The sequence below is a fragment of the Mauremys mutica genome, chromosome 1 (assembly GCF_020497125.1).
Source record: "Mauremys mutica isolate MM-2020 ecotype Southern chromosome 1, ASM2049712v1, whole genome shotgun sequence".
Lineage (NCBI taxonomy): Eukaryota > Metazoa > Chordata > Testudines > Geoemydidae > Mauremys > Mauremys mutica.
The window spans coordinates 184267504-184542233 of NC_059072.1; the positions used below are offsets into that span (position 1 = coordinate 184267504).

A 274730-nucleotide genomic window follows, 5' to 3' on the forward strand; every position below is an offset into this window, starting at 1 on the left:
TCCATCTCTGTCTCCTTCACTCTCTCTCACTCACTCACATATGTGCACTCTCTCACACACAGTACTCTCTCACACACATGTCATCTTTTTGTATGTTGAGAACAGAACAGCTGTCCCTTTCTAACTCATCTTTATCATTCCCTTATTAGCTGGAAGATTCAGCACTGGGCGAGCTGGAATGTGGTGAGGCAACCAGATGTGTAGAATTTGTTCCAAGGAACAAAATTTCTGAGGTGACATTCCCACATGCCTATTATTTCCTTTGTATTCCCAACTCTTACCAACCCAGCAACCATAAATCGCATCATTTAATGCTGATGTAGCACTTCAACATGCAATATTTAAATAATATTAGTTAATGGTCAGAACATCACTATCAGACTTGTTTTACAATTGAAGATAGACAAAGAGTGTGAAAGACTTGGCCAAGGTCACACAGGAAGTCAGTGGCAGAAACAAGATTAGAACTCAAGGGTTCCTGGCTACTCATTCTCTGATCAGCTCACTATATCATATTGCCTTCAGAGAAATCTCAGATGATTCTATGTATTATGTAGGTGATTTGTGTTTATTGTTGTGTACAGGTTCTGTGCTTTACAGGATTTTTATTTTGTCATTACTAACAAATCTGGGAAATAGATACATATATATAAAAACCCCACAACTGGGTTAAATTTGACAGATTAGTCTTGGAATGCAATGAGAGTTATTCAGTGCCCCCTAACCCAAAAGCATTGTACAGTGTTTTGAAATTTTCCATATTGTGTTTTGTCTGTATTTTTTTCTCAAAGGCTCTCTGCATCATGCTTTGTCATCAGTGTACCCTGGGCTGAGAGACTATCTGGCAAAGTCTCTCAAATTGGTTACATGTTGTTGCATCAGCTGACTTTGCCTTCATACTAAAAACAGCCGTTAACAGCTCCGTTTTCACTGGTATAACAGTGGGATAGAAAGTTGTTTTGTTAGGAATCAGCTAGGTCAAATCTCACTATTACAACTGAGAGCCAGATTCTAAGGTTTTATGCAACTCGTTTTATATCACTTTTAGGATTAGCAGTCCTTTGTGGAAGTATAAACCAGGGAGGCTAGGAATAGTTCATACAGTAGTGTAACATTACAGCTGCTACAAGTGATACTGTGTTGTTACATATGGCCCTATTCATCAAAAATTGCTTTTACCCAGCTTCAGCTGTGTAGCCTGTGTGACCTTGGTTTTCCCTGACTTGACTCCCACAGAGACTTTAATCCTGATTTTGGTCACAATGTTGGATAGCCATAGACAGTCACCTCAGAGGTTTATTACACCCCTAGAGTAGCATTGAACCCAAAGGCCCAACTCTCTTCTATGTGGGGGAGACAGGGCCATATGAATGATCCCACATGTGCTCCTAATTAGATGCAGGGAACTTGCAGATTGTGTAGTATTAAAATAGATATTATGTTTTTTAATAAAAATGAAGATTTAAAATATGGTACTCTTATCTGTGATGTAAGTCTCTGAGTCATTGAACTTATTAATTATTAAAACATACACACAAGTAGCTAACTGTGTTAATTATAGCTCCATGGATAAGCCATTTAAAATTGTTGCTGAGATTGCATGATTGAGTACTGTAAATTCAGGAAATGCTAGAGTGCAGAGTGCAATCCCAATGTTTACCCTGTTCCTCTTTGTGTGTGCTTTATCAAACAGTCTTTAATAATGATATAGATTGTATACTTCTTTGTTATGTACACATGCATACTGATTTGTTTCATTCTTTTATAGTTGCACTAATATCATTGTCATAAAGGTCCAATACAACTTATATTTTGACTTGGGCCCAAGCCACTCAAAAGCCAGCAAAAGCAGAGATAAGATTAAAAGGAGTATGAGGCTTAATTAATAAATATTTGTAAAGCTCTTTGGGATTCCTGGACATATTCATATCTTTTAGGGCACTTTTAAATACTCCAAGAAAGTTTTTCTTCAGTCCCAGAATTTTGATTTTAAAGTCAAACAAGTTTGTGAATATGAAAACTTGGAATGAGAAAATGTTTCAGCTTAGATCCAGGCCATTCAAGCAGCTGTGTGTCACTTGCAATTGTTGTCCTGGGGCTTTGAAATTGACTCTTCATGCTTCACAGATGACAAGACATTCTGCCTAATTTGCAAAACATGCTTGCACAGAATGTGAGTTTGGATTTCAGAGAGTTGTTCAAATTAATGTAGATAACCTTTAATGCACTCAATTAATGCATTCCTACTTTTAATGCAGTTTATATGTAATATAAAGTTGCAGTATATATTTTATTTCATACTGGATATGTATTTAAATAGCTCAGTTTAAACATTTGAAATTAAAGGACTTCCAGAATCCTCCTGCTGAAAACCTTTCACTGTGTTTTAGTTTTATGGGAAGGGAGACCAGTGCTTTTATTCAAGAATCTTATTGTGTGTAGAACAACCTGTAGCCTTGTACGATTTATGTTAGATTATTGTGTGCTACACAATCTAGGTAGAATTCAAATGATCATCCAGTCCTAAATTACTTTTTGTTTGTTTGTTTTTTTTAATAGTTGATAGTAATTAACTGCAAAAGTTCTTAGGTTTCAATGAGTGAAAAAAATCACACAATGCTGTTTATGTACCAATATGAAAAACTCCTGTTAGCCTGTCAGAGAGCGGGATGAGTGTTTTGATACACATATGTTGTGTATGGAGTCCATCTGTTGTGAAAAATAAGTGTAAAATTATACTTAAACTGGAATATTAAATCTGTTTTTAGAGCCCAAAAGAGGCAGCTGGTCCAAATAGCTGTTTAAAATATTGTCACAGATCTTTGCATACTTCCCTGTTGAACTGCCTTGTAATAAAAAAAAAATATAAAGTCGAGTGCCATGTAGAGTGATGGCCAGTTATCTGACCAGAAGCGTAAACTTTTCTAGTGTAGAATTTTTGCATTTTACTTGACAAATGAACAAATTAGTGAAACATAATGTAACTAAGAGCATGAAAATAAAAGGCAGTGGACCACAGTGGCATTGGAACAATTTGTATAGTGCGGGTGCTTAGAGCCATTGAACAAAACTGTAAACCCCATATATGATGGAAACCACTTCAAGTCGGGGAGGCGGGGGAGGGGGGCTGCTGCCATACCCCCAGCATCCCTAGTTCCAGCACCCTTGATGGACTAGATCAGGGGTCGGAGACCTTTCAGAAGTGATATGCCGAGTCTTCATTTATTCACTTTAATTTAAGGTTTTGTGTGCCAGTAATACATTTTAACGTTTTTAGAAGGTCTCTTTCTATAAGTCTATACTATATAACTAAACTATTGTTGCATGTAAAGTAAATAAGGTTTTAAAATGTTTAAGAAGCTTCATTTAAAATTAAATTAAAATGCAGAGCCCCCCCGGACTGGTGGCCAGGACTCAGGCAGTGTGAGTGCCACTGAAAATCAGCTCACGTGCCGCCTTCGGCACATGTGCCGTAGGTTGCCTACTCCTGAGCTAGATGGTCAGATGATGGAAATCACCTTAACTACTAGACTGCTTTGCACTGTTGGAGGGAGCTAGGCTAATAATGTCATAAGAGCATGATTCTGTTACATGTATAACTGTAAAATGTGTAGTGTAATACAAACAAAAGTGTGTGGCACAGTGGCCTCACAACCTACCTTTCAGGCTGAAGGAAAAATGCTAAGGTGGGCAAGTGCCACAAAGGAGAATGAAGAAGCTAGTAAGAGGGAAGCAGTAGCACCACCTTAAAGTGTGTCAGTTTTGGTGTGTCCATTTATATTATTCAAGAGAGGATGAAATATAATCATGTATCAGCATCCTAGAACTACTGAATTCTAGAATGTATAGTGTGAGTATATTACACAGTGATACCTATGATAGAGTAGCTGTGAAGAATGTGGGAGGTATACACATTTTTCACAAAATCAATACCAATATCTCTATTTTTGTTTGATGATTGTGGTGTGGCTGGCTCTGCGGAACTGTGATGTGGTGTACAAACCTCCCCACTGGAAAGAAAGAGGTTAAAGACCTACTCTGGACCCAGAAAGTCCCATCACTGCACCTGCATACACTGGAGGTGGAGCTTAAAAAGGGGAGCAGAGTACTCAGTGTTGGTAGACATTGGAGGTGACCTCACTTACATTCTGAACTCCTGAGAAGGAGCACTACAGGAGCTGTTGCTGCCTGAGGCCAGCATGGTGATAGTGACCTGACTAAGCCAACAAATAGTTATTGAAAATATATTCAATAGAAAAAACTACAGTACAATGTGATGTGCTAAAACTGAATCAGATATTTTTAACTCTTTGGCAAACAAACCCAACTAGGCTAGGGATTCCCATGGTAAGGGACAGTTCAGCTGTCATTGGTTGGCGCCTACATCTCCCTCACCATAGCTCCTAGTTCAGGGATGGGGAAGGGGAGAGGCCAAGGAGAGGGTTGTGCTTTGCCTGTCCACAGGTGGCTGGGTTCACTGGTGCAAAGTAGACCAGCCCCCAGAGACGGTGCACAGAGTCAGGGAGCTGTAACTAGTTTGCCGGAAGTCCCTTTCCACTGGGCACAGCAGAGAACTTGACCCTAAACATTCAGTCTTATAAACATTATGCATGCACAGTTTCCTATTATTGAAACTAGTCTCTTTGATTTCAGTGATGTTATTCATAGTTTACGCACTACATCCAGTAGTTTGTAGGACTTGGCCATAATCCTATAAAAGGGAAATTGGTTGTTTTCCCCATGACCATATTTATGATAGTTAAAATGCACAAGTTTCAACATATTTCCTAAAACAGCCCTACAAGATCAGGGGAATACTAGGAGAGCAAGGGGATAGCTGGATGATCCACAGCAAATTTGGAGTTTAAGTACTTTAGTGCAGAAAATTGGAATGAGGTCCTTAATGTTCAGTTTTCAACCTCAGTTACATGTTCAGGCAGAAAACCTATTTTCTCTTTTTGCTGATTAGAACTGAAGGTTTTTTTAAGAAATGAATTGGTGGGTGATGGAAAGAGACCACTGGAGTCTGAAGTCCTTCATTTCAGCACCATTACCGAAATGGAACCGTTACATCACAGGGTAGCCACACTCCAAGCTTCACTTTGTTGTTCCCTGATTTCTGAGTGCTTAACCAGGCATCGTCAAGATTCTTTTAACATAGATTGTACAACAGAATTGTATTATACTTGCCTGCCTGATATCTTAAGTCTGTATAAGTTTGGTGGAAAATATGAGAAGGATGGCTCAGCTGTTTTAGCACATGCAGTATGCTAATTGTATTAACATTACTGGCGATCCTAGATTCCATAGATAAATAATTGAAGAAAATTAGAGATAAAAAGAATCTAAAATTTACCAGAACGTGCACACAGTCCCCAGGGGCTGATGGTCTAGTGGTCTCTGGAACCCCAGCTTGCTTGCAACATTATCTCTTGATAATTTTGTTTCAATGTTGGCACAAGCCGCACAGCTGTGCTATTCCTGCACAGGAGGATGATGGTGGCCTCATGAGTACTATTTCTAACAACATGGATGAGCTGAGTTTGGAAGAGCCCAAAGAATCAGTTGACTGTCTTTTTCAAAAAGTCCTAAAGCCACTTTTCTGCATAGTGAGGTGGTTATATTGGAAAATTTGCTATATTGGTGGAATGGCAGACAGCATTTTATTCATAGCCCTACCCCCAAATAATAAGGGTAGTTTTAATAATAGTATTGGTTTTTGTGATGTGTCCACCTGTCTGTTAGGAGCTGGACTCAGACTACTGACAGCTATCAGATGTTAGCAGTTCTGGTCATTAGGGTTGCTGGACAGATTTGAACTGACAATCTTTAATCAGTTGTAAGTTCTGTAGTTAAAATGCTAAAAGTATTGTCTGAATACTGAGGAATTGTTAATATTCATGTAAAAATGTCAAGACTATAGCATCTGACAAGTCATTGCATCTGTAATTCCGTATATATCTGCAGAACAGCACCTGTCAGCAGTATGGCATCAATTAAATGTGAACATAAAAGTATTTTTGCACATTTGCTGCTCACTTAAAACTAGCAAAAAGTATTTTGGGTGTGCACCTTATTATCCATTGCGTAGAAGAACCTGTTGGAATGACAGAGTAAGTTGTGCTGTTGGGGAAGTAGCACTATGTGTGAAAGAAAGCATAAAGTTTAATGAATTCTGAAATGAATTAAACAGCATCATGTAATCTCAATGGCTAGAAATTTGATGCTTGAATAATAAGAGTATAGCAGAAGGCATATACCACTGACTACCTGACTAGGATGGTGACAGTGATTGTGAAATGCTCCGGGAGATTAGAGAGGCTACAAAGCCAGAAAATGCAATCAAAATGGGGGAATTAAACTACCCTCATATTGACTGGGTACATGTCACCTCAAGAAGGAATGCAGAAAGAAAATATCTAGACACCATACATGACTGCATCTTGGAACAGCTTGTCATGCGTCTCACAAGGCAATCCTTGATTAAATCCTAAGTGGAGCACAGTGGATCTGGTCCAAGAGGGGAATATAGCTGAACCACTTGGTAATAGCAACCATAATGTAATTAAATTTAACATTTTTTGGGAGGGGGGAATGCCAAATAAACCCACCACAATAGCATTTTACTTCAAAAGGGGGAACTACATAAAAATGAGGAAGCTAGTTTAATAGAAATTAAAAGGAACAGTCACAAAAGTGAAATACCTGCAAACCGCATGGAGACTATTTTAAAACACTGTAATAGAGGCTCAAACTAAATGTTTACCCCAAATAAAAAACACAGTAAGAGGACCAGAAAAATGCCACCATTGCTAAACAGCAGATTAAAAGAGACAATTATAGGCAAAAAGGTATCCTTTAAAAATTTAAATCACGTCATAGTGAGGAAAATAGAAAGGAGCATAATCTCTAGCAAGTCAAGTATAAAAGTATAATGAGGCAGGCCACAAAAGAATTTGAAGGATAGCTGGCTAAGGACACAAACTAACAGCAAAAAATAAGCCTTTCTTTTTAGGTGACAAATCTGAGGAACTGGCCCTTATTCAGGTGTTGAAATGTTATGTTCTGTTTATTCCCACTGAAGCATCTAGCACTGGCCACTGTCAGAGACAGGATACTGGGCTAGATGGACCACTTGTCTGACCGAGTATGGCCATTCTTGTGTTCTTACAGGAATAAATGCTTCAGAAAAGATGTGTTTTTTAAAATTTCTTACAGGTTGCTCAGGGTATCAAAACAATGAATGTTTCATTATTACCACAATAGAATAAAACATCTGGAATAAATAATGCTGATGGTTGTTTGTGATGGCACAAAGTGGGTTTGTTATAATAAATGCAGATTAACTGTCATAAAACAATGATATCATAAATAAAAGAAGTAGGGTTTCATTTCTCAGAAATGTGAAATCATGCTGGTTGGGAACTTTGAGAAGTTTGTTTTTGCAGCTGGTACTGTCAAGCCTCTGAATACGCTAGGAAATGTCACTTCTGCAGAAAACATTAAATGAGCTCTGTTACACTGGCTGGAGTGGCTCACAACTGAGAGTGCCAACTTCAGGGCAGACTGTCAAAAAGCAGGGTAGAAATCTCAAACTTGTATTTTCTATAATTAGATTTCACCAACCAAGTAAGAAGTGTGAACTCCTAAATCACTATAACAGTCTTACCAAGGAGTCAGACAGTCCCCTTGGGCATTCCAGTCTATCTTGCCACCCAGCTAGACTATGTAATAGATGGTTACTTTACACCAAAAATCACAACAGTATTCAGATTACTCCCAGTCACTTACCCCACGTCAATTTTACTCAGATCTCAAACCAAAACCAACACCTGTAGTCAATCTTGCAATAAACTACATATTTTTAAAAGGGAAAAGAAATGTGTTATTTACAAGGTTAAAGCGGAAATATACACACACAGTTGAGTTACAGGCTTAGATTTAAAAAGGTAATATAAGCAGTTTTATATGTCCTTTAGGGTTGACCCATGTCAAGTAGCATGGGGATTTCTTGCTTATGTCTAGGAATATTTGCCCCTCAGAGTCCAGACAGCATAAAGAGACCCCAATTCCTTCTGGTCAGGGATTCTTATCACCACCTCCCTAGAGTCTAAGCTGATGGGATGATCGCTTCTGCACATAGGCGCCAACTCTGTGGGTGCTCTGGGAGTCCCCCCCCCCCCATCCAGCTCACCTCTGCCTCCTCCTCTGAGCATGCCGTGTGCCCGCGTTTTTCCCCCTAGCTCCCAGAACTTGTGCCGCGAAACAGCTGGGAGGGAGCGGGGAGGAGGGGGAATGCAGTGCGCTCAGGGAAGAGGCGGGGCCAGGGCGGAGATTTGGGGAAGGGGTCCAATAAGGGGAGGGAGGGGGTGGAGTTGGAGCAGGGACTTTGGGGAAGGGGTTAGAATCGGGGTGGGGCAGGGGCGAGAAAAGGGTGAGGCTGGGGGTAGAGAGGCACGAGCACCCACCGGCGCCAGGGAAAGTTGGTGCCTATGCTTCTGCAGGAAACCTCTTCATGGGTGTGGGGAGCAACTGACAAAGTGTTTGCTCCACAGTGTCCCATTTGGATTCAACAGCCCTTCCTGATAGGCAGGAGGTAACACTTCCTGTAGGAATCCAGCATTTTTCATTTGGTGAAGTTTTCTTTTTTCCTGTTTGGTGAGTTAGAGTTTCAGAACAAACATTTTACAGTTAAAAAGCAAACACTGAAGTATGACCTTTATCACATGTGACACAGCTATTAGAAGTAGGATTAGTACATGCAGCATCCTACAAGCATTTCATACAGTCTAAAGACTAAACTTATTCTTATAACACTAATATCTGTTTTAACTATACTACCCACAGGTGAGCCAGACTGGTTTCCACATGTGCATTTGTCAAAGTTCAGTGAGGCCCAAGGCCTTGGCATGAGGTGGCATCTAGTCTGTCAGCATCACAAGCTCTAGAAATCTTCCTTCTCCTTGACTTTGAATTGGCCCATTAAGCTCACAAGACACCTATAATGTTCAAAAAGTAGCATAGATAATGTACTTTGTACAAGAATGAGTTTTGCTGACAGCAAAAAATGGTTGGGTGTAAAACACAGTCATAGAATCAAGTTTTAAGGCCAGAAGGGAGGATCAGACCATGTAGTCTGACCTCTTGTATATTACAGGCCATAGAATTACATTGTTACACTCAACTGAGTCCAGTATCTTGTGTTTGACTAAAGAATATCTTCCAGAAAGACATCCAGTCTTGCATGCTGTTTGTAGCGGGTTCAACTGTTCCCTATATGGGATCACATCAGTTTTACGTGTTTGCCCAATCTTTGGAGCAATGAGTTTGGATTCCACGTGTGGGTTATTTCCCCATTAGAAGATAAATGAGATGGCTTAGCTTTTTGCTATCTCACTGGTAATTTATTTGTAATAGTTTTAAACAGACTACATAATAAAAGGAAAATTTCACTTATAAATCAGATATGACTCCTGAAAATAGCACTAGGTTCAACTTCCCAGCCCAACTGTTTCTCTTACACTGTCTCAACTGCTATGTTCAACTCCTCTGACGCACTTCAAATCCACCCCAGTCAGTCACCTGACTCGGTGTCAGTCAAAATCATACTAGAGCTGCAGATTGAACAATCTCAGTTCTGCTGGTAGGCCAGTGCTTACAGCTGTAGGCAACACAAAAAAAAGCTTGAATTTATCGTGTCTCATTCTTAAACACAAGAAGCTGGATTCTGATCTCAGTTACACCAGTGTAAATATGGAGTCACTTCACTAAAGTCAGTAAATCTGTGGGGGTTGGTTTAGTAACTTAATCCCCAAGACAACTCCAATAAGTCAATGGAAAGACTCCCACTAGGAGTTGTATCAGGTTCTTAGTGTGTGCTCTGTAGAACCCAAACTTGACCCAACCAAATCACCATATCGATCACTTGTCTCTGAATAGGGTAATCTAAGTGTCACAGTGGCCAGGCCAGTACTGCAATCTGACAGAGGCAGTAAGTAGCCTCCTCCTTTTGCTGCTACCAGTCTCTTGATTCTGTACACTGAGACTGAGTGTTATTTTGAAATCAGCTGATCAGGAAAACTCTTTTTGGTCAAGATTAAATTGATTGTGAATATTGGGATGTGCAAGTTGTAAAGGCCACCTTTATATTGTGTAAGTGTGACTGTATTCTAAAACTCATACCTGGGTAGGTAAAGGGAGGTCACAGATACCTAGAGGAGGAAATGTGCAGGATCTCACCTCCCACCCTCCTTTTGTCAGGGACACGTGCGGAAGATGGTAGGTGGGAAGAAGCAGCTGGCACAGGATTAGTAAGTGAAGGTTCTGTATTTGCCTCTGACAAGGAAAGAGCACAAGGGAAAAATCTGGGGAGTCAGGAAAAGAGAGGCTTTCATTTCTGGGTGACTTTGTAGAAGTGAGAAGATCTGGCAAGCAGAAGCTGGTTGTCAGTGGTTCTTCCTGTTGATGCTAATGAGATTACACTGGTTTCACCTCAAAACTCCTAGCCCCATCACTCCAAGGGTCTGTGACAACTGCCTCCTCCTTCTTGGACAATGCTTTGATTTCCTTTGTCTTCTGACTTCAGCTGAGCAGTATCCTCTCAAGCCAGCGCTGGGGATTCACTACACTCTGTCACAAAACTAAACATTTTAAATGTTAAAACTTAATGAACCTCAGCAGAGGTCTGTTTTGCACTAGCCTCAATATCCTCTTTGGTTTCCTGGAAAGCATTTTGCACATAAAATCTGGTGATAGGCATGTTTTAAAGAGAAGGGCAAGAGAAGACACATTTTAGGACCCTATCTTAGGTAATGCTAAGATGCCCTGTTTTTCTGTACGGTGTTCTAATGCTCAGCACATGCTACATACATAAATAAAAAGGAAAAGAAAATAAAAATGATCCAAGCTAAGTTCTACCCTTCTGAAAATGTAATGTATTTTGCAGACGCATTCATGATGTAAAGGAGGAGTAAAATTTACAGTAAACGGATACTTGATCTTCAGGTTCCTTTACTTTTAAATCTGGCTCTGAATGAGAATTCTTGATTCACACGTCTACCAAACCTGGCTGAAAATCTGTCCATGCTGATATTCCTCAGTTATTATTGACTCAGTGTCACTTTCTTGTTCAGAGTGTCCACTGAGAACTTCATGGCAACAGCAGAGTCTCCTGTTTAAAAGCCATCGGAACAAAAGGAGACACTTTTGTAGCTCTAGCAGTATCAGGGGCTATAAAACCTGGCTAAAAATTTCTGATTGCATGGAACAGAGGGCACCCCTGTGCACATGCATACATGCACACACACACACACACTCAAGTGTAGCTCAGGATCTGGATCACTATCCATGTTTAATCTGTCACAGATGGAAAGACTGGGATACGTGCAGTGATGAGCTGCCAAAATCTTAACAACCGGTTACCTACCAGGTCTTTGGTGGCACTTCAGTGGTGGGTCCTTCAGTGCCGCCGAAGACCCGGAGCGAGTGAAAAAGCCGCTGCCGAAGTGCCGCCAAAGATTCAGAGTGCTGCCCGGTGAGTACAAGCCCCACGTGTTTTTTGTTTTGTTTTTTAAAGTTATCCCTGCTGGGACCCCGTCAAAACTGTTTGAATCGGGCCCTGCATTTCCTAAAGCCGGCCCTGCACATCAGGGTTGCAAAATTGTATCGGGGGCTGGGTAGGGAAGGCTGTGCCTCTCAAAACAGCCTGTCTCCCCCCCCATCCGACCCCCACCTATGTCCTGCCCCCCTCAGAACCCGCAAGGGCCACAAGCAACCCATCAACCCCCCCTCCGCTCCTTGTCCCCTGACTACCCCCTCCGAGACCCCCCACCCTAACTGCCCCCCAGGACCTCTCCCCACTCCCTACCCAACTCGCCCCACTCCCTGTCCCCTGACTCCCCCAACCCCATCTCCACCACCACCCCGACAGATCCCCAGAACTCATGTCTACCCAAACCCCCCATTCCCCATCTCCTGACCACCCCTACCAACCGCTCCCTGCCTTATCCAATCCCTCCTCCCAGCCCCCTCACTATGCTGCTCAGGGCGGCGTGTAAGGATGCCACGCGGCCCACTAGAGCTTGCAGCCCCCCCACTTACCATGCCACTCAAAGCGGCAGGAGCTGCAGAGGTGCCCTGAGCGCTGGCGCCAGCGGGTCGACATGCTGCAGCTCTGCAGGGGGGCAGGGAGCGGGGGAAGGGCCAGGGGAGCCTCCCCAGCTGGGAGCTCAAGCAGGCCGGAGACAGGATGTTCCTGCGGGCCGGATGTGGCCCGCGGACTGGAGTTGTTTGCCCGCCCCTTTAACAGCTGGTTCTACACCGGCTTCTAAATTTAACAACCAGTTCTTGTGAACCGGTGGGAACCGGCTCCAGCTCACCACTGGATACACGGATGAGTGTAACACACTCATAGGTTTGTAGACCCAAAGGCCTCCGGGAAGTGTTGCAAATCCATATGATACCTTTTGGTGCTAGAGTTTGTAGTTCGATCTCTGATCTAGCTGAAATGTATTGTTATAAGATGGGTGGAACCTTGTCATGGGTTGAGTTAAAAACCCCACCTAAAACAAAGGGAGCCTGTGAACCCACCCAAGAGCTTTTGGCTGAGTATTGTTTTGAATAGGTGTGTGTGTCCCAGCAGAGCAGAAAAACTGGGGGAGAGACAGAGAAAGAGAGACAGCCTAAGGAAGTTGAAAGCTCAGTGACTGACTTTGGAAGAGGTTTTTGGGCTGGGCAGCAAATTGAAAAGGATGTTCCTGGTGCTGTGAGCAAAAGATGCTGTTTCCTTCTATTTGATTCCTTCTGTGTTCTGAGACACAGCACTTTGAACATTCATTGTCAACAAACACAACTGAATCAAAGAAAACATCAGATTCCATCGATTTCTACTTCTAACAGGAACATCCACAGAACCCCGAAACTTTTGACTAGCCACTCAAGTCAAAAATGGGTGACAATACATTTTAAAAAAGTACCCAGACCTGCTACCCATTGGCTAACCATAATTTGCTGTTGGAAATACAGAATATGTGGCTCTGAAGAGAGCTTTGATTTTTGTAAAATAGCATGATCTCAGTGAGTCAGCAATTTAACATAGACTCTTCTGGCAACACTTCTCACATACCAGTAAACTCTTCCACATTTTTGAGATCTAAAAAAATCAACGCCATCAATGTATGCTGTTTCAGCTACTTTTCAGGGACTTTATTTCAATTGGAATTGGAGATGATAAAGTACATTGTAAGTAACATTTATTATAGGACTTTAGTCTCATACTGAGCAGTCTGAATGATATCTAATGTGTATATGATGTGCAGATGCAGCAGTTTGTGTGCATTCTAATACAGCAGGGAGCAAAACTAATTACAGCTAAGGATGGCTGAGGGCACGCATAACAGGAAGATTCTACTCTGCCTCCAAAAACCGTAAGATCCGTTCTCTGTATGTGGTTCCGTTGAAAACCATTTCCTGTGATATTTTCAAGATATAGATAGAAACACTGTATAATAGTTTATTGTAATTTTTTACATAAGACCTCATACTGGAGCCATTTGCAAACCAAACATTTAGAATGAGAACTCTCAGCTCTGGAGAGAATGGCTTACCACAGTTTAAAGTTACTTTTGTGCCCTCCTAATCCTGGAATGCTTCTGGAGGGAGAAGCCTCTAGATAGCTTTGGGGGCCTGGCAACACTACAAATTTATGTCAGAATAACTATGTCGCTCAGGATTCCACACCCCTGAGAGATGCAGTTATACTGATTTAACAAATGAGAAGGAATTTCTCAGTGACCTACAGAGGGCAGAGTAATATAACAAATGAGAATTGTGCTTCCAGTGTATTTATTAAATACAAATATGGTCTTTATTTATGAAGGCTGTGGCAAGGCACCTCCTTTGCTTCATCAGCCTCAGCATTTCTCCCTCATGCGGGGGGAGGGGGGGACTGGAGTAAATCAGTCCTGCTCCAGTGGTTTTTAATTGTTCGCTGTGGTTTATTTTTTCAGTATTTACAAAGTAGGCCTCAGGATAGGCCTAAGTAGTTCTCTTAGAAGAAGAAGAAGAAGAACTCAACACAAAAGGAATACATTTTCTTGCCCCCTTCCTGAGGTGTTGTTACACTGGCTTCTGGTTGCCAGTCCTTCCCCAACAAAAGTTAACAACAGCCTTCTATCTAGGAGAAGCCTTTTGTCCCTGCTGCCCCTAACCCTGCTGCAGCTTGTTTCTCATCCCTCCTGTCTCAGAAGAGGGGTTTTTAAAGGTTTAATGGAAGCCCTTACTTGGACTGAGGTGTCTCTCATGAACCTGAGGTAACCTCTTTTCAGTTCACAGAGAAAAGGGCCTTCACCATTCTAGGGCTGATATACCTGCCTTCCTCCACTCACTTACAGCTGTCAGGTCTGACTTTGTCACAAGACTCACTTGGAAAAACTACTCCAACTGGGTCATAGTAAACCTAGACAATATTCTGTAGTTTCTCATTCTACTTCAAAATAATGTTTGGGATACTAGTATCCCTTTCAGTTAGTTTTTTTTTTTTAAATCGGATTCAGGTTGCAGTCAGTACTCCAAGATAACATTTGGTAAAGGTTAGCTGCTATGGGACTTATTTTCCCAATGATGCCATGAGAACTTATGGGGCCAGATTTTCAAAATTAGTAGTGCACAATAGCACACATACATTTCAATGCAATTAGCTTATGCTTACAAATAACCAATGTTCATATTAAAATTAGGTATAGGTACTCAGCTGTTGGGGGTAGGAGATGCCTTCAAAGACCCAATTTGTTTGCTCAAATTAGATGCATTTAAATGTTTCCATATGCCTAGCTTTAAAATGTAGGTATAAGAATGTCATTAGGGTTCATTTGGATAACTTCTCTATGCAATAACAGTAGGCAACTTCCCTGTATATACAGCATATGGGATCCTCGTGCTATCAATTAAAGAGGAAAAATGAGGTGTTTGTGCTGTATCAGTTTTTTCTTGTGAATGAACTTCTCATAGTCACCCATGACAATATACAACATAGTTGATGAATAAAGTTTATTATATGAGAGGAAAGATGGAAATGTCTTATTGTACAGAAAATGTGAAATGTCTTGAAGAAACCATGAGTATAAACTGTAACTTTAACTATAATGCTGATACTGAACAATATAGAAAGAAGCCTTTCAAAAACACACAATCACACAAAATCATTTATGTACTGGGAATCGTACTATACCGACTACAACCTGTGAGGGGAAAGTTATTCCCCTCCCTGCATGGAGTATTTTTTAGTAGGACTGACCATAAATAACAATTCAGTTTTCCTAAAAAAAAAAAAAATACTGAGGTTTCAGAATTTATTTTCATTCTGTATCAGAATGAAAAGGAGACTTTTCAAAGGGGGAGACTCTGACTTGGAGGAATGGGAGGTGTAATAGAGACAATGCTCTCTCCCAGTAGTTATGGCACTGGCTTGGGCTGTGGAGACTCAGATTCCAGTCCCTCCTCTACCTGATTTGGAGCAGGGACTTAAACCCAGATCTCCCACATCATGAGGCAGTGCCCTATCCACCAGGAGCTAATCAGAGTCTTTCTGTGTCTCTGATCTGCGAAACTTTCTCAGCAAAACATTTGTTGAAATCGATATGTTTCCATTAAACATTTTAGGTTTTGATAAAACAGCACCTTTCAAAGGAAAAAGATTTCACTGAAAATGTTCTGACTAGCTCTATTTTTTATACATATCCAGCCAAACACTGTCTCACAGATTCTGTACTAAGTCAGAAGGCACAGCCTATGGTAAAGATGAGAAACAGTGGCTTTAAATCGCATTTATGTTGTCTAGATTCTGAGCCAGTTGGAGCTAGTGTGATATCCCTCCCAAACACCTGTGTAAATTAGAGTAGCCTCAGGGCTGTTCTAATTTACACCAACAACCCAGAATTTAAACTGTGCTCATGAATATTAAGACTCCTTATCCCACTGCTGACAGACCACTTATAGTGAGTCTGCAGGAGCCACTGTAGAATTATGTATAGTGGCCCTACACTGAGGGACTCGACCTCCTGCAAGTCAGTGCCTTTACAGCCCCTATGTGCTACTGGACTATGGAGCCAGGACAGGCTCCTGAATCAGTCCTCCTGCATGTAAACTTTAAATATGAAATGAACATGGTAAATATATAACATCCACTACAATGATAGACCAGTCTGCACAAGTACTAATTTGGAGGTGTTAAACGGCTATAAAGGGGTGCCAATAAAGCAGGGCCGCCCAGAGGATTCCGGGGGCCCAGGGTCTTCGGCGGCGGGGGGCCCTTCCGTTCCGGGACCCGCCGCCGAAGTGCCCCGAAGACCCGCGGCGGGAGCCCCCCGCCGCCGAATTACCGCCGAAGCGGGACCCGCTGCCGAAGTGCAGCCCGGTCTTCGGCGGTAATTCGGCGGGGGGGGGGGGTCCCCGCCGCGGGTCTTCGGGGCACTTCGGCGGCGGGTCCCGAAACGGAAGGGGCCCCCCGCCGCCGAAGACCGGGCTGCGCTTTGGCGGCGGGTCCTGCTTCGCCCCGGCCCCGGCCCCAGCCTCTTACCCCCGGCTCCCTCCTCACCCGGAGCCTCAGCGCCTCGCCGGAACAGCCGCAGCGTGTGGCCGGCGGGGCCTGAGCTCCGTCCCGCTCAGAGCCGCGTGGTGAGAGGGCGGGGCTGGGAGTTCCACGCCGAGCGGAGGGAGCTCAGGCCCCATTGGAGCTCGCAGCCCTGCCCCCTGACCACGCGGCTCGGAGCAGGGCGGGGCTCAGGGGCCCCGGCGGAGACTCGGCGCTTGATGCGCTGAGGCTCCAGGAGAGGGGCGGAGGCGGGAGCCTCCGCTGTTCTCTTGGGGGCCCCTGCGGAGCCCGGGGCAAATTGCCCCCTTTGCCCCCCCCTCTGGGCGGCCCTGCAATAAAGTTGCTATATGTTGCTGCAAGAATCTTAATTGTTGCATAATGAGACAGTCAAATATCCTAGGAAAGCTGCATTGAAGATCTACCCCAACCAAAATTCCAATAGAGTTATTTTTCCAATAAAAAAGAGCCAGCATTATTTAATTATTATTTTTACCTGTGTAATCTGTTGGATCAAGTACCAACAAGTAGAAAAATTGGATCAAGTGTAACCCCGTTATTTAGCACAATATACCTGCATCCATACCACTTTATGCTGAGATCTCATCAGATCGCACAAACTAAGTGGAATCCAGCTGAATACATGCTGAAATGCAAGAAAGAAAGACATCTAAATCCTGAAGAAAGTGACATTGCTGGCTCAGTTGGTTGTGCTGTTTCCTGTAAGTCAGTATTAACTTAATGCCCCAACATGGTGTCAAATGCCAGTGTAATGTTGTCTTTCAGATTAAATGTAAAACTGTGGGCTTGTCTATATGATACCTTAGGCCTGGTCTACACTAGGACTTTAAATCGAATTTAGCAGCGTTAATTCGAACTAACCGCTCAACCGTCCACACCAGGAAGCCATTTAATTCGAACTAGAGGGCTCTTTAGTTCGAATTCGGTACTCCACCCCGACAGGTGGAGTAACGCTAAATTCGACATGGCTAGCTCGAATTAGGCTAGGTGTGGATGCAAATCGAACTTAGTAGCTCCGGGAGCTATCCCACAGTGCACCACTCTGTTGACGCTCTGGACAGCAGTCCGAGCTTGGATTCTCTGACCAGCCACACAGGAAATGACCCGGGAAAATTTGAATTCCTTTTCCTGTCTGGGCACTTTGAATCTGACGTCCTGGCTGGACATCGGGGCGAGCTCCGCAGCACCTGCAATGATGCAGAGCTCTCCAGCAGAGGAGTCCGGCCAATCCAAGAATAGAAAGAGGTCCCCAGCATGGACAGACCGGGAAGTCCTGGATCTGATCAGTGTGTGGGGCGAGGAGTCTGTGCTGTCAGAGCTGCGCTCCAACAAGCGGAATGCAAAGACCTTCGAGAAGGTCTCCAAAGCAATGATAGGGAAAGGATACAGCCGGGATGCAATGCAGTGCCGTGTGAAAATCAAGGACCTGAGACAAGGCTACCAAAAAGTCAGAGCGGCAAACGGACGCTCCGGAGCCCAGCCCCAGACATGCCGCTTCTACGAGGCACTGCATGCCATTCTAGGTGGGTCTGCCACCACTGCCCCACCAGTGACTGTGGACTCAGTGGATGGCATAGTGAACCTGGACAGTTCCTCCTCGATGTTCGCCGATGGGGAAGATGAGGAAGGGTCTGTGGAGGACGGCGCAGGCGACAGCGAACACAATACCGCTTTCCCTGACAGCCAGGATCTCTTCATCACCCTCACAGAGATCCCCTACCAACCCTCCCCGGCAGTTAACCCGGACTCTGAATCAGGGGAAGGATCAGGCGGTAAGTGCTATAAACATGTAAACATTTATTTTTTATAAAACAGGTATAAAAAAATAGAAATACTATATATAAAATTTTCAATGAAAAACTATATGAAAAGTAGGTCCACACATATAGGGATTGAACAATAATCCTCCAGGGACAATTCAACAAAGGTCTCATAGAGGTCCTCGAAAAGCCTCCGCAGGAGGTTCCTGGGGAGAGGTGCCTTGTTGGGTGCTCCGTGGAAGCACACTCTTCCGCGCCAGGACATCCTTATGTACATGGGAATCATCGCCTCCACAAGCATGGCCGCATATGGTCCTGGTCTCTGCAGGGCTTCCCTTAGCATCCGCTCTTTGTGACTCCGAGGGACCCACCTCAGGGTGATCTCGTTCATGAAATGCTGCATCTAATTAGGGCAATTAGTGTATTGTTACTGTTGTGAATGGTTGACTTTTACTTTGCATAACAATGACCCTCGCTTAACAGCCACGTGTTGTAGGCCACATAGGAAAAGCATACATTGATCTTTCCCGTGCACTGGCGGGAGTGGCTGGAAAAGGGTCAGAGTATATGATTTCCAGATTGCCTTTAGCGGGAGGGCACAGCTATCCATTAACTGATAAGCAGAATGTACTGTAAGGCTTACCAGGACTGTCTGCTAGACGGATTCAGCTGTCTCTCCCCACTTGTTCGCTCTCCTGTGCAATGCCGCAGCCAATGAGAGCGTATTCCGAAATCTCGAACTTGTCCTGAGATCTCGTGAGACTTGTTGCCCTGTATGGTCTTGTTCAGAGAAACTGACTAGACTGTGTTCACTGTTCGCAAACATGTATCTGTTCAAGGAAATCACTTACTTTTCCCATCACACAGCTTCGGCTCTTTCCCGGACTGCCCCGGCATCCCCCTCGCAGAGGCTGGCGCAGATTAGGCGGCGAAAGAAAAAGACTAGGGATGAGATGTTCGCGGAACTGATGGCCTGCTCCAGAGCCGAGGCGGCAGAGCAGAGACAGTGGAGGGAGACCCTATGTCAACAGCATCGCACACACATCGAACGGGAGGATAGGTGGCGGCAGGAAGACCAGCAGGCGACTCAAACGCTGCTTGGGCTAATGAGGGAGCAAACGGACACGCTCCGGCGCCTTGTTGATGTTCTGCAGGACCGCAGGCAGGAGGACAGAGCCCCCCTGCAGTGTATCTGCAACCGCCCTCTCCCGCCAAGAAGTCCTGCCCCCCCCTCACCCAAAAGTACAAGACGGAGGGGCGGTAGGGGCCGTGAGAACTGTCACTGCACCACTGCATAGCGCTAATGTACCACACACCTCTCACGCTATAAATTTGTAGAAGTGCTTCCCTTACAGGCTCACCCAGTCCCAAATCCAAGTTTCATCCCCCCAGTGTGTATTAGATTATTAAAAGCTGTTTGCTGTTATTCACTGTTTCGGTCACGTCTTTCGTGTCAGAGGATATTTTTGTGTATGGGGGGGAGGGGATTTATAATTGCACGGTATAGCCTACATTACCAGGGTACAGACTTGGGGCCATGATGAACTGCAGGGCACACACAGGGCAGTCAGTAGGCACCAGGGTCACTCTGTGTGGTGTATGCTGCCCTGGGTCATTCTGTGATGTGTATGCTTGTCCAGGGTCCTAGCGCCTGCCACCCCCTTAATGTTAAGGCACGCTGCCCTTACCATGCACTTCCACCGTAGCAACGAGCCTCTCCGCTGCCCTGAGCCCCAACAAGAGCCCTCATCCACGGACAGATACTCACCCTTCCCCCACACCCCTCACCCCTTCCTACGCCCAAACCCGCAGCCCACTGCCATCATCCAAACCCCTATCCAAAGAAGCAGCAAAGAATCCTGTGGCACCTTATAGACTAACAGACGTTTTGCAGCATGAGCTTTCGTGGGTGAATACCCACTTCTTCAGATGCAAGAAGTGGGTATTCACCCACGAAAGCTCATGCTGCAAAACGTCTGTTAGTCTATAAGGTGCCACAGGATTCTTTGCTGCTTTTACAGATCCAGACTAACACGGCTACCCCTCTGATACCTATCCAAAGAAGGCACCACTCGCCCCTTCCTGCAAACCCACCCCTTCCTGCAAACCCTCCCCTTCATGCACAACCACTTGCAACCGTCCCCCACCCCAGAGACCAATGTAGGAGCAGGAGGATGTCATTCCTCTATGGAACAAGCAGTCTGTACATCAGTGCACACCGTGCCCAGCACAGTATGCGTCCATGTTTCAACACCTGAACAGAAATGCAAAGTAAAACAAAGATTTATTAATAATGAGTGTTACAATTAATTTGCTTTAAAACGTGCTTTGGAAGTGGGGGAAACTTGGAGAACGGGGTATGTAACCGCAGATCGAAATCGACACATACAGACACAGGCCCAGGGTCAGTTTCTCTTGAAAGCAAGTGGAGAGTCATAGGTTACCCTGCTCTCCGAGGAAACTTGCTTTCAAAGCCTCCCGGATACACAGCGCTTCCCGCTGGGATATTCTCTCGGCACGGGTGTCTGGCTGAGCGTAAACTGCAGCCAGGCGATTTGCCTCAACCTCCCATCCGGACAAATAGGTCTCGCCCTTGCTCTCACAGAGATTGTGTAGCACACAGCAAGCAGCAATAACTACGGGGATATTCTTTTCGCTGATGTCCGAGCGAGTCAGTAAGCTCCGCCATCTCCCCTTGAGACGTCCGAAAGCACACTCCACCACCATTTTGCACTTGCTCAGCCGGTAGTTGAAGAGTTCCTTCTCTCTGTCCAAGGCGCCTGTATAGGGCTTCATGAGCGGGTAGGCTGAGTCCCCAAGGATCACTGTAGGCATCTGCACATCCCCAACCGTTATTTTGTGGTCCGGGAAGAAAGTACCTGCCTGGAGGCGTTTAAACAGACCAGAGTTCCTGAACACACGCGCGTCATGAACCTTGCCCGCCCACCCAACGAAGATGTTGGTAAAACGTCCCCTATGGACTACCAGTGCTTGCAGCACCATTGAAAAGTAGCCCTTTCGGTTAATGTACTCGCTGGCCTGGTGGGCTGGTGCCAGGATAGGGATGTGAGTCCCATCTATAGCCCCACCGCAGTTTGGGAATCCCATCGCGGCGAAGCCATCTATGATGTCCTGGACGTTTCCGAGAGTCACTACCTTTGAGAGAAGTTGCTCAACGATTGCGTGGGCTACTTCAATCACAGCAACCCCCACGGTAGATTTGCCCACGCCAAAGTGGTTCGCTACTGACCGGTAGCTGTCTGGCGTTGCAAGTTTCCAGAGGGCTATGGCCACTCGCTTCTGCACACTCAGGGCTGCTCGCATCCGGGTGTCCTGGCGCTTCAGGGCAGGGGACAGCAAGTCACAGAGTTCAAGGAAAGTGCCCTTACACATCCTGAAGTTTCGCAGCCACTGTGATTCATCCCAGACCTGCAGCACTATGCGGTCCCACCAGTCCGTGCTTGTTTCCCGGGCCCAGAATTGCCGTTCCACACCATGAACTTGACCCATTGCCACCATGATCTCCACGGCGCGGCGTACCCTGCTTTGTGAGATGTCTGCGCCACTCTGTGAATTCCTGTCCTCACCGCGCTGCCGGAGCCTCCTCGCCCGATTTCTCAGCAGCTGACTGTGGAAGAGGTGGACGATAAGGTGCGAGGAGTTGACAACGGCCATAAGTGCAGCGATGATCGCAGCGGGCTCCATGCTCGCAGTGCTGTGGCGTACGCGCTGTAACTGACAAGAGAAGGGCGCGAACAGATTTCCCGCCGGAGCTTTCAGGGAGGGAGGGCGTGATTGACGGTTCAATGACAACAGTTACCCAAAAGCACCCTCGACACATTTTTCCCCCAGGAGGCATTGGGAGCTCTACCCAGCATTCCAATGGGCAGCGGGGACTGCGGGAACTGTGGGATAGCTTCCCACAGTGCACCGCTTCCAAAGTCGACGCCAGCCCCGTTACTGTGGACTCAGAAATTCGAATTAGTGTATTTACTGTGGATAAACAAATTCGACTTCATAAGGTCGAATCCACAAATTCGAGTTAAGTAGATTCGAAATAGTCTTGTAGTGTAGACAAGGCCTTAGTCCATACCAGCTGGGGAGTAAATTCAAATGTATGCCAGCATGTTGCAGAAACTGGTACCTGCTGTTGTGCACTAAAAGTTCATTAGTACTCATTAATATAGTACAGTTTGAAACTAGGTAAATTGGATTTTGTTCACAGAAGAGCCACAAAAATGATTAAAGTATTAGAACACATGCTTTAGTGACAGACTCAAGGAGTTCAATCTATTTAGTTTAGCAAAGAGAAAGTCAAGGGGTGACTTGATTACAGTCTGTAAGTACCTACATGGTGAACAAATATTTCATAATGGTTCTTCAATCCAGCAGAGAAAAGTATAACATGATTCAATGGCTGGAAGTTGGGGCTAGACAAATTCACATTGGAAATAAGGCATACATTTTTAACCATGAGAGTAATTAACTATTGGAACAATTTATCTAGGATTGTTATGGATTCTCCATCACAGGCATTTTTAAAATCAAGATTGAAAGTTTTTCATGTGCTCTAGGAATTATTTGGGGGAAGTTCTATGGCCTCTGCTGTATAGGCGGTCAGATGATCACAATGGTCCCTTTTGGCTTTGGAATCTATTAACGTCCACTAGGGAATTTTTAATGCATGCCAGCAGCATCCACATGTGCCACTTAGTGCATGACATGCTGGTGCACATTAGAATTTACATCCCTCTAATAGGGACTAACACACCATCTAGACAAGTCCTAAGATTTCTGAACATGCATGGTCAATAAAGAAGTTATGGAATTTTTCACAAACTACAGATTTTACCACAAGTGTCAAAGTTCAATTCCAATTTGAATAATTACATTCTGCCAACCTAAATTCTACCTGCCATTTCAAATGGCCAGTTATTCTTCACTTCCTGTGCTCAAAATTTTGCATGGTGCAAGCACTGTGCTGCTGAAAAGTTGCTATATTGCACCCCAGTGAAGAGTAGGAATCCCTATAAGTTAATCAACATTCAAAAAAATCAGCGTATACCACCAATGGCATTTGAGATACCACAGAACTTGTCAGTGGTTCAGTAGGAAAATACTGCGGTATGTAAGATAACACTGTGTAGTAAGTGTTGATTAATATTGACTTTTTAATAATGAGTGTTAGTTTATAATACCATAAATCAATTTTAGTTTTGCAAAACAAAACTGTATAGAATAATAAAGAAGTGATCAATTGGGTCTGAGGACTGGGACCAAAACTTTTTAAGAAGGGGCCAAATGACTGCATATAGATACAGGATCTGGGCTGGCCATATTTTGCCAAAATATAGATCACGTCTTAATAGAGAAATTGTCTTGAGGACCACTTTCTTTCTCATTTATGATCTTGTACACGGCTTTCTCTCTACCTACCTGATCACATAACATCCCTCTGGCCACAACAGCAATTACATACTTCAAGTTACTTGAAAAAGTAGAAGTGGGAAAATATTTAATATACTTTCTCTTAACGTGATTTAGCAGTTGAAAAACAGAAGGAGAGGTAGCACCATGCAACTAAGCAGCTCTCTGTGAGAGACTAGCAAGTGGTCAATGGACCATAGTTTGAAAACCTCTTTGCTAGAATATTTATGTAAGCTGGTAGAATGATTAAGCAAATGAAACAATTGCAGTCAATAAGGTCTTTTCCTTAAGAAATATTTGTAACAAGAAGTCAAAATAAGCTAAGGACAAAAGAGTAAACAGAAAACCTACTCAGCTTAGCTTCAATCTGATTGTTTGACCATGAGTTTAGGTTTCTATTTTGCAAGTGATAATATTTTCATACCCGTTCCCACAAAGCCACTCCTGTAGTCATTCTCCTGAGCATATGTGGAAGGGAAATGGAAGGGGAAGCTGAATTGAAGTTAACCTCCTTGTTAATCTGCAAACTATCCATCTGTTTTCAGAAAATTCTGGGAAAGTTGAAGAAGCCATTTTATTTTTATTTTTCTGTGTTCAGATTTAGTCAGTAGCATAGGCCACAATTTACAATGTGCACATGGACAGCTGCACCTGTGTGGAACGTCATTGATTTCAGTGAACCTCTAGGTGAGCACAGCTGTCTTCCCACCTGCAGGCTGTAAATTACAGGATCAGTGATTTGGTTTGTTTAGTTTATTTAGTATTCCCGAAAGCAAGAGGCAATAGCTAGACCTACATGGCACAAGAAGGTGCTGTGCATATTTCCATACACAACGTTGCTTGTGCAGTTTTCTTGACTTGTAACAGCCCTGCTTGGCCTCTGCTGTTCAGGTTAACATCCCTCCTACATTATGCTACATGTTGTTGTCGTGATAAGGACAACTGGAAATGACCAAACAAAACTCACTATGCAAGTTAGCTCCAATTTGGGCTCTTATCTCCCAAGATAAAAGGCAAGTGCACTAAAGTGCACTAAATCTAACCTCCAAATTTTATTCGCATTATCGTCTCTTAAAAGAAAATTGCAGTCATATTTTAACTTCTGACTTTTAGACTTTCTCTTCACTGACACAAGGGTTTTTGGTTTGCTTGTTTTTTACCAACAAGATAACAAACAGGGGATAGTTATCTCACTGTAAAATCCCAAGTTCAGACAAGGCTCTTGTATTATTTACAATTTGGTATTTAGGTAAGGTCAGCACTAAGGTCAGCTCTCACCCATAATGAACTACACCTAGTTTACCTCATGGTGAAATTGAAGTGCCTTTTCTCCTCTTTTTTTTTACACTGTTATAGCTAACGCACATTACTTATCTCATAGAAAAAAAACAACTTTTTTTTTTTAGTGAAGGACATGACTTTAGATGACTCTTGAGCTATTTGCCTAATCAGAATGCACAAGTCAAACAAAGAAATTACGTAGAATTTTAAAACACTTCATAAAGTTCCAAAATCTCTTTTTAGATGAATTGAGCAACTGAGTAATCTAAGGCTGTTGCCACTTTAGCAAGTCCAGCAGAAAACATACAGCCTGATGACGTTGCAAAGACGAGAGGTTGTAGTTAGAGCCATCAGCAATGGCTGATTCCCACTATTCTTTTAACGAAAATTGTCCTTTTTTCAGGGGGTTGGTGGGGTGGTTGGTGGCCCTAGATATTAAACCAAAATGCAGACATTACCTAAAATGTTGTTTGTTGGGATATTTTCCTGTTTGCAGCTTCCTATGTCTTTGGCTATAGTTCTGATCATTCTTTCTTACCTCATGAGGTGACAGTATGACTTCATTATTTCATATTTAATTTTTATATGTGGGATGTTTAATACAATTAGTATTATTGCCATTAAATTTTACATTGGATTATATGATTGGACATTATTTTATGTTCCACTGCAATGTTTCTTTAACTGAGAGTTTCATTGTGCTCCTAGTTGTCCAAATATCCCACACTGTTTAATCCTGAGCCAAAATAGTATCATTTTAATATTTGATTAACAGTCAAAGGAAGATTTGTCATTTACATGTATTTGATAAGACTCTGTGTACAAAAAATCAGGATGTGAGTAATTTTACAGATGCAGAAACTAGGTTTCCCACCACTAACTATATGGAGTTTCAAACAGCTAACTGTTGGCGAGATTGCATACTATCTACACTCTGATTTATATACAAAGATACACATTAAACCATAGAAGAAACACTATTATATATGTATCTGCCTTTGTTGTGAAAAAATCAAATATAAGTGTATTAAAAAGATGTCACAGCAGGATATAATAATATTTCACAAAAAGTGAATATAGATAAAATATAATACATACCATAAAAACATTGTCATTTGCTGCTACAGGTAGGCCAAGAACAAGAAAAGTAGGTCAGGGTTCAGATTCAATGACATATTTGTGTAGGGAAGTTTGCAGAGAGTCTGAACATAATATCCCTCTCTCTTGGCATTGCTCATAGTTCCTCACGTCCATAAACACCAAATTCCATCATAAATGTTTATGAAGAAATTAAAGGACAAAAAAAATCTCTTATTGGTGTTGTCTCCAGAAGCTGGATGCATAAGTGTTTAATTGAGTAATTATTTTGATGTTTCACAATTATGGTGTTATATTGTATGTGATTTAGTTTCCATTAAGTGTTGCTAGCAGATTAATCTATTTTAACATGCTGAATAGGCAAACAGAGAGTTCCCTCATTCCCAGTAGTTTTACAGCAGCAGGATGAATAAGGAAAATAATCTTATACTAACTCAGAGGATACAACCTTCTGGGCATTGGAATGGAAGGGGTTGGAAATCATTGTACTGTGTCTCATATAAATCTGTATATAGATTTTTCTATATATCCTTGCATGATCAAAGTTCCATTCTGGAATATACTACAAGAATCACAGAAGCTTTTCTTGTGATGTTGTACTATGATTTTGAAAATGTAATGACAAGGGCAGTTTGTCTTGTCTTGCATGTTTTATAATGTCCTTGAATGTCCAGTTTCAGATATTGCTCTCAAGTGCTATTTCCTGTAGCTGCGGTATTTCTGCATCACTTTTAAAGCTACAATTACATAGCATTATAAAATCTAGGAATATAAAAACTCTTATTAGGTAATCAAATCTCCCTATTGGCAGTTCAGTATTGTTCCCTATAGTAAAAAAAGTGCCCAGTGATGGAGTTTTTACCACTTTCCTTGTGAGACTATACCACAGTTTAAAATATCTCACTGTCGGGATGTTTCCCTGATATTTTCCTAAAACCTTCCTTTTGTAATTCAATCTCATTACTTTGAATTACACCCTGCTTACTGTGATATGTAATTCCTCCCTCTCTCCTTAGTGTTTGCACTCATGAAGTAAGGGGAGATCCTATTCGTGTGGGATCTTGACAGCAGTAACTCTGCTGAATTTCTCTTTGTCTGCAGCTCTGATCTCACTATTCAGATCTTGCCTTGGTAAAAATTTCCCAAGATGCTCTGCTCAGATTGACAGTCAACTTTCCCCAGTAGATAGCTCCATATCTGTCAGCTGGAACAAGGCACTAACAATATGTTCCTAAATCTAGCTCCAAGTTACATACCTATTTAAAAATGATTAACTCTCCTGAGAAGAATGAATTCAATTACTTAGGCTCTATTATGCTAGAATGCAAAGTTTTTGTAGTTCAGTTTACCATATTTGAGAATTGTTTTAAGTCCCTCCAGAACTGATAAGCCTTTAGAAAGTATGTAGTAGAGACCTACACTGTGCTTTCAGGTTGACTTCAGTGGGCTTTGAACCAAGACCTAAGGGAGTAGTTCTTTCAGATATATTTAGGATCTTCTACCTTGGAATGCATGCAAGCTTTTGTTGGTGTTGTGTTATAGTCAGCCATTTGCTTGAGCACCATATGTTCAGAGAACTAAAATCAAAAAGGGAGGGAGAAGAAGAAAAAAAAGCAATTGGCCCTGCAGACCTCACTTAATAACCGTGTATTGTAACAGGAAGCCACTTGCAACTGATACAGTCGTTTAGCAAGAGGGGGTAGTGCCTGAAGCTGAGACAACCCTATTCATGTGCAGCCACCTGAACCTCTTCCCTCGAATTTGTGGAATGGGATAAACTAAAAGATAAACTTGATATGTTCAGCATGATGCTGTGCTGTGTCTTCCACTGAGTTTTGTAAAGATACAGAGGACAGCCAACCCAGCATGTCCCTTTTTTGACCCATAGAGCACTGACCAGATGGTTGTTTTGTGGAGGGGCTTTCACAGACTTCTGGGGGCGATTTGGGGAGGAGCATATTTGGAATCTTGCGTTCCCCTATTCCACAACTTTGGGAGTAGGAAGATATATCACTTTCGGCTTTGCCATGCGCTCCCTCCACCCCTTTTTTTTTCACCTGCCAGTGGAGGGAAACATACTATATTCTTACAGCAGGCATCTCATATTTTCAAGTGCTAAAACAATTCTGTATCAATTGTCGAAGAAAAACTAAGTTCTCGCTTTTTGTTTGGCGCCATGGGGTTCGAAGGGGAATGATCCGTAGTAGCCGTCTGTGTGTCCGTGGGCGTTGCCATCCCGGACGAGCCCCCAAATTGTCGAAGAAAAACTAAGTTCTCGCTTTTTGTTTGGGTACAGCAAAATCAAATACTTTATTACTTTCTCTAGTGATCACAAGAGGGAGAGAGTGTCATAGGAAACTGGGTTGCCCCTTGTCCCGGACGGATCTCTCTCAATTAGTAAACAATCATAGCAATCATTTATACCTTTGTTACAGACAATGGCTAGCAATCCTGGAGACATTAAAGGAAAACATTTGCATTTGTTTATACATAAGCCTATTCGCTATCTTATTTGTCTTCAATACTAGAACAAAAACAAGGCTGCATTTTACAAGGCCGTAATGACTTTTCACACAATTCACTCTGTACCACATTATCTTATTTCTACATATCTCACAGCATTAGGATCAGAGCCTAACTTCTGCTAAATTAGCTAACATACATTAAGATCCCATCAAACCTTTATTAATTATTTCTTGGCCTCCACACTATCTTTTCCTAGAGGAAACCATTTCTCCAGGATATATATTGTGCTAACACCTAAGTAACCTGACCTACATTTATAAATATACATAACACGTGAAAAGGAAGTAGAAATATATTTTTTTTATTATACCGCCAAACGGGTATGATCTTCCATCTATTATAATTTTTGGAGAGCAATGGAAATAGCTTTTCAAGCCAGACAGACCTAAAATAGTTTGGGTTTTTTGGTTTTTTTTATTTTTTTCTTCATTAAAACTTCATAGAAGCTGTACTCTCTGGACTAAAGTCTTATGATATCTAGGCTAAACTAAAATCAGAAACGTAAGTAGTAGGCATATGTCCAAAGTCCTGTAGTGCAGTACTTAGTACTTTACATTCTTGAAGATATATTACAAAATGAATAGTTAAAAATATAAACTATTCCAGTAAAAAGAAGTGAGAAATATACTTTTTATAGTTTTGCTCCCATTTGTTTTTAGGTTAAATTATTGCTCATATGGAAAAATATCTTTGGCACATATCTGTGGTTTGTTTTTTCATGAAATAGATGTCATTACATACTTCAGAGAAAAAATAATTCAGTTTATCCCATTCCTAAAATGAAAGCGATTTAAACCTTCAGCCGTTGCTCTAAAACAGCTACTTAAAGCCATAATCTTGAGGATTAAATATTATGTGAAGGTCATAAAATGACCTCACCCCATAATCTGGTTAATTTAATATTGATATTGATTAGTTTATCAGTGGCACTTCACTTCCCATGGATAAAAAAACAGTTGCTTGTACAAAGGACTGGTGATTAGAGTACTATCCATTAGTTTTAACTACTAGAAGATAAGATCTCTTTTTTGGTTATTTTGGTCCCATATTTTTTCATGGTTCATTTAATTTACTAGGAAAAAATTGTAAGTAACATTTGTTAATAAAGTGGCTGTTGACAGGCACAATGATCTTGTAGTTAGGGCACAGGAGTGGGACTCAGAAACTCTAGATTCTTTCCTTTGACAACTCTATTTGTTGTGGTGAAATTCACCAACACAAGCCCATGTGAACAATTAGGACCTAATGGACAAACATTGGTCCCACTAAAGAGAACAGAATGAGAATTTGGCCCTGAATGTAGCAACCTGCATTTGAACCAGGAGAGAGGAGCATAGCTGCAGAAGGGAAGAGCTTGGCAGAGGCAACAGAAAGTCAGCAGGATTGCCAACCCCAAATACTCAAAAATTATCGTTTAAAAAGGGAAACTGGTTTAAAAATTAAACTTTAAAAAAAAAACATTTGGGTTTTGTTTTGTTTTTTAATTTACCTTCCGGTTTCTGCCTCAGTATGGTGTACTTGGGTAACATTTTCAAACTTTTCTCCACAGTCATGAAGGGTAATAACTTGCTTTTATATATAAGAATTGGCAACACTTCTGTATACTGTATACTGATTATTTGGAATGTTAAGCTACAGCTGGTGCAGTCCTGAAAGAGCCAGTTATTTTAATAAGAATGGAGTCTTCTCATGTTGTTACCCAGCATGCAGCACATGAAACAAATAATTTGGATTTTAAGTGGTGCAGGAAGGCTTTGCATTGGGGGTTGTAACTGGCTTTGCCAGACTTTTAATGACAGGCCCCAGATCCAGCATGGTCTGTTTCTAGCTTCCACTCAGAACAGTGGAACTCTGGGAAGAATTATTCTCTGAGCATATCATGTGGACTATAGGCTTCATAGTGAAGTCTGCTGGGTAAGTAGGCTGGGATATTAGTATCCATCCTCACTTTTCTTGATATGGGAGAGATAAAACCAGTGATGGGCTTTTCTTCTATGTGAACTTGTGAAGAAGCAAGTTGTGGATATTTCTACTGAGTGGGAGTAGACTGGGAAAGGGGCAGGAACTCTGACTGCCTCTGTTAAAGCTTTTATGGGTCTGGGACACAGGAGGAGGCATAGTGCATGGGAAAGAGCCCGGTAGAAGGCCAGATGATAGGGCAGGAAACCCTAGGGAGAAAAGAGTTTATGCAGTATATGCAGACCCCAAGCATTCAAAAATCATGAGCTGATTTATCCTTCATTTTCCCTTTTTAGGGCCTTGTATTCTGCCTAACTCCCTCCCCCCCCCCTCCCCCCCGGCTCCTCCTGCTCATCTTTAAACTCCTATCTGCTCACCACATTTTCCTGCAAAACCCTCTTTCTCCCTTGATGTATTCCACATACACTTGTAAGCCATGTCAGTCTGTTTCCTGCAACCTGCATTCCTGTGCCCCTCGGTTTCCTTATTATTCCGCATCAGACTTTCCTGTCCAGACCCCTAACTCTAGGCTGGCATTCATGTTTCCTTAAGGACAACCTAGCTTTAGTCTCAATAAAGAAAATGGAAGTTGTTGGTCATCTTTACTAGTGGGAACTGCAGTTCCATATTCAAAGACTAGTGGAATTATGTTTAGTTTAGTACAGGGCGATTAGCCCTCAATCCTATTGAAAATAATGGAGATAGAAGTTTTAAAAACGAGAACTTTTTCAGTTTGATGCCATCAATCATGAGATCGTGGAAAGCTTTAAAAAAACAGCAACGAGCATGAGATCACAATAAAATTGCAGGAGTGGTCAATTTTGTTAATGTTCACTGTGGTAAACAGAGTTAAACTGGTAATGGAGTTAAACTGGTGTAAGTGAGAAGAGAATCAGGCCTATTCTCACAAAAGGTCCTTCATCACTTTAAAGAAATAAATGATTCACTAATATTTTATCCTTTATAAACATTTTTATATAAGACCAAATGAGTGTAGAAAGCCTTGAATAGACTTGCAACTGTATTTTTACAATTAATATGATGGCTCTTTGAGCAAAAAGATACCATAAGATTTTTTATTTTTTTTTCATTTGAGAAAACCAATTACATGCCCACATGCTGTTTGGCAATCATATTTGCATTTTGAAGTTATTTATACCATTTACTCACTTAATAGCACCTTGGTTCCCCACAGATACATATTTATCAATTAAACATATCTTATAGCCTTTGGTTGGATCTTTTCATATTTAAACATTGTTGTTAATTTCAGAAAAACCTAGTGGTATAGAAGAACTGGTGTCTATACTGAAATGACAGCTGTGGGTAGGGATACTATAGAAATGGACCTTCTAAATCATTGTAATGCTCATAGGTACTGCTGCATACCCTGAAAGTACTCTTTGCTGTCCTGCTTAATTTTGTTTGGGGAAGGGACTGATCCTCCAAACCCTCTATCACGGGAGTACTCTCATTACAGTATCACCCCCTCAGGTGATAAAATCCATGGGAGGGGGTTCATGAGAGGTTCCTCCATCTTGTTCTGCTCAGAGGACAGGGTTTGTCTCACCCCTCGAACAGGGTGCAGGACCAGTATCCAAACCACACAGATCTCCTGGGATCCATGTCAGGTTAGGGGCCTTGTGCCTCAGCAGTTCCAACTAACCTCATTGCTAGGGATTCCCCAGCCACAACTGCCTCAGGGTTCCACTTAAAGGGGAAATCTGATCCCCAGAGTGGGCACATCAGAAAATATAGTACAGATGTAAGCTAAGGTGTCTTTACCATGTAAACTGAGAAGATGCTCAGCCACCTTCTCCACCTGAATTAAATGGGAGATGCTGGTGCTCAACACCTTTGAAAAATCAGATCCAAGATGTCTTAGGTTGGGCACCGTAAGGTTGAATAATCCAAAGTCCATGACCCTCTCTGAAAATTTTGGACCCAAGACATATTTAGACAGCAACATAAGTGCTCTGATTTTCCCAGGAAAGGGAGCTGCATGTGTGCAAAAACTCTGAAAATCAAGCCATCTCTTTAAGTACCCATATAGTGAAGTTCTTAGCCTTAGACTGTTAACTTTGAAAATTATATCATTAACTTTTCAGAACATTAGTTTTCCTCTTGTATAAAATGGGGACAATAGAGCTTACTTACTTTTATAAATGTTCTGAGATCTATGGCTGAAAAAGCACTATGTAAACACCCAAAAGTAACATTTTCAAAAACACCCAGGTGACTTAGCAGCCAACATCCCATTTTCAAAGGTGACTAAAACATTTGGGAACCTAAGTCTGATTGACTTTCAGTGAGATTAAGTGCCTAGGTCACTTTTGAAAATGGAATTTAGGCTCCTAAATCACACAGCTATGTTTGAAAATTTTACCCCCAGTTTGTAGATTCCACTAATAGCATGAAAGTAACCGCATAGTCAGAATTATAAAAATAATCTTTAGTCATCAGCCATGGAACCATATTCTGTTTCTCCCACTTTCTTTCTCTTTCACCCCCAAAACCCTGCCTTTACACAATTATTCCATGGTCACTTTGCAACATCTTAAAGACTAGGTACAAGATATTTTTGTGTGTTTAAATTACAAAAAAAGTCAGTGTCTTAAAATGTATTCAGTTACAGCTACCAGACTGATTGCTCTAGTCACTACATTTCTCTTGTTCTTTCAGGCCAGGAACCCTGGAAGGGTCATGATACCTCATAAAAGTTCAAAACTTTGTTTCTGTTCACTGCAGACAGATTTTCCATTGCCAAAAATCCTAGCAGTGTATTCCTCCAAGGAGTAAACATAGGGGGACTATTAGGATCCAACAAATAAAAATGCATTTATGAGCAGCAGATAAATTCAGTCTGAGACATTCCTTGATATATGCAGACAAATCCTGGAACTCATAAAATTCCCCCAATAGTCACACTACAAAGTTTAGGAGCACAATCTTTGGACCACTTGACAGCTCAGATGATATCACTTCCTAAGAAGAATTAAGCAGCTGACAGAGACAGCAGCAGTGGGCCTTCTTAACTTTTACCCTTATAGAATACTATGACATGGAGGTGAACGAATTGTAGAACTTTTACCTATGGTAACAACTATTAATTCTTGAAGCACGTAGATAGCTATGGACATCTGGGTCACAGATCTGCTCCTAAATGCTCTCTCCCCAAGATTGTTATCAGCCTGTCCTACAGGCACAATATTTTAAATTAATCTCCCTTTTTTTTCCAGACACAGTAAGCTCAAATTACTGCTTCCTTCTTACTGATGAAGTGCAATAAAACTTGTGTTCAATTTTGAACTGAATTCTTTGAGTTTCAGTGACCTCTAAAATCTATACAAATTATAGGAAGAAAAGAAACCACTGAAGGATTCACGGAACCAAAGTATGATACCAATTTCAGACATAGGACGGACCCTTCTTGTTCAGTACACATAAGTATAGCTTGTCTAGTTTTGTGCAGTGCACATAAGAGTAGCTGGGTTGTTTTGTACTTGTTTCTCTGTTACTCTCACTGGCCAGCTTATTATTTGCCCCTAAAATCCAGGATGGTGGCTTTTTCAGAATCTGTATGACTTTATCTCAGCTTGGAAATATACTCTATATTAAAATTGAAGTCAGCAGTAAGTGGAAGCACAGATCAAAGTATAAGTAGCTCAACAGATACTTTTAGCAACTATATGAAACATCTGTGTATTTTCAGCTGATATATTTTGGACCAAATTCTCAGGTGACACGTGTGGCTGATTTGTTCCATGGTGCCAATGAAATTTGGCTGCAGAAACAATGTAACTGTCCATGAGAGAACCACTAAAGTATAGGGGTTCTTCTGGTGGTGAGGAGCCAGCAAAATGGTGCCAACATTAGTCTTCTGCCTGATAATGCCAGTGTAGCGGGCATGACCAGAGTTAAGAAAAAGAGGCTGGATCTTTGCTACATGCTACCTATCATGTTTGCTGTTTTGGTGCATTGAGTTCATTGGCAGCAGATGTAACTTAGAGCAGCTTTTCAGGCTGCTCTAACTTATGCCAAGAGACCAGATTGGCACACAGTGGTCTTAAGAACCGGGTAATGCAAAAATTAGCTTTATATCAGCTTTGCACACAATCCTCAGTTCCCATGATCTGCAGCGTTTGCTGTAGGAGAGGATCTAGTCTTCTGTGTTTACAAATAGATTTGAAATTTAGTGTATGACAATACAGAGGCTTATGTAACACACAAATGCCTAGATGAAGGAAAATTTTACAACTTTTTGTAGTTTATATCTTCTTAAATTCATTTGTGGATGTTGTTCTCCCAAAGTGATAATACAGGGGTCCAATAGAAAAAAAGAGTAATACAAAGAGAAGTTTAATCCATGAGAGATAAATAGTCATCCCTCTGGCCAGTGCTTCTAAAAATGTTATTAGATAGATTCCAGATGTTGCCTCATGAGTTTATTTAACTTATGTACAAATACTTCCATTAGTAATTTAGTATCGCAAGAAATCCTTATAAAAATCCAGAAGGTAAGGTCTAGCTCTTCTTTAAGTCCTGTGAGAGGATCAGTTTTAAACTGTCAGTCCAGAATTCTTCCCGTTGCAGAAACAGACAATTCAGGTCAGCATATTTTCCTCCTATGGACACTTAACTTCTGTGATAGTCATCTAACTGTGTGTTCTTAACTGATCAAGTGTTTAGCCAGGGGACATTTTAACTCTGCCTTCCAATTAGATTACTATGTTGTCCAAATCTTATTTTCAGATCTCTTGTAGTATTATATACGATGCTATGCCAGTTAGACATTTGTGTACTAACGTAGCATAATGCAAAAGCATCCTGTTGGAAGTGCCTAAGTTGTTTACGTGTAGGGTGACCATATTTCTCTATGTTGAATACGGGACACCTGGTAAAATTACTCGTATTCAGGTGAGTTTAATAACAATCAGAACTATGCAGTACAAACATTCAAATTAACATCAAGTTGACCGAGTGCCCATTAAAAAGAAATACTGTGTAGTTGGATTCTTTGTATTTACCTTCTTATCTTTAAGGATTTATGGTTCACACAGGGAGTGGTAACACACACGCTCCTATTCCCCCCACGCACACACATGGGGAGAGGTCACACACACACACACTCCCGTACACCTCTCTCACACAGGGGGAGTGAGCAACTGACCTGACCCTCCCTGCCCAGTGCTCTCTGCTCTCCATGCCTGGCTGGGCCCCTGGGACAGATTTGCCTCTCCTGGTACCTGGCACCACATCTTCCCAAGGCAACACGGGTCACATGCCCCCCCTTCCCAGATTTCTGCCAGGGTTCACACCAGAATGTGGCCAGCAGCAGCCTTTTGGCACTGTGCAGGAGGGAAGGGATGGGAACTGCAGAGAGGGCACAGGGAAGGGATGATGTGGCCTGTGTCTTCACAGAGCTCATCTCTTCTTTTCTCCCCCTGCCCCCCATGCCTGGAAGTAGCTTGTCCCTTCCTGCCCATACAATGTTGAAAGGCAGCTAACATCTCCAGACTGCTGCTGGCCAAGGGCATAACCCAGCCACCTCCTGTGCCCCCGGCTACAGTGCAGGCATGAAGGGGTTAAGCCCTAAGCATGCGTTGTGCAGCAGGGCCCATGGAACCTGACTGCAGGCCAGAAAGGTGGCTCAGAAGGGAAGGGTGCCCCAGCCCTGTGCTCCCTGCCAGGACCCAGAGAGGCGGGTGGGGTAGGGTGAAGAGGATGCTGAGGCCCTGCCCGAGGGCTGCTGTGGAGCCTGCAGGTTCAGGGTGTGAACAGCTGGAAATGGCTTCTTCCCCACCCCCAGCCACTCTAGAGCTTAGCTGAGGGGCAGAGAGGCTTCCCTGGGCCAGTGCTGTGAGGGCATATGCAGGGCTTGGCTTCTCCTGGCCAGCACCCCAAGCTGGAACATCTTGGGATTTCCTGGTGCACCAGCCCAGCCAGAAGCAGTGGGGGAAGAAAGAAACCTGCCAGCCAGGCTGTTGGTGAGCTGAACGCTCTGACCAGGAGCTCGTCTGTACACAGTGCTGGGAGCAGGACGCACCCTGCCGAGGGTGGAGGGGGCGGGATATGGAGTAGCAGAGGGCAAAAAGGCAAATCAGGGAGAGGACAGGGAGAGGGAGAGCACTTAAAGGACTGATGGGTGGGCAGCAGAGGTGACACATAACCAGTTGTTGCCTGGCGCCTGTCTGCATGCACCAGCCAGCACAACTTACAGCATGCATCAGTGCCAGCTGGAAATGGGACAAGGGGCAGGGCCCTGCTGGCCAAGAGGGGGGCTGCGCTAACAGACCATCAGCAGGAGCTGCCAGCCCCGTCCTCTGTTTCTTCACCCCACCACCAGACTTGCACACCCACTCCCATCGTCGGCCACTAGACCTCCCCCCCACTCACTGCTGGTGGGAGGGCGGCTGGCAAGCAGGGATCTGGCCTGCAGCAGGACCCACCAGTACTGATGGGGGGAGGGAGGGAGAGACATAAAATATGGAACAATTTGCCTGTTCTTAAGAAAAACTTGGGACACTTGCTGGAGGGCTTAAATAGAGGACTGTCCCTTTAAAAATGGGACATCTGGTTACCCTATTTATGTGATATGGCATGAAAACTGCTCAGACCACATCATGCTATTTCAGTGCTGACTATATATTGTAAATGGGATGACTTGCCCAAGGTCACACAGAAAATCTGTAGCAAAGTCAAAACATTGAACCCAGATCTTTTGAACACCAGCCCCGTGGTTTAACCAAAAGACCACTCTTCCTCTGACCACCTCAGGTTGAGTTACTCCCTCCATGTGATAAGATGACATTCATATGAAGTAGAAGTGCATTCTTGCCCACTTCTGAGTGGAGAGATGACATTTCCTGCTCACCTTTTAGGTGGCTTGGGGTTTGCTGATGAACTGTGGCTGGCTCTGCTTTAGACTGTTTTATGAAACTATCTTAATGGTTTCCCATAATTTTGTTGCTACATAGTGTCATTTTGTATTATATGAACCCTGCTATAGAGAGACTGGCTTAGCTGGGTGCTGTTGACCTTATCACAATACTGCATCAGAAGGGCATTTAAGATACTTTAATGAAGTATTTTTGTCAGTTTCACACTGTATTCTGAACACAAGCTGTAGTGATGTAAAATTTCCAGACCAGGCAGTCTCAAAGACTCGTTTGCTTAGAAAGTTTTTATTCCCACTCATTTTGTTTTCTCGTACTCTGCTAAAGCATTTACTTCTTGTATGTATGACAGTTCATAATATTGATATGTGCAATGTTTAGTCATTATGTAATGAGCTGTGCAAATTCTTTTGAGTAAAGGATTAGAAAATTATGCAGGGCTGGGGAGCAGAGAATGCACATCGAACCTCTTCAGCCCAGTGGAGAGGCAGTGGAAATGAAAATACAGACTTGGGCTGTATTTCCATGGAACTTCACTCCTTCTCCTCCCCGCTATCCCAGGCATCTGAAGGAAGCCCTGTCCTAAAGGATCCCCTGGTAACATGTCTCCAGTGGAATGATGCTACCATTAAATCAGGGGGCTGCCGAAAGGAATCCCACAGACTGCAGGCTTTGGGAGCAGATTCTGACTCCCTTTTTGTCATGCCATTTATTATGGGGGACAGGAAAGTAATTAAAATCACCCATTCAAGGGATCAAAATTGCAGATACTGTGAGTAATATGCAATGCACAAAACTGGTAAATGTATGGCAAAGTCTTTGGGACAGGAATATAGAAATTAGAAGAGCTAAATAAAAGAATCTGTGATACATTTCTGATTGAAGAAGAAACAGATTTTATAGAGAAAATGTTCCCAAGTTGACTTCATGCCAAATTTAAGACTGCATTGAATGTTTAAAACTAAGGTATAAATAACTAAACCTTTTACATAGGAGTTAAAAACAAAACAGATTTGTCTCTAAATATTGCAGCATTGTTTGGCACAATCATAAATAATCAGGCAAGCTCATAGACACACTTCTGTTCCCAAATACTGCAAAAGAGTGAAATAAATGATATTGTGTGCCAAGATCAAATTGTTGGTCTAATGTTAATTTCCCAGTGTATTTAATCTCCCATTAAATTTGGATTTACATTTTTATTGGTTTGGAGGTCATTATGTGTGTATGCTGTGGCATCAGTTTTGTAAATTGCATCTTTGTGCTTTCAAGCATAGCAGTTTTCATTTGAAAGGGGATATACGGATAATACACTGAAGAGTGCCAACTGTTCTACAATGCTTTCCAGGACATCTTTTCCAGAAATTAATAGTTAGTCCTTTCATCTGATCTGGAAGAAACATAGAAGCAAGATAGCAAATTTTTTTGTCTAATTATAGAGCTTTAAAATGTTTTGCATACACAATTTGTATTATGTGATGTTTTATACTGTTTTGGGGTGGCTTTGACTAAAGTTTTAAACTAGTGCTTGTATCCCATATAGCCTTAGCCAGATGCAAGCCCAGTGTCTTCAGAGGTGAAAGGCCAGTGTAATAATTTTGCCATTTACATTCAGACTCAAAATAAATGAATGAGTTTGGATTCACTGGTTTCTATTTGTCCCCTTTGCGCCAGATGTTAAAATTCTGTAATGTCCCTTAGTGACCATTAGATCATAGACGGCTGGGATTTGTGGTTTATGTTTAATTTATTATTTCACTATTAATCCACCTGATTGTCAGAGAACTGTCTCCTTCTCATAGTTCCAGAAGTTCTTATATTTATGGACAGTTTAATTTCCCTCAAGATGAGATCATTTTGCCTTTGGCTGTAAATTTACATAGAAGATACTACAACCAGTAACCAGTGTTTAAACATGTGCACATATAAACACAGGGATGCTGCCTTTACTGTGGGTTTAACTTGAATATTTTAAATCAGCAACAGAGAAAAATGAACAAATTAGTGTTAAAGATGTCTTTATGGTGGTAGAAGCAGTTTTATCTTCACCAGTCCATAATATTCATTTTAATGGCTTCTTCATTTAAATATTGTTGTCTTCTGTTATTTTTTCCATCCATTAAAATACATATATAATTATTGAACAGACATTGTCATCAAGATGGGACATTGCATGCTGTTTGTGTACATTTGATCAAAATTTGTCATCCTCACTTTCTCATTGTAAATACCTTTGACAATTAAGTAATATTTTGCTTTCTTGACTAAGACCCTAACCCTGAAAGCAAGTAATGCCAGTGAAGTCCGTAGGGCTGCTCACGCCTCCCTCTCTGCACCTAGGTCTAGATTCACAAAGGAATCTATGTATGGTGACACTTAGCATCACCATGCCTAACTTTTAGGTAACTAGAAAATTACTGGGATTCAAGAAGCCTGAGTCAGGTGCCTAGGCTCCCTATACAATGAACAGGGGGAGAGAGATGCGTTAGAAGGGATTCACAAAAGCCAGCATGCGAGATGGCTCCTCTCCTAAACTAGCCAGTGGGAAATGCCAAACTGAGCGGTATGTGCTAAGCCCTGCCCCTCCCTTGGAGATAGGCACCTAAGTCTGGGCGGCAGGGATGTGCCTCCCTCTGCTTAGAATTCTCAGCTGCAAACCCTCTCTGGCCCCGTGCCATTTGGACGAGGAGGGGCCTACCTTATAACTTTTAGCCAAGTTGTTGGTGAAGACACCCCACTCCCCCAGTTCAAGTCCCTGCTCCACCTGAGGGGGAGAAGGGATTTGAACTGAGATCGGTCACCTCTCAGGTGAGGGCCCTAACCACAGGGATATAGAATAGGATGATGTGGGGCTCCGTCACTCTCTTTTGTTGCAGATGTTTCACTGTGGATAAATAATGAAAGACTTATTGGGCCAGAAAGAGAGCAAGCATGAGAATGACTCTGTACCCTGGTGATTAGAGCATTCTCGTGAGAGGGGGCAGATCCCTCAGGTGGAGGATGAACGTGAACTGGGGGTCTCCCACATCCCAGGTGAATGTCTAACCACTAGGCTAAAAGTTATAAGGGGAGCACCAGCAGCCCCACTTCCCCCTCTGGCTGTTTTGTGTAAGCTCACTGTCACAGGGTCATTCACCACACTAGCGCCTCCTGGGCTCTAATTGGCTGGTTCAGCCACCGCCCTAATTGTCTGCAGCTGCCACCCTAATTGGCGTTTCCCCTGCAGCCATTCCTTTGGCTGCCTGCCGCTCGGTCTCCATAGGCTGGTTTTAATGCTCTCTGGGCCAGTGTGGGGCCGGCGCCCCGTCACACTGGCCTACAGGGGCCAATCTGGTAGGCAAAGTCTTAGTACGCTTATCAGACAGGGCTTGCATGTGAGTTAGGCACAGGAGCCACTATCTTCTCCTGTTTGAGCGTCACACTGGGACTTAGGCACCTAGATGCCTGGCCTAGGCATGCAGTGCACTTGGTCAGATGCTCAAAACATAGGCACCTAGGGAACTTTTACATCAAAAATTCAGGTGCCAAGAAAGTTTAAGCACCTACAGGGTTTGGAGGCAGCGGAATGGGGAGGGGGGTTGTGAATCCCAGTGGTGCCTGATTCTAGGATTTAGGAGCCTAAATTGACAATTAGGTGCTTAAATCTTTTGGTAAATCTAGCCCCTAGCCACACCCTTTAAGGCTGCCAGACATTGCAGAGCAGAAAACTACAGGCCATATCATGCTGTTGATATTAGAAACAGAACTCCCTGTTGAAGAAGACAGAGTGATCTGCATAAAATTGATAACACAATATGACCTAGTGTTAGTATTTAATTCCTGCAGGTATGGGTTTGCATAGGGATTATGCCACCTACAGCAATTGTGATGTTCATCCATGTCACCTTCCCAAAACACCTGCAAAGCTCCAAATGCACATTGTTCATAAGGAGTCGTATTCATGTGCTTAAAGAATTACCAATATCCTACTGCACAGAATCTCATTCCCCTCCTGCTGACTGTTTATGGATCATGTTAGGAATGTTGCGACTAATTTTGGCCTCTCTGTACCTAAAAGAGGAGGGACTAACTAGCTTCCCAGATGCTAGGTAAATTCTGAAGGTATTTATGAATCCTCTCTCTCTGATTTAGCAAATGAGTACATAAAACACAGAAATATTTGGGGGGTATGTAGATCCTAGATGCAGAAATGTTCAAGGAGGGATGAATTTTCCTTTCTCTCTCTTGCCCCAGTTCTAAAGAAATCTCTGGGACAGAGTACAAGGCAAATAAAATAATGCTAGGATACTGATTTAAATCCATTCTCATCTAATAACTGCTGTGCGCATGGTTAATTTAGTAAAGTGTTTGAGGCCTGTCATTTTTTTTTCATAAAAGCAGAAATTCCTAGATTCATTTCTAATATTGTGTTAGTACTGCCAAAGTGCACAATCTAGCATTCGTTTTGTGGCAGAAATTCTGTTGGATCAAGCTCCAGTAGAGGTTCAGGGAAATAATCATAGGGTGATTCTATCTCTTTTTTAGAGGGGCTGGATTACACCCTCCAAATACAAATCTTCCTGTCTTGCAAGGAGTCAGGTATCTCATGATGCCATTCCTCACTAACCCCTGCACAGAATGGGATGGGACAAGATCAGGATGGGAGGTGGCGAAGACACATACCTCTCTGGCAGCCAGTAGGAACTGGGGCTATGAAAAGATTAAATATCCCCAGCCTGTATTACCTTTTCAGTGGCCTCCAGGGAGTGAAATATTGCTTCAGGTGAAAAGCTCTCACAGTCTGGCTCAATCTGTATTTCTGTGCCAAGCAGCTGTGTAGTCAGCAAGGTTAGCCCTCCTCTTTGACAGATCCCTCAAGATCCAGGGATTTGGAGGGCTGGATCAGCTGCTGCTTTCAGGGGAAGGGAAGTAAACCTCACACCAATAGAAGAATGTGGGCAACAGGGCCTTATCTGTTAGATTTTACTGAAGGACAGGACAAAATGGCCCAAAATAATGACTTGACCAAATATTAGTAGAATTGACCAAAGCAAGGTCTAGATGATCACTTTGGTAGAGAGAAACAAGCCTGTAATGTTCAGTTCAGAAATCTGCATAATTTGGGATTTATTTTCCCCTTGAAATACAAGCATAACCATCACTGATACCAAATGGGAATTACGCATGTGCAGTGAAAGGAGAAATCAGCTCACTTGAAAGTAAATCAACATTTTAGTATTGTAAATGTTTTAGATGTGATTTATGAGTGATCACGCATGAAAAGATTTTATTTCCATTATCTCCCAAAAGGTATTCTTCTACGCTCTAATAATTGCCACCTACATAGATAATCAAATAACTATAGTAATCAGTTCCACATAATTGTGACACAAGTGATATTCAGAACATACCATATTACTGCCTAGAAGTAAGGAAGCTCAAGAGTTAAAATTTCAATTATCTGCCGTGCTTCTGAACTGATTACTTTTATAAGCCAATGCATCCATGGACAAGTGTGCCAACAATTAATCTCTGTGTTGAAATGTATTTTTAGTAAATTAAAGATATGATTAATTTCTCATATTAATGGGAAATTAGTGATGATATACTACCTTCACAAATTATGAGTTATGTACCTTTAACACTTTGTACAATTTTAAGCACTTAAGTATTGTCTCAATAGTATTAACTGATGTAGGAAATGAGGAATGAGTCTAAAACATTACACTGCTGAAATTAAACAGGACCCAAAGGAATGTAAATAAATCAGCTAGAAAATTCCAGTACAATATTATATTCCTACAATAAAACCAAGTAAAAAATCGCTACCAGTGATTTATAACACAGACTCATTATTTTTATTTACACTTTTTATTACACACAGCACATTAATCATTGAATAAAATTTGCATGAAAGGGCTAGTGTTATGGTAATATAGAATCACATAAAATATTGAAAAGGGCCCCATTTTATTGTGCCAACCTCACACAGAGTGAGCTCCCACTTTAGTTTGGTAAGTTAGTTATCTTTTGACATTTACTGCTAAATTTTGAAATATCTGTGATCCCTTTCTTCAAAATGTAGTTATGACAAAAACTAGTGAGAATTTATGGTAACTCTTGAAGAGTTTTTCAGTGTCTGTGAAAACTGGGCCCTTAGTTACTATGTGTCACTATTTTAATTAGGAGCAAACATGAAAACCTCCACCGATGTGTACACACAGAATGATTTGTATTAAAATCTTTGCAGTTTTACTTTTGCAAATAGATAAGATTACTCAGATTCCTTTATTTAATACTTAATAAATATTATAGTAAATTAATTTATTTGCCAATAAATTTGTGAATATTTTAGTGGTGCTCACTGTAATGCAAGTAGGATTAAATTTTGCCTTAAATTATGCATGTACAACTCTCACTTAAATCAGTGGCCAAATCGTAATTACTATTTAATATATTTACAGCACCTGAGATTTCCATAGTTCTTTGTAGACTTACAAGAAGACAAGGTCTCTGTCCACATATTTTCCTCCTCTGTTATTTCCTGCTCTGGTGTAACTCCATTGACGTCAGTAGGGTTGTGTACAAGTGGGAGCTGAATTTAGCACATAGTGTGATAACTTAGTTTTTGCACACAATATTAATGTATATCCTGTGTTTGCATTGAATATCTTTTGTTGCCAGCAAAAGGATATATCCACTGTCAGTTCTTATAATGTGAGGATCAAATTACTGCAGTCAATAATAAAAGCAGGAAGATGCATGTCAACTAAGACACTTTCAAAAGGAAACAAAACTGTACTGGAGACAGGTCTAACCATTCTAGTCTGAAGTTTGTTAAAGAAAAAGAATGCACCTCCTATCCCTTTTATTCTTGTCATGTAAACACTAAAAATACACAGAAAGGAAGTCCGGATATAGAGCCTTAAATATTTCATAAGCAGTATTCCCTACTGATAAACATGGGAGCATGACACTATAACACCCTGATACAGAAAAAGGTACTATGTAAACTTCAGATAAAACTATGCTTTGAATACATGATTCCATATGCAATGAACTACAGAGGGTGATGAGATATTAATCACACAAGAGTCAAGACATTCTGAGATAATGTTCCCACAGCAACCATAACTATGTCCTCCTGCTGTACACAGTTCAATGAGGAATTGATAGGTGCTTGAAAGCCAAAAGCAAAGTTTAAAAAAAGAGAAAAAAAATAGGAGGGGGAAGATACTCTTAAATATTAAGTTTATTTTCCCCCATCAACTTTTTAAAAGAGGAAATTAAGGTTTGATGCAAATATTAGAAATGAGGCAAATCCAGACCATGCATCCAGTCTCAGGACTCCTACAGCACTTTTGGAGTTTAGGTAAAATAGGATCTGTATCAGAGCCACACTTATTTCTGGCTTTACAAAACCCAAACTTGACTGCAGTGGTTTGCAAAATCAACCCATCTTTGGTTTTGGCTATGTCTAGTTCACAGTTTTTAATCAAGAGGAGAATTAGATTGTGCACCTTAATCCTTCATCTAAGTCTTCTCATAGACAGATGTCCTAGCAGCCATTTTTCTGATTAGATTATGACTTTCAGGTGTAAAAACAACATGGGAAGTCTATAAATCTGTTTTTAAAGCTTTTTGAACTAATGGGAGTTTCCAAGATACCATGCTGGCTGGAGTCTCCAACTCTGTAGAACAATGCATGCTGTTTGGTTCAGGGATCGTGTCTTCCTATATGTTTGTACCATGAGAGCATAGCATGGGTGCAACCACAATATAAATGATAGATCGTAATAATTATGATTGAACTATAGAACAACAATAAAGTAAATTATGGTGCTATTTTCCATTATAGAAAGTCTATTGAACTCCACTAGAATCCATCAACTGATTTGCCTTGGTTTCTGCTGATCCCTATTATTTTCATTTGGAAAACCAATACACCTATTGCTGTATTCTGAAGTCCAGGTTGGCTAATTGAAACGAGTAGAAATCATGTCTGACGCTTTCCATTGGGGTTGTGATACTTCTACTGAAATCCCAATCTTTCAGTCTTTGCACACTTTTTTTTAGATTACAGTTTTTATTGATATTTTACTTTTCAATACCACCATTACAATGCAAATATATAAATAAACTTATAATTACCACCTGTAACGTACAGCATAGTGTTGACATATACCTACAAAAAACATTTTAACAACCTTAATATTAAATCAGTATTTTAAAACTAATAGGGGAATTGTGTAGACAAAGTGGTGAGAGGAAGTACAAAAGCAGGGGGCGACATATGGGGGGAGAAATCAAGGAGGTCTGAACCAGCCCTTGGGCCCTTGGGTGTTCTTCCCTAGTCAAACATTTCTTAAAAATGGAACCCAGATTTCTTCAAGTTTATGTAGTTGATCCCTGTCTCAGAAGGTGATCCGTTCTTTGGTCTCTAGATCAGAGAGGTCAGAATACCATTGTTCTAGTCTGTGCATTGATTTACTATTCAAAGTCACTGAAACGGGACATATATAAGTGCTTCAGGAATAGTCTCATAGACTCATAGACTTTAAGGTCAGAAGGGACCATTATGATCATCTAGTCTGACCTCCTGCACAACGCAGGCCACAGAATCTCACCCACCCCTGTAACAAACCCCTAACCTATGTCTGAGTTATTGAAGTCCTCAAATTGTGGTTTGAAGACCTCAAGGTTCAGAGAATCCTCCAGCAAGTGACCCGTGCCCCATGCTGTAGAGGAAGGCGAAAAACCTCCAGGGCCTCTGCCAATCTTCCCTGGAGGAAAATTCCTTCCCGACTCCAAATATTGTGATCAGTTAAACCCTGAACATGTGGGCAAGATTCACCAGCCAGCACTCAGGAAAGAATTCTCTGTAGTAACTCAGATCTCACTCCATCTAACATCCCATCACAGACCACTGGGCATATTTACCTGCTAATAATCAAAGATCAATTAATTGCCAAAATGTGGCTATCCCATCATACCATCCCCTCCATAAACTTATCAAGCTCAGTCTTGAAGCCAGATATGTCTTTTGCCCCCACTACTCCCCTTGGAAGGGCACTACAGTATATTGATAATGAATTATATTGGACATTCATTTTACATACCTCCAGATCTTAACACCCCTAAACTTTGCGGGAAAGCTCAGCTCAGATGCAGATCTAAACTCCAAAGCTCAGTCTCTTCTCTCATATTAGCTATTTTAGAGCCTTGGCACTAGTGGCTTGTCACCAGATTGCCCTTTCTGCAGTAAAGCTCCTGGGAGGGAGCCCAAAGGAGCAAGAAAATTCTAGCAGGAAATCCTGTTTGCCATGGCTGCTCCGAGGATGACCCTTTAAATTAGGAGTTCCTCACAACCAAGGAAGCACCAAAGAATAGGTAAAACTCCTCAAGGCTTTATCGGGTGATCTCTGGGTAGATTGTGTGCTTGTCCATTGGTTTGGTACCAATTGAATCCAATGTCAGCCTGCCCATTCACTGCTCCCATCTTTTCCAGTATCTGTATGCACTTCCCAACCCCGTGGTTCACAGGAGAACTCCCTCTTCCATGTAAGAGGAATGAAGACCTGCAGTGTGTCCTCACTGAGGTCCTTCAAAACCCACTGCAAATACCTGAATTTTCTGAGTAAATGGAATAAAGCAACAAGTCTTCCTCACCACATTTATTTTGTTCATTTGAATACTCTAAGTTTCATTTGAATAACTTGTAGTAATATCTCCTGGTATACTCTGGCTAGTAGATGTACTGCAGTACCTTCAGTAAAAAGTGAGAAAGTCTTAGTAATATGAGATCTCACCATAGCACTCTGCAATTAAATCTTTGCAGAGAAATTGAGACAGTATGTGGAAATTATGGGGTATGAGGAGTAGCAAAGTGCAAAATGATGAGGTTAGCTGTGAATGAAAATTTTGAAACAAAACCAATCTTTGAAATTACTGTAATGGATTTAGCATTTTAATCCATTCTTTTATGATGTTTTTAATATGCAGCCCATGAGGAAAAACTGATGCATTGTGTGATTTGCAGTACTGGGCGTGTGCGTGCTTGCGGACGTGCACACACACAGAATGTTGGCATTATTTTCTAATACTCAACCTGTATTCTACTGTACCACTTTAATTTTCTGTAAAGGGAATCAAAGCCATTTGAAAGTTTTTTATGACATTAAATTCCTTAACTTTTAATTATCTTAATCATGTTCAAATATTCATACATATCTGTGACGTTATTGATATAAATTGGGACCATATAGAACATGGGTTGCAACCAAGGTCCTGTAGTGGCACCAAATCTTAGGTAAAGGGGGTCATATAAGGTGTCTAAGACCAGGTTATGGGTTGCTGGTTATGATTATGCTGTCTGTGTGCATGTATCATTTTTAGTTGAAGTTATGTATATTGGCTCTATACTCTCTGTATTTCAAGTTGGTGATGTGCTTCTGGGTGATATCCCAGACAAGTTGGTGTTAGCTCTGCTTAGCCTGCTTGATGGCCCATTAAGGACCATCAGCTACACAATTGACCCATGGAGAGAAGGTAAACACGCCTTATGACTCAGCAAAGTATGCAGGGACTGGCCCATGTGACTCCAGACTCCATTTTGCTGTAATTTTCCACAGTAAGAACAAAGAGGTTCTTACACCTGGAAAAGCCTATATAAGGCTGATGCATCATCTCCATCTGGTCTTCAATCCTGCTTCTTACCTCTGGAGGGACTTTGCTACAACCTGAAGCTCTGCACAAAGGACTGAATGACCCATCCCAGCGGGGGATGTTCCAGAGACTTGATTTGAACCTGCAGTTTGTGCCATCGCTGCTGCAAGCCTGAACTAAGAACTTTGCCATTACTGTATGTAATTGATTCCATTTAACCAATTCTAGTTCTCATCTCTACCTTTTTCCCTTTATGAATAAACCTTTAGATTTTAGATTCTAAAGGATTGGCAACAGCGTGATTTGTGGGTAAGATCTGATGTGTATATTGACCTGGGTCTGGGGCTTGGTCCTCTGGGATCGAGAGAACCTTTTTCTTTTATTGGGGTGTTGGTTTTCATAACCATTCATCCCCAGGACGAGTGCACTGGTGGTGATACTGGGAGACTGGAGTGTCTAAGGAAATTGCTTGTGTGACTTGCGGTTAGCCAGTGGGGTGAAACCGAAGTCCTTTTTGTCTGGCTGGTTTGGTTTGCCTTAGAGGTGGAAAAACCCCAGCCTTGGGCTGTGACTGCCCTGTTTGAGCAATTGGTCCTGAATTGGCACTCTCAGTTGGGTCCCGCCAGAACCGCATCATCACAATATCAGAGAACACTCAAGCTGTAGAATGTATGTTGATGGATTAATTTTTGAAACTTGCTGTTGTTTGCTGAACTGCAAAGCCAACATTTTTGACTGCATGATTTGAGATAAGTGAAGGGGGGTACTTCTGTAGAAAACCATCCTGGCACTGCCTTTTTTTATGCTTTTAGTACCTAGAAGAAAGGAGCTAAAAACCAACATAAGATCAAATTAAACAAGATGGGTGGCTATTTTTATTGCCCTATGGGGAAAAAATGTTTTTCCTTCACTGTGGGCCTAAACATGCAGCCCTTACATTGGTAAACCTCTTGTTAACTTCAGCAGAAATTTTGCCTGATAAAGTATTTCAGGGAATGGCCTTCATCAGCACTATTTTAGTTACTTGTGTAACAGCAAAATGGCTGACTTGTCTTTTGAACAGCTACCCTTTCCCATGTCATTTTATTTTTGTCTCCTTGTCTGTCAGTGCAGACAATAAGCAATACATTTCCTTGTAATGCGATTTAGCCAGTAACTGTGGATTTGGCTGTCAAGATTAGTGTTACTACTGCTGAAAATAACAGTTAGCTATTCACATGGTTCTCTTTTCTTCCCCCCACTCCCATATTATTTAAAAAAGATGCAATCGGTACTCATTATAGAGTTTTCTTTATGAAATGATGAATAGTACTAATACTCACTACCTATATATCATTCATTTTGTCTATAGATCTCAAAGGACTTTATAAAGATGGGAAAGCATTGCTCTCTCCCCCCCTCACTCCCCACCCTCACACTTTATAAACTGAGGCAGAGTGGCTAAGGCCAATATTTTCAAGTGCAAATAGGCAGGCAGTGAAATGTCTATCATCTCAGATGGGAATGGGGTTCCCAGAGAACTCTTCATAGCTATTGTTTAATCACACCCTAGTTATCTGAAAACCTAGTGGCTGGTGCATTCCAGGGGATAGCATTGAAGCATGGGCAGTGGTTTTCAACCTGTGGTCCATGGATCCCCGGGGTTCCACAGGCTATGTCTAAGATTTCCAAAGGGATCCACACCTCCATTCAAAAATTTTTAGGGTTCCGGCAATGAAACAAATGTTGAAAACCACTGGTCGATAGGATGGATATCAAATTGTATTTTTTGAAATGTACTGATGGACTGCTCCAGATGCTCAAATGTTAGTCATGCCTCACAGGAGGGACAGGTTAAAATGCCAAGGAGCAGCCCATCACTTACTGTTCTGAAGTCTGTGGACTCTAAAACAGTCAATGCACAGAGTAGGATTGGACCACATACACCACAAACATTTAAGAGAGAGACAGACACATGGGTAGAAAAAAAAAATGAGGTTTTACTGAAGGTGTATTGAATTAATATAGAGAAGGGGGAGGAAAGGTTAGATTAGAGTAGGTGTGAAGAGAAGCAAGGAGTGGAGAAGATTGGGGCTCACATGCCAGGATTCTGGAAGAAAGTGAGAGTGAGAGGAGGAAGGGGCTGCATAAGAAAGAGGCGGTAGTATAGCTCCTGTCCATGTTGGGACAACTCAGGAAAGGAGGCGGTAGTCTAGGTCTCAGAGCAGGAAGGGCACTCTTACTTTGCTAGCAGAGTCTATGAGCCTCAGAGGACCTTCCTGAATCCCCTTGAGGAGGAAGAAGGCAATTATATTTAGAAATAGGGAGAGCAGCTGTATCTGGACAGAATAAAGGGAAGTTTTAAAAATTCCATTAATTGATTACTCACAGAGCTTCAATCTATTACTCATAGCAGATTTTCAAAAAGCAAGCACCATCTTCATTTTCCTTTGAACATTCTCCATGGTGTTTTAGTGGCCAAATTCTTAGCAGAGATCCCAGAGGAGGCCTTTGGATATTCACCTGTAAGTGACTTGCTCAAGGACACACAATATGTTAATAGCAGAGCCAGGAAAAGAACCCATGTCACATGACTCACAGGTCATTACTCTAACCCTTTGACCACAATGCATAGCAGAATCTGCTATTAGACCACTACCAATAAACATTCAAGAACAGAATGTAATATCCTGAAAGAAGGCTACTAAGAACTCTGAAAGCATAAACGAAATGTTTTTAAAGCAATATACAATGTCCAGGATTGGAAAATCTCCCTTTCAGCAGATTTATGTGGTATCCTCTTTAATAAATAGTGGATTAGTAAAATGGTACTTTCCCAGAGGAAGGGACTGATGGCAAAAAAAACCCTTCAGTTATTATTCTAAACACATCATATCAAAGGAAAACATAAAGACACAACTGTTTTAAATACTGTAGGTTATAACTTTGAACTTCTGCACTCTGACCCTTAGCTTTCAAACTGGGGATTTAACTCCTTCACTAGGACCATTTTTGTTTGAGAACCTCTGCTTACAGCTGAAACTCCATACAGTGTGTTCTCTCTTTTTTATGGAATCATTACCCACATACCTTTCAGGTACAGCTCCCTTTATACCTCTGAATATAGAGAAAGCAGCTGAAGTCCTCAAGTGGCCATTTTGAATGTGCTTGTTGCTTGCTGTATTTCACTTCCTTCCAAATGGTAAGTATTCTTAGCTGCTACTGCACTGGGTTTACCCCTTTCTTCTTTTCTTGAGGAGATGGTGTATTCTCACAAATTGAATCAATAGGAGCTTCAGGCATCTCTGTGAGGATAGAATCTGGGATTTAAATTTTTGTAAAATGCATTTATACTCCATAAGAACTTAAGAACAGCCATACTGGGTCAGACCAAAGGTCCATCTAGTCCAGTATCCTGTCTTTTGACAGTGGCCAATGCCAGGTGCTCTAGAGGTAATGACTAGAACAGGCAATCATAAAGTGCTTTAACATTAATACACTTTTTCTTACTATTTTAAATAGCAATGAAACATTTAAATTAGATTATTTTCCTCCTTTTCACAACCAAGATATTGCAGGAATTACTTGGACATGGGAAGAATATGAAATGACTAATCTGTTGTTTTTATTTTACATGCTGAATAAAATGCAACAAGTAAATTGCAATTTTCACGTTCTTTTTAAGGTGGGAAAAAAGATTGTAGATGTTTTGGTTTTGGACTAACTAATATTTAATCTGATTTTGTCCCTTCATGTTAACTCAGGAAAGTTGAGTTTAGATTTTTTTCCCCCAATCCACCTATTGAAGTCATTGCTTGGTTTAGCAGTGTTTAATATTGTGTAAGAAAATACACATTTTAGAGGATTTAGGTGCTGATTTGTTTCATGATGTACATTAGACAACATTTTTTAAAAAATCATATCAGTATTATCCTAAAATCCTAATTTTTGTCTTGCATTGCATGTGCTGTTGAGTCCCAGGAATCTGGCTATCTTGCTTACACTGGGTCAAACAGAACATTATTTCAAATATACTTGTGTAGTATCTGTGGACATATGGTGGGTGACTATTCCTACAGATATTATCAAGGATGACTAATATTAGTGCTTAAGGTGCTGAGGACCAGCAACTCGCATTAAAGTCAATGGGAGTTGAAAGCCATCAGCATCTCCCTGAAGATGCTCAGAACAAGTCAGATTGATCTCATAGTTTGGGATCAAAAGGTGACCTATGTTGACATTGCTAGAATTTGATGTCAGGCATCTTCTCTAATCAGTCTGTATCTCTCTTTCTCTTATAGAATCACACACGCACTGCATGCATTTACAGTTTATAACTCCATCACAAATGTGTTTATTAGGATGCAGTTTTCTGTCCATTTCTGCTGTGGATGTAGCCAGTGTATGACAAACAGTTTGTGAGGTGTCATCTGTGCTGTGGCTTTAACTAGGAAATTTCAGATCCAAACTATGCAGCTCGTTAACTGAGCTAAAGGAGTATTTCCATCAGTAGATGTTGTAGTCCTGATAGATTGTTTTCAGTCATTGAGTTATTTCACAGTGAGACTGTTTAGGGACTAGTCATGTGAGTAAGGGTTGCAGGATAGGGCCATAACTAACAGAGTCTATTCTCACAGTCCTACTGATAGAATCAATTATGCTGATGTAGCAGAAGCAAGCAGAAAATGAAAAAAAGTCATTTTGTCTTATGCCCCATAAGAGTGAGACAGAAAAAAAAAATCAATGTTTGCCAAACAGTAGAGGGCAAAACCAGTAAATGAAGACATTTTTATTTGCAAGCATCACGGGTGTATTAAAAACCCTAGAGATATACATGCATACGGACACACACACACACACACACACACACACATACACACACAAAATGTTAAAAATAACAGGACTATTTGAGTGAGCAAACTATCTGAGTGAAACACATTTGCAGCTGTAAGTTATACTACCAGAGTTAGCTTTGAAAATGAATGTGAATTTGCGTGATTTGCTATAAATAGGGTGATAATACCAACATACGTGCCTTTCTGACATTATTGGTACGTAAGGCTATTGCCTACAATACTGCCACAAATTAAACGTGTAAAGAACTATAATTCATTGGATGAGCACACTGTGATATGCTTCCATATTGTCCCTAAAACAGTTAAGATTCACCTTTTTCTCTTCCCCCATACTATCAATAATTACTGTAGCAGCTTGCATTGTTCTGAGAACCAAGTGGGGATACACTGTATTACAAGTCCCAGTGTCCCAAGAGACGTAAGTGTTGCAAGGCACAGCCGTGCAGTCTGATGAATAAGGCTCTGCAATGTCAGCAGCTGCCAAACAGATGAGCCGTTTTTAACTGAGCTAGGGTTCACAATGAGATTTGGGCCCAGAACTAATCAGATCTAATTAAGACAGACATGTTATGGTCCGGTAGTGTTGACAGGGTCAGTATTCCTGTAGCTCTAAATGAGGCATGTTAAAATGAGCATCTAATTGAAAATCTGGAAGTGCTACAGAACCTATACCCTGCAAGGCCTAAAAGAAAAGTTGCTCTTCGGGTTCTGTTGTGTACTTTATTAGATTGTTAATACTCAATTAAACCGTTCTATAAAAAATTAAGTAAGTATGACAGGAGTTAAACATGGTTCAAAGAATTCCCAACATCTGTTTGGATTTGACTCAAGGAGATATAGTAAATCTACATAAATAGGAGTTCACTGTATGTGGCATGTTTGCTGTTCTGTTCAAAGCTTATCTTGATAAACAGCAAGGCAATGTAGTCATGGATTATTTTACCAGGATTGAAAGTACAATACAATTTTTCAAAGTGTCTTCAGTGTGATGTATGAGGTTTAGAGGCCACATTTCCCAGCCCTAATCTGTCACCATCAAGCTATGAAAGGACCATGGATTGGCTGTCTCATTCTATAGACTGTGGTTCCTTCAGCTTCATTGTGAATTTGACAGACATGTGGTCTTATCAATTGTCTTTACTCTGTCCCAGAATATTTGCTACATGTGTGGTTCCAGTTTGCACTTTCTCTCCGGTCTCTCAATTTTTTATAAGACTCTGTGCTATAATAAATCTTTTATTAAAAAAGTAGATCCTCTTGTCCTATCTTTGCACTGCATTGCATTGCCTCTTGTAGAGTCACTGGAATTCTGACAATATAGTTTTTTATACACTCTGCACAGGTGTAAAGGACTACATAAACTGCAAGGCTTGCTGCATCAGTGTCAGGATGCCAAGCTAAAACAGTGTCAAAGCTTTTGATATAGGTATTATATATTTAATACAGATAGTATACCCTCTATACTATATATTAAATATAATATAGACAGAGTGTTACATTAATATTTAATAGTAAAATGAATATTGTAATATAATTTAAATATAAAAAGAATCAAAATGATAGTTAAAACAAAATGTTTTGAGATTATCAAAACAATACAAGAGTCTAAATGATTCATACTGTTTTTTTCCTGTTGTACATTTCATCAAAATCATCACATTCTTGCATGTTGTTTCGATTTTGATGACATTTTTCAAACAACTTTAGTCAAAGATGAGGATCTTCCCAATAAAAAAGAGCTTATGAGAGTATATGTCTATTGAGAAAGATTATATCATATTCTTAATTTGTGTGTATCTGCTAGAAATTTTTTTTCCTTATTTACTGCAGATTGGTCCATGAAGTCATATTGACCCATTTCTGTAATCCTTACTCATTCTCAGTAACACTTATGTGCATAGTCCCAATGGAACCACTTCTGTGAATAAATGGGTTGCAGAATTGATCCATAGGTGACTCTTTATAGGTTGGGATCCTTCAACAGTCAATGTTAGGCCCACTTTTATTTAACAGTCTGGAAGAAAGGGTAAATAGCCCATTAAATTCTCAGTAATACTCACCTGAGATGTGCTGAAAACACCAATGAGGCCGGGGAATCATTAAAAGGGCTTTAGAGAGCTTGGAACAAAGATAGACAAAAAATAATCTCAAGAGATGGGAATCTAATGTTTCTACTTCCTATCTTTACATACCAAATAAGGTTCTGTCTTTACCATAATCCTTATCCTGAACTCCCACTGAAGTCTCTGCAGTTGAGGGCACTGAGAGTACCCCCTAGAAGGTGTTCATCAGTGTGAAGACTGGGCACTATGTTCAGTGGTGCTGGAACAATTTTTATAGCTGAAGGTGGAGACCATGTATTTGGGTTGTTGTTACCACTTCAAGCCAGGAGATGTAGCACCTCTAACTAAGGCTATTGTGGTCAGCAGAATAGCAGAAGGCAGATATACTGGCCACTGGATTAATAGTTTTCTAGTCCCTGACTGACCAGAGCAGGGGCTGCTCCAGGCTAATGAGAACACCTGACTCCAATTAACCTGCTAAGAGTCAGGTGAGGCCATTAAGCTAATGTGACCACCAGACTCTAATTAAGGCCCCGCTGATTCTATAAAAAGGGCTCACTCGAGTCAAGCAGAGGCAAGCCAGAGAGCCAGAGGAGAGGAAGTGTGGCTGGTTAATGAAGACACACTCAAACCATCGGTAAGGGAGCCCTAAGGTAAGGATGAAGAAGGGAGAGGCAGGAGAGCTGTGGGGAAGTGGCCCAGGGAAATGTAGCAACTCTGGCAGTGAAAGGTTGGCTGCTAACAGCTGCTACCATTAGGGTCCCTGGGCCAGAACCTGGAGTAGAGGGTGGGCCCGGGTTCCCCCCAACCCACCACTACAGGAACAGCTCCTGGGAGGGGAAGTCAGGAGGCTAAACTGTTCTGAAATAAGCCCCCAGGGACAACAGAGACTGTGGGAGTTCTCTCACCAACCTCCTTGCAGCCTAAGATGAAAAAGGCTCAGTAGACTGTAACCCTGGCCCTAGAGAGTCTACTGTAACCCTGGCCCTAGAGAGAGAAGCGCTATATGGAGGGTCACAGTGAGCCATTGAGGCTAGCATAAACCGCCTAGAAGCGCAGGACCCACGGAGGCAAGGTCAGAGCTCTGCCACACTATGTTTATGTCAAGGAGGTCATGGAAGTCACTGAATCCGTGACATCCAGAAACCTCCGTGACATTTTCTACTTCATCCCCTGGGACTGTGGGACTGGAGATGGCAGCCAGCAGGGGCCATCCTCAGATTCCAGTGATGGGTGACAGCCTTGTGCGGTGGGGGGGGGGGGTGTTGTGTATTTGGTTGTCATGGTTTTGTTGCTATGGCAACTGAGTTAGATTATTATGGGTTAGCTCAACCGGTTTCAACCGGCTGAGGAGCTCTCTGTATATATGTAAATAAAATGGAGGTTTTGGTTAGCTGCCTGCTCTCTGGCCTCAAGTGATTGTTTCCTACACCGGCTGCCCCAAGGATATAACACTGGCGACGAGGATGGGATTCCGGTGCTGCTCCAGTAACAGAAGGAAGTAGAAGTCAAGGTAAAGACCAAACAAAGAAAAAAAGCTGCTTGTTTGCACTGACTGTGAAAGTGAAACTAAAAATCATGGCTACTCTGACCAGGCCCCTGGAGCCTTTTGATGAGAATACAGAGCAGTGGCATGTGTATACTGAGCGTTTTGAGCTTTTTGGTATTGCAAATGACATTACAGAAGCGAAGAAGGTGCCAATATTCTTAACTGTTGTAGGGGCTAAAACCTACTCTCTGCTACGCAGCTTACTACACCCTGTTAAGCCTGAGACTAAATCTTACAGTGACATTGTGGAAATCCTGGGGTCTCATTTCTCCCCAAAACCACTGGTAATTGCTGAAAGATATAGGTTCCACAAAAGAGACCAAAAGGAAGATGAAACAGTTGTACAATTTGTAGCCATTTTAAAAAAGCTAGCAGAACACTGTGAATTTAAAGAAATGTTACATGATGCCCTGCGTGACAGGTTAGTGTGTGGCCTGTACAGTGAAGCTATACGGAAGCGCCTACTGACAGAGGCTCAGCTTACCTTACAGAAGGCTGTTGATATTGCTGTCTCCATGGAACTGGCTACAAGGGAGGCACAATACATCGGTGCACCCCCTAGGGTGCAAAAAGTGTCACAAGAACCGACCCACAAAACTGTGCAGAGTCAAGAATGTTACCGCTGTGGTAAGCTGGGTCACCAGGCATCAGAATGCTGGTGTAAGGACCTGGTGTGTCGACACTGTGGCAAAAAGGGACACATTGAGTGTGCCTGTAAACAAAAGAAAAAGAGGCCTGTGGTCTGGCCGACAAAAAGAGGAACCCTGCATACCCTAGAGCAGACCCAGGATGATCAAGGTGACACCTCATCGCAAGAGGAAGTGCCACTGCATGTTTTGTCTTTGGCAATGGGCTCACATGAATACTGGGTAACCCCGTTATTGGATGGAAAACGTATACGCATGGAACTGGACACCGGTGCAGCCGTCTCACTGATCTCCGAGACTGTGTATAAAGAAAAGCTACAGCATCTTCCGCTTAAGGCAACAAAAACTGTTCTGAAGACGTATGCGGGAGAAGCTGTGCCTATGCTGGGCACTATTGATGTTAAGGTGGAGCTCAACGGACAGGTGGCTAAATTGCCACTGTTTGTGGTGAGAGGTAACTACCCAGCCTTAATGGGTAGGTCTTGGCTTGGGAAGATTCAACTGAACTGGGCAGAAGTGCACCGGATGACTAAAGAAGAAACCAGTCTAACCCCTATACTAAGGAAACATGCTGCTGTTTTTGGAGATGATTTGGGAAGTATGAAGGGAATCACTGTGACATTGAACATTAAACCTGGCAGTCCACCAAAATATCTGAAAGCCCGAACTGTGCCATATGCCATCAGGCCAAAAGTTGAAGCAGACCTGGAGCGCCTGGTCACCAATGGAGTCCTAATACCAGTTACCCATAGCTCATGGGCTACTCCTATCGTTCCAATCGTGAAGAAAGATGGCTCTCTCCGGATTTGCGGTGATTTTAAAGTCACTGTCAACCCAGTGTTGTGTGCAGAGCAATACCCGCTTCCCCGCATCGATGACCTCTTCGCAGGCCTGGCTGGGGGACAAAAGTTCAGTAAGATTGATCTGAGTCAAGCATATTTACAGATGCACGTCGATGAAAAGTCCCAAGAGCTGTTGACTATTGTGACTCATAAGGGGCTTTATCGATACTGTCGTCTACCCTTCGGAATAACATCTGCTCCCGCCCTGTTCCAGAGGGCTATGGACCAGATCTTGGGTGGCTTGCCAGGAGTTCAGTGCTATCTGGATGATATCCTGGTCACTGGAAGAAATGAAGAGCATCACTTAAAGAATTTAGAGGCTACCCTACAAAGACTGGAAGAGTATGGCCTACGAGTTCGCAAAGACAAGTGTGAATTCTTCAAGCCCTCTGTTGAATATTTGGGACACATCATTGATTCTGCAGGTCTTCATAAGGCCCCTGCAAAAGTTGAAGCTATTGTGGAGGCTCCCCCACCTCGAAATGTAAGCCAGCTGCGCTCGTTTCTAGGACTCCTGAACTATTATGGAAAGTTCATCTCACAGTTAGCCACACTGCTAAAACCACTTCATGAGCTCCTTGGGCAGAACAAGGCCTGGAAGTGGACTGAAGCCTGTGATGTTGCGTTTAACAAAGCTAAGGATGCATTGCTAAATTCTGAAGTTCTAATGCACTTTGATCCATCCTTACCACTGCAATTGGCCTGCGATGCCTCCCCTTATGGAGTGGGAGCAGTCGTGTCACATATTATGCCTTCAGGAGAAGAGAGACCTATTGCTTTTGCTTCACGCACTCTAAGCAAAGCAGAAACTAACTACGCCCAAATCGAACGTGAGGCATTAGGAATTGTTTTTGGAATTCGGAAGTTTCATCAGTACCTGTTTGGGCGACAATTTACTCTTCTCACAGACCATCGACCTCTGACATCAATTTTTGGACCTTACACAGGCATTCCCCCATTAGCTGCTAGTCGTATGCAACGTTGGGCATTGTTACTTTCAGCACACACATATGAAATCAAATATCGGAAATCCACTCTACACGGCAATGCAGATGGCCTCTCAAGGTTGCCTTTGCCGGTCAAACACCAAGATAATGCCCACAAGGAAATCTTCTACTTTGAACAGGTAGAGAATACACCCATCACTGCTACTCAGATAAAGAAGGCAACTCGCGTTGACCCAGTATTGTCCCACGTTATGGACCTGGTGATGCATGGAACATCTCGACAAACCTCTCCGGTCTCATCCGACCTTGTTCCCTACATGTCCAAGCGGACGGAGTTATCGGTCCAATCTGGTTGTTTGTTGTGGGGGAGACGTGTCATTATTCCACCACCACTGAGATCACAGATGTTAGAACAGCTACATTCCGGTCACTGTGGAATAGTGCGCATGAAGGAAATTGCACGAAGCTATTTTTGGTGGCCTGGACTGGACAGCGCTATTGAAGAGAAGGCAAAAGCTTGTATGTCATGTCAGGGTGTGAGGAATGCACCCCAGTGGGCACCCCTACACCCATGGGACTGGCCTGAAAACCCGTGGCAACGTATTCACGTTGACTTTGCTGGCCCCCTTGAAGGAAGCATGTTCTTGGTGGCAATAGATGCCCATTCTAAATGGCCAGAAGTCTCTATAATGCAGTCCACTTCTGCAGAGAGTACTATCCAAAAACTACGAGGACTCTTTAGTCGTTTTGGTCTGCCAGAACAACTTGTGAGCGACAACGGACCGCAGTTCGTTTCTCAGGAGTTTCAAAATTTTATGAAAGCAAATGGGATACACCACATCACGTCAGCACCATATCATCCGTCCACCAACGGATTAGCTGAAAGATTTGTGCAGACAATGAAAAACGCTTTGAAATCAGCAAGGGGACAACACTCCATTCAAAAGCGTCTGGATACCTTTTTACTTTCCTACAGAAACACACCTCATGCTACGACCCACGCATCTCCGGCCTTTCTAATGATGGGACGACAGCTGCGCACTTGCTTTGATCTGCTGAAACCTTCTGAACCCCGACAAACTGTGCAACATCAGCAGCAATATCAAGTCATCAGACGGGCACCCAGAGCAAAAGACCGAACCTTTAGCCCGGGACAGCCAGTTTTGGCTCGGAATTATACTTCCAGAGCTAAATGGGTTCCGGCCACAGTCATCACTCAAACAGGACCTGTTTCCTATACAGTCCGGACTGCAGAGAATCTTACCTGGCGGCGACGTGTAGATCAGCTGTTGCCAGGTCATGCCAGTCCTCAGGACCCATCTGCAGTTGAGGGGTCTGACTTCACCTTTTCTGGTGAGGGATCGAATCACGAGTCACCTGTTTCTGACTGTTCTCCTCCATTACTGCCGGCGGCTGAGATACCCCTTTGCCCAGCACGAGCTGATACCACCTCCTCACCTGTTCGTGCTGCGGACCCTGAGCCCCTAGTGCTTTCGGGTGCAATAACACCAGTAGTTCGCCGTAATCCACCTAGAGACAGAAGGCCTCCTCATCGGCTGGATCTTTAGCTAGGGCGAACCCACGGTTATGGGGCAAAATAATCCCCAGGGTTTAGCCGGGAATGGAGGCAGTCTACCCTCCTTCTCTAGTCTAGTGTGTGTTTTATTTAGGGGATGTTCTTATTAGCGGGGGAGGAATATGTTGTGTATTTGGTTGTCATGGTTTTGTTGCTATGGCAACTGAGTTAGATTATTATGGGTTAGCTCAACCGGTTTCAACCGGCTGAGGAGCTCTCTGTATATATGTAAATAAAATGGAGGTTTTGGTTAGCTGCCTGCTCTCTGGCCTCAAGTGATTGTTTCCTACACCGGCTGCCCCAAGGATATAACGGGGTGGGGAAGCGGGGCTCGGGGGAGTGGCTGGGGGGTGTCCTGTTTTCTCTTTGGGAAATATGGTCACCTTGCAGCTCCTAGTCACTGTGGGCAGAGCCCCCCCACCCCACCCTGCAGCTTCCAGGTGCTGTTGGCAGAGGGGGAACCCCACAGCTTCTAGTCACCATGGTGGCGGGGCAAAACATGGAGCGGCAGCAGCAAAAGTTACAGGCCTGGTTACGGCTTGAATGTATTTTTGTTTATTGCCCATGACCTGTCTGTGACTTTTACTAAAAATAACCACAACAAAATCTTAGACTTACGTTTGTTTGATTTTGTGCAAATAACCATGATTAAACAAAGTTATAGATAGAGTGGTTTTCTGGGCTAGAGTGGATAGGGATTATTTTTCAGAAACCTCTTGCATTGTCCCTTTTTCTACATTGTGGCCTGGGTTCAACAAGTAGCAGGGAAGGAAATGGTCCTGACCTTTCTAGAATACCTTTAGGGCAGTGTTTCTCAAACTGGGGTCGCTGCTTGTGTAGGGAAAGACCCTGGCGGGCTGGGCCAGTTTGTTTACCTGTCCCGGCCACAGGTCTGGCCAATCACAGCTCCCACTGGCTGCGGTTCACCGCTGCAGGCCAATGGGGGCTGCTGGAAGTGGCGGCCAGTAAGTCACTCAGCCCGCGCCGCTTCCAGTAGCTCCCATTGGCCTAGAGCAGTGAACCGCGGACAGTGGGAGCCGTGATTGGCCAGACCTGCAGACAGGGCAGGTAAACAAACTGGCCCGGCCTGCCAGGGGCTTTCCCTACACAAGCAGTGACCCCAGTTTGAGAAACACTGCTTTAGGGAGTCTATTGGTGTTGGTGCTCATGTGGTCCTCTCCTCCTGTCTTTTCACACCCACACAGAGCAAGCCACAGTCTGACTGTTCAGCTTTGCCTTTTCTCTATGAAGATGACCTATACAAGAAGAAATAAGATCCAGCACACAGTTTCCTCCTGAAGGCCACAATTTAGCAAAACCTCTAAGCATGTCTTTAAATCCATTCATATTCCTCCAAACATGTAAGGATGTGTTTAAATCCTATGGGGTTGAATAAGATGTAGGCATGTGTTTAAAGTTAAGTATTTGCTTAAGTGCCTTGCTGAATTGGAGCCCAGGCAGTGCCCAGTATAAGTCATAATAGCATGGAGAGAATTCTTTGTCTAATTATATTCAATCGTTATCATGAAGTTCCAAGTGATGGTAGTGTTCACTTTTGTGGTAGGTTGCTTAGTTGATTTGTTTATTTGTTTCCCAAAATTATCTGAAAGTAGCTTGATTAAACAACAACAACAAAAAAGCAGAAAAGCCCTGTCCATAAAGTATAATTGGAAACTGTGTTTAGTTTTCTCCCAAATCCATTAAGGCATACTTTATTGACAGAAATGTTTTTTTTTCTGTAAAATATTTATTTAAAAGGAAAAGCATAATTAAAGTGGTTTAAGAACATTGTTGTATACATCTATAACTATATATCAATTTCCAGGGTATCACATCAATTGTATGTGGTTCTCCAGTTACTTCTATGGAATCATTAACTTTTTTTTTTCCAAATGAAGCACTGTAATTTTTCTCCTTAAGCTTAAACTTAACCCCCAGCTAAATAATTTTGTTTAGTAGACTGAGGCTATTTTAATCCACTTTGGCAATTTAATAACAAAAACTTAGAGAATCACATGAGATGTTTGAAATATAAAGATTTAAATATACAAAAGAGAGGTGAGATACTTTGTTGTAAACTACACAAGTGATAAGAGTTAGGAGAAAATAGTAAAACTATATTGTCTGAAGGAAATACAACAAACCAAAAAATGTCTAGTCACTTCGTGTAAAATAAATAGAAATTTCATATAAGAGACTGGAGGAGAGGGAAAAGTGAATTCTATACTACTAATTCTGAGCAGGGACTTGAAGGCTCAGGTGATTGGCAGTAACATGGGGACCCAGTAGGTGGATGGTTCAAAACTTAACCAGTGTCTAAAAGTCATACTACCTGATGATTGTTCAGTGACCTGTTGTGAAACATGTCGAAGGTCTCATTTTAATTCCTGGTGAACATCACCAAAACTGACACTCACTGGCATTTTTGTTCCGAGTGAGATTAAGTTTTGACTGGGTTTGGTGACTGAACTCTGTCAACCCATGGAGTTGGTTCAGTAAGTTCAAGGTTGAGACACACTGCCTGGACAGTGTGGAGGAACTCTACACTGCTGCTGCCTGTGCTAATCCTGATCTGTCTGTCTGCACTTATCCAGGACCCTTTTCTGGTCATTGAATTCACTAAGGGTCAAATCCAGCCCCCAACTTCAGTGGACACCAAAGTGCCCCTAGCAGTTATACTAGTGCAGATCCACAGCACAAGCTAGGTCAGGGGCAGAGAGGAGGGAAGCTCAGATCCCTAGGAGATTGTGGGGCAGTACTGCAGAAGAAGTGAATGGGATTGTACAGAGGTGATTTGGGAGGGATCTTCTGGGTGAGTTAGGGATTCAGAGAGCTACTTCAGCCACTTATGAATTGCTTTTTCTCAACCCCTACTCCCAAGGTTACACAGTTTCCCAGTGATAGTGGGTGCTGGATATCTCCTCCACAGCATGCCTTTACCTTATTTTCATTCTGGGTTTTTAAATGCACTTATCAGTCTTTGAGACTCATGATAAAGGATCTCTGTGGTGTGCTTTATCATTGAGGTAAGGTTGTGGTGAGAACAATAATCTGTGCCTAATGTACTGTTTCTTCATCCATTAAAGAAGATACTTTAAAAGATATTTTTAAATAGAAAAGACAAAATAGTTATTATTATATGAAATTATCAAACAATTCATTGTTATACAATATAAAGGACAGTTTGTGTTATGGGCTTTCTCTAATGAAGCCTCAGTGCCTGACAGACTAACTGCTCTTGGCTCAAATATCAGCCATATGCTACCACATGAAAATGGAGAACACAGATCTTCACAGGTTTTATGGATAAATGCAGTATAAACTGGTTGACCCAGGTTCATTCAGGTCACATTTCCTCCATTTCTGTGGCAGCTGGCTCAGCTGTGGAAGTCTACATAAAGCAGTAGTTGCTCATGGCGGTAGATTCTTTCAAGATGCCCATCTGAACTATACTGCACCCTCAGCAGCAGCCTAGTCACAGACCACATGGATTCCCTAACACTGCCTTGGACCCAGGCATTCTCAAAGTTATACACTGAACAAATGTATCAGTCATGATAAGGCCCCTACATAGTAGGCCTTTTGTCATCTTTTCATTCTGGGTTTTAAAATGCACTTATCTGTCCTTTTGGGACTTATGATAAAGGATCTCTTGCTGTGCTTTATCACTGAAGTAAGGTTGAGAAAAATAATCTGTGTGACATGTACCGTTTCTTCATCCATTAAAAAAGACTGGGTTATGCCTCCATCCTTAGAAGTTTTTAAGGCCTGGCTTGACAAAGCCTTGGCTGGGATGATTTAGTTGGGATTGGTCCTGCTTTGAGCAGGGGATTGGACTAGATGACCTCCTGAGGTCTCTTCCAACCGTAATCTTCTATGATTCTATGATCGATCCTTTGACGTCCACATCCCCTGCACCCATATGGAGCTTCATTGAACTCAATGGGGCTCTCCACATGGGAAACCTTCTACCCCACATGGACACAGTTACAGGGCCTTAATTATGGTCTCCTTATCCTTAACCAGAAGTAATTGGCTTAAATTGAAGCAAGGGAGACTTAGGTTGGACATTAGGAAGGGTAGTTAAGCACTGGAACAAATTACAGAAGGAGATTGTGGAATCTCTCCATCCTTGGAGGTTTTTAAGAACAGGTTAGAAAACACCTGTTAGGAATGGTCTAGATAAAACTACGCCCTGCCTCAGTGCAGGGGACTGGACTAGAAGACCTTCTATTCCTACATTTTTATGAATCTGACTCAGCAGCATCAATCTGAATCTTGTCTATAAACCAACACTTATTAGTTTTATTTAAAAATGCAGATAGATCTCTTAGGTTAAAGTGGGTCCATTCTGTACATTAGTTGTCAGTTTGCAACCTGTAATGGGCACTCGGTGGAAGCTATTATATTGTTTTCTGAAGACAACATAAGCTGTTTGAATTTTGTGTTTTGTTGGGTGGTAGCTAATATTTCACCAGATGATAAACCTGTTGTAGAAATGAAATTGTTTTTGAAGCTTTTGTATTTCATTTAAGAAATAGGGTTGTGTAGGTAGAATCCCTGTACACTTGCTCCCTTCAGACAGTAGAACTCTCCTCCCAACTGTGTAGAAAGTCTTAATTAATGATTAATTCTTTATTGATTAATGATTACTGGTTTTCTACTTCATAGCAATTGATAGTCAGGAGCTGCTTTGTGAAGCTCTATTCCAGGGGTAGGCAACCTATGGCACGCAAGCTGATTTTCAGTGGCACTCACACTGCCCGGGTCCTGGCCACTGGTCCAGGGGGTTCTGCATTTTTATTTAATTTTTAAATGAAGTATCTTAAACATTTTAAACGTATTTACTTTACAAACAATAATAGTTTATTTATATGTTATAGACTTATAGAGAGAGATCTTCTAAAAACTTTAAAATGTATGACTGGCACGTGAAACCTTAAATTAGAGTGAATAAATGAAGAGTCGGCACACCACTTCTGAAAGGTTGCTGACCCCTGCTCTATCCATTATAACAAGAAATATAATGCTGAGATGTGTGGAAATGAAAGGATCCTTCTACTATGAAAGTCATTCCATGTGCTGGTTCGCCAATCTCTTAGTTTTCTATGCATAAGAGATCCTCCTCTTTTCTCAACAAATTATCCAGAGCCAACTGGATGGTTAGGTAAGTGGGAAATGGGAAACAGGATAAGGATTAGCGTATTTCACTACCTTAGAAACTGGCAGCTTAGGTTTTGCTGCCTTCCACGCACTTCAAGCAGAGTGACCACCAGCATCTCTACTCTTGGCCGGAGTAGCCCTTTGATCTGCCACCAGAAAGGAAGAGGATATGTCTACGCTGGCAGCCCCTCTCTCCTGCTATCCTTTTAGAGTGATAAGCATTGCAGAGTGGACCAGAAGGAGAAAATGGTGACATAGTGCCACTGTGGCATCAGTAATAACAGTAGCAAATTAGTGCTCTAAGCACAAAATAACACACCATGGGTCAAGGAGGCCTCATTTTCTGGCCTCTTTGATTTACTTATTTTTAAAATCTTGAAATTCTGTGCTGTTGTGATGTTCCCTGGCTGCAGGGCCAAAGAGTGAGGACCACATAATTTATAGCTTTGCCTGACTGTCAATAGTAGAAGTGTTCAAAGCTTGTTGTTACATGTGCATTAGGCTTAGAACTGACCGAAAGGAGGGAGTTTGACTTGAATTGTGTCAGAACCTTTGCAGCTGTTTAAGTTTAGTAAATAACTCATGTGCACTTGTTTTATTTGCCTGATCTATGCACAAGGAAGGTATGTATCAGCTGCCCAATATATATGGTGTCCTTAACTTCTTCAGTGGCAGCCTACTAGGACATATCTTCTCACAAAGCTGTTTCTGAGCACTGTCTCTTTCTACTCTGACAATCACATGTGACACATACTTGTTTTCTCCTCTCTCCAACCTACAAAGTACCTCTGCCTGCCTTTTCACCACCATTTTCTTCTTTTCTATTTCTGGCCATGATGGTAACAGGATTGCATACCAGCTATCCTTTCTAAAAGGCAAACTTTTCAACAGAGACTAAAAGGATTGTGCAAGGCTAATTTACTATCCATGTGGCTAATCCTTCAGAGTAGATATTTGAGCTATCTGTCCAACCAAGGATAGTAAAAGTAAAAAGCACTACCTCATGTCTCCATGGGATGCCATGAATGATTTAAAGTGACCACGTTTGTAATACATCATTCAGTTTCCTTATCAGAGGCTTGCAGAAAATTTCAGTTTCTACTTAATTTTTTAAAATGTTGCCTTAGAATTTTTTACCGTGTATGAGGCAACAGTTACCACCAGGGCCGGCTCTATAGGCACCAGCGCTCCAAGCATGTGCTTGGGGCGGCACTTTCCAAGGGGCAGCATTCCAGCTCCTTTTTTTTTTTTTGCTTAGGGTGCAAAAAGCCAGGAGCCAGCCCTGAGCAGAGGTGAGCTGCAGCAGTGGGGAGCACAGGGAAGGCCACAGGAACCACTCCTCCCTCAGCTCCCCTCCACCTCCTCCCCCGAGCGTGCTGCCACTCCGCTTCTCCCCCCTCCCTCCCAGGCAAGCCTGGGAGCAGGGCTGGCTCTAGGTTTTTTGCTGCCCCAAGCAAAAAAAAAATTGGCCTACCCCCCACGCCAGCTCTGGTCTCTCACCTCCCCCCCACCAGTGCCCTCCCCCACCCGCACCTCCTGCTGCCCCAACCCTGCCCCAGCCCACTCCACCCACACCCCCTGCCACCCCAATGCTGGGCTCTCCCCCCCACCCCATCCCACCCACACCCCCTGCCACCACAGCCCTGGGCTCCCCCCTCCCCTCCCCTCCAGCCAGTCCAGCACTGGCAGGGTCGGGGTAAGCAGTGGGGCTCCTGGGCCGCGCCTCAGCCCAGGGTCCTCCAGCCAGGGCTCCCGCCTCCAGGACCGGCCGGGACCCGGGAGGGCAGAGCCAGGGGACCACCCTGGCAGGGAGCTGAGGAGCCAGGGCAGGGTAGCCCCAGAGGGAGCGGAGCCCCGGAGAGTAGGACAGCAGGCCCTGTACAGCAGCGCCCTGCCCTCTATGGCCCCGCTGCTGCTGCTTGTGCCCGCCCTGCCGCAGTCCCTAGGAGGCTCGGGCCGCTTCGCCACTGGGAGGCGGCCACCCTGCGGCACCTGCAGGTGGCTCCGTGCCCCCCACGGGGCAGCCCCCAGCCCAAGTGTACCCCGGCTCAGAGCCTGCCCAGCCCAGCCACAAGGTGCAGGCGCTGCTCCCCCGTGGCGTGAACCGCAGTGGCCCCAGGGCGCCCCCACGCATGACGCGCTGCTGCTGCCAGGGCTGGCTCTAGGCTTTTGCTCCCGGAAGAGGGGGAAAAAAAAAAGATGGCCGGAATGCTGCCCCTGGAAATGTGTCGCCCCAAGCACATGCTTGGTTTGCTGGTTCCTAGAGCAGGCCCTGCCTGGGAGGGAGGGGTCGGAGGGGAAATGCGGCACGCCCGGGGGAGGAGGCAGGGCCGGGGATTTGGGGAAGGGGTTGAATGGGGCGGAGCTGGGGCAGGGCTGGGGGGACACAGGAAAAATTTTTTGCTTTTGGTAGAAAAAAACTTGGAGCCAGCCCTGGTTACCACATGATGATCTGAGATATCTCATGTATAAATTGTACTACAGCGGGGTAGGTTAAAAACAAACTATTTCTGACACCACTGTGTGGCAACTGATGATTTTTTAATGGTGAGCATGTTGTCTTTCCTGACAAAATTATATCAATCTTAGATAAAACTGTTACCAGATGCAAAATTTCCTATCTTCTACACTGCTGTCTGTTCTGCAGACAAAACAGATAGTTGCATATAGCATCAGGAAGATTCTCATAAGAGAATATGTACAAGTTAATGTCTGATCTTATTATTTTATCTGAAGCCTTCAGCAGTGTCCATCATCATTTCCTAAGGCACATTCAGCCATTTTCCTTCATCCTTCATTTTAGGACAGTAAACTGGGGGTGTGTTTTCTCTCTCTCTCACACACACACACATGCACACAAATTTGTAATATTTTCTAAAAAGTTGTGAAAGTTCTGTTTTACATTCAGTTTTAAAAAGAATGAAACACACTTTCTTTTCACCCTGTCATTTAAAAGAACGCTCTATCTCCTACCAAGTTTAGCATTCTAGAGTCTATTAATTTGCAATATTTTTTTTGACTTATGGATTTGGCAATCTCGCTTCCTACTAAACGTGCATGTTTTTAAAATGAGGGACAAACCAACCATGAACAGAGTCTGCATGTAAACACATTTTTTTTACTAACAGAAAATGTTTCATTCTCTTTTTATTTTGAGTCATAATCACTGGAAGCCTGAGTTGTGTTCACTCCCACATTTTCCCCACTCATTTGTCTCCTGTTTCATTTTTTGTAGCTGCATATTAAATTATATACTTTAGAAATACACTTTTGCAACCTATTTCATTGTGGTCTGGATTAAGATTGCAGTGAAACTGACCCCTGCTGTTGACACAAAATTTTAGTCTGTCAACTACAGTAATTCCTAATTATTCAGCATGTGCATGTGTCAAGTGCTGATAAACTTCAACATTAATTTTTGTTCCACATGAGTTATCATCAATATTTTGTATGGGTTGATAGGAGATAACATTTGCTTTTCTCATTACCTTTCACTATGGTTTGCCTCACCTCCATGATTAGAGTGCAATTTTAAACTACAGGTTGAAGACCTTGATTGACATGACAAACATCTGAACATTGCCTATATAATATCTTTTTTGATTAATGAAACTAACATGGTATTCAAGTATGGGCCTTAGCCTGAATGGTGCTGAGCACCCGGGGCACTGGAACAATTTTTATAGTGGGGATGCTGAGAGCCATCGAACCAAACTGTAAACCCAGTATGTGATGGAAACCACTTCAATCCACATAGTGCAGTAGCACCTCTCGTTCCAGCACCTATGCTGAACACTTCCTGTTTGGTGAGGAGCACCTTCCAGTCGAGCTTCAGCAGGAATTGATGGTATGCAGCTCTTTGCAGAAGTGCACATCCTGTAATTAACAGTATAGGGTAGTATCTATGTGACTAGGAAGTGACATTACTGCATGCAAGCTAGCCTGGTAGTCTAACAGCAATCCTCTGTCAGACAGCTGGGGCCAGAAGTGTTGCAAGGATAGCATGCTAAACCCATAAAAATAGATCAGCGTAGTATTACATTACATCACATAACTTGCTGACCACCCCCATTGACCAACACTTGGAACATAGTTAACACCCTCTGTAAGAAGTCACATCTATCCAATGCTCTTCATCCACAGGAAAGTTTGCCAAAGCATAGGGCCATTAAGTGGGATGGCCCTGGTGAATAAATGAAAGAATGGAGGAATCTTAAAATATTTTACCTTGCAAAAAGCTTCCTCTGTATTATTTCATTTCTATGAAATGTGCTCTATTTCTGTCAGCAAAAACATCTGGGATGAATGGCTTCAGTTAGATGTGACTGGCCTGTTCACTGGGGAACAGTGGAAGCAGAAGTAAAATTACTTTGCTTCCACAATAGTAACTAGTACTGAGTAACAGCGGAATCATAAATATTATTGTAATAGCCAACCTGGGATGGCATGACTAGTAAAATATTGAAAAATTAAGGTCACTCACAATTTAATATATTCCCTCTACATAAGAAATGTAAGGTTTGGATGATACAGAGAAAAATGTGTGGTAATCCATGCTTGTTGAAATTCAAATAAAATCTGCTATGAAAATGAGGGAGAACATGCAAAAAATATTGTTTACTTTTTTCTCTTTTCTTTTTGGAGGAAAAGTGAACATTTTAGCACTGACTGTAACTTTAAAAAAATTATAAGCCTTGGCCTGAATAGTGGTATTGATGGTGGTGGTGACATCCTAGGGAGAGTTCATGAGGGATTCTGTCCTGGGGAGGTAATTCTCTCTCTCTCAAAAAAAAACCAAACAGCTGTGTAGGGGGCTGGATTGTCCTTCAGGATTGTGGTGCATGTTCTCCTGAGCCTAGCCCACACTGCTCAATCCCCACATTCAAGCACATCCACATAAGACATTCAAACAGGCTTTTATGTTCCAGAGGTATGGCCTTTTCTTTTATTAAAAAGGTGAATTACTGTGTATCAAAGCTCTCCAGGTTAATCAAGAGAGGTCGTGCCCTCTCCTCTTCTTATTTGAATAAAATTTAGCTGGGTTTGCAATGTTGTTAAACCCAGGCCTTAAATCATTAAAACAAGCAGCTAGCTCACTTTCAGCAAATCCTGGTAGCTGAAAAATGCGAACTCCCCGAATCATGTTGGTAACACTCAACTTCCCTGTCACAGACAAGGGCCAAATTATAGCAAAAGTTTAAAAGGAGACCATATAACTTTTAACTATTACTACTTCTGCTTAAGCTATCTAGGAGCCAGCAATACAAATGGAAAGGGGAGAGAAGATGTCTCTTAAAAGAAAGCATTTTGGATGCTTAGATTAATCAGGAATACTTATATAATGTTTGGTTCCTGTTCTAGAATTCATTTCCTGGAATTCTGTCTGGCCCCTTCTTTTCATTCATGATAAAAACAAATAACTCATGTGGTATGTACATTTGCTTCTCTCTCTACTTGCTGTTCACTGTCATCTCTTTTGAGTGGTATCCTGCGGAGTACAAGTGAAGAGCAAGAATATGCACATTATTACAGTGCTCTGTGTGTGTGTGTTTGTGTGTGTGTGTGTGTGTGAGAGAGAGAGAGAGAGAGAGAGAGAGAGAGAGATTCCTGTTGCATGAAGCTATAAGATTTAGAGGTTTTACTCTTAGAACTTCAAGATAAATGTGTTTCCCACTGAATCTAATGTACTGCATATTTTGGGCCCATGGTAAATCTGGCATCTTCCCCTGAACAAAATGTGTTTCACTATGTTTTAACTACATTAGCTTAGGAAGCAGACATGAATCCATTTCTGAATTTGGATTCCTTATGATGGCATTATCTGCAAGCATGAGGCTTGCTTTTCCTTACTTATTTTACTCTGATAATACCCTTTTGTATTTAGCCACTCTAATGTCATAGTTCAAGAAAAAGATGAACAACAACATGCTGCTGTATATTGGCTTCTCCCCAGTTCCATTGCAGCCAGCAAAAGGATTTGTCTGGGTAATATGCTTTAAGGAGCCCTTGAAATAAGTATACTGGCTATGCACTCAGAATGTAGTTTTCCTTGGCCCCTGAGGAGACAGTCAACGTACATATCATCCCCAGAGTAATAACAGAAATGTATATAAATAGAAATACCTATTAAAAACATGGTCCTGATTTAGGCCTCATTATCCTTTTTCTAAGAACAACCTTTCCTCTCATCCTTCACATCTGCCAATGTGTGACACAAGCCATCAAAATGAGTGACAAATGACAGAAAAGTGGAACACATCTGTTTTGTTGTGCATCATGCCATAATTGACAAATTACAATTCTTTTTAATCTATGAAACCTGTTTTAATTTTTCTCAGTGTTTGGATTAATAGACCTTTTTTAAAAAAATAAGAAAGTGGAAAAACTAATTCCATAATGTGCAACCATAAGGATATAAAAATGTGGTGTTAACAGGGTTTGAACCCTGGACCTTCAAATCCTCAGCACAGACCTATAACACATGAGTAATTATTATCCTCTTTGTGGACCATCTTCTAAAATGGACTTGACACACAAACTTTTCCAGTGGCTTGTGCACTCATTAGCTAAACAGCTAATAGAGGAAAGTCCGACTGCTTCTTCTGGTCTGTGGAATATCATTTGCCTTGATGGTGCAGTGGAAAAGGCAGCCAGATTCAGGTAAAATGTAGAATGTCCCTCAAAAGCATATTTGAGAGCTCTAAGAATAGCCCATTATGGGAAGATGAAACATCATGAGATGAAACTCAGTTTCCTAGAAGTTCTTCTGGAGAAAGCAGGAGAAGCACTCCCCATGGGAAAAACTAGAGAAGCCTATGGCTCAAACAAGATATGCATGATTAGGGGATTCCTTAGAGTGCAGGACTATGGCTACTTGAAACCTTGTCATGCCCACTGCAAACCTTGAAAATACTCCCCCACCGCCCTTTCCCCAGGCTCCTCAGTGAAGGGGGGAGGGGTGGAGAAGACAAATGGAAAAGAACAGAATACTGTTTTCCCATACATGGTGAGAAGGTTGCAGTGTAGTCCCCGTGCTTTCCCATGGAACCCTCATGGACACGCGTCTGTAGCATCAGAGGAAAGAGAATTGTGCCACAGAGACAGAACTCTTCACCCCTACTCTGCAGGCTCAGGCTTCGCTCCTGTGTGCAACATGAGGGAAATGTGTGAATGTTAATTTGTAACCCTACTTATTGTAATATTCTTTCTTGAATTTAAATGTAATAATAATGCATTGTACCCAACATAGCATTTCCCATCTAAGGATCTCTAGTCACTTACAGACATTAATGAACGAAACCTCCCAATCCCCGTGTTATGATGTGGAAACCGAGACACAGATATTGAATGACTTTCCCAAGATCACACAGGATGGATATGACAGAGCTGGAAATTGAACTCAGATCCATCTTTGTATGGTACTTATATGGCCCTCATTGGTATAGTTGTGACGGGTTGGATCACAGAAACCACCTTGGGGCTGCCAACTGATGTGCCAAGACTACTTCTGCCCCTGCTTTCCCTGCCAGCCTGGGACTCCAGAACCCTGCCTGGTTGTGCCAGACACACTTGCCGGCCACAAACACAGACCCAGGTCTGAACCACGTCCCACAAACTGCAGGCTTAACCAAAAGCAGCTTAAGAAGTGTTCCTGTCTTTAACACTCTGATGCCCAACTCCCAATGGGGTCCAAACCCCCAATAAATCTGTTTTACCCTGTATAAAGCTTATGCAGGGTAAACTCATAAATTGTTTTCCCTCTATAACACTAATAGAGAGATATGCACAGCTGTTCCCCTCCCCCCAGGTATTAATACATACTCTGGATTAATTAATAAGTAAAAAGTGATTTTATTAAATACAAAAAGTAGGATTTAAGTGGTTCCAAGTAGTAACAGACAGAACAAAGTGAATTACCAAGCAAAATAAAATAAAACATGCAAGCCTATGCCTAATACAGTAAGAAGACTGAATACAGATAAAACCTCAGCCTCAGAGGTGTTCCAGTACTTTTCCTTTTACAGACTAATCTCCTCCTAGTCTGAGTCCAGCAATCACTCACACCCCCTGTAGTTACTGCCCTTTATTCCAGTTTCCTTCAGGTATCCTTTGGGGGTGGAGAAGCTATCTCTTGAGCCAGCTGAAGACAAGATGGAGAGGTGTCCCAGGGGTTAAAATAGACTTTCTCTTGTGGGAGACCCCTCCCTCCCCCTGTGTAGAATCCCAGCTACAAGATGGAGTTTTGGAGTCACATGGGCAAGTCACATGTCCATGCATGAGTCAGAACTTACAGGTAGCAGCCATGGTTCACATGCTACCTTGAACGTCCTCAAATAGACTTCTTATGTGGATTGGAGCCTTCCAAGATCCATTGTCTGTGAAGTGTTTCTTGACTGGGCATTTAACTTGCACATTCCTTTCTCAAGAAGCTGATCAAATGCTTTCCTAAGCTACTTAAAATCAAGCAAGTACACAGCCAATATTCATAACTTTGAATACAAAAATGATACATGCATACAAATAGGAGTAATAGGTTCAGTAGATCATAACCTTTACAGAGATATGTTACATGGCATATGTAGTATAAAATGTATTCTAGTTATGTCATATATACATTCATAAGCATATTTCCATAAAGCCTTATGGGGTGCAATGTCACAATAGTATCTGAGCAACTCGTTATCTTTTCATGTATTTTTCTTTACAATTCCTCTGTGAGGGAGAGAATTATTTTTCTCCCCTATGGGGGATGGGAACTGAGATACAGAGAAATTCAGTGATTTCCTCTGAGGTCACACACAAAGTTTGTGGCAGAGTAGGGATCTGAACCTTGGTTTGCCAAGTGCTAGGTTAGTGGCCTAATCTTTGAGCCACCCTTCCTCTCAAGCTCATCTCATTCCATCTTCATCTTCTGAGTCCCCATCCTGTTCTTTAGCCACAGGTTCGCCCTTCTCCTCAGAAGGTACAGCCACTTTTTAAATAGGTCCAGTGTTTCATTTTTGTATTATTTAGCTTTGCTGATAGTCATTTCCTTTTCCTTTCTTGTTTATGTTTGTATTTTGCAAGAAAAGAAAACTAGAACATGCCTCAAGTTCAATTCCCAGAGCCAGTGATTCACAATCTGCATAGTTTACTTTAAATCCCAAGACTGCACTAAAGTCTTTAATCTCCTTTAGCACATTGGGGAAGGAGACAATTAGATTGGCAATCATTAATAAAACATCTGCATAAAATGGTGCCTCCTGCTCCCCTGCCCTCATCAGTTCCTTTGATATCTGTATTTTTCTTCATTCTCTATGCAAATGGCTCCAAAGAAGAGATCAGGAAGAGGACATCTTTGCCCACTACCTCTATAGAGGAGTCAAAGGCATCTTTTCATATCATACCTATCAAACGTGTCAGAAGTTGGACTCCGTTCAGTTTGTCCCTGAAATATTCTCAGAGCAACGCATGGGTTTTGGAATAGAGAGCACATAAAAAGGTGCAGAATACTGCAGCATTCATAGACATAATCTACAGATCTATTGGTATGTGGATCTTTTTTTAGTCTAACACACTGATATGTTGCATAAACTATTAATAATCAAATTGCCAGGATGACACATTGTACTATAAGGGCTCCCCCAGAGCCATTACAGTGCAGGGGTGGCCAAATTTACGGACCCTCTGAGCCGCATATGGCAATCTTCAGAAGTTCAAGAGCCGGGGCTCAGGACTTCAGCCCCACTCCTGCTGAAGCCCGAGCCCCAGCAGGCTCACCCCGCTGGGCAGAAGCCGCTACCCCACCACCCGGCTGCAAGGTAGAGATCCCAAGTTCCCCCACTCCAGTCTGGTAGGTACAGAATGGGGGGACGGAGCCTGGGGCACACCACAAGCCACACTTAATTGTAAAAGAGCTGCATGCGGCTCACAAGCCACAGTTTGGCCACTCTTGGTATGTTGCTTAAACACTAGATACAGTGTTACCATTTGTAGGAGGCTAGGGAACCACGGAAGATTCTGTTACGGCTTAGCTTAGGCAGTTCCGCTTTCTCAGCCTCCGGTTATTGTAGGACACGGCATGCTAGTTTTAACCTGCCGTAACCGGCTGGGACTGCTGCGTGGCAAGCCCCTGGCTGTTGGCCGGGGGGCAGCCCCGGAGGGTGGAGAGTTTCTATTGCATTATGTATGAGCTGATTTGCTGCTGTTTGTATAAAATGAGCATGCTTTGTGTTTGTTTTCGGACTTCACCCCAGGCCGAGCTACAGGGCGCTGGGTCCCCGTCTCAGTGACAGCAATGCTTGGGGTCCCCGTTGCAAATGTGTCACTTTACCTTCATTAAAGCCAATAACTCACAGTGTGTGTGTCGGCCTCGTTCTTACAGAGCACCTTGGGAGGGCCCCCGGCCTCCCTGGTACGTAACACCATTCATAGAACATTTCTACTAAGGGTTGCTTAGTCTGTTATGAAACCAATCACACTGCAAATGCCAACAAATGTGACATTTACATAAGGTAATAAAGGCACTAGCTTGGTTATTTACTATATTTGTGTCTTTTTGAAAAGTAAATAATTTGTTTGCTGCAACGTGACAGACATATCTTCAATGAAAGATCTTCTCTTATCTTATGCTTTTGTACCTTTAAAAAAATCAAACTCATTGAAATCCTGTAAATAATTGTTTTCTGAAACTCTGGACTGAACAACAACATGCAAAATTTTAACATTATAGGGACATGGTCAATGATATTACAGTAGTGTTTGTGGCCTCTGAATTATCCCTCTGCAGAGGACTCTGGCAAATGTTTCTTCATAGCTACAAACTGGTTGGGCATGCCCTTATCTCTCCCCTGATCTTGCTTTGCCCCCTTCTCTATCTACAAATCCTGTAGAGAGAGAGACTTCAAGGAGCATTTCTCCATGGCACTCAGTGTGTGCAGAGTTACCCTGCATGTGCTCTCTGCGACCTGCCCTAAACCATGAAGTCTGCTTCTCTTCAGTTCCCTTGTGTGTAGTGTTTTCCATGCCTAGGATACCTGGGTGTTATGGTAAAAATTGTCAGTGGGCAGAATCATATGTGCTTTCATAAAAATATACAACAGAAGGTCAGCAATTATTCAGTCACTGTAATAATGGCTACTAGCATACTGTCAGCAATTATTTCAGTCATGCTAATAGATGACTCAGTCAGATGTCATTCATAGTGATGGCAAATACAGCTCTGTATTCTTTTCCCGTTATCCCAGCCCAGGGCCCTTTTAACTGGAATAAGCATCGGGGAGGAATTCTTTTTTCCAAGCCACAGAGCAGCTGTGAAATCTCTCTGTGGAGGCTACTCCAGCCCATTTGCTGACATAACATTTTTGGGTACTTTTGCACTGCCTGTAGAGTGTCAACAGAGAGCCTCTGGAGGATATGCATGAGGACAGGTCTCAACAACCTCACCTTTCCCAGCTCATCCATGTCTGCCCTACATCTCTCTCTCTCTCTCACACACACACACACACACACACACACACACACACACACACACACACACACACACACACTGCAATAGAATTGCAACATTTCTGCTGCAAATAATCCCTGTGTGGTCACAGATGAGAGGGCTAGATTTGCCACTACCTGAATATATATTGTTTTAGTGATTTCTGTTTTCTCCAATATCAAGATATTATGTACATTTTACCATAAGGAGGTGGTAAATAGGTCTATTTTGAAATAGTTCTTTTTAATAGTGCTGAGAGAAATGGTGTCTTTGATGACAAGTGGTGTTAATTTTTCATGGCGTTGTTCCCACGGGAATTAACATAAATCAGAAGAGCTCAAATGTTCTTAATTTCAGTGTGGGATCAGCAGCTGTTTCCCAGTTGCTAGACATGAGGGACTTTGTGAGTCACAAGTCAGACAAGCAAAGTCAGATATATCCAGTTTCATACCATGATATACTCACTGTACATATGCCCATTAGAGATTATGATAACAAAAGAATTGTGTTGAGCTTCAAGAAGTTGTGAATTTAAGTAAATGGTTATATAATTGTCCCTATAGCACTCTGTAAATCATGATGACATAAAAATGCAATCCATTAGTGACAAGTTCTTTGGGGATATTCAGTAGTGAAGAGGCATAAACATGAGCCATTGAGCAGCAACCTACTCAGCTAGACTTCATGTAGGAAAATTGTTTTATAAAATGTTTTAATCAGCCACTCCCTGTCTACCTGCTGTGATTAATATTCAGGCTCCGTTACTCTTGTGTGCTTAGACTTAGGGGTGAAATCCCGACCCTACTGATATCAGTGGGATTTTGTTCTTGATTTCAGTAGGGCGAGGATTTTCACCCAAGGTTTGTGTTGCCCATGCTGAAGGGTAACGGTGTGTGTGTCTTCTTTTCCTTACATCCTTGCCTGGGTACGTGTTCTGGCCCTGGTTTTAGCCCCATATTTGAGACAAAGAAGGTACACCTCAATACTTGAATGTGTGGACTCTCACAGTTGTTTAATATAAGAGATACTATTTGATGATCTAGTATGTATTTTATAAATCACTTAAATTATCAATGCTTTAGATAATTCACCATTTGTTTAATATGAACCAGACATTTGTTTTGCACAACATATTTTTAAAAATAAAATAACTTAATTCGAAACATCTCTGGAGGCCAGTCTTCCTCGTGTGTTGTTCATCTACTGGTAGTCCTTCCCTTGTCACAAAGTGAGGGTGGAATGTGGCTGACATTTGTTCAACTCTTGCATGCACAACACTGGGAGCTCTGCTCTCAGATGTAGGGGATTATCGGAACCCCCATTCAAAAAGGGACCGTGGTGACTCTGGTCAGCATTGCAGCCAGTGGGAGCTGCGGAGGCGGCACCTGTGGATGGGAGCAGCGCACGCAGAGCCATCTGGCTGCGCTTCTGCCTAGGAGTCAGAGGGACATGTGACTGCTTCCAGGAGCCACCTGGGGTCAGTGCCACCTGGAGCCCTTACCCCTTCTTGGATCTCAATCCCCTGCCCCAGCCCTGAGCCCCCTTCCACACACTGAACCCCTCATTTCTGGCCCCACCACAGAGCCCTCAACTCCAGCCCAGAGCCCGTACCCCCTCCTGCACTCCAACCCCTGCGTCAGCCCGGAGCCCCCTCGTGTACCCCAAATGCCTCAGCCCTGGCCCCACCCCCAATCCCAGACCTCCAGCTGGAGCCCTCACCCCTACACTCCAAACCCCTCAGCCCCACCACCCAGCCCAAAGCCCCCTCCTGCACTGCAATCCCCTCATCCCTGGCCCCACCCAAGAGCTCATACCCCCAGCTGGAGCCCTCACCCCCTCCTGCACCCCAACTCCCTGCCCCAGCTCCTTCCCACACCCTGAACCCCTCATTTATGGCACCATCCTGGAACCCTCACCCTGACTCAGCCCGGTGAAAATCAGCAAGTGAGTGAGGGTGGAGTGAGCAGGGGGCGGGGCCTCGGGAAGGGGCAGGACAGAGGAAAGAGCCAGGGTGTTTGGTTTTGTGTGATTAGACACTTGGCAACCCAAGCGAGACATCAGAGCAATTCAGATTTATCAAGATATTAAAACAGTGACAAGCATTTTTAAAACATATCTTAAATTCTGTATCAATTATATTAATATATAACTATTTAGGAATGACAAATTCAGCTATTTTAAGCAACTGATCTTTGTTTGCAACCAAAGTTGTCAGATTTTTCCTTTAAGAACACATTTTACCTCTACCTATAGGGAAAAATTGCTCCCAGTTTCTTACTTTGATCCTAATTGGAATTTACTAAAGATTTACTACATTAGACCAGCAGGTTCCATTTGGCTTCTTCATTAATATGACAGATTTCCCCTCATAGCATGAAATTGTTATTTTACCTTAATTCACTGAATATTTTTCTGGACAGTCGAGTTGCAATGGCTTTCTATTTTCTAGAAGCGTATGTTTGTGCAATCATCATTTAAATTTTTTTATTTTGTATTCCAAATGCAATTTGCTGCAAGAAGCAATTGATTAATGTAGGAATAAGGTTAGTCAGACTGCACTTGTACTGACTTTTGCCTTTTGCCTAATAGATATATATAGGGATATTTAGCAATGGCAGTTTGGGTCTAAAGATTAGTTTTCTTATACTGTTACTTAAATCTCTCTTCCTTTTCCCCTGTCACCGTGTACCAATATAAACAATTCAGCATACAGATTTGAGTTATAGTAAACTGAGGGAGGAGATTTAAGCAGTTGACATTATATGGGCAAATTTATCTTGAAAAATCATCTTAGCACAAAGTCTGATGACAACAAGCCCTCAGAGGGTAGCTGTAGTCAGGGTACTAAGAGGGTAAACTTTGTGTCATGCTCTTAAAGATAGCAAACATCCACAATTTGTAAGCATTTTTCAGCTAATTAGAATGAGCAAAGTCATAGACTTATTTACCAGTCTTTTTTTTAAATAATGACATCTGACAGGATGAAAATGGCTACTAATAATGACCTTATGTAATATATAGTTTATGTAGTTTTATAACACTCAAAGTATATGTTGCTTTATGAAAGCAATAAAGATGAAGGGTCAGAACTTCAGCTGGTGTAATTTGACCTAGCTCCATTGCAGTGGAGTTAGACTGATTTGCTGTATCTGAGGATATGACCTCGAATCTCTGCATGTAAACATGAATAGGTTCATGACTAGTCCAAGTAAACCCCAGGGTCTTCGCAAACTATGTGATTGGGCCCACTAAACGCAAGATCCAGGATTCAGTGTCTCACCTGCCCCCAAGCTCTGCTTCGATGTCATCCTTGGAGGATAGTCAGGGGAATATTAGGCAATGTTTCCAGGATTGTTTACTATTTATTTCCATTTTGAAAGAACCTATCCTTACTTCCAGGCATCCTGGTATAAACAAGAGACAGCAAAACCATTCATCTACAGTTAGAACTGAACCAAGCCCTGCCCCTGAGATTTGAAGGTTTCTTTTTTTATTTTATTTTATTTTATTTATCTCTTCATATCCTGTTTCTGACTGTTCCTGGAAATAGACAAGCTGAAAAAACACAAAAAAAAATTGTTCTCCCTACATTTAGCCAATAATATAGAAAGTACCAGATATCTCACAGGAAAGTGTTTTCTTCTGAGAAATCAATTTTGCCAGACCCAAGAGGTTTGAATATAGTGTTTGGAGAAGGTTGGGAAAAGTATTCAAAGTTCTTGATACCAATCTCCAAATCATATTTTCAAACTGTTTGAGATTTGCTTTTTGCTAATACTAGCCCACAAAGACATCTACCCCTTTTTAATGCCTTCCTTTAGGCTTGATTTAACTTCCCTTGAAGTCAATTGGAGTTTTTCAGTAGATTTTAAGAAGGTCGTGACCTGATCCTTGAGATAGAAAACTAAAGTACCAGCATGGTCCCCTTTGCAAACAATGGTATGGTTAGAGTGAGATAATTAAAGAAACCAACTTTCAGCTTCCAAACATTTACCTCAAACTGAAACTAAATTGAAAGCTACACTGGTTAGGTAGACATCCATTTTAAAAAAAAAATCCTAGAATGTCAGAATTCCGATTGACTTCAATGGGACCAGGATTACCTCATTATCATGGTTGCTGGGGTGTCAATGACCATGATTTTTATCGCCTTCCCCAAATCCTGCACCCCTAAAGTCATATTTTTCCACCATTGGATTTATGACGATGATCTACTTAAAGCCTTAACTGTTGTTAACTATTATTTAGAAATACCTTGTAAATTCCTAGCTTGTTAATTACTCTTGTGTAATTCTGTGAAAATAAAAACAGATAGTTCATGTACCAGTAACATGTCTGTTTAATATAATATATTGTATTCGTTGCTGCTCTAATAATTTTTCTTCATAGAGTATTGTTGCAATTTTTCCTAAGCATTTCAATAAACTATACTTTATAAACAGGCAACATTTTAATACCATAACAATTTTCAAAATAATTATTAAACTCTTGCCTTAATCTTACAAAAATAAGTTCTTATTAAAAAACCTGACAAACTATAACTTTAAAGGGACAATAACAGGTGATAAGCAATGAAAGATGCAGTGTTAATAAAAGTTATAATACTAAGTAAGGCAGGAGGTTGAAAGTCAGTCTCATTGGGCAGCTGTGAGGTTCTAAAGGAAGCTAGTTCAATAAAAGAGATATTGAATGTAAAGAAAGATTGATTGCCAGACAGTAGGTTCTGCATCTGGCCTTTTTTATTTCAAATGGATCTATGTTTAGTAGCACATGAATTGTATTAACAATAAACTATTCTATTCTGAACTATTTTGTTTTATTATATCTTATGTGAGTAAAGAATTCATTGGTTTGTAAAACACACACCCAAACACACAATTATGTATCTATTAATTCCTTGGAATTTTTTCATCCATCAGGATAAAAATTGTTCACATAAACAAAATTTTATTTGTGGGGGCTTCCTACTAGCATATTAGCAACATCACATGTTGGAAGGCAATAGCCTACACTGGACGTGGAGAGTCAAAATGCTGCCTTTGAAGAGTCTCCTGTGTAAGGAGTCATCGATCTAACCCAGCAACTTCTGCTGGGGAAATAAGCCAGCCTCTTCCATTAGCAAGGAATCTGGCAATTTGCTCCATACTGTCTTGCTCTGATAGGAGTCACTTTTATGCATTGAATTTGTTTTGCACATAAGGAGTGCTGCATGTAAAGACTCCTGCACACAAATCTTTATGCTGTGAAGGCCAATGTTTATGCACATACACTTAGGTACATAAAAAAAATTGAAAAGGATAACAAATATTTACCTCCTCCAGGTGTGTGTTTGTGTTAAAATCTATATTTACCTATTCATGTGTTTTAAAATATAAAAATAGCTATTTATTAGAAAATGCTCAGAATAGAATGTATAGCCTAAACCCAAAAGCTTAGGACAATAGTCAAAGTAGACTGTATTTTTTTTTTTAACTTTTGGACAATATTTTACTTTTATACAGGTCAGTCAAAATGTGTGTACAGTTTTATTTGTCAATCTATTATAGTGTAAAGAACACCAAAACCCTCATTCTCTCCTTTCCTGGATGATACTATATATTCAGACATGCAAATGCCGAAATGCGGGAAGTGACAGTTTCTTTCAATTGTAATTTTAGCACAGTGGCTCTCAAACTTTTGTACTGGTGACATCTTTCACATAGCAAGCCTCTGGGTACGTCCACACTACCCGCCGGATTGGCGGGTAGCGATCAATCTATCGGGGATCGATACATCGCGACTTGTCTAGACGCGATAAATGGATCCCCAAACGTGCTCTTGTCGACTCTGGAACTCCACCAGGGCGAGAGGCAGAAGCAGAGTCAATGGGAGAGCTGGGGCCGTCGATCCCACGCCGTGAGGATGGGAGGTAAGTTGAAATAAGATACATCGACTTCAGCTACGCTATTCCCATAGCTGAAGTTGCGTATCTTACATCAACCCTCCCCAGTGTAGACCAGGCCTCTGAGTGCGACCCCACACCCTTATAAATTAAAAACACTTTTAAATATATTTAACACCATTATAAATGCTGGAGGCAAAGCAGGGTTTGGGGTGGAGGTTGACCGCTCACGACCCCCCATGTAATAACCTGGCAACCCCCTGAGGGGTCCCGACCCCCAGTTTGAGAACCCCTGTTTTAGGAAAATGTGTTAGAACAGAGTTGCTAAGCTATAACTTGATTTGATGACAGCAATAGCTAGCACTGAAAGGCAAAGCATTCAGATTTGGTATTTTAAAATATGCTTTGAATTAATGTGGTTTGGTTTGCTTTTTCAAATAAACAATGCTTCGCCTTGAAGATTCCTACAGAATGTTCTCTAAAGATAATTGATCATTCCCAGAAGATTGCTTTGATGATATTTTGCTCTAGGGTTAGCAGGTGTGGGAGAACGAAGTATCCAAGACTTCTGCAATATTAGGTGTGATCCTTCTTAAAGAAGTGAGACTAAAACTAGAATATTCAATACACTTGATCATTTTAAAACATGGAAATACAAATTAGCAACAAAAAAAAATCAGTAGTATCAGCTTGAGATGGATCCTGTCTGGATTTGACCACATTGCCATCCCCACCACAAACTTTGGGAAAGTTTGGATCCCAGTCAGAACTTCATGTGTTGGGCAGGCTCAGTCTTTGCTAAGAGTGGCTGTGGTATAGACTTAATTAAAAATCCCCATTGTTCATTAAATCTCACACCTTTATAGAAACTTTTCTCTGTAACCCTCACATTTCTTCAGTGTCTTGCAAAGGCAGAGCTATGTCGCAGTCCAAAGCAATCCTTCACTTGAAGGGTGATGGACTAGGCGATTTAATAGTTATTTTTCAATCTAACCTCAATGAATACTATATATGCAGAATAGTTGTGACAGCCAGGTATAAAAATAATTAGTAGCCCCTCCCCTCATTTATTTATCTCTTTATTTAATAGCTACACTGAAGTATCATCCAAAAGATCAAGCCCCTATGGTGCCGGCATTGAACAAAAAAATAAAAAGACATGGCACCCTTGAGCCCAGGATCTCACGGTTGAAGAAAAATCACCCACAGAATATGCGGAAAGGAATGTTACTAAACATATATGCTTTTTATATGCTTTTAATTTTAAAAATTAAACATTTTTAAAGATGCCAACTATCACCATCTGGCCATCTATAATTGGCTGACTTCCTATAGGAATTGAGGCAGAGGTAAATCTTGGAGATATGTTCAGTGTGTAAGAGACAGTGTGTAAGAAGGTGTAGACATGTTTGTGTAAAAAGCCAACAAATGAGCAGAGGAGGCTGCCTTCCTTGGCATATTATCTATATAATGTATCATATTTACAGAGTGTCTAGAATGTAGTGCACTCTTTTTTTTTATATTGCTATCTTCAAAACTTTGAAAATACTGAAGCATTTAAAATAACAGAATTGTTTGCCTGCATGTGTAATCTGGGCAGGGGTTGGGAAAAGGTCTTTTTCATTGTGTGTTTAGTCTGTTTCTGTAGCTGTATTGATGGTTACCTAGCAAATAACCATAGCAAGGGAATTAATTGGTTGTGCTGTCAGGTAGGAATAGTAGATTCGTGATTCTGATGCATAAATAAAGTAAAAACTTGTCAATCTAGGTATTTTTAATTTGAAAGATAGCATTAGGTTGGTGGAACAACTGTCTTATTTTCACTCTTTGACTTATTGATGGAATCCTGGCTACAGTATTCATGAAGGATGTAGGAATCGTAGAAATATGAAAAAATGCTGTGACCTTTTCATTTTCTATTGATGATAATGATATGCATGATGATAATGATAATTATATACATACTTGACTTGTGGAGCAACAAGTTCTAAAGTCCCCAAATAAGACCCCATTCCTTTGTCTAACAGTTCACATAACAGACTTTTATTACCGTTGAGCAAATTGGCATTAGGTTTATAATTTTTAAATTTAAGATATTTTCTGGGGATTTTTTACAGCATTATCTTGAAGCCTAGTGTACTCTTTCACTTCTTTTTTAAAAAGGAGGGAGTTCTTAGTGCTTATGTTAACCATACTAATGAATGAAGCTCCCTATATATCCAATCCATAAAAAAATTACAGTTTAGGTAAAGGTCCTTGCTAGTACCTCAGTTCTGTTCTGCTGAGATAATCGCTGGGATTGAGAGAAGACTTTGTTCTCTTGGCATATTTATGGCTTCTCTGAGACAACAATGGGTGCCAGCTGCTGCCGATTGTGGTGTTAGTTTTTATGATGTGGACACTAGTTTACCAGAAACCGAAATATAACAGCAACACTACAAGGGCCACCAAACAGCTGTCAAGTGCAATAATTTTATATTGACATTTAATAGCAGGAGCTAATATGTTTTTTCTTTTTTCTTTTCTTTTCATTTTTTTTTAAATTTGTTTTGATTTTAGTGTATCACTTTTGCAATATCATCCACTATTTGAAATCTGGTAATCAGGTATTTCCCATATAATATGTGGACCACTTAATTAATGATGCTTTTGCCCAATAGCAGAATCAATTTTCTAGCAATAAAAATGCATCTTACTACTGCAAAAATAAATCCTCATCTTCTGACAGAAGACACGTGATTTTTAACAATAGAAAAATACAGGTCTGTTGCATCTTACGCGCATTTAAAATGCGTGATTTCAGCTTTACACGGTTGGCAAAAACAAAACAAAAAAAGAGAGAAAAATAACAATTTTAATACTGTACCTGTAGTGTGGGCAATTCCGCCAGCCATTACACTTAATGTAATTTTGACTATTTGCGATTTTCGCTTTAGACGCTGACTGCGGAACGTAACCGCAGCATAAGATGCAACAGACCTGTAACCTTGCTTGATTCCTGCATGCACAAAGCAGTTACATATTTTTCAGAATATGCTAGAGTGCATGCCCATGTAGCTCAGATTGAAACTGAGTCACTATACAAGCTATCAGCAGTGTGGCTGAGATTTTTTTTTTTAATGTCATAGTATTGGAGTATTGGGAGGTGCATGTGTGTATACACATATAAATCTGTTTATGTACTCTGTGTGTAATTTTTAAAAAAAAGTATTGTTGATTTGTTAATTACCTATGAAACAGTTGCAATAGGTTATTATAAAGATTTATGAACATTCTTGCCATGAACTAAATTCAGCCACACACACTAAAAATATTTCGTTTATATTCAGCAAACCCCAAATAAAGTATTGCACAAGAAGCTGTTGCCATATGTTGGGTAGCGAGGAGGTATCTTACTATAATAACAGTTTTCCCCAGGGAAATCTATGGTACTGGGATAGGGCATCAAACAAATATTGGATGACAATGTATTTCTAAAATGTTTAAAATATATTTTAAAATGTCAAGTGATCATCAAGGGTATAGTTTAACGCAGAATAACATATAGTTCCCAATGGAAAAACAAAAAACAGTTATACATGCAATATTGCTAAGGCCTGGTCTACACTAAAAAGGGGGTTCGAATTAGGGTACGCAAATTCAGCTACGTGAATAGCGTAGCTGAATTCGAAGTACCCTAATTCGAACTACTCACCCGTCCAGACGCGGCGGGGTCGAACTCCGCGGCTCCAAGGTCGACTCCGCCACCGCCGTTTGCAGTGGTGGAGTACCGGAGTCGACCGCGGCGCTTCCGGAGTTCGAACTATCACGTCTAGATCAGATGCGATAGTTCGAACTCCAAGAAGTCGAACTCACCGTGTCAACCCGGACGGTAAGTGTAGACTAGCCCTAAGACACACTGACTCTTCTGGAATAGTAGAGCATTTCCACATCCCTCAAGTTTCAGGTATATTTGGCAATTCTTAGCAGAATTCAGATGATTTCCAAGTTCTCAATTACACTGCACTTCCTTTGCCATCACTCTAATTATCAGGTTCTCTCTTCCTTTCAGGTGCAAGTTAAAGGTGTATAACATGATTGGGTGATTAACATAATTCATATTGGTGTTTAAATGCTAGCTTCAGTAGTTCATTGACCTTTGGGGAACACTGCAAGGCACATCTATTTGAGTGGGCTGTCACAGAGGATCGGGTATTGTGGGAGGGCTGTTTTGTATTCTGCTGTCTTCTTTTTATTTGGAAACCTGGGATGTTTGATAGAAGCCCCTTTTTACTTTTTATACAAATCAAAATCAACATAAACAGATTTAACAAAGAATTTTGCACTCTAGGCTTATTCTGATTTATTCAGAATAAATTGCATAGTTCTAATCACTTCAGTACTACAATTACAAATCATAATATATAGGTAAATGAAAAATGTAGTATGTTCATTGTGTTCTCGTGACGTCATATTGGGCCAGATCCAAATCTCACTGATGTCAAAGAATCTTTCCGTTGACTTCAGCTAGCTTTGCAGCAAACATATTGGTTCAAGTTACATGTTTCCATAGTTTGTTTTACATTCTGTGTATGAGTTAACTAGATCTGTAGATGGAACAGTTCCATAAAAATATGTCCTGAATATGGGTTCAATAGCTGTGCTACACATTAAGTGGTACTACGAAAATTATTAATTATGTAGTGTTCTTTGCCTTCAGAGCTCTGGCTGATAAGTTGAAAGCAAAGTATATCTAATTACTAAATAAAGGTGTACAACAGTGATTTTTTAAAAAAAAGAATACACTGTGTATCAGTTGAATTCTAATACAATTGTGGTGAAAATACCTTTTATGAGCACTGAGGTATTAGCATCTCCACCAGTGGGGCTTGTTTAAAATAGATTATAATCTATACATCATGTTAAAATAATGTGTACATATGTGCGATAGTGGTGGTGGTAAGTTGCATAGGATCATTCATGAGCTCGGTTTATATTTATTTAGCTTTGGGGTTTGTTAGGTTTCGATGCATGGTACCTTAGGGAGAAGAAGAATGTGCTTGTTGTCCAGTGATGCCATCTTTTCTATTTCAAATAGAGGTTACAGACTGAGAGAGGTAGTAGATTGACTCCAAATCACAGAGTTTAATTTGATAGGGCTGGAAATGGTTTTGAATAAACCATACAGGACTCAGCTAGTTTTTTCCTTTGTCCCACAATACTTTAGATTTAGTTTGAGTCAATTCTAATTCAGTTTTACACAGATTATCCTTTCATAAGCTTAATTACTATTCTTTTCCTAATGTGCCCCCAAGGAGCAGTTATTTTACTGCAGTTATAGAAAATGAACAGCGGAGAAAAATCTAGCTCCACAGAATACTAGTCTCTTCATCTTTACCAATTATTTTTCCCTCTGCTGTATGGAAGACAGTTGCAATGATACTGTCATTTAAGTGATACAATCTTAGAAGACATGAGATAAAATTCTTCCTTGGTGTAATCCTATTGACATAATCAGAGTTATAGTAGGGTTGAATTTGACCTGTTCGTTTTAAGTTAAAATGGTATATGCATGATACCTTTTCAAATACCAAATACTAAGAATGCATATTTGATAGTTCATTGTATTGCCTGAGATTTTTCTTAGAAATAATATAAAGTAAAATCATAAACTGACATTTGTAATGGTGAACCCATGGATAAAATATTTAAAATATTTTTATTTAGGGATAACTGTCAGGGGGGAAGTAGTTTGTAAATGAAAATATGTATATGTTGCACATGCATAGTTTTTAATCTATTTCTTATGTACTCATTGCTGAGATATCTAGACACTAAATGAAGAATTAAACATCCCACACTGTATTTGTCAGCAAAAATATCCACTTTCCACCATTGTTGTAGCTGTTATTTAATTTTCATTAGTATTTGTAAAAGATGTGGTCAGACACTTATTTCTGCCATTGTTATGCAGAGAAGACTTGCATAAAAGAATGGCTTTTGCGTTGTGCCCTAAAAATGGTCAAGTTCACACTCCTGATCCCAGATGATAAGGAGTTCCAGAACTGAAGGCCTTCCCACAAGAATAATCTGCTCCTGGTTCCTGAACATTTTACACTGGGCTCAATAAGCAGTAATGTCCCCATGGAGCATAGATATTGTGGTGGGTTGCAGACATAGTAAAGGATTCTAGAACCCAGCATCTTGAAGTGGACCAAGAAACAAACAAGGAGCCAGTGGAATGTTCAGACCACCATTGTAATATGCTTTGGTGAGACTTTTCCACCTAATGGAGTGGCCCGGAGAGTCCATGTGTCCTTCAGCCAAATATATAGCTCATTGCAGAAGTCTAACCTTGAAGATCACTTTGGCTAAGTTCTCATTCAACAGACATAGGGAAATGTCCAGGCCAGCTGGAAACAAAAGAAAACAGTTTTGATCTGCATGTCAAATAACAGTGATGAGACTGTAGCACCCTGATACATAGCAGGAAGTCAATGTCCTAGATAGCTCTCCCTTCCAGCATCACTTGTCTCTTACATGTGTGATGCATAAGCCAGCTGTTTCTCATCTATATGCATATTTCTCTTGTGCATTGGGTCATCTAGAGCAGGGATCAGCAACCTTTCAGAAGTGGTGTGCTGAATCTTCATTTATTCACTCTAATTTAAGGTCTCGCGTGCTGGTAATACATTTTAACGTTTTTAGAAGGTCTCTTTCTATAAGTCTATAATATATAACTAAACTATTGTTGTATGCAAAGTAAATAAGGTTTTTAAAATGTTTAAGAACCTTCATTTAAAATTAAATTAAAATGCTGAGCCCCCCAGACCGATGGCCAGGACCCGGGCAGTGTGAGTGCCACTGAAAATCACCTCATGTGCCGCCTTCGGCACCCATGCCATAGGTTGCCTACCCTTGATCTAGAGAATGCTATTGAACACATCTTTTGAGAAAGAGATCTCATCTTTTGAGAATTTTCAGTGAGCCCTCCATATGAATCTCCATTCCCTGTGCCTAATTTTCTGAAATCTCTCGATCACACAATAACAATCTTCATTCCAGCTAAGGAAAAATGCACCAGTGTTGGCCATAAGGGTAGTTAAAGAGGAAGAGAAGGTTTTACACACCTGACAAGGAGTTAGTACTGGAACTCTTTAAATGGTGCCGCCTTTGGTATGTGTGATTCACAGACTGAGGCATGTAGTTTGGTTAGTAAGGGCTGACACCAAAACAATCCTTGCAGATCTGATTAATTTTCAGGTTGTTCATGAACTAGAATCTCCATGCAAAATGTTCATCCGCTTCCCTTCCAGCATTGGGATTCCTCCAATACCTATTGTTGTCTTCAAAAGGTGAGGATAGCCAGTTATTTCTATCTTTGTCACCAAATAGCTCTCTCTCTTTTCTACCCTAGACCTTTAAACAGAAATGGATGTGTGCTTCCCTTATCAGTCTTTGGCTTCCTGTTAAGGACAACCAATTCCTAAAGGGCCTTTTGGGGAGCCTCTCAGCTTCTCATAGGTATTCACTAATCCACATTGTGTCATTAATGCTTCTGAGACTATTACAAATAAAAAAATATCCTTCCGTTTGTGGGGTGGGGAGGGAATCACAGATCTGTAGAGAAGATGGCTGCCTAGCTCCTGGCCTCCTCACCCACTAATCCTCATCAATGAAGGGCTCTCAGGTATCTAAACCATAACTTTTCTATAAGAAATTTGCTAATTAGATGAGGGGGCCACTTTTTTGTTGTGGTGTGATGGATCCTGCTGACAAAAATAGAAACGCCAAACAACCCAAGTCTGAGTCTCCAGAGCTAGGAAAGAATGAGGAAATCCAGCAGTCTCTCACACAGGTCTTTGTGGCTATGGAGTACTTTCTAACTACCAAATTTGATCTTTTATCTCAAGATATCTGTGAGCTCTCTAATGATGAGGGAGAATACAAACTATGAAAAGCTACCATAAAAGCAGGTGAAACAAGAAGATCTTGAAAATAGATCACACAGTTTGTGATTAGTGGGGGTCCCTGAAGGGCTGGCAATTAAAAAAAATCAACAACAACAATTAGCTTTCTCCAGAATACCCTGAGTTACTAGGATTGGATCCCAGGTTGCTTTCCCTGGAGATTGAAAGAGCTCAGTGAGTGGCAGAGAAGAAAGCAATAATAACCACAAACCCGTCATCTTTAAATTGCTATGATTTAATGACAAAATTAAGCTGATGTCTGGTGCTAGGCAAAAGGGAACTCTTAAGTAAAAGGCTTTTAAATTTTCTTTGTATCCAGACTTCTCTGTAAATTTAAGCAAGAAGAGAGCAGCACTTAATGTCATCAAACAAACTCTTGGGATCAAATATTAAATACAGTCTCAAATATCCTGCAGTCTTCATAATGAAGCTGACAGACTCTGTGAAATACTTCAGTAACTTGTTGGATGCTTGGCAAGCACTACAGGAATTGAAATCAGATCTCACTAAGGGTAAAAGCATGATCTTCTCATAAAGGAAAAGAAAATGGAGAGTATAAGCCCTCAAGAAAAGGATCTGTGATTGAGAAAACTAGGAAACTCATGAACATATATTTTACATATTTGAAATATTTTATAGTGTTATAACATATGAGTACTTTTAGACAAGATATTTAGCATAGCTTCATAATGAATATTTTCAATATATTGAAAAGCCAACATAACTATATCTATATATTTATAATAATTATATTACTCTTATTAGAGAAATAAGGTAGGTAAGGTAATATCTTTCTCACCAACAGAAGTTGATCCAGTAAAGAGATTACCTCACCCACCTTGTCTCTCTATTATCCTGGGACCAACATGGCTGCAACAACACTGCACACAACAGTGGAATGTGTTACTCTTATAACATTTCTACTTAGATTTGTATCTATATTTATAATATATACATGATACTAATATATTAATAATTATTTGTGTTATTTGTGAATACCTGTATCACCTTATATGGGCATTTGTATGTTTTACCCATACTTAAAGTGTGTATGTTTATAATATGCATATGGTGGTAATATTTATATTTATTTGCACACATATTATCATTTGTGTCACTTTGTTTACCATTTGCATTAGTCTATTGATATAAATATTTACATGCCATGTGCATATTAGAATTTATATACTATAATATTATGCATTCATATCTATGAAGCAATAAGCTTCATTCGTTTATATACTCTGGGGCATGGTATTTAGGTAAATATAGATATATTTCCAACAGAGTCATAATAAATGTGTATTGTGGATGGGGAGGAGGAGGGTGTGTGCAGGTATACGCCATCTGGGAACTGAATGTGCCCATATTGGAAGTCCAGGATGTTAATGGTAAAATGGGTGGTATATTTTCCTTTTGTATGGAGAGGCACCTGAAGGCTGTCAGTCTATTTGGTGTCAATTAGCAGCTGAACAGTCACTGCTTTTTTTCGTGAACCCTCCAAGAGAATCAAAACTTTGAGGCACTTAAAATCAAATGGATGTCATATAGCTTTACTTCAAGAGACCCATTTCAGGAATGAACATGCAGACAGAATTAAAAAAACATGGGTGGGACATGAATATCACTGCTCTCTAAAATCCAGAAGCAGGAGAATAGCAATACTAATCCACAAGCGCCTAACTTTTGAATATATTCAGTCATAGTCAGATCCAGAGGGCAAATACATAATAATTGATGGCATTTTCAATACTAAGAGATTATTTTTGGAGAGTGTATATAAGCCTAGTGGTGGGAACATACCCTTTATTGAAGAAATAACTGGCATTATTTCCAACAGAGTTGATATGTCCCAATGATACTAGGAGGAGATTGGAACACTGTCACTGATGATATCCTAGCCAAAACTCAATGTTTTTAGCAAAAATCTCAGGCCTTTGCAAACCACTCCTTATCCTTACTGAAGGATATTGGACTAGTGGATATTTGGAGAATGAAGCATCCTACAAAGTATTACTACACATTTCTCCATAATTCATGATTACTATTTCAGGTTAGATTTTTTTATGATATCTAAGATACTAGTTCCTGCATGTCTGGAGGAGGAAGTTGGTAATATCGTCTTTGATCATGCTCCAATTTCTCTTCACATAGATACTTGTCATAGTGCTACAAGATTTTCAAGATGGAAGTTAAACACATATCTAGTTGAGAGACCCTACATTTCTTCATATTATTGAAGCATCTGTTACAACTTCTTGAAGAAAAATACAAATACTGTCTCCTCTACTGCAACTTTATGGGAAGCATTACCTTAACGGGAGAATGTATAAAATTCACATCTGAAAAGAATACAAAAATGAATGAATTACTTAATTCTTTGACAGAGGAGGTTGATAATTTTGGGGGGAAAATAAAGATCCTCACAATAATGAGCTGATGCACTCTCTCATTATTTCAATATACAAATACAATGAACGTATGTCCACCAATATTGAATTTATTGCTTAACGATTCAACAGAGGAATTATGAATTGTGGGATAAAGCCAGCAAGCTCCTAGTGAAGAAAATTAAAATGGCTTCATCCAATGATACTGTATCCTCTTTGCTACAGGACAATAAATTTTCTGTACTAGAACCTGTTAAAACTAACAGGCAGTTTAAAAACTTATGAATCCCTTTACATATCTCATGATCAGTTCAATTCCAATATATTTGACCAATTCATGGAAGGACTACCCCTAAATACATTATCAGTACCTCCATCTTCTTCTTCAACTCTTAGCCAGAGAGTTGGCTGTAACGATCGTTCACCATTTGGTCCATTCTTGCGCAGCCGCAGAGGGTTGACCACTTGAGAGTCCAACATCGTAACAGACTTGATGGATCCATGTAATAGGGGGTCTGCCTCTGGGCCACCTCCCCCCACCTCAGTTGGTGGAATTTTGTCCTGGAGGTTACAAGGCACCCAGAGAATGGCATTCGCTGGAACGTCTTTGCTGGCATCCTTGCGACATGTCCGAAAAGCATAAAGCGCTGCCTGCGGACAATGGCCCCAGTAGTCTGTAGACCCAAATGACCATAAACATCTGCATTACTGATGAAGTCATTCCACTTTATGCCCAATACACGACATTGACATTTTGCTTGGAAAGTACCTCCATCTGATTATATGGAATAAGAGCTCTCTCTCTCTAGAAGAAAACTCTATTAGAAGTTAGAGGCAATTATCTTACCTAACTTCAGCACAGTGCTTGAGTGTGATGGTTTTCCAGCAGAATTTTATAAGACATTTATCAATCAGTTAGTACTGATACAGACGTCTACAATGAAATAATGTCACGAGACATGAGGACAGCAATAATTACCCTAATTCGAAATAAAGACATGGACGATCTTCATTGTGGAGTTTACCGCCCACCTCGCTGTTGAACACAGATTACAAATACTGACAAAGATTCTTGATTCACACTTAAACAACATTGCTCCATCAATCATTCATGAGGACCAGGTGGGTTTTATTCGCAGCAGATCAGTGGTAGACAACACTCCAAAGAAGTTCACTCCAACTTCAGCTAGAAACTGAAGGCCATCTGGCTATCCATTTAGTCTGCCAGGCACAAATAACTGATGCTCCAGCTGCTTATCCTATTGTTAGATGCTGGCATGGCTTTTGATCAAGTGGACTGGCCATATATACAAGCAGTCCTGAGAAAGTTTGCATTTAAATTTCTCACCTGGATTAATATTATTTACAAATCATTCCTTGCCTCTCTTCTGAAGTATAGTTATCTTCTCCAATTTTTGTTAAATTGAGGAATGCATCAGGGATGCCCTGTATTACCTCTACTATTTGATATAGCCATGGAACTGCTGGCAGCAGGTATCAGACAGACAACATCCATTGAAGGATGTACCATCTGGGATAAAGAGTAAAAGATTAGTCTATACATGGCTGACATTCTTTCACTCTCAAAAATCCCTCATCTTCAATTTCACTGCTAGGATCTGCAGTAAAATACTTCAGTGAAATATCTGGATTTCAGATAAACTGGAATAAGTCTTGATTAATTAATGTTTCTTGTAGACCAAATATATCTCATATACAGTCATTGTGCTTTCATAACCTATTAGGCATCAGGATATGTTCTGATTTATCAAAAATAGTATCTGAAAACATGGATGTCATACTCTGAGAAGTGACAAATGATATGGAGAAATGGTGTCCACTATCAGTATGTTTATTGGGAAAGATAGAAGCTATTAAAATGAGTGTAGGACCAAGATGTATGTATATGTTTAGCTTAAGTCCACTTAAATTTCCTGCTTCAACTTTTAAAAGAAGTAGAGTTGTACAAAAATTCTTATGGATTATGAAGATACCACAGAAATCCCACAAGATACTTAAGAAATCATGTCCATATTGGTGAGTAAGAATACCTGATTTGTATTTCTATCATGTGGCTTTTCAATTAAGATTTTTAATAATTGTCCTACCAACTCTTCACAAGCCCCAAGTGGCTTGAGACTGAAGAAAAATTTGTTAACCCTGTTGCTCTCTCTCTGAACTTCCATTTTTAAAATGGTTGCCTGCACCTTTAAGAAAAAAACACAGTAGTTACCTCCTCCTGGAGTGTTCTTCAAAAAATCAAGTCAGTTACCACTTCTAATCTCACCAACTCTACTTACATGCCAAAATAATTCCAGATTTAAATTTGCTAATAGCTAGAAACTGAAGGCCATCTGGCTATCCAATGGCAAATTTAGCCTTCTTTACAGACCTTCATGGTAAATAGCAGCAACCAATAGAGCAAGGTCCTTTTCTACTCAAAATTATAAAGGAGCTGTGGAACTGTTAGCAGGCCACAAATAACTCACTCTGGTTTCTCTTCAGATAGTGTAAATCTTTTGCCTTTTACTAAAGATTTCCGTGGAGAGGCACGTTTAGGAGTTTCTATCCAATTTTTTGAGGCTTCACTTCAGTGAGGCTGTTACCCAGCCTTGTGAAAAAAGCAGTCTTCACTTGAAGTGCACTTTAAAAGGTACGTAACCAAAAAGCATTTTGTGAGTAACACATACAAATGGCTGAACTCCTTGATTTATCTTACTGACTATACCGTAAAAGAAAAATGGGAGAAGGAGCAAAATAACTCAATTTCCTCTGACAGGGAGGATAATATCTGACACAGTGTATGCAGAACATCCAGTTCTCTCTTTGCTTTTCTTTCAGCACAAAATTCTAAAAAGACATTATTGGACTCCTGAGCGAGTGCATAAAGTAAATGCTAGAGAAGTGATAGCTTCAATGCAAACCTGTCTCCTATAGTATTTGAATGTTATAAAGTATATCCACATTTTGGAAGTATGTAGTAACCAGGGTAAGGGCATCCCCTACGTCACGCCTCTGTGTTTTAGGCTTTCTAGATTATGTACCCTGTTGGAGTAATGCCAGGAAATGGATTGTGCGGACCTAACAGTGGCCAAGAGCCATTTGATGAAATTGGAAATCTTCCCCCCACATTCTTTGATTGGCTAACTGATTAACTAATGGGAAAAAAAACAATTTACAGAGTCACAGGATCCAACTATGAAGGCACTTGGTCTTTCATGAGAGCATTACAAATTGACTCCAGGTATATTTGGCTTCTCTATTTTTTTTTCTATTTTTTGAAGGGATGTTGATAGGCAATTATTTATCTTATAACATCCAGGAGTAGTTATCTATGACTATTTCATATTGTGTTATTAAAGCCATACTCCTGCTGTGTTTTCTTTGTCATAGTATTTGAATAAGTCTATATGGTTGTATTAAAACTTCTGAAAAATAAAATTAAAAAGTATATCCCTTTCTTAATGCTGCATTTCTGATAGCAACACTCAAGTCAGAGAACTAAAGTAATAGTCATTTACTGTCTAGTTCATTAATCATTTTGTTGTTCTTATGTGTTTTCCAAAAGGATAGAAATTTTGACTTTGCAAAGCCAGTATTTGAATGATTATTAATAGAACAACAGTAGTTCAAATTCTTCATTATATTTTAGACTCCAGGAAAGCACGTATGTGCTTAACTCCATCTCTGTTCAAGAAAGTCCTTAGGCACATGCTTAACTTTAGTGTGTGTATGTGCGTGTGTGAATATACATTCACACACTAAAGAGATAGATATTTAAATATATATATTTATATCTAACACATGCTTTGTCCGAATTAGATTGCGGTCCGTTAAGCTTGGTATTGAGTGAGGAAAAACAGGCAGGACCAGAATAACAGTGAAAAGCCAAGTGGCTACGTTTATTTGGGGGATAATTACAACTTGGGCCGGGGGAGTAGGCAACTTTGGCTGGGATGGTATCAAAATTACAAACACACCCCAAAACACAGTAATAATACTCACCACACCACACCAAATAGGCAGACACACCACTCTTACAAGATAGGATTCGGGTTCGTCAGAGCGGTGCCCGGTGCAACACAGAAAAGAGGCCCACAGGCCACTGCCTCAACAGCCCTTGCTTTCACACTAAGGGTAAACCCAGAGTGTGGTGCGGCTGCAGTTGGGCAGATTCCACTCACACAGACCGCAGGGACAGGAACCCCTTGGTCAGCTAATCCCCAGGTGGAGACAGCACCTAGCACCAAGCACTCCAGACAAAGACAGAGGAGTAACTCACACACTTAAAACAGTTTGCAATAAACAATTCACTAACAACTAGAACAACTATACAAGCTAGCTAAGCAATTGTGCAATTCTGAGCTCATTAATACAATCCTGATATCCTGAATAGATACTTGGTACAGAGTTAGGGAGGGGAAAAATAAGAGGCTAGATGAGCTAACTGTCAGATATCAAAAAGCAAATACCGCACTCCAGGCGCAGCTGACCAGCAGAACAGACACCGGAAGCATGACGAGCTGACAGGGATCGGGTCCAAACGACAACGAATCCAAACGATACGACACGAGCGCGCTTTACTGGGAGGAGACCCTGGCCGAAAGGTTGATCAGGTCCTTCAGCTAACACGCGGATGCTCCACACAAATTTTGGGGGGAAACCTAGTTTTATTAAGAGGTCTCACTCCCTCGTGTCGGTATCTGATTGGCTCCCTGGTCCCTCCTCCCTCCAGGCTTCGAGCTGTTGCCACCCCACGTTAGCAGGATTTGCACACGGCACACTGGAGTTGACAAGTAAACAAGCTTGACCCTTAGATGACTGGGTCCAAAAAGAGCGGGAAAGTGAGTCGCTGGGCAGGATTAACCTGACCTCCAGACGACCGGCCCCAAAAAAACAGGTTGCCGGGCAGAATCAGGCCTTCACACACAGAACTAGCCTGACCTTTAGATGGCCCAGCAGGAGAGAAAAAACAACAGGAGAACATACACAGCCAGTGTTGCTGGGCAGGATTGAGTCTCTGCCCTCTCCTATATACAAGAACCTAGTCCAAGATGGAGGCAGTCCTGTCCTTTTAACAGGACAAGATGGCCGTGGACCGACAATTGGCCATTCAAAGCCATAACTTCATATCGGATTGCGACATGCTTAAGCCTTCATCCTGGATAGAAGTGCTTTCCTGAATCTGGGCCTCAGGGGCTAAACATTTAATAATTCCTTACAAAACTGTACTGAGTAAAAGGCATTCAGAATAGGAAGATATAGATCTCTTAACTGTATGCAAAATATGCAGGGCAGTATTTTTTAAGAAGTGTATATATTTATTTGGGAACTTTACCTGTTCAAATGGAAACCTTGGATGAATCAAAGTCAACATAAAATTTAGAGTGTCAAATATCAGAATGCTAAGGGGCATGGTCTGCATTTTCTCTACATTACTATATTAATCATGGTTTAAACCATAGTAATCTAGTTGATCCCCTGTCACACAACAGCTGTAACCTAAAATGTTTCATTCACTCACTCTGGCTAAGTTGTGTGTCTGGAAAACTGACTGCAAATATTTTCCTACCAGTTCTTGGAGATGCTCCTCTGAGGACCTTGATGTTAAGCATGTGGACTTGAATTCTGTAGTGCTTCTAAGTAAAGTTAACACAGAAGTATCTTTTTCATTGTCAGAGACTCTTCCATTAAGTAATGACATTTTGTTGTGTTGGTGCCAAATTTAAAATTTGTAAATTTTCCAACTAGAAGTATTAAACGACTGTAGTAAAATCCTCGAATGAGAAGCCACAAGTCTTCTTTCTATGAAAAATATTATATCATCGCTCCTCGCTCTTAGTCTTGGAATGATGCACATGCCATCTGTATTTTAAGGAGAAAAATAACGTAAATGAGAGCAAGGACTAGAGCTTTCAAACATAATGGCTTGTTCACCCTGTGTGCATGGTAAATGGGATATCATTCTGGGAAAAGGACTCCCAGGCCTGTATCTAAAAATCCTGTTTTGTTCAGTGCAAAACACAATGGGTCTTTGGCCTCCATATTCTTGTGCAAAAGAAATAAATAATAATAGTCCTAAATTTTGTTTAAAAACACTGATAATTATTTTATAAACAGCTACACAATACCTCTTGGGTAAATTCACCAACTCTTTAAAGTTCACTGTGTCAAAATCACCGAACTGCACCATTAAGCGGGGGGGGAGAGGGGAGATTTATCTGACTGGATGAAGGGAACAGTGCTTTATGGCTGGGGGGTGGAGCGGCAGAGAGGTCAAATTGCTGCAAAAGGAGACAAGGAGCCAGCATAGCAACACTGACTCATCCCTTGGGAACCAGATGGGTGGAAAGATTTAAAAGGGGCAGCCCTGAGCGTGAAGCCCCTTTTACATGGAGCAGGCTGAGGCAGCACCCAGCCTCCCTCCCCTTTAGGTGGCAAAATACCAGGTGCTGTGAGCATTACGCTTGCCACCTCCTCTTTTACGGGGGCTGGGAAGGAATTTTTTCCTTGCCACCAGATTGGCCTAGGTGGAGTTGGGGGTTTTTCACCTTCCCCGTAGCAGGTTAAGGGAGGGCTTTGCTGACAGCATGGCATGAAGGACAATAGGCTATATGTCGCAACTCATTATGTAAATGTGGGGTGGATGTCCAGTGCCGGTACTCCATAGAAAAAGAATACAGTGACTGGATAAATGGCTTGGACAGGACTTAAAAAGGAGGTGTTGGTTAAAGGAATGGAACAGATGGGGGGTTCCTCTGATTAGTATGGCAGGGAGCCAAGCCCTATTTTTCATAGCCTACCTTGACCCTCGTATAAGGGGGGCAGGCGGTGGATAGAAAGGTCCCAGCAATGGATTGCCTCGGGGACCTGGATGGAAAAAGAAGGGGAGCTGGTGGAAGTCCCCAGGTAATTATTGACTGAACATGGGTTTACCTGCACTGTTACCTGCACCTGCACTGCACTGTACACTTTTATCTGCCAGGTGGTCCCAGACATCTAAAAATAAAATCTGATTAAAACCATATCAAATGTCCCCTGTCCTTTTTTCAGTATATCCGGACACTAAGAAACACAAATTTAAGTTACAGCTTCCATATTAAAGACATGAGTAATATTTTCAAAATGCTTTATTAACTTAGGAGCTCAAGTCCCTTTTGAAAATGGGACTTGGGCTCCTAAATTAAGCATTTTGACAATATTATTCATGTCTTTAACTCAGTAGGTTTTGTATTTCACAGTCAAATACATATCCTGAGTGGTTAAATCTTTAGATCTTTAGATATGCTTGATACAGCTGTGTTGGTGCAAAGGGGCTTTTAAGATACTTTTGCACTTCTCAGAATCTTGGGCCAGACGAGGATCAATTTTGACCACAGTGTAACTTACTGCAGCCTATGAGTTTCTCTAAGTTCTGCCTGACTGCCCGGGGCAGCCAAGGATTGCTAGGGCATAATGATGCTCCAACCCATACCCTTTTCTTCTGGAAGACCCAATATTCTGGGAATCAGGATGGGGGTGGCTAAACCAGCTCTACGGTCAAGGGATTTACCTTGCACGAGGGGAAATCCTTTGGGAGCTTGTAAAGTTGGCTTTGCAGCTGCTTTACGCTGCTGGAGAAACCCTTGATTAGCTAAATATGTGATGAGGAAGCAAAAGTCTGGCAAACACAGAAAACAAAAAGGAAGTTGATGCAAATAAGCAAGACACGCAAATTAACATGCCAAAGGTAACCCTATTTTTCAGTAACATGTGAATACAAGTTAAAGCTGTTTCTGGACAGTTTTACTTATGGAAAAAAATAATTCAAGGTCTAACTCTCCTTGGCAACAAGGCAGTCTTTACATAAGGGTGAACTGCTCCTGAACAATTTCTGCAATGTATCAGGGGCAAACAGGCTTTTCTGCAAAATCAGGCCTGCGTGTCTTCATATTCTAGTCCTTTGATTCTTGTATAAACATACCACTGTGTGACCAAGGTCAAGAAACTCTCACTCTCTGTTTCTGTTTGATTTCTCTTTGATTCTCCCTATAATGTTCCAAGGGACTGATGAAGTGCAAGATTTTGTTCCTAACATGTTTTGCTCTGATTTTGATTGATTTTGAATATCCATCAGACTGTACAGACACAGAGCAGCTTTATACTGTTCTTCTTCTAATGCTGCAGTTTCTATTGGGCATTGAAAATGAATTTCTTTATCTTGCTAGATGACACCCAGGACCAAATTCTCACTGCTGTAAGGTTTATCTTATATTGTCCTATATGATAAAGAAAGTTAGCTGAAATGTTAACTCTATCCACAATATTCACAGAGTGCCAATCATCATAGTATCTAATTATAAAAAACAAATATTAAATAAGAAAATATTTGAATATTTAAAACAGCCATATTTAAATATATTACCCAGATGTCTATAAGCTGCAAATTTTGGATACAACCAGTGAACATTTCCACTTGCAAAGAAAGAAAGAAAGAAACATTTGTATAAGGATAGCATATTTGAATAAAGTCTTTAATCTCTGAGCTATGTTAGAATCTGTTCAAGAATCCTGTTCTTTCCATCATCTAAAATATTGTATCAATAGTGTACATTCATCCTTAACTTCTACTTGTCTTTCAAACACTACTCCATAAACTTTCTTATACGTATGAATGCTGACTGAACTTGGCTTTAACTGTAATTAATAATGAATAATCCAACAGAAACTTTGAAGATTAAGTACATGTGGGAAAACATAATCCATAATCACTTTCAGTTAAAAAAAAACCCAACAAATCTAGGTTTGTATTTAGACAAATGTACAAAAAGCATATTTATAAAAATAATTGTATTTTTAAAATAACAGGAATATGATTTGTAATAATTTATGCCCCTTAAAGATATTCTCATTTATGTTTCAGCTGTCCAATGCAACATACATGAAAACTATGACAAGCTCAGTCAGTATTTGATGAGAGTTTAATGTATTAAATTGTACCTTCTGCCACAAGAGGTAAATTGATACAAAATAAGTAGATTAAAATGGCAAATAAAAATAAGAATATAATTTCATGGCTCAATAGGAATAAAAATCAATATATAGCAAAGGAAGAGGTACATAATATGAAAGGTACAAAATCAGCACAAAGAAAGATGATTCATGAATGAAAACCTTAAGAAGCTTTAGTTTGCAGGATCAGCATTTCTGTGGCAGATGACGAACATAAACAATGGACATATGCTCCTTTATGCAGTGTTACAGAAGTACAGCTATTTCTAAAGCACCATAGAAAGTTATAGTTCTGTATAAATGACAAGTAGACACAAATTAATTCTTACAACATCAATCAAGTATATCTTTTACTTAAAGCTATATTTTTGTTGCACGCCAGTGTGAATAAGGCAGTGGTTCTTAAACTTTTGTACTGGTGACCCCTTTCACATTGCAAGCCTCTGAATACGACCCCCGCCCTTATAAATTAAAAACACCTTTTTATATATTTAACACCATTATAAATGCTGGAGGCAAAGCAGGGTTTGGGGTGGAGGCTGACAGATCACGACCCCCCATATAATAACCTTGCGGCCCCCTGAGGGGTCCCAACCCCCAGCTTGAGAACCCCTGGAATAAGGCTATTGCTATCTATTATTCGATCATGGATGGGATTCCTGACATGACATGTGTTAATGAGAACTTCCTGGATGACATTGCAGAGTAGTTATTATCTAAATTTAACAGACAATATTTAATTATGAGCACAGAGAGGCACTGAAGGACGTTGTAGCTGCGTTGGTTGAATCTGACTTCAAATGTGCGTACAAGGTCTCCCACCCCAACAAAGGATTGGTCAGAATGTGTGCCCACATTGCTGATGATTCCCAGATAGTTAGAAAAGACCAGAGATAGTATGCAAGATGCCCCTGATAGCCTGACTGAGTTGAGAGTTTGTATCCCTTCTAGTGTTGAACTCACCAATGCTATTTTCCTAGGCAACTTAAATGTCCACGTGGATCATGACTTCTTTAGGTTAGTTCAGAAACTCATAGCCATGATGAAAACTCTGAGATAATCTCGAATAACTTTCAGACTCAGTGCACATAGCAAATCATGCTGCGGATTGGAATTGGAGACTGAGTCTAGTTGTGTGAAGGTTAAATCCTTACCATGGTCAAACCATTACCTGCTCTCTTATCTTAAAGTTACGGCACACCTAGGCTCCCTTTGGGTGGAGAGACTATTTCATTAATCACACTCAGAGTTTAAAGTGCTGAATGGGTTTCAGAGCATTCTGAGGGGAAACTATTATACATCTGGTAGGAATCTTTGTTGATGACCTCATATTGTATGACCTCATAATTGTGTGTTCTTGACTGGTCATATGCTGGCTCCTAAATCCTTCCTTAGTAGATTAACAAAAAGTTGTCTTGGTTGGTTGTTTTTATTTTTTATGGCGGAGGGAATTTTCTTAGTTAAAAAAAAATCTTGTTCAATAAATTGCTCAGTGGCAGAAGTCCGAGCTGATCCAGTAAACTTGACAGGCACAGTGAAAGGACCTTGCAAGATGGGCAGTGATGAACCCAATACCTGCCCACCCTGCTTCCTACCGCTATGTGTCTTCCTTCCCCACTATCCAAACCTTATCCCCAGTTTTGCTTTCCCCCTCTCCTGCTTCCAATTCTCCCAGACCTGATTGATCTATCCAGGCCCCATGTAGCTTCCATAATTGCAGACCCCAATCCCACAATAGCCGTATGCATTACAAAGTGCGTGTCAGGCCAAGGAACACTGTATGAAGCAGAAATCAGCCAAACTAGTCAAAGGTGTGACGCCCAAAAGGATAAAATAAATTTAGTGCTTTTAGGCCAAGTTATATTGAAGATAAGAGTGCAAAAACAAACACCACTATCACCACCAAAAACAACACATAGAAAATCTTCCAAAACTGAAACCCACTTCACCTTTTTGACTACTCAGAGGCATACACTGGAAGTAGCATCATTGCTTGCCAGTCAGTCAACATGTAAACTGTTAGGAATTTAAGACTTGCTCTCCTTCCACAAGATGAAAAGAAAGAACAGCTCTTTGCTCGTATTTACAATGCACTCTCTCCAACTTTGCCATAAAAAAAAATCTAGTGAAGATTCCAATTTGCTGATTCATATTCGGGCAGGTTCTTTAATGAATAATAAGCACCTGGCTATGAAGCACTTATGCGTCTGTATGGAAGAAAAGCAAAGCACAGTATCCAGCAGTACAGGAGAAATGGATACATACATAAAAACCTTTTATCTAATACAGAACCAAAAGTTCCTTTTGAAAATGCCTGCTTTCAACATCTTCTAAATCAGAATAAATAATGCATGACCCCTTTAAAATTTCAATTACTTTACTGGAAATATTCCTGGTTATATAGACTGCCATTTGCAAAAATAAAATAAAAAATAAAAAAAATCTTATCAGAAACTAATGAAGACTCAAACCAATTATTTCTTTAAATTGGAAAATAGATAAATTAAATTATCAGCTGCTATATTTGTACTATCTGTTTGCATTTATTATTATGTTGCTTTTCGTTTTCTGGTGATTTGAGTTTATTATCTTCTATTGCACATGTCTAGACCTAAAACATACATTTTAAATTAGATCTGAGTAATGGTAGTTGTCACATTCAATGAAAACTTCAGATGAAATATAGTTAAAACTCGAGATGTGTTTACACAAATATAATAGGGATAACAACTATTTGCAGTCATCAGTAAAACAATGTATGGGGACCAGTTCTCTTTGGGACTTTATCTTAAATTGATTCCAACATATACCGTATACACTCTTATTCCAATCTACCGATTTGGGGACAAATACTCCAATTTTGCCTTAAAAGGAATGTTGGGGACACCATATCTACAAGTCCCTGGGCACTACCACTTTGGTCCATAGCTCCATCTAGGAGGTGGGGCTTGTAATGGAGCAGCATTGGGAAGTGAATGAGTCCATGGATCACTGGCCTTGCATGTGCTGGATACTTCCTTTGCTTCTCTCCAGGCCCCCTGAGACTTGATTCCTGCTGTACCTGATCTCTCTTGTTTACACAGAACCACTCTGTGGCTCAGAAGTGCTATAGTTGGAGAGAGAGAGTCACTGATAAAATAGTTTAAGTACCAAGTTCATTCCCAACTGACTTCAAGGATAAGCTATACCACAGAACGCTATGGGTACAATTATTCCTTCTGGTCATGTTCCCCATAGCTGTGTGTAGCGTGGCTCTATCATAGCAGACATGCAGTGGTGAGGGTTCTGTACCCAGTTGCTGACTTTCTGCTCTGTGTCATCCCCCCTTGACTCTCTTTTATGAGATTTGGGTCTTAGTTCCTGTCACCCTGCTCTATATGTCTGTAACTATTCTGTAACTACTCTGAGGAATGCTGGTAAATACTGTTAAGAGTCAGGAACAGATTTCCAGTGGAAAACAACTGTTTTATCTAAACAGTGACCTTATGAACAATTTTATTTAATCTTCATAATATTAGGTGAGGCTTTTTCTATTAGTTATCTACATATATACAAATAATTATGTTTTATGTTGCATTCCCATAATATTTTTTCCATTATATTTTTGGTGAAATTCTGACTGAATCTCTTTGTACAATTCATGAATTCTGTGTGAGACTATGAATTCTCTGTACATATTAGTACCACACTGCAAACTCCTTTTGTTTTCTTTGTTGTTAGGCCTTTGTCCCTGCCAGACAATAAAGGGTTATTTAAATTAAATGCTAAATGGTTGGAATGCAATTGCGGTAAATGCCAAATTAATGAGGAACAGAGGACGCTTTAGAACTATCATTAGTGATGTCCCTCTGAATGAGGGACACTTGAGTGGTAAGGGCAGGGTTGCATCGGTTCCAAAAGCCAGGATTATTCCCTATATAAGGAAAGATTAAACAAGTGGGTTAAAGTGATTAAAATAAATGTTTCATGTAACGTTTATAACTGTATGTGTATACTGCTTTGATTCTGTTGTATTTGCTTAACTTGTATATCACTTTCTTTTACTATTTATGTAAGAAAATAACTTGTACTGTCATGAAAGCTTAGTTACTAAAGCAATTATGAGAAAAGATTACTCTTCATGCAGATTGTGCAGAATTCATGGCAAAATCTGTGGTTATTTTTGCTTTTTGAAATAACTGTTTTTACTTAAAAATATGTGCAAAACTGGTAGCATTTGATTTATATTACACTATGTTAAGATGCAAATTGATGAGTATATTTTTAATAATGTACCAGAATATTTCAATAAGCAAAGACTTTGTGTCAATTTTCATTCTGATACAGGTTTATAACCACATTATAACTCCCTGGTCATAAGGGGTTTTAATGGCAACTTAATAAATCTTTGACTACTGCAGAGAGTAGGCACCATAATAATATTATATTTTACTAGATTATTCAACTACAAAGTTGGATTGATATTGTGCTAATTGAAAAATGATGTACAAGCAGTATTCCATGTTCAAACATCAGACAATAACAGTTTATTCTACTGTGGAATTCGGAACATCATTATGAAATGCTGAGAACAGCATTTTCAACATACATTTGAAGTAATATGATATTTATGATGATAAAGAAGGTATACTTGACTTCCAACATAATCCCTTGAGGTTCCTTGGTTGTATAATTAGGATAGATATAAATTCAATTTCAGTACAATCGTATGACTATTTCAATAAAGCAGCTAAGAAGAGGGCGACATCAAAAGGCAAATAGATTATAGACTAGAAGATTATTACAATTTTGTGTTTGTCTTTTCTAACTATCTATTTTAAAAATCAGTTTACCATGTGATAAATAGGAAAAGATGGACATAGGCTGGAAAAGCCTTTGACTTGCAGTTGGGTAAATCATGCATTTGCTGACTGTAATAAAGATGGATTACACAATCATCGATGAAGATATTTGAATATTGCACTCTTATTGGATTACTCCTCTCTGTGAACATGCCACAGCTGTTTCAAATGTTTAATCAAAGCCAAAAACCACTAATGTATTTGAAATAAATCTTAAAACATTAATTTCTTAGGTTAAAATAATGGTACAATAGGTGTTTTGAGTTCCAGATTTTAGGTCATGGGAAAGAACAGAGTTATCACAAGTGAGGATTTGCCAAATTAGTTTGAGACAGTTTTGTACAGTAAAATAGTATTTGGAAGCCCATATGTGGATCTAGAATTATAAGAACCCAACCAATATATCTACTCATAAGGTGTATTGCTATCTCCAGGTAAAATTATATATTTTCTAGTAATATTACCTGCCCCCTGAAGCGTCTGCTGCATGTGCTTCCATTGGGAAGCCCACAGAACAGGTTGACTAACACAGTGATATTGTGCCCATGGACACAGTTTTTAAGAGACAAAACTTATTCTGGCATGATAGACAGACATAGTAGGCCACACATGATTGGCAAATCTGGTAAACTAGGTAATTCCATCCCAGTCCAACTCTTTCAAAAAAGCAGTGCAAATCAGCTGTTTATTAAATACAGACATCACTCTCCACCTTGCTGTATTTGAATCCCAGATCAGTTTTTCATTCACAAGTGAAACAGAGTTTCACTCTTGTTAAGCTACCTAGATTTTAGTAACCAATTTATGACATTATAAGAAACACTTCAGACAGTAATCTAAGGGGCTTGCAGGTGATACGCTGTCAGTCAGCCAAGAAAATATACCCTCCCCCCCAGCATGGCATTAATTGACACAATATCCACTAGCAGTCCCATGAGCCTCATTGCTCTGTATAGGCTCTGCCACTAGTGATATAAAGCCACCTCCAAGACGAAAATTCATCTTTGTACAGAGACCAACCTCTCTATTTGGCCACCCAGGATCAAAGTGGTAGGGAAAGTTGTGGAAATCTACTAATGAGCCAATCATGTACTCCCCACTAAAGCCCTGCAATGGGAATGGGACCCCATGGGTCCCACAGGACCCACTGCCAAAATAGCAGGAGCAGGGAAAATGTACTTAGTTGCAGGTGGGATTGAGTGGGCAAAAAATCCAGACTGTGGTAATTTGCAGGAAAACATAAATCTCTCATCAGTTTGTCATAAATAGAATTTCAGCAATGTAAAGCAAGTTTTTCTTCTTTTAAAAAAATAAAGGTTTTAATACTTAAATTTAAGAAAGGGCTACAAAGAGATTTGATGTCTATTGTAACTGGAGTTAAAGTATTCTTACTTTTTTCTAATGGTAAAAATTATCATATACATAATATTAACTGACCCTGCTGTGGGGTTGGTTTTTTTTTTTGGAGGGGGGGGTTAGTAGCATGGGGGAAAGTGTCTCTCTTGCATGATTTACGGGATCTAAGGTTTTTGCGGGTGGGAGTGGGATTAAAATGCAAGAATCCTTGGGATTTTTGCCATTGACTTCAGTGGGGTCAGGAATTCATACCTGGTGTGCAAGTGAGAGTAACAGGATGAAATTTAAGGAAAGGAACATTTTTGCAAAAATCAAGAATGGTGCCCAACTGTGAGATCTGTTAGTCTCTCAGTGGGAACATGTGGAAGCCCCTGTTGCTTGGATCATGTAAACGCAGTCTGACCAAAACACTAGAAAATATGCTGTATGGAGCAATTCTGCAGTAAAAAGGAAATGTATTAGAGGATCTAAGACTTTTCCAGCTCTAATTTTGTATCCAAATTAGCCATGGTGGCCTAAAGAGATTTAAGAAGCTTTAGAGCTGTTTTCTGCTGGTAGGAGCCTCAAACAGATGTTGTTTTACAGATTTTAATTTTGGGTGATTAATTACTTTGTTAAAAAATACAAGATTAAATGTTCATTTTTCACTATCAACATCTATTGACTCTCTTGTCCTTGGGGTAATGTAAAAATGTACCAGCATTAGAAATTAATATTGATCAGAACTAAGGTGGTGGTCAATGAATATTAAATTAAGGAATTTTTATCCTCACAAGGTTAAACTAAGATTTCACCCTGTATAAATTGTTGCATCATCACTATTCTGCTTTGGCTTTATGCCAGGTCTGTTTCATGTTTGCAGACACAGTGCTTTTACACTACAAGAGCAGATGCAGCTTTCTGCCTGACCTAGGATGTGCTTTAGTGATTGATGTTTCTTTTTGAGCTATTCTAATGAAAACGAAGACTATAGTTATACACACTCTGCCTCTTGTCAGACTACAGCCTGGTCTTCACTTAAAAGATTTCCTGGAATAGCTATGTTGTCAGGCTGTTGATTTTTTTTTTCTTACCCCTGACCAACAATAGCTATGCTGGCAAAAGCCCTAATATTGTAGATACAGTTAAACCAGGAAAAGAAATAAAAAGGACAACAAAAATTACAAAAAATCCTTTTACCAGCATAGTTCTCCATTTGGGGAACTGGGTTGAACTATACCAGCAAAAGAGCTCATTTCTGATAAGTGGTTTGCCAGCATAGCTATACCAGTATATCTGTACCAGCAAATCCTTTCAAGTGTAGACAAGGCCTACCTCTCACCATTCTTGCATGTGTGTTTTCAGCTTTCAACTTCAATACCAGTATTAAGTTGCTGTGATGGGAAGGGGGAAACTAAACCATTTCTGGTAATTTTTGTTTGTTTGTTTTTGTTGAGAGAACTAAATTACCACCAGCAAGTGCAGCACTATGTAAGGGAGATGGACTTTGTTGTATTATTATGAGCTATTAAATAGATGTTGGGTGTAAGCTGAATTTTAGCCTGTTGATACATGATGAGATATTTTTGGAGGGGGAGTAGTGGATGGGAGGGGCTGCCATGGCATAGGGGAGCTGCACTGCATACTCTCCCCTCTCCATAGTGTCTCCAGTAGGGAAGGGAGAGGAAATAATGCAGCATGGCAGGTCAGCACAGTGCGTCCTCTGCTTCTCATCCCCTGCAGGCCAGGCCAGAGAAAGCACCCCCTGCATTTTCCTTCCTGCCAGCAAAGGGCCCTCTAGGTGAGGGAAGGAAAAGTGAGCCTCAGCTGTACCATGCAGCTATGTTGATAGGCTCAGCAGAGAGCATGCAAATACCTTGATTTAGCATAGTTTTAAGGCAGAAATGGCTTTTCACTTCTGGCAAAATAATTCCCCAAGTACTTTTCTTCACAGATTATTTCTGTTGCAGGAGGGTTGTTAAGGGTGTTTGTAGTCCTTTATGCTGTAACAGGCTACAGCAAATGGAAAGTGCAGCTGCGAATTGCAAGTACTCCCTTAATTTACCTCAAAACAAACTCTTTTTAAAGTGTCTATTACAGAAAAATCTGCTGGGTATCATTTAGGAAAATATGACAATTGCTATAAATATCTATTAATGTCTCATTAGATAATCAGCATGCAAAGGTTATAATATGAATATTTTCTATAGAAAATGAAGTGCTTTATCCCACTCAGAAGTAAACTCTACTTTGAGAAGAAATGAAATAGTACAGGCCTGATTCTCCTCTCTTTTACACCACCATAAATCAGGAATAGCACCACTGATGTAAGTGGCATCACACTTAAGATCAGAAATTGACTTTTTCAAACAGACATTATCCACCTAATGTAAAATCCATGTAAGTAGATCACTTATTGGCATACAAGCTTTGTGAAAGCTGTCACTTCTGCTGAGAGAAGTTGTAATAATACAGGCTCTATAGTCTGTGCTTCAGACAGAATTATGCAGCATCCTTTCTTAGTCAAGCTGGCATCAGAAATATAATGCTATAAACTTGACTGTGCATTGGTATTGAAAGCATGGAATTGGAGATATGCTCTAGGAATTAGCCTGGCAAAGTTCTATGGCCTGTGTTTTACAGGTCAGACTAGATGATGATAGTGGTGGTCTCTTCTAGCAATGGAATCTATGAATCCTTCCAGACACCACCAGGTATTTCTGCATTTGATTTCCAAAGCAATACAATGTTGTTGTTTTTCCTGGAAATAAAAAATGTAGGGTAGTATTTTTTATCCCTTTGTTAATATGAAATCCATTATGCCTAACTTTAATGAAAGTACTGAAGATGATGATTGTTTGCACTTATAGGCACCAACACCACTGAGTCAGTCTCAGTGTTTTTACAATATTAAATTTTGCAATGAGGTAAGCACTATCCCCATTTTAAATGTAAGTTCATTGAATCACAGACACACTGTGGACACATTTAAATCAATAACAGAGCTTTGTTCCAGCCACTAGGTAAAATACATAGTGATTTCAGAGAGATTCTTTAGTTATCTGGATGATTACAGCCTACATAAATTGTACTTTTGGATAGTACCAGAGCATGTTTCTGCTCTTGCCCCTGGTTCTAAAATTGCCCCAGCAGTCTGGTGTCTTACAAAGCCCTACAGTCACAACTGATGTTACTGCATCTGTAATTAGTTCTTGAAATAAAGTTTGGAATGATGTTCATGTTCATCGGCATTGCTAGGGCGTAGCACAGTTACTGTGATTCCACAGGCCTTCTCTTAGAGGTTTTTTTTTTATTATTTTGATATTTTGTCACAGTATCACAAAGTATCTCTAAGACTGGTTCTAGCTCAGTTATAACTTCTCTCACAAGTTTTTGTATTGCTCTCCATGCTTTGCTCATTGCCCGTCTCTCAATAAGTTACTTTCAGAATGGTAGCAATGGAGATGAGAAGGATCTGTTAGACCATTTAAGGTAGGTCTATACTCACCGTCTGGGTCGACGCAGTGAGTTTGACTTCTCGGAGTTCGAACTATCGCGTCTAATCAAGACGCGATAGTTCGAATTCCCCGCGCGCTCCGGTCGACTCTGGAACTCCACCACCGCGAACGGCGGTGGCGGAGTCAACCTTGGAGCCGCAGAGTTCGACCCCGCCGCGTCTGGACGGGTAAGTCAGTCGAACTAGGGTACTTCGAGTTCAGCTACGCTATTCGCCTAGCTGAACTTGCGTACCCTAGTTCGACACCCCCCCTTAGTGTAGACCAGGCCTATGTCTTCTCCCTGCCAGTGCATGACTGTTCACTGCTTTTTATTTGGTAGTCACTTGGTTAGTCTAGAGTTGTAAATATCTCAGGCAAGGATGTTCCCACCACTTCCCTTTGAAAGTTTAATGCAGCAGTTCCCAACACTCTTTGTGTGCTGGTTCTAATGACTGTCCCTCTTAGCCTTTTCTAACCTAGGACGTAGTCTACTATCCTTACTTATGGTGAGTAAGAAGTACTTATTCTGTGAGTTGACTCATTGAAGAAAGTGGGTACTACTCGTCCTGAGTGGAGGCGGTAGATCACTGGAATTGCCATACTGGATCAGATCAGTGGTCCATTTAGTCCAGTACCAGATGCTTCAGAGGAAGATGGATGACACCCGACAATAGGCAGTTCTGGCATAACCTATTCCCAGGGAAAGCTTCCTTCTAATTTGTATTTGTTAGAGGTTGTTTTAATACTTGAATCATGAAGATTTATATCCCTTTCAAAACTCATATTCTTTTGTTTGTTGGTTGGTACTATACTATTACTATTATAATTCTGGGAATCCTTGTTTATATTACGCACAAAAACTCCAGTAAAAGAATGTTAAGGTTCCAAAATAAAGCACTTAAAATGTAAGAAACGTCAGCCATAAAGTTGCCCATGAAACTTGAATTTGAAGCCATTAGGTATTTGCATTATGTTGCAGACCTTAATTACATGATCACAGTGCACAGGATGGACCATAATCACTGAATGAGCATTATCCAATATTTATTATTATATGTATGATCCCCTGCCTTATTTACTGCACACTATACATACTCTGCCCTCAAGAGAGATGTATTAATTCCCTTTTGGGTTTTTTCTAAGGTGTTCAGCACTGTAGTATCTTGTGAGGTCAGGTTATATTACTAGCCACGTTTGCAGATGTGGAACTGAGACACAGCGAGATTAAGGTCAAAGGTGTTTACTAATTTTAGGTGCCCGATTTGAAGAACATTGGGCCTGATTTTTCAGAGTACTTAGCATTATAGAGCGCTTTATAGTCTTCAGACAGAGCTCCCATTGTCATCAATTGCAGCTGTGAGTGCTCAGCACTTCTGCAAATAAGACCCCGGGGCTCAGTTTGGACACCCAGAAAAAGAGGAACATGCATTTAGTGAACACCTGTAAAAAGTTTAGTTTAAGTGACATCACAAGAGGAGCTCTCTGGCAGAGACACAGCTACAGTGCAATTCTCTAGGGCAGCATTCAACTGCATTAACCATAACTATGTTTTCTGTTACTGCAATCTGCTGCATCAATCACTACCCACTAGAGCTGAGATCAGAAATTTTCCAATGGAAAGCTTTTCTGTGGGAAAATTCCAATTAATCTAAATGGAAGCATTCCATGAGCCTGTGTCAGTTTTAACAAATATCAATGGAAACTAAGCAGGTTTTCAATAGAGCCATGCCTGGCTTCTTGCTAGTCCTCCTGCCCAGCTCCTCAGTAGCCTGCTTGGCAAGCTGCTAGGAAACCTGGGCTCCCAGCACTTCCAAGCTCCCAGCTGCCTGGCAGCCCAAGTGGCAAGCTGATGGAGAATCAGGAGTCTGGGAGCCCTGGTTGCCAGGATCACAGTTCCTTGGCAGTCTTGGCTCCCAGTTCCTGAGCTCTGGGGCAATCAGCCAGGCAGGCTGCCTCAGATCAGGGTTTCCAGGCTCTCAGCTCTTTCGTAACCTGCAATCCCTTGGAGCCAGCGCCGAGGCTCTCAGGAATACTTCTAAAAGATGAAAACAAAATATCATTTAGATTTTCTAAAGAAAATTTTGGGATTCCCTTTCCACGAGAAATTTCAGTTTTCATTCCATTCTGAAACTATTTAATTTGGAAGTTTCCTGTGGAATGACAATTCCAATCTCCAGGCAGCTCCACTACAAACCTTTTAACCTCGGCAATACATGAGGCAGGGTCCTATGGACATATCTCCTTCACTACATAATCTTGATTCATCCCAGGAGCATGGTCCACCCTGTGTACTGAGTGGAAAAAATAGTATGGGATTGTGTAATTAATTTTGTGTGTAATTTCATAGACTTTTAAAGCAAGCAAAGTAAAACAAAATTTCTATCACATGGAACCATACTGACACTCACACAGAGTCATTATGAAACTTGCCAAACCTTTCATCCTGAGGCAGATAATTGGCAAAAAAAATCTTTGCCTGAATGGTTAAAACTTTTCTATGTTATAAGCAACTGAAAGCAGGTTCTTACCATGAGAAGCATCCAGCAGTCTCAACTATAGACATCGCTATTAGCTTTGCTTATAACAAAGTAATCCCTTTCTGAATCCTACTAAACTCAGGGCCTCAATTATATTTTGTGGCAGTGAGATCCACAGTCTGATTATGTATTGTGTGAATAAATATTTCCTTTCATCAGTTTTGAATTTGCCATTTTTCAATTTCATTGACTGTCTTCTGGTTCTTTTATTATGAGGCATGATGAGTAGAAGATCCTACACTCAGGGCCAGCTCCAGGCACCAGCCCAGCAAGCAGCTGCTTGGGGCGGCCAATGGTGAGGGGCGGCACGTCTGGGTCTTCAGCGGCAATTCGGCGGTGGGTGCCTCGGTCCCTCTCGGAGGGAAGGACCAGCCGCCGAATTGCTGCCAAATTCTGAAGTGGCGGTGGAAGAGCTGCAGATCGCGATCGCATCTTTTTTTTTTTCTTGCTTAGGGCGGCAAAAACCCTGGAGCCGGCCCTGCTACACTATCCTCTCTATACCATTCATTATTTTACATATTTTTTCATATCTCCTCTTCTTCATCTCTTCTCTAAGATAAACAGCCCCATTTTTTTCTATCTAATCAAGTTACTGGACACTCTTTTAAAGAAAACTGTGCACTTTTTGTTCAGCACAGCGGTCAGTAAACTCTCATGTTAAACTAATCTCACCATGTATAATAGTAAAAATTACAATAAAAGTATAGGGCATCTGGTGTGGGAAGCAGGAAGTGGCTTTATGAATAAAATTAGCTTCCCAAATTGCAAGCCTCATGCTACTACCCACATCTGTGCATTGCCAAGGACAGTTGGGTAGCCAGTTGTAGCCCCAAGTGTATAAACACATGTATATGCTGACCAGGGGAAAGAAAGTCTAATGCATACTCCAACCTATTCTCCTATATACAGTGGAAACTCTTCTGCATGATACATGCTGTGTGGCTCTGAGTGGAGGCAGCCAGTGAGAGGAAATAGTGATCTCATTGTGGCATACTCATCCACCAGATTTCTGCTTGGAAATGTGCCCTGCAGAGACAAACCTATGTTGGGGAGCATGCAGCCTTGAGAAATTAATTTGCAAATTAGAGTTTTATTATTAAAATTGGCATTTTGGAATTCTTTGGTGGTGGTGAACATCATGCTGAAAACTCAGATTTTTAAACTCTTCTAGAACTGAAATGCCCTTGTAGGAGACTTAAAAAGAAAAGGTGGGGGCGGGAGCATACTGGCTCTAGTAACAGTTGAAGATCAAAATAACATAATGAATGTTTATTGTTGGATGAGAATCCAAATTCATTTTCGTAAGTCCCTGTTGGGTAAAAGGATTTGATAATTTAAAGATTTCCAGTAGGGAAACAAATTCCTGTGTCGAACATCCACTCATTGAGTCTACATATATATTTCCAAGAGAAGCTTATTTACTCAGCGAATGTGGCTTTCCAGTTAAAAATACAGTCTTTCTGCTTCATTACTGTGTCCACTTGTATTTGGTGTACAAATTGTTTTTTCATTGATTCTGTGCTTTCACCTATTACTTGAAGAACATGTCACAGGGCTTACAGAAGATTCAGGATGGCTTGTGAGCACTGTAGCGCAAAGTGCTGAATGATTATTTTTCCTTTGGAATCAGCGTTGAAACTTAAAACAAGCTTTCCAGGCATTTATGAGAGCTGTTGAAAAGCTTCTGTTGTGAGCAGAGCCTGAAAAAGAAAACACCTCAGTGGTTAGTTGAGTTTTTCCATAACTTTTCCCGCTGCAACCTACTTTTAACTGTTTATTTTATGCTGGTTAAACAGACTCTTTGTTTTAACTGCACTTCCTTAGATATTGTTTCTTTTGCAAACTTTGCAAGTGCCAAAAATAACGTTCTCTCTCCAAACTTTCTGCAAGCACTAACCTGCATTTTTGCTAAGCTGTTCCCACATAATCTGTAAGTAATAAGTATCAGGTGCCATTACACTGATCATTCTGGCATACAGGGAAAAATATCTGACCAATTGTAGCCAGGTTTCTGCAATTTGAAGAGGAGAAAATAATGGTTTACTAAAAGAAATGACTTCATGATGTGTGTAGTGTTTCTAGCCCACTTCCCTTCTATTTTCCTTATTGTCTATCTCATCCCCTTCCACATCACAACCCTAACAAAACAAAACAAAACACCTTTTGATTGTATGGTGTCCAAAAAAAGATAAAGAAGCAGAACGGTTTTTATAATGGAAAGTGTTAAGTGGACTTAACTATATGCAATACTGCCAGTTCCACATAGAATAGTACATAGGTGAGGGGAACCAGTGATGATGCAACAATCTGGCTGAAAGTTCTTCAGGACGGGAACAATCTCTTTGTATATGTTTTGTGCAGTGCTTAGGACAACAGGACAACTATAAAATAAGCATTTAATAAGAAATAAGGGCCAGATTGTGCTCCCGTTGCTCACATTGAGTAGTGTTCATCTCCGTGGGACTGCTGGAGAAGTAAGGAAGGTATTACTCAATGTGAATAAGAAGATCACACGCTAGCCTAAACGTTTAATTTGGGCTCAACCTGAGAACATGCTGAGCATTCTGATCCAGCCAAGGACTTGAGTACACACTTACCAACTGGCTGTTTTTAACTGTGAACTAGACACGTGCAAAGTTCAGAATTAGAAGCACAAAATATTAAGCCATTTTAAAGTTATCAACCTCCCCAACACACGTTTTACTTCTAATGACAGGAAAAGTATATTCCTATCCCCTCGGATCCTCCAATTTCTTAATACCAAAAGTCTGAGCAGGTTTTTCCATTTATATAAAAATATCTTTCTTCTTTGAGCTTAGACAAAGCAAGAACTATTTTAGCCCCAAATGATAATTCTTTAAAACCTTCTTAGTCAGTATACAGGAGAATAAAATGAAAGCCAAGTTGTCTGCTCTATTCTACCTACTTTTGAGTGATATACATTTCTCAGTGCCCATCAGATATGCCCAACAGAAACCCTCACAAGGCTGCAGAAGCCCTGACACGTCTTCATTTTTTTTTCTGGCTTCCACAGCACAGTAGACCAGATTCATTCAACAGTTTGTTTTTTCAACAGCTTCTAAATTATATACTTAAATCATTCTTAGAATTGCACGCAAGTAGTGGCTCTCATTCAGATCAGTCAACTGAACTCTACACAGAGCTCACAAAGTTTAATTTCAGTCAGTAATCCAGCCAGAGAGAGACATGCAGTTAAAAAGAGATTTGGGATGGAATTTTCAAAAATGTTCCATGTTGGCCTAACTCTTCTCTCATTTTAATCAAAAATAGTGTTACCATCAACTTCAACTGAAACAATGTTCGGCCAACGTGGAGTTCTTTCTAAATTCCCATCATCATGTCCTGATAATGACTGATATATCTCAATTACCAGAAGTTTACCAGGAGTAGTTAATGAAATGGTCAAATTTATTTGAAAACCTAAAATCACAGGATTGTATTCAACCAGTATGATACCATATGTGGTACCATGTTGTGCCAGTATCTTGTAACTCCAGGGTTACATCAGTGGTATTCAGTTCCTTCTAATATATAATATGAAATATGAAAATGTTAGTTCTTTTCCACAGACAGACAACTCATTTATTAGAGTACTTCCTATAGGAGAACCTACTCAGTGCAGTGTGTGTGTATTCATATATATATATTTCTAATTTAGAGAGAGTAGCTAGGACAGAGCTGCTCAGAGGATTCAAGGGGCCTGGGACCTTAGGCGGCGGGGGGCCCCCGCCGCCAAATTGCCACCAAAGTCCCGGAGCGGAAGAAGCTCTGGGGGCCCGGGCCCTGCGAGAGTTTTCCGGGGCCCCCGGAGCGAGTGAAGGACCCCACTCCAGTGGCCCCAAAAAACTCTTGTGGGGGCCCCTGTGGGGCCTGGGGCCTGGGGCAAATTGCCTCACTTGCCCCTCCCCCTTCTTGGTGGCCCTGAGCTAGGATAAATCAAAAGCAAGCACTTTTACTATTTGTTTATAATGAGCTGTTTGTACAAAGGAGAAGGCTAGCATATTATGAAGCTCAGTTCTTAGAACAAGAGATCTTGGAATACTGCAGGAATCTATTGTTTAAATCTTTCCTTCCCTACCTCTAGCTTCTGGGAAAAGAATTGGATTTTTTTAATTGTCTAAGCTCTACAATCCTCCTTTGTGTTAATGTGACTATCCAGTCCCTACATTGCACTGAGTAGGCTCTCTTATAGGAAGTACTCTGATAAATGAATTGTGTGTCTGTGGGAAAGAACTAACATTTTCTAATGCCACACACAGTTGGACTGGCAGACCAACAGCAGCAGGAGTAGAAAGGGAATAAGAACCCAGGTAGGGAATGTGAATCCTCTGTCCATCTCGGAAGAGGATTGTGGAAGGACTTGTGTTCTTAGGGTTCAGGGCAAGTAGTAACAGGACCACAGTCAGTACAGGGAGAATCTTAAAATTCCTTGAGGGAGGCAGTGTGGTCCAGTGGATAGGACACTGGACTTGGAATCAGGCTGTCTAGGCTGTATTCCTGAGCTACTATGTGACGATAGGGAAATCATTTCACCTCCCTGTGCTTCTGGGAGAAAGTCCATAGTTTTTATCTAAATTTTCTGTCAAGAAACCAAAAACTGAACATTTTGGCCCAACATTTTTTGATTTCAGCTGGAAAGGTTTCAATTTTGATAAACTTTAGACAGCTTTCACCAAAAATATTGTTTACCTGAAAAACTAGTTTTCTGTCAAAAACATTTTTGATGGAAATTTATTGACTAGCCCTCCTCCATACAAATTAAAGGAGATATCCTATCTCCTAGAACTAGACTGGACTTTGAAAGGTCATTGAGTCCAGCCCCCCTGCCTTCACTAAGTACTAATTTTGCCCTAGATCCCTAAGTGGCCCCCTCAAGGATTGAACTTATAACCCTAGATTTAGTAGGCCAATGCTCAAGCCACTGAGCTATCCTTCCTCCCCATACAGCATTTTAGTGCACCTGCCCATTGACTTGTATTGATTGTGCAGTATTTCTGAAATTCAGGCCAGTTATATTTAGGTGCCTAAATGTGCTTTCCAGGTTTGAGTTTTTAGTCAGTTTCTTTTAGGCTTCTTTCTCATCCCTCAAACTTACAGTCATTCAAAATAATTTTGTCTATTATTTTTAAATGCACGATTCACAGTTTACAAAACAATTCCACATGCTTGTTTATTATTTTTATTAGTATCTTGCTATATACATTAATGTATCTTTATAACATATTTTCAGATCATAGATCATGAATACAATTATAGGATTATGATTTGAGCCTCCCTTTTTATTATCACATTTTACTGGAACATTACAAACACCTTCAGGGAACTGTAAGATATTTCAGAGAGTTAATGCAATGCAGAGAGTCTCTGTAATAAACAATTTACTTAATTTCTAGTATTTCACTGAAGGTGTCAGTATTTTCAAGGAGACTCAAATGAGTTTGAAAATGTGGCAGCTTTATGTGACAATTTTATGCAGCAAATGCAAGGGCTAAAATTCACTTACAATAAATTAACTTAACTTATGTGTAAGATGATCCTTAAATTAAAGTTCAGCTTTCTTGCCTGAGTTTTCTGTAGGGAGCATATAACTTAGTAATGAAACAATTGTTTCATGTTTCTTTAAATTTAGTTAAAGCTTAGACATTTTGGGCTTGAGCCAGCAGACCCTTAGTTGCATGGATAAATCTTATTCATGGGAGAGTTCCCGTTGCTTCAACAGAGCCACTTGCAAGTTCGGGTCCTTAGCTTTTATTCTGTTATTCTGCTCAGTGTGAGACAGCACTTTGTCGAATATTAAGCTCTTTCTATTGCCCTCAGAATATACATCTTATTTTTCAGTTGTGGCCCCATTCTCTGTGAAATACATTTGTCTTCATGTTCCTATTTTTTAAACTATGAGGGACACAATTTCAGTCATTAGGGCTGCTTGTTAAAATCAAATTTCATTGCTGAATACATACTTGAAGTTATTCTCCATAAAGGTGAATAATTCAGCCACAATAATGTAAGTCTCTAACATAAAATATTTTAACTTTGCATTTTTACAAGATGTATAATATGTCCTCAACCCTAGTGCAGTCTGAATGATCCATTACAAATCTTATGTCAAGTGGAAACTCTGAGTATGTGGCTACACCCCTAATATTTTTTCCTATGAAACATATTTTCATTTGAAATTCTGTACTGAAGATTAAGTATAATATCTGGACTAAATTATTGTGGTTGAAATCTGAAGTCCTCTCCAGGAGTAAATTTCAAATGAAATGTTTTCACGAAAGAATAACAAAATATGGATTTCCTTTAGAAAGTAGATATTTAAACTTCTAAGACTAGTGTTGGGTCGGTTTGAAACTATTGAACTTCAATGGTAACTTAAAAATGAAACTTCAAAGCCAACATAAGAAACCAACTTCAACAAAAACCCTCCAAGACAGTTTCCTTCATACTCTAAAATGAGAATATAAAGTTGAAAGTGAACTGCTTTGCAAAGTTGTTCTGTCTCTGAGTCTCTCTTAACACTTATAGGTTCTAATTTAGCAAAGCATTTAAGCAACTGCTAAAATACCACTGAAGTTGGGGAATTTAAGCACATGCTTAAGTGAATTGTGGCCATCAGCAACAAGCAGGGCTCTGATGTTAAGAAGGAAAATACAGGAATGAAGACATTTTGTTGCTCAAAATGATTCCACTAAGGTTAGCGGTATTGACAAATCTTATATTAGAAGACAGGAAAATGACATGCACTGATCTGACCCAGTGCTATACAATCCCCATTTAAAAAGTTTTCACAACAAAATGTCAAAGGTAGGGCTCAATCAATCTGTCTCTTAATCTCTATGAAGGTTCTATAGCCACTCTGTTCCAGAATAGTCTGCCAAAACTTTCTTAATAATGGAAGAAATTGAGAATCCACCAGCTCATAGTCACTTAGGACATTTCAGCTCTTATCGGAATCTTAGTGGTTTATCTTCGTGTGTGTGTGCGCGAGAGAGAGTGTGTGTGTCTGCGTGTGTGTGTGTGCGCGCGTACATGTGGGAGAGGGAGAGGAGTGGAGAGTGGAGTTTTTTCCTAGTTTATTGAACATCTGGCACTGGGTAAGCCATTTTAAAAGGGACCAAACCTCAAAGTCTTGGTATTTCCCAAGCTTGACAACTCCATTAAAGGGGGCAGCCAGGAACAGGAAGCCAGTGGCCACATAACCAAGATTAATTTACCATTGCCTATCGCCCATAAAGAGTGATAGGAGTGAGAGGTAGATTGCCCCACTGATGAAGCTCCATTGGGGTGGCCCATTGTATACTCAGAGTGTTCCAGAAAAACCATCCTGCCAGACAATAGATTTGCTTTGTGTCATCCATGCATCCAACTGTGCCCTTGCCCCACACCACCAGAAGGACACAGAAGGTAGTCTAATCCCAATGTTGTAGTAACTCTCACGAGACATGTGACTTCGTTGGGGACAAATTGTCCAAAGTATCTGGAGTACTGTATCACAGAAGAGCTCCTGTTTACAAGTTCTCCTGCGCATCTTGCTTCTGTAGAACTTTTTTTTGCCCATCCTTTTATTATAGTCACCCAGCCATGGACTGGCCAGTTGTGGCATCATCCACATCCTTTTGTGGCTTGTGTGATTTAGAAACCCAGGAATATATTCTGCTGGGCTTGAATAATTTATTGTCGCTTTTCCATTGTAGTTGAGTGTACAGTATGTAACCCCTCCATACACTGGGCAATGATTTTTAAAACGTTTAAGAATGGGGATTTCTGGATCTAGAGGCTCCTGGCTTTAATTGACTTTTCACCAATTTGATTCTTCTGTCAGGCATCATACTATGGTCAAGGAGAGTGGTTTCCATTTGGTCTTGTCCAAATGTCCTTTACTTATTCACCCCTAATCTATTAATGCTCTTGCTTTTTGAAGATAAATTCCTGATATTGTATTAATAAAGACATCTGAGTGATGCAAATAATCCATGCATCTATAAAGAGATCCTAAGAGCAATTAGGCAAACTCTGTCATGAGGAGATTCCCTCATTTGAGGAAACCCTGAGCCGCCCAGTTGTAGTCTACAATCCTTTGGAGCCTCTAGAGAAGCACAAAATGGCTGCATAGTAGGCCATGATCTGGCTGAAAGAGTTCCTGGAGAAAGCCCTCCAGGAGAGATGGGGCTAGAAGAAGGGAGCAAGATGACTGATTTGATGTACAGTGAAGGGCTGACATGCTGACTTTTTGTTTATCAAAAAACTACTTGCTTATATATATATTGGGATTTCAACTCCCTAAACACACGTAGATGTCACATATAATACTAGTCTTTTCGAGGTTATTTTAGGTCAATGGTCTCAATTACATAAAGGATTAAAAAAATCTCATTTTATGACCTGTCTGGGAATCTGGTGAAAATGTGTACTTCTCATAGCTGTTAATCTCAACAACAACCCCTACAGAATGCTTTTTTAATGCTACCGAGTAGTATTTTTTTAGCTTTGTTATGCCTGATGGCAGTATGAGATTGTACAGCTCAATTGAAAAGAAGCATTTTTATTAACATATAATAAAGAAAATGCAAAAGATACAATTTACTCTGTCTGATCACTGTCTCAACAAAATAAAAAAGTATCATACCTTATGTCATGGAGAAAACCAGGGATCTTTTCCCACCGAAGGATTTACATGTAAAACATCTAACGCATCAAGATGAGAATATCACCACAAGTTATAAAATTCCTTGTGAAGAGAGTCAAAGTGTGAAACTTAGAACAAAGGTTAGCAAACTGAAAATTAATGTAGCTGTACATAGAATATTAAAAGTCATTTTTAAGCAGCTATGTGACTAGTTCTACAGAAGGGATTATGCATTTATTTCAGTGAGGTGTCACCAACAATAGTAAGCTCTAGAAATATGAAAAATTTCTATCTATCTATCTATCTATCGAAGTGAAAGGGAATATATTTTCCTCACTCAGGTATGTTAGCATTTTGCCTTTTTTTTTAATACTGACAGTTAGTTGGCTGACACTTCCTATGAGTCTAATGTCTGAGAATTACGACAGCTGTTAAGGTATTAGAATGCTCAACCTTCATTGTGAACTACACTGACCTAAAACCCCAGAGGAGTAAATTAACTATCCTTTGATGCAAGGCAAGTTTTGAAAGAAAACTTCAGCATCTCCTCCTGTTTTTCCTATGTTTTGATATAAAGTGAGATTTTTCTGAACTATTTTTATAGTAAGTATACTTGGCAATTCAACACGTACCAAACATAGATCAGGACCCTGCCCTAGAAGATCACTTGAAAAATCCAAGTGATTATGCATGCAATTATTATGGCATTGGTCTTCATTAATGCGAGTCAATATGATTGATTGCTTTCTTTCATGGCAATCAGCTTAGCTTACTGAGGATTTTTAGTCAGTGACTTATAGCTCAGTAAGAAAAAAAAGAAACACACTGAAACTGAAATAATGTATATTGAATTTAGCAATTGTATTCAAAAGCCCCGTGAAACAAAATATCATGGCACATTTTTGGGGTGGGACATACTAAAAAAGTTAAACATCCTGACTGGAAAAGATTGATTTCTATTTGTGTAATTTATAGGGGGTTTCAGTAGACATGATTTTGGTCTTTGAGTACAGGTCTTTTACAGGTTGTGCAGGGTTACAACAAAGTACAAAAAAAAGTTAAACTTTATACAACATATTTGTTAGAAAAAATATAATATTGTCAGGTAACATTTTCAAAAGCACCTAGGTAAAAGTCACTGGGATTTAGGCACCCAACAAGTATTTGTGCCTTTAGAAAATCTTTTTCCTCTGATTTAGGCAGAAATGAATGGAGCACTTGTCACTGTTCGATTCTCCTCTTTCATTATGTAATGCAGGATTGCCAAAATGTTGTTCAGTGACCTGTACAAATCAATAGATGCCTGTCCAATAGTTGACAGATAAATATGGATGAGTTATGTGCCATCAGTCAATTCGCTCTTGCTAATGCATATTTCTGATTGCTAGTACATGCCATTGAAGAGAGGAGGGTCTTATCTCTCAGTACATTCCCAAATTCTTCCTTTCTGTCTCTAATTGCTATATTTCTAGATACATCAGATCCTTTAGACTCAAAGAGAAGCAGGCATGGCAGCGTGATGATTTTCTCCTGCCTCTTCTGATGATGAGGCTTGTGATTATACAGCTATAAAGGGGGGAGGGGTCTAAAACTGCCTTAAGAGCCAGGGCATGTTTTCAGCAGGAGATATTGTTGCTTCTGTCTCCTTCAAATATTCTTGGGACCTGACCATCCCTTACATGCAAACTTACATGTTCTTGCTAAAAACTGCAGGACCACAGTGTCTCCTGCTTTTGATGATTACTTTAATTGCAAGTAAATTAGGTTTACGCTTCCAGGTAATTAAGCCAACATTTTCAAAAGTGGACTCTGATTTCGGTTGTCCATATGAACACATCCTAGGCTTCATTTTCAGAAATGTTAAATATTTGCAACACCATTTGAGTTTGGTGGGAAGTGAGCTTCTGAAAATCAGCTGCAAGGTGTCTCAAGTTGGACACCCAACTTTGAAGGGCATTTTTGAACATTTTGACCCTAGTGTCGTGTACAGTACTTAGAAAATCTTAAGCACTTTGTAAATGCTAAATACTAAGATGACTGGAACATTTTTTGATTACCAACTCTTCCCCTCTCTGAGTACTGCAATGCTGCTAAGGACAAAGGATTCTGAGACAGAAAGAGGAGGAAAGATTTGAGCTTCACAGTCCTGTCAACTTCTTCCATCTATGAAGACATATGTAAATTTTCTGAAGTTGAATTTCCTGGCAAATTTCTACATCACTGTGTAAAATGATTTATATTAGTTGCTGCAGGCTATCACATTCCTGGACTGGTCCTTAAAGACATTCTGTGATTCTGATACTATGTCTCCTAAAATGTCTTTTGGGCACAAAACATACCGTATGATCAAAAAATAATTCATTTGTACTACTACTTCTTTCATAGGGCTTAAAAAGAGCAATGATAGCTGTCCAAGTGTAGGTTGGAGATCCATTTGATTTCTTTGGGTGATGCAGAGTGGATGGCAGAAACACCACCCAGATATGATCCTTTGGGACATTGGTTGATGAGTTGTTCTATAGACACCAAAAGGATTATGTTTCAATCCCCATTTATGGAGAAGATAGGCACATCTGCCATATGATGTGTGAATGCAGTTCAAAGTGGACCATATTTTCAGAGAGAGTGAAAAGCCACTGGGTTCTTTGGTGGGTCCTTGATGAGGTGTTTCTATTAGGGACATTGTTGTCCTTCCACATTGCCCACCATTGATCTTTGGGGAAAAACCCTGGTCCTCGAGCACTTGCACTGCAAGCCAAAAAGGTTTTCTAGATTTGAGCTGAAATCTCAATATTTGTCTTCACATATTGGAAGACCTTTCATCCCTCAAATGTGATGGAATTCCTGAATAATCTTGATGTAGTGACAAATTTGGGGTGGGTGGTTGTGTGCCACTAAAGGAAGCCACAGTGCTTGTAATGATCTGCATAATGGTGTAAAGTTGAGAATCGTGGGAACTGTGTCCAGACAGATTAATAGTATTCTGAGGCAGAGTCTGCAAGGGCTAGTGAGGAAGTCCATAGAGTTTTTGCATCAGTTTCCCAGGTTGTTCTGGATGAGGCTTACATGCATCTTAATTTTGTCATGGATTGTTTTCAGGTTCTGGTGGTATGTGAGGGTTTGGTCTAATGTCACACCAAGATATTTTGGGTGAGATCATGTCTTATCTGCTGGTCACAGAAAATGATGTGCTTAGATGAAATGCTGATGTGATAGTCTTAGTGGGGTTTGGTTTTAGCCACCAATTTAAGAAATATTCTGACATGATTTTAGGGTGCTTGGTTAGGATTTGTTCTGTGTTAAGTAAATTCCATGCCTGTGTGGTCAGAGCAATGTCATCAGCATATACAATATCTGTGGTTTGTGATAGTCAGGGTAGGTCATTGGTGTGGATATTAAACAGGATTGATGCTAGAACTGATCCCTATGTTAGGCTACCATTGAGAGTGCTTGCTCTGCTGAGCTGTACTAAAAAGCCAAGTTAGAAAAACTAGTTACTCTGGTGTTATAAATGATCAGTTATTTATATAGTGCCATAAAAGTGCATGTGTTTTATGAAGTATGTCAAATACTGGTTCCCTGCTTACAATCTAAACCACGTAAAGACGTGATAACTTAGAAAACAGTCATGCCAGAAAAAGGTTGCCTGTTTAAATAGCCAAGTAAAACAAGACCCAGATGGGATTCACCTCCCCTTTTGGGGGGAATTTGGGAGCGGAAGACCAAGCCAGACATAAGTGTTGGGTTGTTTAACTTGACTGTGTAAAGGGTAAGATCTCCAAAACTTGGGTTCCTTAACATATGAAATATTTTGGTTCAGAATTCTTCAATTACTTTTGCTTTATACAAGTGGGAAGAACTAATGCTTTTGTATTTGCATTGATCGAAAGAATGACAAGCGACATAAAGCAAAAACACACAAGACCAACAAAATTCATGGGAACCTGAGAATGAAAGCATCCAGCCGCAGACAGTCCATTTCATTGAATGCAAGGGAAGTATTTCCTTTGACATAAAATATGTAACATTTACTACAATTTCAGACAGTTAATGTGAATAGGACAGTATGTGTATGTACAGAACCTTGAAAATAGCCTCTAGAAGACCCCATGGCAATATTTCATTTAAAGCAGACTTAATCCTCTTGATGCTGCAAAATTATATCCATACATTCTCCAAAGCATTCATTAGGTTGGTAAACTGAAAAAACCCAACAGCATTTGAAGAATTAATGCTGCATAAGTCACCTCAATACGTTCAAATAAGAACCAAACATAAGAATAGCCATACGGGTCAGACCAAAGGTCCATCTATGCCAGTATCCTGTCTTCCGACAGTGGCCAATGCCAGGTGCCCCAGAGGGAATGAACAGAACAGGTAATCACCAAGTGAACCATCCTATGTCGCTCATTCCTAGCTTCTGGCAAACAGAGCCTAGGGACACCATCCCATACTAATATGTTTTTAACCTGCCCACCAGTCTGGATGTTAAATATAAAGTATTGAAAGAACAGTATAGCAAACATGTTGAGATGACACAATAACTTGCAAATATATTGTACTCTGGGCCCCATACAAACAAGAAATTCAGGCATTTCCTGGAGAAGTGTTTAACATATAATCATGGGAAAAAATCAGTCCATTCTTATGTGCCATATCCATGATTTGAAAAGATATACTATGCTTGCAATTGTTATGGCAAGTATGTTTCCTTTTGTATACAGCACATTAATGAATAGGTATTCAAACGCATTTACCAGCTAAAACCATGCTTGGGAAGTCATGAATACTTCAATATTTATAACAGGTTTACAGATGTATTTAGGTTTGAAAGGAGAATATCCAGACACACATGCATAATACATATGTGCAATATAAATATAGGGGTGGGGGAAGAACACTGTAGACAATTATAGATATTCTGCTAAAAGGTTCATAAATCATCAATGCATAAATTGTCTGCTTGCTCTTAAGCTGTAGTAAGATGTCTTCCCCCAACTGGTTCTCTTGCCTTCATGGATATACATACATATGAATAAATAAATACATTTTTAATGAATCTGTTCCTGTTTTGACTTGCATTCCCTAACCTATACTGTTGACTGGGATCCTTGAGTGGCTTGGAAAATATTTTGTAATGTTGAATAATGTATTTCAGATCTTGCTGTATACATAATTTTAAAATCTATATTTCATTTTCCATACAGATGGCCAAATGATTCAAACATACTGGAACTCACCTCTGTAGGAAAATTAGGCACCATTGGCACTATTCTTGTTGCTTTGTTGATATAGAAATATGTTTTAAAAAATCATCAAAGTTGATGTTGGAGTTTGATGGCAACATGAAAAGTAGCCATTCTGATTAACCATCAGGCCGTTTAAAGTGTAATCTTTCAGATCATCGCCATAAGAACTAGCAGCACTGAATCATCCTGCAGTTATGAGAAAGTGAACAGCACTGTTCAGAAGAGCTGGGCAATTAATTACATGATACGCTTGTTCGTCTTGCAGGTCAAGCACTTAATTGTGCCAAGAATTGCTTTGAAATCATGTATGCCTCTACTTAGACCTCTTGGCTCCCAGGAGAGATCTCAGGTCATACTGCATATTACGCTGCTTCTGGATGGCAGACTAATGCTGGCTAATCCTGTTAGCATACGTAATTGATTCAGGGATATCTAGAAATCCACATTTACATGTAGTAATTCTACACAACAAATGAGGGATAAGTTACAATCTTTCTTTACTTTACCTGACTGAAACAGGATTCATGTTTAATATTAGTGCCCTATTTTCTAAGACTTCATAGGGCGGGGGAAGAGGTAGACATTAGCATTATTGAGTTATGATCTTTCAACTTTGCTCATTTTATGTATACAATGAAATTTTTTTGGAAAGATCACCATGCTTGTCAGCATTCAATCTTATATGGATCAAAAACTGCTTTCCCAGTGCCTCAATGGAATTTTCCTGTTGATTCTGATGCTTTCTCTTTTATACAGATGAGCTGGCTTAGCCCAAAAAGGTTTGTAAGATTCCTTCCTTCCTTCCTTGCAAAATACAGGGCCTCATGCTGACCTCATAACTCAAGCAGAACTACAGTAGGTATGTCCCTGTGAGCTGGGAAGCAAACCTCCCAGATCAAATGTAGCCCTAGTGAGTAACTGACAGCCTGTGCACCAAAGCCCTGACAAAGCCCTATATCAGATGTCGGCAGCCTTTCAGAAGTGATGTGCCGAGTCTTCATTTATTCACTCTGATTTAAGGTTTCGCGTGCCAGTCATACATTTTAACATTTTAGAAGGTCTTTCTATAAGGCTATAATATATAACTAAACGATTTGTTGTATGTAAAGAAAATATGGTTTTAAAAATATTTAAGAAGCTTCATTTAAAATTAAATTAAAATGCAGAGCCCCCCGGACCGGTGGCCAGGACCCAGGCAGTGTGAGTGCCACTGAAAATCAGCTCGAGTGCCGTCTTCGGCACGCGTGCCATAGGTTGCCTACCCCTGCCCTATATTAACAAAGCATGCAGAAAGAAGGGGAGATTAAACCTTGTTGTCATTAGGAGGTGGCTGAAATACATCAGTTATTTTTCATGGGAAAGATTTAAAATATATTTTATTTTGAAATGCCTCATGAAAATGAAAATTTGATGTTCAAAAACTGTCTTCAGTCGAAAAAGTCATTTTTCAATAAAAATGTTCAGTTTTTGAAAAAAACCCAACAAAAATAGTTAGCAACACATTTTCCGTTTTAATTTTTCATTTAAAAAAACCAGCAAATTTTGAACAAAATGAAATTTTACCAGAAATTGGTCAAAAAACTACTTTTGATTTAAAAAATCAGTCTTGAGAAAAATATTTCAATCTTCTCTAGTTATCGTCCACATTTTACATCGGGGAACTGAGGCACACAGACAGACTGAGTGGTTTGTGCCATGTCACACAGAAAGTCAATGTTCATGCCAAGGATTTCATGCAAGTCTCTTGAGTCCTATTACATGGCCTTAATCACAAGACTGTCCTCCTTACCTCAGGAACTATTCTCCTAAGTACCCTCCTCGTGTCTGCCATCAGCAGAAGATAAATTCTGCATAACGACCGCTAACCCATTCCACAAGTTTCTGGCCATTTGTAGTTGTGTTGCTTACTTCTTCGTTCCCTGTCTCATGCAGCAGAGAACATTTGGTTCCAAGTTAGTGTGTGCAATGTGACAAACATTGCCAAGATCATTTTAGATGTGTTAGAATATAGGATGCACATTTAATCCTCAAAACATAAGGGAGAAGGTTAGTGTTCTGGTGCTCATATAATTTTTTACTCTTTGTTCAACATTTTCAGTGCAGTTGATTGTTATAATAGAGAGCATTTTTTGCATTAAGTGCCAGATCAATGGGAGCTTTACTGTTGATTCTGTGGGTGCAAGTTCAAGCCCTAAGAGCATCTCTTCAGGCTTCAGCACCTTTGGAACAGGGTGCTCCTTCTTAGTCATTTGGCTAACAACGTGTAGCCCGGCTCATGAGACAGCTCATGGTGTCCGACACCATCAGGTGGTCCAGAGACGGAACACATCACGGGACACCATCAATATCACGTTGAGTAATAGAGACCGCCGACCAGGGAAATAACCCACTTCCTTCCCTGACGAACCCATGTCCTTATTCGCTACACCGATACTGACTTGGACTCTTAATACATTCCATGGGTGGCACACCTGAGCCCACTTTTCCACTGATGCTTTAAAAACTGCACCCCAATCTGGGTCTATGCTGGTTATGTGATATGTATGTATCTTGTGATCCTTGTAACCAATACCTGGAATCCCTCATCACTCAAGCCTGACCCCAGATGTACAGTACCTTCCCTCTTAACTTGTGTATATTTAATTTTAAACATTAACTTTAATAAAAATTTTAAATCAGATTCAGTAGTTTATTATTGGGTATTTCCTCTATCTTTTGCCTTTTTCAGCTGGTGATGGACTTGATATTATAGTTTTTTTTCCTTCTATCTACTATGGTTTTCCTTGTGAGTAACCAAATATTTCCCATTTCTGCAGAGGAAAAGGGACTCCAGTCACAATTCAGGAAAGCATTTAAACACATACTTATGTCTTATTGACTTTCATGGGACTTAAGCATATACTTAAAGTTAAGCATGCACTTAAATGCTTTGCTGAATAGGGATTCTTTCCTCAAATGGGGTCTCATTGAATTACAGTCTCATTCAGTCTATATTTTGAAAGACTTGCTCACTTCTTCTCTGAATATTTATGCTGTCTTAGTTTTGTTATGAATAGAGCTCTTTGTTTCCTGTGCCTGGAGTCTAGTTTAAATAATGATCTCCAGTGAAGTGCTTCTTTAAGGTCACCAATGCTTCTCAGACACAAGCTAAAATAAACATCCTAAATAATGATATTTTATTTTGTACAGACCTCATATATCATTAACAAATATTGTAAGTTCCCCAGTGAGGGGATGGCAACAGGTTTCAAAACCTCGAGTTCATTGACTTGCACACTGGTCTTGTGAAAGGTTTGTTTAACAGCAAACGAGAAAGCTGAATTCTGAGCATTCACTCTCAACACGTGTAGCTGGCATAAAGCCAGTGTGTTATGGGTCAAAGATGTTAAAATGTGGCAATTCTGTATTGGTAAAAATTCCTCAGCAGAAAAATCTGTAGAGCCTTTTAATTTTGAGGCGCTTGCTTCCAGTTCAGCCCTGCAAGAGCTGATGCTAGGCATAAACAGACAAAGCAACTGCTTCGGGCCCTGAGCAGCTCAAAGGGGGGTCCCTATTCGCTTTTTATTGTGTGTTGTGGTGGGAGAGAAGAAATATTCCTGCTTAGGGCCCCCAATGGGCTACCACTGGCAGTGAGCTCCCTGGGACCTCGTTCCAGGGGACCAAATGGAAGAGCTTCCCTTTCCTTCTAGGAAGAAAGATAGGCTGGAATCTTGAACTGAATGTTATCTGATACCATCACTGGGAAGGCCTGCAGCTGTTCATATTTTCTCTCCATAGCACGTGTCACTGTGGCAAATGGAAAATATTTTCATCCTCTAGGATTACATAGTTGCTGAAAAGCAATAAACAAAAATATAACTAGAATTGTGTATATAATTGACAGTTAATGGGCCCTCTCAGAAGAAAGCAAGGGTGGAAAGGGAGTATTAATTTATACAATCACTTATTCTTTCATTTCAGAAATAATTTCGGAACTAAGAGGAGATGATCTAATATATACATTTATTTCCGTATTTGTTTTCCTTGTTTTTAGCAATAAAAAATCGAGACACTTTGCAAATATCTGTGTGTGTGTGTGTGCGCACTCATCTGTAAAAAATAAAAAAAAATACTTTCTGCTTCAATCTCTCCATCTGTAAGGTAAGTATACTACTACTTACAGTTAGCTTCCACATTGGCTGTAGTATTTATGCAAGGTCCTTATATCGCCCTCCTTACCCTAGTATCTGAGCAGTTCACAGCCTTTAAAGTGTTGATCCTCACAACACCTCTGTGTGGCGGGGAAGTGCTTTTATCCTTATTTTGCCGATGGGGCCCAGAGCATGTAAGAGTGCTGTAAACGGGTCAGACTCATCCCTGCGGCGCCTCCTGCTGGTTGCTCTCCAAATTTGCTCTGTTCAGCCCTGGAGCACCCTCTACAGGCTGGTGATCCCCCTGTTCGTAGGCCCCCGTGTCCCTCCTCGGACCCGGGGCCCCTTTCTCTGGGGTGCTGCCCCCTGGCAATAACCCCTTTCTTACTCTATCTGGGTTTCCCCTTCCTTGGGAACCCCCCCACCCTACTATCCCCACTTCGCCTCAGTAGTGGCTACTGCCCAGTCTCTATTTAGCCCCCCCTTCACTGGGGCAGACTGCAGTATCCAGTACTCATCATTGGCAAAGGGGGTTTGGACCTGCTGCCTTGGCCTAACCTTAAGTTGCCCTCTGCAACCTCCCAGTACCTTCTGCCCTCTGCTAGGCCGCAGCCTGGGGCTTTCCAGGCCAGAGCTCCCCAGCTCCTCAGCCTGTCCCCAACCCTGCTTCACCCTAGGTACCTTGTCTCGTCTACCAAGCAGCTAGGCCCATCTCTCTCTATCACCAGAGAGAGAGACTGTCTGGGCTCCTAGCTTCCCTGCCTTTTATAAGGCCCTGCTCCTCAGTTTGGGGCGTGGCCCCAGCTGCAGCCACTTCCCTAATCAGCTCAGCCCTGTCAGGCCACTTTTTAAACCCCTTGAAACCCCGGAGCAGGGGTCCACCCTGCTACAGGTGCACATACACTACAATAAATAAATAATGAAATAAATAAAAACCCCATGGTAGCAAGTCTCAGAACCTGGATCACACTATGGGGCTCAAAAAGCAGTGTGGATGTTCCTGGTTGGGCTGGAGCCCAGGCTCCAAGATCTGGCAAGTGGGAAGGGTCTCAGAGCCAGGACTCCCAGTCATGTGGGAATGTCTTCATTGCTCTTTTTAGCCCTATAACATGAGCACAAGTCAGGTGACCTGGGCTCTGAGGCTTACTGCCATGTTTTCTGTGTTGTTTTTTTCAGTATAGATACACCCTAAAGGACTTGCTCAAAGTCATGTAGGAAGTCAGTGGCAGACCAGGGATTGCATGTAGAACTCCCAGTCTTAGGGTAGTGCCCAGAGCACTTCAGCCATCCTTCCTCTCCCATTTCGAGGAATAACTAATGTCTAGAAAGTGCTTTGCAACCTTAAAAATGCTGTAGCTCTGGTAATCTACTAGACTGCCAGTCAGCAGTGACTTCTTCATCGGGACTGTTAACGCAACTTGTTGATCTCATATAGCAAAATAAACTAGCAGATCTCATGTGGAAAATCATCTGGATCTGGTTCAGTCATGTGCCCAAAAATATGGATGTTCCCCTGAACTGTCTGAACATCCTGGGGCTGAAAACCTGGGCTCATGTTCTCATGGGAAGATGCTGTCTCAGGAGGCATATTGGGCTTGAGAGACGGAGCAAAATAATCAGACTTTCTCAAACTAATCAGACTTTCTACTTCCTGATGGATCCAAGAATTGCAGAGGTGCTCCATGAACAAAGAACTTAACCAAAATGTTGGGCACCTCAAAGTGTGTTCAGGCAGTGGTTAAAGCAGATTGAAACATGAGAGGGAGTTCACACCACAACAGCCAAGCACAGAGGGGGAACTATAGGGCAGTTTTGCTTACTCAGCATAGGGAGAAGAGGTAGAGCTCTCCCTCTTCTGTTATCAGAGTGGGTTCCTGCCCCCCTCATTACTTTAAACCCTTTAGGGCAAATATTTTATGTGTTATTTTCTCCAAATTAATCTGGCATCTCAATATGACTGGGCTTTTTGACCAGTGCCCCTTAAAAGTATACTTTCTTAAGATAAAGCTCTAGTAGCCTACCTTGCCCATTCAGAACATCCTACCTTTCTGCACTCCCGCTGTGTCAGTCATGTTCAGCAGAGCTGCTTATGGAATTCAGTAGCCAAGCGCGCGCTTGGGGCGGCGTGCCTCGGGAGGGCGGCAGGCGGCTCCGGTGGACCTCCCGCAAGCACGCCTGCAGAGAGTCCACTGGTTCCGCGGCTCCAGTGGAGCATCCGCAGGTGTGCCTGCGTGAGGTCCACCGGAGCCACGGGACCAGTGGACCCTCCGCAGGCACGTCTGCAGGAGGTCCACTGGAGCCGCGGGACCGGCGACCGCCAGAGCGTCCCCCGCAGCCTGCCGCCCTGCTTGGGGCGGCGCAATTCCTAGAGCCACCCCTGACTCCTGCACAACATTTATGTAGCAATCTCTCAATAAACCATATCATAAATCACCTGCCAATGCTCTCTCTTGGAACCAAAGAACCAAGATCTGAGCACTTTGCAATAGTTGTTCCTGAGAAAGGAAGAAATAATGGTTCATCTAGATGCCATGATAATCAAAGATGTCTATAGGTAAAAATATCTCTTACTTTTGTTTGACACTACAGTGCCAAAACTACAGTGGTGTGGGGGAGTCAGAAATCAATAAGCAGCTAATCACAGTATACTATACATTATCTACTGATTTTCTGTCCATCCATAGGCCCAGATATTGGGCTGCATCTGAGCTGTATTTAGTGCAGTTTGGGAGGGCAGGAAAGAATCAAATGTGGCAATAAGCAACTCCCCTCTCCATTTCCCCCAATACCACCAATACTAGGGTTATCCTGCGGCTGAGTCTGTTCCCAGTGTGCAGCATAGCAGCTGCCAATAGGCCCCTCCAGGTTTCTGCCAACAGCCAGAGAAGAGATCCCCAGGGTGGAGAGACACCTTAACTGTGCCCAGTTCCCCCAATCATGACCTTGTGCTGGGAAAATGTATAAAAGGCTAGATTTGCCAGATTTGTGGCTGCTTTATGTTGGGGAGTTGATATACGTCAGACTTGATGAACCCAAGAATTGAATGTTCCTATGTGTTTTTACGATAGTGATATCAATTGCAACTATGAATAGCTTGAAAATAATTAGGCCTTTACAGAAATCCTTATTTATCTTGGCTACATACTGTGTGCTAATGTACTTCTCCTGCCTTTTTCCAATTATTAGTGCTAATGTTTTGAAAATACACTCAAACAGCTATCTAGGCACAGAAACAACAGCATCATTTTGGGGGGTAAGCAGTTAAGACTCTTGGCCTTAACATGTAAACAGTTTGCTGTTTAATCAACAAAATGTAGTACATCGGAATGTTGAGACTGCTATAAAAATAATCTGATAAATAAGACCTAGTAGCCAGCTGGAACTGAGTATTCACTACCTTTTTGAGAGCCCCATAAAAGTAACAAAACTGAAAAGAGGATTTATTTTGTTTCTTGCCTGATTTGGTGATTGTAAAGCTATAATCAGCAGGATTAAAAGTGACAATTTCCATCATTTGACAAGCTGTACTTTTAGTACTGATATCTCTTTCCTTCCTAAGGTCATATTTGTGAATACAGGTGTTGGAAAATGCATTTTTTCTGTCAGAAAATGTATTTCTCTGAATAAAAAAAAAGCTTTTTTCAACTGACTTCTTAAAAAAAACAATACAATACTAGCAATGATTTGAAATATGTGAAGTATTGACTACATACTGCACACTGGGATTTATAACATCTTTACCATTTCTGTTATTCGGGGATAACTGGCGTGAAAGTAATGCTCACTGAGCTGCCTAGGCCAGGGGTGGGGGAACAGTGTTACTTCCCATTAGTGAAGTAGGGAGCTTTTAAATCCTACTGCATGTGAAGGAATCATAGATAAAGGGGAGACTTAAATCTCTAAGGCATATGAATGGGTGAGGGAGGGATGAGAAACTTGGGTCATGTGAGAAAGAACAGTTCTGGGTTCAAAATTGGGTCATGGAAGGAATTCTCTCTTCCTCTGGTATACTGGATATCCCCTACTTTTCACATAGGGTATGTGCCTGTATTCCACTTATTTACATTTGAATTGCGTTAAATAAAGATGCACTCTGCTCTTCCAGCTTACAATACTGGATCAGCCTCTCTTATGTGCCAGAGCTCCAGTTAGCACAGGAGAGAGGGAGTGCACCGGGAACCAGTTCCAGGAACTGGCTTCATGGTTCTCAGTGCCATCCCCAGTTAGTGCTGCTGCCAAGCCACTTTAAATTCCATTTGCAGGACAGGTTCCTTTATGGACCCTGCATGAGTGAATGGTTGCCATGGAGGAGATATGCCACAACCGCTGGTGCCCTCGAAACTCCCGTTATGCTGACACCAGTGGGGCTGGATCACAGAGCTAACTCTGATATGATGCTCAAGCAGGGATGTCCCATCTAACAAGGGAATTCTCTGTGGGACATTTGCAGCTGGATTACAATCCCTTTGTGCCTCCTGTTGTCACAAAGGAGGCCTGAGAAACTGGCCCATAGAATCCAGTGAAATGGTCAAAACTTTCTGGGCCTAGCGGGAGCAATGCAAGATGTCTGACAGGTAATGGCACACTTCCCTCCTCTCCTGTGGGTATTACAAGGATTACACACCCTTTTTTTTTTTAGGAACTGGCCAGTTTGAATATGTTATTTTGTGAGAATCACTAGGGGCAAATCAGGAAGTAGTACCATGTTCAATAAATAGCTGTCGGGTTGGACTGCTTCGTAATAGCTTTCAAGAAGATATCCTGGATGTTAGGACTAGGGTGACCAGACAGCAACTGTGAAAAAACAGGATGGGGATGGGGGATAATAGGCGCCTATATAAGAAAAAGTCCCAAAAAATGGGACTGTCCCTATAAAAACGGGACATCTGGTCACCCTAGTTAGGACTGAGACAAATGGCTGTTTATAGGTAGGACTTAGGAAGAGCACCGTCATGTACAGATACAGGACTTGTCCCTTGAAGGTGATATCAGTGCAACTACTACTGCAGGGTAGAGCAGTTTGAGGTCATGAAACTCCAGATATTTTAATGGATATTGGATATTCCCTTTTAGGGGTTAAAAGGCTTTGTGAAGACCACACAGGCCTTGTACTGCCTACTTGCATCATGCATGTTTTTGTCAATAAAGATGTGGCCACTTAAAGATAGTCTTCACCACATTAGATTCTCTTGTATAAGTTTTGCCTGACATTGTTTGTATCCTCAATGGGTTCACTTCTACCTTCCATTGAAGTTATTTGGGTTTCTCAGATTTAACCAAAGACACAATTATGAACCACTGTGTTTGTTCTCATTCAATTGTCTAGGAAAACAGGTAAGAAAGTATTGAATCCTGTGTCATGAGAGAATAGTGGGATGACCAAAACAAATACATTTTAGAAAACTGTTGTGTCTGATGTATACAATACCTTTCTGAACTGGAATTATATACTACAAGCCAAACTGTTGTCTACATTTGGTTCGAACTACTTGTCATGCCAGACATCTTTCTGTTTGTCTGGTGAAGATATTTCTGAAATACATTTTCCAAACTGCATCCCTCTCACTCTCTTCCCTTCTTAATATGCAAAATTCAAAACCAAAACAAATCCTCAGGAAACCGTCCAAATTCTATTTTACAATGGTTGCTAGCAGGATGGCACTAGAGAACAACTAGAGAACAACTTATCATTTATGTATTCCTTTTGAAATATAGGACCATGCATGCATTATACACTGAGAAGGGCTAGGCAGACATCTGAAAATACTTACCGAGGTGAATGAATTTCATGTTCAAAAGTTTACATGAAGCTAACATTCATTAAGCTAACAGAACAAATAGACCACTGAAGCAGGTGGTGGTTCACAAGAATTACCCCAGCAGGTCTCAGTTTATATGGAAAGAATATCTTGTGCACCATTTTAGTTATGCCTATACAGTTTCATTACAGATGGCAGTAGCAATTCCCCAGCAAGGCTTTTTAAAGACTTCAATGATTTACCATAAAACAATTGGTTTATGTCTTCCCCAAGGCACAAGAATCAGAACTGTGCCTGAGGAATCTGAGAATTTCTTTATAGTCTCAGAAACATTGGGTTTGAATTGTAATGTATCTAAAATATTGCTTTCCTGTAACTCAAGCCTAATTGGAAGTTATTGTCGTATGGTTCAGTACATTGTGTTTGGTGCCAAATGCATTAAAATGTGAGCCTTAAACATATTTCATTTTTCTGTTAGTCTATATGATTTACTACAGTATTTGCTTGGCAGCAAATGTTATAGTTATGTTTGGAAAACAGTTTCTTCTGTAACTCTCTCTCTTCACGCTCAACTTTTTTAAAAAAACCTCCCATTATCCTATGGTTTTCTCCTGTTGGTCTTAGGTGAAGATCAAGATTTTCAAAAAAAGATGCTTAAGGCCAGGCCCCTACTTTCATATTCAGGAACTTTAAAAAATGGCCTGCTTTTCAGAAGTACTCAATACTGAGCTTTTCCCACTGAAGTCAGCCGAGATATTGGGTGCTTAGCAGTTTTCAAAGTCAGTCTGTTTAGTTAAATGGCTGACTTTGGACTTAACTTTAGATATCCATTTTCGAAAATCTTGGTGGAGTTCTTGTGTAAAGTTTGAGGAAGTGATTCACAAGTTTTTGATGCATGGTCAGGGAATGGGGAGAGGGAAGCGGGGGAGTTGAATAATAAAGTGGTTTAAGAATACTTCTGAGCATTACCAGTAAGCATCTGCTAAGATTTTTTTTGCAGCACCTAATGAACCTCCTTTGTGAGATCTCTGCACATTCTCCCTGCCCAGGCTGCCTAGCATGAGGGATGTTGCTGAGACAATTTGCATGGGAAGATTGTGATTATTTCATTGAAATTCACTCATAGTATAGTCCTTCAAGTAAACACTGCCATTGCATCAACTCTGTGTGCCCTCCAGTCCCTTATACAACTGTGTAAGGGCAGGCCAGGTTTTGACCCTCATTAGGATTACTGAGCTTTAAATCTTGTCAAAACGTGGTTAAAATACCAATTCTTACTATATTTGTAAAAAAAAATTCTATTTAATACTATTTTTGTAATTATGTTATTAAAATTAGTTTTTAGTTAATGGGCCAGATATTTAGCTGGTGTAAACCAGAGTATCTTTATTATAGACAATGGACCTATGTCTATTTCTATCAGATGAGGCTCTTGATCAATGCTTTTATGAGGTAAAAATGACTGATTATTTGAGCTTAGACATTACATAGTTTTAAAGAAATATATGTGTTTCTTTTACTGTCTTTTGTAATTAGCAGTGTTTTTGTTTTGTTTATATGGTGATAATTATTTTCAAGCATTTCTCCAGCACTGTATGGGTTCTAAATGGTGATGTGATTTCATTGAATTGGGTCCTTTGTCAATGTTGCTGGCTATACAGTGAAATCCTGTAAATTAGATTAGTGAAACAAAGTAGTCAAAACTGACTGTTTCCTCTGAAACACAATTTTATCGTATTCACATGACATGGAAAGAAAAAAAATAGTTCCTCTTTCAGTGAGATCATCTTAATTTCATTTGAATTGTTTGAAAAGCACATTCCATCATCCATAACAGCTCCGACTTTTGGAGACAAATCTCTCAGACGAGGCCCCCTGTGTTCCCTTGATGCTTTCCAGGACTCAAAATTGCAGCTAATGTTAAAGGAATTCTGTGGCAATTTTTTAGTAAATTCGACACCAGTGATAAAATGTAGCTGTCTAGCATCCACAGTTAGCTGCTACATTCCAGGAACCTATGGCATGAAATAGTTCTGTGTCTGTGCAGTTGCTCATGGAATGTACTTGTCCATATGAAAATCATTGGGTTTACGGTATCTGCTGGACCTGCTGTAGATGTCTTGACTAAATGTGAAGAGGAATGGTGTGGGGGGAGGATGAGGTGCAGTATTGGGTGTAGCACCCAGCAGCCTAATGTATTTTTATGATCTTAAATCCTGGAAATAAAAACAGAATGTACCCAGTATGGCAAGCGCATGAAAAACAGCATTGACATTTAAACTCAAGCTGTGCTGGACTCTTGGTCTGGAATTCTATTAGGTTTAGCATTCTGAAAGGGCACACTTAGGCTGAGTGAGTCATATTCCCCCTACATCCATCGCCTCAACACTAGCCTAGCAACAGAAAAATAAAGAAGGTACCAGGAGGGTTGAAGTAATGCAATCCAGAGCCTCAGGCACACTGCGCATGGGTCCCCACAGCCTCGCCCTTGCTTAGGGTGGCAGCAGTTTTCACAGTTAAGATGAATAGGGAGGTTTACAACTCCTGGAGCTATTCTTTCAGGCTGTCTGTAGACTCAGGCAGGGATCAGTTGTTCTTTTGTCGTGTTTTCAAGCTTTTCTTTGCATTTATGAGGGCCAGAAACATTTATTTTTAAATTAAAGCTGAGAGTCCAGATTCCTCAAGTGACTCCAGAAGCTGAGATCTTAGGCACTGACCTATAGTATCTATGCCTGCAGACCAGCATAGACACTACTTTGAAGACGTGTGTAAAATCCGACCAAAGGGTGAAATTGTGGCCCCATCAATTTCAGTGTGGGCCAGGATGTCACCCTAAGTGTCTATAATGCTGGGCATTCAACATTATAAGCTCCTTTCAAAATTTTGAGTTTTGTCATATAAATATTTAAGTACACAGCCAAACTTTCTTAAGCAAATATCTCCAATGGACAAAGATGGGACATTAGATGGGGAGGGCTTTCCTGGGTGTATAGCTGGTGGGGTTTACCCACAACCTCAGGGCCTAACTGATCACCATATGTAGGGTCAGGAAGGACTTCACCCCCAGGTCAGAGTGGCAGACAATTAGGACAATGGAAATAGTGTAAGTATACCAGAATGAAAACAACTATATATTTGCATTTAAGGCTGCAGAAGAAAGTGTAGGATTCTTGAGAAATGAAATGTGAACATGTAATTAAAGACTGCATCACAGCACATATGTGCATGGGGCAGAATTAAGGTTGTGTGTGCAAGATTAACTGTGGCAATTCTTGCCTGGAATGCTTATTTAAGAAATATTAATGTCCTCAGTGTAGTCTGATGCAATGTATATGTGTTTATGGATATGTGTGTTTGTGTGTGTATACACCCCCTTCCCCTCCTGTATAAGCTGCAGAAGCTTTTTTTTTTTCTGTAAAAAATATTTTGTTCGGTCTATGCTGTACCTCTAACCCTTGAATATACTTGTACACTGAAAAAAGTTCTTTCCCTGACAGCTATTACAGTCTAGGGGAGCTGCCCCCCACACTAGTCTCTAACTAAAACCTGGTCCTTGTGCAATATTATTGCTTCAGCTAGGATAGCTGAGAATAGTACTAAATAGTTTGACACACTGTGTTTGTGTGTATGCATAGTGTTGTGTGTGTATGTGTGTAGAGACATATACATAACCTACAGCTGAATGTTATAACAATAAAGGTTAGATGGTAATTTTTAGGAAGAGTTTATAATCCTTTGCCCAATAAACCACATCCAATTGCAGCCTAATACCAGCTGCACAGTAAAGGTGAACCATCTCATATTGCTCCTAGGAGGTGTGAAGATACTCTTTTTGAGAACTGAGAGTTGTTGAGTACTGGCAAGAGAGAGCTCATTCGCACATGCTCTATAGCTCATAGCTTGGGGCCTGAGGATTTTGTTTTGTGTCAGGACATCTCAAGCAGGCTTGCTGTTCATCTGTGAATTGGTTGGCCTGCTGCAAAGCCAAGGTCAGGAGAACCTGGGGACTGCTCAGCTCATGAGGCTGTGAAGGTTTTTGTTGTTTTGGTCCCTTAGTGCTACAGTATGGCAATTTACACTTTAGGGTTGTTTTTGTTTGATTTGGTATGGTTTTTTTCCATCAATGCAACATGTTGACCTTGAACCCGTAGCTGACTGATTCAGACCTGAGGTTAAAGGGGTTCCACCTGCTCACATCAGGACTGAGTTTAGTACTCAACTGTTTCTTCCCAAGCTGGCTCCATGTGTTTTGCACTCTCTGGGACAAATGCAGAAGTGACACAAATTGGTAAATTGGTATACTTATATGCTAAGGGATAGAAGGGCAGTGCTGTAGCAAGGGGCAGCCAACAGACAGATACAGTGTGTATGGAAGGGGTGCGTTTTTACATTACACCTTCACGTTAGCAGCTTTTTCTCTACAGCTGTTGCCTGCTGTCCATCTCAATTTGTAACTAGTATCACCTCTGATTATGGCCTATGATATGTATGTTATTTTTTCTAAACTAGTGGTTTTTTAGAAACTTTATATTCCATATCCTTAAAAGTCTGTATTTATACAAGAATCAAAGATTCATAACATTGATTAACCAGCTCAATCAAAGGCTCAGATATTTGTTGAATCATCCATTTGTTCTGAATCAGGTTCTCTGAACTTGATGAATTAGAGCAAGTATACTTTTCTATCAGATAATTCTAAAAGTTTAGAGAGAAGTTTTAAGCATTTGATCTCTTTTACAACCCTATTTTTTTTCATGATGGGATCTATTGCTAAAGTAGCATTCTTAATATGAAAATGCTGTTGTTTACAAAGCAAGCATTTTTTCTGGCTGCCAGATTGTTTGTTGTCCAGGAGGCAAATGTATCCAAGGATATTACATATATTTTGAGCGTACGAAAGCAAAATAAATGAATACCTTTAAAAAAGAAGTTCAGACTCTCTGGCGGGAACTCACTTGGGAGCTGTAACACATTTCCAGGACCTCCCCTAGTGAGACTTCTCAGATATCAGAGTAGCAGTGACTCATCGGCTGCATGAGAAGCAATTGAATTAAACCTAAAATATTTGTGTCTGAGTCACTCAAATTGCAAAACAAACATGGTCTGATTTGTAGGTGAGATATCTGCATTTCTCAGGGATAGTAGGAGTTGGTGTTTCCAAAGCTTTGACAGTCCAGCAGTTTTGCATTTAAATTTTGAAATTAGGTCCTTTTTTTTTTGTTTTCAGACCAAACATTTTTTGGGGGTAGAATTCCCAGATATAGAAATATAGAAGTAGGAATATTTCAATGTAATCTTTTGGTCTGGGTTAGTGTAACTGACTGCACTGCCACAGAGGGGACCTGAATTAGATAATTAAGCATGTCCCTCTGCCCCCTGAACCATTGGTTTCAGATTGCTGTGGAGGCCTGAAGAAAAGGGAATTGTGAACACTGACACACCAGAATGATAATATTTTATACTGCCTTGGCATAGATGTAAATGATGGCACAGGGTGCAGGAGAGTGAAGAATCAGGCCAGAAATGGGTGAAGGAAGAGCTGTTGTCACTATAGCTCAGAAGAAGCCAGCTTCTGCCAATCCTAGAGGCCAATAGTAAAAGCCACCAGTCAATGGATTCCCCCCCCCCCTCTCAGCAGAGGATCTGGTTCTCTGCAGCAGGCTGAACCTGATCCCATGAATTTGTATCTCTATTCAGTGACCTGGCCAAGTTATCCTAAAAGACATGCTTCCTACCCATTCCAGCAGCTGCTCAGACTTCCTGCACCTCTCAGTGACACCCCCTTCATCCTTCCAGAGCTCTGCACTTAGGGTAGGTCCATACTTACCCACCGGGTCGACGCGGAGAGTTCGACTTCTCGGAGTTCGAACTATCGCGTCTAATCTAGACGCGATAGTTCGAACTCCGAACGCGTTCCCGTCGACTCCGGAACTCCACCACCGCGAACGGCGGTGGCGGAGTCGTGGAGTTCGATCCCGCGGCGTCTGGACAGGTAGGAAATTCGAACTAAGGTAGTTCGACTTCAGCTACGCTATTTGCGTAGCTGAAGTCGCGTACCTTAGTTCGACCCCCCCCCCCCCGGTAGTGTAGACCAGAGAAGGTTGTGAGGTGAACTTAGCTTAACCCTGGAAATGTTGCAGTAGCTCATGCTTGTTACTAGAACACTAGCTGTTCTACTGCTCACCATCCTAGTCTAAACATCCCAACTTCCAACCTACCTTCAAACAAGAAGGGCAGGAACTTTTTGTAAATCAGCAAGGAGTGATATACTTCATGAGACAGCATGATGCTGAAATTTTATGTTTTTTTAGCATTCTGATTTAACCCAGATCAGCACTAGCTATAGTCACTCCCATTTGTGGGTCTTGGAAATATTCATAAAGTTGGCCAGAAAGATGACATTGAAGTGTCCCAGTTTAAATTCCACATTGCTTTCTCTTGTATATACAGTTTGTCCAGATGCAAGTCATAATGTAGTTTTATCATGCTCCATTTCTGATGCTAAATTGCTCTCTTGAGCATTATATGCTACTCGTACCTTTTTTCTGGTTGTGCTACAGATGATCTCGCAATAAAGTATAAAATAAAAATAGATTACGTTGGGTTTGTGGTAAGTATTATGCTCTTTGAGGAGCTTCAGTTTTGCAAATGCTTTGAATTAAATGCGCATGAGGAGTAGACCTCCTGGGTGGTAGTGGTCAGTGCTGCATAGTATGGCACATAGGGTGAAGTGAAATGTATATGTCATTTTAACCTGCCAGTTTTTAAACAATGTAAAGTAGATTTTAGGATTAGATATTTTCAGAGTACTCTCAACCATATTTACAATATGGAAACATTTAGAATATAATTTCATAAGAACACTCTCCGCCCCACAAAAATCTGTGACTACTAACTTTTGGAAACTGTTCTTAAAAATGTATTGGTGTATTGATTCTACCATATTATTTATTTTGCTACATTCTATCGTGCTTACTGCTATGCCAGATAGGTGCTTAACTGTATCATAGTAAAACACAAAACAAGAATAATTCATCCAGTGCAAAATAGAATAAATTTGACTTGCAGTTTGCCAGGAAGGTCCCAAGAAAGGTTCAGGCTTTCTAAAGGGAGCAGATTACAAATGCAGGAGAACGAACAAAGGTATAGATGCGAGATTCATATTAGAGATGAATATCCACAATCTCCTGATTAGACAATTGGTGTAATGTGTTACAGTTCACCAGTGTCATCAGATTACCCAAAGTAATGATGGACCCAACAGGACCCCATGATTGTGTACCATTTGGGCCGAAGTCAGACTTACCATAATGGATTATATAGATATGGGCTGTGCAAGGGTGATTTTGCCCAGTGGTTGGAGCAGGTGTCTGTAGCCAGGAATCAAAGCTCAGAAGCAGATGCCAGAGCACAGGGTCAGAGCACCTACAAGGGGCTGCTGAGGCATCAGAAGAGAGGGCAGCAGGCTCACCACAAGAGTAGCCAGCTGTGGAAAGGGAGGGAGCACTTTGGCCTTGCCCCCTCCCACATTTCTACAAAGATTCCCTCACCATCATGCATAAGTGCCTGGAATTATGCTCTGGGACCTCTGAGAAGAATGCTCTAGTCTATGCCACTGAAGTGTTCCTTTCTCTCTTCCCACAAGAGCTCACAGACAAGTCAACATTTCTTTTTTATCAGTAGCATCAAAAGCAGCTGACAGACAGTATCCGTGACAGTCTCCCCTTGTCCACTGCTGTAAGGAGACCAACCACTGATATTTTGGGATTTAAGATCCCATGGGGACAGTCACCTGTACATGATAAAGAAGTGGATTTTTGAGAAATGTCTAGTTCAACAGCCTCATGCTGTCAAAAATAGTTTGGGAGTAGCATGGAATTTCAGGAGTTTGTTCAGTGATTTTAGAATTCCCCAATTCATATCACAGCCATTTGCAGCACAGAAAAGCTTGTTCGCCTTACTTGTCACTTTTAATACTCCATGGGTTGACAAGAAGGGTGCCTGAGAGATTCAAAGATAGAGGTGCCAGAGACTAATGAAGGGATTTCTAACCAAGGAAAAGCCTGGTATCATCCCTCCCCAATCAAGAGAACACACATTTCTGTACGGACCTAGATAGTAATGTGGATCTCTGCATTTGAACCAAATCTCACTCAACACATGGTTGGTAATGTTTAGAAGCTCCGGTGATGGCAAATGACTGAAGAATTTCTGAATGGAAAAGGCCACTGTAAACTTCCGCTGTTGGGGGTTCACCCCTCCCTGGGGCAGCTGGGAGCCAGGCCGCCTCACTACACGAGTCCGGTGCATTGGTGAATTAGCCGGGTGGGTCAGGAAATGGCCAGGAGCTCAGGACCTCAGGCAGGGGCTGAGCCAATAGTCTCATATTGGAGGCCCAGGCCCTAGGTCAGGGTGGGGCAACAAACGACAGTTCAGGGCTGAGACCCTCAGGCAGGGGCTGAGCAAACAGTTCAGTAAGTTAAGCCCAGGCCTAGGTCAGGGCGGGGCAGCAAACAATAGTTCAGGGGTGCAGATCCTCAGGCAGAGGCTGAGCAAACAGTCCAGTAGTTTAAGAAGCCCGGGCTCCTGGGCCTGAACGTCGGGGCGAGGGGGAGACTGCCACCCGTGAGTGGGGTGGCAGGGGGGACGCAGGCCCGCCCACTCCTCTGCGTCCCAGCCCGGGGCCCTAACAGCGGCAGGCAGCCTGCTACTGTGTCAGTGGGGATCGTGGCCGCAACACACTGACATTGGCTCTGGGTGTGCTGCAGCCAGACTAGGGTCGGCTGCCCCTGGGCTACTTCCGACCTCCCCCTCTACCGGTACCTGTGTCTCAGCGGCGTCTTCCACAGCGTCCCACACCATGGGCTCCTCAGGATACTGAGTGAGGGGTAAACTGGGCAGCTCCTCAGGGTCCCTTTGTACCGGTCGGCTTAGGCGCTCTTCCAGCGTCTGTTCGGCGTCCAGTCTCCGCAGGTATGGCCAGTCCTCGGGTCGGTCGCAGGCAGCAGGAATCTCCCCAGCTGGAGCTAGGGCATCAGCATCTGGCCTCTCTGGTGGGCAGGCAGCTTCTGAGCCCTGGGGCTGGGCTTTTATACTTCCTGCCCTGCGCCTTGACCTCTGGGGGTGCGGGCACAGGCTCCAGCAACTCCGCCCACTTTGACGTCCGTAGGGACTCGTCACTCTCTGGGGCGACTGGGAGCCAGGCCGCCTCACTACAGCCACATTTTTATTCATCAAGATGCAGCCCAACAGGAACAGTAGCGATAGTTCCCCGAGTAGCTGTTCCAGGAGCTTGTTAAATTAGGAACAGCATTCCAGCTGCTGTTGAGTATTCTGACCCAGATGGGCCCTGATGGTGACTTTGAGACCTACGACTGAGAGAGTAGCTGCTGCTGCTCAGTGGGAAAAGGAGTTATGGACAACACTTTTTTGTTCCCTTTTTAAGAAGAGGGGCACAAGCTGCATATTGAGTTCTTGTACAGCCTACCATCCAGTCTGGGGGTCTTCCCCGTGGGAAATCATTGGCAACCTCTTTTATTAGAGATACAACCACATACCTTTGACCACCCATTATCTAGTCAGTCAATTCAGTTGCTTTAGCCAGAATATTAACCAGTAGGAGGATGGTTAGACTTAATTGTTCTTAAGAAGTTTTTAGGAAATATGCATATGAGGGGTGTATATTACATGGATAGTAAACTGCAGTACCCAGAGCACCTGCTTTAGTACATGGTGCCTGTGTTGTAGACTTGCCTATTGCAGTGAAAAGTAGAAGTAATGACCTAAACCCATTTAACTGGCAAAGATCTCCAATGAGAAGAGAGCATTCTAGATATGTGCATTCCACATACACTTGATAGCAAGGCAAACTCTTGAGCAAGGTGTGATATTGGGTGTAAATATTCCAATTGCTGAAAGCATGGAGAACCGCTACAACAATGGCTAGGAAGAAATAGAGCATAACCAGTGATTGACCTCTGCCTTTGAGCAAGTTGCTGCACCTGAGTTAACAATTTGCCATTCAGAAGCTGTCAACACTCTGGGAGGTGAGAGCTGGCCATCTGAGGAACCTGTGTGTGTGTAAATATTTTTAGCATAGACAATGGATCCTGTGCATTAGAGCTCTATACAGAAATATGAATCTGAGCTATTGTGATCCTAGTCTCCATGTAACTTTCACCTATAAACAGACTATTGTATTTGATATCAGTATGAAAATCTGCTCCCCACTCTGGCATTCTGACCCTTGCTTAAAAGTTACTAAATCATCTCAGCTGGGAAAGTAACTTTAACTGATACGGAATACAATGCTGAGTCCACAGAGCTTCATTATTACCGGGCCCCTAAACAGTCAGGTCCTTCTGTTCTGATGTAGTATAAGCCAACATGTTATTATATTTTTTCTATCAGCAACCAAATATAATCTTGTAGAGAGGAATGAGTACAAAAATATACCAATGAAATTAGATATAATACATACACATACAAACATACACTGCATCAAAATGAATGAAAAATGTGCGGCCACATTCTGGACACTGAAAATGATGTAAACACTCTCTTCGCACAATGCAGATACACTGTAAAAGCAGCATTAATATGCAGCTGGATTCTGTCCAGCAGCAGCCTGACAGACAATCCCCAACTAATTATTCCTGCAAGTAGCAAGGATAATCAGAGTGGGAGCTGTACATAGAGCCATTGAAAAGTCAGGTTGGTCCATGAGCCACACTCACTGATCTACGGTCCCAGTCCAGAAGGGCTTTTTGTGATCACTGACACAGAAATCCACCAGAACAGCCTTTCTCTGAGTTGGAGGTGCTACGTCAGGCAGTCAACTCCTGCCCTGGACTCATCATGCTGGGTGCAGGATTTCTTTATGCTGGATACTGACCCTTAGAAAAGGTCCGAGGGTAGCTTTTTTTCATTTTCTTTTCCTTTGTGTCAAAAACAAGTAAGAAATCCCTCTTACTTTATAAAGATGCTCGATCTGTCCTGTGATTTTCTTAAATCGTACTACTTCTTGTGACACTTTCCCATTTGGGGGGCTCATGTTTTTCAGCAGCACAATCCCGTGAGGTGGCCAAACGTAAAGCTATGTTAGAGTTGGCTGATCTGCAAAAGTACTTCTTGGAGAAATTAGTAAATAAAATCATATGTGATACCACGGAATTGGTTCACTCTGAAAATGGCATAAATGTTTTATCTTGGGTATTAATATTTTATAGACTGGATCCTCACTGTCAAGCTTCACTTCGTTAATGACATACCAACCTCTTCTCATAAATGACAAAGATAAGCTAAATATTACAAGCAATGTTAAAAGATGCTTGTAAAGGATTTTAAACTGTCTCACAGGGTGCTGTAATATTTTCCCCTATGAGCTACTCCAATGTATAATACCTAACCTTGGTATCAAAGCACTCCTAACACAGGAAGAGTAACCCAAACATAATTACCTCCTGATTAATCAGTTCATTTACATGTTTGCTGTTCTAGTGCCTGTGGCGGTATATGATGAACACAGATGAGTACTCTGAGTTCCCCACATCTAGGTTTTGATACAGCTGCATCTGAAGTTGGTGATGGGAATAACAAAATAGATGTGGCTGCAGCTTGTTTGGAGGAAGCTAAGGAGAGCTGTTTCAGCTCCACTCCATTTGACATTCTTTGGGAGCTATTCCCTTTCCTGTACGTATCTGAAATTCTCTAGGTTCCCATTCCCAGTGGATTTGTACTGTTCTAATCCCGCCCTCTTCCTCCACATCATAAATAAACATTGCATGTGTCTGTGTTTTTTCACACCAAGCTCATTACTTGAGGGCAATGTTATTGTGGCTAATACTATATGTTGATAGTAACAAATGTTATACGGCAGAGGTTCTCAAACTGTGGTCCGCGGACCACCAGTGGTCCCCGAGCTCCATTCAGGTAGTCTGCGGATAGTCCCCTCTAAGGGCAGCCGCAGACAAGACAATGAAGGGCCACCCACCTAATTAGTGGAGCTGCGCAGGCGCGGCTCCACTAATTAGGTGCCTGAACCCTGGAGAAGATGCACATATAAAGTGAGGTGGTGGCCTTGGGGTAAATAGGGGATAGGTGGGAGGGGGCAGTGGGGTGAGAAGAGGGAGTGGGGGGAATTTGGGACGTGCAGGGCTGCGGTGGCCAGAGAAAGAGGTGACTTTCCCCAGCTCCAGGGCTGCAGCTGCTGGAAAGAGCCTGAGTTCAGGGGTGCCACGGCAGGGGAGAAGGTACATCCATCGCATCAGAAAAGTAAGACTACTGATATTAAAATATGAGTTGTGCGCTTTTATTTGTAGAACAAAAAAAGTTTATTATTATTAAGGTTTTTTTTAATATAACACTTTTATCCAAAGCGCTTTACAATAGTTAGCTAATGATACAAACATTTGGAAAGATCATTAAATGGTCCACCGAGATCCTCAGCAATTTTCAAGTGGTCCGCAAAAAAGAAAGTTTGAGAACCACTGTTATAGGGAACTCATGAGAATTTAAAGTGGAGGGCAAGGGATTGTGCTGACCTGTCAGCTACCTTCATAATAGTAAACTAATCTCATGCTTCAGGGCATGAAGAGATTTCTGCAAGTTACACAAACTAATTATGGTTTCCTCCATGTTCAGCATTGTCCAATAGGCTAAATACATTACGGAGATCTTCACCTTCCTCTGAACTAGTGTGGGCAGAAATCTGGAACTGATGGACCTGGTGGCCAGTTCCACTATGGCCAAACTTGTGATCCAGCATCAATTCTCAGGATGACAGTATGTCAGAGAATAATGTTGTGCTCCAGGCTTTATCAGTGGCTCACAAATGAGCAGGTGTTTTGTACCCTCTTTTCCCAGCCCTTCTCCTCTGTCCCCGTACCAGAGATGTATTTGAATTAATTTAATTTGCAATTAGATTGTTAGTTATGGTAGCTGTGTGTCAGGAGTAACCTTGCCTATTAGTAGTCTGCATAAGCAGCCCATTAATTGCAGCAGTTAACATCTACTGTTATTAGAGAGGTATCTAGCACTCGTTCCAAATCATGCAGCATTGAAGTGGTTTGAGAAGAAATGTTGCCAAGTGCGTGCAACCATTCTGTGTAGCAAAAATAGGCTCCTATTAGCACCACTGGTCACGGGTGGTGGTGCCATTAGTTTGTCCTTTGCATAACTTCTACTCTGCATTTTTGCTAGCACCTTGTATATCTTTAAGTGCATTACAAATATTTATAAATGGAAACTCACAGTACCTTGTAAGCTATTAGTCCCACTTTATAGATTGTACAGAGAATGTAAGTGGCATACAAAAGGGGACACAGGAAAATCACTGACTAACCCAGAAGTAGAACACTAGTCTTGTGTGCTTTAACTCATAGATCACTGAGGTAACATATGTACTAATCTCCACAGTAATGGGAAAAGAAGATTGAAGCAGCATGGACCACTCAGATTAGTGCCATATGACTCCAAGCAGGGGCGGCTCTAGACATTTCGCCGCCCCAAGCAGGGCGGCATGCCGCGGGAGGAGCTCTGCCGGTCGCCAGTCCCGCGGCTCCGGGGGACCTCCCGCAGGCGTGCCTGCGGAGGGTCCGCTGGTCCCGCGGCTCCACCGGACCCTCCGCAGGCATGCCTGCGGGAGGTCCACCGGAGCTGTGGGACCAGCGGACCCTCCGCAGGCACACCTGCGGGAGGTCCACCGGAGCCGCCTGCCGCCCTCCCGGCAACCGGCAGAGCGCCCCCTGCGGCATGTCGCCCCAAGCACGCACTTGCCGCCCCTGACTCTAAGTGAGAGCAATAATGGTGTTACTGAGTTGAATGAGGACAGGAAAGTGAAAATCCAGACTCATGAATTCTATAGGTAAATGGCTGAGATGTCCATAACAAGACACAGAATATAGATGGTTGCATTATATCATGATAATGGAAAGTTATGTTGTTATTCATATAAAGGTAAGGGTCCATAAATATGTGATTAAAAGCCCACTGATGGGTTAATCCAGCTTCAGGAATCAGGAAAGAAGAAGGGAGCTCCTGGCAGGGCTGTATTAATGCATAGATAATCCAGGAACATGCAGTACACTCCTAGCTGGGCTGGCCATGCTTTGAATCCGCTGGGATTGGCTGTTCATCCTGTTGCTGCTTAGGGTACGTCTACACTACGGGATTATTCCGAATTTACATAAACCGGTTTAGTAAAACAGATTGTATAAAATCGAGTGCACGCGGCCACACTAAGCACATTAAATCGGTGGTGTGCGTCCATGGTCCGAGGCTAGCGTCGATTTCTGGAGTGTTGCACTGTGGGTAGCTATTCCGTAGCTATCCCATAGTTCCCGCAGTCTCCCCCGCCCCTTGGAATTCTGGGTTGAGATCCCAGTGCCTGATGGGGCAAAAATCATTGTTGCGGGTGGTTCTGGGTAAATGTCGTCAGTCATTTCTTCCTCCGGGGAAGCAACGGCAGACAATCATTTCGCGCCCTTTTTGCCTGGATTGCCCTGGCAGACGCCATATCATGGCAACCATGGAGCCTGTTTTGCCTCTTGTCACTGTCACCGTATGTGTACTAGATGCCGCTGACAGAGGCAATTCAGCAGCGCTACACAGCAGCATTCATTTGCATTTGCATGATACCAGAGATGGTTATCAGCTGTACTGTACCATCTACCATGCCATTGTAAATTGGCAATGAGATGACGGTTACCAGTCCTTTTGTGCTGCACCATCTGCTGCTGTCATAGGTGCCCCTGGCTGAGATCGGCCGGGGGCGCAAAAGACAAAAATGGGAATGACTCCCCAAGTCAATCCCTCCTTTACGGTATCTAAAAATAGAATCAGTCCTGCCTAGAATATGGGGCAAGTGTACTAGAGAACCAGAGAGCACAACCGCTCTGTGTCAGATCCCGCAGAAATGATGAGCTGTATGCCATTCACAGGGGGTGCCCCTGCAACAACCCCACCTGTTGATTCCCTCCTCCCCCAGCCTTCCTGGGCTACCGTTGCAGTGTCCCCCCATTTGTGTGATGAAGTAATAAAGAATGCAGGAATAAGAAACAGTGACTTGTTAGTGAGATATGAGGGGAAGGCAGCCTCCAGCTGCTATGATAGTCCAGACAGGACATTAAGCAGTGTGGGGGAGAGGAACCCAGCATCCCGCTGCTATGATAGTCCAGGCAGAACAGAATCTTTTCTTTACACATGAAGGGCAGGGGCTGATGGAGCTCAGCCCCCTGTTGCTATGATGAAGATGGTTACCAGTCGTACTGCACCATCTACCAGGAATGATCAGGAGTTTTTTACCCAGGCGCCCCCAGCCGACCTCACCCAAGGCCAGCCAGGAGCACTCACGGGCTGATGATGAGGACAGATACCAGTCCTTTTGTACTGCACCATCTGCCACAAGGCTGATGATGACAATGGATATCAGCCATATTGTACCATCAGCCACCCATGGAGGGGGAGCGAGGATGCTGCCGTTGACTGCTGCAGCATCGCGTCTATCAGCAGCATTCAGTAAACATAGGGTGACATTTAAAAGAATCAAGAGAGGATTTTTTTCCCTTTTACTTCTGGGGGTGGGTGAGGGGGGTAAATTGACGAGCTATGCCCTGAACCACCGCGGACAATGTGTTTGACACTACAGCCATTGGGAGCTCAGCCAAGAATGCAAATGCTTTTTGGAGACTGCAGGAACTGTGGGATAGCTTGAGTCCTCAGTCCCCCCTCCCTCCCTCCATGAGCGTCCATTTGATTCTTTGGCTTTCCATTACGTTTGTCACGCAGCAGCATGCTGAGTCCCTGCTGTGGCCTCTGTCTGGAGATTTTTAAAAAATGCTTTGGAATTTCGTCTTCTGTAACGGAGCTCTGATAGAACAGATTTGCCTGCCCTTACAGCGATCACATCCGTACGGTCCACGCTGGAGCTCTTTTTGGATTTTGATTTCGGACTGCATCGCCACCCGTGCTGATCGGAGCTCCACGCTGGGGAAACAGGAAATGATATTCAAAAGTTCACGGTGCTTTTCCTGTCTACCTGGCCACTGCATCCGAGTTCTGATCTGATTGCTGTCCAGAGTGGTCAGTGGTGCACTGTGGGATACCGCCCGGAGGCCAATACCGTCGATTTGTGGCCACACTAACCCTAATCCGATATGGCAATACCGATATTAGCGCTACTCCTCTCGTGGGGTTTAAAGAGCCCTTTTTATCGATATAAAGGGCCTCTTAGTGTGGACGGGTGTGGCGTTAAATTGGTTTAATGCTCCTAAAACCGGTTTAAATGCGTAGTGTAGACCAGGCCTTAGAGTGCCGCTCACTTCTGATGAAGGGGCAGCAAGGCCAAATATGAGTGAGAGGATTAGAAGCCGGTCCCAGTGTTTCTACACCCTGGCCAGCCTGACTGCAGCGAGTGTACTGTATGGCTGTTTTTTGGGCCCCAGGCTAACCCCATGCATTTGGGTTCTAGCCATTTGCCTAGTTTGCATATGCTTCAATCCAACGCTGCCAGCAGTTCCCTTTTTCTTTCCTGATTCATAAAGCTGGGTTTCTCTTCTCACCCCTCCTCCCTGAATTGTCTCATGATTGTATGCAGGATCAACAGCCACCGCATATATAATGGGGATAACATTTCCTTGAGTAACAGAAGTAGGCACAGCAAGAATGTTAGAGTTACTCCTGGGGGGATTTTGTGTGACTGCATGCCTGCAGAAAATGCCCCCCACAGATTTCCTGTGTTTCCCTGCAGAAAATGTCAGGGAAGCCGTGGGGGGAGGGAGGTGTGGAGGAGAGGGCGGGGGTGACCATAGGCACAGGTTTTTTGGTTTTTTTGGGGGGTGGGGAATTGCCTCCCTCCAAAAAGAGGCACGGCATGGGGGACACACGGGGTTACATGCCACTGCCCCCGCACATTCCGCAAGTGCAGAGCTGCCCAGCTGAATGAAGCTGTGTCTGGGCTCCACTGACTCTGCAGCTGAATGCCACCTCCTGGGTCCTAGTGCCAGTCGTGCTCCCCTTCTGTGTGCTGGGAGCCTTCCTGTTTTCCTGTGCAACAGTGAGTGCCCACACTGGGGCTGGGTAAGGGTGGGTGGTGGGGAAAATGAGGGAAGGGAGGATGAGGGGTAGAGGAAGAGGCAGTGGGGAAGAAAGGGAGTGGAATAGGGCAGGGAAGGGGAATTTGGGAATGAAGGGAGAGGGATGGAGAATAAAAGGGGAGAGGGGAATCAACAGGGGAAGTGGGAGCCCAGCATGCAGCATCCCCTTTGCAATAACTGGGGCTCCCCCACTGAGCAGACCCATCAAACCCTCACCCTGACAAGCCCCACCACCCCCTACACCTGGACTCCTCTGATGACCCCCACATACACCCAGAACCCCACCCCACTGATCCCCAACCAGCTGCACCTGGACCCTACCCCCATCAAACCCCACTCACCTAGCACCTGGACCCCCCTACTGAGTCCCCCACACCCAGACACCCCACACCGAGCCCCATCTCCCCACACTCAGCTCCCCCCTCCTGAGCCCCAACCACCTTCACTTGGCTCCCCTGCAGTGTCCCATTGCCCCTGCACCCGAAACACCTCAATGAGCCGCTGTGCATCCAGATTTCCCACTGAGCCACCCGCACCCAGATTGCCCCACAGAGAAACCTCTCACCCCACACCTGGCTGCCCCCACACTAAGCTCCCCCAGACTTGGATCCTGCTGGGCTGAGCCTGCTTGTTTGCATCTGATGCACTTGGCACAGAGGGGCAGGACCCCGGGGCGTTTCTGGGGCAGGCCCAGCTCTTGCGCTGTGTCAGTGTCAGGTGCAGCCTCACCACCAAGTCTCTGTACTGGGGGATGTGGGGGCTTCAGGGTGATCTCCCAGCTCAATGCAGCCAGTGGCCTGTGCTCCCCACTGCCATGCTGGAGCCACATTTATGTATTGACAAATAAAATTTGAAGAATTTAAAAGATTGTGTGCATAATTTTTAATTTTTTGGCAAAGAATTCCCTCAGGAGTAGAGAGTGGACTCCAGTATGTATAAACTTATGCATATGGGACATATGGACAATGATTTTAGTACATGCTAATGCAACATTAGCACTCAAAGACTGAAGGCCCTTGTGTATCCACAGAGAGCTACAACATGGATAATGCAGTGTAAGCATCCTTACATACTGCCCAGCATGTGCCCTCCCAATACTGCTCTGCAAGAATCCTCTACGTCAATAAGAGAATAATTCAGTCTCATGCTTATTCTGGCCTGTCTGATGAGAGTGCAGTTTGGTTTCCCATTAGGAATTGTTCTGTTTTAGAGACTGTACTGAGACCTACTCAGGTTATCAAAGAGCCATTGGCTTGTATTGACTTTCTTTCACTACAAGTCTGATCGAATTTGAACCAGTAAACTACAGGTGAAAGGTAATGTATTCTATTTCCAATTCTATGAGCTATTGTATCTAGCCACTAGCTAGTGCATATTTATAGGCTAAGGATGAATAAAGATTCTCCATGTGGCATTGCACACTTTTGTATCAAAGTATAGGCAAGTGTTTTCATACAACCACTTACTAGCAGAAGATCTTGACAACCAACTCTTGGAGCTGCAATTAGAGGAAAATGCTGAGAAGGACTGGGAACGCTTCCGGAATATTGTGCACTCTTGTGCACTAAAGGTTCTTGGACCCTCACACAAGAAACAGCAGGACTGGTTTGATGAAAACGATGAAGAGACCAAGGCCTTACTTGCTGAAAAGGCCTTACTTACCGTGCTCATCAGAATGACCCGTCGTCATCAGCTAAGAAAAATGCCTTTAACAACACTCGCAGGACCGTACAGAGCAAGCTTCGCAAGATACAGGACTCCTGGTTGAGTGCCAAGGCAGGTGAAATCCAGATGTTTGCTGATAGAAATGATGCCAAACGGTTCTACGAAGCCCTCAGATCCTTATACGGCCCTCGGCCCTCAGGGAGCTCTCCTTTACTGGATTTAGATGGTGTAACTCTCATTACTGAGAAGACTCTGATTCTACAGCGTTGGGCTGAGCATTTTCAATCCGTACTGAACCGCCCATCTTCCATTAATAACGAGGCGATTGATAGAATGCCCCAGGCGGATATCAACCACAGCCTGGACGTTCCACCATCAGAGACTGAAATCCTACAGGCCATCAGCCAGCTGTCCAGTGGCAAGGCCTCAGGATCTGATGCGATCCCAGCAGAAGTTTATAAGGATGGTGGTGCAGTGCTTGTTGACAAACTCACTCAACTGTTTCAGTCCTTCTGGAATCAAGGGTCTATTCCTCAGGAATTGAAAGACGCATCCATCGTACACCTCTATAAGAGGAAAGGAAATCGAAAAGTCTGCGATAATCATAGAGGAATATCATTGCTTTCCAGCGCAGGCAAGATCCTTGCACGAGTGTTGCTGAATCGCCTGATTGACCACCTGGAACAGGGTCTATTACCCGAGACACAGTGCGTCTTTCGTAAAGTGCGTGGCACTGTGGACATGATCTTCGCAGTCCGACAGCTCCAAGAGAAGTGTCAAGAGCAGAATCGTGAACTGTACACCATCTTTGTGGATCTCACTAAGGCTTTTGACACTGTCAGTCGTGAAGGTCTGTGGCGTATCATGTCAAAGTTTGGGTGCCCTGATAGATTCATCCTGATGGTACGTCAGTTCCACGACGGCATGACGGCTCGTGTTCTGGACGACGGAGAAGCTTCAGAGGCCTTTCCCATCACAAATGGCGTCAAGCAAGGGTGTGTGTTGGCACCGACCCTATTCAGCAGGATGTTTTCAGCCATGCTGTCAGACGCCTTTCAGAACAGTTCCTTGGGAGTCAGCCTGAGATACAGGACTGATGGGAAACTGTTCAACCTGCGAAGACTCCAGGCTGTCACCAAGATAAAGGAGACTGTGCTACGAGACCTCCTTTTTGCTGACGATTGTGCCCTGAATGCTGGATCAGAGCAGGAAATGCAAGCCAGCATGGACAAATTCGCAGCAGCATGCGATAACTTCGGCCTTCTTATCAACATAAAGAAAACCGAAGTGATGCACCAGCCAGCTCCGAAAGCCCAACACCAAGAGCCCACCATCACAGTGAAGGGGCAAAAGCTGCAAGCAGTGGACCAATTTACATACCTTGGCAGCACCCTCTCCCGCGCAGTGACAATTGACATCGAGGGTCAACTGCAGAATCACCAAGGCAAGCTCTGCATTTGGCGGACTGCTGACCAACGTGTGGGACCGCCGTGGAATAAGCCTTGCTACAAAGCTTAAAGTCTACCGAGCAGTAGTGCTAACTACCCTGGTGTATGCCAGTGAGCCTTGGACTGTATACAGGAGACACGCTAGGCAGCTGAACCACTTCCATATGACTTGCCTCCGCAGACTTCTGAGGATCCGGTGGCAGGATAAGGTGCCAGATACAGAAGTCCTTTCCAGAGCAGGCCTGCCGTCAGTTTACACTCTGCTTATGAAAGCCCAGACACGCTGGGCAGGCCATGTTGTAAGGATGCCAGACCACCGCATCCCCAAACAGCTCTACTATGGTGAGCTGTCTCAAGGAAAGCGATCGCACGGGGGACAAAAGAAGCGATACAAAGATACGCTGAAAGCCTCTCTTAAGTCCCTGGATATCGACATCACCTCCTGGGAAACCCTGGCACAAGACCGATCGACATGGCGTACGCTGATCCACCAAGGCTGCCAGACATCTGAAGCCAGAAGGATAACCCTAGCACAAGAGAAGCGAGCACTCCGTAAAGCCAGAGCTGCAAATGTTGTAACAGTGGTGCCCACACATGTCTGCCCGACATATGGCAGAACATTCCGTGCCCATATTGGCCTTACCAGCCATTTGCGGACGCACCGTGGACAGCTCACAACCTGATAGATGTTAAGGTCTTCTTCGAAAACGATGGACGAACATCATCATCATCATGGAGAACTGCAGGTATTTTCTAAATTCCTCTCTCAAACTCTAGCATTACTAATGTTCCTTAGATCTCGCCTGTGCTTTATTCAGCCTAAAAGCTCAAGATGACTAGACACTGTTTTTGTTCCATGGCTGGAGGTGCTCAGTCTGCCTTTAAAGAGACAGGATTTAAACTTTATCAGTATCACACTACACTCTATCAAGTATGAATATTGACAGATTAGAATTCCAGGTTGAAATTCTTTGCTTTGCCTCTAAGAAGGCTGCCCAGAGACAGAAAGGCTTCTGGGGGGTGCAGCCTCCATCCTCTGAATGTTAAGTGGTCATCTTCTCCCCCTTGCTTGCCTGATGGCTTCATTTAACCTTCGCGTCAATGTTCCTTTCCTTGTCTTTGGTCACACCTTGCTTAATTTACATTGGTGACACAGTAAAGCCTGCAAAACAACATTCCTTTGCCTGGGACAGGCTGGGTTTAGGAGCATATTCCCAGAACACATCTATAATTCTTTATGCACCACCCATAGATACATCACACAATAATATTAATGACCAGCGTGTTTCCAGTTTGCATATGACACCTTACATGACACCTTTTACATACAGATAATGACAACGGTGAGTTGGGCAAATGGGTGCCTCAGGCCTGATGAGAGTTATGGTATGGTGTGCCCTCTGCCAGTTGGCATTGAGGGCTTCCTGGATTACAATTATTAGCATAGTCAAACCTGGTTATAGTGGAATGAAGCTGAACTAAAAACAGAATGAAAATGTATGAATATGCTTTTAAGAAATTTGGCCTTTTGACTCTCTATACAATAAGTGGAGTTTCACTACAGCTGTTACAAGTATATTAATATCTATTTCTAAATCAAGTAGGCACTTTTGAAAATCCCACCTCAAGTCTGAAAAAAATCCCTCTATCCACTACTAAAAACCTTTGATATCTATACAGTTCATAACTAAAGTTGGTACATGCCTGTGTTCACTGTAGACTAAATAAGTTTATTCTGTTATCAAATCACATCATTAGTAAATTTACTAGAATATTTATACCATTCATCAGTAGATACTTTTAGACCGTCTTTAAAAGATTTTCCCCCATAAAGTCACTTGAAATTTTGTGATGTGAGACAGTCACACATAACTGTATATTATGTAGATCGAGTTGTTTCTAACACAAATACTCAAGGAATGATCCATCAAACAAAGGATCAGGTGAAGCATGTATATCTTAAGTGTTGGCATTTTTCACTGAAGGTGTTGAACTGTGAATGGCTATTATGAGCTCAGTCAATCAGTGTCTTACTGGTGGAGCACTGAAAGAACACCCTCTTGCCTTTAGCTGCCACTTGCTCTTTAATCCTCTCTGAATACAACTGACATGACAGATGTTAGCCAAAAAAAAAAAAAAAAAAAAAAAAAAAAGCAGTGCTTCATGTTTTCTGTGGTTCTACTGGCACAGAATTGGCTGTGGAATGTCTGTTTGGCCATAGAATTCTCAGTTGTCTGTAGAAATGTGGAGAAAAAGAGAGAAAATGGGGTTTATTAATGCTGTCAGCTTCATTCAAAAAGAATCTGACATTTTAACATTAGGATGCAAGATGATTTATTCTCTCCTCCCTTTCAGCAGTGTTAGCAGCAAATAACAGTGCAAGATCAAATAATGAGTGTAGGTTGTAAGGATTGGAAAAGGATTTAACTAGTGATTTCTTGACTTTTGAATGCTTGTGTTGGTAAAATATATACTTTAGCAACTGTAATTTTTAGCAAAGTTAGCCGAAGAGAATTCTTAAGGTTTCTTAAGAAGTCTGTATCAATGTTGTCAAGTACCAGAGGGGTAGCTGTGTTAGTCTGGATCTATAAAAGCAGCAAAGAGTCCTGTGGCACCTTATAGACTAACAGACGTATTGGAGCATGAGCTTTCGTGGGTGAATACATGCATCTAACGAAGTGGGTATTCACCCACGAAAGCTCATGCTCCAATACGTCTGTTAGTCTATAAGGTGCCACAGGAATCTTTGCTGTATCAATGTTGATAGTTATCTCTATCGATACCTATCACTATCGGTTCATATCCTCCTCCCTTTGCATCTGCTGCATACCACCAATGTCCCACCTCTGGTCTTCTGCGCTACTGAAATCATGCCTTATGTCCCCCTGCAAAGTGCCATTTCCTCATGTATCTGTTGATTGTAACTGAATACAATAACTTGCAACATGAATATTTTCATTGATGCCTCTCCCCCTCTTCTTTTCTCCAACAGTTACCTTGGCTTCCAAATTGCATTTGTTTTTTTACAGGGAAACTAATTATTGGCTTACACTTTATTGACTGAGTGTATTATAATTAAACAATTATGCCGCATTCAAAATTCAGCTCAATTTTGTAAAAAGTGGTGAAATAAAACATTTTTTTACTAAAAAAGAGAGGGTATACATATCTTTATTGCAGATATGAATATGCTGCTCGGGGTTATCTTGATTAATGCACTGTATAAGAATGACACTTGAACATGTATTGAGACATCCTTGGGTAAGGATTAGGTAAATGTGTAGTTGCAAGCTAAAATGAAATAACTGGTGAGAGAAAGGGGAAACAATCATATTACTGATGGAACCATTGATGAAAGAAAAAAATCTCATGGGTAGAGTTGTCTCATGGGTAGAGTAGCATCTGTCTAAAAAGCTGCAAATACTTGGAAAATCAAACATGCCCATTTTAACTGTATTGCATGCATAGTGCTTTATATGAGCTCGAGCGTCACTGGTTTGTGCCCCTCACATTATGTTAGTCTGTTTCATAAATGAAGACAGGAAAGAAAGTAACATCTAGCTGGATATGTGAATTAATGCCTGAAATAAAGTATTTTGCTTTTGTGGTTATACTGCAAGTAAGAGTCTGATCCAAATCTCAGTGAGGTCCATGGTAGTCTTTCCATTGACTTCAGTAGACTTTGAGTCAAGTTTGATGTCACAGAGTAATATTTAATCCAGTGTTTCTCAAACTGGGGTCGCCGTTTGTGTAGGGAAAGCCCCTGGTGGGCCGGGCCGGTTTGTTTACCTGCCCCGTCTGCAGGTCCGGGCAATCGCGGCTCCCACTGGCCGCGGGTCACCACTGCAGGCCAATAGGGGCTGCTGGAAGCGGCAGCCAGTACGTCCTTCAGCCTGCGCCGCTACCCGCAGCCCCCATTGGCCTGGAGCAGCAAACCGCGGCCAGTGGGATCCGTGATCGGCCAGACCTGCGGACAGGACAGGTAAACAAACCGGCCTGGCCCGCAACGGGCTTTCCCTAAACAAGCGGCAACCCCAGTTTGAGAAACACTGATTTAATCTGTATCCTAAAAACTTGTAGCTGTTATCTCATTGTTCACGATTACTGCTCATTGTTGATGTGAGAGCAAATATCAGACACTTATAGCAGCAGGAAAGTTGTAGCTGATCAAGTCCTAGTCAGTGCTCCCTGAGTATGATTAAGCATAGTGAAAGGAATTTGGTGAAGATTCAGATGATCAGATAAAAATGGCTGTACGAAAATATTTGGATTTTTTTTCCTCATTGATAACATATTTGAAGGGGAAAAAACATTTATACTTTAGCCTGATAGCCAATGGAATTGAGGTGGCTCATTATATTCCAAGATCAGGCCTTGAATGATTTTCTTTTTCATGATTTTCAAACAATACTATTCCTATATTGTCATTCTTTGATTATTTTTTTTTTCACCACTGCTTTTGAATCACCACTTTGGGAGGAAAAAAACATCTGATGTTCTTTGCCTTCTTTGTTGAAGTTCCACTGAGTCATTCTGAGATAAATGGAATTTTCTTCTTCAATCCAGGGCTTAATTATGGTAATTAGTCTGTGCAATTTGTAAAGTTTGGCAGTCAATTCAGTTCCTAATATGCATAAGCCTCTTTCTGTTACAAATTGAGTGGGTTTAATCAGTTTTTTAAAGACAGTGTCTTACTATGCCTGCATGCCGTATCCTTAGATTTTCAAATTGGACGTTATTCCAAACTCTGCTACATCATTAGCAGTTTTGATATTTTTAATATTCATGAAGCTTTCATTTTAGCATTAATCCTCAGCATCTGTGATTATGATGGGCACTTTTGGGATCTGTCTATTGTGTTTCTACTGAGAATGAAAGGCCCAGCAATTCCTGGCGGTAAATTAACCCTCACAATGCCAGTTGATGCGAAATGCCTTTTGAAATGTTGCCTTCTGCTGTGTTCCTTTCTGTTCAGATTTCACACTTGTGTCTGATTCCCTCAGCACACACAAGCTTCATTTCATTCTGACAGCCATCTGTGGCACTAAGAATTCTTTCCCCTTTTTCATTCAAAGAATGTATCTTTCATCGTATGCCTTTTTTTCTAGAATGAGTATGTTAATCAAATGAGGGGAAAAAATAGTCCAAAATACAAATTTCTGATTTGGGAGAGAACATGCAACATGAATGTTTTTTATTTTTTCAGAGGCAAAGAGGGAAATAACTTCCTATTTCTGCTATTATTGAGAGACTTTTTTTTTTGTAATGGAAGAAGCCTAGTCTAGCTCTTAAAGGTATTTCATTACTAATAGCTAGAGGGTAGTGACAGTGTTGTCTAGTGGGTAGAGCACAAGCCTAGACAGCAGAAAGGTTGGGTTCTAATCCTGTCTCTGCCATTAATCTGCTGTGCAATCTATGGCAAATCACTTTACCACTCTGTGTCTGTTTCCCCTCCCATCATTAGTGTGCCTTGTCTATATAGACTATAAGCTCTGTGGGATAAGGATTGACTCTCACTATGTCAGTGGTCCCCAAAACTTTTTATCTCATGGAGCCAGGAGTAGGGCCGCGGCTTTGGGAGAGGGGAATGTGGACAGGGGTACGGGGGCCAAGGCTGGGGCAGGGGTGGGAGCAGACCCTCAGCCAGGGGCTGAGGCCTGTAGCCATAGCTGGGCACGGAGCCCCGGACACGGGGCCGGCAGCTGGGACCCCGGGCACAAGGCAGGCAGTTGGGACCCTGGGCACAGTTCCCTGGGCACGGGGCCGACAGTTGGAACTCCAGGTGCAGGGCTGGCAGCTGGGGCTAGGGCCAGGAGTGGAACTGGGTGGCGCTCCCTCCCTGCCCTCTGTGGGAGCTGATCTGGACTGCAACCACACACCCCCAAAAGTTACTCTAGGCCCCACCTAGAGGGTGTGCCCCACAGAGTGAAGACCTATTCACTATGTGTGCATACAGTGCCTAACACAATGGGGCACCAATCCCAGCTCAGGCCACTAGGCACTACTGTAATACAAATAACGTATCACATACCATAACATTTAAAGTAATGTCCAATGAGTTGTCATTTTTTCCTTTAATTGCTTTTTGTGGGTCAGATTCACTCCCACAGGTGCACAGAAGAAGTGCACCTGCAAATTGAAGCCTTTGCTCTAGATGTATCATTTCCTGCCTGTCTGGAAGATACAAGCCAGAGAAAAAAATCCCCTGGAGTCTCTCTAGCACAGACTGCCCAGGGATCCACTGATTCAGTGTATCTCTTTACTAGCTTGGCTCAGCCTTTGTGGGCTGCATGAGCTAACTGCAGGTCATTTAACAGAGTTCTTTCCCCTCCCCCAACACGTTATAAATGAAAGGGATTTCCAGTTATTGCATTCATGTATATTTATACCAAATGGCTTTAATTATAGAGTTTTAAAGAAATACAATTGTGGGTAAGCCATTGCACTCAAAGATAATGTGTCCATCATTAAGAGCCATGTACTGCCCTAATTAATCATAGAATCATAGACTTTAAGGTCAGAAGGGACCATTATGATCATCTAGTCTGACCTTCTGCTCAATGCAGGCCACAGAATCTCACCCACCCACTCCTGTAACAAACCTCTGTCTGAGCCACTGAAGTCCTCAAATAATGGTTTAAAGACTACCTCCATATCCTCGTTCCTGTTTGTCATCCTACCATTATCCCTAAGCTCCTCATTAAAGACTGAGGCAAAGTATTTGTTTAGATATTGGGCCATGCCTAGATTATCCTAAACCTCCATTCCATCCTCAGTGTTTAGCGGTCCCACTTATTTCTTTGTTTTCTTTTTACTTATACGGCTATAGAACCTTTTACTATTGGTTTTTATTCCCTTTGCAAGAGAAAACTCTACATGGCTTTTGGCCTTCTTCATGGCTTCTTCCAAATGACACGTGCCTTCCAGCACCTTCCTATGTACAAGGTTCTGAGACGCTAATCTGTGCTCTGGGCTTTCAGTGTAGCATTGCTTGCTGTGAGCCTTTCAAAGATAAATATACCCCACTTTCCCTCACTTCTCTCCAAGTCATCTTTATTTCTTTAACAGGATACCCATTGTGAACTGCTTTAACCCAGTCTTGACTCAAGATTTGTTGATACTTGATCAGACGCACAGAAATCATAAATGTATTAGGTAATTGGAATGGAATTTCACAGAGGTTCAGTTTTATGACAAAAGGAACGAGAGCCTTGTAATCTTATAAATGAAAGAAAGGTGACAGGACTGGAATTTGATTTAAGGAAGCAAGACTCTAAAACATAAATTCTTTGTGTGTAATTTAATAGCTGTGGTGGAAGTACTGGAACCTACAGAATGAGGTCTGTTAATCTAATTAATCTAAACTGAAGTTTAAGTCATACAAGTGACAGCTATCAGTAGATCAAGTTTTGGTCAAGTTTTACTGGGCCTGTAAAATCTAAAATATAGGAGGATGCCCAGACTTACTTATGTTTGCATTGGAAAAATCTCAACTTTACATAGTGCTATACAGACACACACACAGAGAAGTACTTCATATAATATGTTTTCTTTTCTGTTTGCAAAAATAACACACTAAGGTTCCAATGCCAGTTTTCATGATCCTGAATGTCAGTGATAAAATACATAAAGTGTAATAAATAAGCATAGGCAAAGTGCAGTTTTCTTCCATTAAAGACAGGCTAACACTAGAACCTAGATTCTGTAGCCTTTCAAATTTTGAGGGGGATTTCTTAGGGGACAGACCTCTCAGTTGTCCCTCTTTTGGGTCTTTGTCACACATTGTGCCTCACAATGTTGAGAAGGATGATAAAAGCGGCTTAGCATGGGAATAATCTTGCAAGGACACCTGATCTCACATGACTTCCTAAAAGAACAGCTCATTAGATCTACCCAAATCTAAACCCTGGTCTGACCACGACCCTGAACCCCACACCACGTCCTAAAACGAATCCAAATCTCAACAGTACCAGCTCAAACCATATTTAATTAAAATAAGAACCGATCTGGACCTGTATACATTTGCCAAAAAAACCCAAAAACAATAAATAAATAAATTGTTAATGGAGATTTTCCTGCTCAATCTCTACCCCCAGCTTTCTTCATCTAAGCCCAGCTAGGCTGCCTCTATGGCAGCTGCTTCCATGGCCTTCCAGGGCCGCCCAGAGGGGGGGGCAAGAGGGGCAATTTGCCCCAGGCCCCGAGCCCCACAGGAGCCCCCACCAGAGTTTTTCGGGGCCCCCAGAGCGGGGTCCTTCACTCCCTCCGGGGGGCCCGGAAAACTCTTGCGGGGCCGGGCCCAGGAGCTTCTCCGCTCCCGCTCTTCGCCGGCGGGGGGGGTCCTTCTGCTCCGGGGCGGAAGGACCCCCTGCTGGCGAATTACCGCTGAAGACGGAGCGGGGCCCGCCGCCAAAGTTCAGCTCGGTCTTCGGCGGTAATTCGGCGGCGGGGGGCCCTTCCCTTCCGGGACCCGCCGCCGAAGTGCCCTAAAGACCCGCGGCGGGGGCCCCCCTCCGCCGAATTACCGCCGAAGACCAGGCTGCACTTCGGCGGCGGGTCCGGCTTCGGCGGTAATTCGGCGGTGGGGGGGGGGTCCGCCGCGGGTCTTCGGGGCACTTCATTGGCGGGTCCCGGAATGGAAGGGCCCCCCGCCGCCGAAGACCCCGGGCCCCCGGAATCCTCTGGGCGGCCCTGTGGCCTTCAGCAAGTCTAATGCATCTCTAACAAACAGCTATGAATTGAACAACAGACATTCCTGATCCCTGCCCATGGGCTCTCCTCCATTCGAAGGTGCTCACAAATCCAGGAGTATTTCTTCTACTGCTACCAATCTGACAGGGGAATTTCCAGACTGGGCCTAAATATAGAAGAAGAATTTGGAAGGTGGGAGAAAGGGCAGATTGCAAAGGACACTGGTGTATTAAATCAAGCTCAGAAGGATCCACAAATTTTTGGTTGCCTTTTCCTTCTTGAGAGTGGGACCCTGTGCTTTTGTTTAAGATGGGCTGTGCAACCTCAGGCAACTCATGTATCGTTCCATGCCTCAGTTTACCCAACTGTAAAGTGAAGATAATAATAATGATCTCCTTTGTGAAGTGCATTGAGATCTACTGATGAAAAAGCACTATATCAGAGCTGAAAATTATTATTTATTATAATTAATATTAAACCATCTCTCAAAATTGAAGTCAGATTCCTCTATTTCCTCTATAATCCAAGGAGCATGTTTGACTGGAAGAGGGTTTTGAAGCCCAGGGTGTGAAAAGGGTATAGCTGGAAGAAGGGCAGGAGAAGGATGAAGGTCAAAGAATGGACACAGTAGGGATAAACACAAGCTCAAAAATTTCCAATAAGCACCCATATTTTGGGGAAGAGAATTATTCAAACTGAAGCTATAAAACATTTTCTGGTTCAGCCCTCACTAGTAATATAGAAAATTGTTTTCTCTATGAAATTGAGTAGTAATGGTATTCTTAGTAAGATTAATTTTGATTAGCTGTAGCTTAATGCAAACAGATTTGCAACATATAAAGTGAAAACCTAATTGAGAAATTCAGCAGTATTCAGAAAATGACAGACAGGGAACTACCTTCAATGCACAGACCTTGAAAGTTTTCCTGTGATATAACATGTTGTAAAACGTAGGGCTAGACTCCTGGCTGTGGCAGAGGAGCTCACATAGGAAACTGGGGGTGGGGAAGGTGTGCAAAGGTGGCTAATGAACTGCACTGCTCTGTAAATCAGTGGGGTTATATACTATAATTGCTGTACTCTCTGGGACCTTCTCATCCTTTAGGGCTTCATGACACAGAGAGAAAACCCATACAATTTATTACAGACTCAAGGGCAGCTGGCATAAATTGTCAGAGCTCCATTCATTTCAACAGAGCTGTGACACGTGTCACTTTGTCCTGGTGGTTTTTTTGAGGGGAGACTCAAGTGCAAAGTAATAGACCATCCTTTGATGGATAATTTAACATAGCAAAGCAGTAAGGGTCTGATCGAAAGTCCACCAAAATCACTGGAAGGGTTTCCATTGCCTTCAGTGGGATTTGGATCAAGACCAAAATGCACAGGAAAGAGTTATGTTAGAACATACTATGGGCTGAAGTATTTGGGAAAGCAAATTTTTGAGTGCATATGTGCACACACTCTTAGTGTGTGTGCGGTATTATTAGAGGTAATGCATTAAAATAAACATATTAGATATTTATTGGATAACATACTGACTCTACAAATTCACACATAAGTATTTTGGGCTCCCATTGTGTTACTAAACCTTTGGCATAAAATGAATAAAATGTTTGGAAAACTTTTTTATTAATTTATTGGTGCAATCACCCATGTCACTTACAGAAATTGATCTTGCTTTAGCAAATCAACACATTTCTTTCTTCTGCTAAATGTTTTTGGCAACACGCGTGGAGTATGCAGCAGTCAGGATCCCACTCAAAGGCATCAGATAACTGAATGGGTTGCTTCCTCCATTTAACCCAGCTTGTTGACTTGGCAAAGAGCCTCGGTCAAGTAATACAATCAGTGTTTCTGCCATTTGTTAATTCTGCATAATTAAACACCAATTATACATAGTGTTGTTTTGTAGCAGGCTCCTCAGCTGGCTTTTCTTTATTGTGGTTCCATGCCCATTTACTTCCTTATTACCCAAAATGACTTCTTATTTGTTATTGTAATGAGGAGGTTTAAAAGAAATCATATTTTTCTAAAGAGAGAATAGCAAATGATTATAGAAGTTGGTGCTTCATTTCATAGGAGACACATTACATGTAATAGGTGTTTTCACTCATTTGCCCGAGTGTACAATGTGAGGACTCTACTATATAATATTAGGGGTGTCCCTAAGATGGGTCTGTTAGAGTACATATACTCATGAGTGCAAGCACACACAAACCGCACTGAGTTAATTATCAGACTTAAGGCTAATATTTTAATAGGCCTTGACTGAGTAGGTCATCCTTATTCGGCAAAGCATTTAAACACGTCTTTAACTTTAAGCACATGTTCAAGTCCTGTTGACGTCTGTCACAGACTTCACAACAAATGCACCCGCTCCAGGTTCCAGGCTCCTTAGCCACACATTCTCGTGGGTGGAGACACTCATCTCTTTCCCTCTTGACTATGTTATTTCCAGTTTTCACAGTTCCTTAACTGTCTGCCGTTACGTTACCACATAGCTCTTTCTAAGCAAGCACATCTATTTTTAAGGAACAAGTATTACAGAGAAAACATATTAAAGCAACAAAAGAACCTGCACACATGCTAACAAACTTACCAGAGATCACCCCTACTCCAACTCCAACAAGGGCTTTGGCCAGTGAACAGTTCTTCAAATGTGACCTAGGGATTTTTTATGTGGTCACAAGTTCATAACAGCTGCAGCTCGGAAGTGGCACCCTCATGAGTAAGCCAGTTACTTCTTTATGCAGTTTGTCTTTGAATTGCCCTCATGCAACAGATGATCAGCAGACAAAAGGTCTGGGTGAAGCTTCCAAGTGTGAGTATATAGGAGGAATTTGCAATCCCCTCCTCCCAAGTACTGCCTAAGAATTCAGCTTCACATGTATTGTCCCAAAAGATCATTCCTCTCTGCTAGTTGTTCAACATAGTCTTTTGAACCTCGCAGTACTTCCCAGAGATTGCATTACTCCTGTCTTCCTCCTAAAGAATTTCCATACAATCCCACAATAATAAATAAATATTTGCATTTTTAATACAGCGAAGTCCTAAAATACTTAAACTTAATTCAATAAGGTTTAATTTAATTCAGTAAGGTTTGTCCAGGATATTACAGAACATTGCCATAACTGTCACAACATCAGTACTTAAATTAAGTACTTACTTAAGTGCTTTGCACTATAGAGTACTTACTTAAGGACTTTGCATGATAGAACCAGACTTAAATGTGTTTAAATGCTTTGCTGAATTGGAGTCTTAATGCATTTCATATGGCGTGCCAGATTACAGAGTGCTGTGAGAACTCCTAACACAAGGCTATACGTGCATTAGACTTTTTTCGGTTGTTATTGCTGATGTTGCTCCACTGGCGGTAGCAATGATGGGGAATTTTAGGCGAAAAAGGCCTTGCCTTTCATACTGAGGTGCCGTGGAGTCAGATGATCAGAGTTGGAGCCCTAACTTTGGGTTTTGTAGTTTTTAAACAGTCCCTTGGTGTTGTTGAAGTCATTTGTTGGTATACACTTCTCATTTGTTTTATTGTTTAATTAAAGATACTAAAAATCATAGATAAATAGTTCAGACAGTTTATGCAAAGTTTCTTCCCCCACCCCCCATCCCATAGCTAATAAGGTGGTGATATAACCAAAGGATGTCTTACATCTTGCAGTAAAAATATGTATCCAAAGCATCTAGGGATTTAAAAATGAGTGTTAACCCATAAACTTTATTGGAGGCATAAAAATAAATAAAGAGCACATCTCTGGCTTGATAATCATTAGAACTTCACAGATCGGGGAGAACTTTATCGTATCTATAAAATCTTAATCTGTAGATTATTCAGCTGTCAAACGGGCTTGTTAAACCCATATGCTGAATATCCTTATGAAAGTTTTACTGAAAAACAATGTTATTTGTGAGCATTACGAGCATATTTTCTCAACAAAAAATTGCTTTTTTGCTCTTTCCTTCCTTTTCCACTCTCTCTCCCCAAATCTCCCACCCCAGGCACAGTTAATGCTTCATATTTTGGGCTGATACCTGGTAAATTTAAATATTACAGATTAAACAGACTTTTAAATATTCTGCGTTAAACTGGATGTTTCTTGATTTGCTAGGACACAAAAATGTCCGAAACCACTAACTTCTATTTCAGTAATACTTGGCAATATAAGGTTTTGAGAGACTTATTCACATGCTTAATGTTAAATACCAGTAGATCCCCCTGACTTTTTTTGTAGGATCAGGTCCATAGTCTATTATAGTGGCGAGCATTGAACCATTCTAAATTAGGACTCTCAGTAAATCTCAAGACACCTACAGATTGCCTTGTAAAAGAAAAGCAGGTGGTAAATTATTTTCTGCTTATTAATATGCACTTATGCTTTTCAAACCATTTTGGTCCATAAACTCAATTAGATAAAGAGTGCTGCTGTCTTATCTGAAATTTTTCCTTCTGGCATCTTCTCTGGTCCTTCCATTCCTATTTCCATGTTTTCTCTTTCTGTCTCTGTGGCATACGTTTTTGTTTTGGTATTTTTAAATGGAGAATCTAGTGATTTGTAATGGTAATTCACAAACATTGCATTGATGCTGCATCCACCAAGAGCTTGTAGCACTCTGTCTCTGCAGCCACAACAAAAATAATGTAATTTAGACACCAGCACAGAATTCATTTCTCACCACAGACTAACTCTGTTTGGTTCTCAAAATGAAGCAACTCTTTAGAGGGAGAGCCACAGGGAACTGTTTCATTGAGCAACAGGGAATCTTCACAGGGAACGGGAGATGCAACTAATGGAAATGAACTCCCACTGAGAGAGAAGGAGGAAATATTTCTGACAGGTTGCTCTTTCCTTCTTTTGCGGGAGCTATTTGAACCAGTTCATAAGTCTGGAATGTTATTTATGATTTTCTGACAATTCTGCCCCAAATGTGGCAGGTGTTGTACGAAAATCATGGCCTCTGCCTTGAAATGTTAGCAATAGGTCCAGAGGAGTTGGATTAGTAGTCCCATTGACTTCAGTGGGATTAGTGGCATGCTTTAAATTAGGCATGTGTTTAAGTATTATGCTGAATCAGGTCATTAAGCAATTGCTTGAAGTTAAGCACCTAAATCACCCCTGTAATAAGTGGGGTGTACATCAGGAGGTCACAGATGCATGATAAATGCAACTTGTTGCAGGGATATCTCCACCACGTGTGTGTATTTTATATATACATTCTAAGTGCATAGTGATATCTCATTGATCAATTTCAGGACAATGTGATAAATTGTATTTATAATGCACCTGGGACTGCCTCCCCTGCAGCCTGCCCATTAAGGCAACTCTCCTGGTGTTACTGCTAATAGTCTGTCCAGGATCAGCAAGAGGTTGAAGGTCAGCTATCTAACAAACCATGAAAGTTAGAAATGGAAGCTTTAAACCATTTGATTTGATTCCCAGCTTTGCACTGGGAAAGCATTTGCCTCTAGCCATGAAAGGTCCCAAGATATTGGACCTTCATAATGTTGTAATTTTATATATGGAATAGCCATTTCAGATCATCACTAGAGACTATATCATGATTTTTCTCATCCCTGTGTACTGCTGGACTAAAGACCTGACTTTACAGGAAAAGGACAGGGGAAAATATACATTTTACAAACTGTATCTAAAAGATTTCTGCAACAGTGTTGCTGTAAACAAGGGACATGTGCAGAATGTACGTGTGCTGTGATATAAAGGTTTTATTGGCACTCATTTGTGCTGACTTGCATAACTTGATGCTTGTAAGTAGTGCAGCTATCCCAAAATTCATGTCGATAATACTTTCAGGCTACACATCTCTCTATATTAGAAATCTCATCTTAAATCCGTTTTGTCCTTGGTTAAACATCAACCACTTTAAAATATTCTGTGATATTTTTCTCAACCAGCAGCCTGTCAGGGGCTCTTTCAACCTCAGCTGGTCCTGGCAGGGGAGGGTTGTCACATGGCATAGTGGAAGACTAAAAGTCATTCTCTCTGCAATAGATTCTTGGGTTAGCCCCAGTTTTATGGTAGAGATTCTGGCAGAGCATTCAGCCAACAATCCAAAGCAGATGCTGCTGCTTCTCATTAAAATTCTGTCCAAGTTGTATGGGTTTTGGTTAACTTAAACTGGTGAGTTTCATTCTCAGGAGTGTGGGGGAACCACTGGGTTTACTGGAAGTTTAAGGTTCTCAGGAACCCAGAATCCCATTGCAGTGTGGCAAAATGGGTTGTTCAAATGTCTCTGAATAGGAAATCCCACTGTGTTACTACTGTTTGGGAATCAAAATATTATACTCCACTTGAAGAAATAGCTCTGAGCTATGAGTTAATAAAAAAAGCCGATTTAAGAAGTGTACTGTTTAGAAAATTCAGTTCAAGATATTTATCAATAGTCTCATTAATTTATACTTTAGGACTCTCTTACTAAGAAAATTAAGTTTTTAAAACTAAACAGTAACTTGTCTGGTGAAGACAACTACAGATAACCTTTTCTGCACCTAGGTATTGTTGTTAGCATTTTTCTTCATATTTGGTTACCAAAAGACCCACTGTGCCTTTGTTTTGCAATGTGTGCAATGTAACTTGACGCAAATTATTTGCTAGTCAGATTTGCTGCTTGTGTAAGCTTATACAACTCCACTGAAGTGCCGATTTTCATAAGTGGTGGTGAATTTGATCTAAGTGCGATGTAACTACAATGTACAGTAGTTTATGTCTCTAAACTAGGGCTGTCAATTAATCACAGTTAACTTGTGATGAACTAAAAAAAATAATCACGACTAATTGCAGTTTTAATCATACTGTTAAACAATAGAATACCAATTGAAATTTATTAAATATTTTGGATGTTTTTCTACATTTTCATATATATTCTTTGTTGTAATTGAAATCAATGTGTATATTATTTTTATTACAAATATTTTCACTGTAAAAATGATAAATAAAAGAAACAGTATTTTTCACTTTACCTCCTACAAGTACTGTAGTGCAAGTTCTTAGTGTGAAAGTGCAATTTACAAATGTAGATTTTTTTTGGTTACATAACTCCACTCAAAAACAAAACAATGTAATACTTCAGAGCCTGCAAGTCCACTCAGTCCTACTTCTTGTTCAGCCAATCGCAAAGACAAACAAGTTTGTTTACATTTACAGGAGATAATACTGCCCTCTTCTTATTTACAGTGTCACCAGAAAGTGAGGACAGGGTTTTGCATGGCACTTTTGTAGCTGGCATTGCAAGGTATTTATGTGCCACGTACGCTAAATATTTGTATGCCCCCCCATGCTTCGGCCACCATTCCAGAGAACATGCTTCCATGCTGACGCGCGTGAAAAAAATAATGAGTTAATTAAATTTGTGACTAAACTCCTGGGGGGAGAATTTTATGTCTCCTGCTCTATTTTACCCACATTCTGCCATATATTTCATGTTATAGCAGTCTCGGATGATGACTCAGCACATGTTGTTCATTTTAAGCACACTTTCACTGTAGATTTCACAAAATGCAAAGAAGGTACCAATGTGAGATTTCTAAAGATAGCTACATCATTCAATTTAAGGTTTAAGAATCTGAAGTGCCTTCCAAAATCTGAGAGGGACGAGGTGTGGAGCAAGCTTTCAGAAGTCTTAAAAGAGCAACAGTCCAATGCGGAAACTACAGAACCTGAACCACAAAAAAAGAAAATCAACCTTCTGCTCGTGACAGCTGATTCAGATGATGAAAATGAACATGCATCTGTCTGCATTGCTTTGGATCATTATCAAGTGGAACCCATCATCAGCATGGACGCATGTCCTCTGGAATGGTGGTTGAAGCGTGAAAGGACATATGAATCTTTAGCACATATGGCACGTAAATATCTTGCAATGCCGACTACAACAGTGCCATGAGAATGCCTATTCTCACTTCCAGGTGACATTGTAAACAAGAAGCAGGCACCATTGTCTCCTGAAAATGTAAACAAACTTGTTTGTCTGAGCAATTGGCTGAACATGAAGTAGGACTGAGTGGACTTGCAGGCTCTAAAATTTTACATTGTTTTATTTTTGAATGCAGGTTTTTTTACATAATTCTACATTTGTAAGTTCAGTGTTCATGATAGAGATTGCACTACAGTACTTGTATTAGGTGAATTGAAAAATACTATTTATTTTTTACAGTGCAAATATTTGTAATAAAAATAAATATAAAGTAAGAACTGTACACTTTGTATTCTGTGTTGTAACTGAAATAAATATATTTGAAAATGTAAAAAAAACCCAAAAAATATTTAAATAAATGGTATTCTCTTATTGTTTAACAGTGTGATTGTGCAATTAATCAGTTAATTTTTTAATCACTTGACAGACCTACTCTAAAGGTGTAATTATGATGCAAATACAGTGTCTCTCCTAAGTATCAGAGGGGTAGCCGTGTTAGTCTGGTTCTGTAGAAGCAGCAAAGAATCCTGTGGCACCTTATAGACTAACAGACGTTTTGCAGCATGAGCTTTCGTGGGTGAATACCCACTTCTTCGGATGCACTACTTCGGATACCCATTTCTTCGGATTCCACTACTTGCATCTGAAGAAGTGGGTATTCACCCACGAAAGCTCATGCTGCAAAACGTCTGTTAGTCTATAAGGTGCCACAGGATTCTTTGCTGTCTCTCCTAAGTGGAACACTCATCTGATAACATCAGTATTGGTCCAGTTTGAGTAGGTATTGAAGTTACCATGGCAATGAGGGCCATAAGACTTACCTGAGTGTCCCACAAGCTTGAATAGATTTAGTCTCACAATACCCCAGTGAAGTGGGGAAATGCTATTATCCCATTTTACAGACAGGAAACAGAGAGATTCAGTGACTTCTGCAGGGTCACACAGGACATCCATGATAGAATAAGGATTTGCACCTGGGTCTCCCTACTCCAGGGGCCATAACTCCTTGAAACCAGGGCCGGCTGCAGGGTTTTTGCTGCCCTAGGCAGCAAAAAAAAAAAAAAAAAGCCACGATCTGCAGCTCTACCACCACCGCTTCAGTCTTCGGCAGCAATTCGGTGGCTGGTTCTTCACTCCGAGAGGGAGGGAGGAACCCACCGACGAATTGCCACCATAGACCCGGACGTTCTGCCCCTCATCGTTGGCCGCCCCAAGCAGCTGCTTGCTGGGCAGGTGCCTGGAGCCGGCCCTCCTTGAAACCAGCTTTTCTATCAGCTGTCTTCACTCCAAGTGCTAAGATTAAAAAAAAAAGTTTTAAAGTCTGTCACCAATCAAAGAGGACATACATACAGTAGGGAAGATGTGTTGAAATGCTTGGGTGAAACACTGAAATGAACACTTTGGACGGTGAGAAACTTATTTAGACAGAAGATTTGCCTGTTAAGATTAGTCTCCAATAACTGTGTTATAATTTTGTTTTATATGTAACTTTTCTGCGTCCATCATCCTTACTCACTATCTCATAAATCTTCATTTTTTATAAACTTATGATAGTTTTCACTATAAATATATCTCATTGCTGTGGTATAGTATAAGGAGCAGACCCTGAGCTGAATCAAACAAGCTAGTGTGTACATTGTCCCCTTGGGAATAGCAGGCCTGGTATTTCTGTGAGTGTTTAGTGCATAAGGATCTGGACGCTACAGGAGAACACTTCATAGGGGCTCAGAGACTGATGTACACCTATTGTTAACCTGATAAGCAAAGGTTGGCATAGCCCAGAGGAGATTGTTTGAGTGGATAACAGACTGGAAATGTCAGGGATCTGACAGCCAGTTAAGCACAAGCAAGTCTCCCTCTTGCTGGAGGCCGGGGGTAAAACAAGGTGACTCACAGTCCTGGGTACCCCAAGAACCATCACACGCTGCCTATGCAATACCAGGCAAGTCTCTTAACATTTTTCACAGGTGGCTACTAATGGTTTGCCTACAAGGTTTAGTAATGAGGACTATGGGTGATTTCTGAAGAATGCTAATGTGTTGCTTGTTAACTGATCTGTGAAGACCCTGCTGGTGCACACTAAAGGTTCCCTAGTGCATTTTTAACATGCTGGATACTTAAGCCAAGTTCCCAGCTGCATTCTAGTCCCATTTTATTCTACTCTCCAATTTTCACTACAGACTGATTCAATAAAGGCCCGATCGTGCAAGATGTCGAGTGTTTTTTCTTCCCACAAACTGAGGAAGTTGCTTATATTTGTTGGCTGTTTTAATGGAAAGACCAATGATTAGGTGCAGGGCTTCCAAAGGAACCTTAGAGAGTTAGGCACCCAACACACACTGAAATTCAATGAGAGTCAGGCACCTAAATTCCTTAGGTTCATGTGACTATCCCAGATTAAATGTGCATGGAAGTTGAACTACCTTCTTTTTTCCCCTTCAGTGGCCACTGAAGAAAATGGGTCAAGTATTCTGGTGGGTCAGAATGACCAGTTCAAGCTGTTTCTATTTTCTGGAGAATCAAAGATTTTAAGTGGCTGTCAGTCTGCTATTGCTTCACAAAATCTTAAATTATCCTCAGCTGGTGTAAACTGGTGTAACTTTATTGATGTCAATTTGTAATTAATACAAATGCAATAAAAATAGTACTCTCACAGGCATATTTGGGATATCATTAAAAAGTCAGCGATTACCAATAGTTACCACAAGGGACATTGATAGAGTCATAGATTCCAGTGCCAGAAAGTGCCATTGTGCTAATCTAACCTGATCATAAGTATTTCCATTGCAGCAACTTTAAATGCCCCTATAACTGTAATGTCTGTTACCACTGCATGTTAATCATTGGTGATTGTTAACTTTTTAATTGCAACCTTTGTGTATTTATCTATGAAATATTTTTCTCTGAAATTAATATTATATAGTAACAAATGTATGAAAATTGACCAGGCACATCTATAATAAATGAAAAGCAGGTTGTGTCCACTTTCACCTTGGTTGAATGATGCATGTAAAAATGAACACGAAAGAGAATCAATAATACATCCATTAACTGCATCACCATCTGGATATGATAATTGATGGATCAGCTTAAATGCAACCACATTTCCTTACTACACAGAAAGGAAAAACCTCCATTTACTCAAACAGTTCTTAATCAAGTGGATTTTATGTTCTCCTTAATAAATTCTATTTTTCTTACTGAGCTCTGAGTACCTTTCCCAGACCTGAAGAAGATCTCTGTGTGGCTTGAAAGCGTCTCTCTCACTAACAGAAGTTGGTCCAATAAAAGATATTACCTCACTCACCTTGTCTCTTGGATTAATACGTGATCATTTTTAATTGCTGAACTAAATTCTCATTCTGGAACTAAAGCTGCATCATGTATTCTGATTTGTGAAACATCATGTTCATTCCTACCATTTCACTGAAATTTTAGTGTCGTTTGTGAAATTCAGACAAATTCTTTTTTTATCTTGATTTTTGTAAATTTTACCTTGAATCACTGAAAATAACTTCATTTCTGCCAGTACATGGAAGTGAATTATTTGCTAAATCTAAAAGCATTTCCTAAAATATTGCCATTCAGCATATTGAAAAAATATATATAACAAATTCGAGGGAAACTGCCAGGTGATATTTGGTTTTAGCAAAAAAACCAACAAAAATATTATTTTCTTGTGACAAGTTTCTTTGTCCCCCCCAGCTCAGTCTTTGCAGTTACGGAAAGGATGTCAAAACTATCAAAAGACCTGAGCAGAATGACCATGAATCCCCCTAGTAGCATTCTAGAAACTTTTGTTGAAATGGATGTTTTTTGTGCTCCACACTTGAAACACTCTTGCTCCCTGATGGAGCCTTTACTTTCCTAACTTGCTTGCTGTATGAGTTATTTTGGAGGTCTGGGGGTCCCCTGTACACTGAAGCCTGTATCATCACACTGTTACTCCAGTCTTATGGTAGAGTATCTCTGTTGATTTAAGTGGAGTGACACCAGTATAAAACTGATATAGTGAACCTGGTCCATTTCTATGATTTTAAAACTTCAATCTCCTTATCACCTTTTTGGGCAATGGTTCTTTTATCTGAGATGTGAAGCCCAGGTGATAAAATAATGCCAACTATGTGTTGTTTTCATTTCTAACCAGCTATGACTTACTGTTGTCCTATCCCTTAGCTGAATGTTTGATCAAGTTCTATCTGAATTTGTTATTTGTATTGTTCTCAAGTATTCCAAGTGTTTGTCCATTCTGCTGTATGTTTAGGTATCTTATGACAGCACAGAACATCTCCAGAGTGTTTCTGCACCTATACTTACTAAAATGAGAAGGAATGCAGATCAGTTATGTTTAACACCCTAGATGCCCCTGTCCCTCTGGGGATGCTTTTGTTTTGTTTTGTCCTGTGCCTCCTTTCTCCAGTACTCTTCATCCTTATACTCCCTAAATTCATGAAGGTGAATGTTTGCAGCCTAAAATAAGTTTGGAGTGACTTTGAGCTGGAAAAGGTCTGTCTAGATAGAGAGATGATCTAGTGAAGGTCCAAATGAAAATATGTTCTAATGTAATATACTATCCAAAACCAACAGGCCTGAAGCTTTAGATGTCATTTGTGGTCTTTTAATTTTAGGGATAGTGATGATACATGACCTGAATTGTGAGGACATTTTAAAATTTGATTTTTATATTGGTATAATTTTGACATTTAATATCAATGTTTATTTTAAGGATTTTTTTCTATATTTATCATATACATGTTCACATTTATGCAAAATTATGTGTTTAAAGCATTTGTTTACATTTTGATCACTTCACAATTGCTGGAAATTATCAAGGTGGTGTCAGAAAATAATTATTTAATTACAATAGATGTTGAAGTTTAATGGTTATTAAGTGTCACAGGGTCAGGCCAGATGGATACAGGAGAGTGTTAGAAGGCAGATATATTAGTCCCAGATTAACTAGATCCCTTTTCCCTGGGTAAGGTAACAGGGGCAGTTCCAGAACAAGCAGGAACTTGCTGGAACCAACTAAGGCAGGCAGGCTAATTAGGACACCTGGAACCAATTAAGAAGAAACTGCTAGAATCAATTAGGACAGGCTGGCTAATCAGGGTACCTGAGTTAAAAAAGACCTCACTTCAGTTTGTAGTGTGCATGCAAGGAGCTGGGAGCAAGAGGCACTAGGAGCTGAGAATGAGAAGACATATTGCTGGAAGACTGAGGAGTACAAACATTATCAGACACCAGGAGAAAGGTCCTGTCAGGGCCGGCTTCAGGGCTTTTGCCGCCCCAAGCAGCCAAAAAAAAAAAAAGCCGCAATCGCAATCTGCGGCAATTCAGCGGGAGGTCCTTCGCTCCGAGTGGGAGTGAGGGACCCTCCGCCGAATTGCCGCCGAATCCCTGAAAGTGCCGCCCCACTCCGGAGTTGTTGCCACAAGCACCTGCTTAATAAGCCGGTGCCTGGAGCCGGCCCTGAATCCTGTGGTGAGGATAAAGAAGGCGTTTGGAGGAGGCCATGGGGAAGTAACTCAGGGAATTGTAGCTATCACACAGCTGTACCAGGAGGCACTCTAGACAGCTGCAGTCTACAGGGCCCTGGGCTGTGTGTGTGCGCAACACCTGTATTGGTCTCTCGGTATCCTTGTGTGTTTTAAACCATATCATTTTTTTTCAAATGTTCACACGTTATTGTTTTGGGCCTTGTCTTTGAATGGTGCTCTAATTATTTCTGGGGTTCCCATGGATCTACTGAGGAATCCATTTAGTTTTGAAATTACTGCCTCTGGCTAATAATTCCCATGCTCAGGTTACACAATATTACAAACTGACAATACCCAGAGATATTTGTAGTTCCTGGTACATCCTGAATGCATCTTGTTGTGTTGCATGATTGCTTATCTGATATTAATATTGTAGAGCTTGAATTCTGATGAGATAGAACAGTTATTGATTGTTGTTCTGCTTGGCTTTTTCATTTCATTGTGGCTTTATTCTTCCTGCTGTTTGAGTTCATAAACTTGGAGTAATTTTTGACCCTGTGCTTTCTTTTGAGGTTCACATTAATCTCACTGAGAAATGAGATCTTCAAATGAAAGATGCCATTGAACTGCTATGAAGTATTACATGAACTTACTACCATTTGTATGAATTGTTACAAGTTAAGGCTTGTGGTTTTTAAGTTGGTTGAGATATATGTATAGGTTTCATCATGGCCTAGATGATTATCGCTAATTCTTTATTAGTCTCGCTTCCTCCGATTTCCCCAAAGCATTTGCAGCTTTACTAATAGAATTCTGAATATGCACAATGTTAGCATTTTGATGGTTTATAGAGAGAGGACTTCAGCCTAATATAGAATTTTGTCAATGAATGCTTGTATGTCCAATCATTTATTTTTTTTAAGGCAGGGTTGGGTAAACTTTTTGGCCTGAGGGCCACATCGGGGTTGCAAAACTGTATGGAGCGCCGGGTAGGGAAGGCTGTGCCTCCCCAAACAGACTGGCCCCCGCTCCCTATCTCACCCCTCCCACTTCTCACCCCAACTTCCCCCCTCAGAATCCACAAGCCATCCAACTCCCCCTGCTCATTGTCCCCTGACTGCCCCCTCCCTGAAGCCCTGCCCCTAACTGCCTCCCCAGGACCCCACCCCCTATTCACCCCCCCTTGCTCCCTGTCCCCTGACTGCTCCAACCCCTATCCACACTCCCACCCTCTGACAGGCCCCCCGGGATTCCCATGCCTATCCAACCCCCCTGTTCCCCATCCCCTGACCGCCCCCCCAAACCTGTGCCCCATCCAACTGCCCCCTGCTCCCTGTCCCCTAACTTCCCCCTGCAACTCCCTGCCCCTTATCCAACCACCACCACCCTTACCATGCCGCTCAGAGCGGCAGAAGCTTGCAGCCGGCGGCGTTGTTGTGCAGGCACGGGACGGCAGGGGAGGGGTCGGGGGCAGCCTCCCCGGATGGGAGCTCAGGGGCCAGGCAGGACAGTCCCATGGGCCGGATGTGGCCTGTGGGCTGTAGTTTTCCCACCTCTGGTATAAGGGCTCTGACTTTTACCTGCCAGCCAACTGTTCAGGTATACAAAAGAAGTATAAACACCTGTTGTAGAGTTGCTCCTCTCTCAAAGAAATGCCATTAAAAATCCTCATTTATAGCATACATCTTACTATAGCATGTAAAAACCTTTGTTCTTAAGAAGAGTCTTGTAGAAAGAAACACTATAGCCAAGTCTACGCTACAGACTATACCAGTACAATTACATCGTTCAAGGGTGTCACAAATCCATGTAGTAATACTGACCTAACTCCCGCGTGTCGACAGTGCTATGTCGATGGGAGAGCTTCTCCCATTAACACAACTACCACCTCTCGGGGAGGTGGATTAATTACACAGCAGAAGCTCTCCTGTCAGCATATCAGCGTCTTCACATACAGCGCAACAGTGGCACAGCTGCACTGGTGAAGACAAGCCCTATTAATAACAGGAGACAAAGAGCCTTTCAGCAGCTAGTACCACTGCTTTCTACATTAAGAATGTGAGTCCTTTATGTGGATACACATTTTTGCACTAAATATGAGAATCACTGGATAGCTCTGAGTAATTCACTGTCTTGGAAGAGTCACAGGAAACTTTAGCACACTCCAACTTTTGAATTGACATGTTCTTGTGGCTTACTGTGAACCCACTCATGGTTGTGATTTACTGATACAGTCCATACAAGACTGATTTGCTCTTAATGAGAGATCAGTTTGGATGTTTGTTCGCAGTACTCTTTGCCTTTAGTTTGCAGTGCTCACTTTAGAATTGTTACACTGCATAAATGCACTAAGTTACTTTTCTCTTAGGTGCCGGATTGAGTCCTGTGAATGAATTCAAGCTGCCATTTAATTTGCAAATCATTTTTATATCTAGAAGGATGAGTTTTGTCCACTTAAAGGCCCACATGCTCCTCTCTCAGCTATGTGAAGAAAAGAGGGAGCAGAGAGCAAAAGCATGCATAAAAGACCCAAAATCTATAAAAGAGGGGAAAGGTCCTTCTACAGGCTGTCCTGTCTACTCATCTCAGTGTGATGTCTACAAAGCCGGGACTCTGTAGGCCTCTGGGGATATTCTGAATGTGGAGTGGAGAGTAGACATTGAGGAGCAGCCAAACAACCCAGCATATTACCCTCATATATTGCCCAGAAGAAATTCATGTGGTAGAACTAGCAGTAACTCTCCTCCAGGCCTGCAGCCCCTCTTGGAGCTAGGGATGGGATACTAACATTGAGACCACAACTGATGGCAACATGGCTCCAAATGGAACTGTGTTACTAGAGGGGTGAAGGTGTTCAGAGGCGTATGCTGAAGAAATGGCTTCAGTTTCTAATGGTTTTGCACAGATTTCCCAGCAGCTATGTTGGATTGGAAGCCAAATTTAGGCTGGTAGGTAAAATATTCAAATCCAGGACCTCTATGGGGGGGTGGGATAGCTCAGTGGTTTGAGCATTGGCCTGCTAAGGTTGTGAGTTCAATCCTTGAGGGGGCCATTTAGGGATCTGGGGCAAAAATCTGGGGATGGGTCCTGCTTTGAGCAGGTGGTTGGAGTAGATGACCTCCTGATATTCTATTATTCTATTCTATGATTCTGCTTGGATGTTAGCATCCTCTGAAATGCTTCCAGTTCCACACACAGGGCCAGTAAAAATAGGCAGAATTACAATGTCTAAATGCATGGATGAGACAATGGTGTTGGGAGGAGGGAGTTAGAATTATTAGGAACCAGAGACTCTTTAGTGGAAGGAGTAGTCTAGAATTGATTAAAAGGGGAACTCTATTTCCTAGTATAGAGGATAGAAAAGAAGTTGGTAAAGTACAGGTAGGAGCAAGAAAGGAACATAAAAGAATCCCATTTAAACATAACACATGAAGGCAAGCTACTACATATTGACAAAATGTACAAGTGCTAGAAATGCAAGAAGTCTAAATAGTAAAAAAGGGTGAACTAGAGTGTCTAGCATTAAATAGGCTATTGATATAATAGGCAGCAGGGAAACATGGTGGAATGATGACAATCAAGAAGACATGGTAAAAACAGGATACAAACTATATAGGAATGACTGAGTAGGTTGCACTGGTAGGGGAGTGGCACTATATGTTAAAGCAGGGGTCGGCAACCTTTCAGAAGTGGAGTGCCGAGTCTTCATTTATTTACTCTAATTTAAGGTTTCGCGTGCCGGTAATACATTTTAACGTTTTTAGAAGGTCTCTTTCTATAAGTCTATAATATATTGTATGTAAAGTAAATAAGGTTTTTAAAATGTTTAAGAAGCTTCATTTAAAATTAAATTAAAATGCAGAGCCCCCCGGATCGGTGTCCAGGACCTGGCAGTGTGAGTGCCACTGAAAATCAGCTCGCGTGCCGCCTTCGGCACATGTGCAATAGGTTGCCTACCCCTGTGTTAAAGCGTAGTCAAATAAGGTGAAAATCTTTAATGAATCAAGCTGTACCACAGAATCTCTAAGGATAGAAATTCCATGCTTGAATAATAAAAGTATATCAGTAGGAATATACTACCGATCATCTGACAAGGATGGTGACAGTGATTGTGAAATGCTAAGGGAGGTTAGAAAGGCTACAAAACCAGGAAATGCAATAATAATGGGTGATTTCAATTGTCCTTATATTGACTGGGTAAATGTCACCTCAGGGTTTGATGCAGAGATAAACACATTAAATGACTACTACTTGCAGCACAAGGAGAGAGGCAATTCTTGATTTAGTCCTAAGTAGCTCACAGGATCTAGTCCAAGAGGTAACTATAGCTGGACTACTTTGTAAGACTGATCATAATACAATTATATTTAGAATCCTGGGCAGGGGGGATACAAAAAAATCCACCACCCTAACATTTAACATTTAAAAAGGAATACGAAAGAATGAGGACACAAATTAGATGGACAGTCAACAGGGTAAAATGCCTGCAAGCAACATGGAGACTACTTAAAAACGCAATAATAGAGGCTCAGACTAAATGTATGTCCAAAATCAAAAAAGAGAGTAGGAGTAACCAAAGAATGACACCGTGGCTAAATAGCAGAGTAACGGAGGCCATTAGATCAAATAGGCATTGTTTAAAATTTGGAAATCAAATCCTAATGAGGAAAATAGGAAGGAGCAATAATTCTGGAAAGCAAAACGTAAAAGTATAATAAGGCAGCTCAAGAAAGAATTTGAGAAGCAACTTGGTAAAGATGCAAAAGCTAACAATATTTTTTTTAAGTACATCAGAAGCAAGAAGCCAGCCAAACAGGCAGCGGAGATAGTGGACAATGATGACACTAAAGGGCATTCAAAGAAGACAAGGCCATTGCAGAGAAGCTAAATTAATTCTTTGCATCGGTTTTCACTGCATAGGAACTGCATAAGAGACCCACATCAGAACTAGTCTTTTGGGATGACAAATCTGAAGTACTGTCCCAAATCGATGTGTCAACAGAAAAGGTTTCAGAGCAAATTCTGAAATTAAACAGTAATAAGTCACCAGAATCAGATAGTATTAATCCAAGAGTTCTGAAGGAACTCAAATATGAAATTGCAGAACTACTAATTGTCATATGTAACTTATCACTCAAATCTGACCCCATACCAAATGACTCCAAGGAAGCTAATGTAACATCATTTTTTGGAAAAGGGCTCCAGAGGAGATCTTGGCAATTACAGGCTCATGAGTCTGTAACTTCAGAACTGGGCAAATTGGTAAATCCTATAGTAAAGAACAGAATTATCAAACACATAAATGAACATGATTTGTTTGTTACAGCTTTTGTAAAGGGCATTCATGCCTCACCAATCTATTAGAATTATTTGAGGGAGTCAACAAACATGAGGATAAGATCGATCCAGTCGGTATAGTGTACTTGGATTTTTAGAAACTCTTTGACAAGGTCCCACACTAAGGGCTCTTAAGGGAACTCTGTAGCCACAGGGTATGAGGGAAGGTCCTCTCATGGGTCAGTAACTGGTTGAAAGATAGGAAACAAAGGATAGGAATAAGTCAGTTTGCACAATGGAGAGCTGTGACCAGCGGGGTTCCCCAAGCATTTGTACTGAGACCTGTGCTGTTCAACATATTCATTAATGATCTGGAAAAGGGGTAAACAGTGGACTGGCAACATTTGCAGATGATACAAAGTTATTCAAGATAGTTAGGTCCAAAGCAGTCTACAAAGAGTTGTAGAGATCTCACAAAACTGGTTGACTGGGCAACAAAATGGCAGATGAAATTCAGCATTGATAAGTGCAAAATAACGCACATTGGAAAAAGTAATCCCCAATACACATATACAGTGATGGGTTCTAAATTAGCTATTACTACCCAAGGAAGAGATCTTGGAGTCACCATGGATAGTTCCCTGGAAACTTCTCCTCAGCATGCAGCAATGTTCAAAAAAGGCTTAACAGTTAAGTTAGAGGCAACCAGGAAAGAAAGAGAAAATAAGACAGAAATGATCATAATGCCACTATATAAATCCCAGTGTGTGCCCAGTTCTTGTCTCCCCATCTCAAAAAGAATATAGTGGAAATGGAAGCGGTTCAGAGAAGGGCAACAAACATGATCAAAGGTATGGAACAGCTTCCATATAAAGTGAGACTAAAAAGATAGGGGCTGTGCAGCTTATGTAAGAAAGGACTAAGGGTGATATGATTGATTACTATAAAATCATGAATGGCATAGAAAAAGCGAATAGAGAAGTGTTATTTACCCTTACCCATAGTACAAAAAACAGGGATCAATCAACGAAATTAATTGGCAGCCTATACTCAGGGCAACCCTAAACCTTTGACTACCAGAAACCAGGAGTGGAAGACAGGAATGGATCACTCCATAACTTCCCTGTTCTGCACACTCCCCCAGAAGCTCTGGTATCATCCACTGTCAGAGACAGGATATTTAACAAGTTAGTTCATGGTCTAACCCCATATGGCAGCTCTTATGTTCTTATTTATCAGTCACGCTTTGTTTATGCACAAACATCTTTTATTTTCATTTTATTTGGAACCATCTAACCATTTGCCTTACATTAATATAATTAATCTATGACACTGTATAACTTTCACAACTTTTGCAATGTATGTGTGACTCAACACTTTATTTTTATATTTATTTTGGAGTCACTCTGGTGAAAGCTCAGTGTCCTGGAGTGTTGAATCAGGACAGATATTTTCATTTGCCGTCTATAAGCAATAGCATATTTAACAGGGGAAGTTCATAGTTTTTTCTAATTACACATGACAAAAAAAGAGCTTGCTTGACTGTATAAAAAACAGAGAGGGGTGGTTGGGACAGTAGATTCAGCAATAGTTCATCTATGAAGACTTTGGTTCAAGTCATGCATTAGTTAAGAGAAACTGAACTTGATTCCATCCTACCCTTCAGTGGTTACTTAACCACATAACAAAACAGTCACATAATGCAACTTTGCAACAACAACGCATGGCTAAAGTAGTAGAAATGGACCCACTCCTGTAGCCCTTAATCACAGGAGCAGTCTGTTTGAAGGCAATAGACTTGAGTAATGGTTGCGGGAACAAGACGAGTGTAACTGATCAGAATTGGGGTGCACCTGAAGAGAGAAGTGGGGAGAAGCTTGTATACCACCCTCCCAGAATACATAGGCTGTAGTTGGTATTATTTAACTGTCATTAAATGTTTTGATTACTGAGGGAATTATTATTTAATATGTAATAAAGGTGATTTTAGGTAATGTTAAAAAAAATCCTGAGGTAGAGAGTAGAGAGTTTGTTTTGTTATATTAACAACCAAAAAAGTAAAGTTAAAAAACCACGCAAACTATTTCTTATGCATATGACATAATCTGCACATAGTCTAGATGACTGAGCTATCCCTCCCCCTAGCACCAGCTATGGAGGAAGATAGTCTAGATGATTATGTAAAAGCAGCAAAGAGTCCTGTGGCACCTTATAGACTAACAGACGTATTGGAGCATGAGCTTTCGTGGGTGAATACCCACTTCGTCGGATGCATCCAATACGTCTGTTAGTCTATAAGGTGCCACGGGACTCTTAGCTGCTTTTACAGATCCAGACTAACACGGCCAGCCCTCTGATAGATTATTATGATGCACATCACCAAGTAGACTATTTATTTTGTATCTTCTGAAGAAATGTTGTTTCCTGTCTTAGAGAAGGAAATGCTGTTATAAATCTGTTTGTCCATCACTAACACATGGTTCCTTGTCCTAATTAATCATGGCGCCTTATGTAGGATAGCAAAGGGGGTCTATCTACCCATGCAACTAAAGCAGCTGGGGCCACCACCTGTTAACTAACTTCAAGCACCACTTAATTAGCTGGAATTGCTGTTACCTCCAGTTTTGTCTGGAAGAGAAAGAAATGGTAGCAGATGTAGAGCACATGAGATCTAAGACTGGTGAATGCCAATGTAAAGGGGTGGGGAGAACAGCTAAGAGAAGTCAAGGGGTGGGGAACATTAAAGGGACAATTAAATAGGTTAGAAGATACCACGGAGAGTTCCTGCAATTCATGTTTAAAGCAGTGCCCGATATATCACCAAGTGTTGCAATTTAAATCCTTCTATCTGAAATATTTGCTGTATAATTAAATGTTTATAATGTTCCTCTCCGTGCCAGTTGTTTGCGAATAAAGCTTGAACTTTTAGAATTTGAAAGTACGTAATAAAGATTTTTTTCCAGAAGAAATATAACTGCTGCTGCACAAGTAAGTACCTGGTGAGTATATGATGAAGCTGCTGTCGCCTACAATTAGCCATTATATTTGTGTTTAAAAAAATGGATGCAAAGGGATAGCTTGCCGAAAACATGCATTAGCATAACGGGAAACTCCCCTTTGTTTGTAATGAATTTAAAATCTTTGGCTTGTATTATAATGCGAAATAAAAATAAAGAGGGAAAGGAGTTTGAAATCATCTCCACTCTAGCAGGATTTTCTTCACACATGCTAATCGTGTTTTCTAAAAGCTAAATATTAAATCTGTCAAAAAGCTTTATTGTGGCATGTACAGTTTTAATGGGCCAGATCCTCATCCAGTATAAATCAGCCTAGCTCTATTGCCTTCGGTGGAGCTATGTTGAGCAATCTTGTCCTAAGCCTTTTACTGCATTAAACCAATCAATCCTCATCTGAAAATTGACTGTTGTGCCTGTTCGATAACTTTTCTGTAACTGTGTTTACAGGCATCCACATCCACATAATTTTGAGAAATGTACTGACCTGATAGATAATGTTCACTTTAGGTGTTTGTAAAGCTGATGTATTGATTTATGTATATTTCAGTAGTGCTCATTGATTTATGTATATTTCAGTAGTGCCCAGCCCCCCTTTCCCTGTCCCAAAGACAACATTTCAGACACATCTTAGAAAAGGAGGCAATCCAAACAGTGTAAACATGCAGGGAGGAAGATTCCAGATAGAGGCAGATCCTCCAGCTGGTGAAAACTGTTGAAGTCCATGGGGCTATGACAATTTACACCAGCTCAAGAGCTGACAAATTATAATATCTTTTGGAACAACTGAACTTCTTTTGTAAATCAGTGTTTAATACTATGTCAGCATGGTTAGTTAATATGGCGAGTGCGTCATGAACTAGACTAATATTTTTAGGTGAAACTGGGTTATAAACAGAGTTTGGTTTTATGTTAACTTCTTTGTTTTGTGTCAGAGCCTTACCATTACAAAATGAAATAGAAATATATGATACTATTGTAATTCCTCATATAGGTCTCAGTTTGATGTACTCAATGCACTTTTTCTCATGCCTCTACCCTGCATTCCTCTAGATTAGTAGGACGGAATCAATGTGAATTGATCCAATTTGTAGAACACAATTCTAATATTGATAGTAATTTATATTCATTTGCTTTTACCTAATCTTTTATTAATTGTCATCTTGAAAATGTCAATTAACGCCGTTGCCCAGAAATTTTGTAGCACAAGCTTGATAATAACAAAAGTCTACAATAAATTCTAGATGCTGAAAAGAAACTACAAAAAGAACTTTATATGAAGTAAAATGAAGCCATGTGCTTAGTGAAATTTTAGTATACCCTTTTCATTACAGGGGGCTTGTAGTTACTACAATATTTAAAATCTCTCCATTCACAAAAAAAGTTGTTTTTTAACTTTTATCTACTGTGCAAACTAGAATATAGGGATGGAAAGTGTGGACAGAAACGGATTGGTTTTGGTAAATGTCATGCATCTTGAAATAATGTGTGTTGGAAGCAATGACTAAAATGGCATTGCTTCCTGCCATGTTCTACAGTGCATTGCTAACAACATTTATGCTAATTATAAGGTGAATAAGAGGGGATAATTGAACTCAGATATTGAAAATGTTTTACATAAAACTATGCTTGGGATGCACCCAAATGCTTAATTTTGGTATATGCCTAAATACATGTGAATAATATTCAGCTCAAGCTGAATTAGAAGCCAATTTATATTTAGAGCAATATATAAAATACTTTAGGTATTACAGCTTATCGTGATGAATGATGGCTACTGTTTGTGAACAGAGCTTCCCGATAGGCCCTCCCACCTCAGCCCAGTCTTGGGGCCAATCTTAGAAATGGCCCTGCTGTACATACCACAAGACATGACACCTGAGGAGGCGGTACATGATTGGCATTGGGATGAGGGAGAGGCAGAAGATGGGCAGCAGCTTTGTGCTTTCAGTGAGAAGGAACAAGGAGAAAAGGGTTTGTCAGTAGTTGTCACTGAGGAAGAATGGAAACCAGGAGCTGAGCAATACAGCAGGTAGCTGGGAGAGAATGAATGTGCCTCTTCCTTAAAACCTGGCCCCTTATTTGAACAGCTACTCCCTGTAACAACAGAAGGTTGGCTTAATACCTGATCACAGCCTAACTGTTCAAGTAAACATATCTTCATCAGATCATTGAAGTACAGCACATGCAGTATAGCTCTTCTGCACGGGGGAGAAATCTCACCTGCAGTGAACTGAAAATGGTAGAATTCAACCACACCTGGAACTGAACTTCATTGATCATCATCAGTGAATGGTGATTCCCATACAAAGGCCATACAGTAATCTCCAATGTGTTGGTTGAAATACCGTGTTCTTTGTGACTGAATAAAAAAGCTCACATTTCACAAAGAATGGGATGATGAATAATGTTCATTCTTGGATTATGAATGGGGATGGCCTTACCATTAAAAAATCTTCTAAATATCATTGTTTGTTTCTGGTATTACTAGAAAAGAATGCCTAATCCACTCACTTCCACCAGTGAAAATAGATGACAGAGGCCAACATTTTCAAATATGTATGACTAAAGTAATGCTCCTAAATAATGTCAGCCTGGTTAGTAGAGGGGTTGAGCCCCATCTCTCCCCTTTGGTTCATTCAATACTCAGCACCTTTGAAAGTCAGATTGCTTTTACTTAGGCACCTAATTGAACTCACATTAGTTTAAAAATGTTAGTTTAAGAATTAGCATGTAGTGTTTATTACTACCCATTTTTAATAGTCTGATATTCCATAGGTCCTTCTAGAATGGGGAAGAAAGTAGTTTAATTATATTGTTTTTCCACATAAAGATGCGTGCTAAATTGAAACATACTTACCCTGTAGTTGAATAGTAGCTAGTAGTCCTTCACCCACTTCTTTTAATATCACAAATCCTAAACAGACTATTTTGGATAAATCTCCAAGAAACAATTATTTAAGTGAAAGGAATATCAGCAGGTTGGTTGTGTCAAATCGCAGTATATGTTCATTTTTGTTTTTTAGCTGGATACAGCTTTTTGTCTGAGCAGGCATAGTAGGCATGGAATCTCTGCCTCTTACTTCATCAAAAAGTCCCATCCTACTGTTCTTTATTGCTATAATGTAAAACTCTGACCTCATCAACCCCTGCATGCAAATAAGTGAACAATCTGGAGTAGTAAAATTTTGATGCTCTCACTGCACTGCCACTTTCTAGAGCAGATTTTAAGTATACACTTGACATTGGCCATTACTGAGCCAGCAAAGATGAATGGACCAATAAATGAACATATTTTGCCTTTTGCATCTGTCCTTAGAACAGGTCCTATTTATTTATTTATTTCCACTACAGCTATTTAAAGATGACAATATTTTAACTGATTAATTTAAAAGTCTGGAATACCCTTAAATAGTTTGTCTCGAATTTCATTTTTTTTTAAATTCCTTTTTCAAGATTTTTTTTATCATCTGTTGTTTATCAGGGTCTTTTCAAGGAGAAATTGAGTATCTGTTTTTATTGCATAGCAGAGACATGGATTTTTAGAAATGATATCAATGACCAAAGTAAACATATTGAGAAAACAAAGTATTTTTAGTAACATATTTCTGGTTTAGTGATCATAGGTGTTTTCTTGTAACATCCGCAAAATTTTCAGATAGAAATATAATATTTAAATTAACTGTATCAATCTTATTATATGACAAACGTTAATATCTGCGGAATGTAATAATCCAGGAAGTATGTTAATGGTAAGAAATGTTGTTCTTGTTCAAGGTCTTTAAAATATTCAGGTAATTATGATACACCTGTCAACAAGTACTTAAAGTAGAAAACAGAAGAGAACTGTAAGTCAATAGTCAGACTACTTTCTACTGTACTAGTGGTATTCCTAGTACAGTATTAACTGATTGTATTCCAGACCTGCCCCCACTTATAAACAGCAACATATTCAATGTCATTACTTTTAGCCATTCCTAATACTTTTCAATTTGCTATGTATATAAAGAGAATAGAAATAAACCTGCATGCCATTTAGCATTATGTATCATGTAGTTGTTCATAAAGATGTGATATAATGATATTGATAAAGTAGAGAATTCCGTTGTGCACTGCCAAACCACTATGCTGTGTGGTTTTTTCAGAACTTGTGTGATTTTTTTTATTCCTTCTGTTTTGACTCATTATTATTATTATGCCTTGTGTCATTAAATTTCAGACTAGTGATTTATCTTACAAAGTATTAAAACGTGATTTCTCTGGGTTGGGATTTTTTTTAACATGTCATTGAAATTGAGTGTTTCCTTCAAGTGCCTTTCAGTCTAGGAAATGTATCTCTTTCTTATGATGATAAACTGTTGCCTTTTCATAGATGAGATCTGGCCCCTGCCCTCTCCTCCAGAGAAGGTATGGTACTTATATTACCCCTTCCCCCCTGTTTGACAAGACACTGTCTCTCCCCCCCCACACACACACACAAAGAGGTAAAGTCCCCTGAGTCCGTAATTTCCAGGAGATGAAGCGATGATGGGGAGTGATCACAGTCAATAGCTTTGATTAACAATAAGGTAGAAAATTAGCAATGCTAGCATTCAACCACCCTGCCTACTCTTCCCCATATGCTCACCACAGGCTGTGCTGGCTGTTTCTCAGAGTGTAGGCTGAGCACTTTACAAGCTGTGAAGTAAGAGCAAAAGGTGCAGTAAAAGGATTAAACTAGGGGAATAAGGAAACAGAACAGAAAGCAATGTTACTGCAGCTGTTACAGTGTTTAACACAAGACAGGCTGTGGAAAGATAAAGTATGCTGTGTGTTGTCACTGTGTGTCTTTCTGTCATATGTGGATTTATTTGTAACTGGACATGTTTTGATGGAAATGGCAACTACTGTTACTACTGTGACCCCATCAGCAGCTCTGGTGTTGTTTCCGACAGACTCTGATGACCTAGAGAGGGGGAACGACAGCGGGACACCACTTCCCACCTCTGATAATGATGACAATTCGCTGGGCTACACAGGTAGAGTTTATCTTTCCAAAAATATTAATAGTTCCATATTGCTCACACTTTCCCACCTGCATCTTCCATTGCCACCTGTATGCAATTCTTTAACCATCTCTGCTACTGAGTTATCTTCATCATTGAACATCAGCATTCATACCACTCTGCAGATAATGTTTGGATACAGCAGTGCTGTATAAATACACAACTGTCTTCACTTTTTTCTTTCAGTAGGTTCAGATTGTTTATACATTTGTAATCCTATGTATTACTGGGGAATGGAGCGAAAATCTCTTACAAATTGTGTACCTATTGCATGACAAAAAGAGTTCATTCCCAAATTTGCTCTGAAGACTGATGATCTTTCTCCATGTGTTTATTTGTTATAAACAGCAACAAAATATACTTAAATTGAAAAAAATTAACCTGATGATTAGAGAAGTTTCTCTGACTTTTGTTTTGCCTAACTAATCTTTAAAGAAATACGTCTGTCGGTCAGGTCAGGAAGGTAAAAAATAAAGTAGCATCACTGAGTGCAGTGCAGCAGAAATCACTGATGGGTCCAATTCTGCCATCCTTATTCACACTGAATGGTGCCTTATTTCAGAGTAGTCCTGTGGAGCCAGATTTTAGATCGGCTACAGTGGTGTGAAGGCAAAATTGCTCTAATTCTGACCCATTTGGATTATTCTTGGGTTACTCAGCATTAGTCAGGCTGGCAGAATCTAATCCTAAATTATTATCTGAAAAATGTGAAAATCAGACGTGTTGTTTATTATTTGCATTTCTCCTGAGAGTCACTCGGGGGTTGGGGAGTGGGAAGAGAAGATGGGGAAATGAGCGAGTTACACATTTAACTGTGTTTAGGGATGGACTAATAGTGAAATGTCTTACCTTGTATGCTTGGCTTGTTGTTAGGTAACTAAAAAAAAGTGACTCAAATATTTTAAAATAAAACTTAATCTGTACAGGACACACAGAGGGCAAGGTGGGGATAAGAAACGCTATACAACATTTACAGTGATTACTGCTTGCATTACCTGTCCCTAGCAATCACTTGTGCATGGTAATATTTGGTGTAAAGCTAGCTTTGTAAAATCTATTGTGTTTCTTTCTGAAATATTTCCTTCTGAAAAAGGGAAAAAGCAAAGCAATATAATTAGCCACCTATGCCCTCAAGGCACAGAAACTAAACTAAATAAAAGCATATAGAATGGCTTTAGCATCTGTACAGGTTTTCCATTCTATTATACCATTAAACCCTGCAGGATACTATTATTTCTCCACTCATGACTGGTGGATGTGCATATTTGAAGGCATGTTTGCACCCTGCAAATGTTCTTGAGTAGACACACCTCTGCTAAATTACGTTGTGCTACTCTACTCTGAAAATTCAGAGCATAGTGAGCAGCATTATAAAGTATTTAGGAATAATGAATATATCTTAAATAATATTTTACACTTATTGTAAGTGCATGTTTCTTCGGGGAAATAATTCTGTTTAGTGGCGAGAGCACAGGAGTGGGAATCGCAATTCCTGGGTTCTGTTTCTGGGTCTGTCACTGCCTTTCTCTGGGTCCATGGGTTATTCACTTAGGGACAGATTTGAAAAGGTACTTAGGTGCCTAACTGTCCTTGGTACCAATGAGAGTTAGATGCCTATGTGCCTTTAAAAATATGGCCCTTAACGTCTCTCTTCCTCAGTTTCCCCACCTGCAAAACAGGTGAAATAATGATTATTTTACAGAGATATTTATGCTTATGTGTAAAACACTGAGTTTCTATGATGAAGGGTATCAAATAGCAGTAATAATAATAGAAAATGGCAAAATATTGCTAATATGTGACATTATATTTATCAATACCTTCAAGCCACGGCCTGCACATCAGATTAGCAGATGGAACATGTTGTTGCAAAGAATTATTATTGGGCCAATTAAGTACTTCTTATACAGCACCCATTACGCTGGTATCCAAGCACCTCACAAACGTTAACTGTTTTATCCTCACTACAGTCCCATGAGATAGGAAAAAATATTTCTCCATTTCATAGATAGGAATCTCCCACCAAGAGATTAAGTGACTTGCCCAAGATCATACTGGAAGACTGACAAAGCCAAGATTGAAAGAAAGATCTCTGGAATCCCAGTTCAGCGTCTTAACCACAGACATATTTTTTGTGGGGATTTTACTGAGAAGTATAAAGACACAATCATGTATACAATCCGGACAGACAGCAAAAAGATACTGAAGGGGATTTTTTTGGCAGGGAGAAGGCAGGGTCATGCACAGGAATAAAAAGGAGGCCAATTACTGGAGAGGTGCATGCCCCTGCTTGCTCCCCCGCCTTGTGCACACCCCTGGGAGGAGGGTAAAGATTTTCAAGTTTAAAGATGTTGTAACAACTGCTGTTTCTGTCTTATCCTTTCGTATACCATATTCAACACCATTGTACTGGCACACTCCTCTTTAAGGAAAAGCCCTATGGAATTTATTAGGCAAAAAAGCCACTAGATATAGAAATTTAATACTGTTTTATAGAAATTACAGTCAAAGCCTTATAATATAATAGAAAAAATATCCCTTCTCTAGTTTTTTTGGGCCCATCCTATAGAATTTAACAAAAAAAGTTATTTTCTACTAAATTCTACAGAAGTTTTGAATGGGTCATTTGCCGTGATCTCCCTTACCTGAAAAATCTATCAACAGTACCATGCGTACTGAAAAGTCCTCCATTTACCTGAAACTAAATTCATCCAAAGAAATTCTATTTCCTCTGTCCCATTTGGATAAAACAGGGTTTGCTATATTATTTATTGGGGGGTTTTATTGTTTGTTCATATAGTATGTTTATGCAAACAAAACAAAGCAAAATCAATACTCTTAAGCACATATTATTAACAGAAATTTACACGAATCCCCACCCATGGATAATTAAATTCCAACTAATTAACTGAGCAGCAACTATCTTACACGATCAGCAAATCTCCCAGCCAGCTAAAATGTCAAGTTGACCAGATACATCTTGCAGCAGATCCTTAAGGTTGCCACAGTCAGGCTTTGGTGGAATGACAGTAGAAATGATTCAGCCACTGACAGTGTCATACCATCTATCCCCATATGAATTCAGCTCTGGGGGTAAACAGGCAAAGCATTCTTGCTGTTTGCAACTGATCAAGTGGTACGTTGAGGGCTAGGCATTCTCCAAGATAGTCATTCTCCTTGCCCTTTGTTTCTCTTTCCATAATAAAGTATTTCAGGGTGAAGATATGCAGCTCTTACATATTGCACTTAAGGGGGTGTTTATATATATATATATAAAATTCATTGGAGTTGTGTCATTAACTCCAATGGCAGCAGGATAAGTTAATTACTCTGGTGATATCTTTTTCAGAGTACATTTTTTTAGAAATGGAGACAGAGTAAACTCTTGTAGGGGTATCCAGGAGTGTCTACTCCCAGACATATTCTTTGAAAACATGTTTTGGCAAACACTAAAGTTTAAAGTACTTATGAAGATTTTCGTCGTGGTCGATTTAAATGCGCTAGAGATTAAAGTCACACCTTTTACACGTGGTTAAGCAATAACCAGAGTGGTTGGGGGACAGACTGCACTAAGACAACAGAATTCAGTTTGCATGTTGAAGAGAAATCAGAAAAAGAATATTTTGCAAGGTCAACAAGTCTCCTTCAACATCAACTCTTATATGAAAAGCATAAATTAGGCCAAGCATTGTGCGATAAGAAAGGCAGCAGAATCTAATAGCTAGCTCATAGGGTAAGAGTCAGAAGACTAGTGTTGACTCTGCCTCAGCTGTATACTTGAATAGAGCTGTGTGAATACTGATTTTTTTTCAGATCTCTGGCTTCTGACAAGTCAAAAATAATTCTTTTTTAAACCAAAACCAATTTTTTTTTCAGAATTATTCATGAATTGAAGTCTGGGAAAAATTGTTTTGGGTTGAAAAAAGTTTCATTTTGATTTTAGGCATTTGTAACTATTTAAAAAAAATTAAAGAAAAGGAAATGTGGAAACAAAGGATTAGATTCACAAAGGAACTAAAGGTATGTCTACATGGGGATGGAAGGTCCCAGAGCTCAGGCTCCAGCATGAGCCCAAATGTCTACACAGCAATTTTTAGCCCTATGAGCCCAAGACACTGACCCAGGGCTTTTATCCCTATGTAGACATGTTGTCAGACATCATTCACAAAATGAAAGAGGAGGACATGATAGTGACCCCCCCCCATTAATCCATAGCCCAGTGGTTAGAGCACTCACCTGGGAGGTGGCAGACCCAGGTTTGAATCCCTCTCTGCTCAGGAACAGGGATTTAAAGCAGGTCTTCCCACTCCTAGGTGAGTGCCTTGGCTATTCTGGGGTGGGTTTCACTCAATCTCTCCTGTTGCAGCTGTTCTAATTTGTATAAATTATTAAATAGAGAGTGAAAGGAAGCCTGGTGGGAGGGGGAACATCCCTGCAACAATAAATATTTATTTATACAAAGCGGAGCAGTTTCGGCAAGGCAAATTGTGAGTGACCCACCCCAGAATACTTCTTAGCTCAGTGGCTAGAACACTAAACTTCAAAGTAGGAGACCTGGGTTCAGGAAGAGACTCTGCAACAGACTGATAATAAGGGCCTGGATGAATATTTTAGCTGTGTGAATATAAAAGAGGCTAGGTCTCAGAGGTGTGGTGCAGGAAACAGTAACAAGGCTTGTACACAGCCTGACTGTGTGGGTCTAGAAAGACAGTGGAATCAAAGCGGATGCCTAGGTTACGGGCTTGAGTGACTGGGAGGAGAGTGGCATTATCCTCAGTGATCAGGAAAAGAGTCAGAGCTTAGCTTGAGTATGTTGAACTGAAGGTAACCAATGAGAGACAGGATAAGGTTTTGATTTGGACAGGCAATGTCTAGAGTGGAGTGGTAAATCCCTGAGTCATCAGCGTAAAACCATGTTTCTGAATAACAAGGATGGAGCCCTCTGGATTTCCCACTGAAAAGCAGAGGAGGTATGAGGAAAATCCACCAAACAAGATGCTGAAGAAACATCAGTAAAATAAAAGGAAATTCATGAACCGTGAGTGAGGGGAAGATTTCAAGAAAAGCATATGAACAGTGAATGGTGTCAAAAGCAGAAGAGATGGATGTCAACAATGACACTTGTTAGTGATTAGTAACTATTGCCTATTTTGGGGGGGGGGGAAGGACTATACTCAAAATAGTAAAAGCCTAGGTTATTTTCTCCATCTAATAAACGTCTGTGAAGCAATTTCTAGTATTGTTGTTAAAGTATGCTTGTGCCTTCTATACCAGGAAATAGCATATTTCCTGTTTAATCAGCTGTGACATAAATATTGGGGATCATTTAACAGTTCACAGACTATAGCTTGTTAAAAGAACTGTATGACGACTTGTTAAATTAAAACCTATATGCAGTCATTTTCAGATAAGTTTCACTAATCCTCATTAGAGAGATGCTTTTTTTTTAAAGAAACTTTCCAAACATTCTTCTTTACCATGAAGTTATTTAACCGATTTCACAGCTTCCCTGAACTACAACCCAAATTCAGCCACTTGTTTTCCCTCCCTTTTGTGTTTCAAAGGATTGCTGTGTCCCCCTTCCGTTTTCTCACTTTGCCTTGTCTCCTTGCTCTTGGAAGTGGGTGGGCTACATTCTCTCCCTTCCCCTGGCCACCCAGCAGTCAGGAGGCCTATTCTTAATTCATTACCAACAGCTTAATATCAGAGTTAGCAAAGAGGGCAGGTCTCCATTGTCACTTCTCTACGGATGATATTTAATTAAAAAGATCTCCTCCCTTCTTAGCCATTTGTAGTTTCTGAGACCCTCCCCCCCACTCCCCACCAGTGATTTTACTTGGGTCAGGATGAGTGCTATATTGTCCACCTGTTTTGAAAAGGGGCATTTTTTTTAAACACATTGAGTCAGTCAAGGAGATTTCGCTTGAGATATTTAACTTCCAGGTGCGGGAATCTATTGTAATCCTTGTCCTTGGAAAACAGGGAAATTCTCCGTACTCTTTCCCCTTTTTCCTGTATTAGGTCAGTATAGGGGTAGTTAATCCACAGAGGTCCCTTGCTCCCCTCTAAAGAGTGAGAAGAAAAAGTTTACATTCTGCAGCATCTCTAAGAAACTGGAAAAGAATAGATAAAATATTAAGATTAGTGACTGGGGAAAAAAAACAAGAGGGTATGTTAGACAAAGTTTGGTGCAGATTATTTCTTTCTATATTCTCTTTAAAGAAGTGAGCAAGATCCCAGGCAAAGAAAGAGAGAGTGGAAGGAGAAGAAACCTGGAGAAAGGCATTTGATTCAGTAAGGAAGAAGGAAACAATAACTGTTTTGCAAGGTAGATTGCAGAGTGGAAAAAAGAGAGGATGACTTTATTGTGTAGGAAGCTAACATGGACCCAGAAAGCATGCAGGAACAGGGAAAATGTATGTGAGGCAGTACTGGGACTTTGTGGGAGGAGTAAGGGGTAAATAAATCAATGAATGAAGGACTGTATGGAGTTTAGATATTCAGTCCTTGATTTGGGAGGGGTGGAGAGAAGGGGCTGAGAACTGGGGGAACTGGAAAGAATAAGAAGGGTGAAGGCCTGAAGGGTGTATGCACACAATACTGATAGAGATCCGAGAAGAATCAGTGAGAGAGAGGTCAGTGAGGAAGCAAGGCTCATTGAAGACAAGGTCCAATGAGTGACAATATTTTGCACAAAACATGCTTCTTTTTGTTTCATGTGTTTATTCCACAACTGAAGTCATAATCTTGTGGATGTTTTTCTGATGTCACAGACTGAGAAGTTATGGCATGGAGCAAGCAGTTAACAAAACAAAGATATTTTTAGCATATCAATAGTTCTAGTAATCTGTAGTCATATTTGGAATTTGTATCCTGTATGCCATATCCAACAGTGTAAAGAAAAGTTAATATATGTTACACCTGTTAACGCTGCAGAGCCAATATAGGTATGAGGAAGTGAACTGGATTTGTCCCTGACTTGGATGTCAGAATTGTTAACTAAGTTAAATTACAGAATCTCTATTAGTGGTAGTGATGAATGAGCTAGAAAGAGCCTGACTTGACTTTTAGATCTCAGGGTAAGTTTTTAGGGCTGGCAGAACATATTTATTTTTTCTTTCTCTCTCTTTTTTAAAACTTGTTAGCTGAGCAAATGTGATCAGGAGTCACTGACATAATGAACACGGCACTTTATGATACCAGTGTCTCAAAGTTACCTCTCAGAGTGCATGTTCACTTTAAATCTAGGAATGGATAGATACTATGATGCTCACCTTAAAAAAAAATCTCCTCTGCTCTTGTCTATCAACAATGTATCTCTGTTCTCCATGTCTTGCAAAATCACCAAAAAGGTCTTTACAGTTTTGGCAATCTCTGTGCTCTTGCTAGCATTCCAATCATGAATAATCATGGTATTCAAGTCAATTAATATTGACTTTCTCCCATAAGTAAAAGTGCCCCTAAGGAAGGAAACATCTATTCCTGAGAACAAGAAGTTAAATGTTTCATAGCTTAACACCTCCCCTTTCTTTCATCCAGTTAAGGCTTTCTGCATACTCTGCAAAAAAGTATTGCCCTAAAAAAAAAATTAAACATCTTGATCTACCCATGAAAATGCATTCAGTCATAACATATCTGTCAAGTGCTTTACAAGTGCTGGTTACACCAATGGAGAAAAATAAATTTTGCTTGATGTTGGCTGAAACTAATCATTATGGTACCAATAAATATATGCATTTTTGTACCTAGAAAACAATTTTCATGTTCAGTAGCTTCCTCCTTCAGAACACAGAGCACCACAACATTTGAATGTGCACTCTTTAGCTCATGTAGGGCCTGAACAAAGCCCATTGAAGTCAATGAGAGTCTTTCTGTTCACTTCACTGGGCTTTGGTGGAGGATCTCTATTGCCACAAGTGATGCACGCTCCCTGTCTCTGAGATATCCTGCAGTGCACTTCTGCAGCTGCAAGAACGAAATATTCAGATATCTGTCATCTGTCCATTGAGGTGCCCCTTTTCTGAATGCACCATGAACATCAAAAGGCACCCAAAGGAGGCTTAAAATCATTTTTCAATAACTTGTTTATTTACAGAAACACATTTTAGACTGACTACTATTAAGCTGAGGGAGCAAGGTGGGTGAGGTAATATATTTTATTGGACCAACTTCTCTTGTTACCTCAACCACCTAGTCTCTCTAATATTCTGGGATCAACACAGCTACAACCACACTGCATACATATTATCAAAGTAGATGCCAAATTTTCTTTGAATGAGTACTATAGGAACTCCTGGGAATAATGAGAATACTGTCTACAATACCCCCCAAAAAACCCATTGTAAACACAATTCTCTGTTGGTGAGCATATGAAATCCCCCACGGGGTGACTGTACTTTTATGCAAAATTTGCCATTTGTATATGAAGTTCAGATATGCATGATAATAAAATTGGTTCTACTATTTTAATTATTTTTCTGGCTTTAGTAAGAATTACTTTTCGATGAGATTATATCCATAACATCATCAAAAAGGGCCAGATGGTACACACAGAAGAAGCAAAACACAAATTCCCAAATATAGAATTGCATATTTTAAAGAAGTAATTAATATCGCTGCCACAAGTATCACTGCAATCATTTCTACATATTTTTTTTTGTTTATAATTAGGGGGAAAAGAAGAAATGAGCTGAAAATGAGGTGCATAAAATTAATTATTTGTTCTTTACATTCACAATGCTTCACCTCAAACAGCCACCTCATGGAAATTCTTCAACCTCAAGTATGAGTCCTCAGGGTGCAAAAGCCAAAAAGAGTTCAATCAGCCCAAAGGAAAGTTTTGCCATTCTAATAGAGAGGTCTCCATGCTCACAAGGAAGCATATGCCAAAGTACAGGTGTGCATTCTTCTTCATTAAAAGCAAGATTAACCTCCACATATTGTTAACAGCTGCATCTCCATAATGATCACTTCATTTCAGTAATTTATCTTAGTTAACTACTTTTCTAGCTTATAAAGAACAGACAATATAGGCTAAAAGTTCAGCTTACCTTGAATAATAAAGGTCTTACAAGATGGGAAATAACAGGTCATGAAAAAATAAGAGCCTGGTCATACTTAGAACGATTTTAAACCAAATCTTTTGTGGTTCAAAAATGTTCTCTCCCAGAAACACACAGGGGAGATCCAACCAACCCTGGCTTCTTACACTTACTGTTTTCTGCACTGTCCACGTGGGGGTTAAGAAGGAGCTCAATGGCTTGCTACTCCATTTTGCATGTCTTTGGTTCCTTCCTCCTTTCATGGCATATCTGCTCCTTTAGAGGCTTAAATGCACAAGGACAAGCAAATCGTTCTTGGTCCCATTTTTTCTGAGTGAGTTGGAGAGCAGGCCACCCCAAAGAGATGATAAATATTAAAGCGGTGTGAGGCAGAGTAAACTGTACTGGCTCCCCTCATTCCCTGGTGTGGAATGAGGTAATCCTTTGTGCCTCTCTCTCTCAGGAACACAACCAAAGATAGAAGAGTGGCTATCAAACTAGCCCTATTGACTTTTGTCCCACTTTCATGTGTGCTAGAACATACATATGTATTCTTAACTGATTATACAGATATATATCAATAAGGTAAGTTTGCTTGTTTCTGTATATACAGCTTATCCAGGGGTTGAAATACTGTTCCAAAATTAAATTGGAGAGTGACCTTGTGGAATGTGGGGATGGGTAAATGGAAAGATAAGGGATCAAAGGGAGCTCCTGTTCCCACTTCCCTGAGTCTGTTCCCTCATTCTGTCTCCCCTTCAGTTCTTGCCAGCAGTTACCTCCTCCTCCTCTCTGCAACTCCAGTTTACTTGGGCTCCAGCAAGGAAACATTAAGAGCAGAGAAGACAGTCTCCCTGCCATCAATACAGGGGTGGCTGGGAGAGATCACTGCAGGGAAATGCAGCTCAGAACCCATAGCCCAACTGAGGAGTGAGTGATCTGAAACAAGAACACAGGGAATCTGATAGAAAATACCAGGCAGCCATTTGCATGGTCTTATTTTGAATATTATAAATAAAATCAGAGAAGAGTTGCAGGCCCTACAGCATGTGAGCCTGAGAGAGAGAGTTGCAGGAAATGTTGTGGAGGAGAGTGGTAGCTCAGTGTTGCTTTGGGACACTAGTGAGAACCGAACTGAGCTTTAACCCAAATTCTGAACTGTTGAGGTAGACACATCTATACTTACAAAGTAAGATTAAAAAACAAGGTTTTAATTAGTCTGCAGATTAATATTGACAGTATGCATGGGGGGAGAAAAAATCATGTATAAGAGTATGGAGATTTGCTAGCTAAAATGATTATCTGTGACAAAGCCTCATTTTTAATACACCATTAAAACCAATGAGAGCAGGCAAAGCTTTAAATCACTACAAATCTTATGAAAATTAGCTTCAGTATTGATTGAGTTACAATTTTTAAATATGAATACTTAGATTTTGCTTTTTACACATTCTTCTGCCATATTGTGAGCCAGTTATCTCAGGGTAAAAAAAATCTCGTGTTAAGATTAAGGTATTTTGAACTACAAATAATCTGCCAAACATGACTTAATTTGAGCTCTCTGGGCCTGCTCTGGCTCCCTTTGGGACTTCTGCCACTGACATCAATGGGAGAAGGATTGAGCCTTCCATCTGGTAGGGAAAAAATCATGCTACATTTATTTTGAGCAGTGTGATTAAAATTTAGGATAAGAATTTGTATCATACTGATGCTATTTGAAATGACAGTGTTAGCACATTCCTTGAACTATGTGTTCAAATGCTGGTAGTCTCTACTGTGGGTCTCACAGACGACTGTAGTGTTAGAAAGTGCTGTATCAGTCAAGACACAGCTTGAACTGAATATAGTGAGAAGTCATGGTTTTGCCGTCTATCTTAACTTCCCTTTAGCCGTGACACTTCTGTTCATACAAAGACTGATCTAAAGCCCATGAAACTCAATTCCATTAACTTCCTAAGGAAGTTAGTCCAGTCTGTAGTATTTATGGGGAAGCTCTTCAAAGCGCCTAGGTGATTTAGGAGCACAAGTCCAACTGAAAGTCGGTGGAATCTTATATATATTATATTCTTGCCTCTTTGCCAAGGGGTAGTGTATTTTGGAGCCTTTCAGTTTCCCATTTGGAGCAGACACTAGTGACGATGAGTCTGTTTTTTTCATATTGTTATATTTATAAAATGCACTGAAGTGCTGTTTCGTGAAACATCCTATGAATAACAATAAATAGTCATTGGGCCAGTGAGTGAGAGTGACACCTACCCACCTTTATAAATGCCTGAAAAATCCATTTCAGGTTGAACAAAACATGGTTTTTTTGGGGGGCCCCAAAACAGATTTTTTTTTCTATTTACTGACATTCTTCATATTTCTTGGATTCAGCTCAACCTGAAACAATTTTTTTAAATTTTTTGGAACTGATAGCGAACCAAATAATCAATTATTCCCCCAGCTCTACTTATAAGTGAGAGTGAGATAGTTTGAATGTTTTCTATACTTTTCATTTAGAGAAAATGAAGTCGTTAGAATGTTCACTTGACTTCCATAATTAGGATGATACAGAATAATAGGTTTTAAGAATAAATCTAGTTTCTTTCAAGAACTTTTGTGCTTAAACTCCTGTACATATAAAAGGCTAGATTGTGGCCTGTGCTCCCATGTGCGGGAATAAAGGTGTGTAATTCAGCCCCTTATTTCCCTATGTCAGATAGCCATACAGTGAGGGAGAGCTCCCCTGTTGCTACATTGCATCTCCCCACATCCATCTGAATCAGAGTGGGTGGGAAGGAGTGAGGAATGGTCACAACCTTGGCTCCACCTCCCCTCCCCTCAAGCAGCATCTAGCACAACGACACCAGCATGCGAGGGAGTATATGCTACACTAGGTGTAGGTCTGGCACAGAGTATGTCTCACATGCAGCTACTTAGATGCAGAGTCACAATGTGTTTACTGCGCTCTTAGGATAATGCAAAAACACACTGCCCCATCCATGGCACTCATGGTAAGGCCACAATTGAAACCAATGTGATTAGTGAAGATCCATGATTTAGTAGTGCAAACGCATGGATCAGAACCTTTTTATAGAAAAAATTCTTTTTGTATTTAGTCAAACAGAACCACACCTTTTACAAAGCATTTTAAAAAAAATATTCTTAGTGTTAAGTAGCACATGAGCATGTGCTAGTTTTCACTGAACTGACTAGGTAACATTTCAAATGTGAAAAAGAAGCACTGACAACTACATTTGTGTCCTGTTGTCTGACATCAGTGAAAAATATACAACTTTGTTCTAAACTATCATTGACAAAAGACTTCTCTTACTAAGGAAGCTATACATACGTGTAGCTCATTTTAAAAAGTAATCTCATCAGCAGGGGTGAAAGTAAGATGAAAGACTTACCGGCACAGGGGCAGGGCCTCAGGCAGAAGAGGTGGGGCTGGAGGGGTCAGCCTCCCCCAGCCAGCCCTTCCACGCTGCCTGGCCCGAGCTGCCTGGGGCTCCAGCCGCTGCTGCAGTAGTGGCAGTGGTGGCCAGGAGCCCAAGGCCCTTTTAAATCACCGGCCTCAGGGCAGCTGCCCTTTTTACGCCCCCTCCCCCCCCACCCATCAGTGGCCCTCGGGGGGTGGGGGGGAACAAAAGGGACATGACGTTAAAGTGCTGCTGCAGCTGCGCTTTAACACTGGCTGTGTACAGGCAGGTACTGGGGGCCACTGCTTACCGGTACACCATACCGACCCACTTTCACCTCTGCTCATCAGATGTTTTGAAGATCCCCAAATCAAAACAGGCAGTGACAATTACTTCCTCTAATAATGTACATTGTTGTGTGAGCTGCCATGTTAACTCCCTGCTGTGTTTTCAAGCACTGAATAGACCAAGGCATATTAACAAAACCATTTATTAGACCACCTTAACTAGAGAATGCCTCAGACCATATTTGATATGGTCAGCATGGAAGAAATAGGTCACTAGCCCACTGGGATTTGATCAAAAATGTGGCAAACCTCAAATACATTCAGTACTAATGATGCTAATGAGACCTAATTTAAATATTACTTTAGAGAAGATTGCTTTCTTTTGGAAATAACATGATCTTTTGCTAATGCTTTCTGGGCTTTATCACATATGTATTAATGTAGGTTCTCTGCTGTTATATTTTCTTTAGACATTTTCTTCTGCACTCTGGCAAGAAAAATAGATTAACAGATCTGGTTAAAACAGACTGCTGCTAACACAGAGTTGTTCTTTTGACCCTAGCTGTTTTTAATATATTCCATAGAGTTCAATTATATACGGACACAAATCAAAAGAAAGGTTCCTTCACCTTTCTACAAAAGGAGGTTTATTCAGATTAGCACTAATGATTATCATCAAATAATATAGCATTCAGAGATGAATACTCGACTGACCTTGGCTTATACCTGAAGCTTACATCTAAATGAATTAAACATGCTTTGATTGTTTAATATGCACTTTGTTTTCTTTCCTAAAAGAATGAATTCTTTGAGGACATTGAAATGATAATTTAAGTAATTATTGAAATGTATAAGCTATGACTGTGAAACTACATTTAAATTTTTGTAAATTTTTATTGTAGCTAGGTTACTCTGATTTTTAAAGACAACATAATGTAGCATATTATAGTGCAGGGCTTGGCAACCTTTCAGAAGTGGTGTGCTGAGTCTTCATTTATTCACTCGGATTGAAGATTTCGCATGCCATTTTAACGTGTTTAGAAGGTCTCTTTCTATAAGTCTATAATATATAACAAAACTATTGTTGTATGTAAAGTAAATAAGGTTTTTAAAATGCTTAAGAAGCTTCATTTAAAATTAAATTAAAATGCAGAGCCCCCCCAGAGCGGTGGCCAGGACTTGGGCAGTGTGAGTGCCACTGAAAATAGGTTTGTGTGCCGCCTTCAGCACGTGTGCCATAGGTTGCCTACCCCTGTTATAGTGCATATATTTCCTTGATTTTTCTTCAAAATGGCTAATTAAAATTCACAAAAAATGCATCTCTTTTATTTAAGTGAAACTCACAATTGCAAGGAAATTAAAAACAATGTTAGATATGTCACCTCATTACATAGATGCCTCTATGTATGAAAGGTCATATGGTCCATTTCAGAATTGTTTTAAATGTTCTTGTGTTTGTAGGTTTATCTTGACACTTAACCTCAGGGTCGCCCAGAGGATTCCAGGGGCCCGGGGTCTTCGGCGGCGGGGGGCCCTTCCATTCCGGGACCCGCCGCCGAATTACCGCTGAAGACCGGGCTGCACGTCGGCAGCGGGTCCCGCTTCGGCGGTAATTCGCCAGTGGGGGGTCCTTCCACCCCGGAGCGGAAGGACCCCCCGCTGGCGAAGACCGGGAGCGAAGAAGCTCCTGCGCCCTCTTGCCCCGCCCCCTCTGGGCGGCCCTGACCCTATCCCCCCACCCCCCAGAACACCCACAATCCAAACTCCCCATTCCCTGCCCCCTGACCACTCCCCCAACCTCTGCCCCCTCCCTGTGCCCTGACTGTCCCCAGGACTCCCTGCCCCTTAGCCAACCCCCCTGGCCCCAGCCTCTTACCCCCGGCTCCCTCCTCGCCCGGAGTCTCAGCGCCTCGCTGAACAGCCGCAGCGTGTGTCTGGCGGGGCCTGAGCTCCGTCCCGCTCAGAGCCGCGTGGTCAGGGGGCGGGGCTGCGAGCTCCACGCCGAGCGGAGGTAGCTGAGCTCAGCCCGGAGCTCCCAGCCCCGCCCCCTCACCACGTGGCTCGGAGTGGGGCGGGACTCAGGGGCCCCGGCGGAGACACGCTGCCGCGCTATCTGAGGACGCCGCTTGATGCGCTAGGGCTCCAGGAGCGGGGCGGAAGCGGGAGCCTCAGCTGTTCGCTTGGGGGCCCCTGCGGAGCCCGGGGCCTGGGGCAAATTGCCCCCTTTGCCCCCCCCCGCGGGCAGCCCTGCTTAACCTTCCTTTTACACAGCCTTATATGGCTTCAGAAAGAGAGATCATCAAACACAAGCAGAGGCGGTTTAAGCTTTTGTGGGGCCCTGGGCCAGATCAAGTGGCGGCCCCTCGCACCCCTTCCGACTGCAGTCTTCCCCCACCCTCCACCCAGTGGTCTGGCTGGAGAGTGGGTTCAGGGTGCTGGGGCTTCTCCCGTTTCCTGGCAGGAGCTCTGTGTGAGTGGGCAGAGTGGGGCAAGCCCCAGTGCCCTGTCTCCATTCCCCAGCAGGAGCGCTGGGTGGGTGGAGTGGGTCAGGGCACGGGGACATCCATTTTTCCGGGGGCCCCAATTGGCCGGGGTCCCAGGGCACAAGCCCCGTTGGCCCAGTGACTAATTTGCCACTGACCAGTCCCTTGAGAGTGACCACTTTAGTGTGCTAGACCCCAAGAATCTACACAGTTCTTCAGAGGCAGACCCATGGCCTCCACAACTCCGAAACTGGGCCTTTGGATGCCAGTGGCCCCTGTCTCTCTCTCGGGCTGCCTACAGTGCATCCTTCACCTTCAGGGTGCAATGCGCTCAGTAAGGTAGCCTTACACACACAGCAGGCAGTCTTTTTGAAACAAGATAATTTATTAGTCCTCTGGCATACAGAATCTGAAAGACCTTAGGTCAGCATAGAGAAGGAAAGGTTGAGACAGAATTCAGACTAGCCAATGGCAGGGCTCTCTTGAGCCATGCTGCAATAGAAATAATCTCTTCTTCTTTTCCCTCTGCTCCTTTGCCTTAGGGTACATCTTCTCAGGTTTGTGGGGCTCATGCTGTGAGGCTAAAAATCACCATGTGGACATTCAGGCTGGAGCCTGGACTCTGAAACCCAGTGAAACTCCATCCTGAGCCAAAATGTTTACACTTCTGTTTTTAGCCCTGCCATGTGAGCCACAAAAACTTGAGTCAATTGACCCAGGCATGGAGACTCATTGCTGTGTTGACTTTTTTTTGTTTGTTTTGCTGTGTAGAAATAGCCTTAGTCTCAGATGGGAGCCCCTGTTTCTACAGATATGTCTATACTGCAAAGAAAAACTTGCCAGATCACCCATGCCAGATGACTCTGGCTTGCAGGGCTGGGGAGGGGGCTGTGGGGCTGTTTCATTGCAGTGTAGACTTCTGGGCTCGGGCTGCAAGTTTTGGGACCCACCCATTGCATGGGGTCCTAGAGCCTGGAAGTCTACATTGCAATTAAACAGCCCCTCAGCCCCAGCCCCATGAGCCCGAGTCAGCTGCCACCAGCCAGCTACATGTCTCTAATTGCAGTGTAGACATACCTTGAGAGCTTAACTCTTAACACAGCCACTGGACACCTTTCTCGATTGTTCTCCAGTTCAGGGCCTTTGCTCTGCATCCCTGCAGAGGTGAGGAAAATCTCCTTCCTCTTGCCTGTTGGTCCCTACGTGTGAACGTCTAGGCCATTGGGGTTTCCATTGTCTTTTCTGGATCCTCCAGTCACATGTATAGACTTCATTCAGTTTGTTAATGACTCTGGTCTCCACCAAAGCAGCAATGTGCATCCAGCACCTCAGCCCTTGTCTTTACTCTGTGTGTATAGCAGTACAAATCACAGAGGGAAGCTGAGGCATGCACAGGGATCATACAAATATTACCAAAATTACCACATTCTTCACAGATATATTCCGGGATAAGTGTAAAATCAATCAATTAATTATTTCTTCAATGGATTAATAGAGACTATGGAATAACAGAGCATCTGCAATTAGTGAGAGGACTGAATCTGAAATAGAGCCTGAATAAACAAACTTCCACTGCATCTGTAACTGTTGTAACATACAGGCATGATGACTTTCCAGCTCCAGTGTCTCACATAAGAAAAGACATTCTCTTGTTCAGAAATTTTCCTAGCCATGTTCTGCTCTTTTATTGCTGTGTTTACATCTCACAATGCGGGAATGCTCCTCAAGCAGTTTTCTTACCATTAGGACTCATTGGCCACTCTCTGATGGACATTCTGCTCAACATTGACCATGTGGTAGGAGCAGAGGAAAAAAAGCATCAGTGAGGGAGTGAGAGGAAGGTTTGGAGGGGTGAAGGAACCAGATATGATTAAGGAGTGAATGGTCTAGAGGATTAGGAAGGTAATGGTCAGAGAGATGGGACTGAGGACAACGAATTAATAACATAAAAGGGACAAACTAAAAGGTACCGTGTATGAGATAGTGCAAGGATTCTACCCCGCCCAACCGCGTCCACTCCATGGCATCTGCCCATCTGGGCGCTGTGGGGTGTCCCCATCCCACCTGACTATGCCTGGTGCTTCTGGGGTGAGGTTGGCGCTGTCACTGGGGCTTCCCGTGGGCCCAATGGATAATCCGCTCTGACACAGCTAACTAAACAGTATTCATAAGATGACCATAAAAGTGCTGATGAAGATCCTGGTTCTGATATTGTATGAGACACAGTAGCTTACTCGACACTCCTTGTATCAATCTGCAGAGTAATTGTATTTTCAATGAGGCCTTTCTCTAGATGGATAGAAGTGAAAAGGGATTTGAAATAATTAGCTTTCCTTAAAAGGATGCTAATCTAATGAAACCCTGGGAATATAACATTAAAATAGTAAAAATGAACTGTACCAATGGACTCTAATAGCGTTTCACAGCTTTATATTTTCCAGAGGGATCTGATACATCTTGTATGCAATCTGCATCTGATTTACAGATATAAGTGCCTCTTAACTAATAAATTAAGCAAATACCTTTTTTGTTCCGCACTGTATGCTTCTTAGTGTAATATGATGGAAAATTCTAATTCACAGAAGAGATTTTACTAAATCTGATATATGTATCCAAAAGCTCTTTAAAAAAATCATTCAAGGTAATCTAAAATGTATGTGGTAGCTCTTTATCATTCATTTTCTGAAATGATCCCTGTACATGTTTTCATTGGATTTTAATGAGCACAGTTAAAAGGCACTTTATTAGTAGTAACCACTTAGTGTTACTGTTAAACATAAGGACACAACAATTCCTCTTTTTAGTAATAAGAAAACAGTTAAGGTGTTTCCGTTCCTTTTCAAATGCATTAACATAGAGCACAGCCAATAAATAAAAGAAAAAATAATCCACCGGTTTGACTAAAAGTTAATCAGGCATGATGTAACATCCACTAAAGTCAATAGAAAGACCCCCATTGGCATCATGTGGGCTTTGGCGAGATTGGCAAGACTGTTGCCAAATCCTGCCTTAATATATTCCATAATAAAATGTTGAGGCCCAGATCCATAAAGGTAGTTAAGGACCTAAATCTAGGGTTTAGGTACCTAAATCCCAGTTTTCGGCTCCACTGTGATTTTCTACGTGCCTACAAATGGGGCGTTGCAATGCTCAGCATTGCAGCAGCTAAATTCATTGTGAATGCCTTATTATTGTTGTTACAAGTCTATTGATGCTTTTAACTTGGAATTTAAAATATCAATTTGATGACCCGGCAGCCTAAGAAAATATGGTTCTTCAATCCACAAAGGCCAACAAATCAGAGAGGTGGTGCCCCGGATTGTAAATCATTAACTAGGTCCTTCTCCAGTTATGACAGTGCCATCTGCCTAGCTCTTTCATTTCTATTCTGAGTTTTCATATAAAAAAATTGGCACTAGGCTCATTTATATTGATACCACCTGATACGCTGCCAAAACAGTTGTGTTAAAATTAGACTAACCAGCTTGCCAGCTCACTAAGTGAACATCTCATTAACTCTATAGCTACTGAGGATTCTGATATCCTTGTCTCCAGCATGTCAAACCTGTAAAGTGCAGATGGGAGAGCAAAAGTCCGAGGCTCTCAGAAAATGTCTTATGGTGTGAGTCTTGCTAGCAAGGTGCTTATCTTTCAGATAGTAAGGAAATTTTTGTAAGTTTTGCCATCTTAAAATGTGCTTTTTAAAAAACAAATACAAAAGGAAAAACATATACCTATATTAATAAATGCTCCCTGAGAGACAAAATCTTTAGCTCATTTTGAACTAACTAATATTCTTACCTGCTCTTTATTATGACACTGGGTACTAACATTATTGGTTCACCTCACTAAGTAAATGGAAGAGTGAATTGAAACATAGAGAATTTTCCAAATGACTGAGTTGTGGAAATAACTTTCCATTGATCAGCTGTAAACATAAATAAACAAAAATCGATGTTGAAACAAACATAGAGTTTCTCTCATATATGGGTCTGAGCGGATATACAGTTAGTCTGGGTATATACCGCACTATAGTATGTGGGAAAGATTTAACTATCTATATTCAAAGTAGGTGGGACTTTTTTCATAGTCAGTGAATAAGCTTATGAGAGGAATAACCTGAGTGGCCCAAATAACCTTTCCTTTGTCTTGTCTGGAACTTAAAGATCACAGATTTGCTGCTATTACCACCACAAGTGTGGATCAAATGATCAAAACTAAGAATAAATCTTTCAAGAGAAACAAACACCAAGGGTCACCTCCTGTTTCCTTGACTTCAATGAAATTCCATATAGAATTATATTCAGATTAGACTCCATATACTTCATAAATTTTACCAATCGTGACATTTAAGAACAAACAATCTATATGAATTTTTGCTGCACTTATGTACAAAATTAGATAGATGGTTGCCTAGCTATTTGATTCACATATGTAAATACCAATTTGTGTTCACATATATGGTGATTGCATGGTCAAAATTAGATGTCTCTTCATGATTCTGTCATTGTGTGTATGACTTAGTATGTAACTGACATACTTTAGGTAGATTGTTTAGCTATATAGATGTGAAACAAAATACTCATGTTTAATGAATTGGTAATTTTTCACAGGGCATTAAGTAATTATTCTAGGGAAGGCTAAATAATATTTTTTTCTGTGCCTTGTTTGAGAGACTGAATTTTTAGTGTTTGGGTTAGACTATCAAAAGCATAAGTACTTTTAGTGCTTTTCAATTACTTGTTTGTTGATTATATGGGTATGTTACTTTGCAGTCATGTTCACAAGACTTGCTTGTGATTAGTTTAAGGTAATATATATCAAGACTTCTTTCATTCACTAAAATTGAGAGCCATTCTAGTGTACAAAAACTAAGGTCAAGTGGTAAAACTTTAAAAAGTGATTAGTTGTTATCACATAGAAAATCTGGAAAATTTATCTGTGGAAAAAATTATGTGAGAATTTAGTACATTAAATAGTCAATTAATCACTGGTCTACCTAATTTTAAAAAGCCATCAGTATTCAGATTAGATTCAGTACCGGTGAGGCAGCCAGTAAAAGAGCTCCTCATTCAGCCACTAGAGCACAGGACATTGAGTTCTAATTAGATAGGACTCAGCTCTTTGAGCAATGAACTGCGTTGGTTTATGAGAAGAGTTTTCTTATTATTTAATTCAATTATAGATACTTCAATTTTTTTCTAAATTAGTAACATGGATACATGCACTGGAATAAAACAGAACTTCCCTAATTCACAATAATAATTATAATTCACACAATAATTATGAATTATTAAATATTGTGTATTGGTGAATAAATGAAATCAAAATTCAAATGTAATTCTTATATCTTGATAAGTATAGCTAGTTTTAATTGCTTACAATGCTTCGAGAGATGCCAGTAGTGTTCAGTAGCATACTCTGTTAAAATAATGAAGCCTTAGTAACATGGCAACAGACTCTAGACTCTGCTGTTAAATCTTTGCAGAGAGGTGAGTGAAGAGGGCCAGATGTGTGTGTGTTGTGTTTCTATTGGCTTTGAGTTTTTTGGTGTTCTTGGTGGGGTTTTTTTGTTATTTTTTGGGGAGGGGGAGTTGTGAAGATTATAATGTGTGGATCAGTTTCTACAGCTCGCGGGCCAGATCTGGCCCATCAGGGCTTTCGATCTGGCCCCCGGGATTGCCACCCCTGTGGCACCACGGGCCCTGCGCCACTCCCAAAAGCGGCTGGCACCACGTCCCTGTGACCCCTGAGGGCATGGGGGGGAGCAGAGGGCTTTGTGCGCTGCCCTCGCCTGCAGGTACCTCCCCTGAAGCTTCCATTGGCCGGGAACAGGAATGGAAGCGGCATGGCGTGTGGCCAGGGCAGGCAGGGAGCATGCCCTGGCCCTGGTGCATGCCACTGCCACCCCGGAGCTGCTCCAGGTAAGTGGCGCTGGGCCAGAGCCTGCACCCCAAACTCCTCCTGCACCCCGCACCTCAACTCCCTGTCCTGAGCCCCTTGCCACACCCTGCGCCTCTCCTGCACCCTAAACCCCTGCCCTGAGTCCCCGCTGCACCTTGCACCCCTCCTGCACTCCAACCCCCTTCCCTCAGCCCCCTCCCACACTCCTCCCTGCACGCCTGCCCTGATCCCCCTCCCTCACTCCGCATCCCCTCTTGCACTCCAACCCCCTTCTCTGAGGCCCCTCATTCACCTCACACCCCTCTTCTTCTCCAACCCCTTGCCCTAAGCCCCTTCCTGCACACTGCACCCCCTCCCGCACCCTGCACCCCCTCCCACACCCCAACTGCCTGCCCCAGCGCTACATTCATGGCCCTGCATGCAATTTCCCCACCCAGATATGGCCCTCGGGCCAAAAGGTTTGCCCACCCCTGTTCTAGAGTATATGGGATAAAATATTAACCCAAACATGTCAACCATCTTAAGCAGGTGAGTTAAAATAAAAACAAACCTTCATTCATTAAGATAGTACCTGCCTAAGATAACATGTCAGGTCATAGGAGGTCATATAAACACAGTGAAAACAAACTGTAAGTTCCTAGGGGAAGGGGATGTCTTTATTTTTGTTTACTCTACAGCACCAAATAAATTGACAGTACTGAAAAAACAAGATGATACATCTCAGTGACAATATGTCATTTACCAGACATCTAAAATTTTCATCATCTTAAAGAAAAGTAAGTTACCCTGTACTCATTACTAGAGTCTTAAAATTCCTCCTAGCCTGTGAAAAGACTATGTCTTTTACAGAAACTCAGTGTTACTTAATAAATTCACCCTGTTATGCAGGGAATTTTCTGAGAGACAAGGGAAATGTCAAGGCTCCAGGACTACCTGCTATTTTATCTAAGCTCAGGATAATGTATTTTCTCCTCTTACAATAAGTAAACTCACCTTAAACAACAATTTATAAATGATAAATTATTTATCACAATACAACAGCAGCGAAGTAGAAAGCTAGGTAACCTGACAGCACTAGAGATTTAATTGTGCACATATGGACTGCTTACTGAAGCACAGAGAATATTTCACATTTCTTCACCTTGTTGACATATTTACAAAACTTGGCTTGCCTACTGAAGGTAGGCGGGGGTTAGCTTTTTTTTTTCCCGTTGGTTTGTTGTTATTTCACACCTCATTCCACAAGATTCCTCCTAATGGAGAAGGAGGTGATGATCTTATTGTCAGTCAGTTATACATCAGATTTATGTGATAGGAAAAATATTAATGTGGATGAAGAAAACACAGTAATTTGTAGGTTTTAAAATTAATGGAGCTCAGAACTTAATTAGTAATGCCAAAGGTGAAGAAAGTCAAGGCAGGCAGAGTTGTCCTAAATGGGAATAATTACTTTAACAAACATATTCGATACAACACATACGGTCTGCCCATTGCTAGAGCCATCTGTCAGGATGGCTTGGTGCCTGCTCACAACTGATAAGACCCTTGTCCCTGCAATATGGGTGTTAACAATTGGCTCACTCAGCCAATTTACTGAATCCTGCAAATGAAATCTCATCCTAAGGGAACTCCCTCCTTTCTGCCAGCAGTGAAGACTGGGTACCTCATGATTCTTTTCAGTGGATTACGGCTACTTATTTATAATAGTCCCATCCTGATTCCCACTCTTCATTCTGCTTCTTTGCTGGACATTCAGCTCACTGAGAAACACAGTCTATAATAGTAAAATAAGATTTGTGGGGCAGGCGCTATCTTTTTATTCTGTTAGTACAGCACCTATCTCAATGGGAACCTCATTTTCATTAAGTCATTTGGGTGATACTGCAATACAACAAGTAATAATCATTTCCCTTTCTCAACATGAAGGAACTGTCTGAACAAAAGTTTGAAAAAAAAATTCCAAATGTATATATTTTAGGGCAGTGGTGAAAAATATATTGCTATTTTTCCATTGGCCAAATCTCAGTAGGTCTGAATGGACAGATGCACAGTATAACAAAGGCCAGCATGGATGTCTATTCTTGCCCTTTTAAATTGTATGTGTTATTTGTGGCTGTGTTTATATAATTTATTTTCCATAAGTGGGGTCTCAGTAGGTGTTATCAGTCTAGCATGAGGATATTGTGATAGTTATAGCAGTTACCCAAGTAGCTTCCCATTCGTACAATAGTGAGAAAGAAGTGGAGAATGGCAGGTTAAACCTGAAAGCTGGCCATGGTCAAGGTACCGGTCATAACTGGTTGGTACCACTGATGTTATACCCTTTGAGCAGGAAGAAAGGATCCTGTTATCAAGCAGCCTGGGATCACCAAAACCAGGTCTTGAAAAGTGCAATTTAAATATGTCCACTAAACAGGTTTCTGGCCTACACATAGATTTCCTGGATGCATTAACTATCTTCATGTGTAACCCAAGGCAGAACAACAAAACTGGGCTTCAGCCCTTTTCTGCGAGGGATACAAGACCACATGCATACACAGCCATCATTCATTCTCTGTCTGTAGTCCTATTTGCACATTGCTCCTGGCACCCACTTCATGTACGGATGGTCATCAGAGGCAATGGAATATCACAAACAGATGAGCCAGATTGGAGGGGGTGCAGGTAGACTGTAGCTTGTCTTCTGGAAAGGGAAGTACCTTACAAAGCACACAAGAAATTTTTTCTACCTTACCTCCATATTAGCATAGATCCAGGATTCATGGTTCTTATATTTGTTATGATTTTGCCATCTCTTCCCCATGCTTTCTCTATGGACTGAGGCTCTTTCATGCAATACACCTCACAATTATGCCTGGTGAAAGCTGATCATGTGAGAACATAAGATCCTTTGTTATGTCTCTTCCTTTCTACCCTCCTGGTAACATGTGTTTTTCTCTTTCTGTTGTTCATGTAGTGGGGAAATTCTTTCCATTAGTGTCTGCCTCTAAAATTGATAACATGGCAATTTCCAAAGTGGTTAAATAAAGTTTTAACCAACTAAGCTTCCTCAATGAAAACTATATTGCTTGAGATGGAATTACTATTTATTTATCAAGATTGAAAAATCCCATGCTAAAGAATGCCTATCCACTAGAACTCAGAGCACCCTTGACATAACTCTCATAACACATGCTCTGTGTTTGTACAGGACCTAGCACAATGTCCTGGACCATAACTGTGTCTTCTAGGCACTACCACAATACAAATAATAAAAAAATTGAAGAGTTAGATATTCAATCAACCTTATCTTAGAAGATAGCAGTAGTAGGAAAACAAAACAAAACACCCCCAAACTTGAGGCAATCATAGAAAACTAAATGAGAAATCGAGACTGTCCTTGAATGAGTTATTTTCTCCCACTCTCTCTTTTCTGCCCCCCCATACCATTGAGCAACATTGCAAAGGAGCTTGAATGAAAAGCAGCAGATGCTAGAGAGACAGCGAGCAAGATTACACTAGCGTGAAGATTTTGAACTAGTTCTTCCATGTGCTGCCATCTGGCAGCTTTGCTACCAGCTGAGATATCCAGCATGCTTTCAGGCTGGGACAATTTTATAGTTAATAACCAACACACATAATTAGGAGGCAAAGAATATCAGGATGTCGCTCCATGATCGTTTTGTGGCAGTCTGGAGTCTCATTAGATGACAAAATTAGCTCATCAAGACTAAGTCCCATTTGTGTAAGGAAACAGAATCTGATTCCTACCCAAAATGACACAATTCATAGATTAAAGAACATTACCCATAATGGGGTGCAGTAAATTCTATCCAGTCCTTGTAAATGACAGGGAGGTGTATACCAGAACCATAGTTTGTTTCTCATTATGATGAATCTGTTTCAGTAAAGTGGTTAGTCAGGCTCTGACAAATAAATCTACAATCCTCCCTCTGACTCTCCACCCTCCCCATTTTGAATATTTTATTAAGTCTGATTAGGAGCCTGAAAGTCTCTTAAAGTCCCTATGAACTTGCTGTTAAAATCAGCTGGGTCATCCTTGCTGTTAAAATCAGCTGGGTATTAATTAATCCCTTTCACTATGATATATAGACAGTAAGGGAGAGTAGTCTGAATTCTAGAATGTTTGAAGACCTTATATTTCTGTGTGTTCAGTATATAGATATCAGATTCCAGTAGAATATCTACTCCTGGTCACATGATATACAAAATGTTTAGGGGCTTGAAGTGGCATAATAAAGAACTTTCTTTAAGACTGTTTGAATAGAAGGAATGCAATCAGACCCTCATGTAACAATACACGCTCCCAAGAACTCTGAGCACTACTTCATTACTCATTCACAAAAGCAATGAAAACATTAATTGACCTCTTGATTAATATTTAAGTAATAAATAGCTTAGTGGATTAATGCACTGGCCTTTTTCCTCAAAGATGTAGTTGAAAACTGACTTGACCAAAAAAATCAATATAATTACATGATACTTAAATTACAAGTACCACTAGATGAAGGTTTCAGTACACACAGGGCTGTACATCACATAATTATGCAAAATTAGTATTCAGTGCCTTCTATTTTTTTTAAATGCAAGCATGTATGGTGTGTGTTAAAAGAAAGCAGGCTGTCGTCTGCCACTGAAATGTCCCACACAGGAGCACCTGTCCTTGAAAACTGAAATATTTGGTTTAAATATAAAAATCTGAAAACTGATACAGTTCCAGTATCACTTTCAGCTAGTTAACATTCATGAATTCTGAAAAGAGAAAAAAATCTTTGAAACTGACTGTTTTCTATAAAGCACAGAAACTTAAAATTCAAAATAATTTCACATTTAGATTTGGGGGAACTAACTTCATATTTTTGGTGGAGAGAAGGGTCAGGGGAGCTAGCCTTACGTATAAACTAGCAATTGGCTGAGATAATTTTCAATGAGGTTTGGCTTGGAAGGTTAGTCAAGGCTAGATTATTGTTATGACTTCAACAGCAGAGAAATATCGTGAGCTGTTCTCAGGAAATTTCTTCCCAAAATCTCTTGAGATTAGCTGTTCTTTTGGGTTTTCTCTGATCATGGTATGAAATTCTAGGAGAACAGCTGGCTGAACCAGACCAGGAAAGTAGGCTACATCCAGTTTTGTATATGACCCAAAAGCAAAATCTTAAGGTCCTTCTCACCTCTGATGTTTATACCTAGATCCTCACTGTGATATTAGATCGGAACTGAACCTTTCACTGAGATTTGAATGCGTTTTTTGTTCCAAATTATATCAGTTATAAAGAGTTCCGTACCAAATTCCCCCCCCCCCATATATATACACAGAGAGAGAGAGCGCGAGACAGAGAGAGAGTTACTCCTTTGACCTGAGCAGTGGCCAAAATGTGGGGTCTTGTAGGTTGTTCCAGTTAGGAGAAGAAGAAGGTGAAAGCCAGGTATTTTACTGATGTAATTGTGTATATTTCCAAAGAATTTACAAAGTCCCATTTCCCTGAACACAGGAGGAATCAAACAACAGGGGACAGTGTTTTTGCTCACAGCTCCAAGCCTCTTTCAGCCAGCACTCAACCCTAAACCTCTCTCTAATTTTCTCCTATGGGCATTCACCATGTTCCCAGTTTGTGTCTGGAGCTTCCGTTTGGGTAAAATCCTCCCCCTACTGAAGTCAATGGGAGTTTTACTTTTGAATTCAATTGAGACAGGATTTCACCCTTTGAATTTGCATATTGAATACTCACAGCAATAAGCTAGAGAACAAACTAGTACATTCACTAACTGTATTCAGTAAATCTTGAATAATGAATAAAATTCACAATTTTACAAACTGATTGTGGTCAATTCACTAAAAGTGGCAAAATTTACCTAATAAATTCTTTATTGTGAGTAGAGTTACTTACATAAGTGACAGAGAGTAATAAGAACTGTGAACTGATCAAAAATCACAAGAACTTGGACTGAAGGAAAAAAAATAGAAATGTTAATTGTAGCATTTAATTCAACCTATATGAAATTCCTAACATATTTCTTTGAGGCCGAATAGATGTGTCAGATTTTCCCTGAGATAGAGGTGTTCTATAATTGCTTTTCGTTTACACTGTCTTAGACCAATAAACTATCCTTGTTTTATAAAATGGTCCTAAAACAACATACCAGATGGAATTTAAAGATAATGTCAGGCTGTGTGAAAATATTTCCCATCAAGAATACATTCAAGAGGAGGAGACAGAAGTCACTTTCTCCTAATCCTTGTTCCATCTTCCAATGACCTAAGGCTCGACCCTGCCCCATTTGATGCCAGTGGCAATACTCCCATTGATAGCCATGTGTTCAGGACCAGGCTCGTAATATTAATATAATCCAGAAGGAAGGAAGGCTAGTTTTTAGTTAATAGAACTGTGCAAGACTCAGTAGTTTTGGTTTCCTGGGAGTTTGTGAGGCCTTTACCATTGTGTGCTTTTGCTTCTCCCTGAATTTTCTCTGAAATTTATGTTGACATAAAAAGTCAAAATGATGGTGTTTCACCTGGCTTTGCACTGAAGCCAGACAAGACGCCGCCCCCCCCCCCCCCCGCACACATATACGCAATCACATTTCAGATAACTGTGATGAAAAGACCAGAATCAACCCATAACTGGGCCCACATCTGCCCAAAGGGTTCATCAATCATAGCCACACTTTTATTTGTATGTGTTCAGCACTTCTTAGATTTGGGCCTTTATTGAGAATATTAATTTTCTGGAGATACTTATGTTAACACATTTCAATGTGTTGAACTTTTATAAGGTAAAGTAAATGACACAACCAGGCTGCTCAAAACAGTAAGCAAAACATTTTAAGGCAAAGTAAATGCATGGGAACATTTTTGTAATGCTTGTTGTCCCTTTCCCTTTTTTTCCTCCTCCCTCCTATTGCTGTTTGTGCTCATGTCTAAAATTGGATTATAAATTCCTTATGGCAGGGACCATAATTTCGTTTATTCCATAAAACACGTAGTACATCTTAGGTGTTATATATATAATAATGTTGATCTTTTTAAACTTTCAGATCCTTTCAAACTTTCAAAGAATGTTGGATAGTCTCACAAACCACATATAGGGAACCTATCAACTTTAACCTGGCTATTGTATACTACAACATCTGCATGTATGGAATGCTTGAGGAAGTCCACAAAAAGTAATAAATCATTTAAAAACTCAATTTTCATATTAACTGTAAATAACTGAAGACTAGTGTAGAGTAGAACACACAATCAGGTTGCACATTTAGATTTTAGTTACTGGAACTCACAAACTGTTCGGTGTGTTCTAGTAACATTTATGGGATTATAACAACAGGTGAAAGTGTTAATTTCTTAACAGACTATGAGCACTATCTTTCACCTATGGAAAAGCAATCCTCTTTAGAAATGGTAATCAACATGACATATTTGAAAAAAATATAGTGTAAGTGTTTTGGCAGAACATAAGTGGATAGAAATCCAAAACAGTATCATCCTTTTTAATCTCATGCCAAGTGACTCAGTGTTGTGGTTTAAAAGTTGTACAGGTGTTAGCTCTCTCTCTTGTGGGAACAAAGACATCACCTTATTACTGGCTGTTTAGAATGTTCTCATCTTCATGTGATATGCTCTGTATAGTTAGAAAGATTAAAATAGGATTACATCTTTAATAAGAAAAAATATTAATGTGTTAAGGGCCAAGTAGCTTATTGGATAAAAGCACTGTAATACTTCTGGAGCTGCAGTTCAGATTCAAATGCCAACTTAATTATGGAAAGAGTTTGCGTCTTGGTTAATTCATTTTGGAAATCAGTTCATATTATCAAATCACTTTATATGGGATAATCTGGCAGGAATGACAGTCTCTATTAAAGGGAGGCCAAGAAGCAGGATGATATGCTGAATTAATTTTGTGGTACATCAAAGTTGAGGTCATTCACAGGACAAAGTATATAAGAAGTTCTCAGTACTGCTGCCTGCACTGTACCTCAGTGGCAAAAATAAGAGACTTCTACATGCTATATTGCTAATCCCTGTCATTTTGAGTCATATGTAAAGTATTCTCAGGTCAGATGATAACATTTTGTGAATACACAGTTCATATCACTGTGAACGTTAAATGTGCTGCCTATCCTTTCATGACAAAATAGTGACTCTGAATATTTTATATTTACATAAGGAAGAAAAGACATCAAAACATTTGAAAAATGTACTGCTTTTACTGCTCATCCTTCTCTGGAAAATTAGAAATATTATGCAAAATCCTGGCCCCATTGAAGTCAATGGGTATTTTGCCAATGGTGCCACAATTCAACCCTTCATTTTTAAATCATGTTGGCCTCTTAGAGACATGGCTTTGAGAGAACCCTTTGGGTATGTCTACACTGCAAAAAAACCCAGCAAACAAAACCATCAAGGCAGGGATACTGGAAAAATGTGTACAGTGGGGGTGCTGAGAGCCATTGAACCAAACTGTAAACCTTGTATATGATAGAAACCACTTCAAGCCAGGGGGTGCGGTAGCACCCCCAGTACCTCTAGTTTCAGCACCTATGCCTTAAGACAGCAAGTATGAGAATCCACAGCTACAGACTCGGACTCATGAGCCTTGCACTATGGCACTAAAAATAGTAGTTTAGATGTTTCCACTTGGGCTGGAGCTCAGGCTCTGAAACCCAGCAAGAGGGGTGGGTCTCAGATCCTGACCTTCAGCCCAAGCAGGAATGCTTACACTACTATTTTTAGTGCCATAGTGCAAGGTTTTACTAATACAAAGTTTCCTCAATCTTCCTCTGAAGCATCTGGTGCTGGCCACAGTCTGAGAAAGGGTACTACACTCGACTGAGCTCAAGTCTGATCTGCTATAGCAGCTCTTACGCATCCTAACTGCATTGTAAAATCTTAGCTGCCTGTACAGTTATTTGAAAATTTTCCTGGTAGAGAAAGCCTTCCTCTTTTCCCCAAAAATGCAATTTCCCCCTAAAATTACACCCGATTTAGACACAGGAAGGGCAAGATTGGTGACAGACTTTCTACGTGAAGCATCTGGATTTATAAGCAGGGCAATATGGAACTCAGGCATTCCTAAAATCATTTTTCTACAACATATGCGACATAGATAGAAACTTGCTGATATCATATATTATTAAGGTTATATCAGCTCTTCTTTGAGCTGACCAGTATAGTGTGTTTGTGAATAATGTGAATATTCCAAATTTCATGACAATAAAACCTTTTGTACCACGCTCACCTGTCATGTACTCCATCTGATTTTTGTGCACACACAAAAAACATAAAAAAACATATTTAAATATTGTATGTATACTGGTCTTTGCCCCTGGTATAGTCACTTACCCACTTTGTCTAGGTGTGAAGAATGCTGCCATTTTGATTAGGCAATATTTTACCCTCACTTTGCACAGGTATAAATGACTACTCAATGGGCAAAACTATGTAGAATGAAGCTCACTATATATATGGTACTTCAACACAAAAGGAGCAGAGTTACACTGATCCTGATCTCCTTCCTCAAGTGAGAGTAAGGATGGCTCCTGAGAATGTTAGAAATTTGGACCCACGGTAAAGTATAGGGATATATTATCCTCTTAATGGGAGTCATGAGGGCACATCAATAGAAGAATATATGCCTAAGCAAATAACTAAAATACATGAATTAGTGGAAGGAGTGAGTGCTGGGACAAGGCATGCTCCCAGACTTGTTTCATTGTCTCTTTTTTATTAAATATACAAACTGAAAAGAGTTACACTTATAATTTTGCATTCTTACAAATAATTCTACATTCTAAAGCCTAATATGATTTAAATGGTTTCTCCCTATTTATATGAGCAACTACCCTCTCTCTCTAGGCACTGATAATCAAGACAGGCTGAAACCAATAAATGTAGAACATTTGACATTTTAAAGTATTTCCTTAAGAGAAGGGCAAAATATCAACGTGTGATACTGTATTTCTTACATTTTTAATGAACATAAATTGAAGTTTTATTATTTTTATCCAAAAAGAGGATATAAACAAATAATTACCAAACCAACGAGTCTTAATAAAAAGCAGCTCAAAAACGAGAAATCTGCTTACAGTTTCAAATATGAAAAAAACTTTAGTCTACGAAAAATAATAATAATTTGCAGGAGTTTCCTTTGCGTAAATATATTGTTGTGAACTCTTTGGAAAACAAGTATAGGCAGCTTTTGGTTTGATTATGATTCCTTAAACACAAAGTCATCCAAAGAGGCCTGCTTAAACAGAAATGTGATCATTGTCCTACACTTGTTTTTTAGACATTGAAAGAATGTTTATTCTGCTTTCTAGTGATCTCCCTCTAGTGGAGACCTAGAAAACAGCATATGATGTAGCACAATTCCTTTTATTTCATAACCTTGTATGTAGACATAGTCATAATACCTGGTGCACATACTGTACAAACATCTGTTTTCATTAATCCACACAAATGTTACCAGATCTTTTGCTGTCAGAGGAAAGGAGAGTATATGGCATTTAAAAAACACTACAGCCTGCCATTTAAAGAATCACAAAGCCTTCAAAGTCTTTGGTCTATCAGTGGATGATCACAAACGTGTTTTTATTTATTTGCTAAATACAGCCCTCACTGGTTGCAATTGCAAACGATGTGTTAGAATTTTCACTTTTTTAAGGCAGATACTCTCTGGTGCTGACATCAGTGCACGTGGAAGGAGGGAGCAAAGGTCTGAGGAAATGTGTGCAGAGACTGCCCTTTCCCTAGTCTCTGAGCATTGCACAGTGCTCTAAAGTGGGCAGGGAGGAGATGGAACCATGGTCTCACCTCCCCACTACCCCACAGCATGGGTGTTCAAGGGAAATAAGCTGCACCCAATTGAGGGTTGTTATAGCAAGTATTCCTTTCCCCTTGTTTGGGAGGCTCAGAGAAGTGTTCTGCCACCCTAAAGCTGAATATCTTCCAGTGCTCACCTTAGGGTGATGTAACATTGTCTCACCAGCCCTTATCCTGGACTGTGCCTAAATAGCATGATCTAGTGCCTAAAAAGTGTGTATTGATACTGCATATGCACAAATAAATAAATTTCAAGTGTACACATTATACAATACATCCTTATCTCTAAGATGCCAGATATATATGAACCTGACGAGCAAATGTGATGCATAAACACACACGCTCACAAATTACACTTGCCAACCATATTAAAGAAGACAAAGAAAATACAAGCCAATAGACAGGCCAGATATTAAGAAGATTAATCACTTATTTCATTGGGAGTAGGTTATTAAAACATAAAATGATTAATGATGGTATTATTAGACTTTGCCAAATAAAACTAATACAGCTTTGGACTTTAGCCAAAAAAGCATCTTATGATTGTTATATTTAAGGGCTCTGATTTTCATCTGATTGACATCAGTGTAAATCAAGAGTAACTAGGAGAGGAGAATCAGGCCCATGTATTTACATTAAAAAGAAAGAAAACAAACACCTTTGGCCTCAGTGACTTGCCCACGCTCATAAAGGAAGAGCTGAGGCACAGCCTGGAATCCTGTTACTACACTTTAATTATTATTATTGGTATTAAACTAGTGCCTAAAGACCCTAACCGAGATCAGAACCCCATTGCGTTAGGCACTGTACAAACGCCCTGGCCCAAAGATCTGACAAACTAAATAGACAAAAAGTGGGAGGGGAAATAGAGGTCCCAAGAAGTGAAATGACCTGCCTAAAGTCACATGGCAGAACTGGGCCTACAACCCAGTGATCTGACTCCCAAGGCAGGGCCCTTCCCATAAGACCTGTGGCTAGCCTATACCTCTACCTTTAGTAGGGAGGTGACCTCTCTTTCATAAAGATGTGACAGAGGAAAAGGATGGACAAAACATAGGTGAGATGAAGCAACCATGCCACAGTGTGAAAGGCCAAGGTGGAGGGTGGGCACAGCTCCATCGCAATGGGAGCGGGGGACTTCAAACCCAAACATTGGGAAACCATTGCCTTAGCCACAAATTCACCCTTCCTCTTCCCATGGTGATTTAACCCTGCCGTGTGACTTTCAGCTATCTTAGCTTTCTTGACTTGTCTGTACTTTCAGTGTTCCATTTCAGCATTTACAACCGGAAGTATACAGAGAAGCCTTATGCGTGCCATTGTGTCAGTTAAGTACTGGTGGCTGGAAGTGTTTTGCCTGGCTATGGAAGAGACTGACAGAATGTCTCCATGTGCACCAGGTCAGAAGTACTAAAGGCTGGTCTACACTTAAAATGCTATAGCACTGCTGCTGTAGCGCTTCATGGAAGTCACTGCCTGTATCAACAGGAGGGCTTCTCTCATCAGAATAGATACTCCACCTCCCCTAGAGACAGTAACCAGGTCAACGGGAGAATTCTCCTGGCAACCATGCACCGTCTTCACCAAGGGATATGTCAGTTTAACTGTGTCGCTCAAGGATTTGGATTTTTCACACTCCTGAGTGACATAGTTATACAATCCTAAATTCATAGTGTAGACCAGGCCTCAGAAACAGCACTTTTATTACACCTTTTTACTAGGCAGCTTGTGCTCCTCTTAGTACCAAATAGACGTGTATGCGGGTTTTTTTGTCCAGCATTTTGAGTTGTAGCCAACTCAAAAAGTGCCCCTTACGCGCCAATTAATTTCCACACTCTCCAATAACTCGCAAATGCTAAATAGATTGAACGTTTAGGGAGGGTAAAATCACCACTGTTCTAACTCTGCCAAAAGACAAATGCTTCAGAAAGCTACAAGAAAATGAAGACAGATGGTTGTGAGGAGTGATTGCATAGCTTTTGCTATTGTGTATACTTGTTTCTACAAAAGTTATACAGACACTCCCTGACTTATGCAAGCATTCTGTTCCGTATACATATAATGTATACCCAACCACTACACCAACCCCCCCCAAACAAAAACCCCCCAAAAACCCACCTCCTATTTCTAGATTACAAAACTTTTTCTGTAAGTGCGGATTTGCGTAAATCAGGTTTGAATAACCCGGGGGGGGGGGGAAAGGGCATCTGTAATAAGCAAATTGATCCCACTGAGGACTGTAAATTCAATCAGCATATAATGAGTACTGTATTTAACAGATTCAGTGTATCAAACTGTTTAGTATTCACACAGTATAGTTTTCCTAATTTTTTTAAACTGCAAAATATACTTATTTTCTGCATATTACCTTCTTCTTAATATATTGATACTGTCTAAGGAAACGTGCTAGCAGGTGAACACTCTCCATGAGGGGAGAAAAATATGTCTTTTTGGCCATCAGCAGAATTATGGCTTTGTTGCCTTGAATCTCACATTTGACTGCCCCACCCACCCCTTTTGCGTCCTTCCACTGGCTTCCTCAACGTACACTGCATCCAGAGCTTGTCCTTGCATAACTTTGCCCCTCCCTACTTATCTCCCCCTATTTGTTTTCATGCTGCTCCCTCATCCCATCTGCTCTGCCAAATATGCTATCCTTTACATGTCCATTCACTTCTGTCACAAATACCTCTTTCTATACATGGAGTTCTCTTTCTGAATTGGTCTGCAATGGTCTGAATTCAGATCCCTCCCGACTAGAACCACTTCTGACTGTCTACTACAAGAAAATAACTAGCTGCATATGGCAAAGATTTGGGTACTTGAGGGCACACATGTGTGTATACACATTCACACACTGTTTTTTAAATGTCTTATTGACTAGTTTTAGTAATTTTCAAGTTACCTGGAGGTATCTATCTAAAGAGATCACAACATACAAGTTACTATGCTTTCTTAAATACAGCTCCAGGTAATTTAAAGATAATGACACCACTGTAAGTTTCCCTGGTTCCCATCATTCATGTTTCCATTGATTTCCCTCTATTCCTTCTCCCATCATTGTTCAAAAATACTGGATTGTGATACCACTGAAAGGAATCAGTCAGGAGGAGCAGGCTAATTCTAAAGAGGAAAGCTTTTGATTTGGCAAAAAAAATGCCTTTTAGTAAGCCCTCCATGAGGAGGGGAATGCAGACAAAATACAGGATCTGTTAGTGAAATTTAAACAAAATCATATTTACAGAGTGAGGCAATAAACCTTTAAAGCTAAAGAGTACCATATAGTGTGCCTTAACACCCTGGAGAGATGGGAGAGGAAGGAAGATAGACGTTATCCATTTTATTACTTTACACCTTTTCTTTTACATTAGAAAAGAAAACTGTGAATTCTCAGTGCTTGTAAAAGATGTCAGTTTGACAGAACTAGAGAGTGAATTACTGTTTAGCTACAGAGCAGGTATAGCACAGGCAGCCATAATACTAGCTTCCCCACAGCCTTCCCTCTCAACCCTCTGTTTGATGGTGCATAGAGAACAGCCATGGAGCTGAGATCCACAGTGGAGAAGCTGCCCTCTAGTCACGCACTGCTCGCTGCACCACTTCCACCACCAGGGGGCCCTCCACACCTACCAATGAGGGGACAGGATTTGCTCATCATTAAACAATATAAAATCAATGTTTCTGCATAAAAAGGCAATCTTCATGTAATTTGAGATGTGTAGTTTAGTTTCAGTTCAGTCTGATAATAATTCATAGGGTTCTAGGACATATACCGTATTGTAGTATGATTTATAAATCTGCTGTAAAACATGCTGCTAGAATGATACTTCTCCCATGAAAGCAGGTGGTGTGCAGGGGGTATATGGTTGGCTACTACTGTTTCATGGCTGTATTACTGTATGTGAAATGGTTCCACAGCTGCATCACAGCTTCTGAGGGGAGGGGGGAACAATGCTGGAGGAGAAAGAAGGTGGATTCCTTCCCTGGATCCATCCACAAAGATACTGAATGGGAGGACTTGCAACGAATTCCCTAATTGACAAAACTGAATAATTCACAATGGGGCTCTCACTCATTCTGAATTAGTGAAGTTCCACTGGAGTTGTAAAGTTTCCAGAAATTATGTATTTTGTATTACTGCAGTACTGAACAGCTCTTGCTTTACACACAAAGCTCATGTTGCCCACGGGATTGGAGCCCTAGCACTAATCTGTGGAGGCAGGGTTAACCATGTCAGTAAAGCGAAGTTTGCTTGTGACTAGCCCTAAGAATATTATTTATTTATTGGTGGAAATGATAATACTTGTTTTGGCAACCACTGTTCATTTAATAGGACACAGATGTGTGAATGTAGCTATGTTTACATTAGTGCAGGGATCTCTGTAATTTATAACTACCAAGGGGCTCTCTCCATCCACAGAAGTCAGAGTAGGTTGCAGAATTTGGCTTCACGTGCAGCCAAGCCACTGAAGCCTTTCTGTTCTGATGCACAGATTTGGGCTCGAGAGAGCCAAATGGGGAGGGAGATTTCACATAGTGAATCTTCCTATCTCCACTTCCCCACTTTCTTGCCTGATTCATGAGGATCCCAAACCAGCTGTCTGAGGCCAAGTAACTATTTTTATGGCATAAATTATGTTGTAAACGTAGATGAATTTCCCTCTTCAAACCAAAAGAACAGATTCCACTTTCCACACTTGGAGTTTTCTCTCCTGCTTTAATACCCCACATATATTAGGCTCTATGTCTGGCCATCTTTCTGACTGAGAAGACATGGAGTCTGATCCTTCAGTCCAACTGAGCAATGTTCAGTACAAAATCTAAGCAAGAGGAACAAAGGTGGCTGCATACACCCTTTATGCCATGTGAGCCTGGGATATTTAAACCCAGTATAATTTAGAGTAGTCTCAGGGCCAATTTATTCCTAGCTGCCATGGCCTCCAAAGGGCCATTCTGGCAGAAAGGGAGCACAAGCGTCCTCCAGCCACATGCACTTCCCCTCCACCAAGCACATGACACACCTGCTATATGGGGGCTGCAAGTTCAGATGGCATAAGACTGGCTATACCAGACCTTTGCCATTTGAGGATTTTCTTACCCAAGTGAATCTTCAGCTGTTCATTTGCTCCATTTTGTCTGCTTTGCAACCCCCAAGCATCACAAAGCAGACTTGATTGAGGAACAAGATTGTTGTGTATTTGGTTGTCATGGTTTTTGTTGCTATGGCAACTGAGTTAGATTATTATGGGTTAGCTCAGCCAGCTTCAGACAGCTGAGTGAGCTCTCTGTGTCTGTAAATAAAATGGTGGTTTTGTTAGCTGTCTGCTCTCTGGCCTCAAGTGATTTCTTCCTAAACCGGCTGCCCCCAAGAATATAACAAGTGGCGACGAGGATGGGATTCCGGTGCTGCTCCAGTAATAGAAGGAAGTAGAAGTCAAGGTAAAGAACAAACAAACAAAAAAGCTGCTTGTTTGCACTGACTGTGAAAGTGAAACTAAAATCATGGCTACTCTGAGCAGGCCACTGGAACCTTTTGATGAGAATATAGAGCAATGGCATGTGTATACTGAGCGTTTTGAGCTTTTTTTTATTGCAAATGACATTACAGAAGCGAAGAAGGTGCCAATATTCTTAAGTGTTGTAGGGGCTAAAACCTACTCCCTGCTACGCAGCTTACTACACCCTATTAAGCCAGCAACTAAATCTTACAGTGACATTGTGGAAATCCTGGGGTCCCATTTTTCCCCAAAACCACTGGTAATTGCTGAAAGATATAGGTTCCACAAAAGAGACCAAAAGGAAGATGAAACAGTTGTACAATTTGTAGCCATTTTAAAAAAGCTAGCAGAACACTGTGAATTTAAAGAAATGTTAAATGATGCCCTGCGTGACAGGTTAGTGTGTGGCCTCTACAGTGAAGCTATACAGAAGCGCCTACTGACAGAGGCTCAGCTTACCTTACAGAAGGCTGTTGATATTGCTCTCTCCATGGAAGTGGCTACAAGGGAGGCGCAATACATCGGTGCATCCCCTAGGGTGCAAAAAGTGTCACAAGAACCGACCCACAAAAGTGTGCAGAGTCAAGAATGTTACCGCTGTGGTAAGCCGGGTCACCAGGCATCAGAATGCTGGTGTAAGGACCTGGTGTGTCAACACTGTGGCAAAAAGGGACACATTGAGTGTGCCTGTAAACAAAAGAAAAAGAGGCCTGTGGTCTGGCCGACAAAAAAGAGGAATCTTGCATATCCTAGCGCAGACCCAGGATGATCAAGGAGACACCTCATCGCAAGAGGAAGTGCCACTGCATGTTTTGTCTTTGGCAGCGGGCTCACATGACTACTGGGTAACCCCCTTATTGGAGGGCAAACCTATACGCATGGAACTGGACACCAGTGCAGCTGTCTCGCTGGTCTCTGAGACTGTGTATAAAGAAAAGCTACAGCATCTTCCGCTTAAGGCAACAAAAACTGTTCTGAAGACGTATACGGGAGAAGCTGTGCCCATGGTGGGCACTATTGATGTTAAGGTGGAGCTCAATGGACAGGTGGCTAGATTGCCACTGTTTGTGGTGAGAGGTAACTACCCAGCCTTAATGGGTCGGTCTTGGCTTGGGAAGATTCAACTGAACTGGGCAGAAGTGCACCGGATGACTAAAGAAGAAACCAGTCTAACCCCTATACTAAGGAAACATGCTGCTGTTTTTGGAGATGATTTGGGAAGTATGAAGGGAATCACTGTGACATTGAACATTAAACCTGGCAGTCCACCAAAATATCTGAAAGCCCGAACTGTGCCATATGCCATCAGGCCAAAGGTTGAAGCAGACCTGGAGCGCCTGGTCACCAATGGAGTCCTAATACCAGTTACCCATAGCTCATGGGCCACTCCTATCGTTCCAATAGTGAAGAAAGATGGCTCTCTCCGGATTTGCGGTGATTTTAAAGTCACTGTCAACCCAGTGTTGTGTGCAGAGCAATATCCGCTTCCCCGCATCGATGACCTCTTCGCAGGCCTGGCTGGGGGACAAAAGTTCAGTAAGATTGATCTGAGTCAAGCATATTTACAGATGCATGTCAATGACAAGTCCCAAGAGCTGTTGACTATTGTGACTCATAAGGGGCTTTATTGATACTGTCGCCTACCCTTCGGAATAACATTGGCTCCTGCCCTGTTCCAGAGAGCTATGGACCAGATCTTGTGTGGCTTGCCAGGAGTTCAGTGCTATCTGGATGATATCCTGGTCACTGGAAGAAATGAAGAGCATCACTTAAAGAATTTAGAGGCTACCCTACAAAGATTGGAAGAGTATGGCCTACGAGTTCGCAAAGACAAGTGTGAATTCTTCAAGCCCTCTGTTGAATATTTGGGACACATCATCGATTCTGCAGGTCTTCATAAGGCCCCTGCAAAAGTTAAAGCTATTGTGGAGGCTCCCCAACCACGAAATGTAAGCCAGCTGCGCTCGTTTCTAGGACTACTGAACTATTATGGAAAGTTCATCTCACAGTTAGCCACACTGCTAAAACCACTTCACGAGCTCCTTGGGCAGAACAAGGCCTGGAAGTGGACTGAAGCCTGTGATGTTGCATTTAACAAAGCTAAGGATGCATTGTTAAATTCTGAAGTTCTAACGCACTTTGATCCATCCTTACCCCTGCAATTGGCCTGCGATGCTTCCCCTTATGGAGTGGGAGCAGTTGTGTCACACATTATGCCTTCGGGAGAAGAGAGACCTATTGCTTTTGCTTCACGCACTCTAAGCAAAGCAGAAACTAATTACGCCCAAATCGAACGTGAGGCATTAGGGATTGTTTTTGGAATTCGGAAGTTTTATCAGTACCTGTTTGGGCGAAAGTTTACTCTTCTTACAGACCATCGACCTCTGACGTCAATTTTTGGACCCTACACAGGCATTCCCCCATTAGCTGCTAGTTGTATGCAACGTTGGGCATTGTTACTTTCAGCACACACATATGAAATCAAATATTGGAAATCCACTCTTCACGGCAATGCAGATGGCCTCTCAAGGTTGCCTATGCCGGTCAAACATCAAGATAGTGCCCAAAAGGAAATCTTCTACTTTGAACAGGTAGAGAATACACCCATCACTGCTACTCAGATAAAGAAGGCAACTCGCGTTGACCCAGTATTGTCCCAAGTTATGGACCTGGTGATGCATGGAAAATCTCGACAAACCTCTCCGGTCTCATCCGACCTTGTTCCCTACATGTCCAAGCGGACGGAGTTATCGGTCCAATCTGGTTGTTTGTTGTGGGGGAGACGTGTCATTATTCCACCACCACTGAGATCACAGATGTTAGAACAGCTACATTCCGGTCACTGTGGAATAGTGCGCATGAAGGAAATTGCACGAAGCTATTTTTGGTGGCCTGGATTGGACAGCGCTATTGAAGAGAAGGCAAAAGCTTGTATGTCATGTCAGGGTGTGAGGAATGCACCCCAGTGGGCACCCCTACACCCATGGGACTGGTCTGAAAACCCGTGGCAACATATTCACGTTGACTTTGCTGGCCCCCTTGAAGGAAGCATGTTCTTGGTGGCAATAGATGCCCATTCTAAATGGCCAGAAGTCTCTATAATGCAGTCCACTTCTGCAGAGAGTACTATCCAAAAACTACGAGGACTCTTTAGTCGTTTTGGTCTGCCAGAACAACTTGTGAGCGACAACGGACCGCAGTTCGTTTCTCAGGAGTTTCAAAATTTTATGAAGGCAAATGGGATACACCACATCACGTCAGCACCATATCATCCGTCCACCAACTGATTAGCTGAAAGATTTGTGCAGACAATGAAAAACGCTTTGAAATCAGCAAGGGGACAACACTCCATTCAAAAGCGTCTGGATACCTTCTTACTTTCCTACAGAAACACACCTCATGCTACGACCCAGGCATCCCCAGCCTTTCTAATGTTGGGACGACAGCTGCACACTTGCTTTGATCTGCTGAAACCTTCTGAACCCCGACAAACTGTGCAACATCAGCAGCAATATCAAGTCATCAGACGGGCACCCAGAGCAAAAGACCGAACCTTTAGCCCGGGACAGCCAGTTTTGGCTCGGAATTATACTTCCAGAGCTAAATGGGTCCCGGCCACAGTCATCACTCAAACAGGACCTGTTTCCTACACAGTCCGGACTGCAGAGAATCTTACCTGGCGGCGACATGTAGATCAGCTGTTGCCAGGTCATGCCAGTCCTCAGGACCCATCTGCAGTTGAGGGGTCTGACTTCACCTCTTCTGGTGAGGCACCGAATCACGAGTCACCTGTTCCTGACTGTTCTCCTCCATTACTGCCGGCGGCTGAGATACCCCTTTGCCCAGCACGAGCTGATACCACCTCCTCACCCGTTCGTGCTGCGGACCCTGAGCCCCTAGTGCTTTCGGGTGCAATAACACCAGAAGTTTGCTGTAATCCACCTAGAGACAGAAGGCCTCATCATCGGCTGGATCTTTAGCTAGGGCGAACCCACGGTTATGGGGCAAAATAATCCCCAGGGTTTAGCCGGGAATGGAGGCAGTCTACCCTCCTTCTCTAGTCTAGTGTGTGTTTTATTTAGGGGATGTTCTTATTAGGGGGGGAGGAATATGTTGTGTATTTGGTTGTCATGGTTTTTGTTGCTCTGGCAACTGAGTTAGATTATTATGGGTTAGCTCAGCCAGCTTCAGACAGCTGAGTGAGCTCTCTGTGTCTGTAAATAAAATGGTGGTTTTGTTAGCTGTCTGCTCTCTGGCCTCAAGTGATTTCTTCCTAAACCGGCTGCCCCCAAGGATATAACAAAGATCTAGTCCCTAAGCCAAGTTTGGAGCTCATCAGTGCTGCTTCCTATCCAGCTGGAGAAGTCACTCTTGGGTAATACTAGATATTCCTTTGTTCTAGAGGCTGACCACTCAGCTTTCTGCAACACTGTTAGCTCAGGCTTACCTGGGGAGTCTTAGGGTTTGGCCCCTGGGCCAGCCTGGGTATTTTGTAAATTAGTATTGTATTCCATTGTGTGTGTGTGGGTGTTCATCCTTTCTCTCCAACAGCAATGGGCCTTAAATCATTATTCATTATTGTCTTTTTAGGTAAACATATATTGCTGATCTCAGGTGGTGCTTTCAATATGCTGAGTGGAGTGGACCATTTGTCTGCTCTATCATACACATTCCATAAAACACTAGGGAAGGTTTGGCTTGAGCCTCCATGTAAGGACTGCAGGGGAAGAAGGGAAGTGTAGAGCAGTTGAATTCCAGGGTTTTGAATTGCATGGAATTGCTGCCATGATTTCTTGGGAAAATCAAATCAGTTCACTTGGCAGCATAGAAAATCTCTGAATGCTGAGCCATAATAAAAGGAATTTTAGTTGAACAGAAATACAGGGGATTAGCCAAACAAAAATTCTCTAGAGAACGACTGAGTTGAATTTGCTCTATTGGCTTCTGGATCTCAGCATCTGCTGGGTTTATTTCTGTCTAAATAAAACCCACTTGTTAGAGCCTGTAGAATACCGACTGCAGCCTTTCCCTTTTTCTACTCATCCTAACCTTGCTCACGTGAGTCCTTTAACTTTGTATGGGTCAATATGAGATGGTAAAGGATATATAGTAAAAGATATGCTGATACTTAGATACTATAAATCTGGTTCTCTTCTAATACCAGTGTAGCTCCATTGTCTTCACTGAAGCTACTTATGATTTACCCCACTAAAAATGAGAGGAGACTTGGGCCGTATTGATGTAGGTATTCATAACTTTACCAGGCCAATTGGTAGCCACAAGCCAAATACCAGGGAGTCCCAGAAGAAGGAACCTCAGCCATATAAATAAATTACCCTTCCTGAAACACTCTGCATCCAAAGCATGTTAACAAGAAACATTATCAGCATTTTACTAAATTGGGTCATGAATCTAGCTCATGACCCATGGGTGTAAATCCAACCTCTCAGCATAAATTCTCACCTGCATGGCTATTCTCAAGAGGCACGAGCTGATATGAAAGCAGATTTGTTGTACAGCAGAACATGCTTCAGAATAAGTTAAGCCCAGGCAGATCATTTTGGCTAGAGAGGGCCCAAAAGTACTATAAACAGGTTTAATTTAATGCTTCCAGATTAACCACAACATATATTTTTCATGGTTGTAATCTGATCATCATGTTTTTGTTTTGGTTAAATGAGTAAATATGTGTGATTCCTCATGAGACTGACATAGAGTGCATTCACAAAGAGAGAACAGACAACAAGTGTGCTTTGAGACCTGCGGCTGTGCTGGAGCTTGTAGAATAGCTGATAGTCTGTTATTTATGGTTCATACAGTATTTGATAAGAAGTGCTAAAATGAAAAGATAAATGTGCTGCTTACCCTTAGCTACTGCAGGAAAAAGCACACAACCTGCAGCTCTTGAACCTGTCTTCTTGCCCTGGGTCTCTCGTTAGCACTTGGGCCGCAGTTGCAGTGCATTAATATTTGAATTTTTTAATACAAAAATTGAGGAAAAACAGGAAGGATGAGTGAGAGAGGGAGTGATAAGGAGAAAAGGAAGGATGGACACACATACAGCCACACACATATTGGGTGTTCAGTCTCCATTCCCATCACTATAGATAGAATATCATGTGACCTAGCAGAAAATATGATTTATGCTCATTATGGCCAAATTATGCTACAGAATGCATGACCAGTAAGACTAAGTACATTAAAATACTTTGTTAGGTAAAGGAAAGTCTTGTGCTTATAGCATAGTACTTTCATATGTTAAGTTTTATCTTGTTCAGCAATCCCACACTTCTCTGAAAAGTTTCTTGAATAGAGTTTTATTGTCTCATTTAAATGTTCCCATTAACAGTAACATGACAGTCAAACTATTGGACCTATACTCTGTATTTGTATTATTGCATGTGTTTTAATATCTCTATCCCCACATTTACAATTTTGTATTTTTTATGCTTACAAAAGACTTTGCACAACACATAACAGAGAAAATGCCAGATTATTGAAAATATCCATCCTTTTGTAGAAATACAGAAAGCAGCAGCTCTCATTTATCCTCAAACTAAGCATTAACAGTCTCTTCTCTAATTTTTACCAGTTCACAGTGATATAACTCTGCTACATATGAATTTACCCCTGAGTATTAATATATACTGACCTTTTTAACATACTTTCACCAGTAGTAGTCCTAAATCCTTAATTAAAGTGTAATATATTTTTTAAAGTCATCAAGAACATACAGGTTTCTGTCTGCACTGTATATTAAAAGGAGAAAACCCAGAAATCCCACAGTTCATTAAAGATGCATCAGGCTTTATTATTATTAAAAAAAAATGGGTGAAGAGGCCATCCTCCACACTGGGACAGAAGCTAGACTCTTATAAAACAAGCCAAAGAATTAGTTCCTTCACCAAAGAATGACATGAAACCCTAGTCATGATAGCTGTAAAAACAGTTAAAGGTCTTCTTTGTGCTCATTAGCACCACTGTGCTAGCTTTCTGTGTTGGCAGCTTTTGGTTTTGCCGATGTAGTCCTAAAGAAAGTTGTTACCAGCCTATATTCTCCAGTTCACAGGCTCTCAAAAAGGACACATTAAAACAGTTAGAATCCCCTGGGCAAATGAGGAGATTAAGTAGCCTTCTCCTTCAACAGTAGCCCCAAGCAGACAAAGCTTGGTATTGTGCATTCAGTACACTATCTCTTTCTAGGACTGAAATTTACTATTGTCCTCCCAGCTTCTAGTTTACAAAGTGTTTGGGGGGCTTTGAGTAACGGTTCACTGGCACCACCATTGACAGCCATCTGAGTGTGGGAACTTTTTTAAAAAAAGGACATGATGCCCCCAAAATGATTGGCCTATTATATCAGTCCTTAAGCAGACGCCAGTGGCAATATTTTAGTGTGGGGGGTTATGTCTGAGTTTTCCTGGAGTCTCGTCTTTCAGAGGAATACAAATTCAGGCAGGGAAAGCAAACATGTATTACTTGTTTCCTAGCAGATCTATCCTTGTATTTTTTTAACCATTGCACTGTACTGCTGACGATAACATCATACAAAGAACACCACTCACCTTTGAGCTGCAGAGGGTTTAAAGGGGTTTTTTAAACCAATTTTTGTGCTAGCTTCTTTTGAAGGATGTAGGTTGTCCACAGATTTCACATGTACTTCCCTTCATTTATGCGATAGATTTTAAGCTGATTGTTGCAATCGTCCGTTTAAGAATTTGTTGTATTGTTCTGTGAATGAGCACCAATTTCCTTCCTGTAAAACAAGAGATTTTCAGTCTATGATGAAAAAAAGCAGTATACCAACTGTAAAGGTGTGTGTGGCTCTCCCTCACTGTCTTCTCTTAGGGAGGCTATGCTCCTTTGCTACACCCACTTCAACAACAAGCTAAGTAAATGAGGAAATTAGCAGTCTCTGCCCCCTCAACCCATAGGCAGAGTAGGGCAGTGAATAGTTCAGGGGCTCAGGCCCTCTGCCAGGGCGGGGCACCCACACAGTCAAAGGTTGACCCTTAGGCAGAGTAGCTGTGACTGGTTCGGGGGGGCCCAGGCCCTCAGCAAAAGTGGGGGCCACAGGAAGCAGTCTAGGGCCCCAATAGGGCAGTGAGCATCCAGCAAGCAGTCTAGGGCGCCAGCAGGGGGTTAAGTGCCAAACACACTCTATGGGGCTCAGGCAAGGGGTGAGCACCAACTACAATCTATGGTGCTCTGAAGAGCGCCGGCCTCCTAGCCTAAGGAGGGGGAGTACTGCCACCCTAGGAGTGGGGTGATAGGGAGGACGTGGGCCCACCCAACTCCACCATGTCCCAGCCCAGGGCCCTAACAATGGCAGAGTGGTCTGCCTACTGGCTCAGTGGAGAATCCACCCACAACACGCTGACCATGTCTCCGCCGGCTCCACAGATGGATGGTAGTCTGGTTCCCCTGGGCTGCTTCCTCTGTTTCCCTGGGGTATACTGCAAGTGGCAGTCTCACCAACTCTTCAGTGTTGGGCATGTCAGGCAGTCCTGGTACCTGGGCAGGCTCCTTGGGACAGCCGAAGTCTTCCATGGGTTCCAGCTCCAGCAGCAGGCTGGAAGCATCTGTCTCCCTCGGCGGTTCCACCTCAATTCAGCTGCACAGCCCGCCTCTTATACTTCCTGTTCTGCTTCTGGCATGGTGGCCTAGGCTTTCTGGGTTCCACCTACCAGGGGACATCTGGCTCTGCCTCGCTGTCAGTCTATGAGGGAGGCCACGCCCCTTTGCTATACACCTCCCCCCCAAACCCAGCCCCCGGTTTCCGGGGCTGGTCAGGTCCCCTTCCCCCAGCCACGACAACACATCTATGGGGGAAGGCAGCCCTGGGTGGCACTCTCCGTGGCTAGGAAGTCTTCTATAAGGCATACCATTGTGCTCAAGGTGGTGAGGTGATGCCGCATTACCCATGTCCTCCCATGAGGGGGAAGGATATGTAGGAACTGCTCCGTAAGGTTCTGTTCAGTTACCTCTGTGGCAGAGCATCGCTCCAGTTGCAGCCACCACCAGCGTGCGTCTCTCAGTTCCTGGGCCGTGATTTGGGTTCGAGCCCCTGATGGGTAGGTTTTTCCCCGAAACTGGCATTGGACGGTTTTGGGGGTAATGCCCAATGTGTCTAGGATTGCCGCCTTTACAGCCTGATAATCATGTGCCTCCTCATCGGAGAGGGCACAATACACGGCGTGGGACACCCCGTTAGATAAGGGACCAGCAGAGTGGCCCACTGAGTCAGGTCCCAGCCTTCGGCCGAGGCGACATGCTCAAACATAATTAAGAATGATTCTGCATAGTCCTCAGATCCTACTTTTGTGAGGCAGAGTGGCATCAAAGGGGTCACTGGCACTACCGGACCTCCAGTGGTGGGACTGGAGAGGCTGGCCAGTAAAGTGGCCAGTTGCTGAGCATATTGCCCCTGTTGCTACTGCTGCTCGGCCCCCTGCTCCCATATGAGCTGCTGCTCCTGAGCTCTCGGGGTTTGTAGCAGTTGCTGCTGCTGCTGGAGCTGGGCAGCTTGCTGCTGTTGTTGACTCTCAGTCCACCATTTCACCAGCTTGTCTAGATCCAGGGCTGCCTCTGCTGGTGGTGGGTCAACAATGAATGCAGTCCCCCTTTCCATCAGACGGTGGGCCTTACCCACGTTCTCCATGTATAAACGTGTAGGTGGGTGTGGCTCTCCCTCGCTCTCATCTCTGAGGCCACACTTCTTTGCTACACCCGCTCCTGAAACCTCCAGCTAAGTAAATGGGGAAATTAGCAGTCTCTGGTAGTAGGACAATGTTAGCATGAGAACAAATAGTAAAAATTGGCCAGGAACAAATTCACTCTGGAAAATAGAAAAGGTTCCCAACCATCACAGAGGTGAGGTTCTTCTTCAAGTGTTTGTTCGTGTCCATTTCATGCTAGGTGTGTGCGTGCGCATGTACTGTTGCCGGAGATTTTTCCCTTAGTGGTATTTGTTGGGGTTGTCTCTACTGCCTTCTGGAATCACACGCATATGTGCTGGTATAAGGGGGCGCCTCTGGCCCGGCACCCTCTCAATTCCTTCTTACCGTCCGTGATGGTTGCTGGAACGATCCTTCTTGCTGTGGCAAGGCGTCTTCCCCAGTTGTTTGGACTCTCCTCTGTTCATATTTATTATAGTAAGTGTACATGGTTCTTATACATAGTGTTAGTGTATATATAGTAGTGTGAATAGTTAGCCTCTGTGTCTAGGGACTCTTCACCCCAGGTGCTGGGCATGCCCTGATTCCCAGGTTTCAAGTCATGTGCCTTCTGCAGTAAACTTATGCCAGTGAGTGACCTGCAAGCCAGCTGCTTTAAGAGTGTGGGGGAAACCCACGTAGAGGACAACTGCCAGATCTGCAGGGACTTCAGACCTTGCACTAAAAAGACAGGGGCATTCAGCTGAAGGCCATCCTCAGACCTGCATCGGCGCCGAGCCGCTCCAAATCAGCACCAAGCATTTTGATACCCGTGCAAAGCGGTCCCCTGGCACCTTGCTCTTCCTGGCACCATTCTCAAATCTCCAGTGCTGAGGAAGAAGCACAGGAAGCAGTGCACTAAGAGAGGGTACTCACCAGTGCAGAGAAAGGACAAGCAGGGAGATGCCATTACAGTGAGACCTGTGTTGGGCCACTTTTCCTCCCTGAGCCAGAGATGGCACCGTTGCCTAGGGTGTTGAGTCCAGTGCAGAACCCTCCGCCAACTGCCAAAAGCTGCCACGGTGCCAGCGGTCTGACAGTCCTTTCGATACCAGAGGCTTTCCAAGCAGTGAAGGACCCCTTTTCTCTCCGGTTCCTGACTACTGCAAGGGGGCACCCACCAGCCAAGGCAACTGGAAGCAGAAGAGAACAGGGAACGCCGGGCTCCTTCCCAGCACTGGCACCCCCACCTCCCTCTAGGTGTAAGTCTACCATGATCCTGGCATCGCAGTCATTGACTCATCACCAGACTGCGTGGAGGCAGAAATGGGTACAGTTACACCATGTTCTCCAAAAGACTCCTCTTCAGAGTCTGAAGGAGAATCTTTTGCTCCACCCAGGGCACATCATTGGTACCTAGCCTATGCGCCACCAGACTTCAGTACTAACTGCGCCCCCCACATCCAGCCTTCCTACTAAAGATTGTGCCACAATTCCACAACAACCAGGCCATCTTTCTACTGCCTTCTTCCCAAAGCCTCATAAAACCTCTGAGGAACATCGGCTTCATACGCCCTCGCCTTTTATATTGAGAGAACTAAAACCTTCTGCAAGTCCGCACAGCTCTTTGTAGCAATAGTGGAAAGGATGAGAGGGTACCCATGTCGACCCAAAGAATCTCGTCCTGGATAACTGCTTGTATCTGAGCTTGCTACGAGCAGGCAAACCTTCCACCTCTGGCCATTGTGACCACACATTCCAGAAGAGCCCAGGCTTTGTCAGAAGCATTCCTTGCACAGGTACCAATCCAGGACATCTACAGAGCCACAACCTGGTTGTCGGTTCATACCTTCATGTCCCACTATGCCATCACCCAACAGGCACGTGACTGTGACAGTTTCGGGAGAGCACTGTTGCAGTCAGCACATCCATGGACTCCGAGCCCATTTCCAGGGGTACTGCTTGTAGCAAGCACTCAAAGAAGAATAAACAGTTACTAACCTTTCAGAACTGTTGTTCTTTGAGATGTGTTGCTCATGTCCATTCCATGATCCACCCTCCTACCCCCGTTAGAGTTACTGGCAAGAAGGAACTAAGAGTGTTCGGGGCTGGCAGCACCCCTTATACCGGTGAAAAGATCCGCAATTCCAGAGGTTCCATGAGCAACACATCTCAAAGGACAACAGTTATGAAAGGTTAGTAACCATTTTTTTCTGGAACAGCCTCCCAACAGGAGTTGTGGGGGGCAAACAACTTAATTAGTTTTAAGAGAGGGTTGGACAAATTTATGAGTCAAATTGCATGATGGGTTTGTTTGTATTGGTGAGGGGCAGGGATTGACAGCCCCGGGGGTTTCTTCTAGTTTATGTTTTAAGTACCCTATGCTCAGGCTTCAGTCAGGATTCCTCCTTCCTCCCCAGTGTATTCTGGGGATTTTTTGTGATTTTTTTTGTCTTCTTGCTCTGAAGCATCAGACATGACCACAGCTGGAGATGGGATACTGGACAGAGGCAAGCCAGTGCTCTGAGGTGTCACCAAGTATTCTCTCTCTCTCATACGCTTAGCTGGCTGGTTCTAGCTCACAAGCTCTGAGTTTAACTGATTCCTATGTGTGGGGTCAGGGAGGAATTTTCCCCCAGGCCATATTGACAATGACTTGGGGAGGAGGCTTGCTTTCCTTTGCATCATACTGTTCAGGTCACTTGCTAGGATTATTTGGGTATATCTCACTTAATCAGGACCCTGCTATTGCAGGGGCCTCAGGCATTGGTGTACCTCGGTCCCTCCTATGTTCTGCCTATGGACCAAATTGGTTTAGCCTTCTGTGGCCTGTAATATTTTGGCTTAATTTTGGTTATTGGATTTAGTGTGTGGGTGCTGGGTGGGAGGTCACACTAGATGATATGGTAGTCCTTTGTGGCCTTAAATTATCATACTCCCATTAATTTAGATGGGCTCTGTTGGGATCAGAATCCAGAGAGGGCATAGAATGTGAGGTGAGTAGTTCTGAGGGAAAGACCCTCGAAGTAGCCAAGATTGGGAAGAATGCTTCAGATGGGCTTAGTGTTTCATTCTCAGTGCCTTTTGTGCACCAAGCCAAACCCCCAAAAAATAGTGTGTATTGTGTTTGGAGCAGCGAGGGGAAAGTAGACACATTAGTGCTTACATGTAAAATAAATTTCTGTGAACTACTGTGATCTCCACAGTCATTCAGTTAGGTTCATAGGTGGGTGCGGGAGGGGAGATTTGGGAGATCCTAGTACTTTAGGAATGATTTTGTACATTACATTTGAGAAATGGATTGCTTTGGGAGATACTGAAGCTGATGGTTGCTGATGAAGGATTTGTCTAGTGCATAGAGCTGGGTGTCTTATAGCTCTGAGTTCCAGGTTTGCCCCAGACAGGGCCGGCTCCAGAGCCCAGCGGGGCAAGCACCCGCCTGGGGCGGCCCTTTCCCGGGGGGGCGGCAGGCTGGGCCGGCGGACCTGCCGCAGTCATGCCTGCGGGAGGTCCACCGGAGCCCCGGGAGCAGCGGACCTGCCGCAGGCATGACTGCGGAGGGGACGCTCGGCCGGCGGCTCCAGTGGACCTCCCGCAGGCATGACTGCGGACGGTTCGCTGGTCCCGCTCAACCGGAGCCACCAGACCAGCGAACCGCCCGCAGCTGCGGGAGGTCCAGCCGAGTTGCGCGACCAGCGGACCCTCCGCAGTCATGCCCGCGGGAGGTCCGCTGCTCCCGCGGCTCGGGGGCGCCTCCCGGGCATGACTGCTTGGGGCGGCCAAATTTGTAGAGCTGCCCCTGGCCCCAGATAAGGTATTTCACCTCTCCCAACCTGTTTTTCTATAAGATAATAATACTTAGCTACCCAGCAGGGCTGGTGTGAGGCTTAAAATAATTTTTGTAAAGTGCTCAGCATGGCCTGAAACCATGTTATCCTGGGAAACAATAAGAAATCGAAGCTCCCTCCTTGCAGAGGGGCCGCATTGCTCTTTTATGGCCTCCCTCATATTAGGCATCACTGCTTGTAAAGGAGCCATGCTGCCAATAGAGTGTATGGAGTAGGTGTTGATACTGCTGGTGGTTCTGCTGACAGGAAAATGCAGTGTAAAGTCACTATTCCTTGCCTCCCTCCAGTTTGCCACAGATCCCCAAATTCCCAGATGCTGTGGTATTTGGAGGAAAAATAGTACATTACCACTGAGAATATGTAATACACTGGAGAGCACGAACTGGCTGTATGCTTTGTGGGAGGACTAACTCAAAGTAGTCATTTTAAGGCAGGTGGTGGTATTGTGGACAGAAGGAAAACCACCAAATGTATTCTTACTTAATATGTTTTGAATGAATTAACCTAAAACTTCCCAGGCATCCAACCATTATGTTCCCTGCCTTTACAAATTTTTAGACTGTAAAACCTGCATATACTCTTGCCTATTGCTCAGTTTTAAGCAAACTGTGGTTTCTATATAAAAGTGTTTGCTCTCCAGAGGGTTATTTATCTATAAATATGTTAGGAAAAAATGTCTTGGTCCTGTCTTTTGACGTCCCTCTTTTTTTGTGCATGTTCCTTTGTAGGCTCATGAATAAAAGCTTAAACTAGCATTAGTTAAGGGGAAAAAAATGTCACCTCTGATCTTGAAACTAATTGCTTTGTATGGGCCTTGCTTAAATTGCATAAATTTCCTCAGAATGATGTCGTCTTTCACTTAAAAAAATAAAAAAATCCTTTCAATATTGAAAAGACTTTAAAATAATATTTCAACCAATTACATGAGAGAGACAGTGAAAATTAGATATTTTCTGCAATGCACAGTGAGGGCTGGTATTACATTGTACCTGGTATTACACCTTGGTTAATTGAGCACAGTCTTTGTCTTATCCCATTCACCTTGGCAAAAGTGTATTCTGTTGGACCTCATCTTCCCTAAGCAATAAGTAGAGAAAATAATCTGAGTGGACAGTCTGCATTATAGACTGGTCTTCTTACTCTGTTATCTCATCCATATAAGCCTCTCTCATTACGGCTGCATTCACTACACTGACCCTACAGCTGAGAAAGTATCCTCCACCAAAACTGCAACAAAATAAGACATTTATTTTGCCTTGTACTTTGCCTTGTACATATAGCATTGCCCACCATTCAATGGAAGATGCCAAAACTTCTCATTTGCATATGAATCAATCTGTGGCCTTGCAGTAATACTTAGCAATTCCATCGCACTTTTCATCTTAAAATTACTAAGTATTAACTCGCTAATATCTGACTGCATATATGTGGGATAGGGAAAAAAATATACAATGTTCCACTTCAAAATTCTCCCACAGGTCTTTACTACCTGAGTTGAAAAGAGATCAGTATTTGCTACCAGTACTAATAAGATATGTATGTGTGCTCTTTCTAGAGCAATCCACTATAGGATGATATAGTTAAACCCTCTTAAGTGCTGATTCTATCCCACAGAGAGTGAGCATAGTCAATTACACATGCCAGTTCCCTTTACTGTCTAGTGAAGATGCTCTTTTAGCTAGCTAAGAAGAGGCATTTGTTTTGGGCAATGAGCTCTTTTCCCAATGTTACATATTTGTAATTAGATGAGTGTCAATATGATTGCTACAATGGAAACATTACACTTGTTTTCCCAGAGGCTCATAAGCAGCTGAGTATTACTTCGCAGTTATCCTAGATTTCACTGGTCCAAAGGGCAAATATTGTCTCTTTTACACCTGGTTTCTTGCATTTTAAGCATTACACTCTGTCACCACATAGCCCTGAATGAGAACATCATTTGTTTTGTTAGTAGGCAGAAACAAGGTATTGAAGAATGTGTATTTTTTAAAAAGACACTTCTGGAAAATAGTTATTTATACATAAAAATAGTGGGTATGAAAATTGCAATATATTGTTGTATATAATGGTGTTAAGAAAGAGATCTGATTAGATCATATGAGTGAAAGGTAGGAACTCTTTAGCTGTAATCCCAGTTCTGAAACTGACTCCCTCTTTGGCTTAGTAAACGATTAAATATCCGCTACAATCTCCCTTTTTGTAAAATTTACCTGCGTCATTGGGATGTTGTGAAGGTGGATTAGTTAATAGTTGAAAAGCATTATGTAAGTTCAAAGTATTACTATTACAATTTTGAAATACAAGCAAAGGGCTTTAAACATTAGTTTACCAAAATGACAGAGAAAGTTCACTGGTGTAAATCTGACTTGGTGTTTCTGTCCAGATATCATATCTTCTGTCAAATGGGTGACAGATATTAGAATTTACCTTGGATGCAATGAAAAAATTATGATCTTACAGGTGTTTCCTTGCCATGGATAGGGAGTTTTGCTGGCTCTGTAAAACAGCTAGGTCAAAATGTCACATATCTGGGATTTCATTCTATATTAGCTGGAATGAAAGCTTCAAGTGAAAAGGTGACGTTCAAAGGCAGCCACTCAGAGATGGATACATCTGCATATCCAAACATGTATTCTGTGAATGTTCTGATCTCACTAAAAATATTGGCACTCAGAACTTTATATGGATTTAAGACACTTCTTGCAAGTTATCACTCCTATTCAAAGTTGTTTTGCAATTTGGAAGAAGGATAATCTTGCTCACACAAATTTCATGCCATCTGACCAACACCATGAAATTTCAGAGACAACCAGCATCTATCAGCATGAAGAAACTCAAATGTGTGTGTGTGTGTGTGTATGTAAGTAATACACCGTTACCTCGATATAACGCCACCCGGTATAACATGAATTTGGATATAATTCGGTAAAGCATTGCTCCGAGGGGGCAGGGCTGCGCACTCCGGTGGATCAAAGCAAGTTCAATATAACACGGTTTTACCTATAACGTGGTAAGATTTTTTGGCTCCCAAGAACAGCATTATATTGAGGTAGAGATGTATATATTAATTTTGCACCATCTTTTCAAATTGCAGATGAAGGCTACAGACTCTTTTTACTGTTTTGAAGACTATGTCTGAGCAAACAACAGAAAAGGCAGTTAGTTATCCATACAAGAGAGAAAGGGTTTCTTCAATAATTCTAACTTTTTACATTGTATGCATGTCAATGAGGTGACAATAATGCAGCCATACTTTGGTGGTTTTTCTTTTATTTGTTTGCTTTTTGTTTGTTAATTTTTGTTCTTCTATTGCATGATACCTACTATATGCCTGTAACGGGTTGGACTCACCCCTGCGGCGCCTCCTACTGGTCGTCCTTGGGAATTAGCTCAGTCCAGCGTTCGGAGCGCCCTCTGCAGGCCGGTGATCCACCTGTCTTCTCCTGGCCCCCATGTCCCTCCCAGGACCCCGGTGCCCCTTTAACTGGGTCTCCCCCTCCCAGGGGAACCCCCCACCTCACTATCCCCACTTTGCCTCAGTATTGGCCACTGCCAGTCATTGTCTAGCCCCACGTCCTGGGGCAGACTGCAGTATCAGCCTGTTCATCATTGGCAAGGAGGGTTTGGACCTGCTGCCTTGGCCTACCCCTGGGCTGCCCCCTGCAACCCCCAGTACCTGTTAGCCCAATGCTAGGCTGCAGCCTGGGGCTTTCCAGGCTGGAGCTCCCCAGCTCCTCAGCCTTTCCCCAGCCCTGCTCCACTCAGGTATCCAGTCTCAGCTCCCTGCAGCCAGGCCCTTCTCTCTTTACAGCCAGAGAGAGACTGCCTCCCTTCTAGCCTCCCTGGCACTCCCATAAGGCCCTGTAGCTCTGCCTGGGGCGTGGCCCCAGCCACAGCCACTTCCCCAACCAGCCCAGCCTAAAGCCCCTTCCCAGGGCTGTTTTAAAGCCCCAAAGGGCAGGAGCGGGTAGCCACCCACCCCGCTACAATGCCATACATTCAACCAAAATTAATATCATGTAACATAACTCACATTCTGGAGCTGAAAAACATCTGTTTGAGATGTGTCACTGTGCTGGGACACATGCATGATGGTGTGATAAGCATACTACAAGTCATTTATTAAGCCAGTCCTTACCCCCAAGGAATTTATAGTCTAAATGACAAAGATGCATCTGGTGACCAAGAGTTGCTGGTAATTTACAACAAATGATTTTTCTTTGCTTCCACTCTTCTCCCCCTATCTTTCACTCTCTCTTTTATAATGAGGTGGAGGATCGGCTAATGTGGAATTTGTGAGTCTTTAGAAGCAATTTCATTGAGGAGAAGAGTGATGGATTGACACTGGGATTTTTTTACAAGATGGGCAGCATAAAAGAAAGTATGACAATAATGAGAGGAGGTGATGTTGGTACTTCTCTTGTTAGAGGCCCAGTCTTTGTGAGGTGGTAAACACACAACTCCCATTAAAATAAATGAGAGCAGACTTGCTCAGCACCTCCCATAATAGGGCCTTAACTATTGAGTTCAGGAGGAATAGTGTTGGCTGCTAAGAGCTGTAATGCATTTTTCAGTCGCATGCCCGATGGTGCAGATTTCTGATGAGCAGTAGCTAACATTTCTGTCAGAAAACTGGAATGAGAACTCAGACCAAGCTGTTGCTAAAGATTCTCTGCATCCACTTCCCAGTTCTTAAAAACTCTCATGAGCTTCTATTGAGAGGACCAATTATTTAGCTTGATGGCATCCAGTCTTGATGGGAAGTCTTGTTTAAGCTCCCTGATGTTATTAGGTTTCTCAGTGTTAGTCCAATGCTACTAAGATTTTCTTACTTGTTATAGCTAGTCTAATGCTCTTCACTTCTCATTAGTGCAGCCTTGTCACATTTCACCAGCCTCTCCATAGGCCTGTCCCGCCAGTGTATTTCATCCTAGTTGTCTGCTTCAGCATCTCTTTGCCTGAGTGATTTCTTTTCCTGGGAGGAGTTGTGCGTCATGGGAAACCTTTAGACACCTGGTTCGGTTTTATGTTTTTTGCAGATGGCATACCTTGAAACATCAACTGAGGCACAATTTGTTTCCTCCAAGATCTCCTTGCCAATAATATTTGTTGGTGGGGGAGAGAGAGCGCTGTCTGCATGGGAGATGCCTACTGTAGTTTTTATACTGAATTAAAATATAGTGATTGATTTGCTCTTTCCTGAAAATTCTTTTTAAATTACCAATGCTTACTATACAGTTTTTTAGAATATTCTCATTTACTCTGATTGACTGGCAACCTATCTTGAGGCAGAAATTAAAGTTTGCTAGCCAGAGGAGTCAGTATTGAGACTTAGCAGAACTGCAGTTGAGCATACTGGTTTTCTATTTCTCCTGAATTTCTCTAGGTTTAATGAAGGGAACATTGGGTTCATGAAGGGGAAACAAAATGTTTACATCTAAATTTTAATATTTCCTAATTGCCATTTGACCCAGCAACTTTTGATCTTCTGTGCCTGTACTAATGCTGAAATCCCCTAGCATAATGAAACACATGTTTTAACATGACAGATCCTAATCCTGCAATTTCTGCCAACTGGACCTAAGAAAGCAAGTAGGTTAAGCGCAGGGACAAGAGCCCACCTGTGCCAAATAACTTCAGAATGGGGGCTTAGTTTCCACAGTTTAATACAAAATACATAGATTCCATTATATTTAGTTGCTGTGGCACTGCAGGTGGTGGTATGTTGAGAAATGATGAAAGTTGTCCAGGTGCACTATAGCTATTGTTTTTGTTATAGTTTCCAAAATGTTTCAGAAACTCATTAACATATCTTCAAACACAATTATAAATAATTTATCTTAACAGCACATCAATTAACATTCCATTTATAATTATCAGACTCAAAATATATTTCTTAGCATAAAAGAACAGAATTCTTAAGCATCTGTTTTCTTACGAGATCCAATCTAACTTTTCTGTGATATCAATATCTTGTATGCTTAATAATTACAGAAAGTAATGAAATATGTAGAAATTGTTTCAAAGAAGAAATAGAAAGATTGTAAAAAAATATAACAACTGAAAATATACACAACAGATAACAGAAATCTCATCCTCAAAGATGGAATGCAGTCTGGGCAAAATTTCCGCATAGCTCTGACTGCAAAGAGATAAGGGCTGCTAAAACATCAGCCTGTGCATCACATCCCAAGGGTATGGCATGGATTAGGGGCAGTAGTTAAAATAGATGAAGACAAGAGGAGTAGTTTTCAATGTTATTAATCATGTTTATTATGGTAGTGCCTAGGGACCATCCAAGATCAGTGCTCCATTGTGTTAGGTATTGTACAAATATCAGTCCCCACACCAGCCAGAGAAAAGGGGGAACTCTCCCTCTGCTTTTAGCAGAGGAGAGGCTTGTACTTCCCCCTCCTCATCACTTTAAATCTTGCTTAGAAGTATGTATAAATTACTAGTCTGTTAAGGTGTATGTGCGCAACTGAGGAAGGATCCAGTGCTTTATTTTGAAGAAGCATGTTTAAAACAATGATAAACTGTTTTTCTCCCCGAAAAGGGTTAAAATGGAGAGGTATACTTCCAAACAAGTATACCAGGTCTATTAATATCACCCCTATTCACTGGGCCTATGGCATCATTCCTTGACTCCTCTAGGAGATCAAAAGCTACACTGGAAAATTTTTATTGAAAGAATGACTAACATTGTCATGTTCTCTGTATTCTTTAATATATGTATGGAAAAAAGGTTGTATGATTGAGACTGTATGTTACTTATGAAGGAATGAGCTGTAAAATTATACTAGATAGAAACCAACTATCCAGAATGTAAGAATTGGTTTAAGGGGAAATTAACGGTTTAACTTTATTCAAAATTTCTAATGAGTGAGGATGCCCAGAAGCTGATCACATCTGTAACATCTAGAAGATGCTCCATGAACTTGCATTCCCTTTGGGTTGATAAATGCACCAGCAGCTTCCAAACACTGAATAGAAAATATATGCATCCCTTTTTTAGATAGAATCTTGGTGCATAACAAGGCAGTCAGCTTGCGGAAGAGATAAAGAACGTTTTTAAATGTTTGCGAGAAATTAAAACACATAAATTATTATCTTTAACCTCTTTCCAAGAGAGAAATCTGATATCTACGAAGATTAATATGAAATCAAGAGTGGTGAGCTAGCAACCATTAAGAATATGAAGTGTAAAAGACCAGAAATTGTCTAAGGGATACAAAAGCTAATGGGTTTCCCAAGATACTATTGTTTACTCATTCAGGACTTTTCTTGTATTGTTAAAACCTTTATATGACCTTTCAGATAAATTTAATGAACAAGGAAAGAGGCAGAGGTAAGGCAAAAGGAACTTTTACCACTTATCTCAAACTCAGAAAGCCCACTTGACTGAAAGCCACCAGGAGGTTTTGGTGAAACTGATGGATAAATTATCTACCACTATCCATGATGGTATATTCCCAGTTAGCCAGATATTTCTTTTGCTCATTTATACTTTGGCCGAAGGGTGAGGGGCAATATTTTATCAGTGTCAAAGAAATTAATTGTGGGCAGAGCTGGTCAAAACATTTTGATGGTATAATTCTCCATCAAAAAATGCAGTTTTCTGAAGATCAGAATGTTTCATAGGAATAGGTCCATTACAATTAAAGTTTGATATGGTAAAAATATGAAATTTTCATTTCAGTAGTGTCATTTGACTTTTATATAATAAAATATTAGTTGTAATATTTAATATTTTAATATAATATAAAAGCTACAAAAATTAATTGAAGCCTCTATCAAAATGAAATGTCTCAATGGTCCTGAACCTAATTTTAGGGACTTTTCATTTAACATTTTTATTTTAAAATTGGCTTTTTGTTCCCAATCAAGCAATTTTATTTTTAAATATCAGAATTTTCCACAGAACATAAATTTCAGTTCCTGACCAAATCTATTTGTGAGTAATAGGGTTGGAGTCCAAATCCCTTGCTCCCCGCCAAGCAGAAAAGAACTATTATTCACATTCAGAGAAACTCTAATTCCTGGCTTTGAAATAGGCTGTTACTGAACAGTTCAGAGACTATTTGCAGTACGCTGCATGCTACACCATTCTACAGTGATAGCAACCCATTTATATAAGTCATGCATGTAGCAAAAACAAAAGCCACAGGATATCAATGATAAAGACCTTCTCTCATGCGACTTCTAAATATATGTTACAGTGCATCCAAGAATAATCAGGGGATACCTTCTAGCTGAATCTAAGATTTTTGTTCCTTGGTTTAATGATGAATAAAACATTAAGGCCATTGTTATTAGAATCATCCCAACTTCACATTTGATTTTCTGTCTGCAAATTCATTGTAGCACAAATAATTGTGGGAGCATTTTATAGCACTTAAATGCCCAACTACCTGATTGTGACTGTCTGATTAGGCTATCAATTGTATCTGCAGTTATTTTTGCCCCCCGTTACTTCTGAGCACAGAAAAGGAGAGGAGCCACTTCTGAACATCAGCGTCTAAATTATTTTTTCCTGCTTTTAATTAAGGTTTTGGAAAATAAAGCTGTAGGGCTTGTTAACCCTAGAAACTAAGGTTGAGCAAACTCATTTTGCCTAACTTCTAACCTTTTGTATTTTACAAATTTAGCTGTGGCAGGAGATCTGGTTACAAAAGTTGTTCCTCAGCACAGATCCAATCTGCACTGTGGACAACATTTGCCATCTTTTTCACTGTAGCTCAGAGTCATTCTGAAGTTTCACACATATCTGCATTCATGTAATCTTTTTTTTTTTAAATTAGAAATATTTTTGTTTGTTTTTCATTTTCAACATTCTCCTCTATTTTACATCTTAGTTTTTCTACTGGATTTCTTCCTCCCTACTGCTTTTGTCACAGTGTCCAATAAGCAGAATGTGAACTCAGTTTTATTTGACTTTGAGTTGAACTTTCAAACACAATCTTTAGTCCTTTCTACTGAATAAATTCAACGGAGTCAGGGGACCTGATTACCAGATGGTTATGCCCTGATATCAATAAAGCTCAGCTCCATTTTGCAGTATAAAATAGAGTCATTGGAAAAAGTCAGCCGTAAAAGGGAACAGACTGGGCAGAGTGCAAACCTGCAGAGGAATTTGAGATTAAAGTGAGGAAGGGGAAAGAAAAAATTCAATGAAAAATAAAACATTGTATATTTACCATTTGTGCCAGTCTGGATGCTGGTGATGATATGTTCCATTCCAATTCTAGAACATAGCACTGGGTTCCATATAGTAGGAAAAACATGGATTTGTTTTAATAATGATAAATGGATTCATCCTGGGAATAAAATATATGTGTTGATATTTAAGTGAAAGAAAGGATCAAGGATTCTAATTAGTTTTTTATACTCAAATTATAGTTTAAGAGGTTTTGAAAACTCTCAAAATCCCTGAGGTTGTCTCATCACTACTGGTAATGTAGAATATGGTTTTGTGATCTATAGCTCCTTATCTACTTGACTGTGAACTCAGTATAGCAAGAGACCTTATATACTGAAAAAAATTCAGCTTTCCATTTCTTCTTTCATGCATCGCACAGAACAGTGATAAATACATTTTATGTAACATTCTAACATCAAAGTTGTATATTGAGAAAAAAAAATTGTGCATGCACCCATTTTTTCAGATTTGAAGCTCAGGGAGAAGGCCCAGTTTTGGTTTATGGAGGTAATGAACAGCATTGTGAGAGGAAGTTCATAGTAATAACTCCCTGTCATTCTTGTAGTAGCTTCAGTTTTTAGTGAATTTGTACAAATACTATTAATAATAGAGCTAGTTGGGAACTTGCTCCCAGTGTAATGTAAATTGACAGAAAATATGGTTTCCAGAAAGTCAACATTTTCCTTGTGAAAATGCCAGTTTTGCCAAAATTATTTGATTTTTCCTAACAGAAATGTCTCATGTTTCAGAGTGGTAGCCGTGTTAGTCTGTATCAGCAAAAAGAACGAGGAGTACTTGTGGCACCTTAGAGACTAATACATTTATTTGAACATAAGCTTTCGTAGGCTAAAACCCACTTCTCGGATGCATGCAGTGGATAATACAGTAGGAAGATATTATATATACACACACAGAGAACATGAAAAAATGGGGGTTGCCATACTCACTATAATGCGAGTGATCAGTTAAGGTGAGCTATTAGCAGCAGGAGAAAAAAAAATGTCTCTGTTCACTTTGCCCCCAATCTAAATCTTTTATATGGGGTCAATCTGACACAAATCTGTGATCACCCCTCTAGTTGAGCTGCTTTAGTGCATCCTGGGAGACAATATCCTGCTGGAGAGCCTGGCTAATATGAGACAATGGACCCATGAGACACCCAAACTACAACTCCCATGAGGCACCGTGGGAGGTCAATGGACACAGATTAATGTCAAACAATCTGTAGATGAAACATTTTATTTCTAAAGCCAAACTTTTTGACATTCCCAATTTGAATTTTTTCATTTCTTCTGAATTTTTGATATTTTGACTTTTTATTCAAATCATGCCAAAAAACAAAGTTGAAACATCAGAATTTCCTGCAGGATGGAAATTCCATTTTTGATCAGCTCTACTTGACATTGAAGTCATATTAATTTTTGCTTGCCCTGTAGGCTTCCTGTACTGTTCAGGTCATCTGAGCTCCACAGAAAGGTGAATGCTTGTAGCCGATATCCTGTATCGCGCGCTACTTCAGATACACACTCTCCTGTGTAGCTCTCATTCTGTTGCGTACCACTGCTTTCCCTTGTCTCAGTCTTCAGGAAAGTAGCTTGTTGAGGCAGCTGTTGTCTCGGTCTGTGGATTATTTTGGTCCCACTGGAAGCTACACTTTCTTAGTAGGTGGATGTCACCTCCCAATTCAATGGTTGTGGAGATGGGGAGGTCAAAGAAGGCCCAGATCTGTGGGGTCATTGGCCTCCCTGTGGATGATTCTGTCCCGTGTGAGGCTGCTCCTGATCCTGCCTCCCTTTGCGTTCAGGCCCTACTGCCAGTGGAAGCAGTACATGTAATCCCATTCTGGGCTCTTGGCCTGGCAGGTCGCCTCAGATCTGACATGGTGACAGTGACGGCAACAATAATATCTGGGCCCTGCCTGGGTGGGCGAGTTGCTCCCAACACTATTGACGGTAGGCACCAAATCTGAGCATCACTGTGACCCCATGCACCAGGTTGAAACACCATTCATTCAAATTTGACCCAGCCCTCCCTCTGTCATGACTGAGGTAGCTGAGCCAAACCTGAGTGGCGCTGTGAGCTGGCACATGGCGTCGCAACACCACTCATTGAAATTTGGTCTGACATCACACCTGCCTGACAGACCAGGCAGGTGTGATGGCTGAATTTGTGTGAGTGGCATTGTGTGCCGTGTCAGAGCATCATTCAGGTTTGACCTGCCCTGATTTCTGTGGGTGCAATTGCACCCATGGTCCACAGCTAAAGCTGCCCCTGCTTTCTTACCTCACTCCTCTTATGCTTGCATGGCCCCCAATGGAAGCTGCTTCAACAGCTGTACCTCCTTGTATCCTGGCTCTAGTAATATGGGCCATATTCTGCAGTCTCCGATTTCAGTGGGAGCTGTGCATGAGTAAAGACTGGAGGATTTGGCCTATAAAGAGGCTGGGTGGCTGTAGAAATCACTGTAAAGAGGAAGCAGAAGTGCACTATGTGACCAACAAGAGCTCTGTGGACTACTAGTGGCCTATAGACCATACTTTGCATATGTCAGGTTTAGAAAACTGGCTTCTTAAGAAAATAATCTTGGAAAACTTCCAACCGGGGCATACACTAATATTCTGTATAAGGAAAGCCAATTATAACAGAATAAGCTCTCATCTTGGCTCTGTGTCCCCGCTTGCAGAAACAGATGTGTACATTATATAGAGTAACAAAGGTGACACTAAATATTTTGAGTGCACATGGTAACCCCTCAAAACTAGAACTGTGATTGAGACCTGATGCTCATTTAGCACTGAGATTTTACCCATAAAATCTGCTTGTAATCTCAGAATAGTACACTCAAGCCTTTTATGGATTTTACTTGCTTTACATTTTATGCATTGGCCCAGTTATCTGCTATGCTATTAGCAAAGCCATTCTATTTGATTGTGCAGAAAATTAAAGCTCTCCCTGGTGACAGCAGCTTTTATTTTTAATACCTATTTACTTCCCCCGCTTTCTAGCTTATCAGAATAGTGTAGGATATACTATACCGACTTTTCTCTTAGCTTTATGATTTTGGGGGAATAAAAAACACTGATTTTTAGAATCATAGAATATCAGGGTTGGAAAGGACCTCAGGAGGTCATCTAGTCCAACCCCCTGCTCAAAGCAGAACCAATCCCCAACTAAATCACCCCAGCCAGGGCTTTGTCAAGCCTGACCTTAAAAACCTCTAAGGAAGGAGATTCCACCACCTCCCTAGGTAACCCATTCCAGTGCTTCACCACCCTCCTAGTGAAAAAGTTTTTCCTAATACTCAACCTAAACCTCCCCTGCTGCAACCAGGGGTGGCTCTAGACATTTCGCTGCCCCAAGCAGGGCAGCATGCCGCGGGGGGCGCTCTGCTGGTCGCTGGTCCCGCGGCTCCGGTGGACCTCCCGCAGGCTTGCCTGCGGAGGGTCCACTGGTCCTGCAGCTCCAGTGGACCCTCCGCAGGCACGCCTGCGGGAGGTCCACCGGAGCCGCGAGACCAGTGGAACCTCCACAGGGACGCCTGCAGAAGGTCCACCGGAGCCGCCTGCCGCCCTCCCGGCGACCGAAAGAGCATCCCCCGCGGCATGCCACCTCAAGCACGCGCTTGGCGTGCTGGGGTCTGTAGCCGCCCCTGGCTGCAACTTGAGACCATTACTCCTTGTTCTGTCAAGGAACCCTTCTTTCATTGAAATGAATAGGACTTTTTCCACTGATTTCAATGGGAACAGCATATACTCTAATATTTTTAACGGATACTAGTTTTAGGTATGAAGTGTATTTTAATTTTAGAGAAGCAACAACTGTTCTTAGATGTTCCTAAGCATCATCTAGTGAGGTGATACCACATCAACATATCCACTGCTGTTTTTAATTTATTCTTTTTCTAAGTCATATATTAAAATATTCCCCCCTGCTGAAAATTAGGAATTTGAGAGAAACTATCTGTTGCTCTAAAATAAGGGAAGACGAAAAATGAGCTTTACCCTATGAATATTACTTTGATTTAACTTATGAATTCATAAGCTACTGACAGAGGAGTTCTTTCTTTGGTATTTTGGCAGTAGATTGGTTAGTATACACATTTCTATGCATAAAGTTTATCAACACAGCTTGACAGCATAAATCAAACATAATGATGTAGAAATATAAACAACTGTTAATGTACTACATTCCAAGAAAAGGTTTTTCTTTAGCCCTTACTCTTTAGAATGTTTTAGCTCAAAGAATATAGAATCTTAAAGGAACCAAACATTACCTGATGTCACTTCATCCTTTGAACAGTCCAACTCGGCACCCTGTTTGGGTTACTCTTAGCAATTATGGAGGTTTTATTCTGAAATTACCTCTTTCGCTTTGCAGTGAATTGTTTTAATGAACAGGTGTCTAGTTTGACCCAAAGAAAAAAAGGAGAGAGAAAATATTCATTTAGATCTGCAAATCATTTCTGTAAATGAGAACAGTAAATTGTAAATGCCCGTCAAACCTTTCAGGAGTTGGAGTTCCACATGAAATTGGGTTGTTAGTGTCTTACCTTTATTTTAATGTGATTTATTCTTTGTATCCCATTAAGGTGCATACCAGAAAACCGTTAATTATGTTTTTCATGGAAACATTTGATGTGTTGCATTTGTTTCACTTCATCAGCATCCTTGCTGAGCAATGTGTGATTGTATTCAATATTTTGTGGCAGATATTTCATTAAAGGATTTGTTTTCCAATCTTACTTATAATCAACTGAAGACATTACTATGTTGAAAGACATGAAAATGCCCATAACTTTTCAAAGCAAGACCATCAGCTTAGTCTATTTTTGTAGTAGTTTAAATACAGTAAATTAAACATGTGCTGAAGTATAAACTACTTCCCATCTCAGGGGTATGAACTATTCTATCCAAAATGTGAGTGTTTTTGTATCTGACCTCACATGTATCTATAGAACAAATATGCCTTTTACAAGATATAAGTTGACTGTACATATACAGCTTCAAGAAATTAATTATATATATACACATACAATTAATGTTTGTAAGTATTGATTATAAATTAATTGCCTGGATAACAACTTGCTCTTTGAGTCATTAATGTAATGAGACAAATGTGACATACCACCACAAGAAAATAAAATAATTGTTCTACAAACACTAGCTTAAAAAGTTGATATTGGATTTCAAATTGGAGATCCAAGTAAAACATTGCAGTAAACTTGTCTATAGGGGTTTTGTGTATGTGTATCTATAGCTATGTTGACAGCTAGCTATATTTGCTTGGTTTTTACATAGGTAGATATACCTAGTGTAAAAACTACTCCGTAGTACTTCCAAGATGTGATAGCCTGATCATTATTGTTATGAAAGTCTGCCTCCAGGACTTCATGGAGTTAAACTGATGCTCTTTTGTCTTCATGTGATATTTATACCACTGATGTTTTGAGACTGTGAATGTTTTGAAAAATGAGTAAACATAACTTAAAGGGCTTTTTTCCATTTTTAATTCTAGCATTATTAAGAACATAAGAACATAAGAACATAAGAAAGGCCGTACCGGGTCAGACCAAAGGTCCATCTAGCCCAGTATCTGTCTACCGACAGTGGCCAATGCCAGGTGCCCCTGAGGGAGTGAACCTAAAAGGCAACGATCAAGTGATCTCTCTCCTGCCATCCATCTCCATCCTCTGATGAACAGAGGCTAGGGACACCATTCTTACCCATCCTGGCTAATAGCCATTTATGGACTTAGCCACCATGAATTTATCCAGTCCCCTTTTAAACATTGTTATAGTCCTAGCCTTCACAACCTCCTCAGGTAAGGAGTTCCACAAGTTGACTGTGCGCTGCGTGAAGAAGAACTTCCTTTTATTTGTTTTAAACCTGCTGCCTATTAATTTCATTTGGTGACCCCTAGTTCTTGTATTATGGGAATAAGTAAATAACTTTTCCTTATCCACTTTCTCAACATCACTCATGATTTTATATACCTCTATCATGTCCCCCCTTAGTCTTCTCTTTTCCAAACTGAAGAGTCCTAGCCTCTTTAATCTTTCCTCATATGGGACCCTCTCTAAACCCCTAATCATTTTAGTTGCTCTTTTCTGAACCTTTTCTAGTGCTAGAATATCTTTTTTGAGGTGAGGAGACCACATCTGTACACAATATTCGAGATGTGGGCGTACCATGGATTTATATAAGGGCAATAATATACTCTCAGTCTTATTCTCTATCCCCTTTTTAATGATTCCTAACATCCTGTTTGCTTTTTTGACCGCCTCTGCACACTGCGTGGACATCTTCAGAGAACTATCCACGATAACTCCAAGATCTTTTTCCTGACTCGTTGTAGCTAAATTAGCCCCCATCATGTTGTATGTATAGTTGGGGTTATTTTTTCCAATGTGCATTACTTTACATTTATCCACATTAAATTTCAAATTAAATTTATTAATACAAGCCGCAGAGTAGAATTAATTTGTAATTGTTATTGTTTACCTATCTCTTAATACAGCATCAAACAGTTGTGTCCTGTTAAGTAGTTAACCTTTTAATCTGCTGCCCTTTTATTACATCTTAAACTGTGAGAATCAATGTGATTGCTATGTCTTAAGAAAAATATCAAGCTTGTCTTCTTAATGAAAAATGCCATCCATCTTTACCTCTTGAACAATTTAAGTTCACTGTGGACCAATTAAGTTAATTAAGAACTGGAGTATCACCCTCTGCAGTAGAGGGACATAGCAAGAATGGAAGTATATGACAAAGAATGGCATATGTATGTCTGCATCTCAAGCTAAATCCTACTGTCAGAGATCCACAGTTGTCTGCACATTGGCATTGGGAATCAATCTAAATCCTCTCCAGTCTGTAACGTGGGTCTCCCAGTGTAGATCTGCCTGATTCCAGTTTTCAACTTTTCAAAGAAGAAAAGAACTGACAGGGATTTGAAAGGGATTCCATACTTATCTACCACAAAGTCACAACAACTTTTCACACAATTCTTTCCCACTCGCCTCTCACAATCCTCGCTTCTACAAATCTCGCGTTATTAGGGTTACAGCTAGCCTGACTCTTGCTCACATATGGAGACTGCATGGATTTGAATTGCCCTTCAAATCCCTGTCAGTTTTTTCTCTACTTCCATATCGTCAAATAATAACTACTCTCATTCAGGGGGTAATTGAAGAGTGTGATGGTAGTTGAAATTACCTTGTTCCAGAAACATAATAGCCTCCTTAGTAATTCTGTTATTTTGATTGTATCTGTAATATATAAAGGGATTAACATTATCTATGGTACATTTTAGGTTTTAGAGGGGAAGACTGGGGATAAGACACATTTCAAAGATTGTTCAGCAATAGATTATCTCAGACCATGTCTTCCAGAAATTCTATACAGGAGATCACACAAAGACGAAAGATGATATAATTCCATCAAGTTCTCCATGGTTTTAAAAAAAGAGTAAAGTTCCCAGTTAAAGGGAAGCAAAATTAAAAGGAAATTAACACATACCTTTAAAATTCTCCCTCCCTTTCAGGTCTAGTCTTTATGGCACTGATATCAGCTGTAGCAGATCAGTAGAAAGTTTGAAAAGAAAGCAGATGAACTTCAGTATACTGGCAGGTTCCATACATGTCTGAAAAGTGACAGGCCTGTCTTACACACCTGTTCTCTGGCTGTGACTTGTCACCTCAGACTACTGCTAGTTTAGGATATGGCAATCCTAGGAATTAAAACCCTCCAGGGATTACCCTAAATCTATGCAATGGTTTTAAGTGCTAAGGTTTGTCTTGTAACATGTATGTCTCCAGGCATGTATGGATCTACATATATCCATCATTTAAATCTGAATTCATTTTGTCACCTAAAGGGTAGAATAGATTTGCCAAGTGAAATGCTCTTAATTTCACCATGTCAGAACAGTAAAAATATGTAGCGTTTAGATAACAGTTTGCATCCTTACGAAATCTTATCCCATTTAAATACATATTTCTGATCCACTGAACTAAACCCTATTTTTTTGGCCATATAAAGCATCTCTTTTCTCCAGCATGGAAGTGGTAAGAAGCCATCATAAAAGTACTCGAACAAAGCAAGTCTCAAGAGGACTTGTCCATACAATACATGTCCATATTGTAGCTGAGAAACCATTTATGTCTTCCGTTAATCTGACATCTGACCTCATATTTGATGGGAATATTTAGACAGAGTGAAAGTCTCTTTCAAGGGACTCTTATTAAATGTTTAAGGGTGGGATTTTTCACAGAAAACCTAATGGAGCTTAATTCCCTTTGACTCTCAGTGGGAGTTGAGCATCCAGTTCTGCTAAGCACTTTTGAAAACTTCAGCCCAAATCTCCAAGAAATATATCTGAAGACACCAAAAATGTATAACTTAGTGTGAATGATTTATATTCAACACTAGCTGTACAACATAAAATGTTCATTTGATGAAAAGACAAAAGGATATTTTCTTTGACATGGTGAAGACTTACAGCAACTTTAACTAAAACATACTTCAAATTATAAAGTTACTTTAGAGAAATGTTACTGAACCAAACTTGGTTGAGCGTGTTTGTATCCATCTGTTCTCATTGATCTTTTACTTAGATTGTGAGCTCTTTGGTGCAGGGACTGACTTTTTTGTTCTGTTATTACAGCACCTAGCAAAGTGGGGTCGTGGTCCATTGGTAGGGCTACTAAATGCCACGGTAATGCAGATAATACATTATATAATCATAGCATCAAGAAGCCCTAGTCATTAAGAATGGCTGCTGTGTTGGAAGGGAATTAAAACGTCCAAAGAATTAAATCCTCATTAGGATTGTCATGGATTTAAAAACAAAACTAAGACAACTTTAAATATTCTTTTTCCACAATGAAAACATATATAGTATCATATGGTGGGGAAAAAAACAATTGATTTTGGTGTCAAACATATAATCTTTTAAAGTATTCATATCATACAATGATTTAATCTGGTTTCTTCAGTATGGGCTTGTTTAATTGCATAGTGTATCACTCTTACTTTTATGAAAGTTTCTAATCACTGACCAGGAGTATCATATACAGTTAGTCATCGTGCACTTCTACAATAGTTTTACTATAACAGTGGCTTCAGGCGAACACAATTGTGTTTGTTTGTAAGTGAATTCTGTACACAAGTAGGATGGGGAAAATGCAAGCAAATTATTGAACCACTTGGTTTCAATGACCATTGCAATTCTTGCTGAAATACTAGACTCTAATACGATCATCCTAGTAAAGTTTTTGTAAAGTTTTGATTTGTTGATATAGAGAGTGTTAGCTTGAAGTAAATGGATGGTATCAGTTAATACCCAAAATATTCCAGCTCTTTAGCCCTGGAAATGCGTCTGAAATACTTTGGTTAATGAATTTTGAAAGTGTTGCAGAGTTTATGAAAAATGGATGCCATTTATGGCACATCACTTTTTTGGAAACAAGTCTTCTGGTTTTGTTCCAGATTTATAGCATAATGTCAGTGTTCAGTATATTGCTGAAAGTTAGTGGTGCTTTTACTCTCATGTCTCAATATTTAACACATTTCCCCACCTTCTAAGAGCTAAGAAGATTTTACCAGCTTACTACCAGCAGAGGGCATTACAGCATACAGTAGTTCACTAGATAGCAAGGCTACCTTGTGAAAATGAGATCATTTAAGAACAGCTCAAGCCCCTCAAAGGTCTGATGATTATTTTAAAACATAAATTTGCAATAAAGTAATGTAGGGTCTGAAATGAATTAAACTAATAGGCTCTTAATGTAACGGGAGATTTTTCTATTATAATTAGTCTCCATGACTAAGGATTTTTTTTTAAAAAGTCCTCTGCATTTTTAAGTCCTAAAATCAATGCTACAATACTAATTAATTAAAACTCTATAGACGTAGGTGCGTTCTACCCTTTCTAGTCAAACTGGATACTACACACGTAGACGATGTTTATTTGCAATAACATATGAGGCCAAGATTAAGCACATTTATTTTAAAAGTTTAGAAGAAAATTTTAAATTTTACAGTTTTAAAAAGTAGTACACATTTTTGTTAATACATTGAACTGTACAGCATTTGGAGTCCAATCCTCCCTAAACCCATACTCATTTGAGTAATCTCATTTACTTAACTAGAACTGTCCCTTGAATAGTATCATACTTTCATAGCCAACTCTTGCAATGTTATTGGGAGTCTAAATCCTCCAGTTCCTGGAATCATGTTATGATGTGAGACTCTCAACTTTCATTTTTTTTAAGAAAGAAGATTCTAGCTTCTTAGTTGAGAAGAAAACCTTGGAAATATGAGTTCTAAAGGCTTAAAAGACAGAAACCAATCCTTTCTTTCTTTTTCTTTCAAGCCTGATTTTTCTATCCTGATACATCTGTTCCACCTCTTCACCTGGGAATTACAACCTGAATGGTTATAAAATGGGAGGGAGAGACCACGGGTGGAATCCTCCCTTATTGAAATCAGTGTGGATTTTCCCCATTGACTTCAGTGAGGCAACAATTTCACCCCATATTCCTAGCCAAGCTGCTGTTATGCTGCTGCCTCCTTCCAGCTTTATGGTTTAGGGAGATGATCTGCTCTTGTTTCATTTCTTGAAGGCAGCCATAGTGTCTATGCACCTCTGTCTGTGGTCTTGGGCTAAGGGTAGGACATTTACCTGATCCCAGTTCTGCTCCCTTTTGCTATGCTGGCTATATAAGCTAGACAGGCAGGATGCTCCTGTCTCCTCACAGTTGAGGTTGGGAAGTAGAAGAGTTGTATGATCCTCTCCTAAACTGCTGTCTCACTTGGGAAACCCCAGAGGAAGCCTCCCCCATCCTGTAGGAACATAAGTGGTCCACTGGAAGCAGCCAGGTTTCACACCCGCGGTGTTTTCCAACGGTGCCAGCATCATCAAAGGGAGGCAGCTGCTAGCTTTTAAATTAAGTAAAGAAGTCTCTGGAGGGAGAGCTGAGAGACCTGTCCCTTCAGCAGTTGTACACAGACAAGGCTCTCATTTAGAACACATCGAAGATTTGTTTTGTTTTTAAAGCTGCACTTGGCTGGGGCCTCCTAGGAGATTTGCCTATACCCTGCAGGCCTGTCTGACCTTGGGTGGAGGAGCAGATGCAGGAAGGAGACAGACTGATGTTCTCTGCTGCTTCCTGCCATGGACTACAAGCAACAGCTTTAAAAGAAAAAACAAAACAAAAAAACACCTCAAGTGAACTGTTGTAAATCCCTTGCTAAACAGCATCTCCCTCACAGGGCCTCCTCCAGTATGTCCTGCCGCTTCAGGATCTGTTAACCAGGGCAGGGAATCTGATGAAAGACAACCTACAGAGTGTTCAGAAAGCACAAGAGCAAACCTATAACAAGGGAATTTGGGGAAGGACCTTTGACCCCGGTGAAATGGTACTGCTCCTACTACTCTCTGAAAAAATCAAAGCTCCTAGCATGCTGGCGGGGGCCTTATGAAATCATTCACCATATCTGTCTGGTCACCTATGAGTGTCCCAATCCAACAGAAAGAAAAAATATGACAGATCTACCTTGTCAATTTGTTAAAGGCAGGACAAGAGCGCAAGGAGCTGTTAATTGCCCCATACCTCCTAGAGCCAGAGGTAGGACCTGAGCTCCCTGGCCCAACCAACTCTGATGGTGTACAGCTGGGGGATACTCTGAGGAGCAGTTGAGCCAAGCCAGGAGCCTATTGAAGGCATTGCCTAAAACCTTCACGTTGCAGCCAGGACTGACCACGCTTGTCCAACATAGAATATTGGCGGCCCTGGGAGATGATGTCCAAGCGGCCACGAGGACATTGCCACACCGCTCTTGCGAAGTAGTGGAAAAGGAGGTCCAGACCATGCTGGAACTAAGCATAATCAAGAGGCCCCAAAGTGACTGACCCAGCCCCATCGTTCTGGTCCCAATGCCTGATGGGACCCTTAGGCTTTGCATCCATTTTTGGAGAGTGAAAACCATCTCTAAATTCGACACGTACCTGATGCCATGGATCAATGAGCTACTAGACCACCTTGTTGATGCCCAGTACATCATTACCCTGGATCTCACAAAGGGGTGCTGGCAAATTCCTGTGGAGCTGAGCTACAGGAAGACTGCATTCGCCACGCCAAGCATGTTGTACCAATTCACCTGGATCCCTTTTGGTCTCCACGACACCCCAGCCACTTTCCAGCGACTGATGGACCAGGTCCTACAACCCCACTGTGCTTCCGCTGCTGCCTACCTCGATGACACAGTGATTTACAGCAGCCACTGGGAAGCCCATCTCAACCAGGTGGCCGCCATCCTCAGAGCCTTATGGAACACCAGACTGACTGCCAATCCAAAGAAGTGTAAAATTGGGTGGCAGGAAACCACCTATTTGGGATACACCCTCGGGTGAGACCAAGTACGGCTTCTGGTAAGAAATGTTCAGGTACTGCAGGCCTATTCGGTCCCTACCACAAAGGGGCAGGTGCGACAATTTCTTGGGCTAGCGGGCTACTATTGCCGCTTTGACCCCAATTTTGCCTCGATTGCAGCACCTCTGACAGAGTTCTTGAAGGACAGCCCTCAATGCATGTGTTGGACCGACAAGTGCTGACGGGCCTTCCAAGCCCTCAAAGACCAACTGTGTCTAGAGCTGGTGCTCTTCAAGCCAGACTTTAACCAGGAATTCACGTTACAGACTGAGGCATTGGAGGTGGACCTGGGAGCGGTCCTCTCCCAGGAGGATAACAGCAAAGAGCACCCTATATTGTATATCAGTCGCAAGTTGTCCCCCCAAGAGTGGGTTGAGCAGGCCGGTGGCTGAGACCCCGGCTGGAAAGGGGCCAGCAGCCAGAACCGAAACCCCGCCGGAACCCAGAGCCGGCTGATGCTGGGGCGCAGCACACTCCCAACTGGGGGGCTGCTGGCACTCTCCTGCAGGCTGGCGCTGCGGCTGAAGCAGCAGGCAGTCAGGCAAGTGAAAGGGGCCGGCAGGAGGCGCGGTGGAGGTGTCCACGTCCCAGCCTGTCCTGCTGCCCCTCTCTCGCCACTGTGGCTGGACACCAGGGCACTGCAGGCAGTGCCGTCCCTGCGGCCCCTGGGGGAATGGAGTGGCAGGCCAGAGGGTCTTCTGCAGGGCTGGCTCCAGCATTTTTGCCACCCAGAGCAGCAAAAAAAAAAAAAAAAAAGCCACGATCTGCGGAAGCTCTACTGCCGCCGCTTCAGTCTTCGGCGGCTGGTCCTTCCCTCAGTGAGGGACCCACTGCCAAAGAGCCGGACGTGCCCCCCCTCCGTTGGCTGCCCCAAGCACCTGCTTGCTGGGCTGGTGCCAGCCCTGGTCTTCTGTCGCCGCCCCCCATTTGCCTGTAGATGCAGTGCCCCCACACAGCTGGCCCACAGGTCCCTTGGCAGAAACAGGAACAACGTGGGGCAGAGACCCATCCACCATCCAGGTAACCCCGCCGCAACTAGGACTGTCCCAAGCCAACCCCAAGTTCCTGTCCCTCCGGGACTTCCCCCTACTCCCCCCAACCTCCTGCCCTGAACCCCTCACTCCACCCAACCCTGACTCCTACACCCCCCATGCTCCCAGCCCTGACTCCTGCACCATCCACATCCCCACCCCCTGCCCTGATCCCCCACATACCCCAACCCCCTGCTCTGAGTGCTCCCCCACACACATCCCAGCCCCTGAGCTCCTCCCCCCCAAGGGGGGTTGTAATACGACAGTACCTGTAAGAAATTTAAGTTACTTTTACCCCTGCCGGAACCCCAGAACAGCAGTGGACTGAGCGGGGCCAGTGGCAGGCTGAGAGGCTCAGCCCGCTGCCAGTCTGGGGTTCCAGCCACCAGCCCCCCTGCCAGCCGGTATCCAGACTTCCAGCCTCGCTCAGCCCACTGCTGGCCTGGGGTACTGGCAGCCAGCCTGGGGCTCTGCTCCTGGCCTCAGCCACTCCCTGCTGTGGCGCACATTGGAAAACTCAGCAAGGAAAAGGATCACACTAAACTGATAAGCTCGGCATTTTAATTTTATTTTAAATGAAGCTTCTTAAATATTTTAAAAACTTTATTTACTTTAAATACAACAATAGTTTATTTATATCATATAGACTTATAGAGAGATACCTTCTAAAAATGTTAAAATGTATTACTTGCACGCAAAACCTTAAATTAGAGTGAATAAATGAAGACTCGGCACAGCACTTCTGAAAGGCTGCCAACCCCTGGGCTAAAGCCTGTTCCCTGTTCTGCCTGCCCAAAGGGCTACAGGCCCAGACTGTTAAATACTGCCGCTCTGCCAGTCCCAGGTGAGGGGCTGCGAGCTAAAGACTACTCAGTGCTTTGCCCCTCCCAAGGGTGGGAACAAGAGCACCCAATTATTATTTCTTGTTTGCCTCTGTTAGACGGGCCCAGACTTATAGACTACTTAAAATTCAGCCCCACTCATATGATCCAAGCCCGAGAGTTACTGCCCAATACAAGAGGCAGAGTGGCCTCCCTCCCCTCTGGAGAGCGAGGCGATCACTACATATCCTAACACAACCAAGGGCAGAATATAGCCCTAAGACTATGCTAAGAATTTTTTAAAGGAAGTTAAATATATGTAAGCAGATAGGCTTTCAACACACAATTGTAAATTGTACTGAGCAAGTAGGCTGGTTATTTTAACTCATACATGCAATTGTAAATTGTACTGAGCAAGTAGGCTGGTTATTTTAACTCATACATGCAATTGTAAATTGTACTGGGTGAGCAGGCTGGTTATTTTCAGTTGCTTGGCTTTCTGCTTTGCATTTGACAGAGTTAATTCACTGCAGGCATTCAGCTATTAAATGGAGTCTGCTATAAGCATGTACAATAATTCAGTCAAAAAATAAGACAGATAGCTCATGTAATTCTTTTTTCCAGCTTGATAAAGTTAAGATTAACTATCCAAGGATTATAAACACATACAATAGTCACCCCCCACCAAATTAATAAATCTATTATTACAGAACTCTTGTTTTCCGGGCCTGTTGACAATCATAGAACATTCCCCTAGAAGCTAACTGTACAGTATATCATTTTATTGGATTTATTTTTAATGAGACAGAGGCTTTTCTTAAACAAAACCTGTGTGCAGTTCATTTAAAAATGGATGTCCTTGGGAATATTAAATTCATGCTATCTGAGCTGTGAATATTAACACATTTTCTCTTACAAATTTTAGGTGCATCATTTTGACAGCCTTTTTTCAGTGCCAATATATTATGTGACATGAATGGGGTCTCAAAACCAGATATTATGGAACAATAATGGTCTGTTGTAGCTTTCACAATGCCTAGAGGGGAGGAAAAACCAAACCAAAAAAAAAGCAAGACTACTTTTCATTTTATTGTGTTTGCTCTTTTAATGCCATTCAGATTTTTGTTCTTGTTGGCTTCTATTTCTTATAACAGCCTGAGCAATCCACTAGGTGACAGCCTAATACTCCTTCCTATACGATACATGGAAACATTGAGATAGTGGATTTTGAATGGTTCACTTGGTACACACAATAACCAAACACTGAGATTTCAGAGACAGGTCACTCTTTGTTTAAATAATATCTGAGATAACACTGATTTTGCAACAATTATTATGTTGTTTTGTATATTACATATTAAACAGATCGTTTTGTCATTACAAAAAAGCCAAAGTGGGGAACAAAAGTTTTAAAAATAATTATAGGAAATATTGTTCACGAGGCATTTTGAGCTGTTGCCAAGTCTGCAGTTGCTGAGTAGACTGAATAGACAATATGCCTTTAGCATTTTGTATAGGAGAAACAGAAGTATATATTTTCAGTGAGTTTTCTCCACCAGGATGTGGTGCAGCATAATTGAAATATACCTAGCATTATAATAAGGAAAAGCCACGTTCACCACTAGTGTAAACAAATAAGTTACATCCCATTATAAAACTGTTAGTGACAGCAGAACCAGCTTCAAACCTTCCATTCAAAAACAGAGGAACAGAACAGTAGAAACAAATAGGGCCCACACCTGCAAGATTTCTATACATACTTGGCCTTATGCCCATCCAAGTCACAGGAAAGACTCCCATTGGTTTAAAGGGCACTGACTGAGACCCACAGCAACCCAATAACCTTTCCAGCCTTTCCTCCGACCCCAGGATTATCCTAGCTTCCTGGGACTGTCCCATCTCATTATACTGAAATATATACATTTTCAACTCTTCAATATCTATTCATTTTCCTGAGTCAATTCCATCTTTCAGATACCAGAAACAGTCTCTCAAACCTCATCCCAAACCACTCCCCATGGTTCTAATGTTGAGATGTTCCATTTTTCTATTTAGATAATTTGTTTCGCCTGCATTCATATAAAATTCCCATTGACTTCAATTGGGGTTCTGCATACAGATCAAGCGGGGTTGGGCCCATAATACATTGAATGACCAGCAAAAGATGGGGTTATCTTAAACTGCAACCCCCCCAAACGTATTTATTCATTTTAATTTGTCTGATTTTATCCTTGCATTTTGCCATTGCATTTGATTTTTAAATAAAAGCTAATAATATAACACAATTTTTTGCTCCTAAAGGTATAAAATCATCTCACAATATCATCTTATTAAACAGGCTATAAAAATAATCCTACTGTGTTTTATGCGAAACACAAAGTCTGGAAACTTATCTAATAGAAGAACAGAGGGTAAGAGGAGATTTGACTTTTTTTTTCCCTAATGCTGCCCTAGAATAGTAAACAAAATTATTAAGTTCCCAGTAATACTGCATATTGATACTGTAAATATAATGACTATTGTAATTTAAGACCTATTTTTAAAAAAAGTTCACAATCATTTACATATTGATTAATAATAACTAAGAGCTTCTTTGTAAAAGACTAGGTATCAGGATGCACATTGTTGCAGGTCTTGTAAAATTAGTTACAATGGGTGTGTGCCCAATAGCAATAAGTGATTTTGTGTGAGATGTGAACCTATAGTTTGATTATGTATGAGCAAGCTCAAATCTAAATACAGTACCTCATCTTGATCAAAATTTTATTTTGCTTTAACTGTGAAAACAGTTGCAAAAAAGGGTACTTTTGTTTTAACTAATTATATTGATATTTGCCATATTTTTAGTGTTAATATTAATAAAGTCTTAAGCCTGATCCAACTCCCATTGATATCAATGGGAGCTGAATTGTGGCTTGAAGAGCAATATTGTTTAGTGATTTGTACTTATTGCAAGCCTGAGGATTCTTTTCAGACTATAAACCTTATATATAAAGGGGTAACTTAATTTCACTCTGCAGCTACTTCTTTGAAGGGATGACAGTTATTCTTTGGTGACAGTTATTACAGAATCAGCTGCACTACATAACGGTTTTGGGATCAGGAAGAGAAGAATATCATATTCAGTTAAAATAGAAAGGCGTTTAGGTAGGGAGAATGCAATTACCTCCATATTGGAATACATCCAAGACACTGAGCGTATACCCTTATCCTTTGAAAAAGTGCCATGGGATCACAAGTGGTCAGGATCTTGGTATTTTGTTTAATGTGAAATAAAACACCTAAAAGTTTCCTCTAAAACATGCTTGAAGCATTGGTTCGGGAGTCTCACTGAGGGAAGAGTGCCATCTACTGAATCACCAATACCATTTCTACAGCACCTTCTCTTTTCCAATCAAGAGCCCTGCTTCTGCAAGCACCTAATCACGTGTAATTTATGTACATGTGAATAGTCTCATTCGCTTCAAAGTTATGCACATGGGTAAAGTCTTTGCAAGATTAGGGCACAAGCAAGGACATGCTCAATTTGTGAGATGGGACAAAATCTCAGCTGAAGTTGATATGGCTGCAAGCCAAAAAATGGCGGCAACAAAGGGGTATGTGAAGAACAAAAATAAATAAAAATTTAAAAAAACTGCATCATAAATGTAATATAAAAGCCATTTTAAAAAATAACTCCGTATTTGTTGTTGAACCTTCAATGTAAAGTGATCTACCCAATTCTATCCTACATATGTTTTCATGTGCATTCAAAGCCCATGAAATAACAGCATGTACACTGATTCTCTAAAAGACTCCATGACCACTTTTAATAGACTGTGTATAACTAACTCACTTGTCTGTAGGAGGGGCCAAATCTAAAGCTTAGACCCGAGTACTCTGAAACTAAGCATGAAACTCTTATATAAAAAGAAGACTAAAAAGAGAGTTGGAACTGTTTTTCAGTTTGAGTGGGAAATAATAAACTCTGTGCTTTCATATTGTTAAACATATATGTTATTGTATATCCTATGTAAGGCACCAGAATTTCCCCAGGGCTTTAAAACTTACCTAAAATGTGCCTTTATGTATCAGTGGAAATAGGTAGGATAATTTTTGGGTCAGACACAGTATCCTCTTTATCCATAGCTGCTATTTAGAGTTGAATATATATTTATGACTTTTCTGACACACTTTCAGACGTCACCAGATGTCTGTACTTTATCTTACATTATTAATGCTCACTTATTTGTGCATGCCATGTTACAGAATAAACAGAGCAGGTAGGTTTAAATGCTAATACATGCTGAAAAGGTATTACCAAAATTCTGAAGACAGTAATGTCAAATTTCTACTCCTAGAAACATTACTCATAATAATTTTCTTTTCTTAAATATCAAGGAATCTTGAGATCCCCAAATGTTAACATTTTTGTAAGAACATCTGCAGAATTAAAGATGATGCAAATTACTTACAAGATATTCAGATGAACCTCTGTAGGCTTACAATTTGAAGCAATTCAATCAGTTATGCAGCTCTTATGTATTATTACTGTTTAAATAAATTAAAAACACTTTGAGAGGTATATATCCAGTAGTGAGCTGGAGCCGGTTCCCACCGGTTCACAAGAACCAGTTATTAAATTTAGAAGCCAGTGTAGAAACAGCTGTTAAAGGGGCGGGCAAACAACTCCGGTCCGTGGGCCACATCCGGCCCGCAGGAATATCCTGTCTCTGGCCCGCCTGAGCTCCCAGCTGGGGAGGCTCCCCTGGCCCCTCCTCTGCTCCCTGCCCCCCTGCATAGCTGCAGCATGTCGACCCACCGGCGCCAGCGCTTGGGGCAGCTCTGCAGCTCCTGCCGCTTTGAGTGGCATGGTTGGGGGGGGCTGCGAGCTCTAGCGAGCCGCGCGGCATCCTTACACGCTGCCCTGAGCAGCATAGTGAGGGGGCTGGCCCAGGGCTGGGAGGAGGGGTTGGATAAGGCAGGGAGCGGTTGGAGGGGGCAGTCAGGAGACGGGGAACGGGGGGGTTCAGGTAGACATGAGTTCTGGGGATCTGTCAGGGTGGTGGTGGATGGGATTGGGGAAGTCAGGGAACAGGGAGTGGGGCGAGTTGGGTAGGGAGTGGGGAGGGCTCCTGGGGGGCAGTTAGGGTGGGGGGTATCGGAGGGGGTAGTCAGGGGACAAGGAGCGGGGGGAGGGGGTGATGGGTTGCTTGTGGCCCTTGTGGGTTCTGAAGGGGGCAGTCAGGGGCAGGACATAGGTGGGGGTCGGATGGGGGGTGACAGGCTGTTTTGGGAGGCACAGCCTTCCCTACCTGGCCCCCGATACAATTTTGCAACTCTGATGTGCAGGGCCGGCTTTAGGAAGTGCAGGGCCTGATTCGAACAGTTTCGACGGGATCCTGGCAGGGATAACTTAATAAAAAAACACACACACACACACAAAAACCAACCAAACAAAAAAAACATGTGGGGCTTGTACTCACCGGGCAGCGCTCCGGGTGTTCAGTGGCATTGAAGGACCTGCCGCTGAAGTGCCACCAAAGACCTGGTAGGGAACCGGTTGTTAAGATTTTGGCAGCTCATCACTTACACAGAATTATTCCAGAATAATTACTAGGACTGGATATCTGTTTACTCAGCTAAACGATATGCTATAAGTCTTATTTGTGTATTTGAAACAGTATGATCTGGACAACTCTTGAAAGATTCTATTGTATCATCTATTCTATAAGAAATATCATAGTTCCCAAAGGATTTCTATAAAGGTGAATAAATATTATATACATTTTACAGATGGGGAAACTGAAGTATACAGAGGTTAAATTACTTTGTCGAAGGGTACAAAATGAGTGCATGGTAATAGAAATCAAGTCTCTTGAATCTTAATCCATTGCCTTATTTGGTAAATGTTTTAATTTAAAATCTAATTAAGAAAATAAAACTCCAGAATACATAATAGATCAACGTGTTTCAGAAGTTTTCCTGGCACACTTTGAGAATGACCTAAATATAACAATGCATAGATCTGGGGGACTAGTCTTCCGGGGATGTATGGGAGATGGATTTAAATGTATAACTCACAAATGAGATACTCAAAAAAATCTCTTACTCACTGAACACAATACACTTCTCTTCTCTGGACATCATACGTACTATCTACATGTTACAAATTCAATTC

General features: G+C 41.4%; 1 long non-coding RNA gene and 1 other non-coding gene across 2 annotated transcripts; one reads left to right on the forward strand and one right to left on the reverse strand.

Moving 5' to 3' along the window:
* Positions 1-95991: 95991 nt before the first annotated feature.
* Positions 95992-96107, forward strand: LOC123362323. The gene has a single exon (XR_006576423.1). It is a non-coding gene; the product is annotated as a U5 spliceosomal RNA (small nuclear RNA).
* Positions 96108-115836: 19729 nt separating this feature from the next.
* On the reverse strand, positions 115837-242425 carry LOC123361906. Its single transcript, XR_006576273.1, has 3 exons — positions 242175-242425; positions 239148-239338; positions 115837-116407 (listed from the first exon to the last, which is right to left on the reverse strand). It is a non-coding gene; the product is annotated as an uncharacterized LOC123361906 (long non-coding RNA).
* Between the last annotated feature and the right edge of the window lie 32305 nt (positions 242426-274730).